The sequence below is a fragment of the Ischnura elegans genome, chromosome 5, assembly GCF_921293095.1.
Source record: "Ischnura elegans chromosome 5, ioIscEleg1.1, whole genome shotgun sequence".
In the NCBI taxonomy this organism is placed as follows: domain Eukaryota; kingdom Metazoa; phylum Arthropoda; class Insecta; order Odonata; family Coenagrionidae; genus Ischnura; species Ischnura elegans.
The window spans coordinates 60,649,266-60,937,623 of NC_060250.1; the positions used below are offsets into that span (position 1 = coordinate 60,649,266).

Sequence of the window (288,358 nt, forward strand, 5' to 3'; positions counted from 1 at the left end):
TAAATAAGGTAAATTTTACTTCCTCTTCTTCACAAGTAACAGAATACAACCTTAACATAATGTAGATTGAGGAGGAATTTGGACTAGCACAATAAGGGTTCAAAATCACAAAATTCCTAGCCTGAATCATATAGAAATATTTCTAACATGAACATTATCTAACATGAACTTGTATTAGACATAATAATGGTACATAAATACTATGGTCAATGGTATATGTAAACAAAAAATACGCCGAAACTCAGACTTTAAAAATCCAGAAAATAATTTCAGAGTTTCAAGGACAATGAAGGATTTAGGAATGAAAGAATGTTTCTTAATAAAAGTTTCCCAGGTTTGCAGTTGTTATTTATGTACATCTTGTGTCACAAATGTGGACAAAATTACAGGGAGTATTCTCACCACATTGACTCTCACTGTTTATGTGAGAGGTATTTTAAACATAACAGCATCATAAAATGATTCTTCAATTACTCCAAGCACGTGCTACCTATCAAAGTGCCGATTGCAATCACTACTCAACGTCTGAACTTCTACTTCATCCCATAAACAAACACACAATTGATGAGAAAGCACACACTTTGCACGACCCCCATGTCCAAACATTTCCCAAGTCTTTCACTCTATCACAAATGTGTCCACCTGAGTTACAAGGGAACAATAAAAAATAATTTCTGATAATTGGAACAGCCTCTAACAACTTCATTTACTTCATCAGGATAGAAAAAGTCCATTCTCAAAGCGACTGATGAAACCCTAAGACTTCAGTGGCTCAAGTTGATGGCAAGGAAGCAGCCTTTCCCTTCGCCTGGGGCTTGAATGACAAAAGGAACAAAAACATGAAGAGGCAAGGATACTACATCTTAGGTGAACGATTATGCAACTATTAATTTTTCAATTAATGATTAATTATTAATTATTAGAGATGCGTGAAAATCGCAAATGCAATATAGATGCGATGTGAGCTTATAAATGCGACATAGATGCAATGACTGGACTTTTATGGTATTTTTACGCAAATTTGCCTTTTCAACGGCAAAATTCATACATTTTGTGCCGAGGGCAGTTTAAATGCTCCGCCGACACTCACCGCTTACAGCATGTGAGTGACTGGCCAGCTGCTAGTTGGCTGGGACTCTACGTAGCCGTGAACTACAAATGGGCACGGGCAAGCTACACCTACGTCACTATATGCCTTATTCCTTAATTTATTAATGTTATACAGCATAATTATTTAAAATATTCTGTATTTTGTCATATAATTGTGTTTCACTACATGTTATCGTCATCTACCTCATTATGAAAATAAAAAATAGAAGCTACAAAATGCGATAAACTGTTATTGAAAGTGCGATAAAATAAAAATGAAAGTGCGATTTTCACGTATCTTTATTAATTATTAATTTTTCAAAAAATTCCACTTTTATAATTCATATAAAAATTCATGATAAAGATGAAACAGTATAGGCTTTCACTTCCACAACCTAACTCACAACCAATTAATTAACCTGAGTTTTTTTGCATAACATCCCAATGATAAAAATTTAATTAGTGTCGTTGTAGTAATTAACTGATCAGGGTTAGTGTTCAAAAATCACAATGGAGAATCGCAATGAAGTGGAATGTTAACATGTGGCCCTTCCTTCTAAAAGAAGAATTCCGGAACAGTTTTTTAAATGATGAACTCATTAGAAAAAAATATTCAAGAAAAATATGAAAAGTAAGAGTAATGGAAATGCCAATAATAAGATCTCGCTGCAAACACTTGCAGAACAATCGAAATTTTCTCATTCTATTTCATTTACCATTTGAAAACCATATAAACTGACTTTAAAATATGTATTTGTTTACTGGATCAATTGACTAATCCAAGGGTTCAAATAACTTCATGACAGAAGGTCTGAAGTAATGTACAACTACTATAAAATTTTGGTTTGGTTTCCCAAAATGATAAGTATCAATTTTGGATGAACATAGTAAGTACCCATGAGAATAAATGAGGAGAATATTACAAAGCACCCACCACTCCCATCATCTGTAGAGCATTCAAGAGAGTAGAGCCAAACACAGATGAAGTTCACTCGATTTGAATAGCTAAAATTTGAGCATAAATCAATTCCTATTACAGTAGACTCTCGTTAATACGAACAACATTATTATGAAGATCTCGTTATTACGAAGCAAATTGCTGGTCCCGACGAAAAGCCCTCTCCAATCTACAGTAAAAGAAACTTTATTACAAAATTTTTGTTATTCCAAAATTACTAACCTCGGTCCCGGTCCCGGCGGTTACAAAATGAACTTCATTACGAAGTTCCGCAAAAAAGCAATGGCATTTTGGTGGATATACACTACGCTACGCTATAATCATTGAAATACGTTTTAGTTCTCTTCTTTCACTGTGCCCAACAGCATCAATTATGGTTCTTTCTTCACTAGGAGATACTTCAAAATGCACACAACATGATATAATAAGTTTCATTCCTGTGGAATTAAGGTGACCCACTCAATAATGCTCATAAATTGGACGTATAATTAGTCCTCTTCCTACGCACATTAGGTTTACAAACTCTCAGAGCTACGAACATTTGAAAAATTCAAACACACCCAAAATTTCAAATTTGGCACCTTTGGAGTTAGCCGATGCCACATAACGTGGCGTAGAGGAGCTCGCACTTTGGTCATAATCTGGACGAAGAATCATTTAATATGGTGTGAAATCAGGAACTGTTCAGTGTTTCGCCTATTCTTTCTTCCTGCGGACAGTGATTTTTTTCAGCTCCGTCTACGTTGCAAGCAAGATCAGTTTGTCACAATCATGAGTTAACACATTTAATGCGGGCCCGATTTTCATGAACGTCATCAGAATCGGCCGATAAAATAAGAAAGGAAAATAGAGAGAAGTTTTCGCGGCATAACTTCTGTTTAAATACTGCTATTTACAAGCAGCGCACACGGGTTGAAAGAGGGAAGCTTGCTGAAGATCATGCACACGATCGGAAGACTCGGAAGTGGATATTAGTCATGTACGGAGGCAGAGAAAGGCCCACGACCGGCAGAATTGACGTGCTCTATATCTCGGCTTGGACGGGACCACTCAACTGATGTGCTCCGCACTGAATGTGTTAACGCACGATTGTGATTCAGTGTTGCATTCTGCAGGATAACCACTCTTCTTGATGCCTTGCATGGGTTTATCAACTAACGAGCAAGGTCTCGGAACGCATCTTTTTCGTATATCGAGTACTCGCGCATAATTTAATCGCTTGCATTATTCACTTGACTCTGAAGATTATAACCGCGGGACATTGAAGAGACAAGAAATTTTGACAAAATATTTTTTTTTCTGTCGATGATTCTTAAAAGAAACGTGCATACAAACCTCGTTATTACGAACCACCAGTTTTTCGGCCCCGTGAACTTCGTAATAATGAGAGTCTACTGTATGGACAAATTTTGACAAAACAACACAACTGGAAAACAGTGCACTATCTTTCATGTCGTGGAGATATGCACAGAGAAATTCTGATACTTACCATAATATATACATGGGTGGGCAGTGACCTGTCAAGAAGATCCCTCAGCTGACTTTGGCGAGTTGCATGACTATCCCTCCAATGCGCAAATCCATCTCCCCCAATCTGGACAGCCTTCGAGGCATCCCCATCACCTTGGCGGCTGCTATCCCCACCACCGTCATCGTCACCACCACTGCCCCTACCTCCCTGGACAGAGAGACGAAGGCGTGGGAGAGCAACAAGGCCAGACAGCAAAGGATACAGGTTGAACGTGAAAGTGTCCACAGAGTGCGGCAATATGCACAGGGGAGTCTGGAATGAAGAGAGGGAGAAAAGTCAACAAAATACAATCACATGAAATCAACTTGCGTATTTCTCCGAATATACTCCCCCCCCCCCCTAATTTTGAGGCTTCAGTTTCGGGAAAAGTTAAAAAAATGTGTTTGAATATAGTCCCCCCCTTTAGTTTTACCAAGGGCATTTTTGGAAAAAAAAGGGGGACTATATTCAGACATAAACGGTACTAGGTATGACTTGGTGGATGAGAAGATATTCATGGTAGAATAAAAAAACACAGTATAGTTTCACTAACTTTATGGTGCTCTCGACTAGTTTTGATGGCTATATTGTCATTCTCAAGAGAATTGTCAAAGATTGTCTTGAGAATGACACTAAAGCTGTAAAAACTAAGCGACAACACCATTTGTGTTTGTGAAACTGTACTGTGTTTTTTTTGTTCAACCTTGAAAATACAGTCAAGCCTAACTCAGCACAATTTCAATTAGCAAAAATTAGATCCTTGGGGAAACATTCATATGCCATCCAGCTATATTGTTTAACCTTTCCCCAATTTTGATCAAATATGAACCAGCCACTGTTACTCTCACAGACCTACCAAATTGCTCTCCCTTTGTACAACTAAATCTTACTTTTGCCACAGCTCTATTTATTTATTTATTTATGAAAAGCCTTCACTGTACCACTGCAATAAACAGTGCTCTTAATTCATCATACCATTAGGGTAGCTAACCTTACTGGGGCAACTAGAGAACGTGTCTTATTGACAAGCCTCGAATGTAGACAAAAAAGTGAGCACGTATGTAAGTACTGATGAAAATGAGTTTCATCAACACAAAATGGATGGAGCTGCAAACGCAAACTCCTAGTGACTCAGGATACTTTATCTGTTGAAGCCACAAACCCTGCGGCATTGATAAGTGAGAGTAAATAAAAATTTTACATGGATAAAGTGTTCACTTCTATAGGCATAGACACTCGCATATTCCATTTTTATTTAGCATTAGACTTTATTTGAGATTGAAGATTGTAAGCCATGGGGAAATCAAGGATAGAGGCCTTAAAACGTGGTGCTACAGTAGAATGATGAGGATCAAATGGGTTGACTGAGTAAGTATTGAGGAAGTCCTAAAAAGAGTAGGGGGGACGAGAAGCTTCATAAAAACCTTGACAAGAAGACAGAACAACCTTGAAGACATGATGGCCTGATGAAGACAATCATCGAGGGACAATTAGATGGCAAGAACAGAAAAGGAAAACCTCGAATTGAATATATGGAAGAGGTAAAGAAGGATGTGAAAGAGAAGAAATACATAGGTGTGAAAAGATTGGCTGATAGAAGACTTGAGTGAAGAGCTGCATCAAACCAGTCTTAGGATTGTTCACCAGTGATGATAATGAAGATAGTACGTTAGAAGCACATACATGGAACAAATATCATTTGTAATAAACAATAGCTACTCTTACTTTTGTGGCCTCTAACGTACACACCTGTATATGCCCGGCAAACATGAAAGCATCATTCGCCTCCATGGACAGCTGGAGCCTCAGAAGTCCATGAGTGCAGTTGTGGATTCGATATAAAACAGGCATGGCAGTTCGGGTCCACCCGTGGGCAGGCAGCTCAGCCTCAATGAGAAGGGGCGTCCAGTCCACCCTCACTCGTGGGAGTGGCACAGAGGTCTCCGTCGGCATCAAGGGTGACGTAGCCGATGAGTCCCCCACGCTTCCATCTGCACCATCCTTTACTAGACTGCAATGAATATAAATACCGTATTTCTCCAAATATAGTCCCTCTCTGAATATAGTCCACCCCCCCCTAATTTTGAGACTTCAGTTTCAGGAAATAATTTTAAAAATGCGTTTGAATATAGTCCCCCCAGTACTTTTACTACGGACATTTTTGGAAAAAAAGGGGGGACTATATTCAACATATACGGGAGTTGTCTCAAGAGCAGGGGCAGTATTAGGGGGAAGACACATGAGTTATGAGACCCCACAAATTTTACACACATTTTTCAACTTTTATCGGCTTGATAGTTTTTATATCCTAAGCAAAAGGAGTGTATATGCAAATTCATGGCTACAAGTTCCAAATGTGAAAGAAGCTTGAGTTACATTTATCGTAGAGCGTAGCACTGCCTACAAAAAATTTTACACAGAGGAAGAATGTCCCTATCTCCCACATTCCATGCTCATCGAATTACGGTCATGACCCTGTCCCCCCAAAATTTGATGCTGAATCCGCCCCCGTCTCAGAGTTAGCACTGTAAAAAAAATTTACGCTAACCAATACACTAAAAAGTTAATCAATGGAGTTCATTGACAAACATTTACAAACAGCAATTTTTCGTACAGAATCATTTATACCGCAGGCTTAAATAAAACTGTAAACTATAAGAATGAAATCGATTGGACCATTCAAATTTCACCAAAAGTAAAAAATATTAAGAAATTTTAAATGAAAATCATTTAATTTTCCACCCCAAAATAACATTTATTTTCCACCTCAAAATAAAATTTGATAGCATGAAGAAGAAATGTACTCAACAATATTACAACAATACGTACAATGAAATGTGCCAAAATAAATTTAGGAAATTGTAACACTTGAGAAGAATGATTGAATTTAGTGGTTTCACCCACCCAAATGAACACAAGCCCTGCTCTCATATACCCAACTAGCAACAACCTGCACACCAATTTTTTAATTGGCACACAATAAATGCATTGAGATAAAAAATAAATTGAGGATGAAGCATAACATTTAAAAAATATGCTCCAAAACGGTTGAGTATGAATCATAACGTAAGAATGCAATTTTCCTAGACAAAAATGAATATGAATTGAGCATACTGAGGTCACTTACCCACTTCCTGGTTCCTTTCCTGGAGATGGAGACTTGCTTGCACGCACCCAGCACACAGAGAAAGTGCCGGTGGCCATTGTGGTTGAGGCTGTGGGAGATGAAAGATCATCCCTTCCAGGAGACGTGGTTCCCCCGCCAATTCTTGCCACAAGGGCCTCAGTAGCACCCTCCTTAGGGCCCAATTCCAGCCCACACATCTGGTTGCCCTTGACAAAGCCCTCTCCCACTCCAACAGCCTTCACATTCTCTGCCTGCATGGGATATAAAAAGACACTTTATAATCTGTTTCCTTCACCCATACCCAAAATCAAAATTCTGTAGAAGTACTTGGTGCAGGAATGGGAAAAGTCAAATTCACCAAAGTCACCAAAAGTGATTCCATGCGATCCATCCCAAGTGAATGCATATACTTTTTAGAGAGGAAATTGGTTAATTCAGAAACCTGACACCAGTGAATCTCAACGTGGGTATGATCTAAGAGTTTTTTTCAGGCATCAGGATGTGAAGAGGATTTTTGTGCTACCTTAGCAGCACGCATACTAATATTTCATTAAATTTTCCAAAGAATTAACCATTTAGGAATTCCAGAAATAAAATTCACAACCACTAACTCAGCCCAAGGCAATAGGTCTGAAACTACAGGTTACGTTGGTCTAGACTGGCCCCCTTAAAAATTTATTTATTTATTCACCTATATTTTCTACTATGTATCACCATACTTTATAGCTCCTCAAAAACCCAAAAACATCCAGAGAGGAAGGAAAACTTGAGAGCTTAACTAGGTAAGGCGTTAGCATTCTGAAATGTTGATAAATATAATTGTTGGTGATACCTAAAGAAACAGTTGAGGACCTCAAATCCGGAAAGCTTGGGACCAAAGTGTTTCTGGATTTCTGGTCTTCAGCACGCGGAAAAAGTGGTACCGTTTTTTTTGATAATTTTAATGCAATATAAATCACAACCGTAGCTTCCCCAGCATAAACTATACGTGCTTAATACTGAATGAGAACAAGCAATAAATACATCTTTTTCTTCGTGCTCAATTGCTGTCGTTGATAGCATTCGCTAGCAGACATTGTGATATCTATCGATACCTTCCGTAACTAGACAGTTAAGCTGGGCAAATCCTTCTATTATTTTGTTAATTAATTACATAATTTATAAATGCATTCAGGTTCTTGTACTCGATATTTGTGATCCCTACATTCCCTGCCTAGATTGTTAGCAAATGTTCATAACATGTGCCAACTTCCTACTCATCCCAGAACAAGCCTCGAAGAGTGGTGCCACAAGGTGGCAAGTCGAAACACTACGCAGAGGTATTTTCAAACGTTCCGGATTTCTGGTTTTCCGCATCTCCGGATTCTGGATTTGAGGTCCTAAACTGTAATATTATGACTGGTTCACTAAAATCTTTAAATTTTTGAGGATTCTCTTTTCCAGCATCTACTCTTTGAAGTCTTATCATCTCACAGAGAAACAAGTTCAGTGGAAATTCAATGTCAAAAAAATTAGAACCAAACACGTGTAACACTTACAAGGTTGAAATATGAGGAGGTTATCCTGAGGGTGCAGTGTGCATGGGAGGTAATTCGAGGCACAAAAATAAAGGGTTCCCCCAAAAGGGTACTCGAGAGTGTGTCCAGGCGTCCGAGAGATAATATCTGGACTGACACTGACAATGGGTCGAGGGCCTCCAGTACCAGCTTTGTTTCTGCCTCCTCCCTCTCAGATTCATCCTCACCTTCAAAGCCATACAATGCCTGAAAAATAAATACATATGAGATTATGTATAACTAGATTCCTACATCCCCTGATTTTTCAAATCCTTTCAGCTCTGGGCCATCAGAGAGACAGCTGTGCGCCTCACTCTCAGAATGCTGGTGATATGTAAGCTCACAACAAAAAACTTCAATTTGTAGACCGAAAGTTCATGTAAATATGAGCAATATAAACCAAAACAGACTCTAAACCCTTTGAGCGCCAACCAATGAGCCAGAACATTGAGGTGGTTCTTTTGCTTTGCATGTCATGACATAAATTTTTCCTCATACCATGGATAAGTTACCCTAGCTTTTCCCTGATTTGAAATCACAGTACTGTGCCCACAGCTTCGATATGAATTGTAGCCAACCTTCCACAAAAATACAGATCTACCCCAAACTACATACCGATTTGGATCAAAATAGAAATATTAACAATACAGACGATAAAAAAACTGACGTTCTCTACTATCTACGTTGCACTTGTGAAGTCAAAGAACGCAACTATGCTGCATCACTTGAGAACAACTGGCCCAAGAGGATCCCTAGCACAGAACACACACTTTGATCAGCACAAATATCAGTTTCACATTAAAATGCATTAATTAGTTCCATGGGCAGTTATATTTTTTTAAATCCATAATCCATGATAATGCAATGACTAATTTATAATTCTCCAGTTTTATGTCTAATTTCTGATCATAAATTAAAAACATTTTTGTTAGCAATAAATTTTCCTGTATAAATTAAAGTTTATGCTGCCAAAATCTTAGAATGATTCTGTGAAATATTTATTTCTATTACTAATATCCTCGGTCCAAGATTATTATAATCCACCACATTTTCTTCCACAATGTTCAATTCCCCTGGCCTGACCTTGCTATCATAGTCAATAGTAACTTATCAATGGTCTCTAAATGTGACCGCATAAAATTACAAGGAGAGGTTAATACATAATAGTTCATGAAATGAAGAAGATAAGAATACTTATAAGCAATGACTACCTTGCAATGACAAAAAATAACTCACCTTGATGGAAATTTCTCGCTTCCCAGGACAGAGAGCACTCACATAAAACTCTGTCCGAATAACTTCACTTCCCAAGCTTTGAGACTTGGAGGAATTAGAAATCAGAACTAGCTGTAGGTCACTTGATTGCTGCAGATACGTGGGTGTGGTGCTGATGATTGCTACAGGAAAAGCAAAGTGATGGACCACTATTACAAATATGAAATGCATCCTTAAAAAAGATGTGGTTTTCAACCCTATTATTTATGCTCTTATATTTAGATGTTCTCCTGGGTCACTGGCACTAGAATATAGTGCCCCTGACATTTTTCTGCCAGAGATTTAGGGCAAAAGAGGAAGGAAATACACAGGCAATTATGATATATTAACACGTTAAAGACTGGATGTTTTTCTTTTCTAGAACTTACCCCTGTGACTGGGTACATTTCCCAGCAAGCTTACTTTTGGCAATAAACTGTAATTAATTTAATTACTCAATAACTAACAAAAAAGCAAGGGCATTGGGTTTAATACACTGTCTATTGATGTAATCAGTCCTTAGACAAAGTAGTAACAATCCATCATTACGGGTGGCATGTAAAGGCAGAATGTAGAAAACACAAGTTAACTGGTGACCCATCCATAACAGATGGTGTGTGAAACACAAGTAAACTTGTGACCTGCCCGCAATGTGTTAATACAAATTACATGATTATATAATTAAATTATTCAAAGTCTTACTCTTTTGCGATTGAGGATGAAGCAATGTGGCATCCTTTCCAGCATCATTGGTGGCCCCTGATGCAGAGACTGGGTCGCCAGCTACCTGCACATTGAGCACCAATGAATTTAGCCGCCTCTCCTCTCCATGACTTGCCAGCTCCACCCTGACAGGAAAGAATTCCCCAACCAAAATAGGTGGATCGCATATGAATGAAGTGTGAACAGATAGCCTTGGGCAGCGAGGTAGCACAACAGCTGAGCCTAAGGGCCTCACATCATCATAGCGTATTTTCCCAACGGGCGAAGACCTAGAGAAGAAGAAAATAAAAGTCACTGAACCTCTAAATTTGTTCACACAATACATTTGCTAACACAAATACTCGAGTGAATACTTTACAATGGGAAATTATTCCACTAAAAATGGAAAATAGAATTCATTGCCATTAATAATATCCAAAATACATACATTAGGACGAGCCATACAATTTTGTTGAATTACTAATGATAGAATATTGTGCCATTTAAGAGCCATTTAAAAGTACATAAATTTCCAATGTTAATCTGTGGCACAAACTAAGGCAGCCACTGCTCAGGCGCGGCACATTACAGCTCACAGAATTCATGCAACAAGTTTGTTTACCCTTTTCATTTTTCTGAACAGTAACAACAGTGAAACAAAATTTAGCCTCACGAGGGGTAGAGATCAGAGGTGAGCCTCCAAAGGGTAACACTGCAGCAAATACGTCGATGTTTTACAGACTGATGGGGCATATTTACAACATTTAATTGAATGACATTATAATAGCGAGAGTTGACTAAAATATTCACGAGAAATTTAAAGAACTGCTGGTTAGTAATAATACGCAACTGGGATTAACAATCTCCAAAACAATGGGAATAACAACTCATCTAAAAGGCTTGAATATGAAACAAATCTCTCTCGTGAATGAAGAGATAAATCAATTTTCTACCACAATATGACAACAGATATATACACTCTCTCTACCACTCTTCCCTATTGATTTTTAAAAACTTCACTTAAAGCCAAGAAATGAATATTTCTTCCACAAAACAAGGTGCATGAAAACAGTCTGTAGCAATGCAAATTCCAAGGACATCACAATCATGATGAGCAGAAAACAGCGCACCAAAATATCCATCCTCATACCACCTCTAAATTTGTTCACACAATACATTTGCTAACACAAATACTCGAGTGAATACTTTACAATGGGAAATTATTCCACTAAGAATGGAAAATAAAATTCATTGCCATTGATAATATCCAAAATACATACATTAGGACGAGCCATACAATTTTGTTGAATTACTAATGATAGAATATTGTGCCATTTAAGAGCCATTTAAAAGTACATAAATTTCCAATGTTAATCTGTGGCACAAACTAAGGCAGCCATTGCTCAGGCACGGCACGTTACAGCTCACAGAATTCATGCAACAAGTTAATTTACTCTTTTCATTTTTCTGAACAGTAACAACAGTGAAACAAAATTTAGCCTCAAGAGGAGTACAGATCAGAGGTGAGCCTCCAAAGGGTAAAACTGCAGCAAATACGTCGATGTTTCACAGACTGATGGGGCATATTTATAACATTTAATTGAAAGACATTAAAATAGCAAGAGTTGACTAAAAATTCATGCGAAATTTAAAGAACTGCTGGTTAGTAATAATACGCAACTGGGATTAACAATTATCCCATCTTAAAGGCTTGAATATGAAACAAATCTCTCTCGTGAATGAAGAGATAAATCAATTTTCTACCACAATATAACAACAGATATATACACTCTCTCTACCACTCTTCCCTATTGATTTTTAAACACTACACTTAAAGCCAAGAAATGAATATTTCTTCCACAAAACAAGGTGCATGAAAACAGTCTGTAGCAATGCAAATTCCACAGACATCACAATCATGATGAGCAGAAAACAGCGCACCAAAATATCCATCATCATACAGGCATCAAACCATCAACAATAGACACTATAATGCAAAGAAAGCAGAAAAACAGTAATACCTGAAATTCTGCAACTCAGGACATGTGTTTGGAGTGAAACTTTCTCCAGCACCGACAGCTAGGTACCTAAGAATTATGAACCTTTCACTGTCTTGGCCAAACTGAAGAGATGTAGAACTTATCTGCAATAAAATTACAGTTACACTTGTAAAATTTTCAGTTTATCACCAAAAACTGTTGCTCTACAATTATAAACAACAGAAAAATTCTGTAAAAGCTTTGAGTAAATGCACACAATTTAAAGGTGTCCAGCCAAAGGAAATTAATAGGAACAGCCCCAACAATTTTCTTTCATAAGAATATTTCTCAAAGTAAAAATATGACAGTGCCTACAGTGTTACCTGTAGACCCTTCATAATGAGCAAAAAACACTACCTTATTTAAGACCAAACTTAATTTCAAGCAACATGACCAATGCTTTGGCATATTGTACCATTATTAACACGTTCACTGCCACCTTGGTCATAATGACCAAAGAATGAATATAAAGAATATAAGAATGAATAAATATGTCCACCAATTCAAAGAAATTTCATCCTTTTTATCACTTCCACTTAACAGTAAGGAATAATTACATGTAGTTTTACACATGTTTATTCATTTAATTCAGTTGAAATATGAAACTTAAATAAAACCATTCTTAGTATAATTGCAATTATCAAAAAGCTGTGTCCAAAGATAATTAGTAAACATAAAATTAGCCAAATCAAAACCAAACAGTATTAAATATCAAAGCAATAATTAATTTAAATACTACCACAATATTTACTGGCTTTTTAAAAGGGAGGTAAACACGACCACCTGATAAATGATCAGCACTTCAAATAATTTTATTACCGACAAACAATAAAATGAAAAATACTAAAACGAAATTCCTAGTACCTGTATTGTCTTTCCAATATCCCGAGAATCCAAGGGGAATGTTGCAGTGAATAGTTTCACCTCACCACACTCAAAAGACAAGTTAGATGCACTGCCATCAGTCTCCCCCGCAGAGCCCGTTTCAGCAACAACAACATGAATGGGTCCCTGAGCAGGTCCGTTTATCACCACTGACAGTCGGTAAAAGGACACAGGTTGTTCACACAAACTCCTGTATGGAAATGATGCAAACAACCAATGTAAGGACAAAATGACTAGAAAATTACTCTTATCATTCTAAATTTATGTCCCGAGAGGATTCTACAATTTGAAAACATTTTAAAATACAAAAAGAATAACAGAGACCATATCAGTCATCTTAAACAAAACACTAGAACCAGTAGTTAAATAGTTGAAGGGAGCCAGATTTCCACGTTTTGTAAATCCGAGGGTATTAAAGAGGGCTAGTCATCCAATTCTTTAATTTCATCACTTTTCCCTGACAATTTTCCAATCTCACTGACTCATCACAAAAACATCATCTATCATTGGAATATAGTAGAACCTCAGTTACACGATGACCACACTTATACACCTATTTTTAAGGTCCCGTAAATAACCCCATATGATCTCATGAATTTCCAACCTCGGTCATGAAACTTTTCACTTAGACCAGTCCCATGACATGAAATACTTCACTTACACAACTTGTCAGAGGTATAATTACTGTCGTATGAGAAGATTGTGGCAGGTGCAGCAATTCAAGTCACATGAGTGGACGTGCTACATGGAGATGCTAATAAATAATAATAAATAAGTTTTCAATAATTTGCGACACTGTTCTTTAGATAATAATAAATGTGATTATAGTAGATGATTATTAATCCGGAAAAATGGACAGCGGAATATCTATCTATAATGGAATATTTTCTATAATTTTGCCAATGTTTTATTTATCGTCACTCCAGCAAATTTACACCCAAATAAGCCATTAAAAATCCTTCGGTACCAAAATTTTGGCTTCCAGGGTCATCTAAAAAAGATAATCATATTTCTAGTATGCACGTAAGTCGACGGTGATTCAACCTGAAGGTATCAACATGAAAATCAGTACAAGTTGTCTCATTCCCATGGCTAACCCCACATCTGCGGGACAGATGGAGCCATGGGAAAGCTGTTTACGTGGTGCACTAATCAAAACTGACTCAACTTGTATCTCAGTGGGTTTAAATAAAACATGGTTGCACTTAGAATAGACACTAGCTTAACTCTGCTGGGTGAAAGCTTTTATTTTTAGCAGAACGGGAGTCAACATATTCAGTGCAGAGCATGTTAATTGACATGGTCGCATCAAGCCAAGACACGGAGCACGTCAATTAATGTGCTCTGCCGGTCAGGCCAGGAGCCCACTTTACCACCACCATACGTAATTGCCACCGCCACCATGCATTGTTGATATGCATAGCTAACTATCATTGAAATATAGCTGTAATTTTCTCTAATTTGAAATTAGGAGTGTAAATCATTTTAGGATTCTAGGAATTTTAATAGACAATTTTTTTTAGGCTCTTAACATTTTTTTCTCCAAAAAAATATGTGCACTTTCTCTCTCTCTTACAAGAATTACTTAAACAATGCTGAAACACTTTTTAAGTTCATACCTCATGTTTCAGTCCTGGTACAAGTAAAACTCATAATTCATATAATTTATCAAATAAAAAATTAAATAATTTTTGCACAGAGCCGAAGGCTTACAATAAGTCATCTAAAATGTCAGGTCTGATGTAACAAGCCTAATACCAGCCTCACCTGACATACACTTCCACCTTGGCTTGTTCATCCAGTCGGAGGGATGGTGCTGAAAACCGTGCACGGCACTCTGCCAGAGATGCCATGCCCCCTCCTACCATGTCCACTGGCACCAAGGGTACATTGTTAGCAATAGCTGCAGCATCCCAAAGGTGTTTAGCTGACTCCTTGGCACTAACAGGCACTACATCAACCTCTGCATCCAAATCAGGTGATACTCTCTGTTTATAGGAATGAAAAAAAATATAACTAAATTTTTTAATACCAGAATTCATAACAGGCATTATAAATTAATGTCTTTCTGGGCTTCAATTTCAATGAATATGAAAAGAAAAAAGCGCAAGGATTTGATTTCAACCCACCGCCATCACTTACGTTTTGTTTACCGCCATCACTTACTAATACTAAAAAGTCCCATATCATGTATGAATGTAAGAGGTAAGACGTGTATTCAGAAAATAACAGAAATTTTTAAAGTTTGCAAGTTTGAAGAATCTAATTGTAAAAAATTGTTTTCATTATCTTCATACACATACCCTTGAAATATGATAAAATTTTCAGCTGCATTAATTTTTTACTTGTCTGTGGCAGCCACTAAGGTTGAATGATTTTTTTATGAGCTCCGTGATTTTTAGCTCACGCTACATTGCTTGTCTGTAAATTTGTGAAAGATTACCCTCACTTAGCCCCTCCCTTGTTCCTATCCTGGATCCACCACTGATCATAACACTAATGAGCACTATTTCAATAAATTGAAGAAACGGTGGCTTAGAGGAATACCAATACCCAATAGGGTAATAAGACTGCTTTTACTTTCATAAAAGAATGAAGATTCAATCCTAGTGGGAAAACATGATTAAACAAAATGTAGAGCTAAGGGATGAACAAAAGCATACAAAACGCAGAGATGTACACTTACCTTAACAACCTTACAGAGATTAGAGAAAATGCTTGCTTTCCGAGTTTGAGATAACAGCACATTAGGACCCAGAGCCTCAATAGACAGCGCAATGAACTCCTGGATGCTAGCTGTGAGGTAAGCACACACAAGGGCCCTGCTCAGAGCATGAGTCAGAAGTAACCACCAGCGTTCACTGCGATGCTCCCACAGGACATGCCCAAGTAACCTACAGAATAGTGAATTCCATAATTACACAGGGAAACGGCCATTTTGTTTTTTTTTTAGATCTGTGATTTGTTTCTGAGTGACTTTTGGCCCTTGGATAAGTGAATAACCTCACTTTTTAGTTATCACTTCAACTTTTTAAGCCATAAATTACCCTCTTCTCCTCATATGTCATACAAAATTTGCATAAAAAGGAAGATATCTTTAATGTAATTTAACATTTAGAATTATTTACTAAATGAAATGCATAGATGATTTCATGAAATTTAATGAAATATTAACTGATGCATGTGGACAAATGGGGCAGGCTTGAGGATTTTATGGAATTCAATGATTCAATATGTGATAAATGAATATTAGTACGTTGCGTACGGATGGCGAGAATTCTCGTCATTTTCTTCCCGAACGTTCCGGATGGATGACGAAGATTCTCGTCATTTAGGCACGTCAACCGAAACAATTTTAAAGTGTACAATACGCATTCGTTAGTACATTTTCAGTTGTTGTTCGTTATTCATAATGAATTGATACATCACAACGTTTGATTGGGTAAAGTTATATTCAAAACATTAGCTTTTTAACCATGTTTAAACCAAAGGCATTACGCCCTAATAGGCACATATTTCCAATCTCAACGCCTCCACCCAGAATTCCTAGGAATTTAAATACCCCAGTACGCAACGTGTTAAAAATAACTCACGTATGGGTGTATGCCGCGTGTCGTAAAGGAGATAGCCCCGACGTTTCGCGACCGACTGCTGGTCACTTTTTCAAGGGAATAATCAATTCCCTTTAAACCATCACGCGGCATACACCCATGTGTGAGTTATTTTTAACCATATAAAATCAGTAAAACATTTTTATTTCTTCCATGGAATTAGGAGGAATGCAAGATTACAATTATGTAAGGCATGGCTGCATGGAAATAACGCTGGAGATCTCATGTTGCAAATGTCCCAATCACATGACTCTACCAGATCTATGGAAACAGAACAAGGAGGTACAAATAATATTAATTGGATTTTGCATGTCCCAAATTCTCTTGTTTTAAACCTTAACACATTGAGTGCCGGCCCCTAATTTCTATGCCCTACTAAAAAATCCAGCCATTTTTGATAAATTCACAAATTTTTTATGAATTGATACATCACAACGTTTGATTGGGTAAAGTTATATTCTAAACATTAGCTTTTTAACCATGTTTAAACCAAAGGCATTATGCCCTAATAAGCACATATTTCCAGAATAGGCATTCCTAGGAATCTAAATCCCCGGTACGCTATGTGTTAAACAATACCAATTACTTTGGTATCTATATCAAAGATAAGGATAAAAGAAACAACTCACGCCAAAGCTTTGGTGTAATCCTGGAATGAATAGTACTCATCAGCCATTTGAATCACAAGATGTCTTCTCATTCTGGGGCAGTTGTAAGTTTTGAACTGAGAAATGGCACTTCCAAGAATGGAGATGATCAATGACTGAAAGTGAAGCGACAATTAACAGACAATCTATCCACAGTTAAGACTAGTAATTAGCACAGTTATTCATGTCATCCTTCACCGACCAGTTTCACAAAAGACTACTGGCATTTTTCACAAGAGCTCAAGTAAGCACAAGAAAATTTATTTCACCACAGCAAATTCTAGATTGAGGACAAATATATTGCAGAGTTTTCATTTCTTACACAAATATTTTTTATGCAAAAGTCATTGAAGAACATTAATGATTAAATTTCAACATTATATTCTGACCCCCTGGTGATGGATTAAAGAATTTTAAATCAAGGTTTTAAATAATCTCCAGATTGATTAGACATAACATCAATACATGGAATTAAGGATGATATCCAAAAAAACCATCAATTCAATTCACACAGAGCTATTCTATGACTTTCCCTTTTCCCTAGATGTTCCCTAAATCTATTCTAGAATCTTAACAAAGATCTTATTTGTATTGTTTCATTTTTTAAACTTGACGAAACCCATACATGTGTAATCTTGTCCTTTTTATGGTGAATAAATCAATCGATAAATCTTAGCATAGCTCTTCACACACGGAATAAATTCAAGTTTTTGAAATTGCATTGCCAAAAGAAGATATAATCTTAGTTATAATATATGTACATACAAAAATTATAAATAACTATCACATAATACCAGGAACTTCAATCAAAATTTCAATGAAAGATATTAGAGACTAACTGAGTGATTGACTGCCTTTTCTCTAGCCTGCAGAGCCAAAATCCCTTCTTTCTCTTTTGCTGGGTCTGAAGGATCTCCAACTGCCTTCCCTACTCTCCATGGCCTCTGCCCATAGAAATCTGGCTGAGGCCAACCAGCAAAAGGATCAACATTTGGTGGGGAAGGTTCCACATCCTGGTGAAGACAAAACAAAACAATAAATGCATTTTACACTCAAATTTAATGCACAGAGGGAACTTGAAAACATATTGAAGGATTATAAAGTAAACAAGAATAGGTACACAATCTCTCAAAGCATTTGTTTATCCCAACATTCAACCAGCCCACTATCATTTGTGATGCTTAGGATTTGAACTTCTGGGGCGGAATTCTGTACACGGATACCGACGATCGTCGGTGTCGGTAGCTACCGACGATCGTCGGTAGCACCGATAGAAATGTGATTCACAAAACGCCGCTACCGACAGATTGTCGGTGCAACCGACAAATTCGTGACGTATTGCTTTTGTCGGTACGAAAGTGGCACCCGCACGCGAGGCTAGGCGCCTCGACCAATCATATTTCTCCTTTCTTTGCATTAAACAAATGAGGCTCCGAAAACGCCATCTGTTATTCGTCAGCCCGCGAAGAAGTTAAAAAGAGTTGATCACTGCTTTGTGAGATACTTACGATGTTTAATCACTCTGCGAACACAATTTCTTACTCCCGTTGGTGCGATGTGGCTTGTATTCCGAGATTTTGCTGTATTTACCATCGGATTTTTTCTAGCCCAAGTAAAAAAGCCTTTATATTCAAGGATTCAACGGTCGTTGATAGAAGAACACCGGCAACATTTGGTGCTCAATGTATTGGAATTTTCAAGTATAATTGTCTTGAAGAGGACTTTGTCTGCTACATAATTGTTCACCTACGCTTATTATAATTGTATTCTTGGGATTAGCAGTGACGAAATTATTTTTATTAGCATTGTAACAATGTAGCTTCATCTTGAGCCACGGCTTGTTTAAATCGTTTGCCTCATTGTTCGCCGTAAGTCCGATACTTCCACAAGGGTAATTCTTTAATTAGAAAACATTTTTGTCGCTTGAATTCACATTTTGGGCTATTTAAAATAGATTCGTTGAGAAAAACATCGAGATTCCGCGGATGTCACGGAAGGTATCATCAGTATCATCGCGTCAAGTGTTGTGATTGTGAACTTGAGTGACATACTTTACGCTATCTATTTGGAAGTGTTAACTTTTGCATTTTGATACCATTTGTGTGTTATTTCAAACTTTGCGTTGATATGACTTTGACTAAATATGCTTGATCAGTGTTAATTTGTGATATACCGTTGAAAGTATGAAGGTTTTCTCGTGTTGAAATGAAATTTTTGTAGTTTTATGATGAATAATTCATTAAATGTTTCCTTGTTTCGTGCAATCATTCTTTTTATTTGCCCCTTTCTACCGATGGAATACACGGTACGTACCTACTCACAATCAGTGCTCTTAAGTAATAATGAAAATCTATCTTGAAGTCCCGTACGGTGTTTGGTTAGTATGGTGAAGTAAATTCAGGAGTAATTTTACGGGAAGTTTTGTGCACCGGTAACGACGTCAAAGAGTGAGAGGAGTTAAGTGATGCCATTTATATTCTTCTAAAATATAGTAGCAATATGCTTTTTCTATTTCGTCGTTGCTGTCTGATGCTCTCAAGAGTACTTACGAAGGTAGGAGAGTTATTTTCATTATAAACCCCATTCTCAGATGCTCACATAGGGTATTGAAGTTAATATGAAAGTGAACGAAATGTCCACGTATATATTTCATTGAAAGTGCATCAATAGGCATTCGTTTTTATTGAAAATATAAATTAATTTCGGATCCAAACTTTACGAATCAACAATAGATACCTATCGTGTCTTGTTGTGAGTAATTTAAAAGCAAAGCAATACGTTACATACTTAAAATTACGGAATATTTATAATGTAAAATACCTTACGCTATTGGAACGCATAATGTAATATACGTGTAACATTGGTAAAGTTAAATACTGCTCCTACTATGTAAATTTTACGTTTCAAGTGTTTAATCAATCATTTTTATTATAAATAACATACAATTAGAGCGCTTCCACGGATCTAGCGTCGTAGATTAGGATTTAAAATCGTCAGCTTAGGCCGAAAAGTGTAAACAAAAGTCCGCCATGTTGCTAAAAATTTGTCGGTAGGTCCTACCGAGCGTTTTGAAATCGTCGGTATGTACCGACGGGTTTACCGACAACTGTCGGTGGGATAACGACAATCGTCGGTAAAACGTGTCACCTGAATCGCTCGTACCGAGACTTATCGGTAGGACCGGCTTACCGACACCGACAATCGTCGGTACGGTGTACAGAATTCCGCCCCAGGAAAGAGTCACATTTAAGATCAAAATTTTAAGTTGCAAAATCTCAAGTTCCATATTGCCGGATATGACTTTCTATACTTTTTCTTATCTCACAAAATTCAAATATGGCATTACTTGAAGGACAATTTTCATCAACAATATTCTCACCTCCATTGCATCATAAATATGTATATCCCAATTGATGGGAGTTATTTAATAAATGATACTCTTACATATGCATAATTAGTACAAACTACAATCCAAAACAAGTGTGTGTAATGCAAATAGGGCAGTGAGTTACTTGAGATGACTTCTTCATGAAAAAGAGCTTGTATTTCCAAAATTTTGCCCAAGCCTTCTTTTCCTAGACCTTTTTCGAGTATTCACCCTGAGAATGGGTGATTTCCTGACCCTTCTGCTGGGCCTTTCCTTCCAAACACGTTGTCTTGGGTGAGAGTGCTATGAAAAGACGCCACAAGCATGGGGTGAGGAGAGCAGCACCGTAAAATTGCAAGTTGCAACCACTGACAGAGCCTTCAGGAGTGGTGTCCTCAGTCCAGGCTCGACTGGTTAATATTTTTCATCCAGGACTGTACTATGATATTTCTTATATTACTTGGCACTATTTTTACACTCTCTTGCTTTTATGCATGGGAAAATGCTTCAACCTTAACACAGCATAAACATCAATAAGCCAAGAGTAAAGGGGAAAAAGTTGCTATTATTATAAAAGTGTTGTTGCCAAGTTATAGGGAAAAATTTTGTTATTTGTAATTTTCAATTGTGTTCTATGCATACTTCTTTATCGCTGATGTTTTGTCTCATTCGTTGGCAACCACACATATTTACCTATGTACTCTCAGCAACAATACCTTCTCATGTGATGTTCTTTCAGTGAAGTGCCAATTGATCTGAGTTGACCTCTTATTATTCATTTACACTATAACCAGTGCCTTCTAGCAGGTATATACCAGTTCACGTTCAGAAAGTAACAAAAAGTAACAATTGAAAACTGTTACACAAAGGTAGAATTTTTTCTTAAGAAATACAATAGGCCATAAATTAATCACCTTGCACAGTTCCATGCATGATTTCTTCCTCTCCACAGCATGCAAAGCAGCTTGTTGATAATAATATCCAGGGTGCTGCACTTGGATACCAGGCAAACCCCGACGAACTGCTTCATCAAACAGATCACCAAAAGTACCAAACCTAGGAATAAAGCAAATAATTTCCAATGAAATTTTGCCCACCACACAGCAATCAAGCAGGGATCAGGCAGTCTGAAAATGTGTGTCACCACCTGACTTTGAACAAGTCCATTAGATAAGAAGGCCAACACATCAACCTGTACCGCAACTGCTAAATTCTAAGAGCAATCTTCACTTAAGCCTTGAACCTTCCAAAAAATTTGCTATTCACAAAATAACAATTTTTTTCCACAACTTCAAAATTCCATGCTTTTTGATAATGAGAAAATCACTGAAGTTGAGACACCGAACAAAATTAAAGTTAAATGGTAAATGGGCAACTAAATTACGTATTACAGCTAGCCCAATACTTCCTTCCAAGCTATACATGATCTCTTCATATACACAAATTAGGAATTTCATGAGAATGAATATCAGCAGTGATGGAAACACACAAATTTTGGCCCAAACTGGGTTATATAGGTCCAACGAACAAACACTGCCAAAAGCAAATTGAATTTAACATTTACTGGAGAGATTACAGTCCTATGTACATCAACAACCAGCAATTGAAATAATGAGTCAGCACAAATATGTCTACAGAATTATGGATGACTTACTGGCTGCACATCCAGGCATGGTGTTCGAACTCCAACTCTCGGGGTCCAAACATTCGGGTACGGAACTGATCAATGTGATTCCTGAACTGGGTGATTGCTTCTCTATAGAAATTCAGGTGAAGGAACATGAGACGGCACAGAATATAATTTATATATCCACCAACAGTTCTAATCTCTGACGAGTTATTCTCAAGAATTCGCAGCTCAAGCAAGTGCCCATATGCCTTCATATAATGCCTATGGTAAGAACAGGACATAATTATTTATTAACATCACCTTTAAAGCTGACAGAATGAAATTTAAAAGTTAAATATAATGAATTCTCCACATATATATTCTCATTACTGACTTGTGAGCGAGTGAATAATCTTGTTTCAATTCAGAATAAAATCCCATTTTGAACTGATGCCGGACAAATAAATAATGATGACTGGTTCTATTCAATTGATCCAGGTGACTCCTCACTCCTTTGATTTTCTGATGATAATAGGTTTGTGACAGCTCAAAAAAGGCCTTCTCCAACCTGAGAAATTTAATAATAAACCAATTAGTTAAAAAATGGAATTCAGGCACAAAATTTTACGACTAAAAGCATAACAACTTAAAACTGATCTTCTAACAACTACAATGAAATTTTAAACATATAGATAACCATTATTTTCAAACAATGGTTAATTCGCAGAGAAAACACCAGATCATTCTCCATATTTTTCTAGGAAGCAACAAACACCCAATGTAATTATCATCGATAACATTACATACACAGGTAGGTATGTTCTCAGCATTAAATAGAAGGAAGAAAAAGCACAATAAACTTTAACTGACTGAAACATCATCACAGCTAAATAACTCATGTAGCAAAAGAGATGCATACAAAAATCACCCTCCCAATGTACCCAAATATGTAATTAGTTTTGTTCATGAAGTTAGTTTCACATGCAGTTTGGAAACTGACAAGTCATTCTTGATTAAGTACTAGCCAAGTGCTCATCACACCTATGTAGCCATAATTTATAGGGGCCTGAGCTCTCCTAACACATACATACTCAATTTATTGATTGGGTAGGGTCCTCTTTCAATTGTAAAAATAAGTATTAATATAGGTTACTGACACAATCCCATATCCCACTTAGGCTTACCATACATATTCAGTTTGACCTCAAGGTCTGGACTGTTCAGTCCTGGACTGAACAGTTCAGACCTTGAGGCCAAACTGAACGTATATGGTAGGGCTGAGGCTCTGGCCAAACTGCGCAGTTCCGGCCTCAAGGCTAAGCCTCGAGACCAGGACGGAACATGTATGGTAGGCCTTTCTCAAGCCCAAATATCCAGGTTCATCATTTAAAGAAAAAAACTGAGCTTACATATCAACTGAAATTAAAACAGGGAATTAAAAAAATGTGAGAAGAAACCATTTGAGGAATATGTTCACCTGAGAATATATCCATGGAGATGGTCCCCATGAGGAAGTACAAAGAGGGACTTTGCATTGAGAGCACAAGCAGTCCGAAGTGCATTCCCCCTCTCAATTGCCATGACATCTTCACCACTGGGAAGGGCTGTAGAGGCTTGCTGGAGCAGAGTAACAGCAATACGGCAGCCTCGCCCCTCCAATGCTGCCCTATAAGGTACCAAAACAACAAAGGAATCAGGGCATTATGACTTACCAGTATCAATAGAGCTCCCAGCAGAACATGTTCACCAGTGCCAATACATGCAGTTGGGTCGGCTGAAAACCTGTGCATAGGCTGAATTGCTTCGAAATCTAGAGAAAACTATCTCCCTTAGAAATATTATGACAATGAGGCAGCTATGTTTAATCAAAATATACACCTGACCAGATTAAGAAGACCAATATGGGAAAATAGAATCCATTCAATCTCCTTAGGGAGTTTCGGCCTACCCAAAATAATAATCCCTTGAATTATCGCATGGTGGTCGAGTTTTACTTTAAAAAGTTTTGCCTGTCTGGCAGGTAACTTCTTCCAGGAGAAAAATTCCATCAGTTCATCTGGAAGATCAGTTCCTCTGGAGGTCCACAAGAAAAGCTACAAGGTAGAGAAATAAAATCTTTTTCTGGGATATTACCTGTATTGCAAACTTCCATTAACAAAAGCGGGGCAAAATATTCTAAATATGAAAATCATCGAAGCATACTCATTCCACCATAATAATTTTATTGCTTTTGGGTATGCCCCAAGGTGATTAGGGCAGACCTGACCTTTTATGAATCCAGCTAATCACTAATCATAGCCTTGCCCCTTATGACCACCGGCAGTAACAAGATGTTTCAGAGAACTAGTTAATTCACTATGTGGCACGTCTGAAAAAATTAATTGCCACCCCACATTTCATAATCCCCATAATTAGGTAGCAACCATCTGCACAGATTAGGAACATTTGTCACGTACAACACAGTGGTACGCTAAAAATAACCAGCCAGCTTATTTTCCAGCAAAATTTCTATTTTCTGTTTAATTATATGACATTATAGAGTATTGCAACTGAAAACAAGGAATTCTTGATCTAAACTATGAAATTCTTATTGACAGATAGGTGGGCGTAGTCACAGGATTTCAAGTTACCTCACAGATTGCACCCGAGACGCGCATTCCTGCTTTTTCTCATTCCAAAGCGGATCGTCCCAATCCAAATCATAAAAAATGACCACAACAGCCGGTAGCTTTTTGAGATGCTTGTCCATCCAATTAGTTTTCAATATACCTTTCGGTACATACCATTCGTATGAATTTCTCTGGAATATAGAATGAAACATACACCATTAAATAAGGCACAAAACTAGCATTATTTTGGAGACTAATGCAAATAAAAATGGGAATCATACTTTGGTTTTCATAGGAGGAAACTCTTGGTCAGGACTTAGTAACATAAATGATATTGGGGCACGCTCCGGCGTGCGGGCGTTACTGAAGGCATCCCAGACAGCTCTATGAACAGCGTTATTCAAGGTATCAAGCCCTGTAAAACCAATGGGGGCCAAAGCTGGGGCACAAAGTTCCTGAGGTAGGTCATGTGAATCTGGTGTTGGTGACATAGCTGGAATTTTCTGGTTCCACTTTCACGTTACACTTTGACACTCTCCAAAATCAAACGTCATGGTGTCACACGTTCGCTAGCATTTTTGAAATACACTATAAACGAATTTCACGAAAATATCAACAAATATCTCCATTTCACATCACTGAAATGTCCAGAAATAAGACCAAATAATCCACTTGCCAGTGGTTGCCAGAAAATTATCACGGAAATTGATGTCCGATTGTTTTGATTTGTTTGATAAATGACAGTCGCGTGCGCATCTATTGGGTGCTTGATTCAAACTTATTTGTTGATGTATTTATCGTTTGTGGTCATTATGAGGATATTACCTTAACTTGGATAGAGAATAGTGTTCAATTATGTCTGAATCATGGAAGATGACCATTACAAATGTATCCGACAAAATATTTCCGGGATTGTCGTATTCAAAATCCTACCCGGTGTCGGAATTCAATAAAATAGGTAAACTAAAAATTTTTCCTTTTTCTCTTCTTAGGGATATAGTTTGCTGAGCATGTGTTACTTGCTATTATTATTCATTGAAAACTTTTTCAGGGAATGAAATTTTGACTAGCCTCCCTCTTCAAATGTCACTGTACTTCAATGTCATATTTTTTCCATTTTGGCTTGTTACAATGAGCGTAATGTTGGTTATTAAGGTGAGTACGCTCAATGAATATATAAATTACTGACTTAAATATCAGTATTAACTATTTTAGTGAAGTTGCCACTACATTTCCCTATTTTTACTTTTATGCGATGAAACGGTCGTTTGGCTCTATGATACAACGTTCTCTGCTATTATTTAACGTGTTTGTTGTAATGGTTTGACAATTCCTTTCAGTACGAATATCTTAGCTCAATGTACCAATTCCTGTTAGTGATCATACTGATTGTGGTATCTTTGATTGAATGTCTGAGATTGCATTTAGGCTACTTGGGTAATCTAACGGAAAAGGTAAGATGCAATTGCACCACTTGCATTTCTATAATTTCAATTAAATGCCGTGATAAGCCATTATTAATTTGTGACGCATGTATTTATATTACAGATACCAGAGCTAGCTGCTTTCTGGATGATATCGATGTTATTATCTTTGCCTCTTCAAACGTTTCCTTTAGCTAAGTTAAATACACTACCTCAACCTGCAGAAATAGGAGCTCAAAGTGTAATGCTTGTCCTACTGATAATTCAGTTAATCTCAGGTTTTATTGCCCTTCGAAGAGCTGCGAAGTATTTAGCATCTAAGTTTCAGGAAGTTCAGGTGGAGATGAATAGTGAAGGTTTTAATGGGGAAGGTGCCCAGAAAAAACTTGAATGAATATAGCTAATTTGAGGTTCATTGAATTGCAACTGTATATTAATCACTCTTTGTTTATTACACCAAAGCGTACAATCAGTGTGATCAGTTGAATTGGCTATGGCCATGAAATTTGATGGAAAAGTTATTTTGGAATTATTTCCCTGAGTCCATGAAAGTGGAATGTCCTTGATTCCAAAATATATCTAGTAATCTTAAGATAAAGGCAAATATTGTATATGAGTTGTGACTGGTTTTATAAGTCTTTCAAGTTTTACACACATCTGGGATAGGAGTACACAGAAATGTATTGATGCATGCATGCCTAGCTCACACTCTTGAATTGAAATGTCTACATTGGTTATGGCTGAACCAATTTCATCACATAATGAAAACTTGAGTGTAAATGGCTGCCAATGGGAACTTTGATTTTATGTACAAATGCCAAAGTAGCAACTATGAACTTTGAAAGCTGAAATTCAGAGGCGTGAACTTCATGTTTCTGGGAGTGCTGTTATCTTCTCTTGCAAGTGTTAAGATGTAAGTGTGAAACTCATTACTGCATGGTAATTTAAAGTGTTTACATGATAAATAATGAGCCAGTATTTTTTATGCTCAATTTTTTTATATGAGCCAGTTCTTTTTCTTATGCATGCTTAATTAATACTTTCACACAAGGTGTATTCTTGGAAGCCGTGGAATATTTAGATTCTCATTTCAGGGGAGGAGGTGGCTCCCCGAGCCACTTCTGTTATATTCACCCCCAAGGGGACTGCCATTTACAGCTCATAGCATTAGTTTGTCTCCAATCCATGGCATAACCTCTATGAAGAGTCTAGTGGCTCCTGTTAGGGCACCTTGTAGGAATATTCATTAAAATCAGTGATGAGATTTCAGCTCAACGACTTTGTCTGTATTTCTCACACATACTCGTGCCTACAATGCTTAGCAAAAACTTGATGAAAAAGATGATGGATAGATAGTGGTAGGAGGGCCAAGATAATTGTAGCTTCAGGTTTACTCCTTTTGAATTAGGACATCTCATAATATTTTGCATTTACATATTTATTAACTGAATACATGATATAGTATCAGTGCATGCCACACCCATGCCCTCCGGTATGATTCATTAGGCTATGTCAGACTGGGATGCATACTTAAATTTTCCTTTATTTCCTGATTTCCTAATATGTTTGCCCTTGCTTGGTAGAGAATATTATATTTTAGTCATTGGATCTGCTCTTTTCATTTCAATCCAGAGAGAGAGATAAGAGCCATTATGAGCTCATTCCCTCAGACCTGAAATCGTAATTCCATAAAAGATACGGTCAATGGACGAGAAATACAAGTTGCAATGGAAAAAAAATCTTCCTTTTTCAGACATTCTCTTAAAAATATAAATGAAAAACTTTTAATTAAAGGTTGCTGCTTGCTTTATGTGAGTTGGTGATATAAATAAAATTCTGGTTCAATAATTTGTTCATAGACGACTGCTCATTAAAGTACAATGGAATCTCTCACAAGTGTTTCTTTACAACTATTAAAAAAATCAAAGAACAAGGATAAATGTCCTGGAAAAAAATTTATTTCAAGTCTCATTTGTGACAACTATTCCTTCTGAGTATTTTTGGATTCTGCCTACTTTAAAGTGATGTAAAATATTAGTGAGAGGAAATTCAAGGCTGTGCTTTTCCCCAAGGATATGAAGAGATACGAATGTTGCAGAATAAGAAGACGATGTTGGCAAAAATATTGTGGAATTTTTAATACATCAAAACATACTAGAACAGGCCAGTGGCAGCTGGTGGTAATTTATCTAGGGTGTGCATTAGAGCAGATATAGGATGATTTAATTATATTATGTTAATCCTAATCCATGAGTGTCATATTTCGTCGTAATAGAATACAAAGCAAGCAAAACATATCACTGGTACACTCTACCCTTAAAATTGCATGAACAGAAATAATATTAGCATGTATGAAAATAATTATTCTCAACACACCTTTACAAGTGACGGTAGTTGAAATTTATTCTCTTTTCCTTACACCCTATGAGGAAGTAGTGTAGAAAACGGCTATACAGATGGCTCTGTAGACGGACTAGGATCCTGGGCGCAGGTAGTGTAGGTGGCGGCTACACCACTACACTACCTGCTAGTCAGTCACCATAAACATGCACATGCGCATTCGCATGGTTTTGAGTCTGCTCCCATCGCCACTTTGAACAGCACAGCCTCATCCCGCCAGAGCTCCCACTAGCGATCGCACAGACCGAAAATGCGCCCGGCATGATGCCACGGGATCGCACACTTGTAGAGCGGTGAATTCGAAAAGGAGATAGCAGTAGCGTTCGGAGGCTCATGATTCTTGCATATGCAGACAGTACTTTTATCCTTCACGTTGCGAAGGAATAGTTTTCTTTTATAATTTATTCATCTTTGGGTGTGCACTTGCTAACATGCGTATACGCATGCGCCGCCACTGGAACAGGCAATAAATATTTTCAAAGAGTTGTAATGTTACAGTGAGTGAATTATAAGGAAAAAGGAGTCCAATTCATAGTGGAATGATGGAGTTTATGAGTGGTCAAAGTTAGCTCTTATTAAAAATTACCAATAAGTTAAAGTAAGAAGTTATAGGTGGCAGTTTTTTAGAAAGCACCAAAATTTATCTTTTTTTCCTCTTAATGGGGAAAGAGGAGACATGAATGAGCAGGGTGCATATAATTGAATGACTAGATTACCATCAAAATTTGATTGTTTACATCCTCATGATCATAAGAGCCTAAAATTGATAACCTTCATGTATCAGTCACCTCCCTAAGGGTCCACTTTTATTTTTAGCATCATGCATTGGTTTTCTTTGTTGCATATATATGCCTATGTTATTAAAACACCCATTTGTACGACTTGAGTACAAGATAGAAACATTCACGGTGGGAAGATAGGCTTGTTTTTTTAAAGACAGAAAATGGGGTAAAACAAAAAAACTTCCTATAGTCATAGCTCACCTTGACTTAAGTCCTATTTATAATAAAATTTAAAATAATTATTACATTAAAGTTTTTTTAAATTTTATGATTGTTGCCAGTGTGAGAAATATCCAACTGATTTTACAGCATCTAATCATATCATTTTTTTCTCTATGTTTCAGGTAAAAAATAGTGGTCATGAATTTTCAGGGTACTGCTTCAAGTGGATCCATTTGGACACCACAATGTAGCCAGAAAATGTCTACCATTGGATACAAAAATCAATGGAACTGTTCCAAACTTCGCCAAATTATGGTTATTGTAAGTTTTTATTTCCCCTTAACCTGAAAATAATGTGTAACACCAAGGTGTAAGAATAGATTACATATTATAAAAAATTTATTGTTAATTAGCTTACTAAAAATCATTCCTTTTTAATAAGTTCATGAGTTTCTCCTAGGGAGAATAGTGTGCTCGCTATGTATTGACAGTAGGCATTCTTATTCCTAAAATAATATAGAACCAGTTCTAGGCTAGTCAGATTCAAAGAGCATTGATGAGACTCAAATTAAATCATCAAGATATTTTTCCTGCCTCGACCGAGTTACATTAATGCATAATGAACTTTTAAGCAATTGACATGCCAGACTACTGTATATTGCATAATGTAAATCTTATGTATGATGTAAAAATCTCAAATTGCCCTGTCATATGAAAAGTTTATGTAAAATACCCAAGGCAGCCTATTAAATATTTTGAATTACCTATTACCCTTTCCAACTTTTCTGTGAAAATAGGAATTGTGTGAATGTTCCATCACATCAAATTGTCCCTACTTTTTTCTTCATCCATAAGTGGATGTCTGCATTCAGTATTTATTGAATTATGCATTTATTTTGTATTATAAATGAATGTTCCACAATAAAATCGTATATATTTTCAGAAACAATTGACAAATCTAATTATGAACTTTTCTTCTGTAACTTTCCAAAACCTTTTTACCTTTTTGCAAAAATATTTCGCAGGCACATCATCCATATCAATGGCTAAGTTCTTACAACTCGTATCTCAATAATAGCAACTTTTATGGAGAGCAAAAAAAAACTATTTATTTTTTAATTGTATGTTTTAAACTCAAATTAAAAACCAAAAATATATGAAACCGAAAAAGAAGCAAACAAAGAGTGGTTTTTTGCTTGAATTTTATTTTTTATTAACAGTATTAACTCACACCAGCCAAATTTTGAGATATGTGTTATTAGAACGCAGTCGTCAATATAGTGAATAATTGAATCCTTTGTTTGTGAATCCATTTTTCTGAGTAGACAGATACTGAATGTGGTAATCAGGACATGGTGATTCACAGTAAAAGATGAATGCTGAAAAAATCTCAAAAATGATGTTATTCACTTAACCCTAGAAGGGCACACTGGGGTCCGGTGGACCCCAGGAGTTTTTTTCTTTGCTGTAACTTTTGTAATGCACAAAATATTGAAAGCTCATACCAATGTAAATTTCCTTTTATATCTTAGTAAAAGTTTCTAGTGTGTGGTGATTTTTTCAACGCGCTTATTGCTTTATTATTTAATATTGAAAATCGTCTGGGGTCCATTGGACCCCAGTGTGCACTTCATGAAATTTTTTTGAAATTGCGAAAAAAAATTAACACATTTGTTTATTGCCTTTTTTGCTGCAAATACATTTTTTATAATCGTATTTATATGTTTAAAGTAAATAAAATGCAATTTATCACTTTTTATCCCTTTGGGATTTTTGAGGGCATCGACTTTTTTTGTGAAATATCTTGGTTTCCTCTTTTGCAAATAATTTAAGAATTTCGGAGTGAAAGATGTACGAATAAACTTCAATGGAATGGATTGTAGAGCAATATTTTTGAACATTTATTACTCATAATAGTAAACTATTCATCAAACAATGACGTTTGAAATCATTTGGAGATCGAAAGAGAGAGCGAAATTTGGTTTCAGATCTGCCTGGACCAAAAGGAGCAGATCGCGACGTCAAAACTCCCCGGCAAGCTTGGGAATTATTGTTGGATAGCGCTTTAAGAAATAAAATAATGACGCACACAAATGAGGAAATACAACGGCAGCGTCAAAATGTCACAATTCCTCAATTGTACTACGGTGATGTAGATGTTGAGGAGATTGAGGCTTTATTGGACTTCTATATTTTTCTGGAGTGCAGAAGACGTGCAACACAAATTTGTATGAACTGCGGTCAACTGAGTTTGGATCTACGTTGTATCAATGCACCATGTCTCTCTGCACCGATTCCTGTTTTTGCTGTCAACCTTGCGTTTTGATGATAAAAACACCAGAATGCAGCGTAGAACGATCGATAATTTTGCGTCAATTCGTGAAATTTGGGAAGGGTTTGTAGATAATAATAAGAAATATTACACTCCTCATGAGCATTGTACTGTAGATGAACAACTTCTCGGTTTTCGAGGCCGTTGCCCCTTTCGGATATATATGAAAGGGTAGCCAGATAAGTATGGCATAAAAATTGTAATGATGAATGATGCAAAAACGTTTTACATGGTAAATGCCTGTCCTTACATAGGAAAAGTAGTTACCAATCCAGATGAAACTGTTCCGACATATTATGTACGGACATTGTCAACACCAATTCATGGCACGAATAGAAATATTACGTGCGACAATTGGTTCACTTCTGTTGAGCTTCTAAAGATGCTAAAAGATTATTCAATAACGATGTTGAAAATTCGTAAAAACAAGCGTCAAATTCCAGTGGATTTTACAAGAAGTGCTGTTGTTCAATCTTCACGATTTGCCTTTGACCCTGACATGACCCTGGTGTCTTTCACACCGAAAAGAAATAAAATAGTGCTTTTGTTGTCATCTTTTCATTTGGATGGAGCTATAAATGAAGACAATGGAATGCCCGAGATTATTTGCATGTATAATGCCACTAGAGGAACAGACACATTTGATCAACTGTGTCATGAATATACAATAGCCAGAAAAACCCTTCGATGGCCAATGCAGATTTTCTATGGCATGCTAGACCAAGCTGGTATAAACGCAATGGTTCTTTACTCTCATATTGATAGTAATGAAAAAATAAACCGGAGAACATTTTTGAAAAACTTGGCTTTGTCACTCATCAAACCTCATTTGCATCAACGGATTTTGAAAAAAAACCTGCGTTCTTCATTTAGGAATGCCATTGCGGAAATTTTAAAAATTGAAATATCAGCAATTGATAAACCTGAAATCCTTCAAAGCAAAATACGATGCAGCTTCTGCCCAAGGAATAGAGACAGAAAAACAAGAATTATATGCTCATCGTGCCGCGCTCCGATGTGTGACGAGCACCGAAGTTATCTGTGTACTACCTGTACTGGAGTGAGAAATTAACAACAAAGCATTTTTTTTCTAAAAATTTATATTTTACTTGTAAAATAAATAATAGTAATGTACATTTTGGAGCAATAGGAAGTCCTAATGAAATTTGTGAAAAAAATTTAAAAAAAATACACAGGAAAATTTCGTTGTTTTTAATTGTTAAAATTAATGCGTTTTATGGAAAGAAAAAATATGAAACATTTTTCACATGAACTACACAATGTAATACTTAAGCTGTTAAAACTATTTGTCTGTACATCTAAAACATTCGTAAGAGTAAATAAAAGTAGGATTGGTGACTTTCTTAAATAATTTTTATGTCTTTAGAATGAAAAATATTGTTTTACTTTCATTTTAATATGTTTAAATAACTTATATTTACATATTTGTGTAAGACACACTTCTATTATTGATACTTACTATATTAATAGTAAAAAAATATCAGGATGTTGAAACTAAAAAATTTTAAAGTTATAGGGTCCGCTGGACCCCAGTGTGCACTTTATGATTGAAAAAAGAAGTGTGCACTTCTAGGGTTAATGGGGACAATATGAAAACTAAATTGTTAGTTGGATTAAATTAAATAGAATCTCACTCCTGCCTCTCTTTCATCCCTAAGATAGCTGTCAATAATTTTTTGAAGAAGCATGCCATTTTTCAGCACTCAATGGTCAGTAATGCATTATGTCAATAATTTCATTAAGTCATATTATTGCCTCACAATTACATCATGACATGAAATTAAATTCTTCCCAATATCATATGGCTTGGTCACTATTCTTGCATACTGACATCAAAACAGGAAAGCCAAGTATTTGATATAGGTACCTAGTCAACACTTTAGAGGATCAATATTTGTGACTCCTAAGTACATTGATTTCACACCTTTCTTGGTGTGTTGGTGGTTTGCTAACTGGCCCTTCGTAATGTTTTTGCTTCGATGAGGCCATCACATCACTGGGTAATACCATATTATAAAAATTCACACTCACCTACTCAGCATGACTGATGTGCTGACTTAAGTCCAGCAGCTAATCACAAGCTCTCCAGTAATTACGACAATTTGTACAAGCCAAGAGATGAATTAAATTATGACTGGGAACTTTCAAGTCGATGAGTCCCAACCAGATTATGAGTCAGCCTACCATACAGTTCTGAGGATAATAATTTATCCAAGTACAGTAAGAAAAGAACAGAATGCACATGAAAAGAAGGCTAACTCTCATAAATGAAAGCAGAAGGAAAAATTAGAGAACTGGAACATCACTACTGTTGAAGTAATTCAGATTTCAAAATGGTCAAATTGATTATGTGAATTAATATTCAAGTCAAAATAGGGCAAAATTCGTAATAGTTAACAGGTTTTTATGTATGTGATCTACTCCTCTATTTTGTTCTCACCGAGGACAGGTAAGCTAAAAAATCATAAGGGAAGGGAGAATAGATATGGAACTACTAGAGGTGACATGGAAAGGGATAAGAGAATACTGGAGTGTTGGGTAGAGGATTATATGAAGTAGCCTTACTTTTAAATGAGAAGTTGTTAGGAGAGTGGGCTAGGTGGAATTGAGGCACGACCCAACAACTTTGTGGTGGATAAGGGGAACAACCAGCAACCATAGGGAGGCGGAAATAGATTTGGAGTATGAACAGCTTGAGGAAATAATAGTGGAAATCCAAGGTATAAAAAATAAAACAGTTTTAGGGACTGCAACAATTAATTAGGGGAAGGAGGGACTGGAAACAAAAAAGGGGAATTCGTACTAAAAATGAAAAAAAGACAGGAGAAATGACAACAATTTAGCTGAAGGAACAAGCTAGGTATAACAAATACAATTCCTTGGGAATTCATTGTAATCAATTACCTTAACCACTGTAATAACTTTAATAAAAACATTAAAATCCGTTCAGAAAATTTTTTATCTCCTACATTTAGGCAACAGGAAGTATGCTTATGTAATTGGGTTGCATGTCCCCCAAGGATACAAGAAATGCCAGTCTATGTTTCTAGCTAAGGATGGGGTAAAGATTTGGTCAAACCGATGGACTTGATAATGCATCAGATCCAGCACTCAAATAAGTCCTGTTAACAACTGGTGGAGAAGCTGATCAAATCGGATACCTCTACAAGATGCAGTTTTTATTTGGAATAGAAAAATCACAATGAAACATCATTTAAAATTACCTATTACTGATAAAATATGTTAGGTTAGCTGCATGGTATATGTACCACTTAATATCTTTACGGGATATATGTTTTATTATTATGACTTTAGCAATGATTACTAGGTATTGATAATCCTGCAACTAAAGTAAATATTGCCACATACTACTACGTAGCCATTGGATAAGTCATTTGACACATTGTGTGTAGCCACTTCCACGACGGTGAAAACATGATTGCCATTTTGATGGTTTAATTTCATTAAAATTTTAACATACGTTGCCAAATTTTCTGGACCACGATAGATTTGCCTATAAATAATAGTGCCGCTACAACTGAAGTAGCTTGGAGAATAATCAAATACCATTGTCTGCCATTCCCTGGTAAATAAAATAACTGATGGGTTGATTTATATACATACATATTTCAATGTTGTAAAACTGAAATTTAACAGCAGCATCCTCGCATGAGATGTCATATCTTTGGAAATAGATCATATATAAAAGCATGCAATGGCTTTTTATGCAAGAAAATTTTTAGTTGTTACATGTGTTTAATCAAGGAATTTTTAGAACTCATTCAGTTTTCAACAAATTTCTTTACCTGGAATTTACTGAAACTCATTGGTTAGTACAGAAAAATTGATGAAAAGAAGACTGAAAAGGAAGTAATGATACGATCTAGAGAACCAAATACTTATTGGAGGTGGACGTTGAGCAGGCTATTGGCATAATGCATGTAAAGATGTTTTCCTAAACATTATGAACGATATATGAGGAAACTAGGAGAGCAGAACAAACTGAGGAAAATCGTTTGGGTAGCTACATAGTCAAGAATCAATTTGAAAAATTCTTTTTGCTATAAACTTTGGCAGTTTGTTTAACTTAAGTAAAATAACAAATTAATTACCTTACTGAGTTCAAGACCTTTAAAATAAGCCATTGTGTGTATTTTTAAGGAGATATGGTGCCTAATTCAAAGAGCCAGACACTGCAGTGGTGGTAGGTCAGCTAATGAATGGTTTTTAGTTGTTACAAATGCCCTCACTCAAAAATCATTTTCTTTCTTAATTGAAATATTACCCATACCAAAATGTTTTAACTTTTAGAGGAGTGCTATATTTACAACATAATAGGGGGGGGGAGAAGCCATGGGGTACAAGTGACTCTTTATTAACAGATTTAGATACAGAAATTGATAGAAGAAATGTACAAAAACTTAGTGGCCAAGGAAACTGTGTGAGTCTCTGTTCAGTGCTGATATTGAGTGGAAAATCAAATACACCTCTAAATATGTAGTTGATCTGGTTTTGTTTTCTTTGAATAATCTCTACACATAACTCATGTTTAGAAAAAATTCAGTTGTAAGTCACTAAATCAGCCTAAATCCCTCATATAAAAAAATAAGAAAATCAAAGGTGTAGTTACATCGTCAAAAATTAATCAGAAAATTATAATTTGTTAAACAAAGTAAATTTTTAAATGACATAAACCAATCAGTTATTTACTTTTTCCATGTGATACCTTTAAAATGAATGAATGAGTGGAATGACCAAACAATATTCATAAATTTTTCCTGAGGTTGAAAATGCCAGCCTTCCTGGGAAAGATTGGTGTTTGAAAATATACTCCCTGAATAAGACCAAAAACCAGTACTTTCCACATTCTTTGCCTTCGTCACACAAACCATTTCCTGAGGCATTTTTGTGGGGGTATCTGAAGTTGGCAGACTTCTTCCAAGAGATAACTGCCTAAAATCAACTTAGCAGGACTTCAGTAGCAAAAGTACTGAAATTTCTTCTTCCAGAAGTGGTTTATGTGAAAATTCACTGCAATTTGAAAGAGGAGTTAACTCTTCCAGTGAGCCCAGTAAAAATTATAAATAAAATAAACAATGCAAAATTGTAAAATTTTTGAATACTTTTATGCAAAACAAATTTGAGAGACAAAATTGATTCATAAAATGTATAAGTACATATACGAGTAAACATGTCCTTCAAATATATATGACCTTTACAAAAGTAACTCTAACATCAAAATGACTAGATTTCAGAGGATGATTTTGAGGGTAACGACTCATTTCTCCTCAGCCACTCATCAAATTGCCGTCTAATTTCAAAGGCAATGATACCGAGAGCGGTGCTGGCATTAAGACTTTCAATGCCATAACAGAGAGGTATGTTCAAGCGCACTCCACCTCTACTATAAGCAAGTTCACAAGCATCTGCACTCAATCCAGCAGTCTCTCCACCAAGAACAAGAACGACATCACTTCCATCATCCCAAGCACCACTGTAGTCCACCATCAAATACTTCTCAATAGGCTGAAAAGGGAAAAAGTGAATGTCGTATGAGATTTTAATGCTTTGCTTGGTAAAATAAAAGAAAAAAATGATAGAAAAGACCAAAATCTGGTCACTTTTTAGTAGAGATGGGTTGAATTCCTAATTTTCACAAATCCAAATCCAAAATTGAATCTTTCCAGGAATTAAGTCAAATCTCAAATCCACAAAATTCTTAAAATTTAGAAAAATTTACACACAGTATGCATGTATATTCATCTCCAGGAAGAAAGTTCATGAGCAATCAGTACGTGACTGAGCAATGCTGCTCCTATAGTGCCCACATTTTCTCACAGAAGCACTATTAGCACAGACCACAAGAGAAATGATTTCAGAAAGCACCAATTAGAATATCTTGTTTGATGTGAGGCACGATATGGTGGAAGTAATAGTAAAATTAGACACTGCATTACACTTGATAATGTTGTTTGTAATGACAAATCGCAGTGTCATGATAAAACTCAGTGGAAATATTGCAATGTCTAATTTTACTAACACCAATTAGAAGTCTATTAATGACTTCAAATCCTAAGGCCGGGAAATCTCTTCAAGCTCAAGGTAAACAATAGTGACTTTGAAGTTGTATTATTTCCTACTTACTTGTTAGAGTAAGCTATTTTGAATTGCACTCCTAGATTTTAGTTAAAGAAAGAAAAATTGGTCCCATTAATGTATAAGTCATTCACATTTTAACAGTAACAAAGATTTACTTGTGTTATAGTTTGAATCACATTAAATCCACATTCAAATCCTTGAATCTTGATGATTGGATGGATTTGGGGTGGTAAATAGATTTGATGACCCATCTCTACTTCAGTTTTTTTTTTACTGTTTGAGGTAGAAAGTTTTTTGTATAGTCATGTGGCTCCTTACTTACAATGTCATATCTTGTCATAGTAGATTCAGCTTCCATGTTCACAACCTCACTGGAATTATCAGCTAACACTACGGTGGAGTACTCATTCAAAAATTCTGTTGGTATTTTGTCCCACGTACGGTCTGAATGAACTGGAAGTATGAAATGGGCACCAGCACCAGACCGCAATACTTTTGGCTCCCAAAGCTCAACACAACCTGCAACAATATGAACAAACAGTGGAAAAATGTAATGCATTCAATGTACAATTTTCCCAGATAATTCAACCGCCAAATACAAGAACACAACATGCATTTATGATTTTTCAGCAGGGGCATTTCTGCACTTTCCACCTTTTCAGTGCTCTCTTTTTTCATTGTGGTGAATTCCAATTTGCCAAAGATTGTTACTAGAAAGACCTAATACCCTTTTTGAGTAATTTGAGACTAGTATTTAATAGATTACTATGGTCACTAATAATAAGTAAATTAGTGATACAATGGGGTGCTCTCATAAAATTAAAAAGGTAATTTTTTTAAATTTCTAGATAAATAAGTTAAAGTTATTAACGCATGCAAAATATGACTACATACATAATTCTGAATATTCTTGTTGTAACAGAGCTTCAAAGTTCGCAAAATCTTTAATTACTAACTTCTTTCGTGCTACTAGAACTCCATGTGACGTCAGAATGCGAGTAAGCAGATTCGCTCCATGGTAATAACAAAACAATAGCAACAATAACAAACATCTATGACGACACTGATTCATAAGTTGAAGGGTGTGTAAAAATAGTTGTGAATACTTTAAAAGTTTTTGCGGTGCGCGTATTGCATAAAGGCTGTCTCCGACTTCATAAAGACGCATTCTGGGAACAATCTGAAGGTAGATTAATTTATGATCAATTATTTCTTCTCCAGTAATGAAGATTTCTTGGTGCGGAGTTTAGAAGCAGCAAAATTGAAATGTAACATAAATTAAATCAACAATCTCGTTCGCTAGTAATATAAAGCTTGGTTTGTATCTCATTTAACTACTGTCATTTACTCATTGCTTTTAATGTGTACTTGGTGTAATATTGGAATGTGTGAAGTTAACGTTTTGGAGGAATAAAACGGAACATATTGGACGGCGATTTACTAAGCATTCCTGAGGTTTGGAAGAAAGGCTTTCGGTGAGTTGCCGTAGTTTGATAGCTTCAACTGTTAATAAATTTGAGCGTTTGCACTGCTGGGGCTAAGGTGACCCCAGAACGTAAAGTGAGACTTATAACCATATATGTACTGTGGAAATTGCCATAGATGAGGAGGATGAAAAAGTATTAAGCACTATTTCTCAAGACTGCTGCATCTTCCAGTATCCATACATTCTATAAACCTGTCAATTATTCAGGATAAATATTTCACACGACTGATGATGAAATAAACATATGATGCTATGAAAAAGTGGAACTGAGAGGTACATAAGTTTTTCTAAAACTGGGACAAATAGTGTACTGGCACCACGTAAACGTATTGTTTACTGGACTATGACGTCACGTTCAGCCAACATGGCGATGGGTCATTTGGAGCACAAGATTACTCTACAATTTTCAAAGTGGAATTTTAAGAATAGTATGCAGGTTAGAGATGAACTGCTTTTGCTGTGATTTTCAGCATTAACTATATTTTTTTATTGCATAATCATCCATTTTCAGTGGAATTCCCCATTCAGATTTAAGGATTAGATATGGACAAATTTTGGATTTGCCCCATTGCTCTTATTTAATAGAGTAAAAAATATATTATGGTGAAGTAAGATTTGATGCTTTCCCGGTGAATAACGTGGGCAAACTCTTCTCAGGATTCCCACTAGGTTAAATTCTCCATTTTAGCCAACATTTCAAGCTCAAAAATCCTCATAATTCAGCAGCCCAGAGTCTGGTGGATGGAAAGATGGTGGTTGGACAGATGAGCCCCGAGTCGGAGCTTGAAACTTTGGCTAAAATGGAGAATTTAGCCCAGTGGGAATACTGAGAAGAGTATTACATTTTACGGTATTTGTAGTTGATGATCAATAGCTAGGATCTTACATGCCAAGAGAGAATAAGGAAATTCGGGGTGGATAGAATCCCTGGGTCATCATTACACTGTTCTTAACAAAAGTCACCAAAGGGACCACGATGAAACATCCCACCTCAATGTGTATGCCGCCGCACTAATGACACTGGAAACAAGTTCATGCCATGTTACCTCCACCTCAGCTGAAAATACAATATATATCTCCCATGGTATCCTCATTACTATAAAAAATACTCAACATAATCTTACTTTTGAACTTCTTAAACCTTAGAAGTCATAATTTAGCATGAACACCAGTAAGCTAAAAATGCATGTGGATGCCACAGCCATCAAATATTTACCTTCAGTACCCATATCTAATCCCACCAGGCAGGTAAAGAGCTGTGTTTGAAATTCCCTCAACAAACCATGCCTATAAAAAATTTCTGCCCATTCCATTGGGATTAGAAGCCAGGGCCATAAGTTGGAAGCCACTGCAGCCTCCAGCCACCACACCAATCCAAGCCCTGGTAAATGATATACCGTATATGTCTGAATATAGTCCCCGCTTTTTTCAAAATATGGCCATGGTAAAAGTAAAGGGGGGGACTATATTCAAACGCATTTTCTTAACTTTTCCCGAAACTGAAGCCTCAAAATTAGGGGGGGGACTATGTATATTCAGAGAAATACGGTACTTAATGGGTTAAGCACTGGATCAAATATTCCAAACCCAGCATGGGCCAAAAACATAGGTGTACCCAGCGGGGGGGGGGGGGGGGGGGGGGGGGTGGAGGGAGCAGCTGCCCCCCTAGAAGCGAAAATCATTTTAGTTTAAAACAAAAGTTTTTAACAAATTTTCTTTGAAAGAAAAATGATATAAGTTTAAGATGGGGATTGAAAATAAAAATCATTACTGATCCAAGCAAATAATAATAAAAACTAATAAACTGCTGTCATAATTTTCTTAAAATTTTGGTTTCATTAACCTTTCCTTTGCTAAAATGTTACAACTTGGATGACCACGGCTTGCCCCCCGCCCCCTCTAGTTTTGATCCTGGGTATGCCCTTGGCCACAAAAGCCATGGTCTAAACTTGGTCAACAATATCTGACCCAGCACTTATCCCAACATGAAGTAACCAAATTTCCATTTGCAACCATGACTTAAAAGTGAGTTGATTACCTCCTTCCTAGATCCTGCACATTTTAAAAGCCACACTCCCCAAGGTGCAACATTTAAACATAAAAAGAATGGATTTGATAAAGAGAATAAAATAAAAATGGCCATACCTTTGGTGAGGACAACTTGCCTACATCCAACACCAGCAGCAACCCTCAGAATGGATCCAAGGTTGCCGGGATCACGAATGTTGTCACATATTATCTGCAGAGGCATGATCTTATTATCTCCTTCTCTTGCCGTAATATTTGGTTTTTTAAAAATTCCTATAAATGAAGATTATAAAGATGGCTATTAAAAGGAAATTATAAACATACATAAATGAGATATTATGTGAACATGTACTATTCCAACAAACTTCATAATATTTGCGTCCAACTCTATATCATAGGCAACATAGTGACAGTAAATATTATTACGATGAGTAAAATCACTTCTTAAAACCAGTGAGATCCAACAAAGATGGTTTCAAATTAGTAAACAAACATTACAGCTTGTGGCACAAAAATATGTATCAAACAGCAACACACAAGCTAGTCCCTTTGGGCCACCAAAAATCCAAAGAGAATAAGGATATGCACTGGCAGATGACTCGGTAATCCACTCCTAATTACTCCAGTCTTTAAAAAAAAAATATCCCCCTCCCAAAAGTGCAAATTAAATTTGATTGTTGTCAATCAAACATGTCATTATGCCTTAATATTCTCAGTCACATAATAAATCTACAAACAGTTACAGCTGGATATCGGAAACTGCGTAAGTGTACTGACCTTCATGTCATGGGAAGTTTTCATGATACAAATAATCATGAGTTGAAGCATAATAAATCTCGCCACATACGATTTCAGTAGTACATAACTGAATTTTATTTTATCTATATGTATATTGGTAGAAAAAAATTAAAATACTGACTTACTACTTGCGCAACGGCAAATTTACCACTTTTTTCATTTTGTGGCTGTTGCCATTTTGCAAAATGAGAATAAATTAAGAAGCATAAAACTTGGCATGTCTCTGCTATACATGGTAAAATATGTGGTGCAACTGGAAATTAAGTGTGACCCAATCTGTTTGTGGTGGCATTCTAAGGTGGCTCCATCTGACAACAGCATCAGCCCAGCTCTCAGGTGGTTGTGCAATCTTTCAACAAGCCACCATTACAATGGGACAGTAAAACTCACACTCAAAAGTGAGATCACTAGAATTCGTCAGCCTATCTCCCTAATTACAAGGGATTTTAAATCCTCAAAATCCCTCAGGAGGGTGGAACTCTCCAAAATGCCACCCCCACTGGGACCCAGGGTTGATAAAAATCACGATTTTTTTTTCAAAAAAATCATTTTTGTGGATTTTTTTGATTTAAATCAGATTTTAATGATTTAAATCGGATTTTATTGATTTAAATGAGATTTTTATGATTCACCATTCATCAAAAATTCAGTTATTTGCAAAACTAACTATTTGGGCAGCATATTGGAGAATGATCGTTTGCAGAAATAATAAGAGGCAACATACTCTAAACTTAATACAACATTTAGTCAATCAGGGGAGAGAACTATGGAAATGCCAATGGTATCAAATTAAAAATTACACCAGCATAATATAAAATTGCCATTGGAAGTATCAAATGTGCAATATGCAGTTCTAAAGCATATGAAGTTCAGAAAAATTCTGTAATGGCAACTTTGTATGGTGCCTACGCTTAGAAGTTAAATCAGAAAAAAATTTTTTTTCAACGGATACACTAGTATTCTAACCAAAGCCATTTTTTTTATTTTCATGTTACATGCATTCCTACAGTATCATTTCTATTTAAGAGCCACCATTGTGCTGATAACTGTCGATTCATTGTATTAATTAAGAAATAAAAATCAAAATTATACACTTACAGCTTCCTTTTCTTGACTCTTTAAAAATCAAACATATAGATCACATTATGATTTAAATCACCTGATTTTTTTAAATAAAAATCAAGTGATTTAAATCGTGATTTAAATCAAAGTGATAAAAACAATCAACCCTCCTGGGACCTGAACTTAAATTCATTTAAACAGGCAGTTAAAACAAAAGGTAAGGCACCAAGGCACCACATTACTATCCAGAGTATTAAAATAAAGCATTTCATACCCACAAACAGAAATATGTACAGAAAAGGACATGACCATTAGTGAAGAATGACTAAAGAAAATACAAACCTATGACACCAGGGCTTGAGGTTAAGCTGGACCACTTCTGCAATATCCTGTATCCAACTTTGTACATTTCAAAATTTTCCTCTGGCCATCTTATCTTCGCAATATCTTCCTTGCGACTGAAAAACACCATTTCTGGGATTGCTCCATATTTAATAGCATCTGCTATCAGTCTTGACCCTTCTAAAAGAATTTTATTTCCACTTTTCTGATTTTTCTTTGATTTAACTGACGTAAGAGCTTTGCTGCAAAAGTTTAAAAAACATAGTATAAGACAAGGTAACTTAAAATATCAGAAACTGCTGCATTCATTAGCATTTTAAAAAATATATGTAAAACAAACAACAAACTTATGTAAACACGAGCAAACTATGAGTCTCCCTTATCATTCCGTTCATCAAAAATAGACAACATACGTACAAGTAAAATCTGATGCTTTCCCGGCGAATATGTTCAAAAAAGGCTATTCGGGCTTCCAGCCGGGTGGTCTCCCTCCATTCTGCCGACGTTTCGGAACACGAGTCGGGTTCCATCCTCAGGGCTAATGGTGAGTGGATGAAGTTTGCCAGCTTGTTTACTTTTCAGTAAAAGTAAACAAGCTGGCAAACTTCATCCACTCACCATTAGCCCTGAGGATGGAACCCGACTCGTGTTCCGAAACGTCGGCAGAATGGAGGGAGACCACCCGGCTGGAAGCCCGAATAGCCTTTTTTGAACATACGTACAACTTTGCATCAAGAAAACCTATAACAACAAAATGTTTTGGTATGCATGTAAAAAACATGCTAAAATACCGTATTTCTCTATGTATATTCCCCCTCTGAATATAGTCCCCCCCCCTAATTTTTAGGCTTCAGTTTCGGGAAAAGTTTAAAAAATGTGTTTGAATATAGTCCCCCCTTTACTTTTACCATAGGCATTTTTGGAAAAAAAGGGGGGACTATATTCAGACATATACGGTACTTATTACCTCAAGCAAATAGAAAATTGGGTAGCCGATATTCGGCCTATTGATTATAAATTTGGTTTGCTTGTGGTAGTCTTTGTCGTCCAAATGATTGTACAGGATTCTCTATCCTTCCCACACAAGCCAATCCCTTTTCCCAGAGGTATCAGCTGGCTCTTATCACAGTGGTGCCTTCTTCCTTTTTCCTTTCTCTTGCCCTCTTTTCTCCTGGTGTCCGCACATAAATTTATTGGAATTATGACCTTTGCCCCAGAAGGGTATTCCCGCAGGCTCACCCAGGGTTTCATCTCCGTTGAATGATAGCCAATATTACCAAAATGGCAGTACTGGCCCTCCATTGGCCAAATGTGATATACCACTCAGTGAGATGTGGTCTCAACCCACCCCTACCCTAAAATTACATATCGATGGCTAAGTTCTAACAACACATATCTCAAATTTGGCCAGTTTAAGACAAGTAAGTGTAATAACATTAAAAAAGTAAAATACAAGCAAAAAACAACTCCTTGCTTGCAAATGAATGCTTCTTTTTTATTTTTTTTATGAACTTTTGGTCTTTAATTTCAGTGTACAAGTAACAAAAATTAATCGTTTTTTTGCTCTCTTGAAAAGTTGCTATTTTTGAGATACGTGTTGTTAGAACTTAGCCATTGATGTGTGGGTAGGTGTTTCGAGGGGGGCAACCGATAGCTAACGGTATTTGCACCCAGAGAGGAGGGTGGGGAAGGAAAGCGAATGAGAAATTTAGAACTGGCATTAGCCTGATCTAAACAAAGATCAAGAGGACTATGGCTTAACATCCCATCCAACTGAGTTGCACTAGAAGTCCTCTCCACAAATCACTTAAGCAGCGTTAGTGTAGCCCCTAAAAACTCTCAGGATTTGAACCCGAGCCCACAAAGGGAAAGGCCAAAACACTAGCCATCACACTAACCTGAACCCCTACATTTAAGTGTCCTCACTTCACATCTGACTCTTTTACCTCAAAGCCAACTGCACCCTCTACTACTTTTCCTCGATTTGACATATAAGTACATTTTTACCACTTGTAAGTTTTCGAATATTAGATATAACATGAAATCAATGTAATGAATATCCACCAAGCCATATTCCATAAGACATCGATAATCCCCAGTCTGAGACCATCCTCATCCATAACACTTTTCTCCTATAGTTTCAATTTTTCTCCCTTATCCCTCCTGAGATATCTATGCAACATATATTTCTTTCACCCATTCCTTTCTCTGGTAATCAAAATTATACTTACGAGTCTGGCACCTAATTTTTTAGACATAGCCTCTTTTATGAACCGCTAACAATTTTATCGTGATATACAGTCACCTAATACTTCGATAAGCTTGGAAGTACACCTATCACCCAAAATTCAATGGATGCCGCAAATTTATCAATGCCAAATAACTATCAATATCAATTCATGGATACAAAAATGACTCCATTCCAGCCCCGAATCACTTAAGTACTTCAATTAAAACCAACTAAGTTTTTTGGTAGAAAAAACACAAAGTCTCTTGGGTGACTATAAATGCGGATTCTAGAGATACATCAATGGTAACTCATATATAAGTAACGTACACGCCTGTGATCAGTGGCAAACTTGAAGGAAAAACAGCAATACAGGCTGGGTATTAATGTTACGAAATGCCTTTATGGAATTTAATAAGTTACGAAAAGCGATCAAAACCGGGACTTCAACAATGAGGCATAGAGATATTATAGTAGCGCAGTTTCTTTCAAACTAATAATATCAATACATGCATGAAAGAGTTATAAGGCAACACACCTGATCAAAATATCATCGTCTTTCAGCTTGGCATACACAGGCATACTTGAAACGAAATCTTCCCTTTTCTCGGCTGCATCGGAATCTTTCAAGATGTCATCATCCTTTTCTTTGGGTATGAGATTTTCATTCGATCCACCACGATCCGTAAAAATTGACGCAGCAATCCTCTGGATAATACACAGGTGATTTCCATTTCGGAAATTTAAAACCCCACCACCACGAGATGAACTACTAATAGAATTGGAGCAGTATGAAAGAATTAAACGTCCCCCAATGAGCTTCATACTGCCTTCGAGACAGATAATGGTCCAAGTGCGCAAAATATTGCACACCCTAAATCAGAGATGACAACTTATTCACAATTAATGCAAAATTCCCGTCGAAAATTCAAATCCCAAGTTTCACAAAATTTCAAATTTCGCTTTCGTTCGTACGTTGTTCTGTGGGTGATGGCGTGGCGCAATTTTCAAATTATGAGTTGACATTGATTTCCTCAAAAAATTCCCTTTCCCCTTCAATTTACTCCGCCAACTCATTTCGTTTCTCATGTCCTCTTTTTTTTCATCGTATTACTTTGAAGAGTCCTTTTATTTATAGACAGCTTACCCAGTGGACATCACCAAGTCCGATTTCCAATAAGGCTTAATGGTATATATAGGTAGTTACCAATTTTCCTTCTCTTTCTTGTTGACTTCCAGCTCCCCATAAGGAACCTAGCTAGCACAAGCGATTTATGAGGTCAAATGTTGAGACGAATATTTTAGAAAATGGATTGTTATAACTAATTTTGTTGATAAATTTTTCTTCTCATAATATCCCTCAGAAAAAAACAGCTGACTTCAAGATATTTCTATTTAGAGATCAAAGAGGTTACAGGAGTCTTGATGAAAATCTCCATGGAGCACGAATTGCAATACAAAGGGGTTTTCCAGAAGATTCTCAGAGCAGTTTGCGGAGGCTTTTGAAGCTAATTAGAATTGGGCAGCCTAACAGTCCAATCGCAATTTATCTTATGCAATGAAGAGGTTTTCAACAGAATTTTTGGAGATTTCATTGAGGTTCTTTTATACCTCTATTAAGGCTTCTAGGAGACTTACTGGAGGTTTTCTTTAGTGTCTATTAAAAGCTGTTAGTTGGGATTTGTACATTCTATAAAGTTCTTCAACAACATTCATGGAGGTTATGCAATAGTTGGTTCAGAGAAGATTTCCACTAGTTTCCACACCACTAAAGAAATTTCTTACACCAATGCCAGAGGTTTTTAATGCAAGTACTTCAATGGGAGTCTTGAACATTGTAGAAAGCCTTGAAGTCGGGGTCAAGACATCTTGTATCATTCCAGCATTGAAGTATTTCAGATGAATGTTTTTAAAACCAAATCAAGCTCATTACGAGGTCAACACTTTCCTCCCTTAACCCTTTAAGTGCAAGAACGTTTTTATATGTTTTACATGCCAACTGCAGCATTTACCCTAAATTTTTATTGCTACCTGGATATCTTGCACTTGGGGACTTTCCCTCACCATAAGGATCACTAAGATGCTTAATTCTACGGGACCAGTTCTTGTGGCAGAGGGTCTCTTCCGCTCTACTTGCAGTAAATTGTTAACTCCCACAGCCCAAGGATTAACCACTTGTAGATGACCTCAAAAAATTCTCTTCCCCACACACCACTCTTTGACCCCAGTGATTAACCTATTCTTCTGCAAGATTCAAATCCCATTAGTGCTGTGGAACATTAAGCTATGAAATATTATGCCTGTTTCACTGTACTTGCCACTAGATATTTCTTGCATAAGCCATTTATTGATATGTCAAATTTATGAAGCATGTATTATGTAAGTGGAGTTTACCTAATTCCTTGAATCTTTTACCCCTTAAATAGGGTTATTTCCTTCATCTAAGAAAACGAAAGGCAGTGATTGCGATTTGTTACCCAACTTTAGTGTATTCATAATACATATACAAATTATTTGGTTTTAGAAATTCCAGTTTAGATGAATGTTAATGGTCAATTCTAACCTCATTTGAGAAAGGCCAGATTGGCACTCAAGTGATGCCACTCCACGCGACGTCACAGGGACCTAGATTCTATAAGAGTAGTCAGGAGTTTTACATCGTCTGAGACCAATGCATGCATGTGGCACAGAGCTCAGGGAAACATCTCTTAATAATCACGAATTAAACTTGCCTATGGTCGGAAAGTTACCTTCGTTTGATAGGGTACTAATAATCCTTAAGCCAAGCGCTACCTGCGAGCAGCCTGCATCATATCAGCGCTCATAGCTCGCACCAAGGTAGTCTCACATTGCGGCAGTTGGAACCAGAATGATATTACATGGGCTTTTCCCAGCATTCATACTTAGCCGCTGCATTTTCGTGCACTTGAAAATTTTTACTTTTCATTTAACCGCAAAAAATGATATCATCATTGAAAAATCTAAAAGTGTGAAATAGGTGATTAAAAAATACAATTTGAATATTGTGATATTAACTATTTTTTTCTCATAAATCTACAGGCCATCAAATACGATAAATTAAAAAAATGACCAAATTATTATTAGAAGAGATGTAGCCATGAAAAAAAACAGCCTATGCTAAACAGGGAGTGTAGTACTGAATCCTCAATTTCGGTAGCTAAATATTGATTCTAGAACATAACTCTTTCCTAATAATTTTTATTCATTTATCATTTTCCAGTTTTCTGTTTTCTGTCAATTATACTTCAGTTTTCTAGTTAGTCATTGAATTCTCACGTTATGAGAGTTTAAAAGGAAATTACCTGAGAGTCATTGCACAGGATGAGAAATTTTTATCATTGTCAAGACCAGGATGTATGAGTCTTAAAAGAAGTCAAACAGAAGGTAGGTGACGCTTTATTCGTAAAAGAGGACGAAGGGATTAATATAACTGTTCATAACGTTGACTGATAAATCTATGTAATCGTGTTACGCATACTAAAAAGCAGCAGCCTCAATCTTTGACTCAATACATGAAAACACTGCAATCTTGATTACAATGCTAACCACTAACACAGCACCATTACTAGTAAAAATGTAAACCCACAGCTACAACCAATCTATAATGCAACACAGTGAGGGGGGAGTTTTGAGGGATAAAACCCCCCCAGAGCTCAGAGAAATTTTTAAGTTTAAACCATTTCACTTAATTGGATTGATATTACTAATACAATAGTGCAAGGATTAATAAATATCCCTCAGAAGGCAGTAAAACTCACCATTTTGAACCATTTATCTCAAAAGTCCACTGCTTATTCTGGTGGATATTCCATACCCCCATAAACCCCGGTATTAGTTGCACCTAATCCTTTCCCAGTCTTAATAGGGAAATTGCATACTTTTTATAAACAGTATGCTGATATACTACAGTAAACACTTAGTACCGCAACATACTTTTTTCCGCTTAAAATTCAGTTTATACCCTAGAAAATGACTCCCAAAAGTCGCCCGAGTTTCGCGGGCTAAAAAATACCGCCCCCACTAATCTTTGGCTGTGACGTCATAGTTCAGTACGAGTCCAAGATCCAAGCCTAGTAACTGCAGGTTTGGAAGAGCCACGTTGCGTTTAAAGGAGAACATGGGTGAAATAAGGAAAAATTACAAGTGGTGCATTGTTCCTCTGTGCAATAACACCCCAGAAAAAATTTTCGTCTGCATTCCCACGGAGGAAATTAGAAGAAAAGCCTCGATGCATGCCGTCTGTCGGAATGAGCGTTACGGAAAAATAAGAGTATAATAAACGGAATGATAAACCCGTGTGCTATGTGAGCGAAGATAACTTTAATATAAATAATATTTCCATATTACATTGACTGAATAACTTGAAACTGAGATTTTTCGATAATTCGGCCGCCGTAGAATAAAAACTCAACTTCCGAACAAAAATCGAGATAGGTGTTTCTCGATCGTTACGATGGACTCAAATTATTAAGGCACTTGTTCAATTTCAGTTACGGAAGGACATAGAAAATACCATGATGTTTAAAATCAAGGGAGGAAATATGAAAATATTGAGCAACGTTGATCCTCATGCATTCGAGTGCCAGCCAAGAAGACACCGTTTTCTTCTACTCTCGGCGTCAAAATGATGTGCCGCTGTACTTTGCAAATTTATATCCTGGCTTCACTGCATGCTATAATAATGAACTATTCGTCATTTTAAAGGAAATTTTATCCTAAATTCTGATTTATTTTATTACAAAAGATTTCAAAAATGTAGACACGGCCAGTGCAATAAATGACTCCGCGCACCGAAAAATTGGCCGTTTTGTCAACTTCATGAACTTTGCAACTCAACCTAGGGAAAACTACTACGTCTACAGCATGATGGGATCATGATCATCTTTCACATTAATTTACACTCATTAGTGCGGATTAATAAAATGACTTTTGGGTATTTTTAGAACTTATATTTTGTTATAAATTAATGAAAATATTTAAACATTATCTTGTCCCATAGTTTATCCCGAAAGATAAAGGAAGTTGTAGATGGAAAAAGAATGGAATCCAGAGGTGGTCACAAAAAATTAATCGCAGCATTCTTTGATTTTATTCTACGCCGTTGCTTGCTTTTCAGAAAAAGTTGAGTCACAAGAGGAATGTTCCGCGGCCCTTGATTTGGAAACTGTGGAGATAGAGGAAGACGTGTGGATCAGCAATTTCCATTTAGTTGGTTGTCAGGATAAACCAAGGGTCCATTTAAAGGTTGTCAGGCCATCGTATAAAGATTGGATCCTGATGTGCACCACAGGGGAAATGGGGTGTTTGAGGGAAAGTCAAACCCAAAGTTGCCCAAAGAATGTGCAGTTCTATGTTGCTCTTTCCCCAGTTAAAACCAAATAGAAATTGGATTGGGATGATATTTTCACCACGGGTTCCAGTGATAGTGAGAGTGGAGGTGATCACGGTCATCGTCGAAGGTCATCCCTCTAGGATTTCCGATACGGAATTTTTAAGTGACAACCGATCGCAATGACTATGAGCTCGCCTTTAGAGTAGGTCTCTGATATATCGTGAGAAAAGCTCCCAAAATGAATTAAAGACTCTGTTTGGAAAACATGCACATTTTAATGCTAATTTAGGCAGGGGCGGATACAGAAAACACTCAAGGGGGGGCGCAAAAGATATATTGAGTTGCCTTTACTTTTTATCGCGATATCGCAATAAAAAATAATCAAGTCACAGGCAGAGTAAAATAAAATTTTAATTAATGTAATTATACACATATATAAGACAATGCCATCTTATGATATAAAAAAGTCACAATCGTGGTTCTGCCATGTTTGCCAATACGGCCGGACCCGCAAGGGAGGGGCGCGCGCCCCCCATCTGTATCCGCCACTGAATTTAGGAAGTATTTTATTTCAAAAGTTACTTATTAACACCTGAAGACGTTGTGTTTATTATATTGATCGAAGGGCGATTGACCGATTCTTTCTGCAGAATAGGAAGTGGCTTCGGGGTTTTTAGTCACAAGATGGTAGATTGTGTTGGAAGTTCGTCTATATTATCGCTACTAAATTGAAACATTAATAGTCTGGCTTCCTCAGAGCTTCCTGTCGCCCTCCAGGCAAGGTATTTTTAAGTTGAAAGTATCATCGACAGCTTCGAGGTGGAAATAAGTTCACCATAAGACTCTACCGGACTGCCAAAAGAATACACATTTCACATGAGTATACGCTTTCGCCAATATTATACGCAAGTCTCACTTTGTTATGAACTATAAAACATTACAGATGCACATCAGCTACCTTTCCATTTCTCGGCATCGACTTTCCGAGCCGACGAAGTCTACAGTTTCACTAAAATACCCTGTTATCATGATGGAATCAGTAACAGGAAGCTTGCTAGGATCAGCCTAAGAATAACCATATGCCTTCATCTTTACGCAATCTATCGCTTTCAATGGAGGAGAAACAGATCAAATAATAGCCCTGAAGTCACAATGAACAACTCCGATACGTCTGCACTTCAATAAACGAATCATAACCTCGCCGTCGCATGTATTCAATTAAAGTACTATGGCCGTGCCGCCGCGCCTCCTCGTACTGAACTATGACGTCACTTTTCTACTAGCCAATCATCGGGCGTTTTCGCTTCTCACTTGCATTTGAAAATTCTCGTGATCTTTGATGCATTGAATATCGCAAACCACGTCATAAAATAATTAAAAAACTTTCACCGAGGTATGCAAACATATATTTTTAAATAATTTTGGGGCTATTGATTATATCTGAAATATATGCAAGTTCCCTATTCCTAGCTGCTCCCCTGATGCAACGACCCCTATATCGTGCTTCGTAAAACTGAAAAAGAAAATCATGACCAAAAGTAACGATGGTGATTGTAAATCAAAATGAGAAAACAGACGACTGCTATGCCAACAAATGCAAATAGCAAAATTTCAAATGCTTCAAGTGATGCTTTGTTTTTCCAAGATCTGAAACATCTGTCACACTGTAAGAGACAAACAGCAGACTCAACTTCCGTTCCCATCGTTTCCACGCCCCCAACCCATCACCTACACTCTCCTTCATATTCCTTCCAGAGTCATGAGTTTGTCTCTGCGAAGAGTCGGGTCGCTTTACTCTCTCATTTCCTGTGACCATATTCCATCCTCCCGTGGGAAACTGCAGAGCTGGGTGAAAGAAAAAGACGATGGCTGAGGATGGGGGAGGAGGGGAGGTCAGCGGAGGGGGCCATTGGGAGGCGGACGTCGCGGAGTCAGACGTGTGATGGTGAATAATGTAAATGGGTGAATAAAGTCATCCCTGCTGAGTCTATGAGTTTCCTTCCAAAAATCCCTGCCAATTGATCAGCGGCACCCCTTCGAGCATCGGGGGTCTTACAACACTATACATTGAATTTTCCTCAAATGTGACTGTTACTCACGAATGAAATCTCAGTTAAGAATCACAGATAACAGGCAAGTAACAGTCACCTGTAAGACAGAGACTCAAATGTCAGTACCGCTAAACCCTACCACGCACAGGCCAGTAAATAGATTCTTTGCTTCCAATTGCTAATAATTTTCAGGGAGAGATTTTAGCTACCAAATATTAGCAGACAAATTTGTGCATCATATATCAATACAGATGGCACAAGTATACCCACAGGACTTAACACTGGGTCATGGCAGTACTGAAAAATGATGAAGAAGAATAACATGAGAACGAAACACAGAATAACATAAGAATCAATGATGATGATAAACACTGCAATCACAAGAGACTAATGAGACTGACAGACTAAATGGACTCTAATAATGTCAAGCTTCCCAGTAACAAATCTTTCATAAGTGGGTTGAAAATGGATCACTCGACTCCCAAAGAGTGATAACCAGAGATTCATAGACTGTGTTACCTCAGCTTCCCAGTGTGTGCTAGAAATACTAGTGGCTAATAATTGTAACCTTATCATCAGCAAAAATCTTCGGCAGGAATTTAAAGGTTTTAGCCCAAGCAATCACAGTATGAAATTAAAAACAACTTGGATAATTATTTAAATACGAAACTCAAATGGAATGATTTCATTAGAACTTGTTAAAATAGAATTATCACATGTTTATTTATAATAAATCAGCATTACAAAAGGCCAAATAATATACTTCAACAAACTTGCTTGAACTGAAATTAACATAATGAAAGACACAATTGTATACTCTAATTCTTTTCAAACTCTACTACAATTTTCAACTAACACTATAAATGGTGTTCATTATGATAATGCATACATTAAATGCTTTCATTCCTTTATATTATTGCATAGCTTATATATGAAGATTGACCACTGTCTTCTTGGATCTTTCTCATACAAACGTAATACAAATCTGCAGAGAAGACATAGCCTTGCAAGAGCTAATATACCCACTTGTTAGATCTGGCGAAGAAAACTGCAATAGCTACCATGAGCATATCTGGCCATAATGAATGTTTTTCCAACAATTTTTAACCATCGTACTCATTGATCAAGGGGCTGTATAGATGTGGTCCCTCATTGCTGGCTTCAATTGTTTGCCATAAACTCCAAATACACTGAACCCGTGAATGTTCACCTTCTAAGCATTTTCAAAATGCAACATGAATTTCAATAAAAAAAACAAGGCCTACAAAATAAGCGCATGTTAAATTTTTTACAAATATTTACAAGTCAGCAAAAAAAATGACATGAGTCCTCTTTTATCTCGAGAAATTCGATACTTTCTCATCCATAGTTGAGCATATTTTATATTGTAGGGACTAGGAACTACACTGAGAAACCTACAAATTAAAAATCTGCAGGGGGTCCAGGCAAATAACGGGAAATCAAAAGCAGTAGATAGTAATGAAATATATTTTGTGCGAATGCCAAAGACATACATGTAAGTATCAAGAATGAAACTTGCCAAAATGAAAATCTCCAGAACGTTATCAATTATATTATAGGTTGGGCAAGCAGTTTATATGCCTGATTAACCCTTAGAGATATTTAAACCCACATCAAAGCTGTACTATTTTGAAGATAGGTATGAAAACCGAATATAAGTTAGGGATAAGCAATAGGAAAGTCACACTCCACTCTCAACCTCAGGAAAAACATGGAGGGGAATAAGGGCACCATAATGACCGAGTAAATATCTTCACTTTTCAACAAATATGAATATGTAGCCTATTATTGCACATCATTTTTCATTTCAGTTGAAACTTGATAGGGATCAATTGCTGCGGGAATCATGTCTTTTAACATTCAATCTCACCTGCATGGACCAAAATTACATTTCAATTTGATTTATTAAGTAAGTTGAAGGTAACTAGCTTAAGCAATGCAGACCATCAGGTGGAGAAACTTCCAAACAGATGAGTGATAAGAATGGTTGTTCACAAATATGTATTTGCATATACATATCTACTTTCCTTTATCCTAGTCTCAAGCTTACTTGATGACATTAAAATAGGTACAGACAATTTCAAACCTTGATGTAAACCAGGTCCCTTAAGTTTTCACTTTGTGGGTAAACAATACAATTTAAAAACTCTACTTCTCTCAGACTTGTGATTAGAAAGTTGAAAAAATACTTCAATACTCCCAAAAGTGATTTCTTTTACATTAATTTCCAATCCATCCCATCAAATTGTAACAAAAAAGAGATTGTTTCATGAAGACTAAATTTTGCACACGGATGTGAAATGATGTGGAAATACAAATTTTACTCTCACCTCTATAAAAATGTATACACAACTGTCTTACAATGGCAGTAGGGTCATATCAGTTATTGTTAGGGCATCTTACATGAGCGAAATATACTCTTATTCAATCAAGCCAAAGGAAGCTGACATGGGCTTGATGAGATGCAATTGCAACAACATTAAGTCAAAGTGTCCAAAGGTGAAGCTTGGAACATTAAGCCACCTGCTGGGAGCCGGACTTCCAAAAATCAGTTTACCCAGCCAACCGACTAGCTAACTATATTACAGTTTTCTGTTACTCAGTGAACAGAAAAGATAGTATATCAAATGTTCACATTCATGATAAGTTTAGTCCCCTTAAAAGTGTTTTTATACATCAAAATCAAGGCAGAACATAGCACTCTTACAAAATTAGACAGCTTTCAAGATTGGCACTTAGTTGCATTTTTAACTTACATATCACAATGCATGCCATCATTTAATTTTTCACTTTCAGAATTAAAACCATTCACTCATTTTTCTGCTTTGCAATTTTATGCATAGAAAACCTATACAAAAAAATATTATTCATGAGCATGGACATTGAACAGACAATTGGATAAGATAATTCAACAACATGGGGAACCTCTGAGGGACTAAATTTCCATATTTTTGGTTTTATTATATTTATAAACAATTTCAATTTGTTATCAAAGAACAGCTATGGCAAAAAAATTAACTGCTCTTTTATGAAAAAGTACGGTCAAACCATCCCTATTGAATACCCCATCACTGACATACACCAGGTCACAACCTTGGCTAAGATAGCTTTATTTCCTATTCCATTCAACCAATGGACAGATTTATCTAATACACAATGAGTACTGGGAAAAATTTACTGGTAAAAAAAATCATTACAGCAAAATGGTGACCTTAGCAGCTTCGCAATGAGGTAGAAACAGTCTTGCAATAATTTTATCCCTCTGCAATCCAGAATGAAAAATAACAGCCGTGCTCCCAAGACTATTTTAGAGTCAGGGGATTGGCCCACAACTATTTCGAAGTCGATAAAAAAAATAGAGCAAATCATTTCCTTTGCGAAAGAGTGCTTGGAAATGATAATGACTCTTACAGGTAAAAAATCAATGGCCAAAAGTTTACATATAAAATTAGTCAACAATTCTGTATCTTAAAGAAATCAATCAGTTCATGATATTCTGGATAAAGGAACAAAACAGACCACAAAAATAAAATAATAGAATAAATGAAATCCAAATTCTTTAAACTCATTCTCATGATTATTCCCAAATTGTAACTAATAAACCCACTATTTCATTTTCCATGTCATAGACAGTATCATAATAATTATTTGCTATCCAATATTTATATTGATAAATCAACTCCTAATTCATTCAAAAGACTTGGTTTAAATATGCATCAAATCTTGATAGGAAAAAATAATAAAAATTTCCAAAAGACCCAAAGAAATAACATTGTCTTCTTAAAAAGAATTACTAGAATAAATAATTAACCTAAAGTATTCCAACTTTTTTACTAAAATGAAGAATGGCACTACTGTGTGCACTTATGATCGGTCATTAAGTTCATCCCAAACAAGACACAATAGGCACGCAGTAAAAAAAGTAACGGCCACTCAATCATTTGGCAATCAAAATGCCAAAAAAGTGAACTTTTTTGGCAACAGCAGACTAGCTGAAAATAATGGTGGCCACTGCACAACATGTGTGCAAAACAGACCTGAAATTCACTTTCTCTCGACCGACTCAATGATTAAATAACTACTTAATTACCATAAGACTCTCTTATGCACGCATGAACATGGTAGTAGCTATATACACACTGGTTTCTCCACAAGAAGGATTCTGGGAGAGAAGTTAACCAAGGCTGGGAGATTACACAAAGAGAAGACAGCTTGTTAAGAAGGCTCAATTTCTCCTTTGTGAAAGTGACACCGGGAGGTCTAAGTCCAAGTGATAACCTTCCACTTACAGCATCATTATTTATATTATTTATTAGCGCATAAAAGAGCGGCACAGAGGCAAGGCCGCCTTCTTCCTGGCTATGAAGGCGAACAAAACTCCCTCAGCAGGGCGACAAATGCCCCAGCCATGGGTGAGCAAAAAGAATCATGCCACACAGACAAACACACATAGGCAAACATGCACACTTGCTCACAATTCTTGCTGACTCCCCCATAAGTCAATTGGTTCTGAATAGTCACACAAAAAAGAAACTGCTTCACACACAGGATTGGTATTAGTAGTAACGTTAGCTCTGTTTATTAACCACAATTGCCATATAATTAAGGATTGGTGTATTATCTTGCACACGTACTCAACCAGAAGGCTAGCAAAATATAACATTCTCTTCTCTCTAAACATTCACACAAAACCACTTATGCACAAACACACTATGTAAGCCGATCACCCACATTACACATATACTATTTGCAATAAAGATACACAGAAGGAGTGAACAATCTACAAGAGCTATCCAGTCAACAGTCCGCAAAATTTACTTGATATGCCAAATCTTACAGCAGATCCATTGAAGATATTTGTGGTATTTATGCTAAAACATGAATATAGTCACATTATACAGATACGTAATTTATCTTTCAATGATGACTTTAACTCATAACCCCATACAAACAAAAATTTCAGCATAATCTACTAAACATGGGACTAAAGAAAGCAGAGAAGCAAACCAGCTCGATTCAAATGAAGCACACCAATTTCGGCAATTGAAAATACCAGAGGACAATATAGTCAACTGATCCTTTAAGAAACAAAGAAGAAAGAGAGATTAATTTCTCTAAGAGGTAGGATATACAAACGTGTGTGTTGTCCCTGCTAATTTGGTAGCACCGTTGAGTTAGGCCATCAACCTCAACACGATTTCACCCAGGAGGAGAACATCCAACAACTCAAGGATTTATGTCAGTCAGTCACAATCCTCTACCGATCAGGCCACATCGATGGGACATGGTCGCCCATCCTCCAAACATTTGCTCATCCCTTGGGAAAAAATTATCAAAAGGCCCTTAAAGCACAGGATTTTGAATTTGTGGAAATGGAACTAAAATGTGCTCCTGAGCTCCTTTGACCCTCACATAGGACAAAATCATAATTCGTGGAGGAAAGAATAGTTGCAACTCCAAAGTGTAATTTTTTTTAGTTGTGTGACCAGAAAATCCATCTTGTTCGCAAAAAAAAATAAATAAGAGGGGCAGTCATGTCACTGACAGTGACTATGCATGCATGTGACCCATGTCAACAACCATCTCCTCAGAGGGGTCACCATGGGCAGACGCAGACGGCATGTTTCCAGACGCCACAATAGGCGCCACCAGGTGACCGTCCTGGCGAGTGGCAAATCCAAAGGCGGCAAGGGCAGCAGGAGATGGGTGGTGGCTGTGTGGCGAGGCATGATGGCGTGGACTAAAAGGGTTCCGTGACGAAAGGGGACCCTTGCGTGGAGAGCGGGCCTTGACCACTCGTGGGGGCTTGTATATCTCTTCCAGCACTGAGGGAGCGACATATGTGAAACCCTGGAAAAAAAACCAGTCACTATATTTTGTGGATCAACATGGAATAAGGCAGAGGGCTCCAAGGACTTTGGTGGAACATGTTAACACTTTGCATGCCATGGACGTAATATTACGTCTTTCCATTTAATTGGCTTTGCATGCAAGAAGCCGTAATATTTCGCCCGTGGTACTTTTCCAGTTTACTGCTTAGTGGTTGTTTTTTCAAAAATCAACTGCTCGATGGAAAAAGAGTTCACTTTACGTCTTGAGGATGAAAAGTCCTCTGTAGTTACCGGCATCCTCATCTCAGGCCACTTAGTGTGAAAATTCTTTGGGCCAATGGTTCGTTGAGGGTGCATTGACCCTTTTTGTCATCCAGGATTTTTAATGCTTTGCTTGGAACAATGCTTTTTTTATGATTTCCATGCTTTAAATAGTTCAAATTGAGCGTATTAAAAAAATTATTGTGCATGTTATGGCGGTACATCATATGTTGCAACTTTTTTATTTTTCAAAAACAGTAGGTTTTCATTGTTAAATTATATATTTAAAAATTAGCAATAAATGTTATTCAACTCATTCATAAAGATGAGCAAAGTCCATTTTTATTGAAATGCACATCGATATAAATATACATATTTTTGATGCTAATGTTTCAAAAAAATTTACGAATATAGTAAAAATGGCTGGATTTTTCAGTAGGGCTTAAAATTTAGCAGCCGGCACTCAAAGTGTTAATGATAAGGAGCAACTTATACACTGTTAAGGAGCCTTATCAAGTAACTATGTCTCCATAAAATTCGAGGAATCAAGCGAGATGGAGTGGAATTGATTCATAATGAAACACTGACTTGCAATTTTCCACAAAAATATTTTTGTGGAAAATTGCAAGTCAGTGTTTTATTAACTATGTCTCCTCGTTTTTGAATTTTCAGAATCTAACTTTCTGTTTCCATCACTTGGAAGCGCTTTTATGTTATCCACTATGCAAAATTTACTGCACTGTTGAAAAGCAATAATGCCTCACTAGGCATTAATGCTTTCAACTTGTTTCGCCTGCAACTTTATTTGATTCCTAACTCCGTCCATTTCCCATAATTTTTGGTACACATATCGTGCCAGTATTGCAAATTACTTGCGACTTCTTACCAGCTTCTGCAGCACCGATTTTGCAGTAAAAAATATTCCATAACTTACCAGTTGGCACGTCACTTTCCGATTCCGAGAAACAGAAAGTCATTTTCCGAAACCCTTCGGCATTTCGGCTGCTCTTGGACTAGTTTCTGGGGCGGAAAGTTCGGATATAGCCACGCGGATATAACTCCGGAGTAGAGATGAATAACTAGTTTTATAGATTTTGTGATAAGCTGTGGTCCCCCTTATTTTTCTTCATTGGTTAACTTTTCATGGTAAATATTTAATGATGACAAATAGAGAAAACCAGCTAGCAAATATTCATATAGAATATCCCTCTGATATCAACAGAGCTGATACAAGTGATGTGGTTCCGTAGCTGTACCACAAATATAGATAATAGCATGGGTTGACATACATTAATCCTACTTTCAAGAAATTTTACCCACTTTTCAGTTTAAACATCTTTCCACAAAAGTTTTTATAACTTATTTGACTTAATTATCCTATCCCTTTCCTATCAATCTAAGTAAAACTTAAGTGAAATGAGCCTAACTTGCTCCTTCTCAAAGATGGACCCAAATTATCACTTAAGTAATGACTCCTTGTTAGGAAAATAATATGCTCAAAGCTTAGTGAAATTCTCACACTCTGAAGCTGATTAGATACAATATTTCTGGTAGTAAATGGCCGTATAAGTTACTTCGAGCAATGCATAGGCAATCTTTGCTTTGAGCGGATACATACATAATTTACATTTTTCTTGTTGACTTATTAAGTTATGCCACAAACGGTAGAAAAGTTATTAGCATAAACAATCGGTACCCCCAGAACTGGGGTTTACTCCACATTTATGCACTATGTACATATCTTTAATCCAGTTTATGTCTATAAATCAACAACTTTGAAGTTTTTTCAAATAGATGTTCATAAAACTGAGTGCTTGGCTTTAAATCTGTCAAGATATATTATTAATCAATAATTATAATTCTTTTCCATTAATGACTTTCAGTAAATACAGCCTACCTGACCTGACAACACGTTGATCTTCACTCATCATCTCTTATATTTGTGATTCATTATTGTTCAGTACTTATGGTCTTTCCACTAACTTCACACATACATTTATACGACTAATACTGCAATAATTTTAAGTTTCCGGTATCCTTTTTATTCGGGATTAATACATTATCTTTCCTTAAATCCATGGAACTCTTGCCCTATTTGATATGTATACAAAGCCAATGCATTCCAACTGATACAGTTGCTTTCAGTATTTCAGCAGTACTTCCTCCGATCTGACAGCTCTATTGCATTTCATCAATTTACCTGCCTTCTCTAACAAAAACACAGATTTATTAGTGACAGTGCTGGAGTAAAACAGTTGAACAACTGCGACTCCCCTGAATAAAAACATGGTATGTAGTATCCACAACCCTTCTGTATCGCAGTGCTACAGCTGTCAAAAGTAAATATTGGCATTATTGCCTGCTGTGAAATGAGTGTTACTGCACTAAACACAGTGATCTCCACTTTCTGTCATACAAAGAACAGTGGCTGCCCTCTCCAGCGGTTGATGAGAGGCATAATTGTTGGTGGCCCCCATTGCCAAGTAATGGCCTCTATAAATATTATGGTATCATTCAAATAGCCTAGCTTACACAAGTGGAAACCAAAGCCCCTTAGAATGCAACCACTTTTTTGTATGAATTTGACAAGTAAAATAACATACCAGGGCTATGCTTTGTTTATATAAATTGACCCACCATCTAGAAACTGGCGGTTTCATTCATTGGCTTTAAGGTTAGCTGAGAGTCAGTCAACAATAAAAAAATTATTATTTTAATAAGTTTAAGATATAACTTTAACGACGCACAGGGACTTGAGCAATTAAGTAGGTTGTCAGATTCTTATCACTCACTGCTGAACTCCTATCTCCTTACACACTTACCTGAAAAACTAAATTTGCACTTTCACTAAGGGTTGACTCATCAGGTGAATCAATAGGAGTTTGCCTAGTGAATTTGGTGTCAAATTGTGAGACGTCATCTTCACCAGCCTGGAATAATAAAACAGGGTTTAATTGCATTGATAGTTACAGCTAAAATGGTGGATAAAATGTCAAGTATTGTAGAAATTACCAAGCATGGCTTGAATGGAGGCTCAAGCTTCCTAGCCAAGACATCTGCCCAATTAATATGCTTGAAGAAGCAATGAGTTTTTATTGCCTCAGCATCATTAGGGCCGGATCCTATCCTCAGGTTTACCTGGCGCTGAAATTTTTAATTTGAGTCTTTTAATCTAGACCTGCTTCCAACACACAGACAAAATAAAATAATCATCAAATGTGAAAGAACTCACTCTAAGTAGCCTCCGGATTAAATCCTTTGCATCCATAGTAAGGTAAGGAGGAAATGTCAGTCTTCCTTTTAGTATTTTTTCAATTGTTTTCTTCCTATTTTCAGCTGTGAATGGTGGCTGGAAAAAAATTAGAAATTGATCATGGCGTACAATTCGGACACAAAATTTAAGCAGCAAAAGTTAGGAGCAATAATGAAAATTGGGCCATGTGATTGAATACACTTTACCAATGACAAGAGCTGAACAGATGTAATATGTAGAAGTAATTAGACCATTAATTTCTCCACAAAACGAAATTACAAATCAAGTTATTCTAATTGAACATAAGGGTGGCACGAAAAAGTTGAAATTATTGTTTCTATAGAATGGAAAAGTGAAATTTTTCTAATATTCAGACGCTTTGTGTGAATGGAAAATATTATGTATTAGATTTGAATTCTTCTTTGTTTTCACCTGACTTAACTTTCTCATAATGTGGCAACTTTGAAATATGATCTTTATTACACCACCCAATATTTTGAGAAATTTCAAGATGGGAAATAGATTTTGACACTATTATGGCTCTTAAAAACCAGAAAAAATAATAAAAATGGCAATTTTGTGAGAAAATATTCTATAAAAACTGAGAATTTCACAGCTTATATAATGTAATAATTTATTATGCTTCTATTTTCTATTTAGTAAAATTAAATTGTTCAATTAGAAGGAAAAACTGTTCCTTAATATGTACTGCACTGGCATCGAAAAAAATCTCTAAAATAACCTTTTTGAATTCTCCTTTCAAAAAAAGCATCAGGTTCTCTTTTATATTCTGACACCTTTATTTTTTATAAAATCTTTTTACATGAGTATGTTTAAAGCAACTAATAAAAATGCAGAATTTTAAAGCTTAAAAAAATTTGATCCAATTAATCTGACTCTTTTTTATTAAACCTTTCATATATGCTCCACGATAGATGCGAGCAATTTGGGGACCCCTGAGCTTGAGGCCCTCAGCGATTGTCGACTAGCCGACCTGGCAAGACCACCCCTGACTCCACCCTACTCAATATAGTTCATCAAAAAGAGCTCTGTGATTTTTATTGGAATAAACCTAGGCTGAGAGACCTCTCTCATGTCAGCACTTGGCTACAACATTGAAAGATACGAGTGCAGGGCAGCTTTCAAGTTTGTTTGTTTACTTGAAACTAGTAACAACTGATGGTCCAATTATTTCTTGATTTCATTACATTAAACAAACAATGATACAAGGCAATGTAAGACATGCTTCAGTCCTAGGTGAGGATGAACTTGGAACAGATGAGATATTTTCTCTGAGATACAATGGTTAGTTTCAAGAACAACCACTGAGTTCAAGGCCACTTAAGCAAGGTTGCCCATATGGGTGGCCTGCTTTGCCATTCCCTCTTAGTGTGTATTGTTTTAGCTGGCAAAAGTTGCAAACCCACATTGATATCAGACATTTTTTATTTGCTAATTGATTAATATATTCGTTAACAATTTTTACCTCTTAAGTTTTGGGATTTCGAACAAAAAATAGCAAAATTATAATTCATCTATTAGTCAGTGAGACCATATTTTAGCAAAAGAGGCATCAGTTATGATAAATGTTAATGTTAAAATATTAACAAAGCTGCTATAGTTATGACTATTTTTTGACAATTTGCCCTGATGTCATCTATATGCAGTAGAACCTCCTATTGACGAAAATCTAATTAACGAAGTGACACCATTTTAATAAGTATTATCCTGGTCCTAATTATACAAGGGGAAGCAGTGTATAAGAGCCACTGATCTATAAAACCTTATATATAAATTATTATATATATATATATATTACGTATATAAATTATCTTATTAATTTATGAAGTGGCTATCCAATCCCTTTGAATGATATCGTCTCCACCTTACGAAGTCAAATAGTTTGTAACTATCCACGGCAATGTAGGGAGTTGTGTGCAAAGTGCATGGCAAAATTTATAACCAGAACAATGAAACTAATGTCAATATCCTTACTTCCCTGCATTGAACAGGGAAAAACAAAACCCTTATTCAAAACATCTTAACCAGGCTGAGCCTCAAAATCTTCTAAAGCATTCTCCACTTTGACAAATGTCAACCCAGCAATGGACATTCTTTCGAATTTTCAAGGTCCTGCCAGATCATTCCAATACTTAGGGTTAAATTTTTTAAGGTCTTCCAGCAAAGAGGCCACCAAAGTTAACATAAATTTCATTTCAGACTTCAAACTGACTCACATTCTTTTTTGCAGGTAGGTAGCAATTAAATGTCAGCCAAATTGTATTTCCTAATAGCTGTACTACTCCCATTGAAAGGTGCTAAGATAAACCGGCCAGATTCGAGGTCAATGTACCCTAGACTACAGGTATGAGAACCTTGGGCATAGCCCTCTTTTCTGGGGTATGTCTGTTCAGTATCTTTACCTTGTCCTTGCAATGATTTTACTGATAAAATACTAAATCAGTGGTTCAAACCAAAGGTTGACTAAAACAGGTAAGGGTAGAGCTCATCCCATACCTAGCCATAGGCATGTGATATCAATCATTCAGGATAGGGGGGCAACTTCATTTCCCTGAGCCACCCCGCACTTTCTAGGGTTTTTGTTCATATGTGACCCAAGGCTTCAACCAGATTTGAACAAGGGAGCCTCTGATCAGTAGCCCACGCTCTACCCACTCGGCCACCATGCTCCCACAATTAAAATGAGGATGCCTAAAATATATGAGATGGTGAGAAGCCAAGGGGTACAAGTGATTTTTCCCAAACAGACTTAGGTACAGAAATTGATAGAAGAAATATACAAAAACTTGGTGGCCAAGGGATATGAGTGAGTCTCTGTTCTGTGCCGATATCGACTGGAAATTCAAACGCACTACTAAATATCTCGTTGATTTTGTTTGTTTTCTTTACGTAATTTCTGTACTTAGTACCTCTGTTTATAAAATTACTTGTTCCCCTTGGCTTCTCACCCCCTCATACATATCTTAAGTTCTAAACCTTAAACAGAAATTCATTAATTAAATTTTTTCGGAGACCTGCTGACATCCTGTATGGTACTGAATGCACTCTTCAGCCAGATTAATACATCCTAAATATTGAGTTTAAAATCGTAGAGCCAGAATTCTTAAGATCCTGAATCCATACATCCCAAATGAGGATCTTGGTGAAATTAATAGTTGTGAAGTGATGAAATCCGCAGAGTTAACTCCCAAAAATTAATATCCCACTTTGCAATATATATTTAATACTTACAGCACCAGTTAACATGTCAAACATCAAGGCACCTAATGACCACCAATCCACAGCTTTGCCATGGCCACTTCTTGTGAGTATTTCAGGAGCCCTAATAGAAAACATGCAAATGAAATCAGTATTACTTACACCAGTTTTTTAGTACAAGTAGTAGCAAAGGCCAACTTCCATGCTAAAAATACTCACATGTATTCAATAGTGCCACAAAATGTATGGGTCACTATTCCTTCCTGTATATGCTCCTTACAAAGACCAAAGTCAGTGAGTTTCACATGACCTTGTGCATCAAGCAAAATGTTTTCAGGCTTCAAGTCTCTACAATTAGCATGGCAAAAATTATGTGATTATTTTTTTTAACGAAATTACTCGATCAACTTAAAATTATTTCAATCATTTACTTACCTATAAATTATGCCTTGTATGTGTAAATGCTCTAATGCTAAAATTATTTCAGAAAGGTAAAAACTGAAAAAGAAAAAAAAAGTTACTTTTAAAAGTCATTCATTAGTTAGCGGGAAACATAATTTTGGACCTAATATTAATAAATGGACATTCAATAATCACAGACAGGCTATATAAATTAAGATGTGCTTAAATTTTTTTCATTGTAAATATCATGAGATGATGACCATACAGAAAAAGGCAAGGGCGGACATATATGCGCAGCACTGAACCCTGAGCCTAGAATCACAAAGGCCCACAATCACAAAAGTCTACAAAGGCTATAAGTCTCCACAATCCTCACTCAGATAATATGAATATGGATCAAATGCAAAAGAAAAGGAAGATAGTCACAAAACCAATTTGGTTTTTGGAAGAAGAGAGGGACAAGGGATGGAATACTTGTTAAGTAAACGATCCACATAAGCAAGCCATTGTATATAATGTAGCCTTAAAGTACTAGAAAAAGGAAAATGATAATGTCGAATAAAATAGGATGTTCACTATGATGAAGAAACTTGTATTTTAAACCTACTGCGTTTACCTAAAGGGAGAGCTGTAGTACCACATGAGAGAAAAATATAAGTGTAAATATTTTTAAAATCACATTTACGAACTGTCAAAAATTTATACTTGGAATAATTAAGTAGATATGTTTAGATTTTAAAATTACAATGTCATTCTGAGATGGATTATCTGACAAAAGTTGCAAAATTTTTTTAAATTAAATTTTTAAAACCATAGGAAATGGCAGTAAATGAGTCTTTACTTTAAATGCAACAAAAGTCAGAGCTCCAAAACAATAGAGTAAAGAGTTGTTGTTACAAGAAATTTATATGATTCACGTTAAGTCTTTCAGCGAGAAAAAAAAATCAAAATGTCCACAAATCACACATTTTTGTGGCTTCAAGTCTTCAGATATTAACCTAGTTTGGGCTGAATATACACCATGCAGAAATTTTGACCAAATTATGAGACCAACTTAATCAATCCATGGTAGAATGATATCTATTTGAAACCAATGCATATGTTAACTCTACAAGCCAAATCTAGGCCCATTTTCAATCAAATTAATACTACTTCAATTACAGAATTTTTTCTAATAATATAAAAAGCAGTAGATGTGGCTATGCCATACTTTTACCATGGTTATTTTGAAAATGAAAAAGTTGACATAAGGTTTTTCCTGGGAAAATGATTACCCTAGTTAAGAAATTTATACGATTCCTGCGCTAGCACAAGTAGCTAAGTAAAAATCTTGATTTTCAAATAAAACTCCCAGTAAATATGGAATAAAAAGTCAAATTTTTCTCTAGTTAGTCGATAAAGAAGATAGAATAGCATATTTTGGAATTTTCGTGAAATGACATGTTCTCTATTTATCATAAAAAACTTCTTTAGGAACATTGACATCGCTTTAAACAATATTTTTTCCAATAAATCATCAGTAAATACCACTGTTGTGATAGCCATCTAGAATGCCATCCTCTCCCAAACAGCATTGAAGAGACAGATGGACATGTTACGATAACTGACTCTGTTAATAAACTCATAATGGCAATACACCAAACTGATCAGTGATCTTCTAAATAAATAAATTCACAAGCTAAAGAAAAGTGAGATAACTGGCCATTAAAGCTATCGCCCATAAGAATACCATAATAAATAGGAGAGAATTAATTTCATAGGTAGGAAAAAAAGAGCAAGATCTGTAAATTTGAACCCAAGTGTATCACATGAATTTGTTCATCATCGCAATTTTTCAGTCAGCAAATGTACAACTATAAAATTCAACATAAAAAATGAAATTTGTAAAATTCTACAATCAACAGCCGTGATTTAACCAAAATTTCAATATCATTAAGACAAATTACCAGAACGTTGATAAAGAATCAAAACTAAAGTCAATTACACACAAAAAATCTACAAATCAAAGCATTTTCTTACCAAGCCGTATCTTCAAGAAAAATTCCTTCTCTCTCTAGATGCATAAAAAGTTCTCCACCACTCAAATACTCCAAAATCAGGTATAATTTTCCACCAGTTTGGAAAGCATATATTAAATCGACTATAAAAGGGTGCTATAAAGATTGAAATAGAGATGAGATCATGATTAAATCATTTTAATGAAAAAAAGATATTCTCAAAAAATAGTGTATCAATTGTACTCAACTAAGGTCGTATGAGTCATTTCCACATAACACCCAATACCTCAGAGACCTTATAATCTCAATAGCATGTAGACGTCTCAGATATATATCAGAGTAGTCACGTACTTATGTGCTCGGAAATATGAAGACAATAATATGCAAATGAAGATTATTTTTCCGGACACATATGCGAATACTCACATTAACCTTCGAGACCGCTCTGAGATATTTGATGTTATGTGGGTTGGTAAGATAGAATTATTTGACAAGCATTAATGACAATAAATGAACAAAATGACAAATTAACAAAGCAATTAATGACAAAGTAACAAATAGTTGACTTCAATTAAACTTTTAAAATTACCTTGACTGCTTCTAGAATATTACGTTCAGCCTTAGTATGTGCAGTGTCTTTTTGGTTTCGGACAATAGAAGCTTTCCGTAGTACTTTCATTGCAAATATCGTATTCGCATCTTGCCCTGTAACCTTTCGTACTTGGAATACTTTACCATATCCTCCTTTCCCAAGTACCTTCCTTAACTCAAAATCCTGAGGACCAGTCTTTTCTTTTCCAGTATTCACATTCTGCTCGCATAATTGAACTGTTTCTACATCGTCTGACCTGAACCAACAGATAACGAAATGTTACTTCAAAAGTTTTAACATGGAAATAAAACGGAACGATAATAGTTTTATCATTGACAATCATTATGATCGACACTCACTCAATAATGGCATTGACGTTGGGATCAGTATCATAACCACCCTGTCAAAGAAATAAGAGCATTTAGAAATTTCATTTCATGGTTCTGAATCTAAGTATCAATGACGACTTCGAAAAAAATCATTCCATCCAAAGTTGCTCAAGACTTCCCATCTGGTAGCAGGCATTGCCAAGCACTACCGAGCAATGAATAACCTTCACGTCAGACCAAAATGAATTTGTAATTTAACAGAACACAACTGTGGAATGTACACAATAAAAAGTAACTTGAAGGAGAAATATGACTATTTAGTGCGAAATTGAAATACTTGAGATAAGAAAATCTACGTCAAAATCGGGAACAAATTCGTAAAAACTATAAAAGCTCTAACTTAATGATTAAGGAATACCATACCTCTTCGACATCAATAGCATCATCGTCTGAGACATCCGCATCAACATTTTCTGCATCATGCAATTCGATATCAAAAACTCCTGCCATTCTTCAATTACACAGCTTTAAGTATTACATGGATGAGCAAATAACTTCGTGGTTAAAAATGTTAACACTAAGTCACATTTGAAGTCTTCTACACAATCAAAACATTAACTTTTAGACACAATCATTCGCTGATCCATTACATTTATCTAAAACCTGAAGCAATACAACACTGAGCACACGACCTTCGCAGGAAATAGAAAGTAGAAACAGAAAATCTCTCTTGAATTACATTGGCTTCCTGTGCGTCTGGTTGCACTTTTGATTAGCGTATTTATGGGAATATTTGATGTGTCTGCCGGTGATGGCTTGCGACCAGAATTTGCAGCTTTGATACAGTCGATCCAAACATAGCTTTTGGAATATTTCTGCAATATAAAACGTTAAATTCCACATCGGCTTGTATTTCACTGACTTCTGGAGCGTCACCGCGTCACCTGCATGAAAAAACTGTTACAAAAGAGATCTTTATCCCGCGAAATTCGAAACAGTTAAAAACAAGAGTCTCTTAATTGTAAATGAAGAAACGCACAGTAACACGTAATTGTGTTCAACTACATTCAATGAACAGGCACTTAAATGCCTCAAAAAATTAATGTCAAATAACAAATAGACTGCTCTCAGCGATTGTTATTAGGGTGAATTGTCATAAAAATAAAAATCGTGAATTTTGCGCTGAATGTTCGACAGAAATTGCGGACATGGGAAAGTAAGACTTCTTTCATTGATTTCTCGGACTTATTCGTCTCAGATGATTTTTTCTCTTTCTTATTAACGTTCCTATTCGCTCACAGAGCTTTATTTTTCATCAAGAAAGAAGCCATCATTAAACTGGTAGATATGCAAATCTCTCGGAAGTAAGGAAAAATGCCTTATAACAATAGGGTATAGTTTTGGGTGGGGAGGAGTGTGGCTCTTCACCATTTCTCCTGCGGTGCCTGGGGCGATATCCAACACTTTTAATCGAAAGTATACTTTATATATACGTTCCTGTAAAAATTACTAAAGATGGAATGCATAATAAGAAACGCAGGATAAATGAAATTTTAAGTTTGCCAACCTCGAATAACCATCAGTGATAATCTTCCTTCGGAATTTCGGGGAATAGGTAGCCACCCCTTGATATTCCACTGCCTATCGTCCCTTGCTGTAAATTCGTAAGTATATCCAATTGAGATGGTTAGGATTATTTTTTAGCTGTTCTTGTTCGCGTAACTACTCACTAATATTTTTTTTTGCTTTGAAAAAATGTTCTGGGATCAATACCGCGGAAGATATTACAGATCAATATTGTAGTAAGATATTTATGTATTGAATTCCACCTGAAAAAAATTCCTCCAACTAAGCCATCCATATGGCTTAGATTAGTCGACTACACGATTGTAGTATGGAGACTGGTAAGGAAGAAATGTAAATTTTTCGCTATACGTTTAATACCATAGAGAACAATATTAAATTCATGGGGGAAGAAGGAAGTGGCGAGAATCTACCTTTCCTCGACGACCCCACAAGCATAGGAGAAGGTAAAATACTTGGCCATGCAGCATGAAGAAAACTTGCAAACTCCAAAAGGTATATTTCAGCCAGTTCTCACCTCCATCCATCACAAATAAGAGGGATATTGGCGATCATGATCCACCAATCAGTAAATTAAATGAAGAAGACCATAGGGACGAAGAATGAAATCAACTAACGACCATTCTTATGAATAATGGTTACAACGGAATAGACATTCAGATGACCACTTCTCGAAAACGAAAATATTCACATCGGCCGTCGGATGAGCTGTCGGTAGGCAGAACTCCAAGATAGCAACGTTACGATAAAATTTTGTCCTTTCCTAGTAGGAGAGCATAGCTGCAATACATTAAGGGACCACCGACAAGATAGCCAGACTAGTACAGAAACGCGATTTATGTCAACCACGGAGGCAAATTATTCAGATTCCTCCTCTGCGGTGTAAAAGAAAAAGAGAAACTAGAGATCCCTAAAAAAGTCATACGTAAAGGATGCAAAAGTTCACTTGTAATAAACAATGTCATTACCCTGAGAAAGTCTCCTGTAGCGGAGACGAAACTGTTGTCTAAAATAACATAGCTGAACTTTATTGCGCTAAACCCGCAGACGACGAAGTTATTTGCGCAAGGGGTCTTCAACCTTTTTCGATGCAAGGGCCAAAAATCGATTTCACATCGCCCGGAAGGCCACGATGCCTCACGTCACTTTACCACAACATCAATAAAATTTAATAAAAAACATACAATTTCAAAGTTCAATAATATTTATTGGGTAAAAGGTTCAATCAATGCGATTTTTGACATAGTTTACTTTTGACGAGTGCTTCGATACATATTTTATATTGTGTGGCGCGATATTATACATATTTTCTTTAGCCTCCGGGGCAGCAAGAAGTTCGCCGGAGGGCCGCGGGTTGAAACCAGCAACCCTTTATTTCCGAAATGACCAAATCAGTGCACTTGCCAATGCCAAAGTGCTCCTCATTACCGAATGATAAGCTTACACTAATTAACAACTCTGCCGGCTTCCGTCTAGTTCTTTGAAGAAGTCCACGAAAAAGTAAGGGACACAAGTGGGGTTATCAGGAGGTATAAGTTAGATCAGCCGGCTTTCAAAAGATTGCAGGTGTTTCCTGGAGATTTTCTAGGAATTCTTCGTATAAGAAACAGGCGGACGTACAAAGGGGGAGGGGGGATCCCGAGCTTCCTACGACATGAGGAAAATGTTGACCGTTTCAAGCTGCCTGCCGCTCGTTGTGGTGCGCCGCAAGGAGCTATCTTAGTCTCTCGTGTCTATCAACAAATAATATAGCACTGTTAAGTATGTAATTCCGCACTTTATTTTATTTTTACCATTAATTTAGTATGATATATCATTTGTTGTCCTAATTTGAAATTATATAACCAAGCCTCACATAGGTATTGCCTCCTCTCCCCTTCCCCAAGGATATAATATCTACGATACAGATAAGAATTTTTTTTAGCGCAATGGTTAATATTCACCTCATCGTAAATGTATTTGTTTATAAGATAACAGATTCTGGATTTGTTGTAGCAGGGGCGGTCTTTTCAGGTCGGCTGGTCGGCAATCTCCGAGGGCCCCGAGCTTACGGGGCCTCCACAATGCTCGCGTATCGTGAAGCGTACATGAAGGGTGTACATATTTAAAAAAAGACTCAGATTACTTGAAGTTTTTTGCAATTACATAATTCTACGTTTCCATTTGTTGCTTTATTTACAACATGCTCAATGTAAAAAGATTATATAAAAATAAATAAAATAAAGGTGTTGGAAAATAAAAGAGAACCTGATGCTTTTTTGAAAGAGTTATTTGAAAAGGTTAATTTAGAGGTATTTTGATTTCATTGTAGGTCAAAAGAAAAAATTAATTAAGTAAATGATAGAACCATAATCCATTATTAAACTTTATAAGTCGTGACATTCTCACTTTTCATGGTATTTTTTCTTATTGCTTTTTTTATTAACTTATGTTTTATAAGCCTGAATAGAGTCAAAATGCATTTCCGGGCATACCAATTTCCAAAAATTTCCGGGGGAGGACCCCCCCACCGGTATCACGAGCCCCAGCCCAGGGCCCCCGAACTACCAAGACTTCCCCTGTGTTATAGACAGGCAAACGAGCGCGGAAACAACCCGGAAGGAAGCGTACATTCACTGTTCAATGCCGCGGAAACCTGCGACATGAGGCGAGGTCACTTGAACCATTGAGAACAGGAGGGTGAGTGGACACGGGAATGTCAGAGGAAAGGAAAGAGCAGGAAAGATGCTTAATAGGGCCACAGCTTCACGTCCTATGCATGGATGGTAACCTGTGGCATAGCTAGGATTTGCTTTGGAGGGAATGGGGGACCCAGGGGTTCAGTGGCGTAGCCAAGGGGGGTCGATGGGGTCCGGACCCCTCCCCCCCCCCCCCCCCGAAATATAAAAACGCAATTAATTTCCTTCATAATAGAAAAAAATATTGAAAAATTATCATTTTACAAATTATTTCTTTAACAAATGAAGTGTTTTCGATTATGAAAAGTGTTAAAATTAGTAAGAAAAATAACCACTTACTTAGTACGCTGTTTTTCAAAAATTTACCCCCACTGGTTTTGGACCCCCCGAACGAAAAATACGCCACTGCAGGGGTCCGAGAAAATTTTGCGCGTTAAAAAAACACTGACAATGAGAAGCATTCAGAAGCGTTAACTTTGGCTAACAGTTTATCTAAGATTATTTTATCGCATGAATCTTTTATTTCATCCTTAGTCACCGGTCGATATTAAGTGACTCATCTCGCCGCCATGATATTGATAAATAATCTTTAACTTTAAGCAGATGCAGCAATAATACGTCAAATCTAGGCAATAGTTTTAAATAATTTTTTTACTTCTCTGAGGCTTTGGGGGGGATCTATCCTTCTCTTCCCGTCCATAGCTAAGGCACTGGTGGTAACCATATATATGGAGGACTAAATGCTCTTTTCCCTTTTGCTTCTCGGGCTACACTTTATAGTGTGAATATGATTGGGGGAGCACGGTAGCCTACTAAGTAGAGCGCTTGAAGTTCTTCATTTCCGGTTACTACCGCGTCGGTTGCTCTGTCGACGACAACAGTTTCGCTGTCACTACTGCCAGCGTCTTCAGGACGAAGATAGAGACCAAGGGGACTGCAGAGAATAGGAGGCCCAATGCATCCCATAGAGGGTTGATTTCTATTGCCACTTTGGTACCATTTTAATCGGTTTTCAAAAATTTCCGCGGCCCGGTGATGAGTCTAATGCGATTAAATTTTTTCCAATATTTTGCAGTGTAATGTTTTTAATTGCGAGGAATAGCATTGAAAAGTTATGAATCTGATGGATCATATCATCGCGTATATAAATATCCGTTAACACCCTTAATTATAAATTATTACCCCCTGAAAATCGGATCACTTTGTCCGTCAACGACGCGAGTGGCGACCTCTGAATTCCCTATCATGAGCCCCAGCCAAGGGCCCCAATCACCACAGACAGTTCCTGCTTGAGATCTTCCTCCACACCAATGGTGAAGACGTGATTATCTACCGATTTGATCGATAGATTTTTCTTCCTCATAGGAAAATCTACTAAAATTGGTAGCATATTAATTGCGTAAGCTTGGTTTCGCTAATAGTATGGCCCGCCCGCCTTGTGACGGTGCGGGACTCCTCGTCCCTTCCCTTCCTTCCCTATCCACTCCCTGGAGGCGTCGTCGGGCTCTCATCGCGGCGGAGCCTCCTTCCTTGTTCCTTCCCGTCCTTCCCCTTCTGGATGCAGAGGAGAAAAGCTCGCGCTTACAGTCCCTGCCCCAGGAGTGTATCCCCGCGAGCCCGCCCTAGGGTTTCGTTCCCACTGGTGAAGACGTGATGCATAGAGTAATGAATTGGAAGAGTCCTCCACGGAGCAAACATATACGTTACCAGCAGAGCGCCCGGCGTTGCTCGGGAGGGGTAGTACCCAGAGAATGGAAAAAACGATTTCCATACACCGCGCTCTGGGTCAGTTTGTACCCCGCTCCACTGCTTTGATTGTTATGTGTGTCCGTACGTATGTAAACCAAAAACATAGTGTGAGGGCATACCCCAGCGAAAGGTTTTGTACCGAGAGGATTAATAGTTAAGTTTAGAATCCTCGGAGTTATGTTTTCACTTTGCGCCCCCATATGTATCCGCCACTGTATGTGTCTACCAGGGGCGCAGCTAGGAATTAAGTCTAGGGGGGGTTTTAGGCGCAACTAATACTTACGGGTGTGGGGGTATTGCATACCCACCAGGGTAAGCAGGAGTTGCGGGTGCCCTCCTTCAGAAAAATTTGAAGAATAATGGTTCAAAATGGCGAGTTTTACGGCTTTCTGAGGAATATTTGATGAATACTAGTACTATGCTGTAAGTAATACTGATCCAAATAAGTAAAATGGATTAAACTTAAAAATATCTCTGTGCTCTATGGGGGGGGGTTTATCCTCCAAACCCCCCCCCCCTCGGTGCGTCACTGGTGTCTGCCACTGATTGTCAACAAAAACCAAAAGTTCTCCCTCCGCGTAAATATGCGGAGGACCGCACTGAAGCATTTAAGGGGTCTGGATCCCCTTTAATATAGGGCCTTGAGGCCATTTTTTCTTTCTTCCTCGACTTGCTTGACAATGTGATGGCCAATCACATAGAAACAGATTCTCTCTCTCTTTCGATGTAATCCCATCACTTTTCATAACTTTAGAGCAAGCATCATGTGTATAGTCTTCCTACCCTCGCAATCGCGTTGCTAGGTCAAGTTCCTGTTTTTGCAACTCTCGTCTTCCTCGAAGTATCCTCATTTTCATTAGTCATTGCGTCGGTCGTTAAGTGTTGCGCAACGAATGCGAGTGATAACAAGTGCGGAGGCAATGCCTCCTGGACGACGCACGGCTGCTCAAGATGATGATGCCACTAAGTTTGAATTAATAACCCTCGCAAATTGATGAATATCATTAATAATTTATCTATAAGATTAACTATTCCTCGAATAAAACTACAGGTGTCATTGGCGAAGTAGTGTGCAGAGGGAGGCTGGAGTTTTCTCCTCTGCATAGGGATATAAAATTAGGCTCTCCAGCTTTTACCGCATTTTATCCCTTGTAAATAACTTGTACATAATAATTAGGCAGGTTGCATATTGGATAGCACATAAATCCGGGTCAGATTAAAGGAGATTATGATTTTCAGAAAAAAATAATGATGGTAATCTTTAAGGTGGCAGTCTGATGAAAAATTTTATTTCACTAATTTAAGAAAAAAACGTATAATACCCGTATACGTTTTTACCCCGAAATAAACGTATAACAATATAATAATTAAACGTATAACGTATAATAATAATAACTATTGATAAATATCAAAAAGCCACTTGTGACCGCTACTTCGATCTCAGACGCAGTACGTCTAAAAGGCATTGCCATGGTATTGAATTTAAGTCACAGAGGAAAATGATGAAGCGCTCCCCTGCCTTTTCAGAGAAAAAATAACGGCCTTAATCCGCCCCAACGCAAATTAAGCTTCAAAAATTTTGGAACAACAATGAATTGCATTATTTCTCCATTTATATTTCCTCTCTCAACCACTAATTTTTACTAGATCACAAAGAGATCTATTTCCTCGGCATCTCCAACATCTGTTAACACCTTCCGATTCTCCTCCTTGCAGTGACCGCCTCAGTCGAAGCATATTCTGGCATTGGAGGTTTTATTTCTTGTATGATTGAATAGAATAGCCCTCTTTGTCTCAAATAATCACAGCCTTACTCCATTGAAAATATTACGGCAAAGGACTGATGTCTACGGATACAGTGTCGATGCGAATCTCAATGTGGTTGAAAAAGAAGAGCAAACGGACAGGAAGCAATAAGCAATGACTCACCAGCAAGTAGAATGAAAACCTGATATTTTTTAGGTAGGAAAAATTATAACAAGCCATTTTCCCGCTAAGGAAAAATACCTCTTCCTATGGGCACTCCCAACCTTTCGCGCCTAAAATTGCACCATACAATGACAGTTGGTGGCATGTCTGAACCTATCGATCAGCAAGTGTAGAGAAAATGAACCTTTATTAGCCGCAAAATAGCTCTAACGTCAGCGAACAAAGTGACTTAATATCTGAATTCAAGATTAAACTTGAATATTTCAATCGTTCAGGATTCTGAGAAAATATTATCATCTTTCCCTCAGCAAAAAGGATAATCGCAACTTAATACCATGGGATAGGGTATTGAAGACCGAAATTAGTTTCTCGAGTTACTCCACCATATATTGAAAACCTTTGATTATTCCTCATAAATAAGCAATAGTTAAACAAATATTGTTTTTCAAGCCATCAAAGAAGATCGAGCATGTCAACAGTGGCGCCGAATCCATGGGGCCCGAGCCCCCTCAAAAATTCGTTATGGCCGGATGTGAGGAAAAAATGTGTCAGGCTTGTCGATTTTCCCCGGAGTGTCCAGATGTCGAGATTCGAGTTATCAGGGTTCTAATGTTGGTCATATGACTCTAATAAAATGCTTAAAAATCTTAAAACTCACTACTTATAAATTTCCCGGGGCAAGATCCCCGGTTTGGTTCCCCCCAATATATTTTGGAAGTCGGCACCCCTGCATGTCAAGGAAGCGATTACCCCGTCATTACATGTATAATAAATACTGTAAATTATATATGTTGAAATATTTTCACACATTACAGGGAGTAACATTTTTCATCAAGTATCAGGAATTTAAATACTTGTATGTAACATACTCCATTTGGCATTCTAAATCACAGAAAGTTTGGTATCTACCCGAGAACTTAATTTTAATACATCGATATGGCATTAACATCTAAAATAAATTCGATATTTTAATCGGATAAACGAAGGAAAAATATATCTCTCATTCCAAAAACCATATGCGTACAGCGGGCGCGAGAATTATCATAAGAGAATGTGAAAAAAGCTGTATAGAAATTGAAACAGTTGGTGCTGCTTTTCACCGATTTTCCGGAAGTTAAAAGTGAAATGAGCACTTTCTGCAGACTTTTCATCGAAAGGACGGAACGAAGCCGATGTTGCCGCGCGTGACCTAATTTTCATAGTTTGAAACGAAGGTTTGAAAGCGCGTAATTACAATTCGCGTCATACGTAGTTTTACATTTCATCGTCAGGTGGCATTTGCCCTCGACAAATGAAAGAAGATTGCTTTTGAGCGCAGCGGATGTTATTGTTTTTCGTGTTTTCGTATTGATTGTGCCAGCCGTCGTCGATTTAACGTTATCATTCTTCGAGTGGTGTGTGTTTCATTGGATTAATAGATTAATTAATATATTTCTTTTATATCCATCTTGAATTTTGATAGATCAAGGGCATCATGTCCCTGGAAACAATTCCTAAGGATCTCAAAAATCTCAGAGCCTGCTTAGTTTGCTCTCTCGTGAAGGTAAGTTACTACGTAATCATTCAACTTGGATTTCTTGGTTGTCTATTGGAAAGTAACAATAAATCATTACTTTTCAGACCTTAGATCAATTTGAATTTGACGGATGTGACAATTGTGATGAGTTTCTGCGGATGAAAAACAACAGAGACAACGTATATGATTGTACGAGCACAAATTTCGATGGGTGAGTTTTGCTAACTAGTTTGGTTTTTAATTGATAAAATATATTTCAGATCATTAACTTAATATTGTCTTTTCAGGATAATAGCCGTGATGAGCCCTGAAGATAGCTGGGTCTGTAAATGGCAGCGTATCAGTAAGTATAGGTGTTGGTTACACAAAATTTCCAACCTTGGGTTTTGTGTTGAATTTATCCTTCTCGGCTCGAATCGTTAAACTGGATTTTATGGGGGACATAAGGGTGTATCAGTCAAAGTGTGATGTCCAACGGAATGTTTGTACTCTAAAAAAATATACTTAAACCTCTCCTAGTCTTCATCTCCTACCCTTCTTGATTTTCAAGTTTTCTTTGTTTGCGGTTTTATTATATTGCATTTTTCTCAAATCGCTATCGTAAGTTGTTCTTCTCTGACCTCCCTTTGTTTCTGCGCTGCATCCATGCTCAAGATCAATTGAATCGTCGGTATTTATGGAATAAAAGTTATTTTTTAGTTCAGGCACATGCAATACATTTCCAAGGATTTGTTCCATCCATTCCTTAAATGGTTAGCCAGAAGTTTTACTGTACCGCAGTCAGTGTTGATTTGTCCCAGATTTTTATTTTCTTGGGTTTGCTGATCTCTTGGTATTCCTACAATATACCGATTTCATTGCCCATGTGTTCACTGGCTCCACTATCTACAAAGGTACCAAATGTCTTTGTTAACTCTGTCAAATCTCGATTTATCTCAGATATTCTTTTCCTCATTATTGTTTTACGGTGATCGGGTTGGCGTGTTGGCTTCCCACCCCGTGGGCTCCGGTTCAAATCCCGGCGGTGGCAGAGAATTTTCAGGGACTGCCCGATTCTTGCTTGAATGTTGTAAGGACATTTCAAGGACAACTCACCGTTCGTCACATGGGACGTTAAGCCGTGGTCCCCTTTGCATCTTTTGTTAAGAGCAGGCTAATGCCGATGCCAAGTTTATCTTTACTCTTCCCTCATGGCACAAATGACCCAAGCTGTCAGTCGCCTGACGGAGTGAGCCTATGAAATTAGGTCCTACACTCTAGTCACCAATTTCCATAAATAATTTGGCCTTTCGTGACTTGTCATCCACTTTAAAGATCTTTGAAGTCAGGTATCTGCCATGCGAATTGTTTTAGGAAATCAATGATATTTTGCTGCATGCCATAGCCTAAATGTCTCACTATATTTAGGAAGCGGAAGATGATCACCCATGCTCCATAGCTAAGAGCAAGCCTAGTTGATTGTCATGTTTGATTTCTTGAACTTCGTCGTCAAAAGGTTGCACCTCAAGCTGCACACATTACCTTCAAGTTTGATGTTTTGGAAAGATAAAGGGACAAGCTTATTTAGTGGTGATATCAGAAAAATATAAAAGGTGATTACTGTTTTTTTGTTTGATGATCCATGATTAATATTAGCGATTTATTTATTTTGAGAGCCATCAAAACTAAAACAGTCTGAAACAAGTAAGGAAGACAAAGAGGTATGTCACATTTCCCTCATGGATGGGGTGAGTCCCTCCTCAGCTACTCATTGTCCTGACGAGTCATTTATTGCCCTAATGGAATGCAGCGAGGGGCAAGTGGGTGCAAAGTTGTCGCTTCCTCCAAGGATTAATTTTTAGGTTAAGTTCTGCCTTTTGCTGTGCTAAGGTGATTCATTCTTTCTGGACTGCTCATGGAGACATCAGGTGCAAAATGGCCTTGAAGCAGACAAATTGCTCATGTCAGGCAAAGACTGCGCATATTTGCTACTGCACTCAGGCCTTAAGCAATGTTTGTCAGTGGAGACACTACACTCTTTCAGAAATATAATACCTAATAAATATTGTGGAAGTGTAGTAAGGTGAAGTACGGAAATTCTTGCTACTAGTATTAATCCAATAATTATTTATCTTTCAGGTCGGTTCAACAAAGGGATATATGCCATCTCTGTGTCAGGAAGGCTACCTCAGGGTGTCATCAGGGATATGAAAAGTAGGGGCATTCCATATAGATCAAGAGATACCAGTTCAAGATAAATCTTAATAGTAATTGCTGCATTATGTATATTCAGGATGTTGTGAAAATGACCAATTCAATGAATGGTATTATTATTTCATTATATTTACAATAAATAATAAAAGATCTGACTTTTGGTACTTATACATTGACATCTTATGCCATTTTCAACAGTTCTTGTGTGCATTAAACCAGCTTCACCTCACCCCATACTGGGGCTTAAAACTAAATTATCAGAGCACCTTAGGGTTGACAAGAATAAGGACAGAAAAATATTTCACATTCAATCACAGGAAAATAAGTCACTCTACGTTATCTGAGGGCACAAGTTGGGCTCCAGCTGCGACTGGAGGAGTTTCACCATAACAATGTTTTGCACGGGGGTCCCGATAAGAGTTTTCATGCAGAACACTCTGAGAACTTGTACGGCACTTAGCGAGGCACAACTCGAAGTGGTCAGTGACGGAGGCAAACAAAACGTTAAAAGTCTCTGATGCCTTCCCAAGAACTCCCTGCAATATCGTTTTCTGGAAGAGAGACCAGTATTCATGAAGAGAGATAGCTGCTAAGTGCACCAAATATCCTTCTCATCACATCCAAAATTAACTAACCTTATTTGGGTCCAGACAGCATGATATGCAATATTCGTAAATACTACAGCACCCATTCTCCCTGCAAGTATCGCACGCGTAACGCTTAGTATTGTCTGAATCATTGCTGCAGCAACCATTGGCGAGGACATCACTTCGGGAGCATATGTACCCTAAGATTTAAATAAATTCAATGAAGTGATCGCGTCAGAGAATTTCTCAATTCAAATTTACCGGTGGTAATACAGTCATTGACAATTTAGGAAAGGAATATTCGTTAACAATGTCACATTAACCAACACAGAAGCAGTCAAGAAGGCACTCATCGCAACAAAAAAATACAAGTGGTAGGCTACCCTTACCTCTGTCGTCAACGATCAACACCTTCCCTTGAACCGAATTCCTACATGTAGTAACTTTAATACTCGTAAGGTTTTCCTCTTTCCCTGAATGCCATAAAAATGGCTGATCATGCTTTCTCACGGGAGCTATTTCCATGTCGTTGAGCGACGTCTCACCATTCTGAAATAAAACAACCTCACTGAGAATTAAATATCCGAGTACGTAAACACACTAACATACTTGAACGATTCTTACCTCCGTGATAATACTCAAAATACAGTATGTTAACGAAATGCCAAAAATGAAACCAAGCACGACTTTTTTTCGAATCACTCGCATTAAAAACGCTGCCCACATTTTGATCAATTAACGATCTACATATCACATTTTTTCCCAGCATTTGTACATCAGTTTTAAGGCAATTTTTCTCGCCCTTCGACACATTTTAACCTTTCTGAACCCAACACTTATTTCCGCAGTAAAGTCCTTTATTTTGATTCGTTAGTTTGCTAAACACCTAATGGTGGCGCAGCGGTCAGTCGCTTCCGCCCCCGCGAAATTTCCGCGCTTCGTTTGAAAAACTAGAAATACGAGGTTTTGCTGTGTTTTCCCTTTCCTTGCATTTATAATTGTAATTTCAGCGGCACCAAGTCAAATGTCGGAGGAGAGAGAAAAGTCTACATTACCACAATCAAAATTTGAGTTTAATTTCCCTTCCTTAATTTGAACCAATCATTACCCCAGTACTTTTTATCCCCACCTCATTAAGTCAAATTGTAACCCTCAGAACCGCTTTTGAAGCTTAAAAAATAATATCATATTAAGACCTATGGCCTTCATGTCCTCCTAGTAGCACATGAAGACCATAGTTCAGCTATGGTCACTTCCCTGCAGCTGCTATTGTTTCTAAAACCGTGGTGTGAAGAATTCTCATGAAATACTCAGATCAAGCACCCTCTTCATATGCTCTGAGGATGATTTCAGGGAACATTTTTCTCGATCTGTTAAGACCAGTTGTGGTTCCTTGAGGCAGGGAAGGGATGAAAATCCTCTTTTTCATTTTAGAGGAAGCATTATATATATACATACATATTTGACTTGCAACATCCTTGCATTTGTACCATTATTTTCACGCTCAAAGGAATGATTGCTAGTCAATGACTGTCTTACACCCACTGGTGGATACACAAAAAACTCAAGAGGTGGACTCAAAATATATCTTGAGCTACCTTCACTTTTATCATTATGAAAAATCATCAAATCTCATTCAAAGTTTAAGTAAGTTTTATTCAAACTGATTACTCACATATACAAGACAATGCCATCTTATGATTTAAAACAGTTACAATAGGGTGGTTTCCTATTATTTTTTTATTGCCTAAATCGAAAGATTATTACTCCTGGAGTATGTATTTCACGCTTTTAGATTTTTAAATGACGATATCTATTTTTCGCGATCAAATGAAAAGTGAAAAATTTCAAGCGCGCGAAAACGCGACGCGTAAGTAGGAATGAAGGGAAAAAGTCCGTACGACGCATTTCTGGTTCCCCCTCCCGCCTGGTAGGTGACCTTGATCGAGGCTCTGAGCGCTGATAGGACGCAGGATGCTAACGGGTAGCTGAGTACCTTCCTGTCTGGTAGCGCATGGCTTAAAAAAGGTTTATTAATACCTTATCAAGCGAAGAAAACTTTCCGACCTTAGCCAGTTTTAATAGGTGATTATTAAGACATGTTTCCCTGAGCTCTGTGACTCATGCATGCATTGGTAGCCTCTGACGATGCATAACTCCTATCCTCTCGTGTAGAAACTAGGTCCCTGTGACGTCACGTGGAGTGGAATCGCATGGGCGCCAATCTGGCCTTTTTCAAATGAGGATAAAATTTGACCCTTGCCATTCGTCTAAACCGGTATTTCAAAAACCAAATAATTTGTGTATTATGAATACACTAATGGTGGGTAACGAATCGCCATCAATGCCTTTTGTTTTCTTTGATGAAGGAAACTACCCTATTGTGGTTCTGCAATGCTAGACTATGCAGACGGCCCCGCAAGGTTGGGGTGCACATCTCTCTCTGTATCTACCACTGCTTTATAACCTTTAAGTCTTCAGCTTGATAAAGGGTGCTTGCTTATGAGCAATGAAGAAACATCATATTCTCCTCCTCTGCAGCATTAAGCCATGTATGTAGATTCCAGAGACAATAGTAATAAGTTGAGAGATAGTGCAAGAGTTGAGCATGTGAGGAGGAAGTCCTGCCTGCATTTGTGCATGCACAAAATATTTTCAGAGATCTAGGGTGAAGGGCCATGTCCAGGGGAGAGTGAAATCATTCTTAATTAGAGGAGCCAGAGCCAGGTGGTCCAACTCTGTTATATCAGCACAAATGACCATGAAAGAACTTACAGCTCAAAACTAAAATTATGCTGCTATGCATTACATAATAGTAGCTAACCTCCTCTCATTAATCTTGTCAGAGCTGCCACCAGCTCCTCTGAGGTATGGGCAAATTGAGGTCTTTGTTTAGGGGGAATGCTTCATGACTTTCCAAAGTACCCTGTTGATATGAAATACCTCTCAGCGATAATGCGTCTATAATTAGATAGGTAATGGTTCTCCAACTATCTATATACGTTTTTTGAAATTGATTGGAAAACACTATTTGTTGATCTTGTGAAATAAAAAAATGTATTTGAGAGCCAACTTAATAATTATCATCCTTAAAAATTTTCTAGGAATAATGGTGACTGTCCCATCCCTTAATCTATCACTGCTCAGAGCTAGGGGAGAACAGATTTTTAACATTAGATGTTTTCTCTGTAAAATGGTTAATTCTTGATTTTTGGGGATCTTACCTCATCACTTCTATAAAAGAGTAATTACTTCAATGAATAATTTATTAAAAAATTGTTTATGCACAGTGATCAAGAATTTATCCAGTATTTTTTAAAATACAACATCTCTGAAATTTCTATAAAAACTGCTTTAATGCATGGCTAAAATAGGTATGACTGATTTGCTCAGAGGGAATACACAGGATTATCCCTTTCACACATAATTTACACAAACTATTCCATGATACAATTTACTTTAAACAAAACACACTTAGACAATTTATAGGTTCAAAACAACATACAATTATATAAAAACAGAGTAATTTGCTTTCTATCTATCCATTGTTCAAAGCCATATGCATACATATATTCTGCATCCTAAATGGAGCAATAAGGGTTCAACAGCCTGATAAAGAAATAATGTAATTTGAACTAATCAAAATTTAATCTTTTCCTAGGCTGCCTCGAAGAGTCATTGAAACATAATGCTGACGTCATCAGAAATTGTACCTTCCATACTTGCTATGATTTCTCTAGGCTTGATTTTCAGGTTTCTTGGAATGATGAAGTTGTTCCTAAATTTAGAATAGCAGTCAACATTAATTTTTCATGTATTATTATCTAATGTATCATGTAATATTATCTAATTGACTTAAAAAGTGTACCCACATGGCAATGCATCTGGTATTCCTTGAGGCATTAATGCTACTGGCAGGATGTGAGAAAAAGGTATACTGGTCTGCTTTGTATGAAACCTGACTGGTACCTGAGGAAAAAATTAAATATATTTGTCAGGGGTCGAATCAAAATAAGTATTGCTCTGTTTTCAACCAATGAACAGAAACCGAGAGAAATTGTATTAAACTTAATGAACTACAATTTAAAAAATTGTAAATGGAATTAAAGTCTCAAATAACTTCCAAGCAAAAAGGCATATAGATATACAGATTCATGGTCTACTTAGATGTAGTGCATGCATGTAAAGTGCATAAAAAAGAGGAAAGACATAAGAAAGAGCAGTGCATGGATTACAATCCAAGCATGGAGAAATTTCAAATGTGTATCTATAGTTAAATCTCAATCTCTTTCCCGTTAATGTATGCTTTTCAATAGTAAAGGACTCTTGAACTAAGTTTACCTCCGGTATATTCTGTCTGGATATGATACCAGAACTACAGTGAATTGATCTAATGAAAGAAATGGGTTGGGATTTCATTTTGTTGTTCATCCTACATCCCAGCTTATCTCGGCATGATGAGCATTTCATCATATTTTTGGCGACAAAACCCACATGAAATAGACCTGTAACATTCAAAGATAAATAACTATGTAGTTCATTATCATGAATAACCACAGCCTGATTTGAAATAGGTATTAATCATTCCAAAATCAGCAGTTTGAATATTTATTAACAAAGAATGTCAAATAGGATATCATTTAAGTCCTCGGCCACATCAGAATATGTATAGGTAAACTGATTACATATCTGTACATGGCTCAGAATATAACCAGGACATGAATACCTGCTTCATAGATACATATATATAAATTGCTTTTGATATGGTGAACTGTGAATCAGCATGGGCCACCATAGGTCAACATGTGAGACAAGGCTGTCTTCTATCACCCTTAATTTTATAGTATGTATAGTGATGAGATAGTAGGGGTGGCATGGGATGAGTGGAAGGCATAAGTTAAAGTAAGGTGAATTATGTGTAAATCAATGACATTTGCGGATGGAGGAGTTCAGGTATTGATTAGCAAGTTGGCAAGAGGGCTACCGACTCTTGTGGATATCCTAGACGTAAAATTCGAGGAATTAGTATGAGGATTAATCAGTGGCGGATGCAGGATAGGGACAAGGAGGAGCTAAAGTAGAGGGTAACCAGTGGGCGTGTGCATCGCATCTTGTTGAGTCTGCTCCCAGCACCCATTTAAACATGGCATGCCACCTCACTAACCGCGTCCCACCTGAGCATCCACAAGCGATCGCATAGACCGAATATGCGGCCGACACGATGCCACAGGATCGCACACTTGTAGAGAGGTGAATTCGCCAAGGAGATAGTAGTAGCGTTTGGAGCTTCATATCCAATCTTTGTGTGGACAGGATTTTTATCTTTCTCTTTGCAAAGGAATACATAGTTTTCTTCTATAATTCATTCATCTTTGGGTGTGCAGTTGCTAACATGCGTATATACACGCGCCACCACTAAGGGTAACCTACCAGTAGTAGTGGGGGTCCGAACAAAATTACCATTATATCTAGTGTAAAGTGGATACCCAAGGGGAGGGGGGGGGGCTATTGCCTCCTATAGCCCCTCTCTGGATTGTAACATATGTACCAAAACTGTGTAAAATAGGCCCTAGTTTGTTTTTTGACTCAATGAAGGAGTCTATAGCTCCCCCATACTGCCAATAGGATTAATCACAAGATAACCAAAGTTATGCTATTTTGTAAAGCAGCATGAGCTAGGAATGTTAGGTTCAAGATAAAAGTAGGTGGTCATATACTTAATCAGGTTGAGCAGTCCTACTCTTTGGGCAGCACTAAAAAAATGGACACTGTAGTAAGGACATCAGGAAGGGAATCTTATTTACAAAAGTGGCATTTATGAGTTGGAAAGAGCTGCTGAGAGGAGTATTAAGGAAAGGCTGGCAAAGAGTCAGGTTGTAGCACAGTTGGAAAGTAGTACTTAATGTTGTAGAAATTTGGACATTTAGGAAAGCCAACAAGAAAAAACTGGAGGCCTTTGAGATTTGGGGGCGGATGATACCTATTATATACAGATACTTAATAAATAAATTCAACTAAATCAACCCTTAAATCATAGAAATTGGTACCTGGTGGGCAGTAAGTCTTAATCCAATTCTTCTCAGAACAGCAGCTCTTCTCATTACATTTTGGGTCATACAATGCACTGTCTTCACTCAGTCCACAACTTACATTGCTCATGTGTTCCACTGTTTTCCAAGAATTTCTCATATATTGTTCACTGTAAGCATTCCACCTTCTACGCATCAAATTGTTGGAGGTGAAATCCATTGTTGATCCAGATAATTCGGCTTCTGATAAGGATACAGATAATCCACCAAGGGAGCTCTGGGTTGGAATACAACTTGAAGTCTTTCCATCAGGAACTGAAGATGATTTGAACTTCCGCCAATGCTTTTGTATAACTGAGGCAGCATCATTGTAAATTCTTTCCTTCTTCAACTCTAAATTCACCATATTTGACTCTGATAAGAATAGGGAAGACCTCCCCCATGTCACACTGGCTCTCTGGTCCTTAAATACATTTTGAATGATTTCTTCACATTTAAACTTCAAATCATTTTTTTCTATTTCCTCACCTGATTCAAAGGGATCAAAAAAGAGTGTAAGAGTGAGGTCATACATCACATATCAAATCACTTTCTATCCCACTGATCTAACTATGACTGACAAATGACCATCAATTTTCAAAAATCCGAAAAATATATTTTCATCATTCCAAAAAATTTTCATCATATATACACTTTTCTTCCAGAAATTTCTAGCAGTTGCAATGTTAAAAAACCTTCCACTTTGATCATTCCTCTGTTGAAGTATTTCATATAAAATTTTTAGGTTATGGACTGCGCAGAACACATTTGCCAGGTTTTTTTAATACAACAAAAGTAAACCATTATAGTTTGCGAAATGTACTCAGCCAATATTTTTTGCAAGAATTCAGGACGCAAAAAAAGGGGATATATACAAAAATACTATGCATAAACAGTAAAGAGTACTTACTTTCTTGAGAACATTGGTCATTCTCATTAATTGAGCAGTGAGCTTCATTACTAGAGGCAAGCAAAGGATCCATGCACATATTCTGATTTGCTGAAGCCAGAATATAATATCGTTCCACAAACTCATCAAATTTCATTCTGCAGGAAGATTCATAATGATTTGCACATTTATAACTATGAAATCCTTCCAGTTATAATTTTTCAGCTTTACACAAGAGAGGAAATATATTTTGGAAAACATTTAAATGAATATACTAATACTTAACTCTTTTTATGGCTGTGAAAAAATCATTCAATGAGGGATTAACAATATCTCAATTACTTTTTTTTCTTTCTATCCAGGAGCTCATGAAGGATTTTTGCTCAGCATGTAGAGAATGACATATATGTACTAACAACTTCATTTTACGGCTGGAAGACTGGCCGCAAGCTACCTTTGATATGCCCATGATACTACTACCTATGAGGTGCATTCTTAGTTACCTCATTAAAGACCTCCCATTGAACTAATAAGACTGATATGTTACAATAGGTACACCTGATTTCTTTTTCAAGTAATGAGAGGACATTGTATCCATTCACTGTGTAAGATGACTTCCTCATTTCTTACAGCAATGGGTACAGTATTTTACAGCTTGCTTCCTGATAGTAGGCCTGGCTCTTTTAGACAAGATGTGAGTCTTTATGTAAGCACCGAATTCTATACATTCACCATGGAACTTGTTGCATGAGGAGTATTACTTTGCACTGGATCCACATCAAATGGAAATTATCATTGAATTACATTATTATTCAATCCATAGAGATTTTGTCTACCTGAGCATGAGTACATGAGGCTCATTGCTATTAGAATTGGCATATGAATGGTTCGATTTGATATTGAACTATGGATCCCTTTACATAGCACGTTGAAGGGAATGGTCCTCAAAGTTTTCGGCAGGCTTAGAAAGCGATGAGCATATAATTGCACATAAGACCTACATATTCGGGATTAACAAGATGACGAGCTGGTGGAAAGTATCCTAAGTTTCATTGCTCAAGAAAGCTGATAACTACCTATAACAGGGCTGAGTCAAAAGTAAAAATAGTAAGAATACTAAATTCATAGATTTTAAATCACCTGATAGGGAAAGCTTTTTTGTGAATATCAATTGACTCCATTACTCCAGCATATTTGAGCTGCTGCAGGAAATATCTTAAATCGAAAATGCCAGTCTTCATCCCTGGATGTGGCTTCAGGCAATGTACATAGTGAACATCCATATCATCAAGCCTTCTCATCAATTCATTAAGGGAATCCTGGGAATTAATAAAATTATTGATACTAATGGTTGAACAATTTTTGTCATGGTTGGAAGAAAATTACTTTGCTTTTTTACAAAACACACACATTCAGTGCAATTTTTTTCATGGCTAAAAAAAATAACCTACTTACATATTTACTTTTGAATTACATGACATTAGAATCAATCCATTTTAAATCAATCATTTGGCATTTGACCATCACAAGACTTCAATACTAATAATATGTACATAATCAAATTTAACCCATGGGTACTATTTTGTCATAAAATCTTCTGGTATTTTGATAAAACTTTTTACCCTGAGGTAGGGGTAAATATTTGTGAGCTAATGTTATGCAACTGAAAAATTCATGTTCTATTTGTTTACTAAGTTATAAATGGAATTAAGGTTATTTGTGCCTCGTTATTAATTTGATGTGAAACTTTAAGTATAGAATTATTGCCACTTTGGGTAAAAATTAAGAATAGAGGACTATTTTTAAATGCCAGTCTAGGATTTTACACAAAGAAAACCAAATAATGCTTCAAATTCTTCAAATGCTTCAAATAATTCAAAGATTTAGTGAGGGGTAAGCATATTGACCATAATCACAAAAACAACTAGTAAATTTCCGCACTAAATTTCAAAAAGGTTAAAATGCATAGAAAATAACTCAAAAAAATTCTTACCACAAATTTTGTCAAATGAGTTGCCCTCCCAACTTGTTTTCTCTGCTGCCCTTGGTGAAGCAAAGCTTTCAGGAAGTCATTACTGCTTACATCTAAAAATTCCACTAATTCATCAGGAACCTGATTAGATATAATTAAAATTTACATGAGCCATTGTTGAAATATTTATTGAATGAATTAAAAAAAAACAGGAACAGCTAAACCAATGTTTTCCAGAAACAGTGACATGAAAGCACCAGCACCTCCTCCAGTAGCTCTATCCGTCAGGGTCAATAAAATTCATAAATATATTCACAGAACAAGAAAAGGCAGGAATGAATAGGGATATGAAATTATAAGACAATAATGAGGGCATGTATACATTCATTAAAAGGAGAAAATATTGAAATGGATAATAGTTAAGGGAGAATATTTATCCAGGGCTTATCAAGGTGAGATAGAAAGAGACTGGAGTGGGTCTAGTGGAGTCTTACATGGAGTGTGGCACTTCTTAATTCAGATATGTAAAGAATTACCTGTGAGATAAGAAGACAATAAAAGAATGGAGAAACGAAATATGTGGGTATAGAGATGGTAAAATTAACATATACAAATAGCAATGACGTTGATCTAGACATAATGGTGAAGAGGGGATACTTATAGGGAAGATTTGGATGACAGAAGAGCTATGCAGGGGCATTACTGAAAACTGCAATAAAGGGGAAAGTGTGAAATAATAGGGGAGGGGACGGGACAGGACAAAAGAGAATAGGGTTCATCGATTGAATGAAAAGGAACATGCCTCACTGTGTTTTAAGAGGGAAGTTATATGCGAGAGGGGGACAGGCAAAGGTGATTTGTAACAAGCTTCGTGTAAACCTGCCTCAACTGCTATGAAGAATACTTCAGCACACTCCCTGCCAAGCACCACCATAGGGCATCTGCCATGACTTCAAATGCTATATAGTGAGCCATCATATGGCATCTTGCAATACTGCTGGATAAATTGATTGACACATATGTAATAGTAGCTCCATTAAGGCCCAACAGGGAACATGTTAATTATAATTAGTGAACGTATTTGTCACCTTACAAAAAAGGGAAAAGAATATTTAAAAAATAAATATAAAGGATTAACTGCCTGTATTATGACCCAATTTTGAAACAGAGAACTCAAAAATTACTGTTTAAAAATGGTATTCGATAGCAGTTATGCTATTGACAATAAAATTCCTCAGCATTACCAAACTACATACATATGTATCTATAATTGCAGCTTTCTAATTCTTGAATTATTAAAGAGAACAAACCTTATCTAAGTTTTTGCTGACCATTCCACTGGTGGAATATTTAACCTTTCCAGCATAGTGGCGAATTACAAACTCTGTCTTTTCAATTGGTGACACATAAAGATGTTTTGACTTTAACCCTGCAAGTTTATCGGCCACGCTCTCATCAACACTTCTCCAGGTTACTTTACATTCCTGTGAGGTTAAAAAACTCTAAATATTAACAAAGAAAATCCATAACCATTACTATTGAATCTACTGTTATTGAAGAATTAATTAAAAAAAGATTTAAAAGTTAACGAGTCAAGTCGTAATGCTGGATGGTAGATTCCTGGGATATACCATAAAAGAACAAGTTTACCTTACATAGTGTGACGTGATTTAATAACATTATGCATATGTGCATTGTGATATCTAGAGGAAAGAGCATTGACTTCCACAAACAGCAATCGTATGCATTAGTAGGGGACAGCCGAGTTAATCACCGCTATAGTCTATTCACTTTATGTCTGCGGGTGAGCTTTTGTGAGAGTCCGGACAATCTCGGATTGCTTCGCTGATAGGGGAGGGGTAGTACCGAGAGAAAGAGAGAGAGGAGGAGTGAACATAACATTGCCAATGTACATAGCCACCCTATTTTGTCACTGAAAACATGTCAGTCATTGGTGGCCACAGGTATTTTGGCCTCGTCACCGAGACAATATACCTACTCCTTTGGAAGGCATTGGGGATAATCCTTTCACAGAAGCCCATGACATTGTCAGCTACCGCGCTGAATGAGGCACCGTTGGTGGAAGGCATACTTAGTCACACACAAAGGAGAACAAGTGAGATTTGGCAACACTGCTCCACGAGCAGATTCACGATGTTCACTCGGCGGAGGTCTGAGAGCGACTCACTGAGGCCACGCCTACTGTTTGCTGATTGGCAAAGGCAAAGTCATATGTCGAGAAACTTTCCCTCCCCTCATGTCCACTTGCTTTGGCCACACCAGCTCACCCGTAGAGATAAAATGAACAGAGTATAGGCAGCCGTTGGAGGAGAACAAATCAAGTGTGTAGTTGTGGTGCTGGAAGATGGACAACACTCACCAACTTACAACACCTGATGAGGTATTTTGAAGGGAACAATTCTACCGATACTGTGCATTTTGGATTTATGTTATGCTTTGCCCATATTGAGTGCTTTTATGAGTTGGGCAAGTGATTCATATGTGATTTAAGTGAAGAATTTAATAATTTTTTTGGGATACATTAAGTGTAATAACTTGTGCAGTCAGAAAAATGAAAAGTAAGTAGCTCTTAAAATACATGCATGATTGTTATAATTGTATTTAGTAAGGCTACCTAGAATCTCCTGTAGCAGAGCAGGTCCGAGTTAAAAGGTTAGTAACATAATTGTAAAATCCACTCCACCCAGTGCTGTAGTTGGGCCAGTATGTCGTATCCCCTAAAATCCAAACTCGTTATAAGCGTACCGGTTAAAATACCTTCGTGGCCGGATGTATAATACATCTTCAGCTGTTAGAATTTATGGTGAGTACTGCCTAAATTTTTTTTCCAATTACAGCTCTGACTCTACCTACCCGACAGAGGGATTTATAGCAGCAACCGATTGATTCAGAGTCCAGAGTGCTAACATTCCATTTTTATTATTATAAGCAAGGTTAAGTAAACAAATATTATCTCCTTGAAATTGCATAACAATGACAATAACAAGTTCTTCAACTTTAATAATGTCAATGAATAAGAAAGACTTAATAATAAGATAAGATGAGACTTAACTAATGGGAGTAGTAATTTAATTTCAAGTGATTCTTCAATAATCTTTGGGTTAAAGAAATTTGTATGTTTCAAGTTAAATGGTAGAAAGAAATGATAACATGCTTACAGACACTGAATAATTCTAGGCTGCTTAAAATTTACTTACATCATTTAAGATGCTAAATATTGATGGAGAAGAGTCAAATAAGGATTCTTTAGTAATGTCTTCTAGATTATATTTGGTGCCTAGTGGAATAAGACCCTCCTCTTCAAGCACCTCCTGACTTTTCATCAAGTCATTCTGAATGTAAAACCTTTGAAGTCTTTCATTTGTATAATTAATGCATAACTGTTCCAAACCATTTTTTTCAAACATTTCAAATCCGAATATGTCCAGCAGACCTGTAATGTGGAAGAATTGGTGCTTTACCTTCAGCTCAAAAATATGCATGCATTGGAATAATGAAAATGAAATTTTTCCATTTTTATAACTTTTTTCTTCATGTAGATATTTGGTTAGTTTGTTTCAAAAATTTTAAGTACTGGGATAAAAGATAAGAGATAATTATGATAATTCTATTAGCAAGTTTACCTCATACACATTATAACATATAAAGCAACAAAAAATATAATGAACCTTCCACTAATGTACTGCAGCTGCACTGATCCACATGGGAGGTAGCATTAACCAATGAGAATATTTCCTCAACAGGGATCACTATCTATCAATGCAATTGAGTTTGAGAGAAATTAAAAAAAATATCAAAGGCAAAGGAGGGGAATGCTGACTTGTGGTGTTTAATACTTCATGGCAATGTTAGATCTCATACAACCAAGCTCACCCAGAACCTGCAGCTATTGTTGGAATGGGAGTTTATGACTCAATCATCCTATTATTGGGATCTGGCACTGCGTCGTACTACAATCTTTTAAATAAATTACAGCAGATCTTGGGTCAATAGAGCTATTCAATCAATGAGTCCATGGTGATGGTGTAATATTGGAAAAATCAAAGTCCATGGTTTCAAGAGTTGGAACAGTAGGTGTACCACGACAGTACAGGTGTATACTACATATATTTGGTGCTCATGTGTGAATAGACCTCAATAACAATAATGTGGAAAAATGACAACATATTTTGGCAAATACACTGTAAATTTCAATGAGATATATTTATTGTTTTAAGATAAACTAATAATATAATCTGACTTTCCCTTATATTTACTATTCCCCATTGAAATATTAAAATATGTAACTCAAAGACAGTTAAAAATACAACAGTTGACAAAGGGTGTTATGTACTGTAAAAACTCAATGCCTCCAAGTATAGCTGATATTATTTTTGCAAGACTGTACCTTATCAATTCTCTTAAAGAAAATAACATTATCTTTCACACACCTATTTTATGTTTTCCAGAAAATTGATTCACTCCACAATCTGGTGACAACTTGCTGTTTATACATTTTAAAATCCATTGAAAGAGGTTTTGGTACAGGTATCGTAGTATACCATCTCTGCGTGCACAGCACTCACTTGGTGAGGAGCATTGCTTACGGAAGATGGAAGGGCGCCTCATGGGTGGCAAGCCATCGAAGATCTGTCCCTGCGTCACTTCAGCTGTCTGCGTGTCTCCTCTTCCTCCAGCGTCCTCAACCCCACTCCTAGGTCTACCAACCCTACAGCCATTGGCAACAATCAACTTGGTAGTGAACAGCTTAATGAGCAGCCCTTCCTCCATTCCCAGAAGGTGACAGCCTCGCTTCATTCCTTCCAAAGAACCTAAAAGAGCCATCCATCCATCAACAAGAACCATAAAAAATTATATAGGTCTAACTGGACTTGAGCCAGTCAAAGCAATAAAAGTTATCACATTTTTTGTTGAAAGAAGATTTGCTTCAACTGACCAGTGGCGGATACAGATGGGAGCACGCCTCCCCCCCCCCCCTTATGGGTCTGCACGTATTGCCGAACATTGCAAAACCAAATTGCAAATAGGGTGGTTTCCTATTATTTTTTTATTGCCTAAATCGAAAGGTTATTACACGCTCTTAGTTTTTCGAATGACGATATCTATTTTTCGCGATTAAACAAAAAGTGAAAATTTTCAAGCGCACGAAAATGCAACGGCTAAGTAAGAATGATGGGAAAAAAGTCCGTGTGACGTGTTTCTGGTTCCCGCTGCCACCCTGTGAGGTGACCTTGAGGCGAAGCTTGAGCGCTGATACAACGCAGGCTGCTAGCAGGTAGCTGAGTACCCTGCTAACAGGTAGCGCTTGGCTTAAATATGGATTATTACTACCTTATCAAACGAAGGAAACTTTCCGACCTTAGACAATTTTAATAGGTGATTATTAAGAGATGTTTCCGTGAGCTCTGTGACTCATGCATGCATTGGTAATCTCAGACAATGTAAAACTCCTATCCTCTCGTGTAGAAACTAAGTCCCTGTGACTTCACGTGGAGTGGAATTGCATGGGTGCCAATTTGGCCTTTTTCAAATGAGGTTAAAATTGACCATTGCCATTCGTCTAAACCGGTATTTCTAAAACCAAATAATTTGTATATTATGAATACACTAATGGTGGGCAACGAATCGCAATCAATGCCTCTCGTTTTCTTTGATGAAGGAAACTACCCTATTGTAACTTTTTCATGTCATAAGATGGCATTGTCTTTTACATGTGTATAATAACTTTAAATGAAATTTTCTTATACTCTGCCTGTGACTTGATCATTTTTTATTACGGTAAAAGTAAAGACAACAAAAGAAATATTTTCCACCTCCCTTGAGTTTTTTATGTATCCGCTACTGCAACTGATGCCAAAAAGCTAAGTAATGGTACAGAGAATGTTGACATAGCAAAGCTTACATTTTTCAACTAATGCTTTTTCAAGCTCTATCAGTAAGCCATAATACTGCTGTCATACAACTGATGTAAAATGGCATGATGAACTTCTCATCTTTTTTCTGTCACAATAATAATTTGCTGGTTGCAATAAAAATTTTTCCCATGCTTCAACCAGAATCATTATTAGAAATAATGTAAAAGTTGTCCCTTTCTAGAGTGATGCTAAGAAAGAAAATCAGAAGAGCCCAATTTGAAATTAGGATGAAAACAACATTTCCTTTTTTGGGAGAAAATCTGTGCAAAAATTGCTATGGAGGTAAATCTTCCTTCCCTGGTCTAAAGTTAAATAGACTCACTAGTGAGTCACCCCTGGATCCAATCTGTAACTGCTGTCAAGATAAAGCACTGCATTTGGTATGGTGGCTTCCAACAAACGGTACTGCCAAGAGGGGAGGTAAAGGAAATAGGGCAACCACCATTCATGCCCTCTACAGCAGCGAAACATGCCATATGGACAGATTGATTGGCCTCAACACAACTTATTTCCCATAAATCCATTAGCTACTGAGACTCTTAATGGTAAATTTACCTTCATCAAGGTCAGAGCTCAGGCATGACTCACCCGTCTGTCTTACTGCAGGTAATGCATTAAAAATGGTCATACAATACCTGAATAAATGAAGGTACTTTTGTAAACTTTCACAGATTTTTTTATTGGTAGGACATGTTTCGAATCACATCATACTACACCCACCAGTGAGTCCATTTAAGTTTGGACAAGGGAAGATTGATTTATCTCCACAAATTATTTAATTTTTACAATTTTTTCTCTTAAAAAATTAAGGAAATGTTGTTTTCATGGTAATTTTAAATTGGGCTCTTATGATTTTCTTTCTTATCATAAGTATATAACATGAGTATAAATGTCCACCAAGTGAAAGGCTAATAAATCGATTTCTTGGATACTTGGAAATACTTGGATAACTATGTACTGTGTACGGTGATGACTTATCAAATCAGCATACAGATTATAACCACTTTCATACAGGGTGCATGTATTAACTGGACATTAATCCAAATTATTCTAAATTGCAACCACAACCATCAGAGTAGAAGCTCAAAATCATAAGGGCAACCAAAACAGAAATGATCACTTGGTGACAACAGGTTATAGGAGCAAGAGTATCCTCGAAACAAATATGTATAGCATTAAAATGCAGCTTTTTAAAACTACAGTAAAACTTCCATGGCAGGAATTCGATGGCACAGGGAAATTGGTGGTTTTGTTGGATGGGGATTTGTTATACTGAGTTGATGTGTGTGTTGCATTTTCACAGGATGAGCAAAGAGCTCACACACAATGATAACTCCAACTCTCAAATTTAGACGTTACCACAGATTCCTACTACGTTAGAATTTTTTTTGGAGGGACAGGAAATACCGACAACAATATCGAAAAAAAAATTTATGAGATTAAAGAACAGACTTTCAAACGTTCATCCACATTCAGGATCTTTCCTACTGGATCAGCAATTCTAACCCTAAAATGATGAGACTGATCACGGGAAAAGTATCTTTGCTCGAGACACCCCAAGGTACAGGTATGCTAGTAAAAATTACGTAAGGGAATAAGTTATTTCCAAATAATGACAACGATAATCCAGTTGGCATGTAAATCAAAAGCAATATTCCTAGGTATTTAAAAAAGGCAGTGAGTAAATATGTACAGGTTATCCAATGTGAAGGGCAGCCCAACTTCACTTACCTCGATTTTTCATAATGGTGCAAACATCTTCGCTCTCATTCTGAAAATCCACATTTCCCAAATGCAATATGGCAGCCAGAATCTCAAGGACAGACCACCATTCCTGAAATGAACATCATTTGTTAGGTGATACACAGATTGTGGAGATCTATCACAGACCGTATTAAAATAACCACTAGTACTTAACTCACGTGATATTAACTATTTCATGATCATGTTGCATTAAATTTGATAGGCAGATCAATCATCGTTCAAAAAGAATAAATGGAGAAGCTTATCATTTCTAAATACAAATGATAAAAAAATTAAGGATGAGTCAGTAGCCCTTTTTTATCAGTTCCGATTCCATTTTAGTTCTGGCGGAATTGGGGGAGGGGCATGGCGAACCTTCTCACCCCCATTCCCTTAAAAAAGATGAAATTTTTAATACAGCCACATTATCATTACTTTTTTTTTGTGTATTAAGGCCTGGTTACACGATACATTAACTCGTACGGGTTAATTTCTAAATGTATGAATGCCAAAATGCACCGTATAACTACCCAACTTACGAATGCATGCACAGAAAATAGAACCTGTTCTAATTTGGTTCATGCATTCGTACGTGTTCCGTTCCACCAAATTCATTCATGCACACATACATTAACTTGTACATATCAATTTACCGTGTAACGAGCCTTTACGGAGTCTCAATTATTTTGAGACTCCGTACCTAGTGAGTGCCTACCTCCGAGTGAGAGCATTGAGCCCCAGTCAAGAATACAGATTGGTGGTCATTTGCTTGTCAGATATTTATTTTATTTATATCTTAAGATAGCATTGTCTTGTATATAATCGTTAAAAATAAACTTTCTTAAACTTAACATGTGACTTGATTACTTTTCATTACGAAAAAATTAAGGTAGCACAAGATATCTTTTGTGCCCCTCTTGAGTTTTGTCTGAATCCCTCACTACTTACGAGAGCAACAAGGCAGTCAACTACTGAATTAGATGGGCTATTGTATGGAGTCTTCATTGTTTTGATATGCCATTTGAAAACTGGAAGACCATTGATGACAAGGGACAAATTATGCCTGTTAATACTCCATCATGACCTTTGTTGATGAAAAAAAAGAGATGATGCACAGCCCTTGAATTTCCTTCATCTCATCTGTGTGAATGACTTACCTCTATTAAAGAAAGGCTTTCTGCACAGCAATAGTGGCAGCACAAATTTTGTTGATTTTTTTCTCCCCATAATACAAATGCATAAATATGAATGATTGGTAATGTGATATAAATAGATGATGAATTTGAAAGACTAAGGGGACAGAAAGAAAATAAAAATATGCATTGAAAAAACTTACACTTTTGGAAATGCCAAGTTTATTGGCAGCCTTGACAGTTTCACCATATGACCTAAAATGAAAGTCAGAATTCTGCCAAGGAGCTACTCTAAATTTTCTTGAATTAGGAAAGTGCAATGCCACTCCATCATCTTCACTTAATCCAGAAATAATCTGTTTCTCAAGTGCAATAGAACATGCAATGAAATAACACAATTATTTAGGCATCAGAACTTCAAAGACAAGCATTTTACATGGACAACATGCTTCTTCACCAAATTTTGACGCATTACTTCTATTTTCTATAAAACCTAAACTTTCAATAACTCCTTCCATTACCTCCACATGGGAAAATAGCCAGTTGAGAAATAATTCGCCCGTTCAGATTAAGGTACTTCTAACCGTTCAGTAAGCTATAGTGAATACATTAACCATAATTTTATTTTCCAATTGCTCCTTACACTACGTGCATGGATGAATTGACATTATTTCAATACAATGCCATTTACTTAAGAAAAATAACTATTCATGCCATAATTAATAATTCAAGATCGAGTCGGGGCTTGACATAAACTTTTTCATGTGAGTGGGCCACATATTCAAATTGATAAGAGCCTGAATACTTTATCTACAAAATGAAAAGATTAGATGGAATATAAATCCTAAAATCTTACAAGATATTTATACTAAATTACAAAAGTGCCTTCAACAACTACTTTTTCAGTGAGACGGGTTCAAGTGATGCAAAGAGATCACAACACAGGAAGTAATGATTACCAATAAAATGATCAACAAAGGAATACATTTCTTTCAAATACCCATTACTATTTATTCCCACCATTAGGATGGATAATTGATGCTCTCCCGCATAGTAAGTGCATTACTCATGCATACGAATAGTGAACGTGTATTTATGAACACCCTCAGGACATCATACCACCATTGTATCAAATTATCAGTAACGATCAATCATACGAAATTTCTCCACCGGCTGCTCGCAGCCTATACATATAAGGGCTAAGTGGCTGTCATAAAGTATAATATATTCTCTACAGCAAAATTCATGTCATCAGAAAATACTGCTTTTTTTTGCACTCCCCAGAACATCATCTCATAATTTATCACCATTTAGTGTTAAAACCTAAACCAACCTGATGGAAAATATGGAAATTCCACCCATCCGGGAAGTCAGTCACCCTCGTCTTCTCCAGGAGGTAGGCATCAAGGTGAGCTCCCACAAACTGTGGTGTTGAATGCTTTTCAACTTGCCAGTTAAGTAGCATTAACTTCCCAAAGCGGGAACTATCAGAGTTACATACTGTTTGGGCATTTCCAAACGCTTTCAACAAGACTGAAGCCCAAACACAGTGAGTTGACTTCAATCCTTGCAAAGCTTCACCTTCACAGCCAACCAAGAAATCCACCAAATGGTTGGTAGAATGGGTCTGTTGAAAATTTTGCAGAAACACAAAGAACCTGATTCACAAAAGGCTTACACGAGAAAGTAGATTCCAGTCAATAAATAACAAAAAAAAATGAATTTACTTCAATTCATTTCACTCCGGCACACTACATTTACATATATGCAGATAGTTTTCCCTAAGATTTCACAAAATAGAATACTACATCCATTAGTATTTTAACCTTCTTTGAACCTCAGCCCTAAGTGTTCAAGTTGTAACACAGAAAAGTTTAAGGAAACCAAAATTTCAAGAAAATTATAACAGCGCTGTATTATTTAAAAAAAAGTATTTGCCCCAAAAATAGTTTTATTTTAATTACGTGTTTTATACTCATATCACTTTTCTTGTATTTAAAGAAAATTTGCTCAAAACTTCTGTTTTAAACTAAATATACCTTTTACTTCTATGGGGGAAGCGGGAGCAGCTGCTGGGTATGCCCATGCATCTGATGTCATCAACTTACATGGGAAAGGGTTAATTTTAAGGCCTTTGATTTTTAACCACGAATTGATCAAGTAGTAAGCAATGTATCAAAAAAGGGCAAAATGCAGGTCCCTTATATTGTCAAATTATCATTGGAACATTGGCGTACAAGCCCATTTAAAAATCTTTGGTTTGATCTATGCTTAAATATTTTCCAAATTACCTACTCTCTCCATAGCTCATATCAAGATATGTACATAGTATCCTGTTGCCTTAAACTACTATAATAAACTAGAAAAAAATTAGTAATATGAAAAAAATATCTTAGAAGCCTTACTGATGATTCATCTTTACAAACCTAAGAACTACATACAATTTCACATGCACTAATTCCTTATTTTTCTAAAGAGAGAGGTAGGTAAGTTGCTTGAAAAGAGACGGGAAAGTTCGAAAAAACATTCAGCATGGTCCAATACCTTCAAATCCCCTATATATCTCATTTGCTAAGAAAAATAAAAAATCTAGAAAAATTTTTCAGACCCATATCTTATCCAAGGTGCTCATGGACATGATTAAACTTTTCAAAAGAGCATAACCTTTTCAAAGAAAAACTGTGCCCCTTTTTATAAAATGACTCACCTTGCCAGAACCACTTTCACCAGTTAGCACTATTGCTTGACTGACCTTCCCAATCTCTTGAATCATTTGATACTTAGCTCGTGAAGACACAGCAAATACATGTGGAGGTATTTCATTTGGCTTGTCCTCCTGGTAAAAATTTCACTTACAGTAATTTTTCAATGCAAAAGCACGCCAAACATTTAAATTAAACTTCTGACATAAATACTACTTCAGTTCCAACGCAAAATTATATTTTCCCAAATAAACACCCTCAAACCTTCCAAATATCCTGATAATAAGCCTTTATTTTGGGAGAGTAAAGTTCACTTATGACTTTCCCTGGGTTGACTGCCAACAAGGAGAGACCAACCCATGTGTAAAATTTTCCTTCCTTGAACCGCTTTTCCAACTCTTTAACAACTGAAAAAAATGTACTTGTAATTTCTGTTATGCCACAACTGCACCAAGGAATTGAATGAATCCATACCTTTCACTTCAGACAATGATGAAAAATCTTGGAAATGAATTAAGTTGTCACTGGAAGAGCCCATGGGACCCATTTCTTTTCTCTAAGTTATGTAAGGCAAATGGAAAAATTACAACTTGATCTTAATACTACCAGATTTCATAAATATGATGCAATGCAGTCCACATCAATATGTATCTGGCTAATGACAAATAGTTTGAAATTTCTGAGAAAATAGGCCCAAATCTACCACAGCCAAAGATTAATTTGGTTGCTAGGGATTAAGAAAACAAAATAAAGCCTGTTTCAGGATTATTCATTCAGTTAAAGATAGAGGTTGCAAAAGAAAGGTGGCTTGCCTTAAAGCTTCATTGGCTATATTAGGAACTTTCCTAACATTTAATTTTTTATCTTTACTCTGCCAAAAGTGTGACAGTAAAAGGCATTATATTACACAGGAATGTAGTGAAAATAATTTTAGATTAATTAGAATAAAATTGGTTAAAATTGAAATAATTATTCACTTATACTTTAATTTGTTGATACATAATTATTTTTATTAAGACAAAAATTCCTACCAGAAAGTTATATGAACTCAATGGGGTGTAAATGGAACCAACTCGGCTAAAAAGGCCTTCAAAAATTCTTTGAAAATATTAATGGGATTCAATGACTTATTATATCACAAAATGATTTATATGAAAACCAGAGAGAACAAAAAGATGCACTAAAATACTTAAAACCTAAAATAAACTCAGAGAGAAGCTCAGCTACAATGAAATGAGGGAGCAATTTCAAATAATCATCGAAAATATAAAACAAAAATGATATTAGTGGCAACAAGACAACTTGCTTATTTAAAGAAAGGCATTTCAAACTGTAAAATAGAGCATAAGAAGTTAACAAGGAACAAGTGAAATAACAAGAGTTATAATTTCTGGTGACATCGTTAAACATTAGATTTACAGGTACAAGTTAACACATTAATGTGTGACAGTGAGAATGAATGTAAAAATGAACTGTGTAACCACCTAAATTGTACGGTTGCATGAACAGAAAATAGAGTCTGTTCTAATAACATTCAGACACACTCACATGCTCCCATTCAGATATATGAAAATCAAAAGTATTCATACCCTAACTTGCACATATTTATGTGTCAGATATCAAGGCCTTGAAGGTCTATAGGGGAATGTTGAATACACTAAGAATTAAATTGCATACATATCATCTTGAAAAATACATAGACGAAAGAAATAAGGGACAAATCAATTGCCAAACTTTGGAAAAGAAAACCTATATCACCTTGACACATGAAAAGCTAAATGAACAATAAATGGTTAATTTCGAAGAGGAACTATGTATTGAATTATTGACATATTGATGTATTCTCATTTGCTAAAAACAAATAATTCCAAGGCAATCACACGCTGCAAGATTTTAGGACCCTAGAACAGCTTTCAATGTTCAATAGTTTTGAGCTGTCCTCCATCCTAAGCATTTTCACCTATGCATATTACTTTCCTTCAAATTATTGGCCTCTGCAAACAGCACAAATACTTTGCAAGAGCAACTTCTCATTTCTCATTTTATTTCTCAATTTTTCTTGCTTCCTCTTTTTGCATTCCGTGATTCTCTTTCTGCAACTCGCCATACTTACCATTGGGCAAAGATCACCGGCAAAATTCTCACTAATTAAAATACCATCACTTGATGATAAAAATGAACATTTTTTTGTTTCACGAGATTACCAAAACAAAACACTAACAAAAATTATTTTGAGTTCATAATTATTCACTTCAACTGCTGTAGGCCTTGAATTTTCTTCCCAAAGTAAAATACCCAGTATTTAAGAGCTGCAGAGTAATCAAAACAGGCAGACCATAACAGATATCTCCTTCAAAATTGAAATCCATGTAGTAAACATCCAAAACATTCTATATTCCTTGACGAATTAATGAGTAATTATTAAATTTTTTTAAATTATGCTAAGCAGCTTTGGCCAAGTACAGAATTTGGTACCGCATAAAAGATGCAAATTAATTGTTAATGAAAAAGTGGTAGATAAGATGGTCTTACATGAGAAATCAATTTTCAGAATCCTGATTTTTAGCATCAGAGCCCATGACTTCACGTCATTTTCAGCTAAAACATTGTGCTTTACCAAAATATTTGTTCATCGCACTTAAACTTAAGGTAACAATTCTACAAGGTACAACTAACGTAAACTGTTCATCACAAAGCTCCAGCTAGTTTATGAGGAGAGATCAAAGAAAAATTCTCATCATAATTGACAATTCTTTATCAAAATATATTTATTTAATTGTCAGAAATATGAAAACAGAATTAAAATAAGTTTGACTTAACAAAATCTGATGATTTTTTTGTAATGTGGTAAAATTTCAATTTCATAATATGAACATCATAGTTCTGAATCTTCTCTCAGAAAATGACAGATGGCCAAGACAGCCTGACCAATTTCTATCATAAACCAGCTCCAGCTTCATTTTTCAAAGAGCTGACCAGTAGAATATCACTACTGAACCACTAATATACAAATCACTCAAAAAATTATTCCTTCCACCATTATTTACTCCCTTAAATGGAAACTACCAAAAGGTAACATTCCACAAAGGAAATAAGTAATTTAATTCTGTAACACTTATCAGGAAAATGGCCAATCTCAGACACTTGAGGACCAGGAGCAGCCCTTACAAAATCAATTGCAATAATAAAACAGGCCAAATAAGCACACAAAAGAGTGGCCATCACTACAAATGCTATTCGGACAGAGGATGAGCACCTAAATTTTATCAATGACACAACATTCAAGGTCACAAAGCATACAAGATGAGACTCAAAGCAACGTTCACACTACAAGGAATGGATATTGATGACTCAATGCTCAGGTACAACATGGCAAAGTGTATTCGATGAGTAAATTGGTGTACGTAACTCCCATTAGGGCGGTTCATTATTAAGGAACTAGCAATTAGTTAAGACAGTTTTGACGATAGCCAAACAAGGCGCTGTGAGCGAGAATGAAAATCCTGAGAGATTGGATATACCTAGGCTCAATCAAAACCTTCGAGAGGGTTCAAATTGAATGCACATGAAGGCATGCATTGATAACAGTACAAAGAGCGGTCCCCAGAAACAGAAACACTTCTCTGAGGAGTATCCCTTTGGTATGATTGCTTTCTGATAAGCCCTACAAAATTATCCTGAAATACTTGTGAAATATCAAATCCAACAATGCTCATCAATGAGTTACTTTACACCACACATTTATAGTTGATTCACACAATGTGTACACATGCAATTTCACCTCTGCCCAAATTTCCTCCCTACACATGGTAAAGGAATAAAACAAAAAAAAAAAAGAAAAACAAAATAGGTGTCCAAACTCCCCGGCAACTTAAATCTTGCACCCTGTCAGTTCACAGATGGAAAGCACAGTCGAAGCAAATATCACTTCCTTGAAAGAATGATCATGTTGCTCTGATTTATGAGTTTATTCTAGGAGTATATTTCATTCACTCACTGTCAGGCTCTGTTTTCACTGTGGCCCCCTCCTGCAAGGAATAATGTGAAGTTAAGCTCAAATTGGGAAAAAAGTTAATCAAAAGAATAATATTTTCCATTGGTAAGTTAAAAGAAAACTACATATCACCTCTTTATGCAATGACAATAAAAAATTTAAAAATTATAATTCTACTTCAAATTTCTTCTAAATTTTGAGGTGATTCTGTACATTTGTACTCAGATTTACAAAAAATCCTGTTAATTTCAGTTATCAAAATTGTAATATGCAATAAAATACTTAGGATTGTAAAAATTGAAAAAGAAAAGGTGCTTTAGTTTAAGTGCAACAATACATACTTGGAAAAGCAGTCCTTTACTTAAGAACATCATACTCATAACCAAAATTCTCTTTTAAGCAAAAGTTGAACCACTAAGGTTACTTGAAAAGCATATTATTGAAAAGCATTAAAGAAATATTATACAGTGAGTCCTCGTTCTACGTCACCCCGTTTAACGTCATTTCGCGATAACGTCACGAAAATTTTGAGAACGTCATTCGTTTATTTTGCTTCGCGATAACGTCAGGTCTGGTCAGGTCTTTTAAATTTCGCGCGAGAAAAAATGTGAAGCAGCGGGCGTTGCAGGTTGTTCGTTTATAGCAAATTTTCTGCAAAATGAATTCTTAGGTAGGTGCGCAAATGTTAAGTGCGTAAATGTCAAGTAAAGTTTTAGCAAATTTTACTTGACATAACGGTTTTCTGGAACCTGAAAAGTGATTTCTAGGAATTTTTCCGGGTAGAACTCGGAGTATTTGTCGCCACTTTTTCGCCGTGTTCTCAATAATCTTGGTTCCTGTAACTGCGGCGATGTTTCAGCGATGATGATGCCCAGGTGACCAACATAGCGAAGCCGAAAAAACAAACGCGGGAAGATACAAAAATGGAGAAGGATGTATGTCGCTGCTGGTATTGCCGTCAATGAAGACAGGGACTCGTGTTTATGCCATAGTTTGGCATTCCCATCGTAAGAAATGGCCCAAATATGATACGCTAAAATTTTTTCGCGTAGGAATTGTGAGGTCTAGGAGCCGATATTCACTTTTTACATTGTTTCTTATGGGATATTGTGCTTCGATTAACGTCATTTCGTTTATCGTCACATTTTTCAGGAACGGTAAGTGACGTTAAACGAGGACCCACTGTATTACCACAAAATTTTAGATTTAACAAACGTATTTAACGAAGAAAAATTAATTACAGAACCAATGACTTACAGTTTTATGATGACAACGATGTTTGACACTGAAAGCAAAACTTGGCAGTGAAGAAATAACAGAAATGCTACCTACAGTCTGATTACAGACAAAGTTGATGGCATTCTCATCAATGGGAGAGCCAAGAAAATTGAAATCAACCTCAAAATTTATTAACAAATTTTAATTTTTTTCCGATGCTTTACTCTGGGTCATTAATTAAGTCTGAGGGCCTTTAATACTGGGCATGCCATTGTGCAATCTTGCATGTATACAAAGGTGAAATCAAAATTTCATCGCGTAAAGCAGTTAATTGCCAGAACACATGCAAGAATGCGTGGATGCGAGACTGCAAAATAGCCCCTTTTCTAATTCCGAGCTCGCATTCTCACAATTTCAAAAAAGTTTTCAGTGCCAACCTACACAATGACATGCCACGTGTTAAATGGCTTTAATGAAGAACATACCTCTCCATCTGAATGATCCTTTGACTTCTTTTTCTTCTTCTTCTTTTTCTTCTTGATCAAACCTTCCTCTCCTTCCTCCTGTTCAATTTCCTCTGGCTCCTGTTCCATGAGAAAAATAACAATGATATCAGCATATTCATACACTTATATTCATTTACTAAATAACACCAGCTAACCTAACTGCTTAAAAAAAAAAAAAAAAAAAAAATTCTTCCAATTTCTAGGTTTTCCATGGGAATAGGTTTGTTTTTGAGCATGCTGCTCACCCTAAAAACATGTGCATTAAAAGCTAAATATGACTCAGGAGATATAATTACTGGCCATAAGAATAAATACAGTAAGACTCCCATTATTAAAAACTTCATGGAAACCAAAATTTGGACATTTAAATTACCATAGACACTCGTTAATCGAACAACCTAATTACAAAACTCTCGTTTTTAAGGAATCGTAATTGCTATTTTTATTTAATTTCATCTGGTTTTTAAAGGCAAAACAGCATCAAAATCTATTTAGGGGCATGAAATTTCCTAAAAATTTCCAGGCGGAGGACCCATCAATGGGTAAGTGGGGGCCCATCATCAGCCCCAACCGAGGGCCCCCAATCACATCAGACAGCCCCTGCACGCAACATCATTCTATTATAATTGTCTTTTTTGGTAATTTTGGAATTGATTTTGAGCTACCGGTATGTGTGTAGAAACATCAAGATAAATAAGAAGCGATGTTGACATTATTAGTGATAGCATATGTTAATTTTATACGTACCAGCATTGCACTCATTGTACAGCATACATGAGTACCAATTAATTGCCGATTGACCCATTGGTTCCGAAATTAGCAGATATTTGCATTGTTTACAAAAATCAATCAATTTAAGTGGTATGGACAATTTGTTTTACTGAAAACTGTTAATACTAGATTTGGTTTTTTCCTATCAAAATCGCAGGTTACTGGAATGAAAACTACGAGAATACCAAGCACTTTAAGTTGAACAACTTGATTTTACGTGCAAAAAACAGGTACATTTTTGAGGAAAAATTAAGTACAGGAAATACTATTGAGCCGAAGAGTTTTAAAAGTATATGATCCAACATAGGAATAAATTCTCTTTTGCATGTGTTTTGTTGCATTGAAATTGACTGTTTCATTTAAACGCTAGAGCTCCTCAAACTTGGGTGTCTTCCTTTTCTTTTTACAGACATTAAGTGAGCACACAATTCGTACAAAAACCTACTATAGAAAATTGACCCATTTAAGTACTAAATTAAGAACTGGAACTGAAGCCAAGAACCAAACTGGAACCAAAAACAGTACACATAGTGAACCATCCCTACAAGAAAGCATTACAGTGTAGGGCATTAATGGTAGAGACTGATGAAAACTGGATGATCTCAGTAGTACATAGTCTTGCTATGAAATAGGACACCCTAAATCAGAGAACTCTACCTTCAAAGAATATTTGCAGGTGCAATTAACAAATGGAACTATGGGAACAAGATGCCCATACCTTCTTGATGGCGACCTCAGGATCAGCAACCTCCATTTCTTCCACCTTCCTCTTCTTTTTCTTCTTCTTCTCCGAAGTAGGCATCTCCTCTACTGGGCTTCCACTCATCTGACGCTATTAGATATAAAAAATATTATTTTTCCCTTTAGCTCTATTCCTTGTTAGTTAATAAGTATGTTAATGTTATGAATACTAATTAAAGGCATGGTAGAAATTCAGAAAATTATGCACCAAAACAAAAAGACAATAAAAAATATCTAACATTTACTTTCAGCAAAACCTATTTAAGAGACTCAATCAATAGAACCAATTAAAAACCAATGGGAAGAAAAGTGATTTAACCTAATCTGGTTAACCTAATTTCTCAAAACTGTACACTAAAATAATTATTAAGTTTCTATGACAGGCACCATACTTCATTCCATAGCTGCTGCTGATGTCCCACAGTAAAATCAAGGTTGTATCATTGCCACTTTAGTGAGAAATAGGATAGTTTCGGCATTTTTTATGGTCTCTAATGAAATTTTACAATGCTCGGAATATTACATATTTGGGATCAGTTTCATTTTACATTGATATTTAATATTTTTCCTTATCCTCATCAGTCAACAATCTGAAGATTGTTTTGACACAGTTCTCCAATTAGCAAGTTATTTCTTAATTTCTTCTTCATTTTTAGCTTTAGGAAAATGATAACACCAAAATAGGCTGGTAAATATGTCATGACCTATGTGACAGAAAAGTTTTCGAGGGCCTTGTACTTTGTTGTTTTCATCCATTTGATACAAACAACTGGACAAAAAAACTAGTAGGATTCAAATTAAACCAAGTTAGTAGGAGCAGGTTAATTAAAATTAATGATTTTACACGCTGGGAGTGCTCCAGCTACTGCTCATTAACATTTCAAATACCGTATTTGCACGAATCTAAGACGAAATTTTTTTCCCTCCTAACTCCTGCAGAAAAGAGGGTTTGTCTTACAATCGGTTGCAAAATTCTAGACGTCAATCGGGTTGCATAATTTACGTCGGAAAAATTATGGACACCTCAGTTTGCCACCTGATAGCTATACAACGAAAAATCAACGTTAAAAATATCTTAACAGTAATTTAGCACATTAAATTGTGCGTTCAAGTAAAAAAAGAAATTTTTCATTTTTGGGCAGCAGGCAAAGATTCGGTGCGTGCCGATCAGCTGCCGGGTGCACTTCTGCCGTGTCCGCGAGATTTCCTACTTTACCCTGGGTTCGTCACCATTCAAGTTAAAGCTCGATCAACTCACAAAATGTTCGTGTGATTGGTTACAATTTGCCTAAATTGTAATGTTAAAGCCTCAATGCCGTCGCGGAATAAACTGCTACAAAGTCGTTGCATTTTTCTCAGAGCAACGGTAATAAGGCAATATGATTTGCCTCTGATTAGAGAGATCGACTCAGTTGTGATTCCGTGCCTTTCAGAGTATTACGATGGCAGAGAAAAGAAGTTATTACACTGCCGCTTTCAAAAGAAAAGTTATTCAGTGGAACCCCGATCTATCGTACCCGTATTGATCATTTTCCCGCATTCATTGTTCGCCGTTTCTGGTCACAAATAAAGTTGCAATGTAATTTTTTCTTGCATCTCCGAAGTATCGTTTTCCCGCATTGATCGTTTGAAGATCGTGGTCCCGATGTATAATTTTCCCGCATCCATCTTTTGACGAAAATGAGACGAAATAAATACCATGTGTCATTTATGGCTAATAACGACAGGCATATAGATTAAATCTTCCCCACAAAATGAAACTACCATTGGGAGAAGCTCAAAGCCGTGGGATAGTAACATAAGCGCATTTCCCAAGATCCACTATCCCCCTCCATTCAGCACTCGCCTCCCCCCTCTGACACTTTCCTCTTCTCCAAAATCAAACAAAAGGTCCCAGCTAGCGCAGGGATTGTATTACGAAGACCTTAGCTGCGAAAAAAATATCAAGTTACACGAGAACAATAGAAATGCGTTTCACGCCCCCCCTTTTCTCACCCACTGACCTTTTTCAGCCTACCTGCTTCAAAGTTCCCAGTTTTTGGAGGTCAACCACTGCATGAATCACCTATTAGCTCAAAAGGTGTCTAACAATGAATTTTGGCAATTGGTATTATACTTTTACTAAGCTGAAATATTTGCAATGTGCTCGTAATTCAAAAAAGAACGAGACCAAACACGATGTATTTCTAACGTTATTTAAGTATTTTTAAGCAAGGATCTAGTTGGAAAAATACGACGGTGATTTTTGGGGAAACTCTATATCCTCGTAGCCGAGCTTCTCGGCAATTAATGCAGCATTTTTTTCCAAAAACAGGATATCAGGTTATTATCAGTTGTCAATTTACGAGTTATACCATAAGTCTCACTTGTCAGAGTTACTGACGAAGGGATATCTTCTCAGGATATTTTGTTCCTCCCTACTAACAATCCGAATTCATCCGCCCATCTGGCGCCACGCTAATTAGAAAAGAATGGGTATCTTTGGGACAAAAAATTTCATGGCGCAGTCATATGGTCATGCTTCACCCACTGCAGTATGCTCTGCGTATGCCGAACGCGATAGCATAGCTCGAACGAGTGGTTCAGCACTTTCCAGGGTGGCTTGCCTTCATACCACTGAGTGTTTTCCGTGTGGGTTTAATGAAGTCAGGTTTCATTTTCACTAGTTTAATTTTATTTGTCTATGGACCATGGCCCCTCCGAAAAACTATTAGTCGAATCAACAATAAGACCTAAGTGTCTCGATAAAGTACCACTATTCCTGTCATTACACGCAAAAAATCCTGCATTTCCTGGGACATAGGCAACCTAGCCAAACATCCCGCATTGAATGTTTTCCCCTAGAATTCCCCTAAATTTTTTTCCCATAGTGGAGTTCCAAAAAAGGGGGGGTCGTCTTAGAATCGTGTTCGTCTTAGATTCGTGCAAATACGGTAGATATGAAAAAAAGATATAAGAGCAAGGAGTAAAATTATTATTAACCATTTTTCTCCATTAAGGTAGTTTTCTGGTCACAAAGGTGAACTCTCACAAAAGGAGAGTCACAAAACTGGGTCTCAGATTTCAACTCTGACTCCATCAGGATATGTCCACGGATCACCCCCCATATGGGGTTACATAACCAATAGTTTAAACAAAATACACAGTTAAACATTTACAGGTCTATTATATTCCCTTAGAAATGAGCTCCAATCAACTAGGAGCAAGAGCCCAGTGGCCACGGAATTCGACTCCTACCCGGAGGTCCTACATTTGTTTCTTGAATGTGGCACTTTCTTTTACAATTTGTTTACATCTTTCATTTTACAAATGCCTGTTGTTCATTATTATTTCCACGATTTTTCAATGAAAATTTTATTTTTCTGCGTGGAAATCATTTTCTGCAATGTGGAAGCGTCAGGTGTTTTCCCATTTTCTTCACACGGAAGCCTAGTTTCATTTACGTTATTTTTGTGTCGCAGCACGAAACTTTTTTATGTTGCAGCTGTACTTGGCTTCCTTTTAAGGTACTCTATGGACTCATTTTCTTACAATTCCATCCTAATTTTTGTAACAAATTATGAAAAAAATGTTGCATCCAAGAATGGAACCTAGGACTTCTGGTAAGGAGTCGAATACCGTAACCACCGGGCTTCTGCTCCTAGTTTAGGGAATATAATAATAGACCTGTAAATGTTTAATGGCGTTTTTTGTTTTAACTATTGGTTATATAATCCCATACATGGGGACGATTTGTGGACAGCTCCCGATGGACTACAACACTACAAAGTTTGGTGATTGTTTTTCGGGTTCATTCTGCATTGACTCACATTTTGCGGACGACAGTTTCAGGTGCGTTCCTGCTCCCGTCTTCAGGTCAAATGATCTGCAGAATTGCAATCCTTTATATATAAGGCTGGTCAGGCAGCTATTGATTTGAATTCCATTGTTGGAAGAGCCGTTTGAATTATGAAGCTAAAGGATAGCCGTCCTCCCTATTCAAGTTCTAAGTTCTTTTCATGACTGGCTACTTCTATCGCCTCCCTTATCTGCCGAGGGAAATATTTATTTTCCCTGGCGATGATTTTTGATTCTTTGATTAGTACGACATGCCCAGGTTCAAACCATGCATGCTCTGCAACTGCAGAAAGACGAAAATTTTTCTTTTCTGTTGCCTAAAGGTGTTAATTTATTCTGCATTTGAGGGATCTAGATGTTTGCCCAATGTATGATAGACCACAAGAACACGCTACTTTATATGCACTCCTTCATAAATATCGGATGGGTGACGATCTTTTTCACTCCGGAGGCGGTCAGAGGTCTTCTTCAAACTTTTAATCTTGTCAGAATGTCATTTTTGGCGAGAACTCTAGCAATAGGGTGGTTTCCTAATATTTTTTTATTGCCTAAATCGAAAGATTATTACTCCTGGAGTACGTATTTCACGCTTTTAGATTTTTAAATGACGATATCTATTTTTCGTGATTAAATGAAAAGTAAAAATTTTGAAGCACGCAAAAATGCGACGGCTAAGTATGAATGCAGGGAAAACCCCGTGTGACATCGTTCTGGTTCCCGCTGCCATAAGTGAGGTGACCTTAGGGTGAGGCTTTGAGCGCTGATAGGATGCAGGATGCTAGCAGGCAGCAGAGTACCCTGCTACCTGGTGGCGCTTGGCTTAAATAAGGATTATTAATACCTTATCAAACAAAGGAAACTTTCCGATCTTTGGCAGTTTTAATAGGTGATAATTAAGACATGTTTCCCTGAGCTCTGTGCCTCATGCATGCATTGGTTATCTCAGACAATGTAAAACTCCTATCTACTCGTATAAAAACGCCTGTGACGTCACATGGAGTGGCATCGAATGGGCCAATCCGGCCTTTTTCAAATGAGGATAAAAATGACCATTACCATTCGTCTAAACCGGTATTTCTAAAACCAAATACACAATTTGTATATTATGAATACACTAATAGTGGGTAACACATCACAATCCATGCCTTTCGTTTTCTTTGATGTAGGAAACTACCCTCTTCTCTCCGAAGTTCCTGGTCGTCCGGACAAAGTTTGATTGAAATCTGAGACCCAGTTTTGTGACACACCCTGTCAGCAGAAAGTGCTGAGATTTCCAAAAATTAAGAGAAAAAACATAAATAGTTTTCTCCATGTATCGAATACAATACTGTCAAACGAAAATTTTATGACAGATTGAGTTATGAGCAAGTATTTTCTGTCCTTGGTGTAATACTGGCACACTCACCTTTCTGGAGATTGCTTCTTCCACAATGGCTTTGGCTTCCCTCTCCTCTGTAGAAAGCTTAACTGACTGACCAGAACTGCACATGAAATTAAAATTATTGTAAGTGTAAATAATGCCACAGTCATCAATAAAGCATGTACTTCTGAATGATTACGATTACAACAATGAGGCAAGTTATGCAAAATGTTTCAATTACCTTGTAACAACGAGGTTGAATATTAATAATAATAGAAAAGAAGAATAACACATGATTGGTATAATTTAAAAAAGACAAGTCATAATGTAAAGTGAGTCCTAAAATAAAGCTTTAAAAAAATGATCCCACTAAGGATTATTCAAATAAAACTGCAAAACATCAAGCAAAGTATCAAACAATAATAATTTAGGGTTCTCACAGGGTAAATTATAAAATTCATGGTTTTGTCAAGGTTTTCACGGTCTAAATGTCGTCAAATTCACGGTCTGTGGATAAGGCATTTCAGACAGAAATATTGATCACGTAACAATCATCGGCGTAACATAGACTACAAATTTAACAAACGCGACAGAATTTGAATGCAGACGCTGCAATGAAAGTGCTATCTCTTATGACGTCACCTATCGTTAGCAAAATGCAGGGCCTGGTTGTAAGTGGGAAATAGAAGTAGCAGGGTGGCAGGGAAGTGAAGAAGTGTCTGATTTTTTGCCAGGGTAAATGAACACTTTAACGGTTACCGGTCCTCCAATTACAGGCTTCAGGTCAATGTTTCGCCATGGCTCACGGACCAATAACTGCTCTTCGAATACACGTGTATAGATAAATGTGTGGACAGTGTCTGCACATGAATCAGCCTTAAAACATGACCCAAATATCGATTTTTCTTTTCATCTGTCAATCGGAGTTCTACAATCTAGTTTGAAAGATTTTTAAGGCTTTATGGGAAATTCATGGCTATTTCCGTGTTTTTTCACGGTAGACTGAATTCATGGCTTATTCACGTTGTTCAGGTTTTCATAGTTGAGAGCGAACCCTGTAATTTAGGTACAGATAAGCAGTGGCGGCTCGTGAGTCAAATGCTAGGGGGGGCGCACTCCACCGGGGGGTCATAATTTTTTAATATTTCGTGTATTTTATTAAGTTTTTACGGTAATCTAGGAATTAAATTTTGTGATGCCATACGTTCCGTTTTTTTCAACAAAAATACCTAGTTTTCCTAATAAAGCTTGATTAATAAATACTAAATGCAGTAGACTCTCGGTTATACGGATCGGCTTAGTCCGGACTCTCGATGATACTGATCAATGATCTTGAAGACTAAAAATATATTTGCTGCGATATTTTGCAAATACAAACGAAAATACGTAACTTTAGGTTTTAGCGCCTACATTCTTCGTGCGGATATGCCCGCAATACACTTATGGTGTTCGTTTTTCAATCATAATGCGTTATTTGTCAAATCTATTCAACATTTGCAATGATTTAGGTAGCAATGACACTTGTAACACCTGAGGAGGGAGGAGAGTGTCACTGACTTCCACTAGGCAACAAACACTACTAGAATGCGCGCGCTTTGCTATTGCAGATGTAAACTTTGATGGCGGTGTTCGCGTTGCTTCTTGAATACAGTATGATTTAAAATCAACAATTAAACATTTCTCACACATTTTAAACAAAATATGAAATACTCACAGGCCTTTAGTTATATTGCAAAAGTCCATCCTTCTTTCATTCTGTCCAGCAAAGTGATCAATTACACGTTCGTTGAAATCAGCGCTGGACAACAATTTCTTTCTGATTAAACACATGGCAAGGGCACTAGTCTATAAATAAACAAGGGACGACACAAAATAGGCCGACGAAAAATACGACCAAAAAGAACAAGGTGCCTGGACACAGAATTGGGACAATTTTTCCCTATATTTCCCTTAAAAAAACGAGCACTGTTGATTAATTCAAAATTGTCTTCTTGAATGTACACACAGCACTAAGAAACTTCTTAATCGGCAATTACGCACAATTAACTCCTCGAAAATGATGTCTGAACTCATTTCACTCCGTTCTTTCCGAGAGTCTTGCCGTTACTATAAGGACGACTCAAGGGAGATAGAAGTCGTGGTCCACTAATGCTGATTCAGCTGAGGGACGAATTTAAGGTCAGCAAAGGCATTCAAGCAAACAAAGGACGTCACGGACCATATCCTCGAGTCTAAGATTCATATGTGGTAAACACACGAGACGCCAACGGGTCGCATTTGGAATAACCGTGTCTTCGAAATCATTGCCATGATATAATAGAGAATAAGTTCTAGATCGTAAAAGAAGACGACTCGACTGAGCCACAGATGGGAGCTGTAAGGATTTCCGCACTGATATGAACTCTTCGAGGCCACATAAATCAGACCCAAGTGGGCATTTTCCGTCAGACAGCTACCGCTCTGCCGCTGAGGAATTAGGTGAACATGAACTAATACAACAAGGACGGCTAGAAAAATGATGAACCTACACACAAAAGGTGCATTGTACGCGGCACTTCATGACATTAATTGAATGACTCTATTTAAAGTCGCGCTTAACGATTTAAATTATATTTAATCCTTCACCCTTTCACGCACGCAACTATTTCTTAAATTATAAATCAGTGGGAATTGTTAACTGATTTTTCCTAATACTGCAGGTCTTTTGATAAATTTATCTGAAAAATAGGTACCGCATTTCTAATCATCGGGAAGATATGAATACATTGTTCAGGCCTTAACATTATAACATTAGTTTCCCCAAGGTTCTTGAAATTCGTAATCATAACAGAACTGTGGCAAATACTCGAGAATAGTTTTCCTACGTCAATACGGCCTTTAACTGGTTGGATTTTATGTGTTCCGGAATTCAAACACCCAAAAACGCAAGCATAATGAGATAATTTATTTTCTGTAGCAATACCTACCAGTAATTAAAAATTAAAATCGTATAACTACACCCAGTACAGTGACCATTCTGATTCCGTACGTCCCTTTTCTGTGGCAGCACCAAGTAGACGCCAGATTGTACGCCCGCCGGCCTGCGCAGCGATGTCAACTCACACGTCGCTCTGCGCATTCTCGGACGACGTCCCAAGACCTCCATAAGACACAACGTTAGACGCGTCATAGCACCAGCGGCCCCCACCACTACCACTCTCCATATAACTGCATGGGGATGGATTGGGACGTTCTGGCCAGCGCCCCACGGCTACAAATACGAACTTCTCGCGCTGTTTCTTTTCGTGTTTTTCCAACACTTTCGATGTATGGGACTGAAAAAACGCTTTGATTAATCAGATGTATAATTATAAATTAATGGATATTTATTTTTTTTACTTTTTCAAATATTTGGGAGGGGCGGCGTCCGAGAGTCCTTATGGGCAAACCGCCACTGCAGATAAGCGTAGTAGAGTTATCATAAAATAAAATTGAAGAAGATCCAAATGATAAGACGGCCGAAGAATTCCTAATTAGCTTATGTTTTAATTATTGGGATATAATTGGCACCACTACAACATCATTCACAAGTCTATGAGTATGTGAATTAAGTCTATGAAGCTACGGATCCTAAGACCCGTTCACATGGATACAGACAGTCCGCACCACGGGTCGCTGCTGTTAACATAGGCGCGGACAAAATCCGTCATCGTCCGGCACAACACCAGCTGGTGCAGCTTGCCTAGGTAGAAGAACCCCATACTGCCAAGTGCTCTTCAAGCAATTGCTGTATACCAGGTTAGAAAAAAACGGAAGACAAGTGCCCGTAAAAGGAGGTTTAGGGTGCACCCTATTGTGGCACAAAGAAAATTAAAAGCAGCTTTCATGACGAAGTTTGTCCCGATGAAAGTTTTACAATTATTTTCGCATGTCCACTCCCTTTCACTGTAAACGGTGAAAAGACTCGCACTGTTATCTCCAAGCTTGCTCCATTTCCAATGAAAAATTTGCTTGGTCCACATCAGCCATTCACGTTCATGTGTAATCACAATCCTGTCTCTGTGCCCGTTAAGCGTGCAGATGGTCCGCAGGGTGGAGTGGACAGAGGATGGCTCCTCCACTTGCAGACGGTCTGCACTTATGTGTTAACTTCCATTAACGTCAATGGAACCTAGTCTACGCGTGTAGCGTGGACTATCTACATCCATGTGGAACGGGCATGAAAATGGTTCGGTTATTTTCACTCCTAACCACCTTCCTCAACCATTTCTCCCGTTGGCAAGCGTTGTGAGCAGTCACATCAGCAGAAAACAGATGCCAAATTAAAATTAACACGAAATATCCCTTTGTTTTCATGTGGATGAGAATATTGAGAACACCCATTATGCTAATATGAAGAGCACAGGATACAGTGAAACCTCGATATAACGACACCCACGGTGCACTAATAAACACTCGCTATAGCGAATTGTCGCTTTACCGGAGGTGGAGCAAATAATATATATACCTGTTGTGAACAGATATACAGGAGCAGGAGTGGCGCGGCGACAGATAAACATCTATCCGATAAACGTAAGCATAAATCCAGACGAAAGGCGATGTTTTTTTGCATCACTAAATTTCCTTACTCAAATAACGACTAACTATTCAAACAATTTATAAGCGCCGCACTGAATAAAAATCATGCAAAGCATTGTTTCGTCATCATTATATTTATCGAACGACAGTTTACCACATAAATTTGAGACTGAGCACTCCATTAACTTCATTTCTAACAGATCGCTAGCAATTACTGAGGTTAAGGAGTCTTCATGAAAGTCTTCCGGCGGTGAAACCCTCGCTATGGCGAGAGCCAACACCGAAAGAGTCTCGTAAAAACGAATTTTTTAACACGCTTATTAAAGGGTCAATTGACGGTGCATCGGCTATCTCTCGTAATAGCGGGGGTGTCGCTATAGCCCGTACTCGCTTTAACGAGGTTCCACTGTACTTAGTTTCTGGATTATCACATTGCTGACATAATATGATGACAAAAAATAAGAACTCGGGTTCTAAGATTCTAATGAAGCTATAGATTTAAACTTCTGGAATTGAATTTTTTAACGCAGGATCTAGTTTTGATTATTTGAATAATAATTTACAGATTCTCTTTGGTCTCAGCATACTGCCAAGACTGAAACTAAACTACACATCAATGCTGAAAAAAGGGTATTTTCTCAACTTATTTAAAAATCAAACCATTAAAGAAAGGAAAACAGAATCATTCATAAAATATTCTAGATATAAAATAATACATAGAGGAAATAAAAATAAGGCATAAACTTATTTTCAAATATTGGGCGAGAACACCAAAAACTCTGAGACTCAGCTCGTGCTTTTGAAAGTTCTCCATAGAATGAATCTTCAAAAACTGATATGGTGACCAAAATAAGGTGAGGAGGATAAATTAGTCACTTCTTAAGTTGAGATTTTTTTAAACCATGCCTATTTCATGTTTTCATACCTGTAACATGTGTACTGGCTCAACCAATCCTTAGGCGTGTTCTCATTTGGTTTGCCATACTTGTCCAGGAGTCCTTTCTTAACCATTGACTTCTTAATGGATGCCTATAAAACAGTAATTGAAAGGTTATTGTGAACATATTGTTAATAATACGACAAAAGACATTTAAGATAAAAATTCATCTTAAATGGAAAACACCAGCAATCCTCCAATGTCTCAAATATGCTGACCGAGAAAAATTTGACTACTGATGCATACTTAGGAACAGGAGACTTTGAAAATAGGGGTCACTTTGCAAAGATTCATAAATTGGAGGCTTTACTGTTTAATTAAAAATTGTAGCTCATATATAGATATCTCCCATCCTCCCACTCAACACAATGTGAAGTAAATGAGTGGAAGCAATTAATAGATGGTTTCAGCAAATAGAACCGGACAAAGAGAACTTTTAAGATGATTAAAAAACAATAACCGTGGTCTGTAATATGAGCGTAACACCACTAAATTTGAAGATTAGTATGCTACAATCCTAAATGCAAACGGAATACTTTCGCATACCTTCAAATATGATAAACTACCATGAATGAACTCATTAGTTTTATACTTGAATTATATGACATGATGGAAATAAGACAGATACTTACTGTAGGTCCCAAGCCCCATTTCCGTGGATAGGTATCTTTCTCCATTATCACACGCTTGATTTTTGCTACAATACCATGGTCACAGCTAGCTATTGTCGCTGTTGTCATCAAAGCAATTCCTATTTGACATAAATGGTTTACAAAAATGAAATAATGGTAATATAGATTACATACAGCTATAGTATATATATGCTATAGGTACTTAATTAAGAAATTAGAAACTCAATGATATGCAAACAATTATACATACCCAGAGCAATAGCTTCCCCTTTTGTAGTTACAATTACTATTTCCTCATTCAACTCAATGCCATCCTCATAACGAAGCACTCCAGGAAGCATTATGCGAGCACCATAGCATACAGCATTCACCTAGAATAGAGAAAAAAAAAATGACATTGTAGTCGACTCTACCATTCCAGGGCATTCAAATCAACAGAGCTATTCACATCTTGGGATTGAGGCAACTTTTAAAGATTCTCCTTCCCTCTTAATCTTGCCTGAGTTTTGGTCATGAAGAACATTTCCTACCCTATACATAAGGTATCCTCGGGTTGAAATGGTTCCAATCTGAACATATAATACCAATATGAAACAATATTTAAACAGCTTCTGGGACCAAAATCTGCCAATGTAAAATTCACCAAGTATTGGGTATTGTAGGTTTCAAGATTTTAAAAATTAAAACTGAAGATTTTGATTTTTCAAGATTCGTTACAATTCCATTTTTTAATTGCTTCTCGTAAGCAGTAAATGTCAAAGTTCTCTGCCAAGGGCATATGATACTACAGTTTTAGAATTTTGATCTTCATGAGCACGGATTTTGATAAACATAGAACAATAAAGGAGTTAAAAAACATCCAAAAGTATATTCACCATCACCAGGGTTTGGGAGTTTTTTGTTTCCTCTCAATACATTCACCTCCTCAAGGAGGAACTCCGAGAGGAAATCTGAGATCCTCCTCCGAGAGGGGAGAATAGGAGAAGGGAGAAAGTCCAAAAACTCTCACGAGTTTCTGAAGCCAGAATACTCCCTCCCGATCGAGGAAGAGGACATTTAGTCATGGAGGAAGAGCTATTTTGAGGATTATTTCAGGTAACCAAATGTTCTCCTCTTGTTAGAGCTATGCTGTGAGGACTCTGGGAGGAAATGAAAAGTGGGTCCCAACCGCCATTAGGGTCCCTCGGCGCGAGAGGTCCGACCCTTTCCTATTGTCCGTGTGGGGATTACCGCGGCCCATTCCGGCTCTCAGTGTCCCACTCAAGGAAGGGGCTCATGGTCACTTATTTGTTTATAAGTTAAAATAACTAAAAACTTTCATGTTGAATTTATTGAAAATCAATGCGAGGAATTAAATTCTGTATGTTCTGCTGATTGGTTCCAAATTTTAAACGGAATTCTAGCGTTCATATTAACGGAGTTGATCATCACCTAGAACAATTTTTGGAGACGCTAAGGTTAGATGTTTAATTATTATTTCTATAACTCACTAGCAAGTTTGTAGGAGCGATATTGTAATGATTTACATCTAAAAATATACGTTAATTTGTTAGCTCCATTCCAGATGTACATTTGCGGTGAAATTCGATAGAATATTCGATTTAACTTCTATGAAAAAAAGCCCTCGTAATGTAATAAAATATGATTCTCTCAGTTCTTTGTCGTGAGCCAAAATTACAGCGACTATTTTTAATAACCTCTTACCAACCTTTGAATTCAAAGGTATTATAAACGAATTTCGCTATAAATACTGATTAATGCATATCCTAAAAATTCGTAAATTTAATGTACGATAATGTATGATAAGGAATGTTTTACGTAGACACATGTTGTGAGAAGCATTCCATACCATTGGAGGAAAGACAACTGCTCTACCCAGGTAGTTACTCTCATATCTTGGATCTCTGGTCAGGTTGCACCTCACAGAGTTAGTTCGGGACACATTAGCGCATTGATGTTTTCTTGGAAAAACTTATTATCCTCCAACTGGAAGACCCAAGAGTATATTGGTGTAAGTATTCTCCTACTGAAATATGTACGTGGAAGGTGATAACCTCACTCTTCTCGGAATAGCTCATTTTCTTTTCAAAATTTTCTTGGCGTGTATTCAAATTTAGCCTCTGTACGCATTCCGCTACCTATACCAGGGATGGTTTTTGTGGAGCCCTGCTGTGCGATGCAGTCCATACCATGAATGAAAGAGAACTGCACCACCCAGGTAATTACACTCATATCTTGCTTCTCTGGTCAGGATCCAGGTGGTCTGCTTTGTGCCCCTCACGGGCTTATTTCGGGACACATTAGCGCGTTAATGTTTTCTAGGAAAAACTTATCATCCTCCAACTGGAAGACCCAAGAGTATATTGGTGTAAGTATTCTCCTACGGAAATATGTACGAGGAAGATGATAACCTCACTCTTCTCGGAAAAGCTCATTTTATTTTCAAAATTTTCTTGGCGTGTATTCAAATTTAACCGTAAATGTTCTGTATGCATTCCCCTTCCTCCTCCTGCAAGGATTTTTTTTCAAATGATGTTTCGGTGGAATTACATTTTTTCTTGGAATTATACAGCCAGGATTTTTTTCTTGAAGTGCCTTTCGTTTCGCTTTCGTTAGTTTTGCTTACGTTCTCGACCTGTTCGGAGTTGCTTGGCCGAGAGGAGCGTTAGGCAAATTTCCTGGACTTAACTTGCACTGGGAAAATGTCCCGGCTAGTAACGGATCAATCGATCCTGGAAATACTTACGCAAACAGACAGTGAAGACGAGGATGTGAAAATGAGGAGTGTGGATTTTGGCATCATGGATCTAAATTATGTTAATATCATAAATCGTAAATACCTAGAAGTAGGCTAGGAACATTGAAATATTTAATTCCCTTTAAAGTATTTGTTGGTCTATGATATAATGCCGTTTTGCTGAAAACCCTAAAAATAACCGTAGAACTTCGTTTAAAAGTTCTACAGGCATTGCAAAATGAAAGGAATACATTGATGAACTGACATTTAATGCAACAGTAACAATTAAAAAAAATTAAAATTGCACTGGTAACAATTAACTGACCGCAAAAGTACGCCGGGATGGGCTGCTCTCGGGGAAAAGGGTCGAGGATTATCCCCACTAGGAAAGGTCATTATGGGGAGGAAGCGACTACCTGGTCAGTCCCAAGCCGAAAAAAAACTCCGTACGGGGCGAAAAAGAAAATCTCAAACCCTTCGTAGAGCCAAAAACAAATTCCCGCGAAGGAGCATTTATTGTTAGTCATCGGAGAATTTCGCAGTTGTTCACAGCCCTGCGTGTCTATGCCAAAAATGTCTCCAAAAACTGTCCCATATGGCCCAAAAACTGCGCGGAATAATTTATAAGTGCTCTCCAAAAATGTTTCAAATATAGTTAAAGTTACTAGTCATTTTAAATTCAAAGTTTTGCCATTTCTATCACTTCTACAGTTAACTCTTTCGCTGCTGTTCAATCTCCGAAAATCTTCTCCTCACATGCTGCGAAAATGTTAAAATGCGTTTCGTGGCCCCATGGAGCAGGTACTTCCAGGATGGGTGTGGTGCACACTCCGAAGGGTCGCTAATCCGCGGCCCTATCCTCGACGAGCTCATCCACGCAAGACCGTCTCCTCGACCCTACCAGCGGGGGGCCTACCTCCCGAAAAATGACCACTCTGACTGCGATTTCTAATTCAATTACTCAATGTGATCATCAAAAGTAATTGTTTTCATCGCACTCCTGCCAATCAAGCAATCAAGTACGTCTTTGAACCGTGTTTCTACGATGAAAAATAACGATTTGGTTAACTTTTCTAGAAACGTGGCTGCGGACAACCGGAAAAATGGCCATTTCAGCAAAGTTAACAAAATCTTTATTTTTCATCGCAGAAACACGGTTCAAAGACGTACTTGATTGCATGATTTTCGGGAGTGCGATGAAAACAATCATTCTTTGATGATCGGATTGAGTAATTGATTTTCAACTTGCAGTCGGAGAGGTCACTTTTCGGGAGGTAGTCTGCCTGCTCGTAGGGTCGAGGAGACCTGCGTGGGTGAGCTGGTCGCGGATTAGCGACCCTTCGAAGTGCTTCGGCGTAAGTGCTGACCGCATGTCTCCACTCTGTCCAGAGCTTTGCCTCATGAGCCGTAAATACTTTTTTTGTATTGCTCTAGCTCATTTGGGAGGAAACTCTTTTCGGAGGAAAGCCTTTTCATTCTCCTCTTCACATATGTTGGAGGAGAAAAAAACTCTCAGAGTTTTTGTATTTCCTCTGAACAGAGTTCTCCTCCCAAGAGTTTCGGAGGTAAGGAGTTGGGAGGAATCCCTCCTGACTTTCCTCCAAGGAGGACTCCCAAACCCTGTAGGGAAATTTGTAGGGAAACTAGGAATGCATTACACCATTGAAATACACCACCAGTTAGGTTAAATGTTCTGGTGTGTCTAGAGTGCATCCATTGTAAAAAATGACAAATTGTAAGAGTCACATTCATTATATGCCCCAGTGGTGCAGCAAGGGGGGGGTTATAAAACCCCCCAGAGCTCGTAAAAATTTCTGGTTACAAATTAAGTTTAACCTTTTTTACCTGATTGGATTAACATTACCAATAGAATACTGTAAGGATTTATAGAATATCCCTCAGAAAGCCGCAAAACTAACCATTTTGATCCATTAATCGTAAAATTTTTCTGGGGGAGGGCAACTCCTCTCGCTTACCCTGGCGGGCATTCCAAACCCCCCAGTTTTAGTTGAGCCTGAAACCCCCACTAGCCTTAATTCTTAGCTGCACCCCTGATGTGTGCCACTAGGTTCTGGGTTCCATCAACAAAACTGTACTAAACACTGGTGGTGCAAGCCATATCAGCATCAAATCTAGAGATATTTTACTCCGTACAGCAACAAAACAGAGTCTGAGTTGCAAGCATCATCATTTTTCCCAGAAACATACATACATATATTATAGCACCCATGGATTCTGAATAACAGTGCTAAGACAGAGTCAAATATGCATAATTAATAAATACGTAACATTGCCTACACTTCTGTAAGAATATTAAATAGTCATACACTTTTTGATTAACAATGGCTTTCCCTAAAGTGTAAAAATCGTGAATTTGAAAGTGTTACTTACTGCACTGTCCTTCATAATGACCCTCTTATGCTTCACCAGCAGGCCCTCAAGAGGGTGGATAACTCTGCGAAGGTACGATTCATCCTTATAAGTGTCATACAACCACTGTGCATCTAACACATCATGCATGGTCACCATTCCAATTTTCTCATTTTGGATACCTGTAATCAACCAAAAAAAACAACATAAGAGACACATTGGTCAAATATCTTAATAACAAACTTCATTTTGGATACCTGACCATGACAAATTTTTTTACAAAGAGGTGTATATTGTACAAATGCTGATGAGTAATAATGCAAGAAAAGTGTCACACCAAATAAATGAATGATAGGAATTCAGGATTTCCCTAAGCAGATCTTACTGCTGAAAAGAAGTAGCCCTCTCATGACGTAAACAGCTGTGATTGAAGATGAATTCCCAAAATGTAAAATTTTACAATACTAATGAAAACAATTTTTGCACAGGTGAATGACTACTTAGCAAGAGTAGTTCCCTACAAGAAAGTTATGCTAAAAAATTAAGATATCATCAAAATTTGCTGATATACTTTGATTGACAGGTTTTAAATCCTTGTATTATTACTAGGGATGAGTCGATTCCAAATGTCGATTCTCGATTCCACCGATTCCCGGGCATGGAATCGGAATCTAGAATCGATCGCCTAAAGTCGATTCCGATTCCATCGATTCCAGGAAGATAAATGTTTTGAATATAAACTATAAGCTTGGGGCATAAAGGCTGCCTCATAGTTTTTTAAGCTGCCTCAAAGTAATTTTGTTTTTATATTTTGGGGGGTCCGGATCCTCCGGATTTCCCCCTCTCGCTACGCCACTGGTCAGTGGTTCACCCTAAGATTTTTCCTATTTTCATTTCCAAATCCAATCGTAACAGTTTAGGTCCTGAGCATGTAAAGATGTTTTTAAAAAACAACTTGAAAGCCTATAATATGATCTTTAATTTATAAAAATATAAAAATGTGTATGAAAATTTAAAAAGCATTCCTTTGATTATATGTACCCAGAATTGTCTTGAATAATTATACTTTGTTTAATAGCTTGAATTTTAAAATGCATTTGGTTCCGAAAATATCCGATCCGAAAGATCTGGCTCCAAAAATCAAGGATTCGATCCGAATCTGGATCCGAAAAAAATACTTGATCCGACCATCCCTAGTCATTTTATTCCGTTCAATTTTCAAATTTTAATGACAGCAATGCTACAGTTAAATCAATATCCCACATTTTAGAAGGATTAAGAATCGATGGAATCGGAATCGAGAATCGGGAATCGATTTGAAGGAATCGAAATTGGAATCGGAATCGAAAAAAAGTGGAATCGACTCATCCCTAATTATTACATACCGTAAATTTCACAAAAAAACACCCTTTTAGCTTTTTCTCATGCTGCCAAGTATCCCAAAGCATTTTCAGGCCCTCATCTGTTAAATCTATTCTATTAAACATCAAATATGATTAGTTGAGGAACCTGTCCTTGCTTGCCAAGCTCACTTCCCGAGTTTGGTATTGACCAATATTGGTAGCATTGACAAACATCAAAAGAGGGCAGCCTGAGAATTGATTTCTGGCAGTGCACATGACTATAATTGGTAGCTGCCAATGCCAACAATCATCAGTAGTCATTTACAGAATTCCGCTCCATGAGTAAAGGCCAAAAAATCCTCTCATTTACCAGAGGAATCAATGCCTTCGAGTTTGTCTATTAAGAAATAGGATTCCTTTTCCAGCGAAAATACCTTATACAATAAACAAAGGAAAGAATCTAAAAGCAGACAACATTCAAACTTAAATTATGATGACAAACTTGAGATTTCTACCAAAATAACCAATGCTTCAAAAGCTACGCTCACCTGATCTAACCCTTCGAAGTTCAAGCATGACACCACCAACACCCAGAAGAAGACCAAGGTGAACACACATCGTCCTTACGTATGTTCCAGCTTCACAACTCACCCAATATATGCCTGAGGAAGAGCATTAATACATGTTAGCATTGGTGTCTCTTGAATCCATAGCACATTTTAAATATCACCCATTTAACACAAGCAATCAACACTTATTGTTCATTTAAAAACAATTACATTACTAATGCCTACATTCTGAAAATAACATAATTAGCTCTGATGATAGCATTAGTTTGGAGAAAGAGACAACAGTAATAAGTCAAAAATTCCAGGATGCTAACAAAAAATACAGCCTTTTTTACTAGAGCTACAGCCAAAAGTTTTCCTTCATTCAGCCTAAAATTGAATGATAAGGTTTATATTATTATTTTATGATACTAAGATGTCAATCAAAACTAGTATGGTTTTCAACCATGTCACTGACACTTTTCACGTGGTTTCTTCAGAAATGTTGGCTATTTAATATTAGCTCTACCTTAATACCAAGGCAATAATAGCCGTATCCCTCGCTATGAATGACCTTACCCATATTTCTTTCTTCATCATATTCCAGTAGTTTACTCTCATAAATTGTCCTCACACGCAACTGTCTTTTCACAGCTGATATAAGGGGTGGTCGCTGGAACAATGCACCACGTAGCTTCTCCAATGCCTGAGCAACCTGAAAAAGCAAAAATAAAAATTGAAAATTCATCATGAATTCAACCATTCATTCTAGTTTGAGCAATGCATGCTTAGAATGCAAGTTATTAATTAATATACCCAACTTCTGACTGAATCGCCCGGAAAAAGTAAAACAAAATATATAGTTACAACATGAGGGACACAAAAATAAGAAGCAAATTTGGAGTACATGGTGACAAATAACTATTTTTGAGTAATTCACAGGAGCAAATATGATGCCAGAGTGAGTGGCTGGAGATTGAGAAATTTAAGGATGTGCATGGAGCACTTTTTGATCTCGAGGCGAGTTGAAACTACTCGCAAGTATCGAGTTGAGTCTAGTAATTTCTGGACCAGGCAATACAACAATGGATTCTCGAAAATATTCTCATTTTTCCAATACCCTTGTAAATTTCCTATTCTGAATCCTTAGCCTGATTTTGAAAGGAAATGATAATGAGGAACGTTGATAGTAATTTTGTCAAAATTGGGAAAAACCGGCATGGTCCACCAAAATCTTGAAGTTACAAGTTAAAAGACATTCTTGTTTCTTTCAGAAATCTTATCAATTTACCATTGTCACGGTGTTTGAATAAAGAAAGTAGGGAAGGGTACAATAGTATCGGATGAGAAAGTATGAGTGATGCAGCAGTCCACTCAGATTACTCTGAATACGCTGCCAGGTCAGAAGACGGTAGGCTGCCAAAGCTGACGAAAAGCTATTAGGCACCCACGTCGACGACTGTAGTGTTCGACTGCTACATATACATCAAGCTGAAATTTCCAGGCCAAGGCATAAGGATGAAGTAAAGACTTTAAAAACGATATTACTACATGAATTTTATGTTAGCGCTTCCTGTAGGCAAATTCTGGAACTTACTGGCCTCAACATCTCTTTAACCGAAACTACTCGACTCGACATTCATTATGCAACTCGAAACACTCGAGTCGAGTGCCAACTACTCAACTTGAATTTTCCCTAAGAAATTTACCTTTGCCAGTCCTTCCACTGCAGAATGCAACTTGAAGACAGCCACATACTCCTTGCCTGCTGTCTGCTGAGACTTGACTAAACGAGTTGCACGCTCTATGCACACAATGAGGCATCCTAAAAAGAAAAACACAAAAATGAGGAAACTTTAAAAACAATATACCACGTGGAAATACACATTATGTTTCCCCAAACTTACTTTATCATTCACTCAGACAGAAGAAATCAGGCACACTTCAAAGATATCAATGATCTATTTTGAGTGATGTGCAGGGCTTGGACCCCACAAGCAACTGAGAAAACGTATCTTTCAATCTTACAAAAGCATAGTGTTAGGGAATGCCCTATTACCCGATATGGTGAAAATTTTAAAATATGCATGCTAAACAGATAGGAATAGGGGCTTTTTCTCCAGGGATAACAAGGTATCACAAAAAGATATTTAAAAACCAAAATAATTCTGAACCCACATATACATTCCAATTAAAATAAAAAAGTGAATAAAAATTTTTCCTATCACTAGATTTACCAATGAAAAATAAATCTTGCGAGACTTCCATTTTGTGCCCCATTGGTTAAGTCATAGGAAGTCTTTCGCAGATCCAATGGACAACTTTATCTTAAGAAATAAAACCTTATATGAAAAAAATGAATAAAACTTATTCGTATCACCAGATTAACCAATGCAAAATAAATCTTGCGAGACATCCATTTAATGCTCCATTGGTAAAGTAATTAGGTCCACTGAGAAATGAGTCAGCCAATCATAGGATTATGCATGTTATGCAATATGCACGTGTCTGTCTCGAAGACTGTAATATATCAACTCTCACATAATGTTGTACCAGTTTAATGAATGTGACGATGCAATTTGAGTGCATCTTCATGTGCTCTTTCCAGGGGCTGAGAGATTCACTATGAGTATGCTATGATATTGAATACGATTCCATTTATTAAATATGCATGGCCATATAGTCATTTATTGCAGATAATTCCTGTAGCACCGTTCCAACTATGCATACAGTTTGTGGTAACGTTTAAATTCTAGGTAGTGGCAAAAGCACTTAAAATTATGCATAGGAGCTTAGCCTACTTCATGAATCGAATCGACAAGCAATCTTCGGCGTAACTTTCAGGATAATCTAACAAATGTTATGGAAATGCAACATAGTTATTTTGCTGTTACAATTTAATCAACATAGCAATTGATTTAATGATTGGGGAACCAGCAATCACAAGTATTAATCCTGAGAGGTACTAGTCTTCCAGTGGATATTACCAAGGTAAAGTGGGATGCATGGCAGCAGGAATCAATATTCCTAGCAAATAGGGTAGTTTCCTTCATCAAAGAAAACGAGAGGCATTGGTTGCGATTTGTTACCCACCATTATTGTATTCATAATATAAAAATTATTCGGTTTTAGAAATACCGGTTTAGACGAATGGCAATAGTCAATTTTATCCTCATTTGAAAAAGGCCAGATTGGCGCCCATGCGATGCCACTCCACGTGACGTCACGGGGACCTAGTTTCTATACGAGAAGATAGGAATTTCACATCGTCTGAGATAACCAATGCATGCATGAGGCACAGAGCTCAGGGAAATATGTCTTAATAATCACCTATTAAAACTGTCTAGGGTCGGAAAGTTTCCTTCGTTTGATAAGATCCTTATTTAAGCCAAGCGCTACCAGCTAGCATGGTACTCTGCTACCTGCTAGCATCCTGCGTCGTATCAGCGCTCAGAGCCTCACCCTAAGGTCACCTCACTTACAGCTGCGGGAACCAGAACGATGTCACACGGGGTTTTCCCTGCATTCATACTTAGCCGTCGCATTTTTGCGTGCTTCAAAATTTTCACTTTTCATTCAATCACGAAAAATATATATCGTCATTTAAAAATCTAAAAGCGTGAAATATGTACTCCAGGAGTAATAATCTTTCGATTTGGGCAATAAAAAAATAATAGGAAATCACCCTATTAGTGCTGGAAGAAAACATCCACGAAAACTGGATAACATTCCAGCTTCATTTTGAAGTTTATTAAGGAGCAAGTAGGATGTAGAAAACCCAAGCTACACTAGCTGCCCTTCCACAATTTCAGCTGTTGAGAAGAAATTATACCGTACACTATGAACTAAGACATTATTAACTACTGCTGGAGAGGAAGCCACAGACTAGGCAGTAACTTTCGCCCTTGATGACTGAGTGTGTACGATTGGATTGCATTAATATCGTAGTTTGAAGAGTATTCTAAGGAGAAGTGGAATTAAATACACAAGTGGCATAAGTTAAATGAAATAAAGCAGCAAGAGGAAGAAAAATTCAGTCACTTTCTCACGGAACCCAAAAAACAAGGGTAAAACTGTGGATATGGTGATCGGGAGGATGGCATTGCTTGCGATCGAATCACAGAGTCTGAGATGTTACACTAAGTGAACCCCTTCATGGTGTATCAAACAAGTTGGACCAGGCATTGCCGGACTGCTTGGCAGCTGAGCAATCTAAAGCTCAGGTGAAGGAGATCCAAACAGATTACTGTGTGCTGCAGCAAACAAACCCGTTACTGTCGCGAGTTCCAATAGTGATCACAAAATCACACACCATCCCACTATTATGAGTAGCAAATGTGGAAAAGCCACAATTGCGGCCAGTATGGGAAAGTTTGCTAGTGTTGTAAAGGGAAAAATTAATTTCCAATTATTTTTTCCTTTTCATTCAATAATTCAAGATAGTGTAAAATCAACGTAAGCTACCAATGTGATTGATAAGTATCTGATGATAGACACTCAGCGTATTACACATACTAACGGCAGGACTTCTCGAAGGGGCCTGGATCCTCTATCTTGAATTATCATAAGAGATTTTCAGTAACAAATTAGAAATTTTGGGAGCCAACAGTCAATGTATGTGAGGGGTAGAATGGGTAACCATAATTGACAGGAACACGAAGTTCCTAAGCGCATACTTACATGTCCACTGTTTCGGTTTAACATCCAGCTATTCCGAGATGTAATTAAATGTATATAAACACAATGAACAACCATCCCTTCGGAATACAATGCCACTACTCCGAAATTTCAATACAGCCACCCCCCTCTAAGAAAATAGACGGAAGGGAAAACTGTGAAGACGCCAGTAAGAGGAAAAAAATATTTACTATGGGAGATCAGTTCGGCACATTTTACGAACAATGCACTGATCACTTACAATAAACAGCTTCGAGAAACGGTAGCAGAGTAAAACCCGACCGCTGAAACTTTAAAAGTAGATCGTTTGAAAAAGAATACACTTAAAGACCTACCTGTCACTTTAGGATCTAAGGTGCCAGAGTGGCCGGTCCTTTCAACTCGTAATATTCTCTTTATCCATGCGACGACTTCATGAGAACTGGGATTGGAAGGCTTATCCAAATTGATGAATCCTGAACGGACATAATCGGATATATCTCTCTTCAACGGGGAGTTACCAAAAGGTAACGGAGTGTAGTGGCAAGTGCGCACATTAAGCCGGTCGAAGTTCTGAAAAAATAACAATTAGATAGTATATACGCATTTCATTAAAATTAAAACATATTACTATAGATTGAAGATATTAATTACTATCCTTAACATTATTTCTTAGATAGAAATATTATCCAATGGATTCCAGACTTGAGCATCTATGCAATAATGGTGGCAAACAGCCATAAGTTGACCGCTTCATTATTTTATCAGCAATAATATTATTCATCGAAGAAAAGCGATTGAATATAATTCCAGTACTCAAGACACTAATGAGACATACTAACTTTAAGTAGAAGAGGCCAGGTAGACGTATCCAACACTACTTTATCTTCAGATGGTTTAACAAAATAACTTTCGTCCGCATCTTCACCGTTTCCGGCTTGACTCTTCCTCTTCTTCTTGGACTTTCTCGCAACATCATCGCCTAAAAGAATAGTCATGGAATGATATACAAAGCTTTATAGTTAAATTTCAAAAACCATTTCATTCATTGTACAAAAATTCGAATTAACATCTACGCGGGGCACCAGCCATGAAGGTAGTAGGAGATTATCAGTAAACATGAGTGAAAACAGGGCATCTGTGATAATAAACTTCATATATTAACTAAATTAACAAAAAAGTAAATAGAGAATACGAAAATTCAGTTAATACACAGCTGCTTACCAATTTCCATCATCTTGAAAATCTTTTTAACACGTGCTTACGCTACCGACGGCATGGTACGATTCGATTAACTTGTCCCACTGTGGAGATTTTGTTTTGGGAAAAAAAGTTAGCGGGTGGTAGGTATCACAGGATAATATTTCTAGCCGACATAAATATGCGTGGAATTAAATTTCTGATTAATTTTAATTTTTCATTGAGGTTCAATCATTTTCTGCGACCAACTAATACCCATTTAATAGCACATTTCATGATAATATAATTTATTTGATAAATTATAGGTGGTCGTATTAGTGGTTCGAAATTTCATACGTTGGTATAATCGTATAATGTTTGCACAGGAATTTGGGTTGGCGTATGTTGGCTCGGTAGGTAATTCATTATTATAAGAATTCGAATAGATTGCTTAGTTTTTTGCAGAATTAGCGGACTGATAGAGATTTTGAAATCCATGGCGCCGATTACCCGGTATTTCATACAAATTCCTTAACTTTTGTTATTGAAAATATGCCTGCCATGGCAACCGTGAAGAAGCGCGGGAGAGCTGAATGTTTTTGATCGATTGTTTGCGTGCTAAAAGTGCAGTGTAGTGTTTTGGAACAATGAATTGTATTTGATGCTACTGTTTTCAAGGCACCAGCGTGATTTTGGCGAATAATAATTGGTGACAGTATACTTTTATCGAATCTGCTATTATCGTCCAATCTTCACCAAATTTTGGATTAATAACTTATTTCACGTTGTGAACAAACCTAGAGGTGGGCGGAAGCGCTACGATGACAATACAAATAAAAATAACACCATACATAACTTGATTTCGGAGTTGTAACTTTCACGGTCAGGCAGCCATCTTGGATGACAAAAGAGAATCGAAAGCAATTTACATACGAATCTAATACGAAAGACATGGCGGCATATTGACTTTCTCAACTAGAAAAAAATATCCCTCGAGCTGGTCCAATTCATAACAAAGTGGGATGTAGAAGAGGGTAAATCACTTTCTGGGCACATGTACGGGCTGGTCAACTGGAAAAAAATATCCTTCGAGCTGGTCCAATACATAACAAAGTGGGATGTAGAAGTAGGTAAATCACTTTCTGGGCACATGTACGGGCTGGTCAACTGGAAAAAAATATCCTTCGAGCTGGTCCAATACATAACAAAGTGGGATGTAGAAGTGGGTAAATCACTTTCTGGGCACATGTTCGGGCTGGTCAACTGGAAAAAAATATCCTTCGAGCTGGTCCAATACATAACAAAGTGGGATGTAGAAGTGGGGAAATCACTTTCCGGGCACATGTATGGGCTGGTCAACTAGGAAAAAATATATTCATGTTTTTTTTTAAATTTTCAAATATTTTTTAATGTGGCTAGATATAAATTAAATGAACATGTAACAAAATATAACATTAGAAAATAAAAGGTTTATAAAAAATAGAACTACAAAGGGTATCTTTCCCTCAGGTGAAGTAAAAAATTTTGATACATTGAGGCAGGGGATCCTTGGAAACGCTGTCTGTACATAAACTCGTCAATATGTTCCGCTAATAAATTACTCCGCAATACCTCTGTGTGCCGGCAGAACTGCTTCAGTCTTGACCAGTAGCCTTCAATTTCGTTGGTACACACACCATCCGCACTCATGAATTCCTTTTTATGATTCACGGTATGGTGTGTGTACCCCAGATCCTTCAACCCCTCATATGCTGACCAGCCATCAGTCCATATAGTGCTGCCTTTTCTTACATACTCCTCTATCAGGGGAAGTAATGTCCCCTTATCTCTACGCACAACATATATTACGACACCAACTTTCTGTTGGGTGTCGTAGATACCAAGTACCCATTTCTCTCTCACTATCCGGCCCTTATGGTGCTTACGTCGAGTGACGACACTTTCATCGACTTGCACCACTACTCCATCACCTCCGAGTTGTACTCTGGGCATACTTATGTTTACAGGGACATAGCCTCGTGGAAAATTATAAGTAAATTAAGAAAAGAGGTGCCCAAAAGTGGATATGTTAGAATCTAATAGTCTAATCTAATCTAGAAAATAATTTATTACCGAAAGTATCGGTAGTACTGAACCACGCTTTCACGGTTTATGCCGGTAACTTTTGAGGTGTCCTTGCTTGAAACGTGGCACACCCAAAACCACAAAATGACGAAAATGAACTCCCAAGGAAGACTGCTGTTCTCAAAGAAAGTGCCCGTACACAAACTAGAATATCTTCTACAGGAATTGCAGAATGCTGCATAATTCCCTTTGTACCTAGCATTTTTTGATAGCACCTGCATTTTTCTGCAGCGATTTCGGGGGCACTTCCGCAATTTATGTAAAAATCCTTCTTCTTGCAATTCCTTAACAACAGTCTTCTCATTCTGTGAGAAGAAGTTGTAAATATCCTTAACTGAGGAAAAACTGACGAGGGCCATCTCTTCTTGTCTTATATTGTGAACGACTCAAAAAGTTTAACTGCTCGCTTGTTGATGGCTGGTCGTCGTAGCAACCAATTTTCTTATATTGTCAACGACTCAACGAGTTTAAAAGCCCGCTTGTTGATGGCTGGTCGTCGTAGCAACCAATGGGTGTAGGTTATAATCATGTTTGCGATCCTCTTTTGTCGTCCAAGATGGCTGCCTGACCGTGAATGTAACAACTCCGAAATCAAGTGATGTGTGGTGTTATTTTTATTTGTATTGTCATCGTAGCGCTTCCGCCCACCTCTAGGTGTGTTCACAACGTGAAATAAGTGATATATCCAAAATTTGGTGAAGATTGGACGATAATAGCAGATTCGATAAAAGTATACCGTAGCCACTGTCAAGATTCTCGTTTCAATATTCTCAAGTAATATTCTCGTTTTTGATGAAATGGTGGCTTCCATGCTCAGTCAATACGCGGAACTCGTTGAATATGAATCTTTTGAAAATATTTTTTCCTATTTGCTCACCTTTTGTTGATTTAATCAGAGATAAATATCAATGTAGTTAATGAAAAGTTCACTCCAACGTTACGAAAGCATCTATTGAATAGCATGTTAAATGCTTTGCTCTTACATCCTTTGTACGTGATCTTGTTGGGATCTATAGGCAAATGCTAAGAATTTCTGCCAATAATGATCTGGGGTGTGTACATACATGATCGTTATTTATAATACCTTTATGACGCAGTGAAAACCAAAGTATACATGCGTGCTAGGTACCCTCTCCAGAAACTTTGCTTCATTTATATTCATCCCAGTTTCCGCTATATGCATTCATCCTCATGATGCCAATAACTACTCAGTATTCTAATTCAATCCAAACATGCTCTTGAGAGCGAGAAAACTTCAAGTTCTTTTAAATAATAATAATGGATTAGCCAGTGGGAAACCATTAAATGCAGTCACCCTTTGGTGAAAAAACCCTTGCTTATTTTTGGAGAGAAAAGAATGTGTGGTGTACAAGAACTTTCATGTGCTAAACGGCCTTAAGGATTGTATTTGAATGCGGAAAAAATCATTCAGTACTAATGGTGTTCATACAGTTGGTGTATAAAGTGGAGGGGATTGGGAGTGCGAAATGCAAGGGGTAAATCATGGATATATATTATATTATTATCTGAGGAAGGAAACCTGAGGAGAATGGAATTTACCCATTAGTTGAAGAGCACAACGGCACACATGGGCAGGTTATATCCTTTCTTCCACTATATACTGCTGGTTTTAAATGCTGATATTTGGATTAACTAAGATGGAGCCATTGTCATTAATCTAACCTATGGTATTTTTATTATGCTAAGTCTGGTCATAAAGGCTTTTTTTTTTAAGTTCTGAGATTGTGTGTACATGGCAAACTTGCAGATGACTGTATAAATGTTATCTGATGGTTATTACAGCAGTTGTTTTTACTAATATTTATCAATTAATGGTTACAACCAATGCTGTTCATCCAGCACAGCCTCAATTCAGCCTTGACAAAAAAAAACTCCTCCATGGTGGGTAAAGGATGGTGTATAGATATTACCCTCCATGGTGGGTAGTTACCCTGTCAACCCACACTCCTTGGAGGGTAAGGGAAGGTTAGCATTATGCATTGCGGGTGACTCCCGTAAAAGTTATCACCGTGGCTAGTCCCGGTATACTTAAAAAGAATAATTATCTTGTCGTCCCTTAACTGTATTTGAACGTAGTTATAGTAATGTTTAATGCTACATGTAAATTCAAGGTATCTTGTGCTGGTGCTGGATGTGGGGGCCTTGGTTAAATAGGAATTTTTTACCAGAAGTTCAAGTTATCTCTTCAATGTTACTCTTTCTCATCTACTCCTCACCTGAGGATGATGTGGCGCAGCAAGGGGGGGGGGTTTTGGGGGATAAACCCCTCCCCCCTCCAGAGCTCAGAGAAATATTGAAGTTTAATCCATTTTACTTAATTGGATTGATATTACTAACAGAATAGTGTAAGGATTAATAAAATATCCCTCAGAAAGCTGTAAAACTCACAATTTTGAACCATTAACCTTAAAATTCCGTAATTTATATATCTCGCACCAACCGCTTATCCTGGTGGGTATTCCATACCCCCACATTATTAGTTGCACCTAAACCCACCCAGCCTTAATTCCTAGCTGCGCCCCTAATTTGGAGTGTCGGAACCATGGTAGTGTATAATAAAAATATTCTGTGAAAAAAAAGTCATTTTTCCTTCAAAATGAATAAATTCCATGAAGTAATGCCAGAAACCATCAACTTACTTAGTTTTTCCCAGGAAAAAAAAATGCAGATTATGCTTGTGGAAGTATGAGAACATCTGGTAATCTATCGGTCAACATCAAAAATCCATGATTAATAGGAGTGTTATAGCCCTCTTAGACAAAACAAAGCATGAAAATACACAAAATTAAAAAGAAGAATGACTTGAGGAAGCCATGGAAGTCTGCATAAAACTGGAGAAGCCAGCGTGACATTCATCCTGAGAGTTAGGAAAAAACTAAGTTCTCTTCCTTTAACTACCTTCCAAATCTCCATTATTCAGTAGCATGCTAATTACTGGAACTCCAAAAAGAAAGAAAGCTGCCAAAGCTATGGTTTGCAATAAAATCCTCGTCACAGACACCACACACAAATATTTTCTTCCAGTACTTGGTAAGATCATTTGCAGTCCCTGTTTAACAATTCCACTCAGATTTTTACAAGATTTGAAAAACTAGTCTTTTTTTTTTTGCCTCAATTTCTTCAGTCTGATAAGTTTAGGGCAAAAGTGTAACGTAGTTTTGATTTTCAATCAATATTTCCACTTACAATTCGTATTAACCATGGTTACAGCATAAGTGACTGAGGTTGTCGATCAAAGTGCTCCTTGGTTGGGAAGATTGAACCATGGTAATAGATGTGCTTTGCAGTCATGTATTAATAATAATATTTTAGGAGTAAAATTCTTCTGAACATAATTGAAAATATAGGTCCTCCTCATTCAATGCTCAGTTATACCAATGCACTCTTTGGAATGATTGAGAATTCATTGGGTACAGAAGCTTGTCCCTTGAGTATTTGAACCCACTGGATAATATTTTAAGCAACATAATCATTACCTCGGCAGGAGGAGAACAGCTATTCATTGGAGGATGAAAGAGTCTTATTGCCATACATTAAGTTGATACTGAGGTCACTCTCTCATCGGTTGACTGTGGTTTTTAATTTTCAAATTTTGCATTCTTGTAACGTTGTGTAAATCTCTAGGGTTAGCCGGAGAGTACAGAGGGAATGCGAGGCAGGGAATTTAAAAATTAGTACCGATCCCTTCATAACTCTAGTTTATTCGTGTTGAGATACAATTCTCGCCATCCCACACAGTGGCGCAGGGATGGTTCTGGGGGATAAAACCCCCCTCAGAGCTCAGAGAAATTTTTTTACTCTAATAGAGAGAAGTTTAATCTATTTTACTTATATAAATGATGACTTTAGGCTTTACATACTTATCATCACGATGTAACCAAGTTACGAAACCTGGGTCGTGCCCATAATTAAATAACAGTGAACCTTACAAAGTTTTATTTCCTATTTTACTTAATTGGATTAATATTACTTATAGAATACTGTAAGGATTAATAAAATATCTCTCAGAATGCCATAAAACTCACCATTTTGAACCATTTATCTTTATTTTTTCCCCGCACCTCCTGCTTACCCTGGTGGGTAAGCCACGCCCCGAGGCCCTCCAGTATTAGTTGTGCCTGAAACCCCCCCCCCCCCTAGCCTTTATTCCTAGCTGAGCCCCTGATCCTGCATGTTGTCCCAAGCCAACTGCATGCCTTCTTGATGACCAACGCCTCTGCTAGCTTCAGTTTCCAGCTGGTCCTCACTGGATGCCGGGGATGAGGGACGGCAGTAAGGGCCCCCGCGCACTGGCAACTTTTAGTTCAAATGACACACACAACATTGACTGTGGCACCGTGCACGGGCGACTTTTTAGTTGCCGCAACGGCCGTGTGTTTCATAGGGACTTCCTCAAAGCAACTAAATAGTTGCTCTGTAAAAGTTGCAAGTGCGCGGGGGCCCTAAAAGCATTAGGTACCTGCTTGCTCGAGAGCTACCAAGAGCGGGAATGCAACTCGGCATGACACTTAAAATGGTGTGGTTGAAATAAAACAGAACTATTGTAGAAAATAAGTAATAATTATTTATTTACCCACTTCATTGTACAATTTTACAAAAATATCCATTAGTGCACTATTGCTTTGATATGAATGGACCACAATGAATTTATTACGAAAAATTGCTGATATACACAATTTCATTTGGGCTCATAACTGATAAGAAAGTTCCATAACAGTAAACTAATGGCCCATTATTGCATACAAAGTAAAGAAACTGGAAAGGTGTCTATATACATGGATATATTTTCAACATCAGTAAAAACAAGGAATACTTTTGTAAAATGTGTGAAACAGGGAAAACCATTGAAGACAAGGCAGAATAACTTATTCACATGGGTTGTTTAGATAGAAAAGAAGTCACAGTTCATTCACATCAATCACAACAGATAACATTCAGTAAGTCTTCAACATTCAACTGGAGACAGCCGTGCACTATTAATGCAGATTACAATGAAAATGGACAATAATTTAAAATTTGAAAAAAAGACAACATACACATGGTCCCTTTCAGGGAATAATTTATCATCACTTAAAAAGAGACTTCAAGGTGTAATTGTACTAAGAGAGCAAAATTTACCCAACGTTTATTGTCATCACCTACACAACAAGACACAAGAGACACTGTGTACAAGAAAATACTGTGAAACTGCCTCACCAATTGGAAGGCTATGAATGCAACAATGATGACACTAATTGCAAAATAAATTCTGCAATCCTCTCTCTTCATTGTATAACAACACATGACAATGAATAGCCATGAGTTCACATCGTCCAAATTACGAATAAAAAAAGAATCAAAAGAAAGACTTGCGACCCTTCAGCAAAGGAATGGAAAGTGGTTCCCATCATACAATATGCATGCAGAAATGTGACATTTGAGCTCTCATCTTCTTTCCTGTCAAAACCACCATCACTCCTTTTGCAGTCTAGGCTCACACAATAAGAATGCGAGAGCACGAGATCTATATTCAACCTGTCATTTGGAAAATTCTTTGGCAAACCACCGGCTGATCACTGATTGCATCAACGATTCCCAACATTTTTCTTCAAAAAACCAAGCTTTGCCTATGCATTACATTTAATAAAAATAACATCACCAGCACCTAAACAAGAAAATATATACTTCACCCTTTATTCTTTCAACTTGCTTACACAACTTTTGTCAATTCAGCATGAAAAATATACAAAACCTAGGCCATCAGTTAACTTGCAGTGACACCAAACAATAGCTGTTCACTCTTCCTACCATCCTATTGCCATTTTCATAGTGTGGCCCCTCAGCTGGGCCGAAGCTGATGGGGCAGCTGCCACAATTACTAAGGATTTTGTGCCGAATACTGTAGAGGAGAGAAGGTCTGAGGGGAGTGTCTTTCATGGTAGCACACTCTCAGCCTTCAATGAGTATCTCCTGGAGGAGCCGCTCAAGGCTGTTGAGCCCTGTGATGAAGCCATTATCTGGACCCTGGTGCACTCGACAACCATTTCCCTCCTCGCCAAACGTAGTGTGGGCAAAGTCAATCATCCTCACATCTACCCTCGTTGCCTTGGGTTCACCAATTCCCCTCAGGGACGCAAACGAGTGGTGCTTTCGACCGCCATAGCACCCGTGCATTGGTGACACCGATGCAGATTCCCGTCGGCTTCTGCGTGCTGGTGGGTCATCCTCATCGTAGTCATCTTCCTCTTCATCCTCATCCTCCTCATCTTCTTCCTCTTCCCCCCGAGAGCACAATTTCCTCCTCGAGCCAATCCCAGTCCCATTGCCCCTCCCACTCCCGAAAAGCTCCCCACCCCGAAGGAGGGACATCCCAGAGGATGACGGGGGAGCTACTGGTCCCAACATGTGCCCCATGACACGCTCAACTTCCCACGAGGAATCGTCCTCGGACGAATTTGAATGGGCCATGCTGGGGTGCAAGCAACTGATCCAGCCGTCCTCAGAGGGTGGGCTCCCATCCGGGGATGGGTGGTGGTGTCGGCAGCCCCCACCCTCTGAGACACCATCCAGAAGGTGAGGGTCGAGGAATACAGTCTCCTCCGAGATGGGCACGAAGTGGCTGCCACCCCTGCAGCGCTGAGGATTGCCATCGGATAGGTTGGAGTGTGACCTGTGCTGCACAGGGGAGGGAGTACGGCCGTTGGCCAGGCCAGAGGGGTTGCCGTCACAGCAGCAGGAGTGGCTCTCATCGGAGTGGCAGTCAGATGAGTTGCTCGTCTCGTGCTCTGTTGCCCCAGAGCTGCTGTTGTCACCGTTGGGCAGGCTGCACTCGTCATCACTGGTGGTGCTGTGTTCGTGGTTGGTGTAATGTGGCAGTGAGTACTCGACTGGCTCATTCCATTCATACCCCTCATACACCACGAGTAGGGAGCTAGTGGTAGAAAAGAAACACACACAATTACTTCATATTGCTTGAGCATAACCTCAGCACAGAGACGTTGCTAATAGCCCAGATACAAATGAGAATGCATCACCTATGGAATAGAAGAGGATGCACATCAAAAGAAGGAGCAAGCATTCAGAACATTCAGAGGAAAAGTGAAACTTTTGGTAAAAAATTATTTACAAAGCAGCAAATTTCAATTTATAGCAAGTTAAAAGAGATAATTTGAAGAAGACAAATGGCTGCAGCAACTTGAGACAGATATTCTGAGACCATCTAAAATGTATTTATACTCTTCACAGCTTTGGGAATAATAGGTAAAACATGATACGACTCTAAAAAAATTACAGTGAAATTCAGAATCCATTAAAAATACAGGACAAAATTCACAAGACTTAACTGCCAACATGTGCATTGCTAATTTTGACACTAGGTGCTACATTTCCAGTAAAATTTAACCACACGATGTCTCTTATCAAATCCATGCCAAAAAGAGGGCTATATAAGGGTATGGTAAGGTTATTGGGGAAATAATCTCAGTAATTCTGGGAAAAATAGAAAATATACTATGATGGTGGTAGTGAACGGAATTCATTTAAGTGAGGACAAAAAAATGCTTATTTTTTATTTTTACACCATTGCTTTCACTTCACTGAGCAGGAAAAAGAGTGATGCTTTCAAATCAGTAGAGAACAGCCCCTCAAAAGTCAAAATCAGCCGCAATAAGGTTTCAAAATCATGTTCCAAGCTGTTCACATTTTTGTTAACTTCCTAAGGAAGAACAGATTTACGTAATGGGTAATAATATATCTAAAAAAAGTAGTGAGCCTCTATTAGCTCATTCCACCTGCTCACTAACCTTACTACTTCATGTAGTAATCAAACACTCACCTAGAATAAAATCGGAAGCTGCTCTGTCTTTTGATGACCCTCTGAAGCCCATTCAGCTTGCTGATCACCTGACGAATCACACGCTTCTTCAAGTGGAACCCATTGTGGAAGAACTTGTATAGGGCACCCTTAAAGCCCTCCTCATTTAACTCACGTCCCCAATACTTGTCCCGCTTAATAAAATGGTCTGAGTCGGCCCTATACACTTGCATACCACACAAGCGAACCCCAAGGGATGCTGAGGTACTAGCAGCACACTTGGCCATCTGCTTGCTCTTCTTCTCTGCTGAGGCGTCATCTCCATGCTGCCTTGTGCCCATCTTGAGGTCCAAGATACATGGTCGAGAGTACTTTGATGTGATGTTCTCAAGCAAAAGGAAATCTATTGGCTGTGTTAAGGAAATTAGACTAGGAATTGACTAAAGTAGTATGAAGTTCAAAGAGTTCTAGCACATATAACAACTTTCACATTATCTGTTGCGCCGAAGGCGCGTTATACGCTGTACCGGTAAACCATGTTTACCACAACCAGCCAGTTTACAATTCAATGAGATTTTTGCGCTTTACTGTACCTATGATTTTAAGACATGTCTATTTCAAAAGATAACTTCAGACTGAATACTGAGCCAAAATCTCAGTAAATTTTCAATTATTACACAAATAGGAACTATAATAAATTAATAAGTTCATGTTCATCTTAAGACTATGATAAGATGGCCTCACATAAGATTACTAATGAATTTTGACTCAAATATTTAATGGTTGTAAAAATTAACACACAAAGGAAATTGCCCAAATCGATATCAGTTACTAGCTATGAATACTGGGCATTATAATTTGATTGGCTTGCAGTTCATATCTGTTTGTTGACATTGACAACTGAAAGGATACATTGCTGGTTGACATTGTCAACTGTTGACGGGCACACTGACTTCGCACAGTTGCTTCGACTGATTTTCACCCTGAAATGAAAGAAAAGTATATTACTAAATTTATGACATTATGCAGTTCTGAAAACTGAAAGAAAGTGAATATGATTGAAGCTTTACAAGCTACACATAACTCATTGAGCCATGTCCAATTCTATATATGAAACCTTAATTTCTGCAAACTAATGAAAAACAATAATCCCATTCAATTTGGACAAATGTAAGTGCAAATATTCAAGTGGTTATTTGAATTTTTGTGTTAACCATATAAACAGTATTTTCACATGGGCAATTTTTTTTCTTTAAGTTACATACATATATCTTTGGCTAGGTAAGTCCTTGCCTGTATCAAACCTATGTAGCCACTGCAACCGAGACCTCCACAGGAGAAGAGCGAAATACTGGGTATTTATACTGATTGCAATGGATAGTGATGGATACCTGGGTAGTTATACTGATTGCATTCTAAATGAAATATGGGGATCATGATTCAAGCCCAGGCTGTTGTGGATGATGTCTACACTGCAGAATTTAATCAACTTGACCTAAGTATGAAAATTCATTGCCATATCTTTGGCTGATGGAATATGAGTGTGCCTCTTACCTCATTCTCTCCCTTTTCCTCTTTGATGAACTGGACTGGGCTCTATCATTCACCAAATCCACTTTCCGGAAACATGGGCTGTACTTCTGTTCTATGGCGGCCCCACTGCTTGTCACTTGCATCACACCTAGAAAGATGCACACACAACACATTCTTTATACAAATGAATGATTTTCCAAATTTGAACTAATTAAGCATGTTTAAACTTTAACCAAGAACATGTTACCAACAAAATTGACTTTAAAAATTTGCAGCCATTTTTGATAGAAATATTCAAGTAGGTAATTCAGAAAGTTACTTTGAGATGTAAAAAAGTGAATTTTTAAACAATCAAATTTTTCTGAAGTTGATGAACTTTGATAAATTTATGACAAAAAAGAACATATAGGTACAAACAACAGACAGACGAGAGAGTTTTTGCACTACACGGTGTTAAATGCTATTAGGAAATCACCATAGCACACAATAAAATGCTTACAACGTAAGTGACAATCCCAAAAAGCTAGTAAAAAAATAGGTATGTCCAAGTACACTGCAGTTATGATTCATGGCGTTCAAATGTAGTCTATTAGTCAATAAAGGTTACTCATCACATGATTATTTTTAAGCTTGTCTATCCCCCATGCCTTTAAAAGCTCAGTTCAATTGCATTCTGATCTGATGAACACTTCCGTACATATGCAGCGATTGACCACACATGTGCCCGGAGTCATAATTATAGCAACTTCCCCAAGACTGGAAATTGAAAATGATATTCCCCTAATATGACAAACAGCAGATGATAAGGCCAAATCCCCCAATTATTACGCATTGCCGCATACATCTGAACAGCCATACAAACCCTTCGAAAGGTGTCCAGTGGACGCCTGTCAGACGTTTAACTTTCCGCCTCATGTCAGAATCGTCCGCTTGGCTTCCGCGGCAAAGAACTCAGAGGAGTGGCAGGTCTGTCTGTCTGTAGAAGCCATTATGGGGGGCCTCCACACTGAGATCTACGCTCCGTCACTCATCCCTTGATATGGGGAAAAACTAATTGTTTTATGCAGCCTAGCACTGCCAACAAATGGTAAGGGTCAAATCACTATTAAGCACCATCCCAACTTCCAGAACCTCATGAAAAAAAAACAAATTGAGAGAAACAAAACCATCCAAACATTTGGAGGAATTACTTCATCTTTGGCTGAGCTGAGGGGATCGAGCAACAGGGAACCTGGCTGCTCTACTACCCTGTACACTGGAACACACAATCGCATTTTGGCAGCTGCCAACGGTGCCCAGTGTAAATGATGAAAAAAAAGTCATAAACCTTCAATCACATAGGAAATGACACACACATACACACTCATGCATGGTGTTGGTGAATGATGGCTTGATGCTCGACAGCCTGAAGTACATGGACGGCATGCTCCGGGGTGAAAAAGCAACCACGTGTGCAAGTTTAGGAAAAAGAAAACAATAAAAATGGACAACACGTGAAATGAGATTGCTCCACACAACAGGCATAAACCATGTATTCTGCATTGTTTCAAAAGGTAATGTTTGCGAATTTGTTCAGCAAATGCCTAATGGCAGTTAAACAACAGCCAGTCGTCTCATACATAGGTCGCGAGTTGGCGTGACAAAGTTTCCCTCCACTCTCCGCAGCAGGCGGGTAGAGACCAGAGTGCGGGTCATGTTTTCTATCAAGTTGACAGCTGCTGGAATGGCGGAAAGAGAGAGAAAAGGGATTTGGAAAGAGTAGGAGGAAATGGATGGCACCGAGGATGAATACCCTCCCAGAATTGGAGAGGGATCAGTGCTGTTGTTCTCTACAACGTACATATTCCGGTTTTGGTTGGAAGCCATTTCGTTCCGTTAACTCGGCCCTGGTTCCCCCTCAAGCCCTACTGCTGTCAGCTAGTATGAAAGCAACAAAACACACACAAGGACAAAAAAAAACAAGGTGTGCAGGCTGCACACACTACATTTATTTTCTCTTTAACTCATCTTACCTTTAAATTTTGGTACAAATTTTTGTATTTCATCAGGGATATGCTGGTAGAAATTGAGCTCCCTTGCATTCAGAGGTTTACAAATAGTGCCATCATTAAGCAGGAGTAATCTGGTGTGACCGCCAACCTGGAAAAAGTAATATAAAGCCCAAAGATTAAGCATGGAGGATTTTAACCAACTGTATTGAAAACCCAGAGGGCACTATGCTACAGTAAAACAGACAAAATACAAAACATTAACAATTACATCACCACTAAACTGTATATGAACCATCAAAAAATCTCACAACTTAAGCACGTATTCAATCTACTTGGTACAATAAGGAAAAGCCACTCACACCTAGCACAAAGTCAGTGACATAGCAAGTGAACATGAAAATGTTGTAACAATTGTAACCATTATTGTGCAGATTCTAAATCACAATTTCTGCAAGAGTTTCCGAAAAGAGAGATGAATCATCTAAAAAATGACATAGAGTAAATTTAGAGACATTTAAACCTGGTTTCTCTTGCTATTTGGCTGATATTGTGCCTGTCACAGAAGTGTCCTCTTGATAGTCTGCAACCCACTTCATATCTAGAGAAGTTGAGCTGAAGAAAGTACCTCAACTATGAGCCATACTCTTGTTAAAGAAATTTTTTTTCAGAAAGAGTGCAGACAATCAAATATTCCTTCAAGTGCTACACGAATTTCTGAGTGCTAAAAATGTGCTCCGTAATACAACCATAAATAATTAAAACATCCAAGACATGGGGATGTTCATGGTTGCTCATGGAGAAACTAATCATTATAATGGCTGACTTCATTAATGAAATGTGAGTCCACATAAATGGATACATGTGTACATAAAACCTGCCTTTGATATTATAACAAATGGCTGTATCAAATGATATCATTTTCCAGCTTAACAAATATCAGAATTGGAAAATAATGACAGCTATCAATAGCTTGAGAATGGGACCACAAAGTAGCAACAGAACTTGTTTAGTTGATTATCCATTGAGCCCCAAATAGGTAGGATGTATGCATACAATACTAGAGTGACAATTCCTTGATTGTCATTTGAACAATTATTTGCATTGCTGCCTTGACCTTTATGAAATCCTTGAACACTGCAAGGATGGGACACCTCTGCTAAATGGCATCAGAGAAAAGAATACAAGCCCATACTTATAGAGACCCTTCACAAAATATTAAGCAGACAAACCCACCATAGAAGGAGAGAGGCAAGCAAGAGAAATATACCCTCTACGTGGATGGTTCAATATTTACCCTTGGCAACCAAACACTCTCGGGAGTAGCAGAGACAGCGAGGAAGGGGTGGGCGCACCAGAATGCTCCACAGCCTCTGATTGGTCCTAAATTATACTAGGGAGGAACATACAAACACAGACAGGCCACAGAAATGCACCTGGTCATAACGTACTGGGACAGGGGACAATCAACACATATTGTGCTAATGGAGAAGAGGAATGCTAACAGATGTAACCATTCCTTGCTAAGCCCCCAATGGAAAATTCAGAACATAGTAAAGTGAGTATTAATACCTTTGCAGATTTTCAGTAATAATATATTGATTATTTTAATACTCAGAAGGCAGCCAAAATGAATGAGTGGGAAATAATAAGGACTAGTACCTGTTGCTTCGGTAGAAAAAAACTAGTCAACACAGATTCCAAAGGAGACCTTCCTGTAATGACTTGGTAATGTTTTATCGTACCTCACCTTTTCACTGCTTCATTCTATGGTGCTGGGGCCAGTATTCTGTCACCATCTTCCTTTGACTTAAGTAAGTTACATACCTTAAAAATAGATGAAGAAAGGAATACTGCCATGGAAATACTGAACCCAACATTAAAGAACAATGATGGAAAACCTTAGAAGGCAACCTCAGTCTACGGTCAGCACTGAGTCAGTTCTGAGCTTGGCAGAGAAATTGGTGGCACAACCAAACAATTTGGTGAACCAAGCTTGAATGCCAGTCAAGTTAAATAATTTAATGACGGTAAATATATCTTCCATGACGCATAAATGTTTTCACAATTGCATACAGCTAAATGAAAATTCTTTCACACATGCTTAAGGATGAAATTTACCATTAAAAATCATTTGACTTGACCAGGATTTGATGAGACCTGTTCCTTGTACATATATTACCACCACTGCACGTGCTTGTGTACACCTGCACTGTGCAGAGCTTTGGTACAACAACATTCATCAAATTTGATGCTTCAAAATTTTGAGTCATTAGGTTGAGGGCAAAGCACAGGAATTGGTACATCTGTTTTCGCAAAGTTGTCTAGACTATCTCCAAGGGACCACGGGAGACAAAACAGGAAGGGAAGCAATGGAATAAGGTTTTGAGAAACTGGAGTCGTGTCACTCACTTGGTTGGAGAGAGGGAAGAGGGACACCTCCCCTGCAGAGTCCTCGGCCAGGTCCTCTTCCGCGAGGTGGTCATCCTCCTCATCCTCTAAGGCGAGAGATGCCGCAGAGCCGACCACCCCCACGCTCCCGCCCCCTCCTGGCATGTACGGGTGCTCCATGCGGAACCGCCTCCGGCCCTGGCGTGCCAGGATCCGGAGGCCGGGGGCCGCGGCGGCGGCAGCGTGGTGCTTCTCTAGCGAGAAGGCCGAAGGTGGCGGCGGCTGGGAGGTCGGGGAGCAGGTGGACGACGCTGCAGACGTCGTGGATTCTCCCATTCCCCACGCCGACAGCTGGAAAACCATCCCAACGGGATGCTGCACCACCGAGACACCGCCCTGACCTGCACAAGCGCCCCCTCTCGCGGACCGCGAACCTCCTCCCTCCCGGATGACCTCCGGGGTCGGAACTGGAGGGATCGTGCTGGTGCTTCTTTCGCCTCTGCAAAACATAAAGGAGGAGGAAGGGTTAGAAACTTGATGGGCGACAAGTGGGAGCGAATGGCTCATCATTCACCAATAACAACCTCTCGTGACTGAAGTGAATAACGCTTTGTGCATGGCAATGAGCAGGGCCGGCTTAAGGGCCTGGTAACCCGGACGACGTAGCAAGGTGGGCGACCAAACGCCCGGACATAATTGGGGGCATTCCATAACAACCCCGTGGTTGGGGGTGACGCAACCGCGGTTTGCTCGAGTAAGTAATTTGCCTTCAGCCAGCCCTGGCAAGGAGTCACCTTCAGATAAAAACATTAGCAATTATAGGAATTATGGCGAGAGCTATTTACATAGATGAGTCGAAAAAACAGAAGTTGCAGGGTGGGTTACTGGGTGTCGCACAATTGAGGAATGCTAATCAAGATAATTTTCATTTAGGGAGCCCTCAACCCTTGATACATTTCTAGAATTTCCCCTCTCTATGGCAATAAGAATATCCTTATATCTTTTTGGAACATTAAAATACGGAAAAAGATTGATACTTTCTCAGGTCCATTTAATTTCTAATTAAATTAATACCACTTGGTCTCAGGGAGGTTCAACGTCCAACATCGACAACACAGAAGAAGTGACATACTGATACACTGAAAAAGGCTGGAAAGTGGGTCGTAAGGTGCACTGAAAAAAGGTTAGGACGGTAAAAAATACTAGTCAGCATATTTAGAGTTGGTAAATCTAATAAAAGTCACAACGAGAACTTCGAAAACCTTGGAAAACATTTCAAACAACATGCGGCTTTCAAACCAAACGATGATCATTTAGTCAGTGCTTAGCATGCTGTAGGAGATTAATATTCAACACAGTCTACTTATGTAGCAAGAGGAGTTCCATTAATTATAGAAATATGAAGTATAATTATTTCCTTTCTAAATGTCCTATATTTTCATGAGTAAGCATTCTTTCCTATATGTCATCTAGGCATGTATACACCAACAAGTGTAATTAAACGACATTTTTAAGATTTATAATTATGGATCTGAAGATACGAGGAAGAAAAACGAGCACAACAGTAACCACCACTACCATTGTGAAGCATTATATCAGCATCGCGTCTTCGACTGTGGATAACAGCTGTAGGAGGTCGACTTAAGTGACCGTAATTCTCAGCGGGTGACCGCCATACTCGACGGTAAAAAAGCGTGACATAATTCATGCTAGCGCCGCTTCCTTCGACCCAGATCCTCCGCGTGTCTTCACGCCGTGAGTGGTCCGTGATGGGCCGGTCCCCGTCTCCGTGTTTTGACGAGCGAATTCCACGGGGGGTGGGAAGTGAAAAAAGGATTGTAGGGGAAGTGGGGAGGCGGTGCGTGCCATTGCTGCGTGCGGCTTCGATAACTTCCGAGATTGCATGGCAACAGCGCGGAATCAGAAGGGCTTCCCCTCCTCGAAGCCCCGACTCGTTCAACGGCAGCTCGACAGTCAGTCGATCAGCTGATTCCTCAGGAGTTCCCCTCAACTTCACGTCCTCCCCCACCCAATGCCGAAACAGCTGTTCCGAGGATATGAAGTGCCCTCTCTTACTTGGTTTGAAAGCGAAACGAGAGGGGCTTCGCGTGGCAAAGTGTAAGTGAAAACGTGAAAATTATGCCTCTATGAACTACCCAGCAGGCCGCCACAAGAAGTCTGTGGGTCCAACTCACAAAGCATTCTATTGAAACCAATCTATTAATACATATTTTTAAAGCATTAGAAAGGCAGGTACGGTATGCTTATTCATATCGAGTAGCGAAACTTTATTAGGAGAGGCAAATGCTTTACTTCGTAAACGGGATTGACATCTGTTAGACCCAGGAAGAAATATTACGGTGTGCGTTAAGTGTGTTTTGATCATGGTCTAGTTTTTAAAAGACTTAAATGTCCGAAGGAAAAATGATCTCCTGTACCTATCTGCTCGGCAAAGTATCCCTCTCGTTTCAGTCTTGCCTGCGAATATGTAGCGCTATTGTAAAGCTCTTAGCTGCAAAACGACACCTAACAAACCACGTCAATCTGGCGTAAAGCAAGTCACGACCTCGAGCTTCGCTCCAATTGCAGCATGAAATCCCAACCCAGGGATAGAAGAACTGATCACGCACAGAATCGAGAAAACACAAGGAAAGGGATTGGCTATTGAGGGAAAGATGAAATTTTGATTTAGATTCCGATCGAATGACGTAAAGTTTCCGAAGCGAACTACATAAATCAACAGCATATGTTATTGAATCCGGTTCGATTCTATGGTAAATGTGAATAGCATGTTTGGGCTTACAAAAATAATTTTCAGCCGATTCGAATATACAGCAATTGCTTAAGCTCTAAGATTAGCATCATTTCTCGTATTTCAAAATCACAGGTGTATAGAAATTGGTGATGATAGTTTTCGCAGCATGTAAACAGTATAAGGCTCAACGCATGAATAATTACGCTTACGATAATAGCTCAAGTGTCGGAGTCCTGTGACTCCACCGCATCACTGAATTTTATGCAAATTTGAAACGGACCTACAAATCTTTCTTTTTAAAAATCATTTACATATGTATCAGAAGTGAAGCAGTGAAAACTTAGGAAAGTGAAAGCCACCCAGTAAAGGAAACAGGTTCACTGTCACAGTTACACATAATGCGGCACAAGCAAAATAGTCAGAAACTCAACTACTGTTGGTAGATAGACCTAATAACACACGTCGGCAACCGCGATTCATCTTTCCAGCAAAAAGGTGGTACCACCTGATACTATTTACATTATGATAATGCAAGAAAAAAATGCAACAAGAGTGTACTGCGAAATAAAATAGGGCTACATACTCACATCGCCAGCCAAATGCGTTGGCATTTCGCTATATTAGCACATCTTCATCCAAGAGAAAACATAACTTCCAATATAACACATAAATTTAACTAAAGCGGAAAACTCCAGACCAGCAAGATATGCTTTTAATGATGGCACAGTAACCGAGGCGACAGGAAGTATAAAACACCCGTTACCACAGATACCAGGACGAATAGAAACAAACACGTAAAATACCTCTCAATCCCTTTGATGCACAAAACGGTAATGGATAAGAAGTAGAAAACCCACTCTTTAGCACGGGCCCTACATAGAGGTTGATTGGCGAGTGATGCAATGGAATATTAATAAATATTTACGTTTTTCGAGATTACACGAAACAAGTGCATGAAAAATATCCCATGTAAATTTGCACTGAAGCAGATTACTTGGTAAACAACATTCCTCGTGGCAAGGGGAATATAGTAAGTGCTGCTCTTGTGCGAAGAGGCCACAACACAATACCGATAGATTTGATCACTCGCACAAGAAATAACTCGGGTATTGAACAGGATGTAGTAAAAAGAAGAACGTACTCACTTTAATCACACAAATATTCCACCGGATATACACTTAGTCCAATTTAGAGTTGACACTGTTTTTCACGACTCACTTAACTCGACGACTATTTAAGAAGCTTTGATACGCCAACGAAATGGCGAAGTAGTAGAGACACTCTATTCTCTAATCACGACCGATACGTCCACCAATGAACAGAGCTGAAGACACAATGGAGACACTCACGACTCCGCTGGCTAATCTGCACTAACAATAACATCTTCCTGAATACAAGTCATTCATACCAACCTATGAATGACGTCAAAAATTAGTCGCCTCGCAACGCAAACACCGCGGCGGATCCATCACGAGAGTCAGTAGGAGAGCTTAATATATCTGGGTACCTGCGACGAATACAACCCCCATATCAATAATGACGCGTGTTCCGTAAGGCTAATCTCAACGTATACCTATGTGTCCCTCAGCGCCAATTAATATAAACCACATCACATTTCTTAGGTCGCCATTACAGCGTTTCGCAAGAGGTGTTGGGATAAGAGCATTAATCAGGAGATGGGATGGAGAGTCAGCCAGGACTGGATGCCGAATCAGAAAGGACTTTTACCGATACTCACTAACTATATTAATGAGAATCCTTAATTATGTACGGAAGTATAATTAAATGCAGAAGCAATATATAATAAGATAATAATAATGATAATAAGAAAGGATGAAAGATACGGACGCGTATTTTACGGCACCCTGACTTCCCACTTAATCATATTTCACGAATCTATACAAAAACGTGAATTACTAAAACAATATTATTTCGTGCGTGTAGCACAGGGGATACTATTAGGCTTGGATTTTTACGAAAAGGGACAAATAAACTATACTTTATAGGAAAATATGAGAAGATATTAAGAAAACTTTCAATTGTAAATTATGAACATTAATAGATCAAAATTCTCGGACACAATCGCAGACACCGAAAACTATTAAGATGGAGTGAAAAGAACTTGGAAGGAAGATTCTCGCGCCGTTATTAACCCTGTCAATGCCAGCCGATTTCGTGTAGGATGTGCAAAGACTATTTTCTGGAATTAGCAAGATTTCAGATTTTAAACCATTTTAAGTACTTAATTTCATTGAATGATCTAGATTTTTTCCCAATTTTAAAGATACACATACTTAGAGCTTAGAACCATAAACGGGTTATGGGACGGTATTTATGAGCATGCCGGTGAAACAGCTGCAATCACAAAATAATATAAGTAAAAAAAAAGTCAGGCAGTTTTCGCCCAACCAGCGTGGGCCGATATATCGGTTTGCTGGCATGCAAAGGGTGCAAGGTACCACTGGCGAAATCTAATTTTTGTTCCCGGAGAAAGACAAGATAGAGATGAAGACGGCCCAGATATTTTTATAAAGATATTCGGAGAGCACATCGCTCACCTTATAGTTTGTATAGCGTGGGGTGGCGCAAGTGCCCGCCAGCTACCTCAGCCGCGAGCGCCGGGGGGAGGAAAGGACCGACTCAGGTAGCTGGCGGGCCCGTGTGCCACCCTACGATATACAGACTATAAGTTTATCAGTAGGCGTTGGACACAACAACCCTTAAATCCTATGCATCCGAGATCTGAATCTGGGAACCCCACGTGACCTTTACCCCCAGTTATCTAGCCACGACCGCTAATAAGACCACACCCTCGACCGTGACTCACACCGCGGACGGTGCGTCGGTCGGTCCAATCGGACACTTGGCGGAGTCGCGAGGGAAGTTCTGGCGCCAGGAAGTTTTGGAAATCTTCCCGAAAGGAGCAGAGGTGGGGGCGAAAGATTCGAGGACGAGTGTGTCTTCCGTCTTGGGGCGACTCATCCTCTCTTGTTCCCTCCCACGTCTCCTCCTCTTAACGCATCTGCCGTTTCTATGAATGGGATGAAGCCACGGGAGTACGGCAGAACTGGAGTCTCGTGCTTCCAAGACAGGGAGCGCGCCAACTGGAGGGAGCGAGCAAAATTTGGAAAAAGGATTGCGGCGCCAGAGCCATACCTTGTGGAACTTCGCGCCTGCTTGAACAGTCTTTTTTCGTCACGTATTAATTTTTTAACGTTTATGCCATTACTCTGAAATTTCAAGGGCTTATAAAGTAGATTCTTGCCAACTTTTGTGAGAGTAAAAGGTCTATGGTTCGATTCCCGGTAGAGAGGAATTTTTTTCTCGCGTCAATTCATGTATAGCCATTCAGCGGCGGCAAGTTTCGAAATATTACACAACGCTTGTGAGTTACTCTAATTCGAAATTTTTACCTGAGTACTTACTCAGGAGTTAACTTTTTATGTCAGAGAAACGGGAAAATACTGAAAGGTTTGCTCTATATACCATGAAATTTTTAAGCAAGAATTCACCCAAAAAACAAAGTTTGTGAGCAAAGGAATAGTAAATGTGCTTTTTCCGCAAGGATAAATTAGTTCTTTGAACGCACACTTCAGGTGTCTACGAGGTTTCTCAAGACCTTACTTCTCTCTCTATGATCCGCGAAAGGTTTCAGTCTGGACAATGGCCAGCACATCGGCCTCTTCCTAAGTCTTAATAGTCAAATTCTTTTTACCCACTCTTTGAGCGCCACGGGAAGCAGATAACAGATGAGGGGGACTTGGCGAAGGTTTATAAGGACGACGTGCGTGAGATTGTTACTCAAAACACATCGCTGCTCGTGTCATTTAGGCGCTGATGTACGATGGGTATTTTCCAAAAGAGCACCACGGGATGACAAAGTTGAGATGCGAATCAAAATCCACAATTTGTTAGCAGCTACAGATGCGAAAGTGGCAGTGGAGAAATGAGAGCTGTAACTAGCAAGAGAGAGCTGCTGAGGAAATGGATTTCACTCGGTAGATGCTGATGGTGCAACTCAGAAGTATGTTTGCACCACCTGCAGTTAGCAGCAGACAAGGACGGCGCTAAATTTAACTTCTGATTCGAGATAAAAGGAATACATAGTAGATTAGCATGAAAGCTTGATTATAAATAAGGGGTGTGAGGAATTTAACTTAGGAGAAACATAATTTAGCGGCAAAATTGAAGAATGACCATGCAGGCACCCATTTTTCACGGTGGTAAACTAGACTAAACATCAGCGTGTCGTGATCGACACGATCAAGGAGGGAGACCGAGTGGCTGCGTCTGTGGAATCGGGTTTAGGGCACCAAAGAATTGAAATCCACGCGAATCAGATCTCAGAGAGGTTTTAATGACTGAGGTTGGTGGTGATTTTACAAATGTAACTGCGACGGGCAGGCACAGACTGCCCCAAATTCCTGCGCTCATGTCGTCAGGGCACAGGTGCCTCCAAGACCAGGGGAAGGGTGGCTTGACTCGACCCATCCTAGGAAGTGAGTAACTTATCTTCGTCAGCGAGACAATGACCATTTGTCCAGAAAAATTAGACGTATACGACTGGTCGAGGAGACGCTGACTACATATGCCTAGAGGACCAATGACCCAAATTTATGAGCGGGAACCCTTGCATTCGACAAATATGGTGACGAGACGACAGAAATGTGCTCAAAGGATCGTCTCGCAATCTTGGGACAAAAACATACCTTACACATTGAAAGTATATGACCCTTCGTCATACACATTACAAAAAAATAAATACACAATATGACACACAGTCATTACAAGCGATTCAATCTTGGCTGCACGGTGCTTCACATATCAATATCTATTGGCAAAAGAGGGGAAACAAGAAAATGTTTAGGAGCCATGAAATGCCAATCAATGGCACAAACATCATTGATAATGCTAAGTGTCATTGAATCATGACCACATCCACCCTTAATGGGTATAGGTCGGCAGAGAAGAATACATACGCCAACCCAGACAAAGATCATAAATAAATAACCATTAGTAGTATGGAATAAATAAAATACTGCAAGCATATTATACGCCACCGAACGGCATTCCCGAATATGAATGTCACATGCTCAGCGAAAGCATATCCAAGACTTTTGAAACTAAACAATACACGGAGGGGTGAAACAACAGCAGTATATGATTATAATCACGACTTCAAATTTTCACCAAGAGTACCTAGAGAAATCTCCTTGTTTACGATAAGGGAGACAAGATCTTCAACGCTATGACGAGCTAGTAAATGGGAAACTTGGCAGACACACCGAAAAGTCGTCCATCCGATGCGAGTTGACGCAAGACGATAGCAGTTAAAGCGAGTGTTTACAGAGCAAAACACCTCAAAGATGTGAGAGATCAGGCAAGCTAACTATCGCTGGATTCGGACTTCAAGCAGTTCTTAACACAATTAAATGACGAAAATCCCACCGATAATTTAAGAATAATTGCTCATGAGGGTACCCAGCAAAGGTCACCTTCTAAGAAGTTCTCACATGATCCCCCACTCTCCCAGGTAATCTGTGCGCAAAAAAAATGCTCCATTCGTGGAATATCGACCTCTGCATACCACAAAAGAAATACGATATGATGATTTCCGAAAGGCACGAGAGAAACTCTTTTCAAACAATCCACCGAATTGATAAAATACAACAGGCTAATATAAACAGATTAACTTGATATTCTAGCGACAACCCAGGCTTTAGGAATACTACCGTAGCGGTTTGTTAATGCAAAATTCTTGCAAAAGATGAGTTTCTTACACACATCCATATCACCTACAATCACGTTTCCTTACTATCATTATTATTAGTGGTCGTTATATTTAACCTAAAATGTGAAAAAAGCAAAAACCATGATTTTAAAATAGCAAGAGTAAAACAACATAGATTAAAATAATTAGAAAACAATTTCTTTAGCCAACCTATAAAATAAATTCCAGCATTGTTTCTTGAGTGAACAGCACAAAATGAGACCGCTATATTTTAGCAAATACTTAGCCCGTAGCCCACTAGGGGAGCGTTTGGGAGCTCCGAGGGCCAGTTACAGCAAATAAAGTAGTGTAAAAATCCTCTCTTTGAAAAAATATGCAAAAGTGTCTACTTTCATGTTGAGCGGTGAAACAGAGTCGATGCCCAATAATCTCGGACATACAAACATCAATATTTTTAAATATAGAGATGTATAAGTAATTTTGAGGCCACACGGTTACCTGGGGCACTTGAAGACGCAACCCATTCCAAACTATTGCAGCAGAGAGAAGACGGTGGATGAATACTCTTATAGAAGCATTTGAGATTGCCGACTATTCGGGAAGTCCCACGTAGATCGAGTCTCCTCTGAACCTTCAATAATGGTGGAATAGCTCTCGGTTCACGAAATTCGGGACGACTTTCCTCGACCTTCCTGTCTCTATAGGGCCTGAGGCAACAGTCACATGCTCGCAGGGGGTGCACAACTTACACTGAGGTCCTCCGCCACACTGCTTGACATGAGCGGAAAAAAACGACTCACACCACCATTAGCGCATTGACGGCATCGACGTCGAAGTGATGAACACGATGGGGATGGACAACGTGGTCGACCGGACAGTCCGCGGGGGGGAGAACAAACATGGCGACGAGCGCAACCGCGAGACCCATCCCCCTGCGCGATACCTCACCTGATTCTCTGATATCAAAAATACGTCTAGGATGAGAGAACTGCGGATGTATGAAATAAACTTGCGGTGTGAACTCATCTCAACTCTATCCTCGAATGGGCGCAGCGGGGTGGAGAGTGGGAAGCCTCTCCCCTCGCAAGATGGGATCAAAAACGAAATTTCCTGGACCTTGTTCAAAAAGCAGTCACACCTTCACGTGTTGTGATTCCATTGGTCCCCCCTCCCCGGGGGGGCTTCCGTGGTCCAATTAAATCCCAGCCCGTCTCTTCTTGTCCCCGCCAGCGAAGAGGTGGGTGGGAATACAAAATGAGGAGTACACAAACGACTAACGACGAAACCAAAATGAAGAAGCAAGACCGGAGACAGGTTGAATGCTCAATGGGGAGCAACCTATACAGATCATGGAGTCCGATTGACATTTAAATACAGCCTATCTATTCTGAATGCGGGCACGAACGGATGCCTTGCTGGCCAGGTACGCGGAGAACAAAAACATTCATAACGTTCGGACAGGTCCGTCTAGAGAGAGGATGTATGGCGTAAGATGCACCATAGAGAAAACAGTTCGGGATGGAATACAATTTAGCACTTTTGAAAATAATATAATTAGACAGCAGGGGAGAAGAGTTATTGCTTTCGAGGTGGGAAGGCGGATGCACCGTCACCATTAGGCTCCTTTCTGCGCTTCGATTAGCAAAAATAAACAATAATCAAATCTATTGACGATTTCACCTGTGACAATCTTTACATCTTGGCACTCAGCATAATTTTCCTCATACAATGAAGGAAAATTGATCTGATCTGCAGAAAAAAACTCCGGAAAATGAGAAACAAACGAAAAAAGAACGTCACACGATTAAAGATTTTTCATTTCACATTATATCGCGGGAAACTCGAAGAATAAGAATAACTACAAAATAAAAATAAAGATTTAAGGCCGGATGAAGTCTCTAAAAGCTTAGAATGAATTTTGAATAATTGTGTACACATACCAGTAACATGAGCAAATACATCAAAAGCACATCCGTTCCTAGTAAATTCCTTTCGAGTTTTTTTTCAATAAATTAGGTCGTTTAATTCTACCGAATATAATTTGAGCACCAAAGCATTCAAAGTTGAGCATTCCACTACAATTAATTAAAGAGCCTTCGAATCAGTAGATAAGCAGTATACAATAAACTGTGCACGCATGCCGATTTTCCGTCACAGATAATTTTTCGATTAGGATTCGAGCAAATATTCAGTAATGGGATACCTCAACTTTCACCGTAATCATCTATTATGCCCACAAGATGCAGTAATTCGTTAGACAAGTTCCCATAAACTGATCCTTCAATGCTCTCACGAGAATGAAGTTGGAAAAAAAAAGGTTTCGAAAAATTGCGAAATATTTACGAGCTGACCATAATTTTCGATCACGGGAACGGCGGACGATTGGAGAGGTGATGACCACCAACTACCGTGAGAAACAAATCAACCACACGAAGCGTATAATTATAAAGACTCCATCGCGAGGCACCGACAAAGGGCGCGGGTGACGTCACACTCCAAACAGACGAAGAATGAGAGGGAAATTTGAAGGATTGGCGGAGGGTGACGCGGTCGCTGGTTAAGACCAATCACGGGCGCGCAGATCGTCTGACGTCAAGCGGCGGTTCCTCTCGAGCGAGCTAAATTCCCGCGATTAGCGAATGATTGCTGGGACGCGGGGAATCCTCGAGAGGGGGCAATCTGCTGGCGTCATCTTGTTTGCTCTCCACCCTGCAACCACTCGAAATTTCCTTCCCACGATGAAAAAAAATGACTAAACACGGTGAGCGAAACCGATGACGACACACCAATATAAAACAATCAGAGAAGCATGACAGACGAGGATTAATTTCCAAAACGAAAACAAACAAAGCTGTACATAGATCGTCACCTCTCTCATCGCACAACAAGTGAAGCCATTTGGAAGTTTTGGAGATGTTGCGTGATATTGTGATCATCAGCACTTGTCAACTATCCTAAGATTGGTTTGACGCAACTCTCCGCTCAATAGGGCAGTTTCCTTCATTAAAGAAAACGAAAGGAATTGATTGCGATTCGTTACCCAACATTAGTGTATTCATAATAAATGAAAATTTTGATTTTAGAAATCCCAGTTAGGGCAACTGTTAATGATCAATTTTAACCTTATTTGAAAAAGGCCGGATTGGCGCCCATGCGATGCCACTCCACGTGATGTCACAGGGAACTAGATTCTATACGAGTAGTCAGGAGTTTTACATCGTCTGAGATTACCAATGCATGGATGAGGCACAGAGCTCAGGGAAAATTTCTTAATAATTACCTATTAAAATTGCCTATGGTCGGTAAGTTCCCTTCGTTTGATAGGGTAATCATTATTAATAATCCTTATTTAACCCTGGCGCTACCTGCTAGCAACCTGCATCGTAGCGGTGCTCATAGCCTCGCACCAAGGTGGCCTCACACGGCGTCAGCGGGAACCAGAATGACGTCACATGGACTTTTCCCAGCATTCATACTTAGCGTTTTCGCTCACTTGAAAATTTTCACTTTTCATGTAATTGCGAAAAATATATATCGTCATTTAAAAATCTAAAAGCTTGAAACACGTACTCCAGAAGTAATAATCTTTTGATTTAGGCAATTTAAAAAATAGGAAACCACCCTATCCTCCAGTCACCTTATCGTTTCACGTCTTCGTATTTATTTTCTTTCACATTAACTTCGATAGGGGTATACACCCTCTCGAACCTCTCATTTACATCTTCTTTCTTTATTTTATGTTTACATATATAGGAATAATATTACATCTACATACTACTATCCTGCATACCGCCTCAATAGGTGTGTAGCGGGCGGTGTTAATACATCAGCCGTTGACAAAGCAAATATTCAAACGAAGTTCTGCGTATCACTAATAAGAGTCTTTCATTGCTCGGGGAATAAACAAATTCCCATACCCAACCGTTCGGAAAAATATCTCTCCCAAAATATTTCCAGTAGTCTCAATCTTTGTGACAGCACTAACGTTTCAGCGGACGACTCGTCTCAATGGGTTCATTCCCTCTGACGACGATGGGTGAGGCGTCCGCTTAAACGTTCGTGATATACAACGAATTAAACTGGAGGAAATCCCACGACGACGCAAATAAAACGCCAGGAAAGAAGTACATTGTATTTCGTGTTAATCTCAAATTTCTATGAATATACTTCATTAAGAAGCCTAACGATAGGGCTGGAATTATAACTCCTGGCCGAAGCCTTTGTCCCAGGAGATAAGCTTTGTCAACTGTGGTTAAATAGTTAAAATAAATAAAAATATAACATACTAACCAATAAGTTAAAGTTAGATGTTTCGTGAAATTCTACTCTTAAACAGCTTATCCTTTCGTTACCTTTAGAACCTTTCGTTAGTATTTGAGGCGTTTTTTTCTCTCTCCATCAATATGGTGACACAATTCCAAATGACTACTTAAACAGGCTTTAAACACTGGAGGCACATAAATTGAGGTGGATTATTAGGTAGAATACACATATGAAGTCTAAGGGAAAGGAAGTCACATTGGATTTTTAACGGTGACCAACCATATCCGGGATAAACCATAAAGAATAACTTCGTCATCTTCTCAGAGTTTAAGTTCGAAAAGAAATCACTATAGAGTCATTTAGGCCTCAGACAAGTGACGACACAGCGGAAGTGTCGATAACGCCGATTGCTTGACCTTCTCTCTTCCCAGAAAAGATAATGGAGTCCAGTCATAAAAAAATAAATATGCATTCTTCCCGTCGCTTCGAGCGAGTGACTCTCTCCACTACGTCAGGTCATTCCATAGCGCCAACAAGGTTAAAGCAGATTCAAGAAAACGAACGAAAACATAGCCATACAGCTGAAGCCTACGTGTAATGTGGATATCACATCTTTTCATAATTAAGAATAAAAATAAACACGCTAACAATGCAAACAAAGATATTTTTAGCAAAACATGGTGCCAATTATGCTGGATTGACGCTTTTCCATCTCGGATAGTAACATGATTTTACTTGTGCATCATATGGCTTTCAAAACCGGATCTACCCAGATAAAAAACCGGATCATGGTAATTTTGTAACCTAAAGATAAAAAAATCCCCACTGGATTTCCCATGCATTGTAGAATTTTTCAGTAAAAATATGTTTTCACGGCTTAATAGAGTCCGTCGATGGAATTTATAAAGAGTTCCACTAAAACTTTAATCTCACAATGTCGTCCCAAAGGGTTTTCCCACTTCGCGCCCATTTCCTTGACCTTCCTTTTTCCAAATCATCTATAACGATATTGAAAAGCCTTTTCAACGAAGGAAACAGATCTACCAAGACTATCTTAATGGTTCATATTCATCCTCGATGACGACAAACATGGCGAAATTTTATCCACGATCAATTTCATATCACGTTACCACGAGGACGCGATTGGTGGATGAGTATGTGCCTTCTGCCAGCTTCACGTAGGTATGCTTTATCTAATCATAAGTAAGCTAAGGCTTGTAAACACATGGATGCATTACCTTAATCACTAGTTGTCACGAATTGAGGCATTCGAAAGATAAGAGTGGCGAAATTGAGATAGGAACTAGGAGAGATATAGCCTAGTAATAGACGGATCGACCGATGAACGAATGCAGAAAATAAATTGAGTCAACTGCAGAAATGTTTCACGTGTTTTCCACCGGTTGATGTTTTCCATGTCTCTCGACGTTTCGAGCAGCGACTTGCTGTTCATTCTCCGGGGATCTTCCGAATGAAGAGATCCCCTGTGGATGAACAGCAAGTCGCTGCTCGAAACGTCGGGAGACATGGAAAACATCAACCGGTGGAAAACACGAGAAACTTTTCTGCACCTGACACGCCGGGTAAACCTAAGGTCAAACATTAAGTCAACTTCTTCCGTCGAGATATCGTGGAACAATATATCGAATGATAAACAAAGATAATACTGTCCACTAATTTTATTTAAATGCTCACAACACGCGTTTCGATTGTCGTGCAATGATCATCACGTACTAAACAATCATCACTAGTACCTGACGACGATTGCAAGGCAATCGAAATAGGTATTCTGAGCTGTTAAATACAATTCGTGGGCAGTACGATATCTTTATTTATCACGCGGGTATCTAAATTTATTTTCCACAATTAGAAGGAGACAGGAATACCGTCTAGCCATGGTTGAATTAAGTGCGAGTTGAAAAGACATTCCACCGAAAGAGAGACTTGCCTAGATCGGGAAACTTCAACGTGGAAGCAAAGAAACAATTAATAAGAAGTTACATTTGGAGTATGCTTCTATACGGAAGTGAGGGGTGGACAATGACATTAGCGGAAAAAGCAAGGATAGAGGCCTTCGAAATATGGTGCTACAGAAGAATGATGATGATCAAATGGATCGACCGAGTTACGAATGAGGACGCCCTTAGAAGAGTAGGAGAGAAGAGAAGCCCCATGAAAATCTTGATAATAAGATGGAACATCCTCATAGGCCACATCTTGAGACATCATAGCCTGAAGAAGACAATCGCAGAGGGATAAGTAGACGGCAAGAACGGAAAAGGAAGACCTAGAACAAAATATAAGGAACAGGCAAAGAAGGATGTGAAAGAGATGGAATACGTAGGTGTGAAAAGATTACCTGCTAGGAGATTTGTGTAGAGAGCTCCATCAAACCAATCTTAGGATTGTCGACCAATGATGATGATAATAAGATATAGACGATAAATCACGATGAGCACCCAACTGCGCTTCTCCTCATAGCACGTGAATGTCGCTCCCACCTAAGGAACTGGCCTCGGCGGAGATCACCTAAAGGCTGGGCACATTGTTCCGCGCACCTGAGGGAGCTCACAACTCGCTCCGAGGGGAGAAGACTGCTTTCAGTATGTGCCGTGGCGACCGGCCGTCTCGGGCGGCGGGGCTTGTAGGAGGGGTTTTAAGGCTGGAGGGGTGAGTCTCTACTGGGGTGGTTCGCCTGCCTTCACGAGGGATATATTACTACGAACTTACCCCGAGGCAGCGGGGAGTTTCCACTCGGTCAAGATAAGACGGCAGACCCCAGCAAGTGACTGGCAGCGACCCTCCTTACCTTTACTCCTCCCTCTCAGACAACCTTTCTTGTCGCACAACAGGTGAAGCCATTTGGAAGTTTTTGGAATTTTGCGTGGTATTATCATTACCACCTTTCAACTATACTAAGATTGGATAATTTTTATATTTTGGGTTAATGCCTGGAATGCGCCCGAAACTGTCGCCCACCAAAATAAGTGAACGCGGCATCAACCCGAAAAAAACAATTATCCATATAATCATCGCGGAAGCTTCAGTATCAATCCTAAAATTGGTTTGAGGCAGCTCTCCGAGCACTCCTCCAGTCAGCTAATCGTTTCACACACAAGATTTTTTTACCGATACCCCTTAACATAGGATACTAAATTGATACAGATTATTTACAGTTTACATGCTGCATGCGTTTCGGAACGTTTTACTGTCTTGAGTACCAATGTCTACCAAATGCCGACGATAGTAACTGTTTATGGCAATCCTGATGCATCCTTTCATTTCATACTGCTAAATTGTTAAACTGTTAAAATAAAATTGAGATTTATTTAGAAAAAGACGAGAAAAAATAAGATTGAGAAGGAACTTACCCACTATTACATGGTATGTAGTAATGTGTATACGTTTTTTAATGCAACATAAATATACAAATAATTAGCTCACACGAACATTAGGCTAAAACTACCTTGAAATATAAGAAAGACGGGAGTTTTGATTCAGAAAAGAACGTTCGAGAGCCTTAGGAGACCATAAAAAAACCTAAAGAAGTCCATATTCAATTGGATAGGGGCTGATAGGCCGAAAATTGAATTTTTTATGAAGCCGAATGCCGGGAGCCTACGACCGATCTCTTCATCGGTATTTCCTTTGAACCTCAACGAGCTGAGAGAGGGTCTGCAGCCACAAAGAGAATAACAACCTGGCCGCCGCAGACGCTGGGTTCCCCCGTCGGCAAAAGGAATGACACGAAAGCGAAGGCGAGCAGGTGCACGGGTTGGACTGGAGGAAAAAAAGACCATTCCTGGTAGGTGCAGGAGCGGGGACGTAATAAGAGGTGGGACGGAGTGAAGCCTCAACGAAGTTTGCACGCACACATGCGAATAACGTCTCGCAATCTTCCCGCCGTCTGGTTACGTCTGCAAACATCCATAGACGATATAGAATTTTTTTTCTCGGCGCATAGTTAGAAGAAATAATTCTCGAAATGTTGGGACCACTTACCCAAAACTACACCTGGTGGGAAACCCGGTAATTTATTAATTCAATTCATGGACCTGCTAATTAGTTTTTCATGCATTTTCTTATGTTATAGTGTATCTTTATATCCGCGCAGTTGATAGACAAAACGTCTCATTGTGAATTGACAATCGGGAAAGGAGACGAGCCGAGTTATTTCGTCAAGAGAAAGCTCCATGTAAAGCTACAAACCTTAACTGGTAGAATAACGTTAATGATATAACCATACTGCCATATCTTGATACACAATGACCTGATGTATATTCACCAAGTTGAGAGCGAAAGTATGTAATATAATCGCCAGCCACTAATATATCGACTCTTGAAATACTGACTCAGCTCAAGGTGCGTATATTAGACGTGCGTGCGTCCTCTTCCAGCCACCTTGGACTCGGCTGTCATCCCGAGAAAAGAATTTCTCCAGTAACCAATGGGAAATCACATAACTTGGAACACAAATGCAATTGACGATACTAATTTCCATTTTGCGAGGGAAAAAACAAAAACTGCCAGAATAACTAACGTAGGCCCTTGGGTCAGAATGCCAAACTAGCGGCTGGTGTCAGTAACAAGTCATACAAAATAAAGAAAAACCATACAAGGGGAATATACTAAGTATACATAGCTAATAATATACTAAGCAAATAATAAGTCTACATAACAAATATAGCCATTGAAACGTTGACTACTGAAATACTGACTTCGCTGTCATTCGCAGAAAACTTTACCCCGGATAGCCAACATGAAATTACATAACTTACAAAATAAAAGCGATTCTCAATACGAGCCTAGAATATATTTAGAGAAAAAAGACAAAACCTCGCTAGCATAGGCACGCGTATTCACATCGCCTCTGCTATTCCACGAGCCAGGCGAGACAGGAAACACGATTTCATAAGAACGAGGGTTTCGGAGCGAATCGACGACGTAGACACGAGAAACAATAGGATTCCTTTTCACACAGGGGAATTCATTCCGTTTCTCGGATTGCGTTCCTTCTTTCCCCACACAACACACAAGGCAAACGAAAGGCCTCGGTATATTCTATAGAAGAATACACCGAGGCCTTTTCCGCAGGCATGCTGTTGCCAACTGGGTATGTAATCATAACTAGTAAAAAGGATTACAAAATAGGGATGACCATTGGAAATGGAAAAAAAATCGCCATCGCCGAGGTGAACGGCGAGATTCGAACTCATACGCTAACAGGGCGGGGTAGCCTCTTCATCATGTGAATGGATCATCTACCGAAATCGACACAAACTAGGTTTACAGAAATAACAAAAGGTAACTCCTTCAAGTAGGTATTTTTCATAAAACTCTATTCAAAGTCAGTTAAAGACTTGGCCTGGTCAACAATTCAATACGCCGAATTATATCGGAAAGCCAATGCAAGAAGAACGAAGTGCGACGATAACATCGCCGCTACTCTTCCCAGGCTTACAGGCTTCAAGAAACCATCGTGTGAACATATCAAAATTCGGAATGGAGCAAACAAAAAGAGACTTCACAAACTTAGAAGTTTTTCCAGTTGATTTTTTTCGAAGTGTTCTGCTCGAGTAATCGGTGATAACTGGACGAAAACGATGAATGTAGTACGGATGCGCTTGGAACGGGCTTCTCGGACAAGTTAGCGTTATGTAATCAGTTGATAAGAGATTTCAATAAGGTCACACACATGCCACTGGAGTAAACGTAGAGCGACGTAGAGTACGACGCAAGGATAACGGATCTCAATTTTGTCCTCCGGAAACCTAGACCTGGTTTTGATTTCACACACATTTCACTAAATCATTACACAGTAGAACTGTTAGAGCAAAGTTCTTCTCAAATGCATAACGCGTTTCGGAATCGAGCACATCTCCAACGTTAGCCTAACACTAATACTTTTAATTGTCGCTATTATGGCCAACACGCGAGATGCGCTCAAGATAAAACTTCGTAAAAGCGTTATAATGAAGTAAGCCATTCTCCAACTACACCTCTGCACAGAAATTCACTCTATATTTGTTGTAAATTTCATGTCATTTCTCCTCACACCCAAACTCAACACGAACGCACTGTAACTGGGCTGTTTTCAATGCTGGAAGCGACATCTTTCGTCAGCGATTAAAAATTGAGAGGAACACGTCCAGAATCCGCTGCAAGCGACACCTTAGGTAAAGACACACAACTTTTCTCGCGCAGCCAGCCACGCACACCAGCTGAGTGTTTCGATTGCATTACACGCCAGGGATATCCCATCAGTTGCACACGTCTTTTTCCGCAGAACTTGAAATATAACTTCACTCAAGAATAGATACACAGATAAATTAACGCTCATGCCATTCGTACATGGGTGTTAGGTGGAAAAAACGCAAGGCTGAGGTAATTTTCGCCATGGGGAAGGGTAGGGAAGAAAGGGTGGAGAGAAACCCGGCGTCGGCTCAAGCTTGCTCTCTGAGAAAGGCGACAAAGAGACTACGGCTTATTGTCCCATACCATGGGGGCAGTATTGCACCTGAAGTGCCCTACACAAAACCACTTTTACAGGGATCGCCTCAGTAAAATCTCTGCCACCGCCGGGACTTGAACCCGGCCTGCGATGTTAGAAGACAACATTCAAGCCACCAAATCAATCTAAATCATTATGATTTCCGTTCTCTATCACATCATGGAGACCAGAGGAGTTGGAAAAGATAAAAAAAACGACGCACTAAGCACAATCCACACATCTGCCATTACCAATTACCTCAGATAAAAGTGCTATGTTCCGCGGAGCTCCTTCCAACACGGCAGACGTGTCGAGGCCGAACGAAAGCTTCAGAAGAACGCCTCGAGGAGAAATCTCGAAGAATGCACTAGAGGCAGCTGCGTTAGCACAACCGGGAAACTGATATACGGGCACACGACACTCGCGATACGAAGACGCACAGGGACACCGGGGAAAAGAACTTTGAACAGGAGACGGAATATCGTAGAAATGCAAACAACACCACCAGTGCGCTCCACTGCCTCATATCCATACGAGCGCTACCCGGAGACTGACTACAGAGAACAGACCAACGGCCGCTTTTCTCGGGAGAGCGGTTGTGGATGTACCGAGGAGGGAGGAAGAAGAGGGGAAGGGGGAATTGGTAGGGGAGGGGAGAGTAGGGGAAGTGAGGGGTGGGTGGGGGAGAGAAGCAGTAGGAGGTCACTTTCGCCACGGAACACTTTCATCTCGAATTGATCCCAACATTGCGGGAATGAGTAAAAAAATTATATAAAATGAATATACACGTAATGATGTGCGTTCGCGAGGCCACAATTACTCAACGCGCTCGGTAAAATGATCGGAGCGACCGGTGTTTTTCGAGCGATGGCAAGAGACTAAGTTTAGTTTTGCATTGCTCAACGAAGAGGGCTGTGAAAGTTTTTATTTTTAACTTTGTTCAATTCCTTCGAACATAAATGCATTGCAGTTAGCCAACAAGATAGCAATGCACTGGCCTAGCAACTGAAAGGTCACAGAGCTCGATTTCCACCTCAATTATGCTTGATAAAACAACCTATATATATCATTACGATATTACCTCGTATTAAATCGTAATATCCTCAAAATTTAAGCCTTAAAATTCAAGCTACTTAAGATATTCACAGGAAAACCACAGGCAGAACCACATGAATACATATACTGCTGGAGTGACACCGATATTTGAGAACATATTTCATCTCAGCACTATTTTTTCACTTTGTTTTCAATTCCTCAATTTCTCTAGAAGAGATATATCTGTCCCTGATATAGTGGATACTTGACATAACTAGACCATAAGGATATACAGATATTAAATGACAACAGTTAAACGAAGTTTTATACAAATTTCAACTTTCGTACGGAATCACAGATGAGTGGAGAATATTAAAATATATCATCACTATTATGAAACTAAGTTAGGTATTTTGTTTTCTAACACTCATCAGATAGCTCTCATAAAAGTATTCAGAGGTGCACTTTTACTCTTCCCCATACAAAAAGATATTGAAATAAGAAGTTGTGACATCATGGGCGAACCCAGCAACTACCACCCCCTAGAAGCGAAAATAAATTTAGTTCAAAACAAAAGCTATGAACAAATTTTCCTTTTGATGAAAAATGATATTATAAAACATGAAATAAAATTAATTCATTATTTTTTCAAAAAATAATTATAAAAACTAATTAATTGCTCTCATAATTTCCTTAAAAATTTTCGTTTCATTAACCTTTTCTGTGCAAAAGAGTTACATCTTGAGCGACCACAGCTAGTTTTGCCCCCTAGTTTTGATTCTGGGTACGCCCATGTGTGACGTATCAATCGAGAATATCACGAACCAATTTAAGCACTAGAATCCCTAGCAGTCGGTGGTCCTGTCCACAAAGCCACGGCCACCTATAAATACTTCTAAGACTTTTAAGTATTTAGATAGTCGCGACCAGGCTCGCAACACGCTCGCTATACCATTTAGGAGAGATAAGTGGATTGCTTGACTCGCTCTAAACACCAATCCCACTTGAAGATGAAGTCAACTCTTATTAGGAAGATGGGGAGTCCGGGAACAAGGGGTGGGTGGTTCAGTCATCTCTCGGTTACTTGCGGGTAGGGTCGCGATTGCGAAAGAGGCGGCCGTGATAAGTGACTCCATACGAAGCGCTGTAGTGCTCTGGAAGGTTCCACGTGGGCGAGGACGGAGGCGTCAATTAGCGGGTTCATTAAAACGGACTCGGTCGCAGCGCAGACACCACCCTCCCGACCTCCACTAACGCCGCTCTCGCGAACTTGGGATAGAATTCTGCAAATCAGCCCGCGTCTTCAGCTGGCCCGAGAATCTTTCGATGTGAACCAAAAGAGTAGCCCAATCGGGGTTTTGAGTGCTCAATGCAGGGGCGGATTCAGCATCAAATCGGGGGGAGGGGGATCATGACCTGGGTCCGGGGAATATGAAATACCCCCCAGGAGAGAGGGACCTTCTCCCATGTCACATATTATAAATGCACAAGTTAAAAAAAATTGATTGTTTGAGGCGTAACTTGGTGAAAGCGATTCATAATTAAATTAAAAAAGAAGAACTTTGTGCTTTCACATTAATATTTATTCACGACCATGGTTTCAACGTTAGACGTCATCATCAGGTGAACTCTACAGAGGTCCATCACATCCTTTTATACCAGGCTAGGAGGGGTAGGGAGGATCAACCTAATTACCTTCCTCCCTCCCCCTCCTAGCCTGGTATTAAAGGATGTGATGGACCTCTGTAGAGTTCACCTGATGATGACGTCTAACGTTGAAACCATGGTTGTGAATAAATATTAATGTGAAAGCACAAAGTTTTTCTTTTTTAATTTAAGCACATTTTTTACGCATTTTCATTTTATTCTTAACAACATTAAATAATTTTAGACATTCAAGGAGTTTAGTAATGGAGAAAAAATAAAAAGCCAACTTGAAGTGAAAACATAAATGTTTCATGCAACCTAAAATGTGAAAACAATTAACAGTGATGGTACCTGCATGCATAAAAGGGCATACGTACATAAAACTATCTGTTTAATTAGGGGCTTAATAAACTTTTATGTTGGATGTTAAAATTTGGGGGAGAGCCATGACCCATGTGACTCCTCCCATAAATCCGCCACTGGCTAAATGTTCCATACCTTGTGCCTAAATTGGCTTTCAATGAAGTTGGTGATTACAACTCTTGTATTTCTTGCACATTTTCACTGAATTATTTATCCTTCCACTAATTATTGCATGAAGTATCGAACAGTTTTCCGTTAAAACCTTAACCGGAGGGCTTATGACTTCCATTAGTAGGAAATCGGTTAATCATATAACTTTACTAAAATAAATTATAACTCTTAATTAAATTCCTTAAATTTTATAATATATAGCAAGAAGTAATATATGAGCCTTTTTAAATTTACTCACAGGCAGAGCGAAAAAAAGCAAACCCGGTGACTAAATAACATCTCCATAGTAGTATTATTGAAAATTAAAATAAATTAGTGTGTGTAAATACATGTAATAGCAAGAATTCTAAAGCGAGAAAAGTAACCGATATAAAAATCTCACCGAAAAGGCGATGTAAAACACGTTAGCTAGTCGATTTCACCTTTTTTCAAAGTTGACTTCGAGTAAATTTTTTAATATAGCTTAGGAGAAATAAGTGCTACCGTAATTACCTTTATCGAATGAGAGATCACAAGAGTCGCTTCCGCGTCAATAATATTTAAATTTAATAAGTCATATTCCTGCGGGGCACAAGGACTCTCAGTTACTGCTCTACTCTCATACCCATGAGCATTCGATAAGTTAACTGGAGCCGCACCCACTTGATAACATGGCTAAGAGCTCTTTATCAATTTCACTGATAAGATAATAATTAAGAGGATATGTAACAGAACGCTACATCGTAAAAATGAGGAAACGGGACTCAAATTTAACAGACAACACACTGATATTTTCAACGCAAGAAAGAAAATGTCCATCCAAATGATTCACAAAAAAAATATAAAGATGCCTTATTATTTTCATCATTCGGGCTACCGCTACAAAATAAGATAGCTACGCCTTGGTTCATTATTCAACTCAGTGCTACACAATACTTTTACCGTTTACTTACACAATGATGCGCGACAAAACCAAATTAATTATAGGAGAAGTTTACGAGAAAATAATTAGGTCCAATAAGCAAACTAAGTGAACAGATGAAAGAGAGATGGTCAAAGAAAAAAATCATCCGAAGATGCTCAATAGGCGATTATGCATGCGATTCTCTGCAGCGTGGGAACAGGATTGCCAAATTTCTTCCGTTCGATTTCCTCGAATCGAAATGAATAATGCAATTTATGACGGAGTAGTTTACCCGACCGATGGATTGAGTAATAGCTTTCCTCGCTGATTCTTGCGCAGTGCATCGTTCTTCCAACGCACTGCATCTCGTCTGTGACTCGATTTGCATTTCATGATTCACATTTGTTTTTACCGGAGTCGGCATTTAAATAAGCAAAAGCATTAATAATAATAATAAGCATTAATATTAATAATAAAGCATTAATAATAATAATAATAATAAGCGATAAGCAAAATAAGATTTTTTTGCATTCGTAAACTGTGGAAATGATCATCCAAAGAGAATGGATATGATGCACCGAATCAATTTTGAAAGAAGGAATTCTGAAGCGAATTTACTTCAAATCTCTCCGAGGTTCAATTTGTGTATAAACTTATTAAGAATATACTTTATACCTTCCGAGGTGGATTGCAAGATGCCATTTCAACAGATCAAGAATATTTCTAAGCGGGAAATAGTTACATGAAAGCTCTCAATGTAAATTAAGGTTAAGGAATGCCTACCTAGCCTTTAGCATACATTATGGCATTGCAAATGATATTATGTTGCAACAAAGGGTTAAGATAGTAATGGACAGACAATAACGGAAAAAAGGAATTTTCAATAGAAATGAAAAGGAAATTATAAAAAGGAAATTTTTAGCGAATAAACAGAATTGTTAATAGAGTCAGAAAATCAATAAAATATAACACATGATAATACATTTTTCGCGCATTGTTAAAAAAATGCGAGATCAAAAATATATAAGACATTTTTAACGTAAACTAAGAGGAAAACGGAGCGTGAAGTAATTACTTCTGTAGTGAAGTATAATCAGAAATACCGGATATATGGGGTGCCTAATGGCAACCACAACGAAGCACACGAGAAGTTACTAATAGGGATTGTCTTTAGCATCAAGCGGATCCTAAAATGCTATATAGTCTGGAGGATCACACAGAAGACTAGCGTCACATTCCCAGTGGATGGATCCCGAATTACCTTAATCAACTAATAACCAGCCCCAATTTCTTTCAAGAATATAGCAACGGACCTGCTCCCGCCACCATGGGAGTTAGTGAGACAAGAACGGCTAATTATAACACTCCTAACTTTACTGTCACAATGTAAACGTTCGCAGAAGGGGCGGATCCAGGATTTATTTCTGGGGGTGGCACAAGCAAGGCCGTATCCAGGATTTTGTTCTGGGGGGGAGGGGGGCAGAAGGATGCCTCGTAATACAAAACGACCGCAATGATAATGGGGACGTATTAAAAATCTTGCATATTTTGAAGGGTCTGGGGGGGTCACGTGCCCCCCCCCTATATACGCCTATGGTTCGCAGCGATATTTTCAAAGACATGAAAATGTATCGTCATCTCATAGACCACTGCTCTGGTGCACAAATTTTGATTGAGTATAATTAACACTGAGAAAACTGAATCAAGCCACAATTTTACAACGATGTGGAATCTGATACGAGTAGGCCCCTCAGCTGACTGGCTGGACGCGATATAGTGGGAGAAGCTTATGCAATGCGGATGAAAATTTGGATAAATATAAGCACATTATATAAGTCCTAAAGGGACGCAAATTTAAGGCAATACGCGGACTTGAGGAACGTCTTTTAAGGAGAGATTCAATGAACTCTACGCGCAGTAGTTTCAGTGCTCGTAAGAAATAGGATCTTAGGATGTTTTCTTTTTCCCGGAGAAGACGCCGAGGAAAGAAGTAGGTGAAGAAGTAAAGAATCTAATTTGTGCGCGCGTTCCTAACGCGATAAACACTTCCGATCCTCATGCGAGTAAGCAATCATGATTCAATTTTCCGTTCACTGACGGAGGGGGAGAAAAAAACAACACAGAGGAGAAGAAGAAGAGGAAAGAGTCGAGACAGAAGGGCACTTCCAATGAGGAGCGAGAAAAGCCAACGCGAGAGGTTCTAAGAAGCCAAAGGTATGAAAAGGAAGGACAAAGTCAGGAGAGAGAGAGAAATAAGCCGTAAATCGCGTACCAAGGGAGTCGTTGGTCTTTTACGACGTCGATCCGGATATTTTCACGAGCGCGGTCCCCATGCCCTCACCGTCGACGGCTTATAAATAGATTCAATTTTCGAGGGGAGCCGGGTAAATGGAAAAAAATATAATAGGTGGGAACAAGGGGTGCCAACTCAAAAGTGATTTCCATGGGAAAGATTGACACTGCTTGGGGCGAGAATGAATTCCACCCTCACAGATGAGGTTACGTCGGAGAGAGCATAAACGGGGAAGAAAAATATAAAAGGGGACTACCACAGAGGAGGCCCTCAGTCCGTGTCCTATAAACGAAATTTTATGATGTCACTTCGCAGGCAAGTTTTAATCGGTTTTCAAGAAGTCCCCAGCGCGATGCATTTATTCCCTATGTTTGCAATAGGGAATTTGCAAATACGAGGAATAGTACTGAAGTCATGAATTCGACAGATTACACAATCCAAACTATACATGTATTTCTGTTAAAAACTCTAATTACAGTTTTTGATTGGTAAAATTCGGATCACTTTTTTTGTCAGCGTCGCGAAAAGTGATTTAAGTAGGTACGCCCTCTCAAATGTGCGAAGGATGACAACACATCTAGTATCGTAATGCTAGTAATAAAAGTGATCCGAATTTTACTAATCAAAAAACTATAATCAGAGTTTTTAACAGAAATACATGTATAATTTGGATTGCATAATCTGTCGAATTCATGACTGTTCAGTACTACTCCTCGTATTTGCAAATGCCCTATTGCAATACCGACTGGAGAACACTCCGTAGGAAAAAAATAGGTTCTGTTTTTCCTCTTTTGATAAGCGGTTACTGTGGGAAAAATGACATTTATAAGGGAATAATTTTGCAGGTTCAAATCTCGGGCGAACTCTTCGGGCATTGCAGACAAAATATTTTCGAAAAGCGAGGTGGAGGTGCGAGGGCAGTGGCGTAACTTGGAACACGCTTTGGGGGGGATGGGGTGGCTTGGAAGGGGGCTACCCCTCCCAGGTAACGAGAGGAGTGGGGGAAAAAAAATGACATACCTGGAAATATATTTTACATTATTATGGCACCAAATATTTAAATGTAAAGCAGAAGCAGTTATAATATCTCAAAACTAGACAATAGTTTTCAATATTTTTTTTTATTTCTCTGAGGCTTTGAGGGGGGGATCTATCCCATCATCCCCACCATAGTCACGCCACTGGACAAGGGAAAGGCTCAAGCCCTCTACTCTGAATGTATGATATCACTCTCCCGTGGCTTAGTATAGGGTGAGCGCTATACTATTCAATACGTTTTCCAGGCTAACTAAGAAATGCAAAAGAATTGATAAAAAAATATCTGGCCAGTGAATCGAACCACAGAAAAAACAGCGGAACCAGATTCCTGCCTAGGTTCCTTAGCGTAACCACATTGGCTCGATCAAAGAAAGTCCCGTGCTTCGGTTCCCGGAATAGTTGAAATCCTTTTCTCGTAGCGATTCATACGACCCCTGACAGAAGGTCCTACCCCACGCTCTGCTACATCATTAGGTATCTAAACAGGAAGGCAACTACAAAGGGAAACTCGGGAGCCGAAAAGAGTACTTCACCGACCTCATGACCCGTATAATCTACGACCATTAACTTCTCACTCAGCACTCAATGCTTCGGCGGATGTGCGGAAAACAGTCAACGGCGTAGAACACTGACCACAGGGATAGCAAATTTTTCTAGGCGCTAAGAAAGAGTTCATTACAATCACCCCGGGTTTTTAAGATTACTACTGGCGTTATGATAATAATATCTGATAGTCTTTGATACTGCCCTTTACATTTCTTGAGAAAATTAGTATAAGAAATGATAATATGAGTGATATAAGCGCTACCCATCATATGATATTTTAGCAGTAGTGCTTCAGAGCCGTAGGAAACGTGTGATATTCATATAAACTTTTAAAAAGAAAATTACTAACAAATAAACTCTAGATTTATTGCATAAAATTGTAAATAGTGACAGTGTTCCAGTATAAATGTATAAAACTACGCACTTTTAGTGATTGGTTCTATATCTGAAATAAATTCAACGGTGCGCATCAGGCATGTACAACGACTAACAAGCGTTGTTTTCCATTGATTGATGATTTATGGTACGAAAACGTTTACAATCTGTAAATAGCTCTAGCAACTCTGACGATCAACTTTTCCTGATTAAAAAGTATACACCACGATTCCTCGCAACAAAAATAAAAAAAATACAAGCACTCACTTCCGAATACCGAACTTAGCAATGTAGGCGAAAGGATAAAAGTCGTTATTGACGCCAATGATGACAGGTGATTAAGCAGTATCGAGGGTGAACGGTCATGGTGAGACGAGTGTCACGATTATGGTGCGAATGAGTCAATATAGCGACTGTGAAATGGAGAGAGCAATACGCAGCGGACGTCACGTGATTCGACTCATCACGTGACTGGTGTCTATCAAAAACAAAGGAGAGGTAAAAGGCGAAATAGGAGTGTTAGAAAGAAAGAACGATTTCCGAGAATTTCGGGTAAAAAAAAGGCATCTAAAAGGAGATTGAGGGGAGAGTTTTCCGAGGATTTGAAGGTCTCTGTAAGGGGAGTGATGGTAGAATTTCTCGATGTCTGAATCAGTAATAAAAAAAGAAAAAAAAAGGTCACTAAAGTCAAGGACTTTGGAGTGCGGAGCGTATATTTCGAGAACTCTCAATGCGATGCGGGTGGTAATACTATGGCCTGTGATCTATTTTGAACCCTTTATATAATCTTGTGACCATATCAAACTGAATGCGCATTAAGTAATTCAATTTAATAATTGCAGGAACAGTTTTATTTTCAGAAAAAGGAAATATCTGAAATAAAAATATTTTACTATAATATTCATTTAACTCTCAATAACAATTTTTGATTTCATTCTCCGCCGCTTGATTTTCTATAGAATCTGCTAGTATTAATTTTTACCAAGCAAACTTGACGCAAAAAATAGACGCGAAAATCTTTCACTCACTCATTGGTTACACCGACTAAAAAATAGATTCCATTTTCGAGGGAAGCCGGATGAATGGCACAAAAATAATAGGTGGCAACAATGATGCAAACACGAGAGTGATTTTTTCGGGACAGGTTGATGCTGCTTCTAGGAAAATGGGTTCTCTCCCTCAAAGTTGAGATTAGGCAAAGGATAGTACACAGGGGGAGGGGAAAAGAGCAGAGGTGGGAGGGTGAATGTGTTAGAAGGGGGTGCAACCACCTCTTCCTCTCCGAGTTGCCGCACCCGCCACGACATTGACATTCACGGCGTTGGCCGTGGATAAGGCTCTAGGCTTCCGCAGTTTCTTCCCCTCTTTCGCCCAAGGACATGACTACTACACTTTTATCTCTCCTCTCCCTCCACCGCCTAGGCAAAGGTGTCCGTTGCTAACCACGCCCACCACTTCATCTCCTACTACCTCCACCTATTTCCACAGCGAACCAAACGATTTCGATAAAATATAGTTTCCAGCGTAATTCAGTGGAAATCTTACATCAGTGGATATTTAACATGATAAATGTACTTGTCTTTTTCCACACTTCCCTTTGTCTATTTCCTTAAAAATGACACAATGTGCCGAAAACTGGGTCGGTTGAAATAAAGGGTGGAAATAGACGAGTACTCTCATTATTTTAACAAACGTTTTCGATAGCCTGGTCAGTAGCGAAGATACATGATCTCATTAGAGTGACCGAGATTAATCTAACATCACAGTAACTTCATTCAAATAAGGACAACCTTAAGTATTTTGCAATAAAAACAAACTCGAAATAAAAGCAAGTTAAGGAGTCACGATAGTACTAGCATATGGATAATATATACCAGGATAGACGTAGCTAGTGAGCTTCTGCGGCCAAAGTAACATAAATTCATCATAATATAGCTCTGAAAAAAATCTTTCGGTACTGGACAACTAAGGAATTTAACAAACCTCATATTTATTCAATTTGACTGCTATTGGAATGATACTATGTGATTTATCGAAACCCGGCAATTAACTTCGAAGAGCAATAACACGAGCTTGAAACATCAGAAATATTGACATCTTACAGACTACTTGGTAGGTAAGGTACAGGGAGGAAGATGATGTGATTTATTGGTAGAATGAAAGGGAAGAGGCCTAATTGTGAATTGAAGAGGGAAGTACATGATGGGAGGGGATAAGAACGGAATAATTTTCAAGCCTGCCTTAACCAGTAGAATACATAAACAGAAAATGACATGGATAAACCTCTTCCTCACTTATTTCTCGATGACAAAAAAAATCGATCCAATGATACAATAACAACTTCTTGCACGCAATATCATCGGCCTCGTATTGTAAGATAAACGCACTACTACCACTCGAGTGATCCCTGAGAGACGGGAGTGACGCGGATCTGAAGCTTCGAATCGACGTCCGAACAGAATTTTATACGTAATAAACGATACACTCACATTAATCTATGGCCAAGGCCGCGGATTTATCGGACGCACTACCACGCACGGAGAGATACGAGGAGAGCGGGAGAGGATGTCACGGAAAAGCTCGGGATGATAAAGTCCTCTCCAGCAAACATAGCTCACGAGTGACGTTTATCGGCAAAAGCACGGTATTGCCGTTTCAAGCGGCATTAGTGATGTCCAGTGGATGTCGCACGTAACGGGAACACAATCCCTAATTCTAATTGGTTTCTCCCTCCCACATCCCTCTAAAAGATTCCTTCCCTTGCGATCCAGCATTTTCGCTGTCGCGACTTTGACCGCCTATCGTTTTAAGGCGTAGTGAAACCTGATTATAAACATTTACTATGCTTATAATTGGAAGGATTGAATGAAGAATTTCTTTCATTTCAAGGCGAACAATGTAAAGAACATAATGAGGTACTTAACAATTAATAAAGCAAAAATATTAATTGCTATTTAGACTTGGGAAGGAAAGTTAGAAAAGTTTTATCTAAAAATTAAAGTAACATATAGGAAAATACCAACAGCACAATTTTTCCCTGCATTATATTTCAAAAGAACATTGCCATACTGTATTAGAAAACAGGATTCATGAAGTAAAATTCTAAAACCCAATGGAAAAAAACATACGAAATTATTGCCAAAAATTTCAATATCCTCAGAGACAGTAAAAAAAGGGTGGACAAAGACGTGAACTGATTGAAAGGGTTTTCGTTCAATAACTGCACTAAGGGAACCTTTATTTCTTTTAAAGGAATTCAAAAGGCTGAAATAGGTTTACATGGAGCTTTTATCTGTCCCACTCCCCAACTTCCCTTTCACTACGTCAATTAGTTCTGTCCCCTTCCTCCCCTCACGCGCTCACATATATTCTTCCTCGTAACACGGCTTTTAACATCCCTTCCAAGCATAGTACTAGCTAAATACAAACCGTCAGTCTTCTCCATATCTCATCTTGAAATGAAATAGCAAAAAATAAGATGGACACAAATTTTTTAAGGCATAAAAAGAATTCATCCATATCAGCAGCTTCTTAGCAGTTAATGGACACACACTAATAAAAACATGGCAAATGGGTGGTTTCCTATTGTTTTTTTATTGCCTAAATCGAAAGATTATTACTCCTGGAGTACTTATTTCACGCTTTTAGATTTTCGGATGACCATGTCTATTTTTCGCGATTAAATGAAAAGGGAAAGCTTTCAGGCGCACGAAAACGCGACGGCTAAGTAGGAATGATGGGAAAAGTCCGTGTGACGTATTTCTGGTTCCAGCTGTCGGCGTGTGAGGTGACCTTGGGACGAGGCTTGAGCGCTGATACGACGCAGGCTGCTAGCAGGTAGCTGAGTACGCTGCTAGCAGGTAGCCGAGTACCCTGCTAGCAGGTAGCGCTTGGCTTAAATAAGGATTAATATTCCCCTATCAAACGAAGGAAACTTTCCGAACTTAGGTATTTTTAATGTGTGATTATTATGAGATGTTTCCCTGAGCTCTGTGCCTCATGCATGCATTGGTAATCTCAGACAATGTAAAACTGCTATCTAATCGTATAGAAACTAGGTCCCTGTGACGTCACGTGGAGTGGAACCGCATTGGCGCCAATCTGGCCTTTTTCAAATGAGGTTAAAATTGACCGTGGCCATTCGTCTAAACTGGGATTTCTAAAACCAAATAATTTGTATATTATGAATACACTAATAGTGGGTAAGGAATCGCAATGATTGCATTTCGCTTTCTTTGATGAAGTAAACTGCCCTATTGCTCTGTCCGTTGCCGGGTTGTATCGTGACGTAACGAGAGCACACTTGCAATATCTTCCGATGGCTTCCTACTCCCACTTCGGCATTTCTTTCCACGGAATCGAACATTTTTACGGCCGTGATTTTGAGCACCCGTTCTTTTTGACAGTGCCGCGAAACCCCACAATTACAATTAGGTACGGCGCTTCTTCACAGTCCAGTGCACATCAACTGCGAGGACGCGCCGGCGTAGGAAACACGTCGGAATTGGTTTAAAGGTGACGTAAGGCACAAGAGGATAAGGAAATAGTTTCAGAGTTACGACAAGAATGCGCGACTCGAGTAAATAAATCACTTTCAAGGAAGGCATTGAAAAATATTATGGAGTTTTCAAAGGGTTTCAGCTGAAATGACTAAAGCTTTAGAATCTGACGAGTCCATACCAAGGTGCACATGGGCGCTGTACTACGTGAATATCCCACGTTTTCATAACACCGACGCGTAAGACGAGTTCAAAATATCAACATAATGACGTGACACCATTTCGACTCATAAAGCATATTCCCCGATTGTCTCGCGTTTTCTCAATAGTAATAAAAGCAAAGAGAAATTTAATGGAAAAAAATGGTGTCCTTTTTACGCTGATGTTATCACGAATTAAATATTCAAATTAATTATCTAGATCAAAAAGAAACTAGTGATTAACGAATTCAAAAATCCACTATAACAAATATGAACTCATTTACAGTGGGGGAAATATACTTCGGAGGTACGCATAATACGTATAAGTCAAATTACAGCTGTTTTCAATTACAAGTACTTAACGAAATCAAAATGAAAAGTCACGAAGAGGCACACACAACAGAAATGGAAAAAATCACTACTGTAAAGGTAGGTAGTGCTTAAGTTGATCACAATGGACAGGGTAAACCTTGGGAAAGGAAACACGTAAGTGGGAAACTCGATCGATGGAGGAATAAAAAAAATTACAATGAGTTAGGCCATCAGACAAACCTGCTACATATTCATGAAATATTGTGGTAAAGGGATATAGGGAAGTTAAATAATTAGCATGGGATAGGAAGAGATGAATAGCTGCAATCGACATATTCTTGGGTGACAACGTATCAGTTACAACATCGATACCCTCAGATACTCGCTTTGTATCGAAATGAAGCAAGCTACTACAAAAACAAGGGGGATCGGGCAATTGTGGTGGCTTGAGTGTTCTAGAGTGTTGGCTTCCCACCCTGTGAGTCTAGGTTCCAATCTCGGCGGTGGCAGATATTTTGAGATAGTGCCTGATCTCCACTTGAGTTGCGAACGGCTTTACTTGAAGTACAGCGCTCCGTCCATCGGAGGTCTGTTAAGCCGTGGTTCCCTTTGCTCCTTTTGTTAAGAGCAGGCACACTTCACCTTTGCTCCCTACCTAAAAACGCAAAGCAAATCAGCAGTTGGTCGTCTCTTCAAAGTAGCATACCATACAAAAACAAATCAAGAAAAGTACCACTCAAAAGGTAAATGGCAACATCATAAGCCAACCAACTATATACCAGATTAAGTAGGTTTACTAGAGGTCGGGTCGAAATCGATCGATTCGGCTTTCACTCATTAAAAAAATTAATGCTGAATGAAGATAAGAAATCTTTGTAAATTATCAATGATTTATCATTTGGTACGTCGTGTTTCGACTCTAATGCGCCATTCCCGAGCAAAAATGACTCTTATACACGAAAATGACGTCTTCGCGTCGGAACGCGACTTACCAAATAAAATCTCTGTGAAAATTTACAAAGGCCATTTATCTTTATTCAGAAGTCTGATTCGTTTATGCAGTGACGTCATGGGAAAATTAGCAGGGCCGGAATGTACTTTTCTTAACTTTTTTTTAAAAGTGTAATATAACTCTGTGTGTCTTTCATTACAAGTTAGGGCCCCCGCGCACTGGCAACTTTTACAAAGCAACTATTTAGTTGCTTTGTGGATGTTCAAATGAAACACACGAAATTGACTGTGGCCCCGCGCACGGGCAACTTTTTAGTTGCCGCAACTGCCGTGTGTTCCATAGGGACTTCCTCAGAGCAACTAAATAGTTGCTTTGTAAAAGTTGCCAGTGCGCGGGGGCCCTTATTCTTTACATTTCATTACTATTTTTTATTTTGGTTACGAATATATATATATATATATTGTATAATATATAATTATAAATAATAATTATATATTATACAATATATAATTATTATTTATATATATATATTTATTTTCAGCACGCAAGGCAAAGCTTGCATTTCTATTCATGACAAAGGAACGCAACTGGCAGCAGAACTTGAAGGAAAAAAGGATGCGTCATAATGCAGCTCTCACCTACGAAGAAATGCTTCGCTCCAATTCCTCACACGCGCTGCCGCATAAGCCGTCCGTCGAAACGACATGCACCGAATAGAGTCTGCCGTGAATTGCATTAATTATTCATTCCGAGCAGCGAGCAGCCACTCGAGCACGTCGAAATGGGCGAGCGGGGACACAGAATACATTTAGAGTGAAAGAGGAGAATATACGAAAAATATCTCCAGTCAAAGGGCTGAAGCACGACAGAAAGCAACAGACCATATTGGCTCCGCAGAGCGTCCAGCCAATCAAAGCAGAAATAAATCATGCATAATTCTCGGTTTTCTTGGATTTTTACAAAATCTCCGGTTAACGTTACGTGAATACTGCGATGGGTAAGAATTTTAAAACACCCAAAATTACTTCAATACTTTTGAATAATACAGTGGAACTTGGTTATAACGGCATCGGCTGTAACGTCAACTCGCGTTTAACGTCACATTTTATACAGGCCAGCCAAAATTGAACATTTTATGTAGTACGAAAACCCGTTTATATCGTCAACAAATATTGCGAAGCTCGGGTATAGTGTCAAAAATTTTGCTATTCTTACGTTGCAAAAGTGGTACAGTGATTGTATTATGTCCCAAAGTTAATAGAAACCATGAGTAGAAACATCTAAAGCAAAAACAGGTCAGAAGCTGGACGTTCAAAAGAAGATCACAGATTTTTTTCGACAGTAAAGTAAGATTTTTATTGGGCTATAAAGTATTTAATTGTGAATATCATCCTTTTATTAACGTTTTTTTATTATACATATTCCAATGTACTAGTCGATTTCAATAAACAGTGTTGTATATAGCAGAACATTTGCGTTTTTACTTTGTCCTTCCACTCAGTTTTAAGGCTGCTTTTTTTATAACGTCACTCGGATATAACGTTAAAAATCTTCTGATTCCTTTGATGACGTTATAACCAAGTTCCACTGTATTATATTTATGTATTTAAATGGACACGGAATAAGTTAGTTAAAACAAATTGTATTTAAAATTTAAATACATTCACGGCATGCCAAGAAGCTTCTTCGACCTCATAAGTAGATTTTTGGCGTCACCCGGCATTCTATTTTTCGTGATTTTAAATATTACTTGAGTTACATTTCGATTCTGTTGTCTTGTCCGACATTCCTCTTTTCGATGCGGCTGTAAAAATTCTGCTAAGCAACTGCACTTAAAATTACGACAAACACATTTTTGGCCAACAAATGGGCGTTGAACTGGCAACATTTTACGCGAAATGAATTTGAAATAAAAAATTTTGAAATTCCTGGTTGGAGCAAAAATACATGAATAATTCATGCATACTTCCACAGGCTAAAATTTCACGCACTATTCCCGATTTTCCCGGTCGCTGGGCACCCAGCTGTTTAAAAAAATACTATTGTAAGAACTTGTTAGTTCTTACAACATTATTTAAAAAATATATGCTGCATCTGAGTTATTGATAATTTTTGTATCAATTATAATGGCCATAAATTCTGATTACCCATATAAAACGAAAAATATCTTACAAATACACAAGAAAAGAACATGGGTTCCCGATGCGGATGTCAAATAACTGTTGGTTAGCTGCGTATGAGACGAGTCGCATGTAGTCGAAAATGTGAGATGAACTATGTAGGGTAGTAGATAGCAAAAATATGATGCTTACTTAAAAATGACAGCTCAAAGCTGAAAGTAGTGAAAATTTAAGGCATTCAGACTAAGTAATTGTGGCAGGAAACCGTCTCCAAACCACAAAAGCGTAGAGTCATTAAATTAAATATTATTACAATAATAATATCACGCCCAGTTCAAGGAAACGGCCAGTTCTGCTCACTAGCAACCCAAATCGCAGGGGAAAGCAATTGAAAAATGCAAACCTAGGCGCAGCTCTACTGCACTCAGCGAAGCATTCGCAAACAATGCGGGCGAGATAAAAATTCAGCGTCAGTAAAATGAAGGACGAGGCATGAGTTATAAATTTATCATAAATCAAAACAGCAAATAAAAAAATGCATGCTAAACGGGCTGACCTTGAGACGACCTTCCCACAGACCATGGGAGGCATCGTGATCTCCCGCCCCTGCCATTCTTCCCACTCGCCATTGCATAAGGATTCTCCAGCACGCACTAAGTTAGGGGAATGAAAGAGCTACCCCTACGCTCGGGCCCCAAGTATGATGGAGAGCACGTCGAGGAAAAGACAAATCGATTTCTACACTCTTTTATAATCGCATCGGTGATGTTCCAGAGTTGCGAAGGGATTGTGATTCCTCGTTCTGATTACGATTGTTCCAGCAATCGTTGGAACTATCGTGCATTCACACTACGATGGTTAAAATCTGTGCCGCCCTCTAGAGCTGACATCTGAAGTGAGCGAGATATTGACGGTTAGTAAAGCTGTTGAGGTATGGAGGGTTAAGATATTACCGTGCTCAACGTGTATTTAACGAATAATTTTTCTTCCGCCCATATTCTTCCTTGCTTGGACAAATCAATGAAAAAAAATAGAGCGAAGGGAGCTTCACGAACTTTTCGTCTTTCTCTTGTCGCTTCCTCTTCCGGTCTCCCAGCGCCTAACCATCGTAAAGTGGCAACGTTAGGAACTACGTGAACTATTGTCCAGAAATGCATTAACACAGCTAGTTCTGCCGACTATCGTTAGGACAATCGCTCGGACAATCGTAAGCTGAACGGGTTATGAAGGAGTGCAAAAATCGATTTTTAACTCTACCCACGGGACCCACGACGATGCAGAGGGAGGGATCAGGGGGATTTCATATTTTTTTGAGACAGCCTTTGGGGAGGGCAAGTGAAGTGGTATTATGTCAAGGGACCATTGTTATGTCACGACCGGCAGATCATGAATATGCATAGAAATTAAACAAAAGTGGTCATTACCATTATTGATACGGTCGATACATGAGTAGACATGAACATATTACATCGCTATGTTGAGATTTTAATGATACTAATGCGAAGGTGTATCTAGTCCCTTCACGGAGGTTAATATTCCGACGCGTCCAGGAAATTGACTTGAAATAAGATATAAATAGATATGGAAAGAAAAATTGGCGACTTTACGATCACTAAAATATGTTTGAAAATAAGGAATATTTTGTTTGGCTAATTCCCACTCTCAACACTTACACAGGAAGCACATATACACGGCAAATTTCACAAAAGAGGTATGATCGTTACAGACGCATGAGATTGAGTCAGATTCTATCGAATTCCCCGAATTGACTGAATCACAATTGTTAAACTAAAAAGGATATGCAAGCGTCATCGAGAGGAGCATATCAAACGATAAGGGAGCGGAAAACGCGTGATGCGGCTGATGAGACATTGGTACGTCATATCATGAAATATTTCCTGATACTAGTTCCACACATTTGCCGATTTTGAGAGGGGCAAAATTAAAATATACATAATAATCTTCACAGAAACGAAATAAACACAAATCGATTGAAAGAATATCGCATAAGTCTGAGGGAAAGTCTGCGTATAACAAAACACAAATTGTTCTTGTTAAGGGGCCCTTTCAGTGCTCAAATAATACCTCTTGTGCATTTTATTTTCGGCGGAGGAGAGAAGTGAGTATGGACAGAAATGGCTTAAAGAGGTGAGATGTGATAAGATCTTCAAATAATTTAACATCATCCATAACATTGTAGTTAATTATTCCATCATAAAACAAAAACGTACTTGTGAAACAATTGCTTCTTTATAAAAAACAGGAGTAAAAGTTATAACATGAGGCTAAATTAGCATCTAAATTGAAATTTTCAATTTTAGAAACAAATGCAACAATGTCAGCTGAATTTACTCGTGCACACTTATCAATCCGTACACTTTCAAACGAAAAAGTTCTTGATTGCCACTTTGGTAACAAAAATCAATCCTAATCCTTCGTCTGGATGGCTATAACGCTCATTAAAGAGCATATTGCTGATCGTGTTGACCATGAGGAATAAAATTTCATCATAAATAGAGTAAGGACATCGAGGGAGAATTTCATATACGAGGAAGTTTATGATTTATATATCGTAAACCTCAGGAACCTTTACGAAATCATCAGCAATGAGGTTTTGCCCAGCAGGTTAGAGTGAACGACAACGAGAATAGACACGGCATTCCCAACTGCTTGGTTCTACGATTGGTAGCAGACACAGTGGCACTTCAAAAGCGCGATAGCAATAAAAAATGACCCCAAGGCGTAACCCCGTGAGAGGAGATACTCACGAGCTCTTAACAAACCACTAGAGCATGAAATTGGAATGCCGCTGATAAGGTAACAGTCGCCGACAATACATGTGTAACAGGTTTAACCACTTTGCTTAATCAGACTTCTAAGAGCAATAAGGTGTACTTAAACGAAAATTGCGACCAGCCATTATCTCACATTACGATAAACCATATTGCAAAATACGAAAGCCATACGAAGGTATACAGCGTATCAATCAATTTTATCTTGCTTCCACGATACGGCAATAGTTGCACAAGGTTCTGCGTAAAACAGATCAAAATTCGTAACTAACTAGTAACAATAATAATTATCTGTGTTCGTATGGAGTATTTTTGTGAATAAATTTGACTGGGGTTAGAGAATTAATTTCTAAAGACCTCAATAATTCGTTCCACTCATTTTCATGCTGGAAATACCCAGTCAAATTATCCATGTCTTCTATCCTTTTCTTTAACGTGCACATCATCACGGTAAATTACGAATTTAATTGATTGACTTTAACGGGTCATTTCAACAGATAAATTAACTTATCTATCTTAATATCCTAGGACACCTTCACACCGTCGAAAAATCGCAATTTCTTCATCGTCCCTAACAATAAGTCTTTATTTTCCGGGCGACCACAAGGGTACGCAAGCCAGGTTTACTTTAGTTTACTGGAGTGGAAACATTACATCATTCAAAAATGACCTGATATCGACGTGACAACAAGAAGATGCGATAAAATTATTCGATAAGGTTTACTCACAGCATCACGGAAAATGAGATAGGATCATCCCTAGCGAGTGGTCGCACCATTCTACTTATTTATTTAATGACAATAAATAAAAATGGCAAATTAGAACACGCAAACGCTACACCCCGTGGAATCGCCCCACGGTTAAGATTTAACAGGCAAAAAAGAAACGGGAAGCCTAACTTTTGCCACAAATGAGAAAAAGAATGAATAGACGAATCACCGGGATGGGAACGTGAGGAAGGGTAGAGCACTCAGAGAAAATAAATCGCATGAAGGAAGTTATGCGAAAGAAGCCACATCTGGCTCTTACGAAACAATATGAAAAAAGCAGAGGTAAAAAATACGAAAAGTTACGAGCGGGAGAGCATTAAGGGTTATTTTTTCCTGCCATCTCGAAGCGCACAATTATGTATTATGCTTTGCTGTCCGTATATTACCAAATAATGCCGCATAGCCAAAACCCGCCCTCTCCAGTCCCAAGAGGAAGGACATGCAGGGAAAAGAAACAAGATAGCGCTGACTGGCTCCTCCTTTCTCACGCGATGAACTATAAGATTGATTGACTATCTTTTAACTGGTCGAAAACCTCGAGTTCAGGGAGTTTTGGGCCTTCCCTTTGATTTTTCCGTGGGGGCAGAGGTCATCTTCAAGGGGGGCCGACTTCTTTTAACAAATACTAAATAAAATATTCCGGGTACCAAGAATTACCACTCTCACAAAATAAAAAGTAAACATCTCTAGGGCCGATTCAATACACACGCAAGAGGATTTAGTCGGAATCAATGCTCATTTGGTATTTTGAAAGTACTTTTAATGATTTTAAAGGATACTCAACTCAAAAAGATAAATAATGGTACATGTTAAGAGCAAATTTTCTTACATAAAAAAAACATCTTGCCCTTAGTAAAGTTCATTCTATATCGTCTGATTGGGACCGAATTTTTAGCTAGGCACCACTGCAGATTTATACAAACAAAAAAAAAAGATAAAATATTTCTTTGGCTATCTTGACACCAAGAAGCATGGCAATACGACGGTAGTCATAATTTCAATTATATTAAAGAATAAGAGTAATTATTAATAGAGTAGTTATAAGCGTCGAAAAATAGTTTAATTTTTATGGAGATAAAAAAAGAACATCAAGGGAATGGATGCACGAAATATTACTCACCCATTTATCAATGAATTGATATAAAATTAATTTTGAAAATTACCGTTAAAGCTTTAGCGTGGACATGTGACGCGCAAGTTTTCCCACCGATTACTCAATGGTATGAAGTGACCTCATAAACCGAAATGACTGTAAAAACAGCCGCAGGTATCAATCCCGCAGTCGCCCCTAAGTTGGCGTGAAACATTTTTTCCCGTGAAACCACTTCATACGATTTTCACCTTGACTTTTTTCCCCGCTCCGAATTCAGAGTTTCCAAGGCTTTAGAAACCTTGACAACATTGCTAGAAATTCGTTATCAAGTGAGAGTATCAGCACACAAAACCACACCGGGGCATTTTCCGTCGCTACTGAAGAAGGTTATCCCTACCACTTCAATTTATATTCTGAATATCGTGCTCCGATCCACTATTTATTTTTTCTGTTGATCGTTTTTAATGGAATGGTAGGAAATGAAATGATATTTTGTTCTCTGTAATCAGCCTAGAACAGTCTTATGAAACGTGTTTATTATTTCATATTGATCACGAACGAGCCGTAATAACATCGTGTACATAGCTACCGCTACTCGTATAAAATCATTTCATTCCTTCCAATGCATTATATTTCACGAAATATGAGTTCTTTATGTACATTATGGATGTTTTAGAATTCTTAAAATTCCAAAATATTAATGTTGCTCCCCTTATTAGGCTAAAATTATGAAAATTTGATGATGACCTGTACTCTTCATTGCGCAATTTGGCATAGCTAGACTCGTCATTTCAGTGCAAGGGGTTAATAGTCGACACCAAATGAAAACCTAGATTTGATCATTTGATGTACTTTAGTGCACATAAGTAATAAAAATTATAACATGAGTTTCCACTAGATGTAAATAGGTTAAGTGGCTAATGGCAGGGGCGCAGCTCGGAATTAAGGCTGGGGGGGGGGGAGTTTGGGTGCAACGAATACCGGAGTGTGTGGGGGGTTGTATATAATATCCGCCAGGATAAGCGGTATGTGCGAGATTAATAAATTGCGGAATTTTAAGATAATGGTTCAAAATGGTGCGTTTTACGGCTTTCCGAGGGATATTTCATTAATCCTTACACTATTCTATCAGTAATATCAATCCAACTAAGTATAATGGATTAAATTAAAAGATTTCTCCGAGCTCTGGGGGGGAGAATCCCCAAGAACCCCCCCTCCTCGCTACGCCAATTGATAATGGATATCATCCGAAACGTAATTGTTTTAAAAATGCATTACATTAAGTTCATCCTATAAAAGCATCTTGTAATCAAATCCATTTCAGTTGCAAGCTCATAAAAGTGTCATATAACTTTGCTTCTACCATACCAAAATCTATAGTACATGGTCTAATTTAATAAAAGTCTTCCAGTAAATAATTGTTTTTTACCATTTCATCACTATCACCCCTTCCATTAACGGGGATCCAAAGTTAAATAGGTTATACACGGAGCTAAATGAGTTTTGATGACATTGGTCCCTCCATTAAAAACAGTCACTTAATGGAAATACCTGTGTATCTCCTCTCAACATCCAAAGGTGATTTTTTTGATAAAATATGCAGCGTTACAGGCGGGAGTCAATAATAAAACACAACCCTGCCTATGGTTGAATAATTTCTAGAATGATCTCATTACGTACATTTTTCCTTTAAGTACTACGTTTTAAACAATATAAATAATGCCAGCATCAAGATAGCATGAGTTTACTTCATCTGTCAAATAACAGCAGACCTCATTTTTCGCCGTATTGTAAATTAGAAGCCCTTCCTTTATTTAATATTTTAGGAGATCTAGTGCACCTCAGGAAAACTACAAGATTCCTCAGGACATGCAAAAAAATGGCATTGATTTCATTGGGTAAACATCAACCCAAATAAAAACTACCTACACTGAAGAATGAGTCAGACCTTTGGCCAAAGGAGGTTTTGCGGGAATGCACTTTTTCACGGGAACGGGGCGAATGAAAATGCTAAGTCCTTTGGCTCAAACTATTTCATTGGCATGACATACCGAGAGAACCCTACCAGACAAAACCGTGTTGATGCTCGCATGGGCGCAAGATGTGACATGGCGGACACGTGGATATGGATAGGACACTGAGGAGGAAACTAAGAGTACCTCTCACGTTTAACGAGTAATCAGAGCAAAGTCGGTGGCGTGACGGATATTCATAAATCCAATTACTCCTTTGCGTGATTAAGCTGGGGGCGGCCTTTGTTACACGCAGGGATAAGGAAAGTATAAGGCACATGGACGCCCGTCAAACGTGCACTAAACATGAGAACCATCAATTATGCGGCACTTAAATGCTCATTTAACCGTGGAAGGCGCGTGTAAGAAATTTCACTGAGTTCAACCCGTAATGCTGCTAGAGATACGTTAAAACGACCTTCCATCTCCAATATTTTTCCTCGTAGATCTAAATATTAAATATATATAAAAAAATGAGGACGCAGGAAAGTCAGGAAAATTAGATGAACCGATGAAGCACTAACTGTATTCCAGGCAAGGATACTCGATAGAAATAAAATGAATACTATTATATAATTACTGCACTTATCAATATAAACTTTCGACCAGTTTGGAGGAGGCAGTGTTACTGAACGGTGAACGAGAACTGTATTTAGCTTTCTGGAAGTGGATCAAAATTTGTAAACGGTCACATTGACGGACAATTCCTGTACCAAGCCACAGGAATACCTTAGACAAAAGGAATGCACTTACGTGTGAACGAACTAACCTCCGGAACTCAATTATTATAATGCTTTCAGCTTTATAATCGTTTAAATACGATCAGTTCACATCGGCGAAATACATGCTAGTTCGAAAACTCTGCGTTTGAAATTGCAACGTAAGATTTTGATAATTCGATTACGGAAAATGTTTCCGGATGAGCAACATGGTTTTCCCTTCGTAAAACAACGGCCAGTCAGGTAAAATTTTACACTGTCACAATGTTTCTATTAAAACAATCGCAATACAGTAAACTTTCGTCAGCACAAAGCAATTACATATCATTTTCAATTAAAAGGGTGTTAGTGGCCGTACAAGTACAATGAAGTCTTTTGACGGAAGAGATTCGGATAAATATCCGAGAAAAACTTTGGAAAACCAGCTAAAACGTACAGGACTTCGTAAAGTAGGTGATGAGAGGACTAAGTAAACGAACTATCCCTATTACGGATATGTAAAATATTCACAACCCAAAGGCTTACACTGGAAAGAGCTCTCATCTCCATTATAACACCTACTTCCATATAGTATAAAGCTATTTGGGAGTAAACATTGCAAACACAAAAAAACACATTTTCACTACTTCTTTTGTTATTCAGAAGGATATTCCTGCTCATAAAATACATATATCGACAATTCATTAAAACACTTATGCTGAACTTCAAGATTCTCTAGAAGACGGTCACTGCAAGAGGAGAAAAACAAAGTGCTTCTGTAATAAAATTGTAAGGGAATTTTCGAAAAAAATTTATCCGAAGTTAAAAAGTGGAATACAAAAAACAAAATAACGAATAGAGGCTAACAAAACCAAGGGAGCACTTCATGGTAAACATTGCATCATCTATTTTAAAGAATTTTCCAGAAAGAGGTGACGAAGCCACGAGCATATTCATTCCCTCTCCAAAACGTGTGGGGGAGCTGGGGAAGCCCTTCACGCCTCCACCTCCAACAACACCGCGAATTTCTGAAAAACCTGCCGTAGGTCGGCCGAGGAAGGAGGTCGCGCACGCAGTCGACGCGAAAAAAAAATGAGGACTACCGGCCGACCCAGGCGTGTCGCAACGCACGCGTTGCAATTGCAAAGCCTTCGTATAGAACGCTCTCGAGGGCCGGGAACACTCGCTTCGCATCGGAGGAGGGCCTCCCCTCGAAAAGGTCGCGGCACCACCGATCGCGGGCGAGAGGAAAAAAAAAAAGAAAAACGAAAATGAAAGAGCAATACGCCACGAGGAAAATTCTCACTCCAAGAGGGGTAAAAGTCCTCCATAACAAGCGGGGAGAAATCGCCAGCCGACGAAAATTGGATTTCCTATCCACTTTCGCGTAGGGTCAAGGATCACGAGGATTTGGAGCAAAACGGTTCCCACGGAGGGAGTGTTGAGCAACAAGCAAGGCAAAGCTGGGAGGAAAAATTACTATGGGTTATAACATACAGAACTTCAAACATTTACACCTCCGTTTCATGGGGTCGATTCTACCTTGGTCGTAAGTGAATGAGGAGGGTTGGGTTATTGGGCTTTTTTATTGAGAAAGCTGTAAAAAATATTGGGATAAAGCTGTAAAAACTGGTATAAGAACACAGGACAGGAAATGAGGTCGCAATAAAATGAACCCAAATCCACACTATTGCATACAAAATAGGTAGATTTATAGTTATCTGCGGGTCTGCTGTGTCAATTCCAAAGATACGAGAGTTATCGTTGTAACGAAGTGGACGTTAAAAGAAATGAGGACCGAACACGGGGTTTATACGTCGTCTACTTAATGCTCGACGCCATTTAGGACTTTGACATATGCATATATGACCCGCTGGAAGAAAACCATTGTGTATTACCTTCATTACTTGGTTCATTGTCATTCGGGAGTAGAATATTATTACTCATTCCTATAAGTTACTGTGGAAGACTTCAAGATGCATATAACACTGCCAACTAATATTACCAAGCAGAAATTAAGGTCAACTGAATCATGGAAAAGTTGTGCATGCGAGACTAGGACGGAACAAATTACAGAGATAATACACTTAACCAGGAAGTGTAACAGTCCGAACTCAATAAGTGGCGCAATACTTTTATCAGAGTGTCTCGCGGTTTGGACTACAATGGAAATTGCGATTACACAGAAGGCATCTGATAAATACGGCTCGTGCCAATCTGGCGGAATAAACGATGTCTAACATGGAAAGTCCTTTCCATGTCAGCCAACCCATCCGAAGTCTCACGTTCACGAGCACAATATCCACGTCATGTCTCGGAAACGAATGTGAATACTGGAGAGGTGAAAGTGTTGTCCGCCTTGCTGCTTAGTTAATTCAGGTTGATGTGAGTCGAAGGGTCATCCAATGCCTTTGACTGTCGACAACAAATTGCAAGAGATGATTTATTCCCATAGCAGATTACCAAACTCATCACGGCAAACCTATCATAGAGTGAGAGAGAAGTAAAGAAAAAACGTAGTATAGCGCTGCCAGAGATAATCTTTAAGCCACGTAGCGCATTTGCCACAGTACGATACCGCTCGGTAAATGGGTTACGACCCGAATGCATATGATTATGACAGCACATTTCTACAATGTGAAAGAAAGAGAATAGTACCTAGGTTGAAGAGGATCTAGAAAATAGGATGGAAAGAATAAGAGGAAAAATAGATGAAAAGAAAGGTAACGCAAAAAAAAACGCGCCAATCACGTCAAGTGACGGAATGGAGAGATAACTCCAAAACAACTTTTCACATCTTCAACAACATTTAAATGAGTTATTCCGTCACTAGACATAATCTATACGTCTCTGTTTATTCCTTGGTATGGTTAGTTCCATTCCAAGCCGATTGATAGCATAAGCACGCAGATATAATATGTTTTTTTACTAACATAAGTTGAGTGGCTATTTTGTAATGGATTTTTGAAAAGTAGCAAAAACGGCCGGCGTACAGGGAATGATAGTGTTAATTTGTGTATAAAGAAGCAGAGAAAAGTATGGTATAGTCAGCATAAAAAGTCGCTGCAAAAAATCTCGAAAAATGTATTTCCGCTGTCGGAGAGCGATCTCATTGCATCACCTTTCCCCAGGACCGTTTCGTAAATTCAATCCGGTTTGATGGGAGATCATAAGGATGAGTTTCGTCTGGAATCACCGCCCGGATAGTCGCTTTTGGGAGGCTGATAATGGACCTCTTTTCGTCGGAGCTCCCCAGGGACTAAACTTCCGCCTCTCCGCAAGAAAGAGAGAGTTCTCCTTCTATTCGCACTTTCTCTTCCCCTCCCACAAACGATTCCACCGCCGTGGCGTCATTCAACTGTTTGCCCCCTCTTCTCCCTGCTAACTCCATTTTCCTCATATCACAACCACTTCAGCAGAGCACCCAAAAAATTAAATCTTTAGTTATACAGATAAGTCCTGCTCTAGGGCCCATCAATCTTCTAAAATACAGTAAAATCTTCTAAAGTATAGGCGAAGGTAAGCAATAAAGAATATTTATTCATTTAATGAAGCAGTTCCTAAACATAAGTGAAAAAAGAGTATCAATTTCACTACTAAAAATAGTAATTTACTACTAATAAAAACTCAATATCGATGTATTCCGTGGGGATACGATGAAATTATTTTACCTGGATTAGTTGATGAATTGATGGTTAAATTACTACTTTATCCTGTCTTATGAGCTGACTGCGCCACCATTTACATTTAACAGACATACATGACTTCAAGAAGAAGAGTGAGAGAAAAGAGAACTCTTCTAAAAACCTTAAGAAGAAGTCGGGACATCTTAGTTGGCCACATAATGAGACATGATGCCTGATGAAAACAATCGTAGAAGAACAGGTGCATGGAAGAAGGAAAATAGACATCCCCGAATGAGTTACATAGGACAGGCTATACAGGATTTAAAAGGGAAGAAATATGTTGCTATGAAAAGGCTAGCGAAAAGGAGAGAGGAATGGAGGGCTGCGTAAAACCAATCTTAGTATTGTTGACTGATGACGATGATGATATGACTTCAAAAGAATTGATACCTTCACAGACGGGCTTCCAGAGTGACCAACCAGGTCTGATAAATCATCTCAATGGGATGAATTAGACCCAAAAATAAAACGCATACACTTTATCAGAAAGAAAACTTAAGAGAACAATGATATAGCCTACGTGAGGTGGCCTATAAACAAAATATCTTTAAGACGAAGGAAAATTTTCATAGAAGTCTCAGAAGACCTCCGAGACCAGACACAATATAAATATTTTTAGGTATTCCGGAATCCAAATGCTCCATCCAAGATACCGCTAAACTCATTTAAGCTATCGTTCAATTATATATACAACTTGACGGCGACTTTTACGAGTCCCGCTACCGTCTAATTTGCATAGCAAGTAACTAACTGAATAAATATTTCCGTTCAACGTTAGCGGCGAAGTGAAAATAGACTGAGCAAACTTGTCGTGCTTTTGGTTCTTGGAAAGAGAATACTGATAAAGAAGATAAGCATTATCTCTCTATCGAGTGAACTCTCCTTTCCTCTCCATTGTATTTCCAAATATATTCCATGATATACTAAAACAAATTACATTAATCGATTCCGTCGATCAAATATGATTTGAGGTCTCCATGGGTACAGCACTTTCCTAGCCTTATTTAATTGCTTTCTCAAAGCTTTGTTCCAACCCTTCTATATTATGCCACATTGTGTTCATAATTTTTCGATCATAAATAATAAAAAATATGATTTCTCTTCCTCGAAAAGTAAAGGGCCATTATACGCCAAAAGTAATTACCTACATAGGTGGTAAGGCGGTTACAAAAGGTCACCCATTGTAAACGCCTTTTATTAACTCTTATAGACTCCCTCCTTGTTTCCCAATGTATTCGTTCGCATGAAGTGTAGGCGTTTTCATTTATTTTTGAGATCTGAATCGTCCGATTAATTGAGCTGATCTATCACAACGCTTATCTTCTTTATAAGTATTCACTTACCAATTCGTTTAAATGGGTGAGCAACTTACACTCAAAGAAAACTCCACGTTCGCGAGGGCTATGCGGAACTTCCCTCTGCTCAAAGGCTTTTTTATTCCGATAAGATGAAAAAAGGTGATATCTCATAATTTTTAATCAAGAGATAATCACCGAGGTAATCATAAAAAATGTAATGATTAATTAAATATAAAATTGGAATTACTTCGCTCGTCATTGGAAGTATAACTAAAAAAAGAAATAGAAAACTGCCTATGTTTCGTACCCCACAACAAAGTTAAAAGACATTCATGGACGTCTCTAAGAGAATTCACGGAACCTAATCGCTAAAATTTCCATCATATAAAAACACCATGTCACCTCCAGTCTAGTGAACACAATGGAAATCTGCGCGATTTCCGCCGTGCCGTTTCGTGGACTTTGCTCTCATTGAAGGATTCTTACTGTTCCCCTCACTTGTAACGCCTTCGGTAGCTCAGTTGGTAGAGCGGTGGACTGTAGAAGGAATAAACTCAGATATCCATAGGCCGCTGGTTCAAATCCGGCCCGAAGGATTCTTTTTTTTAAGGCAATTTTTTCATTTCTACAGATTATTACTAATTATTTACAGAATTATCACCAGAAGCATCATATACTTTAATGGAATTTAATAGAGTTCGTGCGCGTTTTTTTTTTTCAAATGCACCCAAAATATAAGCTGTTATGGGAACACCAAATTACCATTTACCTCTAAACATAAAAACATCAATGTTACACACACGTAAATACAAGAGAATAATTTCCCAACCGGAGTGAAAAACACACTGATGGCTAACTTATGTCTCCACACTACAATTTTTGATTTATTGGGTACAATTTGGACTAAAAATAACATCCAAATGAGAATGTGCAATGAGTTAAAAATTACTACATAAAAGAAAGAGATGGCATTGCAACACAAGCCTGAGGACATAGACAATATCAAATGACAGTTGTTCCAGTTCGATATTCATTCACAACACACTTCCCATGGGTTGCTGAACACGGATGAATTAGATAGGTTATGCCAGTAGACCAAATAAATCAAAAGAATATTGTCTACTCGCAAAGAATATTGAAATTTCGGCATTCTCAAATCATCGATTCCTCCGTTACAAAAAATCAACCGTTGAGTATACTTATTGGATGAGTATTAAATGGTAGTCTCTCTAACTTCAACAGAGGAATACATAATACAAAAACAAATATGAAGCAGAATTCTACTGGCACTGGTTAGCACACGCTTAAAATAGTCCCGGAACTATTAGCGAGCTTCTTTCTCATTGGGTAATCATTCGCGGGCACGGCAAAACAACACCAAACAATTTAGGTCGACAAGGCTCGCCGAGATGAGCGGAGGAAGAGTAGAGGCTTGTATAACATGCGCTGACCAATCGATTCGATTTAACTTTTTGAAGTTGGCAACGGAGATTTTTCTATCAGTTTGGTTGCCAGATTCGAGTGCCTTAAGGAAACGGAAACGCATTACCTTCGGATTAAAGACCATGGAATATCTCCAATGCCTGCTTCGGGTTAAACGATGGATATCACTTAATTAGATAGACACCCTGATAATGATAATGGAATGTCAGTTGAGGGCTAAGGGTCCGAAGATTACCAAAAATATCACAGATCCCACAACGGATAGCCAAAAATGAGTTATTAAGAGCATATCCCCGACGATTACAGGCAAGAGAACCCAAAAAAGAAGAAATACGCACATTAGGAGGCTGAATATTATATTTAAAAATGTCTACGTAATAGCAGAAAATAAAACCTTCGATACGAGATACGATTGCATGATCCGTCAAGTTGCTTGAATCAAACCAATCAAGCGTAATTCTGAACAAACCTGTTTACATAGTATTGTACTTGACTAGTAACGAATACCTGAATGGAATAGCAATTTAAAGTAAGGCTATTATGTAACGTAAGCAATTTATTAATGGCATTTCGTTTATACCCTGCAGCAGATAGGCTTGGGCATGCAGAGAAATCGATCTGCGAAGAACATAGATGACTGGATCGTGACTAAGATGGAAAAGTAGTTAATCGATAGATTCCTGGCCAACAGTACCCTAGGGAACACTGTTCATCCTTTGAGGCGTTCATAGAAGGTTTTATTGGGAAAAATAGTAGGAATAGGCAATATTCGCATTGATTTGGCCATAACAGGTAGACCCCATAAACCAACAATGCAATGAAATTCCACTTAAGGAATTTTTCTTCATAAATTTACACCAAACTAAGCACAGTAATGAGTGAAACACGCACGGAGATATTTTTTACAAAATGGAAAGATTCCACTTCGCAAAAGAAGGGTCGTTTACATCCGAAAAACTAATATAGATATATTTGGACCTTGTGGACAAAATTATGATTCTTTTTAATGTATTAATCCAAGTCAACTTTAAAGTAAACATTAGCTGCTTAAAATGGATACCTACGCCACCATGGGCGGAAGAAAAGGTTTCTCAGGCTACATTATATGTTTACGACTACCGTCGCAATTTAAAACACTCACATTTTCCTTTTAAAATCAGAATAAATTCCATAAGTAGTTTTTGATTGGTTTCTCTTTTCAAAAATGGATTTTAAATGACTGCCGACCGGGCTGACGAAGTGGAGTTACCCCCCAAGAAGCACCCGTCCTAAACAAACACACTGACCTAGAAACCGTTTTCCAGTTAAGGTACCAGGCGCTCGGATTTAGGCCAGATACTCAAGATTTTGAGCATCATTTCTTCTGCTCAACAAAGCCTGCCTGAACATGTGTTTGGCCTCTTTTCGGAAGAAAGGGACCTTGTCGAGACGATTTGCATTCATTACCGGTGTCGACATCTAACCGAGTTAATTCTAAGATGCTTGGCGCACATCCCATTGCATGCAAATCGGATTGGTCCCTGTCCATAAAGTGGAAATCTTTCCGACGGAATATAGAGGAATATCCTCACCGAAAAAGTCTCTGATGGATGAGTACATTAAGTGGATTGCATAATACTTCAATTACGAATGAAGTGAAAGAACTAAGAAGTAATGCAAACACGCCACTATCTCAAACATAGCCTAAGAAAATCGAGAGGCAATCACTCCTCCTTTCTGGGATATCGTATATTAGTAAAACCTCAAATACATCAAACACAAGAGAAGATGTAGAGAAATGAAAAAAACATCGGAGGGCATAGATAATGATTTATCGGGGGCCTGATAAATTAAGAATTAAAGATAACGATTTATGTGCCTATAAGAATATATACTTACACAAGAAGGATGACGTACGGTCGATCCTAAAATAATTGGGTTCCTACTGTGCCCGCTAATGAACCTACATCACAATCACTTTTCCCAAAATAAGAGAGATAAGGCGCTGCTTTGGAACATATATATAACACTCGCACATATATCTAAATTTAAAATCTAAAGATGTTGAGATTCAAAATTGTGATAAAGGATTTATATGACGGAGGGAAGCCCACGATAAAACTAAAAACGTAATTTAAAAATTGGTACCTTAGCTTCTGGATTATTATACTACTCTTCCGGAAGATTTCAAGACCGCATCATCACCGTCCTGTTTTTCAAAGTCGTCCAAAACAAACCGTTGCCTTAGTCAGGTTAATAAAAATTGGGTTACGCATACAAGATCACCTTGAAATTTTCAAGGAACAACTCTATACCTGTTTCTACTATATGAAATTTCCCCACGGTAGTTTTTCCGAAGAAAAGAGTGGGGTACAGGCAAATTTCGACCATAAAAAACTCTGAAACTGTCGAGATGATAAAGTAATGTTTCCACGAGTGTTTCCTCGCGAAAAGAGAACATCCGGTTGGGGGAATGATGCGTCCTTTTACGCTAGTGGAATGTCAAAGCGGCAAAAAGTAGTGGAATCTACAAGACGACTTCCCTAGAAGTAGAGGCCAATATTTGCGAAAAAGTAAGCGGTGGGAAAGGGTGGGGAGAACGATGAGGTGGGCTGACAGGACCGCCCTCACGTGAGAATTCTCAGCATTCTGGGCACGTAGGGGGAGTAAACACGCCGCGTCAGCGATTCTCGCGAGGAAAAGGGCGCGCCACGAAGTGACGTCACGCTGACGCGTTGAAGGAGACGGGCACGTCATTATTTCGCCGAATTGTCTTTCCTTGTTTTTTTTTACTCTGGGGGATTCCCCTCATCTCCACTTTAGCCTAAACTCAAGCTTTGGGTCAAGGCCATGCTGAACACAAGGAAACGGAAACGCATTACCTTCGGATTTAAGGCCATGGAATGCCTTTGATGTCTTCCTCTTTCGATTTAAGGGATGAATAGCACTCAATCGGATATGCACCCTGATAATGAAATGCCAGGTGAGTACTGAGGGTCTGAAGATGACCAAAATTTCTCACAGATCCCATAACGGAGAGCCAAATATGAGTTATTTAGAACATATCACGGACGAATATAGGCAAGTAAGTCCAAAAAGGAAAACTACGCATATTCGGAGGCTGAATTTTATATTTGAAAAAGTCTATCCCAACGAAATAGCAGAAAATAATACGTACGATAAGAGAGGGTCTTCCCATGTTATTTAACATACATGATGGAATAAAACGATAATAGGGAAATTAAAATAAGGAGATTATTATAACGAGAAGATCGATGGCAAAAATCTTGACGTGAACTACTCGCTCACCAAGGAGCGAACTCCAAGTGCGGACGTATTCATAATTACGCGAGTGAACGACTTTAACGACATAGGTTGAGGAAGGTGTATTGGGAATTAGAGCCAAAGAAAAGACTTGAGGGGACGAAAAAAATTAGGGATTATTAAAAACTGAGTACTACCAACCGACGCGACGGGGGGAGCAATTGATTTTGAGAGGCAAATGAACATTCAGTATAAAGGAGAATGAACACCCCTGTATATCATTACATTTTAAATGAAATAAGAATGTAAAAACGACCTGACTGTTCTACGCAATGATAGAAGACCACCAAGTTATCCCTTTATATTATAATAACCGCTTTCACGCAAAAAAAGAATATAAATTTCAGTAATAAATTAGGATAATGAAAAGTAGATAAACCTTTGTAATTACACATAACTATTTAATGTGCGACCTAGCTTTCGACGTGGTACATCACCGTCTGGTACAGATTAATCTTCAGATGACGTGTCACGTCGAAACCTAGGTCGTAAATTAAAGCTTTATATGGAATTACAAAGTTTTCTTTACTCTTCATTATTATGTAGATTCCATAAAGTAACGCCTGAAACAACTAACTATAAATTGAGGAAATTGGATGACACCGTTAAGTTGAAATTGTGTAAATAAACAACACATCGATTTGTTGATAATTAAAACGGGAAAAGTGCTTTAGTAAGGGTTTAACGTAGAGCCCATCAATAGGAGTGAAAGAAAGTTCTATCAAGAAAGAAATGAAAGTTTCATTCGAGGTCTTTGAAGAATGAAAGCATAAAGCCGTTAGAAGAGGGGAAGGTCAAGAAAGAAAATACAGTTGGCCGTATGTGATCGCTTAGAAGGAATGGCACGCCGGTCGTAGGAGCAGGATGATGTTGGAATGGACTCCAAGTTGGATACCCATGTCCTGGAGGATTAGCTGCCGGATTGGGGAAATATTACGGGACAAGGGAAGCTCCCAGCGTAGAACGATATTTGTGAAACAATATCGTAACTGAGTTTTAATTTTTTCGCCATTTCACTTCACGAAACTTCTATGATTGCCAAGTTTTCTGACGCTTTCCCTTTCGGCATGCTGTTTAGCATCCACACACAATATAATACAAAAGATGCACAATTGGAATTCATAAGCATGATCATTCCATAAAAGCTATAGATTACTTTATTTATACTGAAAATGATTCAGTTGCACGCAACGACAGTATTGGTCGTATGGATGCTGAGCATGCAAATAAAAAGGAATTCAATCTCAAATTCCAAAAGTTGAAATAAAAATCAATATGTAAAACTCGTAAAGGGTGATTTATCGCAATAAACACAAATATAGTTGCAGGAATCGTTAAACTGATATGAATCAATGCACAATGATGATAGTCGAACCATTTAGCACTAGTTTCTATCCCTATATACATGTATAAGGTACTTATAAGGTACTTATAAAGCTAAAAACCATTTCCCCTCGCTATGTCACGCTAGTAAAGCGTATTAACCGTAGCAAGCAGTCCAATGTGTTATGCCAGACGTATTCGCATGCTTGTGTAGCGTAAAGTGAGGTACAGGATAGTGCAAATAAGCATCTAGGAAGCTCATGAAATACGAGCACAATTAATTACTGCTACATGCTTAAGTTACTACAAGATATCTAAATGTAAATATGAATCGATGTATTGCCATTAATATTCACCATTGTAACTCACGATGAGGCAATGCGGTAGAATTATTTAGAGAGAGCAGCATTTTTTTTAATAACAAGGTCGCAACCTCAGAAAAAAAATCGCTAGATTTATTCTATAACCATGTAAGTACTCGCAATCGCATCACTCTAATATATACCGATTGTGGAGGAGTGGCTTTCATTCCGGGTTAAAAAAATTCACGACGGGCATTCCCGAACCGAAACGACATACAAGCTTTCAGATACACATGGCTGAAAGGTCACCACATGTTTTTCCACTTCCTTATCAGAGTGGCCTTGGCGAAAAATCAGCTAACCGACCACAGAAATGACGAGCGTTTGGGAAACATCAAAACACAGGCGATAGAATTTGAGCCTTGCGCAATGGGACAACACGAATTTCATTCTTAGACGCAAAGACAAGGCGAAAGAGCAATCAGCTATCATGATTTACTAGTTATCAAATTATCACTCTATTCGCAAGAGTTATACGTAAAATATCCTTAATGCGGACAGTAAATCATGACTGACACTTTTGACAAACTCGTGAAACAACCAAATGGGATAACCATATGATACATGAATGTATCAATATCGGAAGTGTTTAGTACTTCATTAAAATGTGTGAAAAACGTTATTTTGTTTCAACAGGTCAAAATTTCAAACACCCCAAATGGGATCATTGCTACGAATCATTCTTTATCTCATCAATACAGTATTTCGAAGAGCATATTGCTCAATACGTCACAAGAGTGATTCTAAATTTTATATTTTTCGCATTACATTTTCAAGCCTAGGTCCGAAAATTTATGCTATCGGGTATTTAATAATGGCGGGTACTTTTGGGTCTCACTAGGCCCGGAACTTTGCCATGATGGGTAATTTAGTACCTTCCCAGACCCGGAACACTACGTTTGTTTTGTCGTAGATCGGGTCACATTCCTCCATGGGACCACCAATCAGGCTCTTGTCCGGCATCTGTGGCCCTCAACAAGAAACGTATTGGATCATTTAAATGGCGCTCACGTGGAAGAATCGAAGACCTCGAGAAAGAGACAAGGGCGTTTTAAAAGAGGGACTACGAATCTCCTTCGAGCATGCGCGTCGTCCGAAGGTCGAGGTGGGCACACGAAAGGTGGGTGGGAAAGAATTTCAAGAACTAAAAATAAATCATCGAACAGAAATAGAAATGCCTGAGGTGTAAGAGCTACTGACGGCCTTTCGACTGTGACCTTTACGCTCCGACGCCGGTGTCTTTTTCGACGACACGTAAAAATGAACAAAAGAATGTTAGCAATGTACATATTTTATTCTGCTCTGTCCACGCACTCGGCCACGAAGTAAAATCGTCATCCAAACAAATGTTCTACATAGGGCCGCACTAGCAATTAAATAGCGTAAGTACCTAACTACATGTGAATTGTGATGGTTCAAACAATCGATGTTGAGACAACAACTCCCGATGTAAATGACAGGTGTTGACCATTTCCTTTCGACGCGACGTCCAAATTGATATACCCGTGAGTTGATGGCCCAATGCTCAAGTCATTTCTCTAGATGGGAGGGCGGTAACCCGCGACGGCCATCAATCCGCTGATCATTTTTATACCATTTAAGTATATATTCATATAAAATACCTTCGTAAAACCGAAGGCACTTGCTACTATGAACAAGGGGGCAGCACGTACGAGGGCTATCCACATGGCCCAAACTATCTAGAATGTTGTTGGTTTGATGTTAATAAAATTTTAATTGAAAAAGTACATCCCCATTATCGAAATCGGACGACATCGATTACACGATTTAAACTCGATAGCATTAATATACAACGCTTGAGTACAAAAGCTGAGGAGTAGTAGTAATAAGCTTCACGTATAAGTAGTGTCTCATCTTGAGTTATGAGTGTGATTTTAGAAAGAGTGCAAAGTATTTAGAGAGCCAATCAGCAGATTCTTAATTACTAGCTGTTGGGACTATCTTTTAAAACGCACAGAGCGGAGCATGTTTGGCGATATATTCATCCTTTAAGTGAGGGGAAACGTATGTAAAAGTTATAAAAGTTCGCAGAAAATCACCCGAAAGATATTTTGTAATCAATAGTCCACGAAATATTCAATCGGACACCTTCATCCTAGTCGCAAGCCGAAGCACACATTTATTTAATACTTCAGAAATGCATGCTGCACTAATAGACGGAATTGCCTGAGCTTTGTAGCAGGTAGTGTGTTGCTAAGACCAAGTCCCTCTGAACAGGCTAATGGACTACATCGAATGCAGACGTTTACTCGCCTCGTGCAATGTGGTAAACGATTGTAAATCGGAGAATTATACAGAAACGCAACGAGATTGTACATTCGCAAGAGAGACAAATCGTCGAGGTGAGGAAAATAAAACATGCCACTATGGCTTGCTCATAAAGAAAGCAGTATCTCAAGGCCAAATAACACCATCTAGACAAGCAATACATTATTCAATTTGCCGTGCCTCCCTTAACGCGAACGATAAACAACGCCGAACATCCACCGTTATCCTTGCAACGTGGTTAACTAAACGCACGTGAGGCTGTCAGGCGTTGTAAATAATCTAAAGCAGCGGACTTGAGGGGGAGTCAAAGGCTTCGCCTAAGTACTATAAGGATTCGTCCGCACTCACGCTTCAAGACATGCAGTTGTGTTGCTACGATACGTCCTCAAGGACTGGGCAAAGGGTCATTGACTCCTCGGACGCCAGAACGGCTGCTCACGCAGCCAAACATTACGAACTTATCTCCATAGCGGTCGGTTCTCCTAAATTTGCGGACGGAGATGATAACTGGGACAACGCGTCGTGCTGGTAGCAAGATGGGTGGTCTGAAATTGGCGGAAATGGGACGGCAACATCCGGGAAAAAGGGGCCAAAACATTAGCCTTAAATAGCAAGGATATTACAGTACCATACTCTAGTTTACATTACGTCTATTGTCGTTAGGCTTGGCGAGCGTTCTTAAGTTTGCTATCAACCACAAAAATTAAGAGGAAGCTTAAATGTATTTGATTTGGGAAATAGTTTCCGATATATCTCGGAGGAAATTTGTAGTATTTAAATTGAACTCGAACATTATATCTACAGTTGTCAACTAAACTCAACCCGTGAGTCGAAACTATTTATTTATTCGGAATTATATTCAGCAATACACTCGTTATATCTTCGGGCACCTCACGTTAGGGTCAAGATAATGACATCGAGTTTACGAAATTACGCATTTACGAGAGAAGAACGTAAAACCAAGTTACTGTGTCAGTATGAAAGGAATTTTGTCAACGACTCACTTCCTTGGCAAGATAAAATTTTTTTACCACAGTAAAGATAAAACTTTCCCCAAGTTCAAATAAAAAAAAAGACAAACGAGAAGACGAAACATTTTTGAATGATCATAGTCCTGGTAGCCTAAAACTACCGATGGTTTCGAGGAAATATAATATTAAAGTGCACGACTAGGCTGTTAATTTGTGTATATATTTAAGCGCTGTTTAACTCCGACTTGGGTAAAAATGATCACATCAAAAGAACATGAGAACTTCTTTTCACATCTTTCCTTTCTATAAAATTACATAATGTAAACCACCAGAAAAAACAGATTCGAATAGCTACTCTGGGAACTGCTTACTACAAAAAAGAAACATTAAATTTTAAATATAATTTACAGTATTAAAAAAAAAGAGAGGGAAAGACAGCGTATGTAACAGTTAAACGAATTTACAAATGTTCTACCGATCCTAAAACATAGGAAATAGTAGCGTTTGATCCAAGTTCATGGATCTGATACTATATATTTCGGGGTTTCATTCAACGCCTGTGAGGAAAAGGTACGGACCTAATTGAAGCGAAGCGAAAAGGCCCGACCATGGTGACGCCCCCTTTCCACATTCCTCCCGACCCTATCATAATCGATCCGCGATCTGCCGTTGTCAAGGGCGACGCCCCTTTCCCTGATCCTTCCCCCACCTGCGCCTCAACAAAACCCTACCAGGCCCGCACCGTAATCTCAACTTCCCCATTTCTCAAACCCTTCACTGCCGAACAATATGGGACAAAAAAAATCAGGAAGCTTAGAGACAACCCCTCCCTGAACCACTCCAACAATTCGGAACAATGCACCCACCTCCAGTTTTTCACCTCACCACTGGCCTTGGACGAAGGGCCAAGCATTGCTGGCGGGACCTAAACATTTCATTAAATTTCTCCTCCTTCCTCAGTAAACACATGCACTCTCATTCCTCGACAAAAAGTCAGCTCGAACACATTTAACACAAATACTAAAGCTCAGACTGAGATAGACGTGCTACACCAGGAGCCCTATATGGTAACTACGTCTCCTCGTTTCCGAGATTTCGGAATTGAACTTTCCGTTTCCTTCACTTGGAGGCGCTTTCATGCTATCCACTATGCTAACTGTTCTGCATTGTTGAAAATCGTCAATGCCCTTCAAGGCTATAACGCTTTCAACTGATATCGCCTGTAACTTTATTTGATTCCTAACTCCGCACATAATCATCCATTTCTTTTAATTTTTAAAACACATACCGTGCCAGTGTTGCAAATTACTTGTGACTTCTTACCAGCTTCTGCAGCAGTACTTTTGCGTTAAAAATATTCCATAAATTATCAGCTAGCGCATCACTTTCCGATTCCGAGGAACGGGAAGTCATTTTCCGAGACCCACCGTCATTTCGGCCGCTCTCGGACAAGTTTCCGAGACGGAAAGTTCGGATAGACCAAGTAGCGGATAGCTCATTCCGAAATTATGACGTCTTTCCGATAACCAACCACGAACTATCCGAGAGACTGCTTTGGTGGATGGGGCCCCAGGTCTTATTTTAGTGGTAAGTAAAGTGGCAGACCCTGGCGTAAACAAGGTGCCCAAATACATTGGAATTCATTCATAATACAGGGTTTTCGTAAAATAATGGTGCGGAATAGAAAATGGTTTACATGAGAATAGAATTAATTACAGATTATGTTTTTTTTATTATTCGAGTTTGTCGTGTAAAACAGTTTTTTACATACCTACTTAATAAATTTCATCATAAGTCCTTCGACAAATATCCAAACGATGCTCAACTTGAGTCCAAACATTAGTTAACCTTTCTTCGATAATGGTTGTCATTACTTCATTAATCCTATTCATTAAGTGATTTAGGTTGCGATTTTTTTGTTAAAAAACGCTTTTGATGGCACCGTCACGGGTAAGAGGATATAAGGGATACAGATACAACAGCTTAAAATTTCTCCACTACTTTCCAATGCAATGAATCGCAACCGATACTGAAACCGTAACATTCTTTTATGATAATCCTGTATTACATTGACATAGCTAAAATTGAGAGGATGCGGACATACTGTCACAAAAAGCAAGAAACTGGAGGAATTATAGAGGTGAAATAGATAAAATAACCTATGCAGGAGAGTTTCCATGCAGAATCATTAGAGCACGCAGCAACTACTTCTTATTACTAAATGAAAATATAAATAACCATCATCTGACCATCAACAGTCAGACAGTTTAGCCTCTTAAAATCAACAGCAAACTTTTTCTCGGAAAACGGAAACGGGAAACGAATTTTTAACTTATCACCGAATCGAATCTTAGCTATCTAACTTCCAAAATGCAGTAAACTAAGCTAGGTATGACCACAACGGATTATGGTGACACAGAGTAAGATGAAAGAAAGTAGCGTAGGCCAAATGAAAAGATAGAAATAAAATGATTAGGTATACACGGATCCCTAGTAATTACCCTGATGATGTTGGGATAGGGATTGTGTTTCACTAGGCAAAGGAATACCAGATTATTTGAATACTTTAATTCCATTCACCTTCAGTAAGTCGACACAATGTCGTTAGTAAGTCAATTAAAGAATGAGAAGAATGTGAGACCGCAGTTAAGCCGATCCCAGGATGACTACGATAGTGACGATGCTTTAATGAATAGCCTATCCCAACCCATGGGCAAAATTCCTTCTATCCCAGCAAAATCATCCATTCATAATTCACCCCCAAGTTCCGCGTGGGAGGAGGAGAATCAACGAACGGTATCAACGACCGTATCCACACCATCGCGCTCCGCCAGAGAGGCAAAACGAAAACAATGTCGGCCGTTGCCAGGGCAACGGGGGAGAGCATCGGCCCACCCTTTAAAGCAGACATGACCACGCCTACTTTCACCGCTCCAACTGAAATACCCGCTACAGGACCCGCCCTCAAGGGCTCCAGAGGTCGATGAACTCACAAAGGGCCCGGCTCTTCAAAGCAGAAAATAAGGGACTGAAGAGGGTTGAGTGAGCTTCAACATCTTCCTCGGAAAGGGGACATTGCGAATCTTTAAGGCATCTTTGGTAGTGACGGTCGAGGGTGGAGGTGTTTTTTTGAGATAAATCTCCAAAGTGCGTTCCTTATGCGACGATAGAACGCGGACTACATATGGGAGGGATCCCTTGTCTTCAGCGAATCAGAGCCCGCGGGCAGTGGCGGAGAAAAACGTTCCAGCAACCCCGGTTTTAGTGGGTACCGTTTGGCCGCCATTGGAGCTCTCCGCTCCTGCACGTGACAGCTCCACAACACCGAGGCAGAGAGCATTCGAACACAGTCACCGATTTATTACCGCATATCCTCACGCAGTGAATCGACTTCGAAACTGGGGAGTATTCGCGAACACGGTATTTCAGTCACAGGCGACGGTTATAAAATAGCTAACATTGTAATGCTGAATAAAGAAACATTAAATGAAATCACAACAGTATTATTATCACTAGAGTATTCTACCGATTAAGGCAGGTTTGCATGGAGTATGATCTGATAGCCGCCGAAATACTCGTTAGCCCTAGCCTCCATTCTTCCGTTTAACATCCTCAGTACCAATCACTTTCACCGCGTGCTGTATTAGGCGAATAGTCCTACTATCTCCGCACTCTACAATTTCTTTTTTGGTAGTGGAATTAGAACTGTTTTCACCAAATCCTAAGGCCAACATCCATGCTCATAGATCTTGCGTACTATTTCGAAAAACCTTCTCTCACCATTCCACCCTAGTTCTTCAAAAGCTTATACGGGATATTGTCCACGCTCATCGCTTTCCTAGTCTTCATGTCATGAAGGGTTCTCTGGATTTCCGCATATATGATCCTCGGCCCAACATCATCCTTCTTCACTGCACTTTCCTCCTCTAAATATACTGGCTATTACTGATGTCATAGAAACAAAATTGGAGACGAATATAGAGGAAATTTTCGAAGAACTTAAAATTTATTTAAGGTTGAAGTTCATTTAATCTTCCCTCTCTCTCTGACCTTGCAAACCCTTAAATTTTAGTATACGTAATAATTTTATTGACCTTGGAGACATAAAACTTTGCATTCAACTGAATGCGAAAAAATTAAAAGCATCACAAATTATACGTGATAGAATCATGCCGTAAGCTTTTCAGACTAAAGGAGATCGATGAAGCCCTGAATCGGCCACAAAAAAGGCCACCACGAGACGGATAGATAAAATGAGGGTACACTATGTAAGTCTTTCTTTCGATTATAATCAAAGGACAAGGATGCTGTGATTTTAAATCAATACCCGTACTAGAAACGTATTCATATTAGGCAACAAATCGATGCAGGGTATATACCTGATTGTCATGTTAGGAGAACAACAGTGGGTCACCTAAAAAGAAAAACACCTGCGAAGAAATTGATTGAATCTTTTTACCTCAGAAATACTTTCGCAAAGCCAAGGGAGTGCTGTCACTATGCCACATAAAGCCTAATACACCTTAAAGATTAATTGATCCAATCCTCTTCAACCCATCAAAACACCATTTAATCCCAAGAAAGAATGTGATGTAGAAGGTTTCCCAACATCTCCGGGAGACAATCGATAATTCACCATGTGACTCGCATAAACGAGTCCCAGCCATATGGGGAAAGACTGACAAGAGAATTTTCTTTCTCTAATCTCATAGCAACACGAGTTCTATTCAGAGGAAGGACAGAGAAAGGGAAAATTCATAAATCCCAGGAAAGCAATCGTAATATACCATCTGAGGTTAATTGCAATTGCGAAATCGTATAAAGGTTGGAGGAGAATCTTTCACGATATTCCTAATTTCATTTGAGACTTCGGCACTCACATCGGGTAAGTACGAACACTGAAAGGCGAAAAGCCATAAATGGCTGCCGTGTATAATACGCCGAGAGAGAATTAACGAGCGAGGTTGAGAAATTAAAGGAACAGCTGACTGCCTCATAGAAATGATACCGATGAGGCGAATGTTACGAAACCCCAACTCCATGACCACGAGCCTTGAAGTGTTACTGACGGGAAAACATTGGTGTTCTGCGTTCGTGACACTAGACCATTATTACGTGACCATTATATTGCGCAAGCGGATTGAATTCACTGGAAAAAGGCTGAACTATGAAGATCAAGACTAAAACAAATAATTGCCGGGGTAATATTCTATAAATTGGCTGAATGACTATCTCCATGAGATATTGGCTCATCTCAGTGTTATCTGTTTAATGACTTGGTGACTACGAGGCCTAATAAGGAAAAACATTCGTAATGTATCAAATATTTGGGATAAAATGTTTAATTCACTGTCATATTGTTTATATAAAATGTTTAATTCACTGCATCACTTAAAAGAAGTAAGAGGCCACTGGAATTACCGTAAAAAATTAGAAATCGTTGGATGTAAAATGGGAAATCAATTTTCGTAAATCTCCGATATTCTGTGATATCGTCTATTACTCTTGAGGCGCGAGTATGTTCCTAGGATCACACTTGGGGAATGTGTAACGTACAGCTAAAAATTGTAGCAGTTATACATTGTAAGGGCACCTGTTTGGCGCGAACAAATTTATAAGGATAAAAAAGTTTCCGCCTGTCATACCTAACGAGGTTCAAAGTTTCCGCGAAAAAAGCATGTCGACATGGATCGATGAATTTGCTCTGCGTGACCTGATTTCCCTTCGTCGGCTGAGTACGGGTGGAATGGGCGGGTCCACTAAGATCACGAACGATGGAGACCGCAGTGTTAATATTGTTATTTCGCGCGAAAAGAGACTGAAACCACGCTGACGCAACATAGCAACGGGGAAGATTGATAATCAGCGACGATGACCTGAATAGCCAGCGTGGCGCCCAAGCATCACCAATACGCGCTAAAACAAACACAATTAAGACCTACCGATGGAAATAATCTCTCACCTATTTATCTATGTATCAATATTGTATATTATTGTACTGTCATTTTTTTCATTCATAGCCCTGATGAATGTTTTAAAATAAACCGAAACGTTGCCAAACAACTTTTTGCATTATATGACATGACCGATACTACAGGAATTATTTAATCATTAAGCTTGTGGATGGACTCCACACATTCATATAAATCTACACAGGCATTACACAGCAAGCCGCCTGAACATGCATGAGGCGATTGAGAAATATGATTAATGACTGTTATTCCCTTTCAGTATTTGTTAAAGTTCTTTATTCTTTGGGAGAAAATATAAATTCCTATACCTACTAGCTCGGCAAAATATCTCCCTACCTATGTTATTGTTTACGCCGGACGGAAATATGGCAGTATTCCTGAATAATGTTCTCCGCGTATTGGTAACTGTTCTCAATAGCACGATCAATCAAAGCCTAGAACGCAGCATCCCAGACTTTTGTAGCCCCCAGAATAATTCGTGTAAAAGCTGTTTATCGCTCCATATTCGAGTTTTGACGAATCGTACTACTTTCCTTTGTATTTTATTAAGTTCACGGATTAAGTTCACTATTTTAGTTGCGAGTTGCTCAAAGGCTTCACCCAGCTCTACGGCTCCTATCGACCATTCGATCAGTATCTATCCGTCGATTCGGGCAAGACGTTCCCAGAAGGCAACAATAAAAGTTACCAATACAAAAGTATGAAAGTGAGAGTGAGGATTAAAGGGTGGGCATCAGGTGCGAAAGTTATCAACATCAAGAAATATATCCTAAGGAAAAAATAATTATATTGAGTCTTGGTCAATTCCACACACCTTATTTTGGTAAAACCTCGATCGGTTTCAATACTCCCGTGCCATTTGCAAGAGCCCATAAAAAGTGTATCGATGCATACAATGTATCCATGATTAAAGCACAAATGGTAATATCCACACTATTTTATTAATCACCTTGGTGTCATTTTCAAGGTAAATGAACCTTGAAAATGACACCAAGTGTCGAAACCACGGTCGGTTAAGTGATAAATAAAATAGTGTGGATATTACCATTTCTGCTTTAATCATGGATATATCATTATTCCACAAAATTAAGCCGGAAACGATTTTATACGATACACAATTTATGTTGTATGTACTCCTGAGAATGACACAGGAAGGCTGAAATAGGTCGAGGTTTTACCAAATAAAGCCATGCGGAAAGGACTATGTATCAATATATTTATTTTGCCTTGAATTCGAAGTTCTACACAGTAAAATCGCAAACCATTGAGGATAAAAATCTCCTTGGTATTCGATTTAATATAGAAACCGACCTAATAATCCAGAAAAAAATCAGCTCAGAAAAATATGCCGAAAATCACAGAGCGTTGATCAACAATATCGATTTTTGCTGGAAATTTGACCTCCATATTTGACTTTACCAATATATATTAAATTTTAAAATTTCTACGATAATATTTACACGATGTGATTAATTTATTAGGGTGACAAAGAAAGAAAATTCATTCTGCCAGTTCACTGTACACTGTTTTGAGTGATTATTTACAAACAAGAGCAACATTAAAGGCCGTTGATGAAAACGCGAAGCCAGAAAGCGAGAATATAATTGTTCGATATAAATCCTAAAGAAAAAACTGCATTGCAGGAGAAAGCGTGCAAAATATGGCGAGACAGCATGAGGAATATTGTTCCAAAACCATCATAACTTGCGGAAGGAGTGCTAAGAGATGACGACAGAGTGAAAACATAATGCGCAAAACATCAATGTCAATTTAAAAGCCAGACGATTGAAAATAAATAAAACTATGAACAAGAAAGTGTCAGATTGGATATAAAAATGTTGAGGAGACGCAAATCGCATCAGGGGAACTGATAATGAAAAAAATGCCTTCGTGATGAACTAAATGAAGTCCATGGTTGCAAAATCGGCAAATGGCATTCGGGCAATCGAAAGGAGAGCAGTAAAATGAGTGTCAACTCAAATAACGGGAACGAAATCACGGACGCCATCAGAGTGCTTGGGGGGAAAAAGCAGGACGGTCGCTCACAAGCAAATTGCGAAACAATATATGGACTTTTTGTTTTTTTACCCTTAGTCAAGAAAAACAAGAGAAGGGACAGTTAGTGCCGACGAGTCTGAGAGTTCAATAAAGAAAGATTATGTTTTCAGTGGGTGAATATAAATGGAGACGACCTACCATAAACTATTCCAGCTCTGCGTAGTATTTTGAATGCAAAGCGAACATCCAGAGAGAGGAATACAAAAAATGTTAACCAAATACAACGTGTACTGACAGAAAACGGGCTCTCTTTTCCGTAACTGTTTCGGTAGGATTACGACAAACACTATTGATGAACTTGGGACAGAAAATAACTACTTTATAACGCTTAAAAATTCTGTTACAATAATTCGCATGAAAACACAAAGGTTTCAATGCAGTCAGCAACGCTCGAGTTGTGTTCCAACAATATTTTAACCATCTTTTATTCTCATCTCTCATCATAATTTTTTAATCTTCGTTCCGATTACCATATTCACAACGTATTACAGTTAAAAAAATACACATTTTTTGACTCATCGCTAATCCAAACGAAGTATTCTATATACACAGCAAAGGAAAAAAGAGCTAAAACTGCTCTGCTCCGTAAGGTAGGCTCTAAAAGCGCGAGAATACCAATCGATTGTATAAAAAAATGTTACCAACGAATTATGAACTATAATAAGATGACAATGACCGTACTTGCTAAGGAAAATGTCAACTAATGGCACGGGCCCGAGACGGTGAAAATTTATCTAGCATCCGAGAGGAAAAAAGAACCAGATAACCTACAGTATTGGAGCTAACATATGGTTAAAGAATATTTTTCTTAAGATAAAAAGCAAAACTTAAACAACTTCTTAACTCGTAACGGAATCAACAAAGTATAAGTGATTTCCCGGTTGACAACAACACAATCACGCTCCAGACATCATGAAGTGAAACCTCCGATATTTTGATCGGAATCTGGGATAGCTTCCTAATTAGATAAAGAAGCGGAGTGGCGGCTTCCGCGTGGCAGATACTTCCGCTTCGAGTGAAATAAGAGGAATTGAGTTAGAGGCAGCTGTGGAAGGGGTCATGATCCACGAGCGACGACGCGAAGTAAATATAAACAAGAGCGCTCTGCGTCTCGGCTGCGTAGTAACCGAAAGATGAGGTCATGGATCTTCATCCATGGCCGAGGTCAACAATCAAACCAAGTGGCATCGAAATAATTCTGATCTTATTAGGCCTCGTTCACAACAACAGAACATGCTTTCAGTCGACGAGATGAATGTTCTCCACAAGCGAAATCCATCGATACCCATTAGAATGATCGAAAGTCCTCCAAAATTGATTGATACACGGTGTAAGCCGTGATTGGTGGCAATAAAAAAAAGGTCAGAGCGATATTAATTCATGTCACGCCAGGTTAGGTCATCATGAATGGGAGCTAGAAAAGCCGCAAAAATAAAGCTTGATACTTTATGGGGGCATCCAATAATTACTTGAGACTTTTGGGGGAGAGAGGGCAAGGGGCAATGGCGGAGCGACGGGAGATTTTGGGGGATAAAACCCCCCCAGAACTCAGAGAACTTTTAAAATTTAATCCTAATTTAATATTAATTATAGAGAAGTGTGAGTATTAATAAAATATTCCTCAGAAAGCCGTAAAACTCACTATATTGAATCATTTATCATTAAAAATTTCTAAGGGAGGGTATCCGCATCTCCAGTATTCCACACCCCCCCTCCCCAGTATTAGTGGCTCCTATACCTCCCCACCCTAGCCTTAATTCCTAGCTGTGCACTGGGGAGGGGGTTAAGCCAATTCCCACTCTATCACACGTGGGCAAGTATCACGTAATTTTTTCCGAAAGAAGCAGTGTAGAATGTGATTCTAGACTACGATCTTAGTAATCTTAAATACTTATTTTCACGAAAACAATTGGACAAATTATTTTTTTCCAATAAACCGAAAGATATGAAGCATGGATTAACGCATTTACACTGAAAATACGCATCTTAATCAATCTCACGTGAGAGTGGGGGTCAAGCCAAATCTCACGAAATCGCATTAAGGGGGAGGGGGGCAAAAATCGCCAAAATCACCTCTAACGCCCTATGTAATGAACCCCATACAAATACAAGATCCACTGTAAACGAACTAAACGAAACAATTCAAAGATTCTTTTACAGAACATGGCAATCAGCGGTCTCCCCTATCACAAGAGGGTCGATGAGTGGGAGGGAGGAGGTCACGAGGCTTCTGTGTACTTTAGTCTTGACCATATGCAGCGAAGCCAATTCCTCCTTTCCTCATCCTCAATAAGATGAAAACATGAGAAGCTCGTGAATCCATTCGATATATCCGGAACTCAAGGCAGCCAACTGTTCAAGTGCAAATGGTTAAATATATAATTGCACCCAATGATAACTTCTAAGGGCGCAATTCACATTTATGGGCAATTTTCTCGAGAGAACTTGACGTGTCCTTTTATGTCTTTACGAACAACTTTTGCTTGATGAGCGAAATTAGGGAGGCAGCCATTTGTTCTCAAAATAAACAGCTTGATGTTAAGATGAACGGCGTATGATTCATAGAATAAAACGATAACGGATGATAAAATATTAAAGACTGGGGAATACCCCATCGAAACACGAGGCGAAATGATAAGACTAGATATCGATCCTCATACAGCCTACTTGCGTATTTTTTGGAATATCATTAGACACAAAAAACCGCTATTGATTACACTGCTCTGCAATAAAATAGTTCAAAAAATGCCTGGCTACAAGTTAGGGTGTTTCTGGCTAATTTTGGGGCGCTAAATCCGAAAATGACCTCCGTTTTTTCTATTTTTACGCAACCCCTAAATTGGGGAAAACAACCCCTTATCTAAACTAATCGCTTTTCAAGGGACTTTTACTAATGTTATCAGCTTCTGACTGAAAAAAACTGACGTTTTAAGGCTATCAGGGTCAAGATAGAGACAAACTTCACTGGGGTTGAAAATTGGAAAAAAAACTTAAAAAAACCTTAAAATAACCATTTTTCTTCGTTTTTTATGACATATGATATGGTAGCTAATGGAAAAGTTTTTAAGGGATGAATACACTACTCACCCCCCCCCCCCCAATACCAATTTGGAAGATTAGATTCCATAAGAAGGTGTAGCTTGCAAAAAAATGATAGTGTAGTACTTGAAACTTGGACTAAAAACATCTTTGCAATTCCTTAACAAGAGGTCGGTTTTAAATATTAAGTAGCATAAAATAATTGAAAATGTAGAGATACAAAAACGTAGCTTCACCACCATCAGTGAAATGTAGGATAGTCGAAGGAAAAATCGATATTAACCCCTTGATTGACCATTCCGATTACTTTCAGCCGAAGGCGTAAGTTAAAATGTATCATTTCATTGTTCTACAACGCATGCAATTGATCGCTAACAACGGAGGAAGCTTTCAGAATTAAATCGTTGTGAAATATATTGTGATACACCAATGTTCACATGCAATAATGTATGAGTTACCCTCCTCGTACACATAACGGCGATTTGAGTGACCAGCACGCACAGTTCACTACACAATTACACAAACTACACAATTCACGCCAGTGAAAGCAGGTCAAAACCGAGGAATGCATAAGTAAACATGCAACCATATTGACTAAAAATATATTAATAATAATATTTACTTGATAGTCATCATAACAACTACATTTATTATTAAAAACTAAGCTTGCATCAGGTCTCTTGGTGAAGGTATATTTCTCCTGTGCTCAAGATAGCTCGAACAAAGAACAAGGTACAATCGTAACAACCCTCTCTAGTTCTGTTTGTATATCAATCAATAAAGGCAGAAGGGGAAAGTTCTCTTAGGAGGAACGTAGGGGAATCAGAGGGAAGAGGAATGGACACAAAAGAGGGGGAGGGGTAAGGGAATGAGTCCCAAATCAGCTGTTTCACGGAGCAAAACCAAGCTCACTGAACGCCACCCGTGCGGTCAGCGCCGTGAGCTCGAAAGAGAGGGGAGATACGTTCCCTCCCCTCCGTTCGCCAAAAAAGGGGGTGGGGTGAGGAGGGGAGGGCTGGCGTGCGTGAGTTATTCCACAATGAAAACGCAGGCACGCACCGAACAGCTGACCGAGGCCGCGCTAGCCGAAGGTCGAGAAGAAGATGAAGAACAGAATCAATCCCTTCGCTCATGACAACTCACTTTTATCGCTCGACGCCATTCTAAATTCACGACGCGTGAAGAAAATTCTGCGAGCTGCGTCCTTCTTGGAGACAGAAGTCACTTCCTAGATAGCTGTCGTAAAACTTCGAAAGGAACTCAAGCAATAGAGACAATACAAATGTCCCTTTACGACATAGGAGACTGTTATGTGCGGGAATGGATGTGAATTTTACCACTCGTCATAAAAGTTTTGACAATCCCAGTCTGATGTCAGCAATAGTGGTACTATCTTCCTTCAGGGCCGCAGCCAGAAAATAATATCGGGGGGTTAATGTAGGAGTAAATTATGGGGGGTCTCTCTCAAACACAGGAAGGAGGATTCCTCGGACACCCATGCTTGCTACGGCCTAGTCTTGCTAGAATAAATACCAAACACAAATTAAACCGCAACCATAGATAAGCAAGTCCAAATTAGCATTCAAGCTGACTAAGCGAAACCGAAGTGAGATGGCAACTGGAACCGTATCAATCCATTCCCAAGGCATTCATTACAACCGTAATAAAAACAAAATGAACTCAAAAACCTCTTTGATATTTAAAAATGTAAAACGTTTTCGCGTGCTAGCTAACCTCACACCCACCCGAGAAGCATAAATAATACCACTAACGTTAGTAATACAATAATCAATGCATCACGGATAGGCGTCGTTATGGGGATTGTTTTTGTCAACCTCTCTTCGGGGTCAACCAATCACAAATCTGAAAATTATGGATCTATCAGGAACGACACATTCCCCGTATAGCTATCGCCAAGATCATGACGCATACGGGATGCATAATCTTGTTCACAATAGGAGGGAAATTATAGTAATCATAGTATTTTGCAAATAATGCCGGTATTCAAGTGCTGAGCGGTGTCGGATTCGAGGCGATTCTCGCATTCAATACGCCAATGACATCAGCCAAAGTTTGCCACCAGAGGGTTGTTCCTGCAGTGACACAAATTTATGCAAATATGGAACAATCCATTGACAATATACTCAGCAAGTGAGAAAAGGTTCCGGCACACGAGTCTTTCGTAATGCCCAGAGAGAAATAGGAGGTTTTTTTATCAGTGAAAGAGGGAAACATCCGGTTCTGCGATCTGGGACTTCCTCAAAGACCGCACCCATATAACAATATACTCATTATCATAATGAAACATATACAGTGCAGTTAACCAAAGGTGATATGATAATTCTTACGGCAATATTTAAATTTTTTATCATTCAAACGGCTGTACAGGTGCACACTGTACGTTTACACCGGTCGCCCACAGAGACCAGTGCGTGAGTTAATTACCCACTCAACAACCCATGACACAGCAAAAGTGCTCCTCGCATCTAGAATATGGAACAACCATTAAACAATATTGATATATTTGGTGTTTTTCATAATCAGCAGTTCTTATAGAAAAACAAAAGTAATGGGAGGAATGCTATTCTCGGATTGATTGAATCTTGAATATAAATGGAGTATAATTTCCACCATGCAGTAAAAAATGGTGGATAAATGATTGGAACTGGATAAATATAAGGAAGAGCAATCGGAAATTCTGAAAAAAGCTAATATAAGCTGAAGTTATATAGGGTCCATCATGCTCATTAACGCTGACACAAATAGAAAAACTACAGGGTATTGGCTCAAATAAATACCAGCTGAACCTCTGAGAATGCAAGTGATATGACGTCAGATGACCAAGCTCAAAAAAGTCTTGGATAAGATATGTTCCGACCAATAATCGGAAGAAAAGGGATGATAATAAAGATGAGAATGACCACGCATTGATTACAAGCTGGGAAAAAAATCAATGAGACAGCTGACAGTTTATCATAAGAAAACAAGGGGGACGCAGCCATAAAAAATGTATCATCACTACATCACCATAAAAGTTAGTGCGTGAATACATGGCCAATTTAATTCAATTTAGCAACGTGGAATAAAAGAAAAATAATTCAAATATAAGGGAATATTTAACATAACCCTACAATTAACGCTATAATAACAACGATGAAGAATTTTCATATGACAGCATTAACGACTATCAGCTGTTTTTTTACTTGCACCAAATCGTACTAAACTCACTGGCGCCTCTTAACTTTAAAGATTGTCGTTTTAGTGTTTTCCTGAATTATTTGATTTACCTTGACAGCAATCAAAGCTTATACAGTAAGTATATAAATACACATGAACTGTGTTGAATGGGCCGAAGTATAACGAGGGCTTTAGAAAGAGTTAGAAGATTTTTCCATCATGCATCTCATAAACGTTTTTCTTACAATAGATTTCGGAGCTGCTGAGGATCTGATGAATGATCTTTTCCCAACATTAAAAACGAGGGTCCCTTAATCGAGTCTCACTTTCACCTGGCATCCTTACAGACTGGTATTTCCAAACATGTAGAAATCTAGATCGTCAACACCTGCGATTCTTGGTTTACCATGCTGCCCACGTTGACGCAGGCGGAAGGCAACTCACTTTTAAGAGGAAAGCCATTAAATGGGAAGGAGGAGGTGATCACAGATTTCGGATTGCATTGAGGTTTGTATGCTTTTGGAATACGTAGCATTTATAGTAATTCAACAATCCTTTCATTTAGCTATTTTAATCAAGAATGATCGCAGGCTTTTTAATCAACCTCAATATTTGACTGATGTGAGGTAAATGAATAATGTTATGCGAATACCATTTGTTGCCTACGTGACGAGCATTACAATCGGAAAACACGTAATAGTTACAAAAATATCAGCCCATAAAAACATCTCATCATTCGAGTCCATTCAATGACTACTGTTTTAATGCAACGACGAGTGGCTCGCTACAGAGTAAATATGAGACACAAATATTCACAAATTTTGTCATCCAGAAACGGCAATTAAGTTTATAAAAATGTTGAAGATCTAGAAACAAGAAACGTAATGCAAGGACTGTTTCCAGAATTCGTCAAGCAGCACTGTCGCTCACCTCGCCAACTAAAATGGACTTCTACGTTTAATTTGGGTTTTTGTGTCAACGATTCAAGCCGTTACATAAAAAAATTAAATATAAATACCTGGGCCACCTGTGATTACACGACAGTAAAAGTAACGCCTAACGCTTGATAATTAAATGTAAGCAATCAGTGAGATGAACGACAAAAAATATATAAACAAGAAACAAGCGAACAGCGCTTTGGTACTCCATGCGTTTGAAGTAAGTCAACAAGCATTCCAACAGAGAGTTGTGATATCCACAATGATATTCAAAATATCAGAGGGCTAATTTTAATTAATATTAAGACATAAAATTTCTCCTCACAGTATCAAAGGCAGCAATGTATTGAAAAATCGTAAGCAAACTACTTAGAGCCTTTCACCTACAATGAGGGTCGAAAGGAATGGCAAATCGGGCACAGCAGGTATGAAATGCAGAGAAAGAGGCAGGGTTTTCATTCCTTTGTAGCAGAAACCAGTTTGCTCAGATGCCAGATATGCGTGTAGGCCAGAGTGCTTGGTATCTTTATTTAGGGATGGCAAAGATAAAAGCACCTAGTAAGTGGAAGAAGATGCATGCCTCACCTTATATTCGAGGGGAATCCCTCTTCAGCAAGCTAGGAATGCTATCTCCACGCCAGAATTGCCTTCGCGGAGTCTTCTCTCGGGTTGCAATTCTTCACTCCTCCACAGTGCTGTGAAATATTCGCTCCGACTTATATTACCGTTTCTCCCTGAGATAACGGCTTTCTGCAAAAGTATTAGCTGGAAGTAGTCTCTGTCCTTTGGGTATCAGCTTCTTGATAAAGTTGACGGGAAACGCGCGAATAAACTGACTCACCGCGAACAATGGCAACAACAATCAACCCATTGGAAGTTATAGCGATCAGCTGATCAACAACAATCTTTCCTCCCTGTGGAGATTCTGCAATGGTTGCGTTATCTTGGTCGTCACATGTGGAAGGGAAAGACCAAATAGATCGACCTTTGTCGAAGTTGAACGACTAACAAAAGATCACAACTAATTCGCAGCAGAAGTCCAGTCACTCACACAAACACACGATAAGTTCATAAGAGCAAGAACCGAACGAACAACACTGTCTCACTCCTGGGAAGATAGATTTTTAGGGGGCTTTGCACTCTTCACTTCAACTATCTATTTATATTTCCTCGTCACGTAAAGAGGTCTTAAAAACATATGCGTCCCGTATATATGCGCTACCGCGAGTACCAGTCGTCAAGATATCTGCGAACTTTCTCACATTTATCGATTCTCGACTTGAGGTTTAAATTCCTCGCGCAACGGCGGCAGCATACAGAAAACAAACCTCACTGTTCACTCCCTGACCAAAGCTGTGATTAAGGACAGTTGGGAAACGATAAACAGAAAAGCAGCGATGACGAGGACACAAAAACGGTAGTAATATAATTATCACAAGTAAAAAAAAAACACCACCGTCGCCCCGCCCGCGACAATGCAACAACCCCCAACGACAGTCTCCCTGGATATGAGGTGATATGCAGGCAACTCAGCAACAGCGCATGCGGCAGCGAGAAGGGAGGGGAGAGAACACGGTCGCTAGGCAACAGCAGCTTATAACTGAGGTGGGGGGGCTTACAAGGGCTGAGTAGGGGCAGGCAGTGGCGAGAGGGGAGGAGCTAGTTCGGCAGGTTTTTCCGTTTAAAAACCAGCACGAGAACCTCACAAGGAGGTAGAGTGCGAGTCTATGGCGAGCGTGTTTGGATCTTTCCGTATAGGCTCGCCAGCTGCTGTCAAGCGGACTTCTCTCGAGTCTATTCCCGCGGAAGCGTCGGAAGGAGTATAATTCACCGAAAACACGGCAAAATGAGAATAATGAACGTTATGTATTGTTTTTTTCAACCATTGAAGTATGGCGTTCACTCAAATTCACATAAACCCTCTAATTTAGCGTGACCGCCTAAACGAAATAATGGATGTCCTTCTATTAAGAACATATACTGCAATACAGCTTCATAAACATTCAGCCACCTTTTTATCCCATTATGCCGTCCTTCTGAAAACAGAGCAGAGGGATGCAAATCCTTTAAACCTCAGGAAATAAATATCATTCTCATAGACTCCCACATTTTAATTGGTTTCATGGATGCGTATCATGTTTTGGTGAGGAAGAGTTAAATCACAACAGAAGTTTTTTCCCCTCACTATTCCTACTTTCCTCCCCGCTACCGGTGGTCGCTGACCCTGCGTTTTCTAGCCTTCAACACCTGCAAGCAGCGTAGAACGCGGAGCCGTCTCTGGCGGCCCATATGAGTCGCCAGGGTGCCGAGGAAAATTGCGCTCAATGCTTTTACGACCTGAGACTTTCCTTTTACCACCTTGACGGACACTGTGAAACTTTTTATCCCTCTATGAGGCCGTCCAGAAGCCTTAAAATCGAACACCCTTGGAGTGGCTTACAGACAAATGCTTGCTTGCGACAGTTATCGACTGACTTCGCGGTGATTCTGAAGCAGTGATTACAATTCTCCTCTTCTCTTTTTGCTGCAGAAACTCCACTGCTAAGGGAAAATTGGCTTGAAAGAAGGTTGAAAATGACATCAAGTATTGCTAGTCCTGATAAGTTAGATAAGTTTCGGTCGATGAAAACGTCCTCCGTATTAATGTTCTTTCAGAAGTCCGATCTAGGTGGGAGAAATTTTTTGGAGAAACGATCACTGTATACAGGAACTGTTGACAGAAAAGTTTTACTCCTCTAGCATCCAATTCGTTCCTGTATCACTTTAAAATGCTTCGACTGAGCTTTAGTGTCAATCGTGTCAATCGTTGCGTTGAAGTTTCAAGTTCTTGCACCCACGTAGCTCTAAGCCTAATTTCTTAGACGTTAAACCTATGTATAACCTATATTCCTCTTGAACGTAAAGTCGACGAAACTTGCCTTGGGCGATGCCCAGCTTCTTCACCGAGGCTGCGTAGTCTTATTACACCGAGGCAGGGAGCGTTGAGATGTGACGGAGGACGAGGCAGGAGAATCTGACGTTAGCAGAGAAGGAAAAGAAAACCACAAAAGAACCTAGTTTGGAAACTGAAGAAGAATATTTCTCTCTCGATTTCCCGGCTTCGACACCCAGCCAGAGTTGGTAAACGTTATCACCCAGAAAATCTTGCGGAAACGTCTCAATTTCGTCGTTCACGATGAGTAGTAGTTGCAAGTCTCGTTGCGCAACCACAAGGTGAGGATTCACTGGCTCTTGATCCGAAGTTTGGCTACTGCACACACACCAGCACGGCGCTGTGACTTCAGGAGCTATTATCGCTTGTTTAAAAAAAAGAACGACGATGATTAATCGCCGGGGCGACGGACGGGACTCACGCCTGTTGCCCGGTTAACCGCCGACGACTCCGTGTGACTGAGCCAGATTAGAGAGAGGGTATCGGGAAGAGAGGAAAAGGCGTGGGATTTCGCGATGGTGGGGACGGAGATTCCTTTTGGTCCACACCCCCGCCCCTGGACGCATGCGCAGTCATTTTTCTTCTTGCGGACACAAATACCGTGTGAGGGGTTTGAGAACATCCCTCCCACCGCCTAGAGACTCATTTCCGACGGTCAGTCAATGTCGACACTCATGATGCACATCCTGCATAGCTTATGTAAATTTTGTTCATCCGAGGAATGCATAAATATTTAAATATGAGTAAGGGAGAGCGGACTTGGCGCTGGCAACCTGAGGCAATCTTCTTCCTGTTGTATGCTCATAGATTGCAGCGAAAATATTACATTCGTGTAGGTATCCATACTGATATACAATTGTTTTACATTAGTGTACATTTTCTTTTCAGTGCATAAGGACGAGTCAAGTCTTAAGGCCTGTTTATACAATACATTAACACACACGAGTTAATGTCTGTTTGCGTGAATGATTTTTTGTGGACCGGAACGGATCGTGCACGAATGGATGTACCAAATTATAACAGGTCCTATTTTCCGTTAATGCATTAGCACGAGTTGGGTGGCTACACGGTGCATTTTCGTGCTCATTCTCGCGTTCATACATTAGACATTAACTCGAACGGGTTTATGTACCGTGTAAAAAGGCCTTTACATTCATATACAATGCGATATAGGTAATCCTTCTAAAATGCAGCCGTGGAATAGTCGGATTATTGGAAACGTACAGGAAACAAAATCAATACTCAACAATTTTTTTAAGGTACAATTTTGCAAATAAATTCATATAGTAAAGCAAACTCTCCCCGTTGCTTTTGATGTGTGTCAAAGTAGATAACCAAAGAAATAATAACGATTATGGTCGATAAAGGCAGAATAAACCCTGGGTACAACTGTGATTCTGCAAAGAACACATAAATAAACAATATTAAAATATACAATCACTATGTCTTGAAATGTCTTGTATTTAAAACGGACGACTTTATATTAGACGAAGGGAGGTCGCCAGCCTTGCACGCCGGATTACTGGAGGTGTGGGACTTCCGCAGTGCCGGATTACAAAGATTGTACCTAATGTACTAATGTGCACATTTTATACGAGTTGTCACTCGCCCTAGCTTTATTTAAATCGTGCAGTGGTAGCATGGAAAATATATGCAAGCGGATACAATGAGCACAATCGTGAGATAAACTTTATAGAAAATATGTTAATTGAATTCAACTTATAAAATATATACACCTTGTGATACAGATTATGACATACTTCACATATGTATCCTTGAAAATTTTGGTTAACAAAAGCTTTGTAAAATATTCGTAGATATATCAGTATATTTTCTCTGTCAATTTAATCCTCGTGAAGGATTTCATCGTCTTTTAAATACTAACTTTCTATCCACCTTGTCTGTATTGAAGTTAAATGCTCTGAACTTCTATTGCCATTCAAATTGTGCTACAACTTCATAAGGGTACTGCTGAATGCGGGTGTGAGCACTTCCTTAGGCCTTCAATTGTCACTGTTACAATAGCAAGAGAGACTATGCATCAAAGGCGAAAAATATCAGAAAATATCAGTTGTTACATTATCGGTATAGGTTTTCGCGTATAATGCTTTTTTCTGAATTTTCTTATTATTTATAACAGCAAGTTTTGTGTGTTCTAGCTTTATTGGCAGATTACCTCTATGAGTAATTGGCCTTTGCATGAATGCGGTGGTATTATTTGTTGCCATGCGTAACGTTTCTTGAACCGTGTGGAGTGCATGTAGGAATCCTATTACATGCTGCATGCCGGTGATTGATCACCGCCTGCCAAACACCCTAGAGGTAGCCCGCAGGATATTATATAGATGTAGATGTACGATGAGCTAAATAGTCTTAAGTTTGTGCCGCTCCTTTGGATGGGGTGATAATTTGGGTAAGATCAACAGTAGAACTCGGAAATAAATCCCATGAGGAAGTGGGGAAGACCAAGGGACAAACATTCAGTGCAAGGTAAGGAGGATATGGGGAAAAAGAAGTATGTGAAGTCTTAGAATGAGATTGGGATGTTGGTAGAAATGAGGCTGACAGAAACCTAACGTAGCTTTTCAAAGAGTGTTGGCAAAATCAGCATTTATGGTAAATTGTGGGCTCGGAAAAATTGCATCCACCTTATCCTGACCCCTCACTGTGCAGTTACCACACCGGACTAACTAAGCCTTCACAATCCACTCCGCTCCTCATTATCTGCCGCGGATAATCTTCAGGATATTGACCCTGCAATATTACAAGACTCGTTAACCCTAAAATATTTCCATGACTCATTGCGTACCTACTCGGCTGGGTTTCCTGGATAGTTAAGTGTTCCTGCTGTTTGTATCAAGAGGGAAGGAGCAATATATAACCATTGTCTGACCATCATAAATTGGTACTTTGCTGACGAACTGTCAGCCATTGAGTGATCCGTATTTTGTCGTTTTTTAAGAGACCATTACGGCAAAGATTTGAAATATTTTATCCAAGACCTAGAAATCCTGGGAAACCACAAAAACAAAAATTGTAAGGAATCGATACACACTCACAGCAACCAATCGTTACACACTCTTTGTTTATTCCGAATGTTGGTTTGGATGGATTAGGATAGAGCTTACCCCAATCTCAACCACAAACATTAAAGGTTGGCCATTGGCCAGACAAAGGATGGCTAGTTTCTCTCTTTGGGACAGCACGTACTTCGAGGACTTCGTTTAGGGGTTTAAGAAAATCTTTTCCCAGTTCAAACTCGGGGCCCCTCTCTCAGAGGCCAAATTCATAATAGGACTCGGCTACCACGCTCCGACCTATCCTATAATAAAGAAAACAAGCGATTCCAAGCCAAATAACGCAAAAAAGGAATTTGGTGAGTTAGGGTCCCAAAGGGGTGAGTCGACGGGTGTAGTAAGATATTTATAGCTAAACTTACTTAGGAAATTCGAAGAAGATATTTTCTCAGACGACGTGAATCATATCCTTCGTGTACCATCGTAAAATAGTGGACGTGATCATGAGAATAAAATAAAAGAAAAAGGTTGCAAAATAAAGATATTTAAAATGTCATTTATCCCTCGTACTATTAAGGATAGAAACGTTGTCTCAATTGATAGAATTAATGGCGTCGTTCGCTAGGATAACTATTTGCATGTTTTTTCATAGTTCTAACCTTGCATGTACTATCTCTAGGAATTACTAACCATTAGCATTTTTTTAAATAAGCATGTATATTTTTCTAGTGTGCGTAATATTTCTATGACCGTGCGGTGTGCAATGCTGTGCATGTGGCGGTCCACTTGCATGCTGCATGTTGGTGGTTTGTCACCCCCTGCCAAACACCCTAGAGGTGGCTCGCAGGGTATTATGTAGATCTTACTATCCTTTGGGATCCGACTCATAGACCTTGGTCGTCGGACTCTTACGAACAAATCGATCGGAGAATCTTTGGCATAAGGCCTCCAAAAGAGGGACCTCCGTCCAGGTCTCTCGAATCACATCTCTGGTATGTGATCTCATCAAATTCTCTTTGGCCAATAACTTAAGCTTATAGGCTGCAAAATTCGTGATGATTCCGCATAATTTTAGGCGTTCCTTATGGAATGCCCAAGGATTATTCTCAGAAGGATAACTTAAATTATATATTTAACCTACCTCTCTCTCATTGAGGATCTTCAGGTGGGACAGGAATGTTGGAATATAAACCAGTGATCGCTTTTTTTGGTAGTTTAATTTTGGTAAGGAGTGAAACATTTTTAACTTCTTTCCGAATATTTTGGAATTACAAGCCATCTCTCATTTGGGAATTTAGTCATGTTAATATGATTTGGCTTTCCCAATATAGTAGAAATGCCTCTCATGGAGCCGTCTAAATGCTGCTCCATAAGAACTCAAATCCTCAATGAAGGAAAGAAATAAATTCGAAGCATCGGCTAAAAAAATTCAATTTTTTATCTAAGATTTCTTAAGAAACCCCAAGAATTATTTAGCTACAGAAGTCATATAATTAATAATAAGGTTATAAAATAACCGATTACAGAAAAAAAGAAGCTTGTCTGCAGCAAAAATTAAGATATGCGATGGAAAATAAAATTTAAATAAAGAAACATGATGATTCGAGACAAACGTCTGGAATTCCGCATCATTTAATGTGTTTTTCGTAAATTTCCAAGGAATTTTTGCAGACGGTTAATTTCAATTTCTCTTTCAGCTCGTGTCTGGCTTTTGGGGGAATCTTGAGGCGCGAGAGGATGAGGTCGTTCTTCTTATCCCAGGTCCCTTAGGAGTCGATGAAGATTGTGCCTTGGATCACCTCCTTTTTGCCTCCCAGGCCGACGAATTGCTCGCACTCCTCGAGCGGATATTTGTAACTTTTCTTATGCTTGGCCGCCTCCATGGTGTTGTCGTACGGCAGGCAAACCCCGGAGAAATGCTTGGCCCCGCTTGGTACCTTAGTGGAAGAATGTCCATTATTAAGGGAAATTGCTAAGGGAAAGGGTCTATTATTAAGGGAAAGGGTTTGTACCTATAGGGAAGAAGCAATATATAACCATTGTCTGACCATCATAAGTTGATACTTGGCTGATGAACAGTCAGCCATTAAGTGAGCCATATTTTGTCGTTTTTAAGAGACTATTACGGCAAAGATTAGAATTATTTTATCCAAGACCTAGAAATCCTGGGAAACTACAAAAACAAAAATAGCAAGGAATCGTTACACACTCTTTGTATATTCCGAATGTTGGTTTGGATGGATGAGGATAGACCTTACCCCAATCTCAGCCACAAACATTAAAGGTTGGCCATTGGCCAGACAAAGGATGGCTAGTTTCTCTCTTTGGGACAGCACGTACTTCGAGGACTTCGTTTTGGGGTTTAAGAAAATCTTTTCCCAGTTTAAACTCGGGGCCCCTCTGTCAGAGGCCAAATGCATAATAGGACTCGGCTACCACGCTCCGACCTATCCTGTAGTAATGAAAATAAGCGATTTCAAGACAAATAACGCAAAAAAAAGAATTTGGTGAGTTAGCGTCCCAAAGGGGTGAGTCGACGGGTGTAGTCAGAGACCTTCCTATTCTTTGGGATCCGACTAATAGACCTTGGTCGTCCGACTCTTACGAACATAACAATCGGAGAATCTTTGACATAAGGCCTCCAAAAGATGGACCTCCGTCCAGGAGTCTCAAATCACATCTCTGGTATGTGATCTCATCAAATTCTCTTTGGCCAATAACTTAAGCTTATAGGCTGCAAAATTCGTGATGATTCCGCATAATTTTAGGCGTTCCTTATGAATGCCCAAGGATTATTTCTCAGAAGGATAACTTAAATTATATATTTAACCTACCTCTCTGTCATTGAGGATCTTCAGGTGGGACAGGAATGTAGGGATATAAACCAGTGATCGCTTTTTTTGGTAGTTTAATTTTGGTCAGGAGTGAAACATTTTTAACTTTCTTCCGAGTATTTTGGAATTATAAGCCATTTCACAATTGGGAATTTAGTCATGTTAATATGATTTGGCTTTCCCAATATAGTAGAAATGCCTCTCATGGAGCCGTCTAAATGCAGCTCCATAAGAACTCAAATCCTCAATGAAGGAAAGAAATAAATTCGAAGCATCGGCTAAAAAAATTCAATTTTTTATTTAAGATTTCTTAAGAAACCCCAAGAAATATTTAGCTACAGAAGTCATATAATTAATAATAAGGTTATAAAATAACCGATTAAAGAAAAAAGAAGCTTGTCTGCAGCAAAAATTAAGATATGCCATGGAAAATAAAATTTAAATGAAGAAACATGATGATTCGAGACAAACGTCTGGAATCCCGCATCATTTAATGTGTTCTTCGTAAATTTCCAAGGAATTTTTGCAGACGGTTAATTTCAGTTTCTCTTTCAGCTCGTTTCTTGCTTTTGGGCGAATCTTGAGGCGCGAGAGGATGAGGTCGTTCTTCTTATCCCAGGTCCCTTTGGAGCCGATGATGAATGTGTCTTGAGTCACCTCCTTTTTACCTCCCAGGTTGACGAATTGCTCGTATGCCTCGGGCAGATATTTGTAACTTTTCTTATGCTTGGCCGTCTCCATGGTGTCGTCGTACGGCACGGAAATCTCGACGAATCGCTTGGCCCCGCTTGGTGCCTTAGTGGAAGAATGTCCATTATTAAGGGGAATTAAAAGGATCAAGAGCAAATATAAATCTGCTTTAAAATTTAGAAAAAAAGTTTTTTCTCATTTTGCGTGCTAATGGCAAAAGTTTTGATGCTATATGGTCTCGGGACATTTAGTTTGAAGTGAACATTCACTCACACTAAACATACACTCACTTTATCAAAATAGGACACTCAAACGGTCAATAGAATTTTGAATTATTGATTATCTTTTACTTATTTTCGACGACCCGATTACAACTCATGAAAGGCTTTAACAGCGAGGGAATTTAACGAAGAACAAAGTATGATGATCCCATATACTCATGCCCTAGATAGGGGAAATCTACCCAGGCGGGAATAGAACCAGTAATCTTCGCCTTAGCAGGCGAGGACTTTACCCCGCCGCCACCGAATACATATGAACTATTAAATGCATTATATAGTATATGATGGGGAAACTAAAGACGGAGGATGAGACAAGTCTCGTAGCGTTCGAGATGTTGGTATGACGGAGAATGTAGAAGGTGAATTGGAGAAAGAGGAAAAGGAATGAGGAAGTGATTGGTGTGGTGGTGACCTGGGAGGGTGAGGGTCATACTGAGTTAAGAGAAGTAACTTTTACGGGGGGGGGGGGGGGGCGGGAGGGGACGGAGGATATGGCTGGAGCGAGGACTAAAAGAATATTTAGAAAGTGCGACGACAAAGTGAATGAAATTATCTGTTTCTCCCTTGTTAGACCCCATTTAGAATCGCTGCGCTTGGGACCCTCATGAAATAGGCTTAAAAACAGAGAACGCGTGCAAAGAAGAGCTGCCAGGTACGTGAGAAGTCGTTACGATAGTCTCGTTAGTGTAACTGAACTCTTAGATTAACTCGGATGGGAATATCTGTCAGACAGTAGATTGAAATATAGACTAAACCGTTTAGATAAATTCAATAGCAGTGTCTTTTCTAACGAAAGCCGTATCTTACGGACGCCAACATACTACGGAAGATCAGATCATATGTGTGAATATCACTCATTCAGGGTTGAGAGACTAGTTCACCACGTTGTACTTTGCAAACAAGGAGAATTGTACTTTGAATTGCAGTATTGTACAGCATTGTAATTTGCAGACAAGAAGATTTCGATCGAGATCCCCGGTCAAGAGTGAGTAGGGAATGAAAAGCATTGCAAGACGGATAGTTATCTAGTGGATAGGGTTGTCAAAAATGGGAATTTACCCTGGGTCGATTATTTACCCAACATAAGTATGTGTTTGCTTAATGATGTATTGGTCTCTGAACTTTACTCTTTGGTCAACTTGTCTCCCTACTTTGATTTAACGGGCGTTTCCGAAGGCTTTCCTTGGGATTTGAACTGGGGCGGATTTAGGGGGAGCCACAGGGGTCATGACCCCCCAAAAGTTTACCAAAATTTTTTAAAGTTAAATAGTTTTTGAATATTTATAAAGGTGTAAAGCGAAGTGCATCTGCAAACCCATTGCTACAAGTCCTAAAGGTGAGAGAAGTTTGACTCGCGGTGTGCATGCGGCGGTACTCTTGCATGTTGCATGTTGGTGATTGGTCACCCCCTGCCAAATACCCTAGAGGTGGCTCGTAGGGTATTATGTAGACGTAGATTTATCGTGGAGCGTAGCACTCCCTAATATAAAAATGCCCCCTCCCCCTCTCCCTGGAGTTATTCCATACTCCCCGGACCCAGGTCATGACCCCCCTTTGATGTTGAATCCGCCCCTGAATTTGAACCCAGGACCTTCCGATCAACAGAAAGACTTAATCCGCGAACTGAATAAAATACAAAGGAAGGCTGCGCGTTTCGCCAAAAACTGCTACGGGCGTACAGACAGTGTAACCCAGATGTTAAGCGAATTAGGCTGGGAGCCGTTGGAGACTCGGAGACTGCGCGCTAGGTTTAGATTGCTTGAACAATTGAGAATGGATATCTTTAAGAGCGACACAGAGAACATAATATTAGAGCCACACTATATTTCCAGGTCCGATAGAAGCGATAAATTAAGAGAGATGTTTTGCCGAACGGATAGATACGGGAATTCGTTTTTCCCCCGAACCATAATGGACTTTGCAGGAATATTTCTCGGGTTTCCCACCGGGTGTCGTATCGGGTTGTAGTTCCCGGGGAACTACAACCCGATGCGGGGTTGGGAACTACAACCCGATACGACACCCGGTGGGAAACCCGAGAAATATTTCTGCAGAGCATACGCCGGGAAAAACTCAGATTCTACATAATGGACTTTAATAAACGCTAGTCCCAACCTCCTTTAATTTACTTAGTTTTTAATTAATTTTTTTAAGCTGTAAACGGCTGGTGTCCTGCCACACGACTTTTAGGCGGCTTGCGGGGTATTATGTAGATAGATTGATGTAGAACAAACGCGCACACTTCCTGCTTAGCTACCCCGCTCCACCATAACATTCCTTTTGTAATATAAATCATTATTTTCCTCTTCTCACCTCCGTTGCGACGATATCCGGTCGTCTTCGCGATGATGATCCCTCAATCTTCTTGTTCACCTTTACATCCCAGTTGGGCGGCAGCTTCTCCACCAATTGCTCGACCACCTCGTCGTGACGCTTCGTCATCTTGGACAAATTCTTGGGACATTCATTGAGGATATGTTTTAATGTCTCCTCCTTCCGTTCGCACTGTCTGCACAAGTCGTAGTAACTGCTCGAAAGACAAAGAAATAGCGTGAAAAAACACTAATCAATAAATCTCAGTTTCCAGTTTCTTCGATGATGAAAAAACAAAGATTGTGGGATAGTAATGAAAAAAAACCGTATTTTATATTTTATTCGGTAGTATAACCAAATTCGGCCGTCACACCATCATTGAGTGCATGGTAATTTGCAAACAAGAAGATTTCGATCGAGTGCCTAGGCTAAGGGTGAATAGGAATTCAGAAGTATTGAAAGACGGATAAAAAACTAGTAGTCACGGTTTCCATAAATGTGAATTTACCATAGCGCGGATAAATACCCAGAATAAGAATGTTTTTGCTTTATGAACCAAAGAATTAAGAGTTATTTTTATAGAGGTCTTAGGAGTTACCTTGACGAGTAAATATATGTAAATAGACCACAACAGGCCATCCAGGGCATTAAGACATTCTTGACTGTAGTTATTCCCTCTATTTTATGTGAATACATATATATTAGCCTTTGACTATAGCCAGTGGCGGATCCAGGAGGGGCAACCTCCCAGCAGTAGTGGGGTCCGAACAAAATCACCATTCTATCTAGAGTAAATTTGATACCCAAGGGGGGCTTTAGCCCCCCCAATAGATCCGCCACTGACGATAGCTAGGGAGAACATAACTTTGCTTTTAGCCTCATAATCGTAAGAAGTTTCTGCATTGCCGACTATGGAAACCTACTATTGTAATCTCCAGCACGTGTTACGACTTGTGCTAAAGTGTCGTTCATAGTGTCTATTTCCCGCATATGGAATCCACTGCCTGATGATGTTAAATGCACGTAAATCCATTTTAAAAGTTTTCGATTTTATAAATTCCAACATGTTGAAATGAATAATGAAATTGATCGTAGTATCTTTTGCATTATACTTTATCTTGTTATACTATGTATCAGTGGCGTAACCCTGGGGGGCATGAGGGGATAGATCCCCCCCAGAGCCTCAGAGAAATAAAAAAATATTTAAAACCATTGTCTAGTATTGAGATATAATAACGGCATTTTCCTAAATTTAAAGATCATATATAAATATCATGGCAGTAAGACGAGTCAAAAACCCCCGGACCTTGCCTAAAATCTTCGGACGTTGCCTTAGGGAGGTCGCACCCCCAGACCATTCCATCCCTCCCAAAGCATGTTCCTAGTTACGCCACTGCTATGCATACATTCACATTCACTCTATGTTATATTATTTACACATTTTTCACTATCTTTGAGTTGTATTTTTTTGTTTCTTAAATTGTTCATTTGTCCATCAATATACAAAGAACTAATGCATCCACGGCAATAAATGTTTATTATTATTATTACTAAACATTACCTTGAACTAGACTGGGCTGCCGTTACTGCCTTTGTCTTCGGTACAGCTCCTTTTACTGTGCTTTTGGTCGGTGAGACATAGCTTTTTCCGCTTCCATAATTCCCTGGCCGACTACGTCAAAATAAAGTACCACGTGTATTAGCGTTGATTGCACTGAATATTATTGCTAGTACTATTCTAATAATATGAGAGGCATCCCCCTTAAGGGTCTCAAATCACTTTTTCGTGGTTATGAGGTGATATTATCTTCCCCTTGCCTGAAGAAGAGAGATGGAAGTCTCAATAAATTCAATAACAGTTTTACTCTAGCTATTGATTGTAATTTAATATTTTTCATCAACATTCAAAATTAAAAATTAGAATTTTATCACTAGAGTTATAAGAAAAACTAGAGAAATTAAAAAATTCATTGAAATAAATCCGCAAATGCGTGTCTCGGTCTACCCTTGAAGACAGAAAATATGTTTCTAACAAGCTATCGAAATCTTATTTTTGTAGTTTCATAATTTAGTAGTACAGTAGTACAGTTCATAACATAGTAGTACAGCCTATCTTATTTCATAAATAGTGTAACTAAACTGTTAATTGATAACTAGGCGGTATGACGTTCGCCGGGTCAGTTAGTGAATAATAAAACTAAACTTCGTTAATCAGGAAATAGTATAATAGCAACGCATTATGTTTATAGTTGTTCTTTCCTAAGATAATTATTGAGCACCCATGTTAATATATCCAAGCGATTATATAGAAGAAAAACATCAATTCCACTTAACAAAGTTTATCTTTCTTTATCCCTTGCATACCAATATGGCTTCTTTCACAACAATCCCTTGTTTAAAGTATACCGGGACTAGCCGCGGTGATAACTTTTACGGGAGTCACCCGCAATGCACAATCGTGCGAAAGATCCACAGAGAAAAAATCATTCGCCTTGACCGGGATTCGAACCCGGATACCCCGATTTCCGGTCGAGTGCTTTAGCCAGTTAAACTATCGAGGCGTCATTCTTCCCTGTGGATATTTTCGGACACTACCGGACAAGAAATCAAATTTTGACAAAAGAATGACGCCTTGATAGCTTAACTGGCTAAAGCACTCGACCGGAAATCGGAGGATCCCGGTTCGAATCCCGGTCAAGGCGAATGATTTTTTTCTCTGTGGATCTTTCGCAATCCCTTGTTTTTCTCTCTTTAGCCAAGGCGCCAACTCAACACAAAGCGTTGACAAATCAATAAGCAAGCTACAGTAAACAACAAATGAACTTAATGAAACTCATAAAAAGAATGGAAACGTATATAAAACATATATAAATCTGATGTTGGTCATTCGAAGTGCATGCATCAGTCTTTGTAACTGTTGAGATAACTCGAATGCTGTATGAAAGAATTAGTGAGACTGTGTTGCATGTTACCTTGTGGAGGGCTGTTGTCTGCTGCCACCACTCTTCGATGGTGTTGTTGTCGTTCGGATCCCAGTTGTTCCACCGAAGCCACTGGGAAAGAAAATTTGATTTCATAAATAGGTAAACAAATATTGGTACACATTACTTTAGAGGATTTGAATGGGGAGTATTGTAGATTGAAGCAGGAATTCGGCTCTTTTCCTTCGTAACTCGTGGAGAGAATGGGTTGCTCGTGGTCTGCTACACCCGGCTGAATTCATTATTGAAAATGAACTTGTTATTGCTGAATTTATTATTGCTATTCCTGTAGGACTACGACGTTCAAAACTCGCCCTGAGTGTTACAAGGGAAAAAAAGTAAAGTCCTATTATGGTGTCAATGGAACCAGAATGTGTCAGATTTGGATTGTTTTTCCAATTGTGGATTTTGTTTATTTTATTTTTTATTTTAATAAAGAGTCGCACATACAGCAAGACTGCCAATTTAAAGTGCACTTGTAACAACAAATATTAAATATAATAAAAAAAGAAAACAACACACATTTATCCGGCTACTTAGTAATTTATGCGATAAATATGTTAATGCCCGGTGAGTAAAATTTTTATGTGTCAGAACAAACGGAACAATATCATCGGGGAGAGAATTTATTAAAAAGGAAAGCCTATGGAAAAGTGAGCGCTTAATTACAGATAGCCTGGGTGTAGGAATGTGGAGTAAAGAAGTAGATCGGGTGTGGCGGGAAGGTAATGTTGAGGATGGAAACAATGTCAGGACTGTCGAAGTGGGAGTTAAGGGTATTATATAAATGAATTTGATGTCTGATTGAAGTCGGAGAAGGGAGAGACTAGGGACAGATAAAAAGGATGAAACTGCACTAGTAGGTGACTCACGGAGATTTGGGTTTCTAAATTTTACAATTTAGTTTAATTGAAAATTCATATTATAAAATTATTTACGTGCCGTAACATTGAGGAGGCGGGCATACCCAAAGAGTTTTATCACCGTGACGCGTACCCGCGAAAGATAATACGGTGAACTACTTTTTCAAAATTCTTTTATGGTTTAATTTAATTTTCAAGAATAATACTAATATTGACGCCGAGCGAAATCTTCGCATTTGAATCCACGACGCATGCGAGACACGTGGTAGAAAATTCGCCTGCGTAGAAAAGTTTATAATGTATTCCTATGTTCAGAACTTGGTATTTTCTTTCCAATTGCCCATTCCTTCCTCTTCTCACTGATCAAGCTCACTACTCTTTTTTAATATAGAGTCGTTTCGTTAATCAGCCACTTGCAGAAGCCTTGTTATTACAAAAACGCGATAAAATGAATCAATTTTATCCAAACGGGGGACGTTTGGGAGTTATTAGAAATTCCTCCGAACCTTAGATAGAAGTAAAATAAATTGCTTGCAATTATACCAGGTGGAATCTTGGCGGTATTATGAAAGTGAAAACACCTTATTGTATTCTAGCGCACGCATGAAAATCAAATTGAAGAAACCATAGTTAACCACACACTTGCATGGAAATAGCAATCAGGTTACAAGACTATTGGCACTGGATTGATATCCAGTGCAATCCGAATATGTTTGGGAGTGAATCAAAGTCCGTCCGTTGCGTTATTTGAAAAAAAAATGGTGGGGAGTGGAAGGGTGAAGGGGTCAAAGATCTTCAAGTCCACACCCCACCAGATACGTGCCTGACGAACACGGCCGTTGATTCAGTTGGTGCGCATATTTTGAGGAAATATCACAGAAAACGAAAAAATTAATCTTTTTTATCCAATAGGATGACGTTTTGGGATAATTAGAAATTCCTCTGAACCCGAGATAGGAGTAAACTAAATTGTTGGCAAGTTTACCGAGTGGAATCGCGGCGGCATTATGACAATGAAAACACCTTATTGTATTACAGAATAAAATTCAAGATACTCTACCATTTTCGGCCTTTTCAGGCCCTTTTCAAGGGGTTAATTTTGCTGTTGCAATTGGAACAAAGACACAGCAACCCGTGCAGTGTCTTAAATGTATTTATGGGATACTACAATATGCTTTCATTGTCGTAATGCCCTGATTCCCGAGGTGGTTAAATTAAGGGCATTTAGCAATAGGGTAGAAAATGGATACCTGGTTACCCTGACATATTAATGAGTTTATGTTACTTTCATGGCCGCCTACAGGGTCAATAAATTATGCGCTTTCGAGAAAAATGTCGGAAAAGGTGTTTAAAGCAATAAAAACACGTAGAAAATGGAAATATTAGGTAAAATAAATAAGTTATTCTTTGATGTAATGCACCATAATCATTGGATGAAGGGCATTCCTGCTTACCTTGATTTTCGTCCACCTGCGTTCCTCGAGCTCATGTCGACTTCGCGAGACTTAGATTTCAACTGAAATAGAGAAGGCGTGTATGTATGAGTTTGTGTTTTCGTTGGAATAAAAGACGAGAAAACATCTAGCTCAACGAGGAACTACTTGCAATCAGACTGTCACACTACGATCGAGCACAAGAGTTATATAATTCAGACTTTTCGCTGCTGCACGGAATTATCTCAGCCTACTACGCTGGTCGTCATGCAAATGCGAGTTTTGAAGCGTCGGTGCCTAGAACCCTTATATTATCAGTGTCGTGGAGACGTGTATTTTTGAGCGTGTGATAAGCCAGCATCCTCCTAAGATAAGCTTCTCCCACTTGGTGTCGTCTTTACTATTTCCGTAAAAAATGTCGTGCCGAAGAGCGATGAAGTTGCGAATTCGTGAGGCATGGACGGTATACAGGGCCTGTATATACCGTCATCGTTATTGAAGAGTTACATTTTTTTGCGGCGAACGGTTCGACAGAATACTCTTCCTCCGTCCTCAGAGCAGCAATTAGGACGATTGAGGAGAGTTCTGTCGACACCTGAACGTAAAAAAATTAATCCAAATTTGATTCCGAGACTTATTCATAAATTGTGGTGGGACTAATTATTTTATAACTTAAAGTGTCATTGCGCTGAGTTTTCCGTCATTTTGAATCGGAAAGGTTGAAGATGTATTTACGCCATTAAAACTTGTAGATGGGTTCTTTATTTTTACATTTGGTGGTTGTTGAGAACTGTGTTAAACACTTCCTGTTTTATATCGGTTATTGGCAATTCTTTCCTTTCTTGATTTGAAAAAGATAAGCACAGCACCTTTTTTCGCAATTAAAAAACGCTTCGCTTACCCCGTTCCACCTCGCCACCCGGTTCCGACCCGGGTTTCTAATTCTATATAGTAGAATAGGGTAGTTTCCTTCATCAAAGAAAACTAAAGGCATTGATTGCGAGTCGTAACCCACCATAAGTGCAATCATAGTATACAAATTATTTGGTTTCAGAAATCGCAGTTTAGACGAATGGCAACGGTCAATTTTAAACTCATTTGAAAAAGGAAAGATTGGCGCCCATGCGATGCCACTCCACGTGATGTCACAGGGACCTAGTTTCTACACGAGTAGTTAGAAGTTTTACATTGTCTGAGATTACTAATGCATGCATGAGGCACAGATCTCAGGGAAACATCTCTTAATAAACACATTTAAAATACCGAAGTTCGGAAAGTTTCCTTCGTTTGATAGGGGAATAATAATCCTTATTTAAGCCAAGCGCTATCTGCTAGCAGGGTAATCTGCTACCTACTAGCAGGCTACACCATATCGGCGTTCATAGCCTCGCACCAAGGTGGCCTCACACGATGGCACCCGGAACCAGAATGATGTCACTCGGGCTTTTCCCAGCATTCATACTTATCCGTCGCATTTTCGCCCGCTTGAAAATTTTCACTTTTCATTTAATCGTGAAAAATAGATATCGTCATTTAAAATTCTAAAAGCTTGAATTACGTACTCAAGGAGTAGTAATCTCTCGATTTAGGCATTAAAAATAGGAAACCATCCTAATATGAGGGTTATATATTTTTTTTAGATCACGAGATGTGGGTCAATTGACCCACATCTCGTGATCTAAAAAAAATATATATATATAATAAGGGGTCGTGAAGCATAAAGTTTGAATATGAGGGTTGAGATAGAATAAAAAGCATTGGGATTGCCAAGTTTCGGTACGAATTGGAGGGAGGCCATTGTGGAAATAAGGCAGTCAAACTGGTTGGAGCCCTTCATGAAACATGATTACTAACAGTACCGGATGATATGGAGAAAAAATTGAAGAAAAATTCGGGAAATGAAGATAAAGTTAAGTACGCTTGTGTATTTCACAAGAAGAGCCCCAGTGGACAGATCCTGGTATTACTGATTGAAGAACTCCGGAAGCCTTTGGACTCACAAAATATCTATGTCCATATACTACACCACACTCCGCCCAAAGAGGCGTGTGGCAGTGGGTGTTAGGACACCAACCGTCTACGTATAAAAAGGAATTGCTCTAAGGAAATTATGACTAGCATTTATTAAAGCCCTTTATGGTTAGGGGGAAAAACGAATTCCTATACCTATCCGTTCGGCAAAATATCTCTCTTAATTTATCGCTTCTGTCGGACCTGGAAATATATTGGGGCTCTAATAGTATTTTCTCTGTGTCGCTCCTAAAGATATCTTTTCTAAATTGTTCAAGCAATCTAAGCCTAGCGCGCTGACCCCGAGTCCCTAGCGGCTCCCAGCCTAATTTGCTTAATTTCTGGGTAACGCTGTCTGTTCGCCCGTAGCATTTTTGACGAATCACGCTGGTACATACTCGAAGTACTACGTGCCCCAGTGAAAGGACTGGCATATCTTCCCTGATTGTGTAAATTTTTAAATGTCTATGACTTAGTCCAGGGTGAGCTGTACCCTAACCTGTCTAAGGGCCCCCGCGCACTGTCAACTTTTTCAAAGCAACTATTGATGGAAGTTTAAATGAAGCACACGGCATTGACTGTGGCCCCGCGCAAGGGCGACTTTTTAGTTGCGGCAACTTGTTAAGGCAAATTTGGCCCTGGATATATAGGTACATTTTTTTCCCAGTCACCTTATTTTCTATCGCTTACTTGATGCTTAAGCTTCAGTGTTATCATATAGTTTAGCCAATGGAAAATGTAAGGAACGGAATCGGAAAATGGAATGAAGGAAGATAATCTTCAACTCACGTGACTTTAAGTCGCGTTTACCAGATATATAATGTTCTCTGTAATATATTTCTAATCGAGGGAATTTGCAACTCGGATGAGTGAGAAAAAAATCAGAATTCCGATGAGAAAGTCTATTACCTATCGGTATCTCAAAGCAGGTGCGCAGCTAGGAATTAAGGCTTGGGAGGTTTTAAGCGCACCTAGACATGGGGCGTGTTTTATACCCGCCAGGGTAAGCGGAAGGTGCGGGGGTCCTCCCCCAGAAATTTTTTAAGATAAATGGTTCAAAATGGTGAGTGTTATGGCTTTCTGAGGGATTTTTTCATTAATCCTCACACTTTTCTATAAGTATATCAATGAAATGAAGTAAAATGGATAAAACTTAAAATTTTTATCTGAGCTCTTGAGGGGGGGGGGGGGGGGGGTTTATTCCCCAAAACCCCCTCGCTGCGCCACTGTCTCAAAGTATCATGTATGAATACTACACCTACTAATGGATACTACACTCATGTTGCTGTAATCGCGGTTGTACTTCTGTACAAGGCTCGAGGCAGTCATCGGCCAGTCGCGTTAGCTCTGTTACGTACTCTGCGATTCTTAGGTTCTTTGTCGAAATCAATGATGCCACCAGCTTCTGAAGTACACAAATGAATAATCAAATAGCCTTCTGAATCGGTCACTATTGCAGTGAATTTAGTCATCATTATCAGTTATTCTTTTGGAGAAAAAAGGTATGAAATTGGTTTCAGAAACTTAATAAACTACCTGGAGCTCGTATTAAAACAAGTGTAGTAATTAATAAAAAACCTTTGAAGTTACAATACTTCCCAATAACTTGCGCTCGAAAAACCTTATCGTTTGTCAAGAATGGACCGAGTTTAAAACGCGAAAGATTTATCTAAGAAATCCTCTATCAATGAATGTTACTCAATACGAAATCATTAGATTCGGGTTTCACTTTCACTTGGCTGAATGAAGATTTGCAGTCTTTTTAAATTTCCACAGAATTGTTTATGGGTACGATGCGTTTCGACGCTAAGGTGTCATTTTCGAGTATCGAGCACCGTCTAAACGCGTCTTACCGAGAAAACATTCAGTGGAAATTTACAAGGGTTGTTTATCTACATTGGTCTCTCAATACCTTGATATGAACCCAGCTATTTATCTCGCAACACCATCGCTCTAAGCACGAACTTGTAACAATCTCGTTGAAATGTCTCCGGCTTGAGAACACATCAATTTGTTAGAATGTTTATTTCGCCATAAAGCTGATATTAATGTGTTTTGGATGGTTGATACAGGGTCTGGTTCTCTCTCTCTTTTTTGTGGGTCAAGAACGCGCTTCGGGAAGGACCTCCCTTCGGTGAGGTGGAGAATCGGGTCACGGCCTCTGGAAGCGCTCTTGAAATGAGAGTGGGAGGAATATACTCGCTGGAAAATCGATGCGGAACACCACCAATCGCTTTACAGTTATGCGCCATTAGCCCTTTTTCACACTTGGAGGCCAGGGGAGGGAATATCAGGTGTTTCCTGAGAGGAGGCGCCCTGAAAAGGCCATTTGTGTTGCTATTGTTACGAGCTGTTTTTTTTAAATTTTGGTTTGTACAGTTGTTGACTCTATAGTAAGGGTTAAAAAAGAGTGAACCCTGAAAATCAAGAGCTGAATTCGATGAGTAACAGAGTCCGGAACTTAGTGGATTCCCACGATGAGGGTGATATCATCATCGTACGTCAACAATCCTAAGATCGGTTCGATGCTGCTCTCCATTCCTCTCTCCTATCCTGTAGCCTTTTCATAGCGACGTATTTCTTCTCTTTTACATAATTTATGACCCATCCTATGTAATTTATTCGGGACCGTCCCTTGCTCTTCTTCCCTTTCACATTTCCTTCTCGTGTGTTGATTATTGAAAATCCAGCTGAGCAAGGATGAAATATAAATAGATTTTGTCTCACTTATTAAAAAATGGTGCTACTCAATAGATTAGAAACATGAACGATTGAAAATCTGACCACAAAAGACGTGAAGTCTTCCCGACCATGTGTTTTCGGTGGGTGATGAAGTTCAGATGGACGGGTAGGGTCAGAGACAAGGTGGTGTGAATTGTGGTGAAAAAGAAAGGGAACTATGGAGCACCTAAGGCCAGAGATGAACCCAGTGAATAGGACAGATCACAAGAATCAGCAGATACGTGAGGAACATGATACAGGGAAAATTTAAAGGGAAAGTTCCCTGGGGAAGATCAAGGGACATGTATTAGGGGCATGTGAAGAAGGATACAAGGAAGGAGACCATCAGAGAACTGAAGAATATGCTTAGGAAAGGAAGAAATGAAGGGCTGCTGTATGTTAACACTAGGATAACAAAAATATGAATAAATGAGTTTAAAAAATAATTTAGTAATGAGAGTGTTCGTATATTTTTCATTATAGGAATGAAAGCAACACAATTCGAAGCAAGAGACAGAGAAAAATGTTAACTAAGGGGATTTAACTAGATTGTTTCACGGGGTGAAGAATGGTTTGCGTTTGGATATCAGAGAGCATACAGAAATTTTAGCAAATATGTATGGGAGAGGCCATCACTGATGACTGTGCCCTTTTCCTTTCTGCTCGTTGTTGCTCACTTAAGAAGGTGGGGATTTGTATCAATAAATAAAAGTTTCACGGCCATGCTCTAGCGAATAAATGAATTCCCCAAGAGCGTATTCATTGGTAAGTTGTTTAAGGATTTCGGTAGAAAGAGGGCAAACAAATAAATCAGTATAATATATACACCAACATTAATAGTTATTTTAAACAAAAACAAAAAAATGCTCTTGCTCGCTCTCTTATCTAACATAATTATCTGCAGGAACAAATTTCTCGATGTTCTCAAAAATGTCTTAGGTTTCGAGCACTCACACGCTCAAATTTTCGAAAATTTTTACTGTGGCAGTGACGAGACTCGTATTTATGAAAATAAATGAACGAAAAAGAAAAATGTACTCACACGCTCACTCATACACTTCGCAGATTTTCACTGACATAAGTAACAAAATTCTGCGAAGTTCTCATGCTTCACATTTTGGAATTTGGTTTTTCGCGCCTCCCTTCACATCTATGAATAAATGTTTTTGCAAAACCATGGAAAAATGTACATGTTGACGCGAAATACCATTATGTACCCTCTATACTCCGCGAAAGCCTTCTTGTGGACATCCAAGCATCTCTAGATTACCACCACCTTTTAATCCGCCTGCTCATCATTCCTATCTCCAACTCCCATAGTATATGCATAACAATCTTATTAATTATTAAATGCTGACTCATTCTAAAGGTAGTTCAGTTGAGAATTTATGATGGACATTTTACTGTTATTAGCGGTAGGACATCTTTTTACTGCACGGTGCCCTTAAAGACTCTTAACCGTCGTCAAACTGCATCGGTTAGGGAATTGCTAATTGACCTCGGTAGTGTTTGACAGGTCAATACCGCAAATACCAGAGGAAAGTGTCTCGTAAATGTCTCCGAGACCATATACAAGATTTCCACCGTCAACTATAAAATACTATTGTTCGGAGTTAGTCTTATATGCATACCGAGGAAAAATATACGGTATTCGTGAGCCTCATAGTGCTCAATCTAAGCCATAGAAACATGCCGCTAACCACTGATGTTACTGAAATAATTTAGCATAGCCATTTTTTGAACTAAAATTTTAATGCACTTTGGTATGAGAAAAATAACGTTGATGCCTGGGATTAGAGCACTCTTCGGCTGCTCGACCGAGGAGCAGACTGCTTGAGTAATCAGGGCTTTACCGTTATTAAGCGCAACTCGATTTTGGTGCTACGACCGCTGATCTCTATTCAGCGCATAACCCAAGATATGTGAAATTAGAATAAATCATGCAAAATTGAATGTATTCCTTCGTGATATTTCTACTCTGATAAGTCTCAAATTTATAAGATCAGTCGCTGGACTCCTTAACAAAACTTTTTAGATGATAAAAAGGAATACGATAGTTTCGAATTTATCAGATTAATCTTTTTTAGTATATAGCCAAGGGTCCTTACCTTTATGGCGGACCTAACTTCGGCTGATGCCTTGACTAATATACAATGATCGTCTCAATGTCATAAAGTTTTTGGGTCACGACCTAATATTTTTCCAAAATCAATATTATATTTTATTCAATCGATAAATGGGTTAGCATCAAGATCAATGTCACAGCGGAAATGCTTGAAAAACTCATGCCTTTCCTTCTGTTATTTTATCAGAATTTCAACCCGTCATATCGGGCTTCATTTGCTACCTCTGTGTTTATATTTGTACGAAAGGTCAACAAAACAATCGTCGAGCAGTAGCTTATCTATTATGGCCGTCAATTCACACCGGAAAATTTGAGTTTCCTTGAAAGCGACCTTCGGGTAGTCGGGAGTGGTGATGGCATTGGCTTGTGCCCTTGCCCGAATCTTCGGGTAATAATCGTGGGACCATGTACAGCCTCAAGAGATATAAAATAAATATACCTTGCAGATGTGATATCGCTGAGGACGGAGCCATAGGCGTTCTCATCCATAGGTAATCAGAGAATGGTGGAAAATGTAGAGGAATCGAGAAACTCTAAATCTGATTTTTTAAATTTAAAATTTAAGGGAGTATGATGCGATCGATATCACTAAGCATATGGTACCTCACACATACCAGGTTGTCCATGAATTCAAGGTGTACAGCTCCTTAGCTTATTGAAGTTTATTGGACGGAAATCACCAACTCGAGCTGTGGGTATCAATCATTTTTCGAAAAACCGCAAATTTAACCTAAAATTCCCGAAAAATAGAGATTTAAATATTTATTACTGCCTTAATCATAATTTGGAATCGATTTATTCAATTCAATTAATTTATCAGTCAAAATAGGTTTATTACACACGGAAAAATACTAGCATAATTTCAGGTAGTCCAACAGCCAGCTGCTTGAAAATTATCGTAGATATCCCTATATCCAAAATTGCTTTTTATTTATAGGATTAAGTCATTTATTATAAGTTCGACATGTCTCTGTGCCTTGTATAGTCGAGTGATTGAATGCAATTTTTATTTTATTTCTTCTCTTTGCCTGCTATATAGAATTCGACTCAAATTCTGTTTTTCTGATAAAAAGCCGATTTAAAGGTTTTTGGACATGATTAAATTTAATTTATAAATATGAATAATGCATTTCACCACTATATTCTGCGGTGGATTATTAGGAAAGGAAATGAAAGAATGTATAGTGATAGATTAAGCGTCATTTTGTGGAGTAATTAGATACAGGTATTAACCCGTGCCTGATTTTGGGTACCCACTTTTGCAAAATGAGAGTACGTTTGTATGATTTTATTAGGTAAGACAGGAATTTTTAGAAGGTGATTTGATAGGACTATAACCTCAAACAACATTAAACAAAAATAAAACGCATAAAAGAAATATTTTGGCCCGTTTTTTTGACAAATAGTGAACTCCATGAATGACAGCAGCTCCTATGAAAATCTCCAATTCGGCCAGTCGTATTGGTTTTCCTCTCTTCCCCATTTTCAAAGAGTAAGCCCATTGTGGGTTATTACTATCCTGTAATCATCATTAATGTCTAGATAATAATTAATTCGAGGAATATTTCCTTCGTAAATACCAAGAGTATCAATCATTGAGTTATTTTACATGACACGTACAGCCTATGTACTTTACATGAGTCCCATTGACGTACGTTGCGTGATTTAGTTGGAGGTGATGTGGGAGGAACGGCCGTCAGCACCATAATTTTTGACAAAATTAAAAAAATGGTAAAATTTAAGGCGGCTCTTTAATTAGAGTTTTTACTTCACCACCTCAAGAACCTATATTTAAAAATGATCGATTAATATCTGAAATCCACTTATCTACGCATATCAGACCTCACACGCATTATCGGGGAGAGATATTACATACCATCGAGGATTTGCAGAAAGTAATTACCCTCCCACTATGCCAGCGGGCTAGCCAGGAATTTCGTTCTGGGGGGGTCCAAAATCAGGTGGGGAAATTTTTGAAAAACAGGGTACTAAGTAAAGGGTTTTAAACTAATTTTAATACTTTTCTTAATCGAAAAAAACTTCATTTGCCAAAGAAATATTTTGTAAGTTCGTGATTCTTCAATATTTTGTTTTCTTTCATGAAGGAAAGTATTAGGGTAGTTTCCTTCATCAAAGAAAAAGAAAGGCGTTGATTGCGATTCGTTACCCACCATTAGTGTATTTATTATGTACAAATTATGTATTTGGTTTTAGAAATACCGGTTTAGACGAATGGCAATGGTCATTTTTATCCTTATTTGAAAAAGGCCAGATTGGCGCCCATTCGATGCCACTTCACGTGATGTCATAGGGACCTAGTTTCTAACGATTAGATAGGAGTTTTACATCGTCTGAGATTACCAATGCATGCATGAGGCACAGAGCTCAGGGAAACATGTCTTAATAATCACCTATTAAAAATGCCTAAGTTCGGAAAGTTTCCTTCGTTTGATAGGGTATTAATAATCCTTATTTAAGCCAAGCCCTACCTGCTAGCAGGGTACTCTGCCACCTGCCAGCAGCCTGCATCGCGTCAGCGCTCAAAGCCTCGCCCCAAGGTCACCTCACACGGCCACAGCGGGAACCAGATTGACGTCACACAGGGTTTTCCCAGCATTCATACTTAGCCGTCGAATTTTCGCCCGCTTGAAAATGTTCACTTTTCATTTAATCGCGAAAAATAGATATCGTCATTAAAAAATCTACAAGCGTGAAATACGTACTCCAGGAGTAATAATCTTTCGATTTAGGCAATAAAAAATAATAGGTAACCACCCCTATTGTGTTTTCGTATTTCGGGGGGGTGCGAACCCCCTGGACCTCCCCCCTCGTCGCTGCACTACCCAAATACCTTAATTCGTCCCTCATCAACAGTCATCAATTCGAAGATTTGTTTAAGGTAGCTTTCCACTCAATTCTCCTATCAGCTAGTGTTGTAACAGTGACATAATTAGTCTGTTTTAGATATTTCATAACTTGGAGCTGCCGCCGACACATGAGGAGTGATGCAGGAATGTTACTACGTTATAACCAGTGGTATCATGGCAGCATAAGCAGTGCCGGAACGCACTTTCCTTAATTTTTTACCAATGTAATATTGCCCTGTGTTTTCAATTATTTCAGAAAATGCAGGATAAAAAAATCAAAAAAAATGTTTTGGTAACGAATGTTATATTAGAAATTTTGAGGCACCAAAATGGATAAAAGTGTTACATTACAACTATGTATTTTCTTAACCAGTGCCGTACGACACCTCTGGTTTTTCCTTCTATTCTTTATTTGTGTACTGCATTTCCATTTTTGGAAACTATATTTTCTCTGTGTGCTTTATGTGTCTGTTTTTTATGCTCCGTGTTTGTTTTTACACTCCAGCGGTACGGCGAAAGTTTCAAAAAGAGAAAAAATGCACGTAGCACGGGCAAAATTCAAATTGAAAATTAGGGATTATTTGTTTGTGAGTGAGTTGGTACCTCTGAAACGAGGTTATAGTCTCAAAGAGTGTTCAATTTCAAATATTTTATACAAGTATATGCATTAATTGTATTGTGAGGACTGAAAATTGATATTATTATTATCACTTGGCCCATGTATCGCATGATTTCTGGACAGGAGATCATTTAAAAAAACAAGCTCTACGTGACAATGGCCCTGGGATCCGACCAGCCTTTCTCTTCCGTTATGTCCCGGATGACATTCGTAATAAGATAACCTAACCGAGGTTGCCATCGCGCCAAACAAGCGGGACATCATCACATTCCTGCACGTTAGTTTTACCTTGAATATACGGAATACATCCGGGGTCGAGCGGTACACCTTGACTCCTCTCCATGTCCCTTCCTTGAGGCGAAACAATATTTTCATCCATCCCGGACACAACATTTCGCAATGAAATGCAGGATTTTTTGTTTTCAAGAAAACGCTGTCGGACAATTTCCCCCAATAAAATTCAAGATTTTTTGTTTTCAAGAAAAATCTGTCGTCAAGATAAAACAGAAAAGATCTAGACGAGATGCCGAAGCACCATCCGGGTGGACGGTATTTTGAGGAAAGTGGAAAAACTCAGAGAAGAGAGACAAATTTTGTATTCTTGTTGTCCTTCTAGACATAAGGAGGAAAATTTTTCTCCAGGCCCAAAATAATTGGACTGCATCCTTAGAAAAATATACCAAATGTGCTGAGAGAGAACGACATAGGCAGTTGAGGATTTAGCAGTGCAGCAGAGGAAAAAAGAATGTGAGAGGGTGTTTAGCGATATGGATGCTTCCGCTAAAAATCAGGCTATGATACACATATATTACGCCCAATAGTGAGTTACTAATCCATGAGATAGTGGGTAAGTTTTCACAATTTGACGCTTGAAATGTTTAAATTGGAATCATTTTCCAGAAATTATTATATGGTGACGACTTTTGAGAAATATTTCCGTGTTAAAGGAGTGCGATAAGTTGCAATAAGCTCCTTATACGCCGTCAGATTCCAAATATGAAGGATAATGATCAAATTACCTACAATCATCATAAACCAGTTATTTCCCAATTATTTTCATACACAGGAAAAAGTAATTAATTTTTTAATGGTTCTCTCTCGGATTGGTTACTGGGCGCTGGCCTGTGAGGCTTAACCGTGTTGAACGAGTGCAATGGATGGACCTGTCGCACTCTTACCTGGAGGATAGTCATAATTGTCGGCCATCTGTGGCGCCCCCTCATGTTTTACCCCCATATAACTAATACTAGCCTTCGAAACAAGAAAACACATGTTTTTTTTACGTTAATTACACTTTCATTAAGGTGGTATCAAAAAGGCAGAGGCAATTTCAATTTCACTAAAAATAATTTCAACCGGTTCAGGCGCAATACAGTCGAATTTAGACATATCGAAAGAAAATGTAGTTGCACTTTTCCATTATTATTTAAATCGTACGACGCGTAATACTACGAATGAAATAAATGTGGAAATTGCAATTTTCAATACTTTATTTCATTGGTTACATTCAATCCCATAACATAATTAATTACACTTCAGGTGCTTAGTCATCTAATTTTATGAGCTCTTTCATATCTTGATTTGTTCCTCTGACCTAATAATTATTTGCTATACTAGAGCATTCTCTCTATTGCTTTGAAGAATGCGACGTTAGAGCTTTCACAGAGGTTATGGGAAGAATATTAGATGTGTAACTATCTGCATCGCAAAGCAATGTTCTCCTGTGTTCTCCTTGAATAGAATTTTTCTATTTGAAAAATATTTCCACGAGTAACACACGATTTTTCACCTCGTAATGGTGAGAATACGGTTTAATCATTTCAATTTGTGGCTATTCATTGAATTTGTATTTTAAAGAATATCCGTTTACCATTAAAGCAAACTATGTCCCGATATTTACTTGGTTCTACGGAATTACGTTTTTTATCCTTTTTTGGTACAACACGTACCAAGCCAAATTCGAGTAATGTTTTGGTGATCATTTCGAGCTGTGGGTGTTCTTCGCAATTTTTAGGTCCAAACTTACCTGTGAGGTCAAGGCATGAGAAAGTTACGAAGGTAAATGCGTATATCCTTGAATCCGGCGAGTACATTGTATGTCAATGGAGAAATGTCGCTGATTTTCAAAGATATGTGTTTTCCGAATGCACTGTAGAGCATTCGTCGAGTTTCAACAGAATGCTAGCGGAGTAAGCATCTATATTGAAACTAATTGCCGGCCTCGGTGGCGGCGGGGTAAAGTCCTCGCCTGCCAAACCGAAGGTCGCGGGTTCGAGTCCCGCCTGGGTAGGTTGCCCCTATCCAGGGCATGGTTGTGTGTGATAGTTATTGTTTCATGTTATACCCTCCGATGTAAAAGGCCTTGTGAGCTGTTTTCGGGGCGATGGAAATAAATAAATAAATAAATAATAAGCGGAAACAATCCCGCTTACCTATTTTAGGCGCCACGCGGTTCTTGCTAGTCATCGACCTCCAGTTGAGGATTTACTAGTCCCTGAGGAGAAGTATTTGCACGCGAGGTACGAATAAAATATGCAGTGCTCTTCTATTATCAAGCCCTCGGGCCCCCAGGGGCTGCAGGAGCTTTCGTTTTGAATAGTCAATCGGTTCAAAGAGTTCCGATACGGGGTGGATATCCCATGAAGGACATTGCCCACATATTTTCCTTTATCCTCACGGGGACCGGGTTGGTGTGGTGGCTAGTGTGTTGGCTTTCCACCCCGTGGACTCTGATTCAAATCCCGGCGGTAGCAGTGAACTTTCAGACTGTCCGCCCGATCCCTGCTTTAATGTTGTTTGGAGGGCATTTCAAGCGCAACTTTCCGACCGTCGGATGGGACGTTCGTCGTTCAGCCGTGGTTCAGGTCCCCTTGGCGCCTTTCGTTAAGTGGAGGCTTATTATGACGCCGGGTTTCTCTCCACCCTTTCCTCCCGATACAAATAACCTTAACTGTCGGTCGCCTTCTCCAAATGCCTCCCTATAGCCTCACCTATCCAAATTAATTTCAGGAATTGAATCACTGGCTAAGTGATAATAATTTTAATATTGCAATGTGGGGTTAATTTACTGCACACTTTCATTCATCTCTATCCCTTTTCAATTAATTTTCTTCTCAATGGGTCTTTTACCTAAAATCGTTTTTGACTTGCCACGTGAACATGCCTAAAGGTCTTCTTAGAGGGTCTATTTGAGTTTTAATTAGCATTTTAATTAATTTTTTATTGTATTTCCCGGATAATGAATAGACGTAAAGATACAGCCAACTCGCCCTATTCTTTATCTTTATGTTTCCGATCCAATGTGTGCCACGGAAATAGTTACGGACCTTTCCCCCAGTTAATCATGTGTTAGAATAATTGACTAAAGGCCCTTTTCTTTTCAGCCTCTATTTATAGGTAATAATAAATTTGTATTTACTCAGTTAGTATTCATTCCTTAGTACTACTAGTTTCGCTGATCTATAGTATCATGAGGTATAATTAAAATTGAATTTGATATTATTGTTATTAACAATTTTGATGGTACCTTATGATGCTGTAAAACAGCGAGACCAGTAGAAATAAGAAATATATAATTATGGAGATTCAAGTCAATAATTATGAATATATGAGCATTCTACGAGGTGAGCAATCCAGCTAAATTCAAAAATATACGTTGTCATATACCAAACAGTATTTATTGAAAACTACCGGGCTTCTCTCCATCCTTCCCTCCCGACGCAAATGACCTTGGCTGTCGGTCGCCTTCTCCAAATATCTACCTATAGCCTCACCTATCCAAATTAATTCTGATTAAACATTCTCAGGTCTTTATCAAGAGCTAACAGATTGATTTGTTAATGACCTGAAAAGGTTGAAACCGGTGGAGTTTTTAATAAATACTCTCTGGAATGTAACAGCGTTTATTTTTGAATCCATCACGTCACCATTCCACGAAGTGAACACGCGAACCATTGATTTGGTAATCCAGTGCATCTATTATTAGTGATATTAATTCTACTTTCGATGGAGGTTTCCCTCCCAATTCCTTTTCTTTGAACTAACTTCTGTTACAAGTTTTAAGCTCGTGCATTATCCCAACCAATTGGCTCTTTCAAGCTACTCTATAATTAATTTTCGGCGCGCGCGGGTCTGCTGTTGGAGAGGTTGCGGTAAAAAATTCATGGATCATGAAGGGTGTGACGTAGTTGGTTCCCTTAATGAGAAATTGTTAAAGAGGGCAGCCTGAAAGAGCAAATAACCTTTCCTTTTTCGATTCTTTAATCGAATTATTCGCTCAACGGCGAGAAAGAAGGCGGGTTGAATATTTCCGCGCGCGAAGGGTAAATGTGACGTCATTCAATCCTGGCGTGAGATTTATCCTCTGATATGGCGGAAGGTTGACCGAGGGAGCAGAATCATGAAAAGCATGAAAGGCCTTGGAGCTCACTGGAATCATTCTGGGAACCTAAATGGCGATGGTTCAAAGCGGTATTTCGAAAATTTTTATTTGGTACGAAAAATTGGAGTGACTAAAATTTACCATTTATCAAAGAACAAAAAATTACCATAAATATAAATTGTATATTTTTTTAAGGATAACTTATGCTTTACCGACCAGTTCCATCGGATTTAACAGTGAAATAGCTATAAATATATCAAATTCAACATCACCACAGCATATTGGTTGTATACACAAAAATTTCATCAATAATTTTTGAGTCAGAAGTTTTGGCACAGCTTTTGGTCAAACGATATTATAATACATATATATTATATAACATTATATATACATTTGAGTAATGGAAGAGGATAATTAGAATCATTCGATTTTGTTGTGCACTATAAAACATGTGCTGCCCTTATTGCTAAATAGCACGTATCGGTATGAATAAATGAATTTTAAAAAATACGTGGAATATTTTTTAAACGGTGTAGTCCAGAATAGCTTACTATTCCTATATTTTAGAAAGAATTAGGGACGCATAGAAATGGATAATGCATAGTTTACGTTTATATAGGAATGCAATAAATTCATAGCTCACAAAATCGCGGTGGATAACGCAATTCCTATTAAATTCGCATTGTGCCAAGTAAATTAGCGGTGCATAACATGTTACTTTGTCTACGTACGTAATATCGAGCGGAAATCCTTGGTTATAAAGTCAGTTGATGACGTTGAAGAACTAGAAGTCTGATCGCAGGCTTTCCCGGCGTATTGTATCGTGGAAGGTTTCTCGGGATTTCCACCGGGTCAGGTTCTCCGTCATAGCCAACGTTTTGATGAACGAGTCGTCCATCGTCATCAGGGCAGGTCATCATGACCTAATGATGATGGACGATCTATATTTTAAGACGAATTGATTGGTGAAATCGAAATTTTGGTCATGTGCGAGAACCTGACCCGAGTTCCCTCTTACGGAACTGTAAATCTTATGGCTACCACACCAGTCGCCTTTATATGCATATGGTATGGGGTCTTAGGACAGCATCCGTTTACCAGCAAAGGAAACGTACGGTCTGAGTTCAGATATGAAGAATAGAAATTTTGGTGCCAACAATGCGATTTAATGAGATAATGAACAAGGCTGACTAGGAGAGCGGCTGAAGAAGGTTTGTAGGGAGTACATGGGCATCAATTTGCAATGTGCGTATGGGATATAAAAGAGGCTTAGTGGGGTGAAAAGAGCCATGAAAATGAGAAAAATATCTATTAAATTATGAGGTAAATTCTTCTATACAGGAGATATTATGTATTTGATAGAGGTGTATGGTGATTTAGCCATGCATTCTTTGATGGAAACATGCCTCCATCTAAAAGTATCTTAACTGGTAGATTATTTCAAACGAATTTTCTTGTTTTAACATCCAGCCATTTAAAAGTAACTGAGTCAGGCGAGATTTAGTGGAATCATATTCTGATTTAATGAAAAAGAGAGATGGCAATTTTTCCACTAATTTATTTTAAAATGTACAACGCGTTTATACCGTCAGGCCATTCTCAAGTACAATCAATTTGAGATTGCGCTTGAGAATGGTCTGACTGTCGAAACGCTTCGTACGTTTTGAAATACCTTTTGGGAAAAATTGCCATCTCTTTTTCATTAAATGCAGCTGTTGTAGTCAATTAATCTAGAATGGTCTCATCAAAGTTTTTTGAGGCCAATTTGCCAACAAATTTTAAAATTATTAAGTAACTATTAAAAGCTGATCGTCAGTTTTAGACGAAAAGTTACATTTATTGCACCAAAACACCATTGATATCACAGGCATCAAACACGCACTTCGAATAAAAGTAAACTTCGTCAACACAATTCGTATTCACGAAGCATAGTATGTAATTAAGGCTGGGAGGGATATAATAAACTATGGGGCGGGCAGGGAGAGGAGATTTTCCTCCCAACCCCCGTGTCGGCTTCAGCCTTGTCCAACGCCCGGGTTGACGACTGTGGTGTATAAATAGCAGTGCAGTTGACTGTAGCACCGTTCGCGTCTCATGGTCTGTGACGATAGCATGGAGCTCAGCGAGAATCAATAGCCAAGAGTGCAGCTCAACGTGTGCATTCCGATATTGGACGTGATATTGGATGTGTTTTCAATGCAGGATCCAAACGGCTGTTCGGATGTGTTGTTGGCGGGGTGCCCTTGATGAAAAAGCGGCTATCAGAGTATCAAGTGTCGTGTGATATAGGGGAGAATGGATAATTTGAAATTGTAACAGGGAGACGGATCGAAGTATTTGCGGAGGGAAGTCACGTTTGTGACCACGTTGTTTTCTGTTAAAGAATTAATTTAAAGAACTTACATTAATTTATTTAAGGAATCACGGGAAGAGGGGACCTACTTTAAATTCGCTGCTGACCTATATGCGCTTAGATAGAATAATTTAGCGTCTCAATTTATATAGCGTATAATAGCAAATGAGAAAGTTTCTTAAATAGCTTCAAGCAATGCGTATTACGTACAATAGCAAGTAATTATGTATTTATTTGGACAAATAACGTGCATAACTGATTTAATTTCATTTAAGGCCTTTCGGGTTCTCCTACGATTGAATTGGCCCAGCAATGATGACGGAAAGTTTCGATAAACGAGTTGCCATTCGTCCTCCGAGATTTAAATGGTTTAAAATGCTTTAATGGAAACATTTTAATTAAAATAACAATATCGTTAAGTAAATGCTTTTATATAAGGTATTACATGCCTTTAAGAAAGTTGAAATATTATTAGACTTCGAAAGAAAAAAATTAATCATTCGAATTCCGTTATTGTTCTACCCTTATTGTTTTGGAGTCCTTTTTGACCGGTTTCAATGAGAGGAAATCATTTTGAAATACGAGGGAGTTCAAATTTATCTCCAAGGCTTGCATCAGAACCGAAAATAAAGTTTTGTAGATAATTCTCGCTGTTCTAGCCTCAAGTTAATTACAACTATTGTTTAGCGCGCATTGCTGGGGGTGATTTTCTTTAAGCTGAATATACTGGAGATAGTCTTGCAAGTTAAGTAGGTAAAAGTGAGAAGTCAGATGTAACTGTTTGAAGAAGGATCGCCGGAACTATTTGGGGTAAGGGGGTGGGATTACAAAAGGGGAGTTATAGAGGGAATCGATTTGCCTTTGAAATTCGGAAATGGGTGCTGGGAAAAGCCGGCAATTTCCGGGGGAGGAGGTCGTCGGCTCCTCCACTTTTGACGCCGATGCGTTTTAATCAGAATTTCTTGATAATTAATTAAAAGAGATCTTTACATTCTACTTACTTTCTAGAATTCCGGATTTCATTTTGCCAAATTAACATCTTCGCCTTTGACTGAAAATTAAATGTTGCCATAAAAAATTATGAGAAGGTGTTTGAGAATTGGCTGCGGGGTTAAGTGTAAAACCGTCATTCAGGTATGGTAGGTATGGTATTTGGAGGAGGCGACCGACAGCTGAGGTCATTTGCGCCATGAGGGAAGGGTATGGAAGGAAGGGTGGAGAGAAACCCGGCGTCGGCATTAGCCTGCTCTTAACGAAAGGCGCCAAGGGGACCACGGCTTAACGTCCCATCCGACGGACGGAGTGTTGCGCTTGAAATGTCCTCCACACAAAACTCAAGCAGGGATCGGGCAGTCTCTGAAAATTCTCTGCCACTGCCGGGATTTGAGTCCGAGCCCGCCGGGTGGAAAGCCAACACTCTAGCCACCACAGCAACCCGATCCTCGCCGTCTTTCAGACTCATCAAGCAGTCGACACTTATTATATTTAAGTTATTTCCTATTCACTATAGATATCCTTCCTAATATTACCACAGTGATATTTGCCCGTAGCCCCTGATATGAACTAGCATATCCCTGTATTGATATGGTTGCAAGTTGAAATGCTGTTAATGACGGTGTATTTGAGGTATGCGTTCGCGCTCATCTACTGCTACAGTCGCGCACAGTGGTCTGAAATCGAAAAAATATTAACTTTTTTAACCTCCATTTGCGGGGGTTTCAAATATTTTTCAAAGTTATTAACCATAGATGTACACCAAAATGCCTAAGCCTCTTTTCAGACAATTTTTGTTACATAAACGTAGAGAAAAAGTAAATACTTCTGCCGTGTTCCACCAAGTTACGTACAACACGCTTTTTTATGAAGCATCTACAATTTAAATCTGGAGTAAAATCCTGCTCTTACTTGCAATCCCGAATTTTGCACCGTTTTATCGAGCGTGCGGTCGGAAACGTCAATGAAGGCCCCCCTTTCTTTTAAGTGTTATGCTGACAAATTCAATGCTGGATATAGCGACAAGGGTTGCATTTTTCATCTTATTTGGTGGCAGTGGTTGCATAAAATAACTATGGGAGTCAGTGGCGGATCTAGGTTTGGATCAATGGGGTCTGGGGAATTCCTCCGAATCGGAGGGGAGTTCGCGTATTTCGGAGATTGGGGATGTTGAAGGATTAAAAACAGCTGTTTTAGGCTGAATCTTCGACAAAAAAGACACAAATATGCCCTAAGTTCAAAACTAATTTTTTAAAATTCAATTCGTAATAGCAAGTAAATTTAACCGAAAATATAACTAAATATTTTCGTTCGAAGTGTTAACCTTCAAAAATTTCAATTTTATCAAGTGCATTTTGCGATGCAATGGGGGGGGGGGGGGGAGGTTAATTCCCCTTTCCCCCATACATCCGCCACCACTGATGGGAGTACAATTTTGCGCCGAAAGCCAAACTCCAAAGACCGCGGCGTCCGGAAGTAATTTTTATGTGGTACGGCGCACCCTGGCGTTCACGATGATAGTCTCGATAGCGAAAATCGATCACTAACGATTTTAAGTTCAGGAAATTGAGAATATACTTTGATTAAATATTGATTTTTAAACGTTAAATTAACTCGTACGAGTTAATGTCTGTTTGCATGAGTGATTTATGTGGACCGGAACGGAACATGTACGAATGCATGAACTGAAATGGAACTGATTCTATTTTCTGTACATGCATTCGCTCAAGTTGGGTGGTTACACGGTGCATTTTCTCGTTCATTTACGCATTCATACATTTAGACATTAACTAGCACGGGTTAATGTACCGTGTACACAAGCTTTTATGCTGAGTATGTTACGAAAGATTCGCTATGTTATTTTCAGTACTCTCCGTCGGACTAGTGGACTAGTTTTCGTGGATACTTCTGGATGGGAATCAGTGGCAAATTTTCAGCGCAAATCACGCTCCTTTTCCTATTGAGGAATTTCTGGCTGAAAAAATTTGACTCATCTAATTTTTCTAGTTTGAACAAGTGTCTGAGTGTTTGCATCATAATATTTAGCTCCACCGTGGGAGCGCTCAGAGGAGCCGTTCTGGATTGCTTCAATGCGATGCCCTTGTTTGTCTATTTTTTTGCATCCAAGCAGAGATCTGGCTTCCTCCAGCCGTGTAACTTCCGGGGAAGGGCTTCGTTTCGCTCGAGTCCTTTTTTTCAGCTTTTTTTGCCGTTGCGCTGTTGATAAACAGCCAGGCACTGTCACTCGTTGGGAGCAGTATCTATGCCGTCTCAATTTAAGCCTTATGGTTCCAACCGTCCGTTCTCATCTTTTCATGTCGCTTTGCGCTACCCCAAATGCACTAAATTCAAACTCAATGGATCCACCCATGTCTATTCTATTTCCATCTTTTTTGTAGAAAGTGAATTCTGGAAATTATTAATGATAGTGAATTAATTAATGAATTTCCACTCATTTGGTCCTCACGTCGAGCTTGTCACGGAGCATGGCCGAAGAAAGATCAATGCTGGCTAAATCTGAATTTCACCACGACCGGAAAAACCTGATGAAGGGTAGGTATTTGGGGGAGACCTACGTCAGGTTATGTCATTTACGCCATAGGGAAGACTAATGATGGAAAAATCGAAAGAAGCCCGGCGTCGGCATTAGCCCTTTCTTAAAAAAGTGCCAAGGGTATACCAAAGCTGAACGTCCCATCTAACGTACGGAGTGCAATTCTTGAATTACAATCCACAAAGCAATCAAGAAGTGAGAGGATAATCTCTTAAAAATCTATTTTCTAGATGGCATTCTATTTTTTATTTTTAAAGTCCGATTTAGAGTTTAAAATGGGAGAGACTGCAGGTTAAATTTTCCTCATTTTAGATAGTTACAAATATTGTTAAGGAAAGAAATCCTTAAGAGTAAAAATCAAATTCATGAGAAAGTTTGCAGGGATTTGGATAGTTACAAAAAAGAAATATAAATTTTTAATCATATATTTGTTTAATGTACTCTCATATCTTGACACATGAATATATTCATTGTGAAAAAGATAATGGAGCCATACAATAAGCCAGGTTTAATACAAAATGAACACTATTGTACTCATTATTTCGCAAATAACAAAATGGCACAGTAATTATGAGACCAATATAATACGAAAAATAGTATAATGCTATTGGAATGGAATTCCAACACGATGCAGCACAATTGGAACCTATTTTAATATGATATACTCCTAAAGGAAGTGGAAACCACTTATTTCAGAACATGATTTTTTTGAGAGGCATGGGTAAAAGACATTGAAATAGGTCATAAGGGCGGAAGTGAATGGTGTGCCAGGCGAGTGTCTAAAGTTTGTTTTGCAGTCACTAATGGCTCGTGTGGAGGAGAAAATGGCTGTGCGTCGTTGTTCGGCACTCTTCTCTCGTCACGCGCGTCAGTCCCACAAACGCGTGAGCGTGTGGGATAAAGTAATGAATTATGTCCTCCGTGTCATCCTTATGTTCGCGTGATCTGTCTGATGTGCGGCGTGATCACGTCTTGGCGAAATTTGCTTACACGATGAGATGGTGAGAGTGCAGCGAGGAGAAGAAGGGTGAAGAACAGATGACGCAAGACATGCGTATATCAAAAACAGATGATTTGTGCGAGCCCGCTGGCAAGGGGATGTTTGGGATACCTTTTTTTATTATTTCGAAAGAAGTGTGTTCCCGGATGGTATCCGTGAAAATGTGCAAAGCAATTTAGGTATTATCTTCTATATTATTTCTACTTTATAGATACCTTTTTCTCAACTTATACGCAACCAAACTCTACAAATGAGGTACCAAAATGCACAGAATTTATCAGAGAACATGCAACGGCATATATTACCTCCTAAATATTGCTATTCTTTCCTAAAATTGGTTTTTAAATAATAAAAAAAACAAAAAAACTGTAAATATTCCTGACGTTAACGGCGCACAAACTGATACATTTGTTCATTTGCAACAATATCTCGCATTCTTTAAATAACTTTTATCAAAATGCGGCTGATTCCACATTCAAGTCTCCTGTTGATACGTAAGTATGAGTCATCATGTGCGTTTAACAGAGGATAGTGTAATTACTTCCAATGTTGTGTTTAAAGAGGTCCTCTGACCTCAATTAGTACATAAGACCCTGCCTTTTTTTTCTACATTTTAAAAATTAGAAACGCGCCTATCCCTCTGTGAACATGCATTTAAAAGAACGGGGGAAGCCCGCTCGTAACTTTATAATAATAAGTATAAAAAGCTTTGATTACACCCTTTTCTAACGATCTTCTAACGTTAGGACAAACCACGGCGAGGAAGGTACTCTAGAAGTAGGTTACATAAATACTCAGTACATGGGCGTACCCAGAATCAAAACTAAGGGGGGGGGGGGGAAACTAGCTGTGATCGTTGAAGTTGTAACTTTTTTGCACGGAAGAGTTTAATGAAACCAAAATTTTAAGGAAATTATGACCAAATTATTATTTTTTATAATTATTTGCTTGAAAAAATAATGATTTTTTCATAAGTTCCATGTCTTATACTAATATCATTTTTCTTCAAAAGGAAAATTTGTTCATAACTTTTGTTTTGAACTAAATATATTTTCGTTTCGATGGGGGGCAGTTGCCCTCCCCCTTCAGCCCGCCGGCGGGTACGCCCATGACTCGGAATAATAAATGGAAAACGATAAAAAATTGTTACATTTTCATGGATGAAATTCTGAAAAGTTATCTATATTAGGTAACATTAGATATCTATGATAGATATCTTAAATAAATATTATATTATCTTATATCCATATTTGATACCTATATCAGATATCTATAAATTAAAGATACGCAAAGTTTAGAATGATCGCAGGCTTTCCCGGCGTATCGAATCGTGGAAGGTTATTCGGGAATTCCACCGGGTCAGACTCTCCAACTCCATCTTGACCGGCATGCCCTGACGACGACGGACAACTTGTATATCGAAACGTCGGTCAAGATGGAGTTGGAGAACCTGACCATGTGGAATTCCCGAATAACTTTCCACGATACAGAAAGTTTGCTCAATAATTTGCAGACATGCAGTTATCAAAACCTTAATGCTTTTTCTGGACTGGTATGCTGTAACATATTGGGTCATGCTTTAAAGTTTGTTTTTTCGAAGTGTAGAATATGCTTAACATGGACTATAAAAATAATGAAATGGACGGGTTTTGTTGCGTAGTGAAAATTGATAGATAGAAACGTGAGAGTTCTATAGATATTACGCGATTCGAAAATTTACATATGATAATGTGCTCCCGCAGTCGTTCAAGTAATTGGAAAATCTACCTAAAATTCTACTGCCTAATCTAAGACTATCCGTTTTAATGATGTTATTATTCATTAAGAATAATTAATATCACCAAAGAATATATTTTATTTTTATGATTTTTCTACAAATATTATTTGAAAGCAAGATATTTTTTAAAAAATTCAAAATTTTTATGTCGAAACAACCTTGACCTCTGCGGTCCAGTTTTATGCTGCTATTCTAATGTTTACGTTGAGGGGAATCATATTTTGCTATGCCATTCCTCATGAAACAGTTATTTGTGCTGTAAAACCTTCGTTTCAGTGTTCCTCATTTTTATTAGTTCCGATCGATGGCTGATAATTCGAAACTTATGTCGTTTCCAATACTTTATTAATTTCAGTTCAAATCGATCGCATAAACTCACGCCGGGAACAGCTAATTATAACATTTTCCACTTTAATACATTGCTATTGGAAGATCTCACCCCTAGCAATCTTATTAGGGAAGTTTGTTCGCCGATATGCGGCCTTAAGGAAGTTAATGCAAAGAAATGAGATCATTTTCTGAGGTTAAAGTGTGACCTGAGTGCAGTAGCAATTGTGTTGATGTTATTGACACCAGAGTCTGTGATAAGCTGCCTGCCTTGTTCAAAGTACTTTGCTCTGTTAGGCATTACTCTGAGCTGTACGTTCATAGCAAATAAAGTCTGGTGCGGGACCAAGCTCTAGAGAGAACCCTCTCATCGGTCTGCTGATAGGGACGTAGTGTGAGAAGGTTTTATTTTCTGAAAGGTTATCAGTTGTTGGAATTCTAGGAAAAATTAGGGACTCATTTGTTTCATAGGGAATTCATTTTGGGAACATTTTTTTCAAAAATGGGGAGAATTTTGTAGAGCTTTCTTGGAGAGCTTTCTTTCCTCTATGTCCGGCTTCCCAGCTCATGGTGATATGAAGGACTATTTGAGCCAGCAGTATTGTGTTCTGATACTTATGCGCCATGTATAGCATATTTCATTCAAAAACGACGACCAGTTTTACGTTACATGAATTTGTTTATTATTTTTTCATAGGTAGATAGTTCAAGAAAGTGACATTCAAAGGCTTTGAATAATTTAAATTAGGCCGTTGAAAATAAAAATTTTTACATCTTCAAGAAAAATCTTACACGATGTTATACATTATTAAATCTAATTTTTGTCCTTGCTTTATTTTCGATGCATCATAACCGGGTAGCAAAAGAAATTACGATAGGTTCTTCGATTTCTGTTTAGCATTTTAACCAAAGCCATGTTAATCCCTCTCTCCTTTGAAAATGACGTTCAAATACCTTTTATGCTCAAAAGATTAAAGTAATAAAGTTTTAAAGGTTGTAATAACCAAAATAATTCTTCCATTGTAATAAAACCATACTTTTTCTCGAGCGGAAAATGTTTTTCATTCCCGTGTCCAATTATAAACTTTCATGTTCCCCATTCCACCACTTCCTGAAGTTTTTATCCTGCCTTCAGCGTCGAGTATCAGTTGCTTTTACGCTTCTTTCATGACTGATTCCCTATTGAAAAAAACGCCATTTCCATTGTACCCTTTTGCATTTCGTTTTTGCCATTCTTCCTTGACAGTCGCCTTTGCTTATACCAGCATATCCTTTGTCTCTGACCAGAAACGGCTTCTTTTCTTCCATTTGGTGTGCTACTCAGTGTCTGTCAAGAACACCTACCATCTATTTAACTCTGCTTCCTGGATGAATTAAAGAGCCTTCTTGATATTATATTTCCTCTTGCTCCGCAACGTTCTACTTTAGTTTCTTTTCTGCCTGCCATGTGGGATACCTTTCGGTATCGATGTGTTTCTTTGAATTTTTGCCTGCAATTAAGTCATCTTTGTTAAAATTACATAAAGCGAATGATTGCTATGAAATTTCTTACACGGCTATTGGTGGCGTGGATGTCGTTGCATCTTCTGTGTTTGACTCCGGTATGATACGCTTACATAATGGCGATTATGTAATCTATACACACATTTTAGTATCTACATTTGAAAGGAAATTAAATGCAATACTTGTGTTATTCTAGTTCGTGAGTTTTACAAACGATGGACGAAGCAAGAAAGAAATAGTCAGTAGAATAGCGCAGGCGAAGAGGACTTTCTACAAAAAGGAGAATCTTCTTACAGCTGAGAATACAAGAGTAGAAGTAAGGAAACAATTCATCAGATGCTAAATATGGAGTATGTTTCTCTATGGAAGCGAGGCTTGTACGTTGACATTAGCAGAGAAGTCAAGAGTGGAAGCATTCGACATGTGGTACTACCGAGGAATGATGAAGATAAAATGGATTTACCGTGTAAGTAACGAGGAAGTGCTAAGAAGAGTGGGAGAAAAGAGAAGACGCCTAAAAACCAAAAGCAGAAGACTTAGTTCTGTCTTAGTTGGCCATATTTGAGGTACAATGGCCTGATGAAAACTATCGTTGAAGGACAAGTGCAAGGGACGGCCCCGAATGACTTATATAGGACAGGTTATAAAGGATGTAAAAGAGAATAAATATGTAGCTATGAAGAGATTAGCGGATAGTAGAGAGAAATGGAGAGCTGCGTCAAACCAATCTTAGGATTGTTAACTAATGATGATGATGATGATGAGTTTTCAATAAATGGCCGGCTTGTCTGAATAATGTATATTGTAACCGCAAACCCCGACTTTCGGGTGGCGGTCGAAGTAAAAAAATAATGGTTCACACACTCAGAAAATCCCCGGTGACAGTCAAGTTCACAATAACCAATATATTCAGAATCAAATAAAATACAAGTACCTCACATACCAAGGCCTCCTAGTCACAAAACTTGCTTCACAAATAAAAAGAAACTTATGCACTTGTAAAGAAACACAATGTCTAAACTCTGATCAGCCAGGCAAAAATGTAGAAACAACAAGCATCTGGCTCACTCGCTGCATTTCCACTTTTATTCTCTCTCCGTCTGCGCCTCCCTCATCCGTCCCGGCCAACAGGGAGCAGTAGCAGACGACAAAAAACAAGTGGTGCGCGTAGCGCGCTACGTAGCGCCACAATTTATCATGGTATTTATTAATGAGATGAATTCTATTTCATAAAATATCAATGCCAAGGGATAACGTCAGTTCTATATAGGTTATTGTATGAATTTTATCGCTGAAGATGGGCCAAAAGTGGCCGATATGAGCTCATCAAAACCTAAAATGATGGCGCGGAAGTTATAGACCATCAAAGGTGGAAGGCATATTTTTTCATCGAGCTATTTCCACTGCGGGCCAGGCACCGGGTAAAGGATGCCGAAGCGGTAGAGCTGTTCTTTGATGCGCTGATATGGGCGTCAAGCGGAGAGGAGTTGCCGAAGCCGGAAATATTTAACCAATCGACCCTGGTTTTCCAGAGCAGAGTGCTAAGCGGAGGGGGCGGCAGATTCTTCGACCGCAAATAGCAATTGCGCCTCAGAATACGCTCATACGGTGTGCCTGGTCTTCACTAAAGAACGTCTTCTCACTCTGTTATTCCAAGCACTCTTCAGTTGAAGTATCTACGGACACGATAATTCACGGTGCAGTTACAGCTTTTTTCGGCTAATTTTTTATACGCGCCGCGATAATCTATACATTTCCTAAGTTTCCGTGTCCGAAATTGGTATTGTCTGTACAAATAGACTTCATGGAAGAGCTGCATCCTCACTCGATGAGTTTAAAAAATGTCCGCGAAAATCATATAAATATCGGATAGCTCACTTTAGGATGTACCTCTGTTTGAAACTGCGCCGTAGGAGACAAAAATAATTTTTCGCATATGGTAAGGAAAAGATATTCTGTCAAAGATATCGTCCGATATTAAAAAGCAAAATGAAAGTACCTATCGAGAATTTGGATAAACGAAACTTTTTATTTCTAAATTAACTTTTTTCTATTTAAATGAGCCGACCATAGTGCCATTTTCATGAAATTACGTGGTTTCAGTTCAATTATAGCTTTTATTAACCAAAAACTCAGAAGAAAGTCCAACGATGTGCCTAAGTTTTATTATACCCAGAATCTCATGGTATAACGAACCTTACATTAGTTGCAGGAATATTTCTCGGGTTTCCCACCGGGTGTCGTATCGGGTTGTAGTTCCCAACGTTTCCATGACTAAGTCCGCCATCGTCATCAGGGGTTAATGTTGTCATTTTAAAAGTACCAAAGTGCTATGCCGCACAGACAACTACTGGGATCGAATTGTCAAAGAAGCCATACAAATCAACATACACCAAAAGAACCTAAACAGAGACAAAGGCTTCCAGTTAAGTAATACGTGGAAGTCAGTGATCAATCACTATAAATCACCCCAATTCAGAAAGGACCAATCAGGGCCCACTTGAACGGCCCTCATGAGTATAAATACCGGAGAAAAAACTTGGCTCAACATTAACCCCTGATGACGATGACGGACTTAGTCATGGAAACGTTGGGAACTACAACCCGATACGACACCCGGTGGGAAACCCGAGAAATATTCCTGCAGAGCATACGCCGGAAAAAACTCTACATCTTACATTAGTTTTTTGTGCAAACGACATGTAAATTCTAACACAAGTCAACATTCATCTCATTATATTAAACGTATCGCTTCGAGAGCCTGTATAAAACAGTGGATTTCAAAAGCCAGAAAATGCGAAATTGTCGCGGAAGCCTATTGTTTGTGGCCTTAAATCGATTTAAATTTAAAGAGCATAATTTTTTAATGAAGATGGCATGTAATAATGCTAAAACTCTGAATTTTTCAATCCGCTGAATTTTATTCAATGCTAATTTTACCGCATGAAAATCTTAAAGAGCAAAGAAAATAATAAATCTTGAAGGGCATAATTTTTTTATAAAGACGGCATGGAATCAGGGGCGGATCCAGGATTTCTTTCTGGGAGGGGCACAAGCAAGGCCGTATCCAGGATTTTGTTCAGGGGGGGCACAAGGATACCTCGTCGTACAAAACGAACGAAATGATAATGTGACCGTATTAAAAATCTAGCATATTTTTTTGGGTCTGGGGGGGGGCACGTGCCCCCGTGCCCCCCCCCCCCCTGGATCCGCCTATGAATGGAATGATGGTAAAACCATCAATGTTTTAATTCACTGAGCTTTATTCGATACTAGTTTTACCGTATGAAACTCTTGGGAAAACAAAAATCGCTTTCATCATTATTTCCTGATGATCTTCCATAAGGTTACGACTGAGAATATTGAATTGAAGATGAAAAATGTAAATCGTTTCTTGGACCGACCTCCTTAGCTGTGGGGTGTAAAAACTTCTAGACCAGAAACACAAGAGTCAGTGAAGAAGATTGGGGGAATGGATCGGCAGGCATTTCCTGCGATGACCATCTTGGTAAACAATTTCGTACTGAGGGAAATCCCACGCAGTCTTGAGCTAGCCAAAACAAACATTTGACGAGTTCGTTTGCTGCGTTGTGTAAACTAGGTAAAATCGCTATGATTGGCAGGGAAACTACTTTAAGGTTGCGGAATCTGGATGCTACGCTGTTACATTCTCCTCAATAGTGATTTTAATGCCGCTGTTGTAAAATATTTGCTCTTGCGAGTGATAAATGGCTGTTTGAAGTCATAATTCTTGCATGAATTTCTCTTTTAGCTAGCTCACCGTAGCTATTCAGTCGACAAATTCGCCGAAAAAGATCTTTTGCCAACATCTAATTTGGGTTTGAGGTGCTGCAAACAAGTACTACTTCACTACATCGATCTTTCTTCCTTTACAGAGAAAATTTTTATTTTCAGGCCTGAAGAAAGTGAGATACAGGCGTGATATTAGTTACGTTTTCCTTTTATACACTTTTTTTTCAAACAAATAGTGCTCCCGTGAGATAGGGGCGCAATTTTTGCTGATTAATTTCGCTTTTACGAAGTCAATTTATTTTGCCGCAGAATATCCCTTAGGATTCCCTACGTTCTACTCATGCAGTTGGATTTCAAATTCCTCGTTGATAAAATTATTTATTTAGTAACTAGAAAATATAGGTACGAAAAGCTTATATTGGATCTCCATCACTTATGTAACGTAATGTATCTTTTCAATAAAGAAGTCGTAAAAATAGACGTGGATAATGATGCATACCTAATTGATTATACATGAGAAGTCACTGAGTTACAGTGGAAATGAATCGGTATAGATAATTTAAAATCCAGGCCACGTATTGCATAAATCAGCATTATTATTTTAAGCTTGTCGATCGGGGATTTTTTTAAATACTTTCTGACGCCCAGCAATTCTTAGAGGGGTGGTTTGGCAACGGTCTCATTTAAGAAAATTATTACACACGCCAACCTATAACCAATTAACTCCGAATGTCCACAGGCGTATGCGAACAGGATAAGGTAAAGACTCTTTTCGATACCTCGAGTGTTAGTAGAAACTACGCCTCGGAAAACGTTCGTATTCAGGGGCTGGTCTCGGTAGAGCCATTTCCTTATCCACTCCCAGCTCTTACCATCCATTTCCAGACACTCAACAATGCCAAATGAATGTACGGCAATTGTCCTCCAAATTTTTTATTTGAACAAAACTTTTCCCGTCGGAAACCAAATTTACAGTTTTCTTATTTTTTCTATGTTTATTTGTCGAAAGACTATTTATAGAAGCTATAACCACCCTCTTTTTTCTCCCACCCTTTTCTATGTGAATGGAGTGAAGATCTGAAAAAATTGAATTCAACTGTGTTAAATTATAATTTTTTACTGTTCACTATTGTAGACCACATTAGTCGCATGCTTATCCAAGGAAAAACGATGGAATTATAACAGTTAAGCAATTCTGGAACATTTTCCGTAGATGAGAAGGGGAAGGTGTTGGTGTGGTGACTAGTGTTGGCTTCCCACCCGGTGGATATGGGTTCAAATCCCAGCGGTAGCAGAGATTTTTCCCATCCCTTAAATTCTGGCTTGAGTGCTTTGTGGGGGAAACTTTGGAAGTACACTACTCCGACCCTCAGATGAGATGTTAAACCATGACCCTTATGCATGACCCTCATGACCTGCATGACCGTCTTGACTCCTTTCGTTTAAAGGCTAATGTCGATGGCAGGTTACTCTTGGCGCAAATAACTTAAGCTCGGTCGCCTCTTCCAAAGATAAACCTACCTCGAATTCAAGAATAAGATACAAGGGAATGATAAGGGTGACGCCTAGCAATATGGCGTCCGGTGACAATGTAAACAAGTGTGGCTCCTGTTATATTAGCCTCGACATGATGGAAAAACTTGTCCTTTGTGGGATATGTTTGAATTACTTTCACCTTAAATGCTCAAAGTTGAATGAGCTCAGTTTTAAAGTCGTCCAAGAAAACCAGTCACTTTTCTGGACCTGTCTAAACTGCAATGTCAAAAAACTTCGTGCTGTCTTCAAGATGGCTGACACGATTACTGTACTTGCAACAGAAGTGGAGCACCTTAAAATGAAATTAAGCAGTTTAACCCTGGGAAAAGACTGCAGTATACGTATAGCTGAGAAGTCGCATGTTTCCACAATCATTCCTAAACGTGGGGAAACTAACGTTTCGTCTGAATCTGGAGCTATTCCTGTTCCTCCGGCGGTTATTAATATTCTCCCGCAAGGAAGAAACGCTGAATTTGAAAATGCAGTAATCGGAACTGTTGGTGACATTTCTGACAAAATTAGCAATAATCAAAATGAAGCTGATGATCCTGTGAACGACGGCTTTCAAGAGTTTATCTCCAAAAAGAAAAGGAGAACAAATCAACAGGTACGTAATCAGCAGACGGACAATACCCAAAAATGTACTCGAGCAGCAAACCAGGAGTCGACGAACTCATTCAGAGGACATAAGCCCAAAAATAAACGCAACCAATGTGTTTTTGGGACAAACAAGGAAGTGGAAACCTTCTCGGCGATCCCTAGACGAGCCTGGATATTTCTCGGGCGCATTAATCCAAAAACTACTACCAGTGAAATATTAGGTTTCCTGCGACGCAAATTTATTGATAGGGAATTTGAGTGTGAAGAAGTTAAAAGAAGTAAAAAGAGTGTTTCATTTAAGATTGAGGCCGATTTAACTCTTCTTGATAAATTACTCAGTCGTGAACTCTGGCCCCTGGATGCATGTATAAAGCGATTTATTTTTCGCAAGCCCTTCGCCCGCAGTGATAGGGTAAATGTATCGATGGCAAATGATGAAAGTGTCGGGGAAAATCATACAGATCTACCCTTGGTGGACCCATCTGGGTTGTCGCAGGATCACTCGGGAACTGGGCCTCGGGAAATTCCAGTGAACACTGTGTCGTATAATACAAGATCGAAATCTAAGTGACTAGGACAAAATGCTACTACGACCAACACAAACACAGTGAGCCAATCGAAACACATCAAGAAGCCCCCCACCAAATTATTTGCAAAAGAAAATTGTTCTGCAAAGTTCCTTTTTCTAAATATTCAATGTCTTAGAAACAAATATCTTGAACTTGAGGTGGTATTAAATGAACTAGATACTGATGTGCTAGTTCTGGCAGAACACTGGCTCTCTATGGAAGAAATATCCACTAGCTCTTTAGAAGATTTCAATTTAGTGTCCTCATACTGCAGGAATCAATTTAAATGTGGTGGTGTGGCAATATATTGCCGATCTGAGGTTAATATTACTGAACTGAAAGTGAACTTCTCATCTGACAAATTATGTGAATGTGCTGCTGGTTTACTGAAAGTGAAACAACAAACTTACGCTGTGTTATCAATGTATAGAGCCCCAAGTGGAAATTTTGATGATTTTCTCTCTGTTTTGAACAATATTCTCATGTTTGTATTTAGTAGAAATGTAGATGGTGTTATGATCTTTGGGGATCTTAATATTAATTTTCTTGTTGACTCCTGCATGAAGTCCTCTCTCTCAAACTTGCTCACTTCTTTTGGACTACAGGTTATCAACACTGACCCCACAAGAACTACTCTCAAATGTCAGTCCCTCATCGACTATTTCATAACTGACATTTCTGAATCAAAACTACTATGCCAAACGCATGACACTGGCCTAACTGACCACTTCGGTCTCAAGGTAACCATTGTTTTTGATAATCCCATTAAAAATTCTTCCCCAACCTATTCCATGAAAAGAATCTTCTCTGAAAATTCAATGATGGAATTTGTAACTGCCCTGGCTCAAGAGTCCTGGGATGATGTGTTTCTGGCCTTGGAATGTAATGAAAAATTCAATGCCTTCTATAATATTTTTATATCTTATTTTAACTCTGCATTCCCGCCCCGAAAAATCATGCAAAAGTAAGCAAATTATCAATCGAAAATCTACTCACCTGAGCTCAAAGCAATGTCACAGCATGTTCGCACTCTCCACTCTCAATACAAATTCAACAATCCTAATCTACGCCAAACGTATCTCATGGCCAGAAAAGAGTTTAAAACCCTCCTTTCTCATCATAGAAGATTGCATGTGGAAAATTACATCAACAACTCTTCAAATGTAGTTAAATCATCTTGGAAAGTAATTAGTAACTTAACGAATGCCTCCTCCCATAAAACCCACCCCTCATCCATGAACTTCAATGGCCAGACTTTCACCAACCCTGAAAAAATTGCAGACATGTTCAACTCTTATTTCTGCAACATTGCTTCGCAACTTGATGCAAATACCCCCTCTCCCAGTGAATTTCATTGTCACCCCTCACTTCACACAATGTTCCTCTCTCCAACTGTTCCTTCCGAGATTGTACAGACTATAAATTCTTTTAATAACTCTTATTCCGCAGGGCTTGATGATATCCCTATGCCCATACTAAAAGCGGCATCTAATGTCATTGCTACACCATTGGCTGAGATAGTAAACTCTTCCTTTTCTTCAGGCCAGTTCCCATCTACCATCAAACATTCGCGCGTAATCCCTGTGCACAAAAAAGGCTCAAACAGCAAAGCAGATAACTATAGACCCATATCAATCTTATCTGTTTTCTCAAAGCTGTTTGAAAAAGTGTTCCTCAAGCGATTGCACAACTATTTAACTACTTGTAACTTACTTCATGAAAACCAGCATGGCTTTAGGGCTGGAAAATCTACTAACTCGGCCTCTTTTGAGCTAATAAATAATATCCTACAGGGCCTCAATGATAAACTAGTCACAGTGGGAATCTTCTTTGATCTCACCAAGGCCTTTGACTTGATCGACCACAACATTCTGCAAAATAAGGTAAATGCTCTTGGTATCACTGGTCCAGTCCAGGATTGGATCATGTCATACCTAAGAGATAGGCATCAAACAGTATGCTATCAATGCAGTAGCACCAACTCAAGTATCAAATCGAGCCCCATGAAATCCACAAGGGGAGTGCCTCAAGGATCCCTCCTTGGCCCTATACTTTTCCTGCTCTACATCAACGATCTCCCTACTCATTTGTCTCATTCTAAAATCACTCTCTATGCGGATGACACCTCGACCATCATTACTGCAAATAATGCTCAAAATATTGTTGACCGGACTAACCTCACAATCAATGAAATGCATCAATGGTGTAAAAGGAACAAACTGATAGTTAACAACCAGAAAACTGTCTTCCTCCAATTCCTACATAAAAACTCCTTCAAAAAGGATCTTATCCCTCACATAGACAAAATCTCACAATCCTCTGATGTTGACACCACAAAGTTCCTTGGACTTCAAATCTCCACCAACCTTGATTGGGCACCTCACGTACAGGTCGTACTCAAAAAAATCTCCGTGGGTATATTTATGATTAGAAGGTTGTATCCGATTGTATCAATGGATACTTTAAAAATGGTATACTTCGCGAAAATTCATTCCCATATCTCTTATGGCATTCTGTTTTGGGGAAACTCACCTGCAGCAAAAAGAGCCTTTTCAGCCCAAAAACAAGCCATTAAAGCTATGTACCATGTCCCTATTTGCACTCCCGGTAAAATCTTCTTTGCTAAATCTAAAATCCTCACCCTCCCTTCTTTATATATCCTTACATGTGCCTGTTTTGTCAAAGCTAACCCTTCCCATTTTCTTCAAAACTCTACCTACCATGATCACCTCACCCGTTCTAGAAATAACATCCATTCCAACCAATATTCCAGCTCTCTCTGCCTAAAAGGTCCCTACCACTCTGCCTCGATCCTATACAATAAAGTTTCCGATGAAATAAAAAATTGCAAATCACCTTCCGAATTCAAAAGGAGACTAAAAAGCCTCCTAGCTGAAAAATGCTATTACAGTATTAATGAATACCTGGAGGATGCATTATAAAGGAAATTTTCTAGATGGCAACTTGAATGCCTATAATTTTCCATACTTTCTGTTAGTATGTTTATAACCCTCTCAGCTCTGTTTCTAATGTTTTGTACATATAGTGAAATGATTATCTTGAGAATTCCCAAGAACCTGGAAAATTTTCAATCATGTATGTATGTTGGTATCTCATATTCAATCATGTACGTATGCTGGTATCTCATATTGACTTTAGCCTTGCAGATGTATAATTTGCCAATGGTGAAATAAATTTATTATTATTATTATTATTATAATGATTAAGTAAACGCCTACTGAAAATTTTATTGTGATATCACATGTTCGGAATTCATGAGAGTTGCAGAGGGAGAACATCGCCTCGTCATTATATAGTCTTGGCACTATCCGAAGATATTTTCCTTTCTCAAAGTCGACAAATTCTCGCTGATATTGGATCTCGGTCACTTATGTAACATAATGTATCTTTTCTGTAAAGGAGTCGTAAAAATAGATGTGGAGATTGAGGCATACCTAATTGATTGTACATGAGGAATCATTGTGTTAAAGTGGAAATGAATCGTTGATGAAAATTTAAAATTCAGCCCAGGTAATGCATAAATCAGCATTAATATTTTAATTTTGTCGGTAGGAGAATTTTGTGAATGCCCGCGCCTATCTAAACGAACCTTCGGATCGAATCACTGCGTGAGTGATAAATGTTTTAAAGCGGTAAAGTGGATATAATTAACTTTGGGTATTTATGAGAGGAAGAATAGGGTGGTTTCCTATTATTTTTTATTGCCTAAATCGAAAGATTATTACTCCTGGAGTACGTATTTCACGCTTGTAGATTTTCTAATGACGATATCTGTTTTTCGCGATTAAATGAAAAATGAAAAATTTCAAGCGCGCGAAAACGCGACGGCTAAATATGAATGCTGTGAAAAGCCCGTGTGACGACTTGCTGTTGCTGTGTGAGACCACCTGGGTGCATGGCTATGAACGCCGTTTCGACGCTGGCTGCTAGCTGCCGAGAATGGCGGTAGCGTAGAGTACTCTGCTAGCAGGGAGCGCTTGGCTTAAATAAGGATTATTAATACCCTATCAAACGTAGGAAACTTTCCGACCATGGGGAATTTTAATAGGTGATTAATTAGAAATGTTTCCCTGAGCTCTGTGCCTCATGCATGCATTGGTAATCTCAGACGATGTAAAACTCCTATCTGCTCGTATGGAATATAGGTCCCTGTGACTTCACGTGGAGTACCATCGCATGGCCGCCAATGTGGCCTTTTTCAAATGAGTTTAAAATTGACCATTAACATTCGTCTAAACTAGGATTTCTAAAACCAAATAATTTGTGCATTATGAATTCACTAATGGTGGGTAACGAATCGCAATCAATGCCTTTCGTTTTCTTTGATGAAGAAACTGGGATGCCGACTTACAAAAAATATTGGGGGGGCCCAAACCGGGGATCTAGCCCCGGGAAATTTTATAAGTAGTGAGTTTTAAGTTTTTTAAGCATTTTAGAAGAGTCATATGATCAACATTAGGACCCTGATAACTCGAATCTCGATATCTGGACACTTCGGCGTAAATCGACAAGCCTGACACATTTTTTCCTCACACCCAGAAAATTTTTGAGGGGGCTCGGGCCCCCTCAGGCCCCACGGAGTCGGCGCCACTGTGAAGAAAACTACCCTATTGTAAACATAAGGCTGGCAACTTGTTATCTTCAACGTTCCATTATGATTGCTTTCCCTCCCTCTACTTCTTTCACATCGACTGCCTGTGATTATGATCAATACTCAACTATCGACTATGGAGACGAAGACATCGACTATGAAGACGAAATCGTGCACTATCGAGCCGAAGATTGGTCTGGGGAAGCCCTAAAACCGCTCATTTTTTTCACCACTCCCTTTATTGTACCGCAGTTAATGTCGCTCCCCCAGGACCGTTCCAATCCTTCCGTTTCGTAACATGCTCTTGGCCTTTCTCTGATGCTCCTCACATCAATATCTCCTTCCACCGCAGTCGTCTGCAAACAGTCGTGCGTCAATTTATTTCCTCTCCTTGAAAATGTCTTCCTTGTGGTATTCGCTCTGCGGTCGAATTCTTAATTAGTCGCTCGGAAGTCTACGGCTTGATATTTTAAGTCCAACGTTCCTCTTTGCGGCAGCCAGTCTGCGCGCTGTAATTGGTTCAGTCCAGAGATTCGCGCTTGAAGGATATTACGACCCATTGGTTGTAGGTGTTTGTCGTGTGAGTGGTCGTTGTATAAACGCCAATTGGACACTTCTCTGCAGCGCGACCTTGCCGTGGTGCAGTGGCAACAACTCCGTCACTAAGCTCAAAACATTTACCCCTCCATCCCCATACTTACGTCTTCTCCCCCCACCTCCTTCCCCCTTAATTTGCGCACTCTGCCCCTTCATATATCTTCAATCACGCGTCCAGGTTCCATTCCTCCCTCGTCATTTTCTTGTTTACGATCTCCGTGACAACAATACTCCTCCGCTTCTCGTTCCAACGTTTTCCTACCCTCTTTAAGTTCATTGTGTTACTCATATTTATTTGCGTTTTTCTTTTCCAGACTCCTCATTGACTCTTGCTGGGATTATCCCCCTAACTCTTTTTAACCCAGAGCTACTTCTTGGGAGAAATTCAATTTTAAGGCTTCTCATTTTAAAAATGTGCAAATTTTCTACCCAGTCGTAGTCATTGAGGCAGCTACATATTTCGACTTTTACAGCAAAAAAAGTAACTCGCCACTAAACTTTACACCACAAAAGAACGCATAGTTTAAATATTTGCTGAATAGAGGTGATAATGTATACATTTTTGATGTTACATAGAAGCAAAATTGGTTTACAATGGGTTAATGGTTTTCATGCTACATTTCGAATGTGGTTTAGCCCAGTGTGCCTTAATTTTAAAAATTTACATTTACGCCAGTGGCTTAGTCAAGGGTGAGCTCTCCCCGCGCCTATCCAAACGAACCTTCGTTTCGAATCACTGAGTGAATGATAAAAGTTTAAAAGCGGTAAAGTGGACAAAATTAACTTTGGTTTTTTTATGAGAGGAAGAATTGTAAACATAGGGCTGGCACCTTGTTATCCATAATAGCCCGGTCAAATAAGCCCAAAAAAAGGGGTACCCTTGCATAAATTGCCAACAAGCTGAAAATTTCCAGGAACGTTAGGAATACCACTCTAATAAATCCTGAAAAGTCCCCATCGATCCCGTGTGTGCAAAAATTTGTATTCAAGGTCAAAGGTCACAAAAATGGGTTTTTTGGATTTTTCGGCCAAACGGTTGGTTTTACGATAAAAATTTCTGGTTCAAAATTGTAGAGCAGTTAATTTTCTACAAAATTGTCACTATACTTATTTCTATAAGATTTATCATTTCTGAGATAGAGCCATTCGAAATTACCCGTAACTTTATTCTCAGTAATATGCATAACTATATTATTGCGCTCTCTGAACATTATTGGACACGTAACAGCGTATTGCTCGAATGGCTCTATCTCAGAAATGATAAATCTTAGAGAAAAAAGTATAATGACAATTTTGTAGAAAATTAACTGCTCTACAATTGTGAACTGAGCAATTTTTATCGTAAAACTAACCGTTTGGCCGAAAAATCAAAAAAACCCATTTTTGTGACCTTTGACCTTGAATAAATTTTTTTTGCACACACGGGATTTCATTAGAGTGGTATCCCTAATGCTATTGGAAATTTTCAGCTTGTTGGCAATTTATGCAAGGGTCAATGTCTATTTTGACCGGGCTATAAGGGAAATGGTGAACTGAAATCGTGGGAAATACGATAAGGATAGGAGAGCTGTCATAAGACTAGAAAAGAATATTTATTTATTCAAGGAGAAAATTCATACTGTACTATTTTTAATTGGAGTACGGTTTTGATGATGGTCCCTCTTGCCTATGCTCGGCCACAAGGTTATTTTCTACGAGACCTACGAGAATCTTTCCAAACAATTCCAATATGCCATTAGAGCATTTTTTTCAACTTTTCCGTAGTAATCACCCATTGTAAATACTTATTATTATGTGTCATAAGGTTCAGTGAGCTTTAACTTAGAAAATAACGTAAATTTTTATTAAAATTTAATTTAATTATTTAATGTCTGAGGCAAAACCATGCTCCAAAGGGTTGCATGCATTTTAGTGAGAGCGTTCACATGCTGTCGAAGTTCATATACCTAGGTCATGCTAGTTCTAAAAAAATCCGAAAATGTGTTTCCTATTTCAATATATTATTAATTAACACTCACAAAATATATTAAATTGTACCCAACTGGTGAAATTGCAATACAAAAACTCTAAGCAGCGAAACTCGACTTAGCGTTAGCCATTATTCAGTGGTGTCTTTTGACAATCATAAAAATGAAACGAATGCCCGCTAAAATCAATTTCATTATAGATGAGTGGTCTGCATTTTGACTGTTGGAAGATTTCACGCATTGATTTGAATCATAGTAGGACAAACTGAGTTGATTCGAAGGACGCCCTTATCGCTTTGGTCGATATGCTGTCTCATAGCTTATTACTTGATAGTTATATTTTCGTTATTGATCGTGATTATTTAAATTACCTCCTGCCAATAACTGTCAAAACCCGTATATTTCTTCCACTAAATCTCTTTCTCGTGTCTGCTTCACTTCCTTTGGCCTTTTGTGTGTATGTGTATTCAGTTGTTGCAATAACCGATTGGAGAAAATTCTTTTCCCTGGTACGAAGTTCTTTGAAATATCATGAAGCAGAATTATGAGGGTTTTATCCATATTTCAGCACTTTCAATTCCAGGAAGTAAGAGCATTTTTACGAATAAAATTTAGATAAGACGAAGGCCACATTCTAGATTATTAGCCTTTGCTCTTTCCGAATCAGTTTTTCGATGTATTCGGGTGAACAATTTTTCCTTGATCTTAAAGTCGCTATGGATTTTTGCTAATGTCTGCTTGTTTGTCCTCTCTTCCTCTTTTTAATGTCGTTTTATTCTCGAATGTTGTGTCTTGAATGCCATACAAGCAATCTCATCATTGTACTCGTATTTATTGACTATAGGAATTGACGTCGACTTTGCATTGCAACTAAAAAATAAACTTAAACGTAGAACTAAAGTGAGAGAAATTAGCTACTTTTCCCTCGTTAGACCACATTTGGAATACGCTGCCAGTGTTTGGGACCCTCATGAAAAAGGCTTAATAACAGAGTTAGAACGCGTGCAAAGAAGAGCTGCCAGGTATGTGAAAGGTCGTTACGATAGTCTTGTTAGTGTAACTGACCTCTTACATAAACTCGGATGGGAATCTCTGTCGGACCGTAGATTGAAAAATAGACTAAACCTTTTAGATAAATTCAAGAGCAGTGTCTTTTCTGACGAAGTTATCCATATCTTGCGGACGCCAACGTACTACGGAAGATCAGATCATATAAATAAAATAAGAGAGATAGATTGCAGAACAGACAGATTCCGAATGTCATTTTTTCCACGATCAATAAGAGATTATAACGGCAGCAATAGAGCGCGTAAATAGATTGCATGACTTGTAGTGTAGCCTACTAACCTATGTAAAACTTACTGCATGTTTCTGAATTTCTATTCTATATTCTATTTCTAACATCATATAGTAGTATAGTTTGTTATTATACGGGACGTTTCTTGGACGGTGTGGTGTGCATGTGGGAGTCCAAATGCATGCTGCATGCTGGTGATTGATCACCCCCTGCCAAACACCCTAGAGGTGGCTCGCAGGGTAATTTGTAGATGTAGATGTAGATGTAAAGCTTCATCGGCGGGGGCCGTCCATTATGAGGCCTCATTGCATTGATTAACCGATCAGCACGTACCTCACACGACATGAGTTTAAGCCAGTAGGGGGGAACAGGGGACACGTGCCCCTCCAAACCAATTAATTTCAGAAGAAAAATATTAACCTAAAAAACAAATTAATTCACCAATCCACCAATACTAAGAAGCAATACTAATATTGACTGGTGACTAGATTTCTAAAAAGATCTCATTTTTGCAAACTGTATTTTATAGTCTAGCTTGTAAGCTAAGCAGCTCCCCGACGATCCATAAATTGTGTAATTTTAAATGCCAAAATAGCATAAATTGTGATTTATAAGGATGTTCACATTTTCCTCAGAGGGAGGTTCTCCCCCCCCTGATTCCCCGGGTCGTGTCCCCCCCAACACATCGTCCTGGCTACGCCCCTGCTTAAATAAAATGTTCTATGGCCAATTAAGGTGATCATAGGCGGGTATTGTTCGTCAAGAAATTATATTTTTGTCTTTGAATTATTTTAAATATTTTTTTATTTCAAATCATAAAAAAAGGTTTAGCGAATTTTCTTAAGCTGTGGTGCGCAAAAAGTCGTGAGAAATGCCTTGACCTCGCTCTGCTCTCGGCCTCGTGGACGGTTTTAAAGCTGATAAGGCAATCGCGGCGGATGTGTCTTCCGCGTCTTAAACATGCACGAAGCACACTGAACGATAAACATGCTGCGACTGGCCACTGGTGCCATTTCGCTCAAATGCTCGTATGATGTCTCGAAAAAGTAATCTTTCCAGTGGCGCCGACACCATGGGGCCTGAGGGGGCCCGAGCCCCCTCGAAAATTCGTTATGGGTGTGAGGAACAATGTGTCAGACCTGTCGATTTTCCCCGGAAGGTCCAGATATCGAGATTCGTGTTATCAGGGTTCGAATTTTGATCATATGACTCTTCTAAAATAATTTAAAACTTAAAGCTCACTACTTTTAAAATTTCCCTGGGCAAGATCCCCGGTTTGGGCCCTCCCCAATATTTTTCAAGTCGACATCCCTGAATCTTTCTCTTAGTGTTTACATTCCCTGAAGTGCAAAAAATGTGCGTGATCATATACGCATGCGTATACTAAATTAATCCAAGAATAATGACTATAAATATTTGCTCAGAATCGATGAGTTTTTTTTAATTTAGCTAAAATTTATGACAAAGTGCGAACCCAGATTATTTTTCCGGTCGATTTAAATTTTTGCTCTAGAGGAGATAATCAACCACAGATGGCTTCTTCGGCGCTGTATATCTCCAGTGTGTTTTGAAAAATACGCAAATGTTGTACGGTTCAAGATAATTTGTGCAAATCTATATTTTACTGGAAATAGAATTCTCATACTAAAAACTGTTCTCCATTTGAAGTTCTTTCGGAGTTTTGCCGTCACAGACATCTCAAATTGTTCTTTGAAAGAAAAAAGTATTCCTCTTCAATCCTCACCTAAAATATTTTTATGAATTTTTCTCGTGATTGATGGTGAAAACCTCTACGTTTCTTAAAATTAAGAACTTTAATTATGTAGTTTATCTTGTATTATAATGAAAATTGAAATTTTAATAAAAGCTATGTTTATGTATTTTTCACTGTTTATAGGAAGTTGATATTAATTGATTGAATTTATTTTCTTTCAACTTTAAAGGGAGTGTTTTTTCGAGAATATGTCCTAAAATGAATGCATAGGATAGAATGAATATGAATAGAATCCTCTCAGGCCGTTGAGATTGTAAAATAAGTTGAACGTAGGTGGTTAAAATTCAGTAATAAAACAAGCTTGAAGGTAGAATCACCACGAAAGTATTTAAAAAGCTAAGCCACTAAATAAAAAAATAATTCCTTATCAACTGTCACTTCAAAAAAATTATTTTCAGCGAAGAATATCCGTGAACTTATGACGAGAAAATAATTAAGATGGAGGCGGGGAAAAATCGTTATATATATCTGGAGTCACGCCTGTTTTACTTGGCGATGTCACCCAGCTCGAGCAATGACGTTATTCTGGTCGTGACTCTTTTGTTCTCCACTCCTTCGGTTCATTACCGTGGGGGAGTGCAAGAGGAGCATGGTAAAAATGGCGATGAGAGAACCGGAGTGGTTTGTGCCAAAGCGGTGATTGGCCTCATCCCATGATTCCCCTCTTCCCCCGCCATTGCTGTCTAGCTGTCTCTTTCTCTCTCAGCCTTTCCTCTCAGGATGGAGTGAAGGTGGGTTACGTCAGGTGGGAGCAAGATCGCTGGGCCCCGAAAAGTCCCTTCCCTCGGAGGGGGACATCCTCGTCGAGGGACAAGTCGTCCATTCATCTCATCTCGTGCCCTGGTGCTAATTACCCACTAAACGAATGCTATTTCCGACCGCCTGCCCCACGCGACAGCCTTCCTGTTGCCACGAGCGTTAACACGATTTTCCCTAACAAACCAACACCATGGATAATTTAATGGAAGCGTATGGAGACATTGCTACTTGAATTTTTTTACAATACGTCTTACCCACTATTGTTTTTTTTACTGAATGGCATTTGCTTTTTTGAGAGAAATGTGGGTACTCAAGTTGATATACCTTGTATGCTTGCAAAATTAAACAACCTCATCGATAATTTTAATAGGAGCGTATGAAGACATTGCTACTTGGCTATTTTCATATAACGTTATACAGAATATTGTTATTTTACTGAGTGTCATGCAGAAATTTGTTATAATTAAAATTAAAAAGAATACCTAATTAAAAAAATATTTTCAATAAAAGACGTATGACGGTCATTAGAAGCCAAGGGGTAAATGTAATTTTATTCCTAAACCGAGTTAGGTATATAGCTTGATAAAAAATATGCTAAAAATTGGTGGCCAAAAACTTTCGAGAATTCGTCATTCGCCATTTCATTCTCCTGTTTCTAGACTCATCATGTCTGAATGCTAAATTTGATTTCTAGTACCCGTAGCTCTACTTTTTTCGTCATTGCTTTCTTCGAATGAGGGTGCAAAATGGTTCTTCAATGTCATATTCTCGAATACTGATATGCCAGTGTTCTTGAGTTGAAAAATTCCCCAGAGGAGAAATGGACTCGGAATAATATCCCCCGATAACTTTGACACATCGTCACTGGTCGATATTTGTTAAAACACTTTAGGTAGATTCAAGCCACCCTCTCGTAAATAGAAAAGAAAGAACTTGATAAGAAAGAAATAGAAAGATGGTTTGATTTTCGATGCTATTCGATGTATCCTTCAGTATGTAGGAATAATTAAAAATTAATGGTAACTGATGATTCAACTGAATTTTTTCTAGATTTTTGTGCATGGATATGAAATTAACTATCGAGAAGTGAAAAGAAATAGCTGTTGATGATATTACAAGTCTCCGTATAAATAATGTTTTGGAATCACGGAATTTGATTCTTATTTTTTCTTAGCTTTGCAGTTATTGCTTCTTAAAGATTGATTTTATGTTTGGCAGTAAAAATGATGCCTTCCAAGCTCGCTTAGGAAGTTCGAATCTTCTTCTCCTCCATTGAAAACGAAAACTGTTAATCGTAGCCACATCGATAAAGTGATTGCATTTGGGTTGTGGTGGCTGTACTGCTGCGAAATAAAAAATAACTACCATTTTATGTGTAACTCCGCTGATCATCATTCACAGGGAATAAATTTATTACTTCCATAAAAGGCTTCTCTATAATATTCCTGACTTTTAAAGTTTAGGCAGTTAAAATGCTGACTCGCCGTTTTTTAGATGGATTAAACCCGTTGAATCAATTTCCTTGAAAGTAAAAGAAAGCCAGACCCCAGGTTTCGACAACAAAGACATTTTGCTCGGGTGCAGGATTTCCTTGGAGTTATTTTTACGATTTCTGTGTATGATACGATGGTGGCGGAAATGCTTCATTAGAACGCAACCATTTCCTCTCTTCCATTGCAGTAGCAGCGACGTATGTTATGGTATTTTAAAGAGGCGACCGACAGCTGAGGTCATTTGCGCCAAGAGGGAAGGGTAAGTAAGGAAGGGTGGAGAGAAACCCGGCGTTGGCATTAGCCTGCTCTTAACGAAAGGCGCCAAGGGGACCACGGCTTAACGTCCCATCCGACGGACGAAGTGTTGCGCTTGAAATATCCTCCACAAACCATTCAAGCAGGGATCGGCCAGTCTCCGAAAATTCTCTGCCACCGCCGGGATTCGAACCCGAGCCCACGGGGCTGGAAGCTAACACTCTAGCCACCACACCAAACCGATCCCCTGCAGCAACGTTATCTCTGTAAATTGCGCTTTAATTTCTTGTCGAAGAACGCAAGAGGGAATATTTTTAATACGATGCGAGCAATATCAGTAACTGTCGCCATAAAAATGTATGCCCTGGTTACATTTGTTAGAAAATAATTCCAGAAGAAAATATCTGATAGTATATTTTATGTAATTTAGCAATTGAAAAAATCGTTCGCGAGGGCAATGAGGTGTTTGAAAAGATTGTACTTAATCATAATTACATTTAATTTGTCAAGATGCGCTAAGTTAGAACTTTTCCTTAATTTTATAGTTGTTTACAGGATTGAAAAGAAATGATTGTTTTGCCGTAATTTTTGTAACATAAAGTTTTTTTCGTATACCAGTAGTTCAACATCCCAAGATAAGTTCTATGATTCTGTGCGATAGTTACTGAATGCCAGATAAGCGTTGTAATTCCAGATAATTCGTTGAGAGGGATGTTTGATATCTTTTTATACCCCTTTACAAAGTCTTGTATGAATATATCAACCTAAAATTTTTAACACCATTTGAAAAAAGATTCTTTAAGTTTCGATGGGAGATGTATTACAACCATAAAGCGTTGAAAGTTTTTCCTCGAGTATGCACTCTTATATTTAATAAAGAATTTAAAAGTAAATGTTTGAAACTTTTTGCTGCAAATTTCCTCCGAAGACGAAATAATATCGTTTGGTCAACGTAGAATCTATGCAAATTTGAATTGCTCTTGCAAAAAGGTGGGAGTACAAATCCGTTGGCTTGCGAAAACATAGCTCCTAAAAATTAAATATTTGAGTCTCTTGTGTTCATTATCGGGATTTTAATATCGATAGTGTCATCGTATTATTTCCCTTGGGCTAATGCTAGCCGAATAAAGAAATCAAATTCTTCATTTTCACCAGAAGAGTGCAAAAATTAAAGAATTATAATAATTGCAATAAAAATACAATCATTTAAAGACAAAAATATTACATCATTAAACTCGTGCACATTTTTCCCTCAGATGATCTACGGATGTTATGCCTCGGTGCCCGTACTTCAAAGCAAGTGTGATGGTGACTCACGGGAGAGAATACAAGATCACGGTCAAGAGAACTGTAAATAGCAAGAAGGCCGGTGGAAGCAGGGAAAGCCAAGGCTAGATGATTTCCTTCAAAAAGAAAAAGCACACCTTCCCGCATGAGACGCGAGGAAGCGGAATAATATCTTCACGGAAGCGCGCGATTTAATGATAACTTAATAAAATCATTAATTAGCAATGAAATAATGATCAATGAAGATATCGTTTTGTCCACTAATTTTATTATCACACCCCACTACACGTGCTTTTATTGTTACATAATCATCATAAAGTTATCAGGACCAGATGATGATTGTGTAACAATCGAAAAATGTGTTGTAAGGTGTTAAAATAAAATTTGTGGGCGATGCGGTATCTTCATTGATCATAAGATATGCTGTTTGACGACATACCTCCGAAAAAATTGGCTTTATTAATTAGCACCTAGCTGGATTAAAAAATTCGCAGGACTAGGGAAATAATTAACTTTTTTTATGTAAAACTAACTGCTATGTTACAGAAGTAAAGTCAAATAAGAAGCTAAATAATAATCTTCTAGGAATTCAAGAAGAAGGAATATGTTGTTGGAATGCCAAAAGAAAAATCGAAGAGTTCTAAGTTTTAACTTATGCTGACAAAGGAATAAAATGAGTAAATGCTAGGGCATTGTATTTCACTTTATAAGCAGAATTAGGTGTATGAAGTCATCTGTTACATTTCACTTTTTGATATGGATGGTAAAAAAACTCCCTCCAGGCGGGGATTGAACTCGCGATTTCAGCGTTAGACGGTGAGGAATTTACCCCGCCTCGGCGCTGGCTTGCAAAAAATATTGTCAGAAGTGGGATTCGAACCCACGCCCGGAAAACCGGACTGCGACCTGAACGCAGCGCCTTGGACCGCTCGGCCATCCTGACTTCTGTAGAAGTACGGAAAATTCAACGATTTTATAACATTTCAATTGATATTTAGTGAAAATAATGAGATAAATGTGAGAACAAAGATTTTCGCCGCGTGCGGTTAGGTGATTGATTTTCGGTTACTACCGCGTCGGTTGTCATGGCAAAGACAACAGTTTCGCTGGCACTACTGCCAGCGTCTTCAGGGCGAAGATGAAACTGAAAATGCGTCTTAGTCACAGTAACCGACGCGGTAATAACCGAAAATTACGAAACTTGAAGAGATAAATGACGGTATTAAATGTAAAAGAGAGCGAAAGTGGTACAGCAATTTGTTTTAAGCATGATTATTTATAAATATGCCATTTATGGGCAAATTTCATCCATATTAGTGGTTAAAACCTGTAGTAGCTTGGCTATGGAGTTTAAGGGGAGAAAAGTACCCTTTGGTTGAAAGCAACCTCGATAGTTGTGGGTGCTAAAGCAATACGTACTACTAAAACTGCGTAATATTACTATGACAGTGTGGTGTGAATATGGCGGTCCTCTTGCATGCTGCATGTTGGTGACTGGTCATCCCCTGCTAAACACCCTAGAGGTGGCTTGCAGGGTATTATGTAGATGTAGATGAATACTCCCATGGATGTCTCATGCCTTATAGTCATTGTGGTGGGTGAGGCCTTGGATCAGCTGGCATATTGCCGCAGTGTGTGTGAAATTCCCACGGCAGGTGAGTCAGCTCCGTTCCTAACAGTTGGACTGCCAGTGGTTTCCTACGCAAGGTACTGGACAAAACATCGAGCCTTGCGTGAAAATTACCCATTGAAACAACAACAGGCCTTGCACACTGACTGTTGAACATCTGGCCAAGGGGTAAACATTTTATGAATCACATTTTCGACTCAAAAAAAGTTTCGTGGAATAAAGTGTATTGCATTGCAATGTTTTAAGCAAATCCCCTCAAGTTAAAGTATATATGTTTATATTTTTATTTAATTTGAAATTATAAATGTTTACCGTAACTATCATGAAGTCATCAGAAGAAGTCTCGCCGCTAACCATTCGTTGTATATACTTTTTTAATACTGCAAATCTACTTAGGTGAAAAAATATAATAAAATTGTCTCTTATTTGTCATTTGGAGTGTAAATTTGTATCGTAATGAGAACTTGACGTATGCCATCTCAATGATAAAAAAGGATTTAAGCTAATAAGCTTTATATTTTGTAGGTGAGCCCCAAATTGTCAGATACAAGATTTTACGTATAAATACCTCGTTGCACACCATCTATCATATCGCGAAAGGTTGTAGAGTATTGTAAAATTCAGTGTATAGTAAAATTATAGTGGAATGGCCAAACTTGAAAAAAATTGCATACGCTTTACAGTACATTCTCGAGTGCCGAGCGCCTTTCTTACTAGCCTATCTAAGTTAGTGGTCTGAATGCATTGGAAGAGTCAGGTTATGGCTCTTGAAGCAACCGAACCGAAAAATGAATACTAGTTAACAAGAAATGCCTTAATGTCTTCTTCGAGGTGAAAAATTAAGAATTACCATTAAAAAAGTTAAGAATTAGATTAGACGTTGTGTAAACTACTCGTTCTCATTTTCCTTGAGCAATCCAATTTACGATACCAGCAAAGATTCTAAAGCTACGAGTTGCACGTGAAAGGATTGAGGGAGAATTATGTTGAGAACCTTACCTATATTTGTACTCTAAAATGATGGATGTCGAGTATCGTTGCTTTTTGAGTTATTTTAAATAAATGAAAATGCATATAAGTTTCATACACATATAATTTAAATACATTTCATTAAATATATGTAAAATTACATCATACTGCATAGACCAAGAGGAAAAAGGGAAATTTTTGCAAAATCTTTAGCTCAATCATTTATTATTCCTAATCGAACATTTAAACTCAATTAAAATTGATGATTGGTAATTAGTTTTAAGGTAGGATGTGTTTAATGACGATAAACTTGTACCATTTCACATTGATACTCAGAACTTCCACCAGTTTCAGCATTTTAGTTGCAGTTGAACGAACTGGCAACAAAAATGAAAAGGAGACTTCGTTGATTTCCACTAATTTATTTTGTCCGCACGACA

The 288,358-nt window shown here is 38.4% G+C and overlaps 9 protein-coding genes and 2 non-coding genes across 16 annotated transcripts; 3 read left to right on the forward strand and 8 right to left on the reverse strand.

The window, feature by feature from the left end:
* Positions 1-312: 312 nt before the first annotated feature.
* Positions 313-25,645, reverse strand: LOC124158963 (trafficking protein particle complex subunit 11). The gene is made up of 19 exons (XM_046534405.1): positions 25,245-25,645; positions 24,985-25,154; positions 23,832-24,020; positions 22,749-22,922; positions 22,400-22,636; positions 21,660-21,801; positions 18,218-18,391; positions 17,361-17,494; positions 15,807-16,014; positions 14,888-15,108; positions 13,100-13,310; positions 12,218-12,339; positions 10,197-10,486; positions 9,477-9,637; positions 8,223-8,447; positions 6,685-6,935; positions 5,307-5,568; positions 3,537-3,830; positions 313-814 (listed from the first exon to the last, which is right to left on the reverse strand). Exons 1-19 carry the CDS (start codon positions 25,452-25,454, stop codon positions 773-775), a joined length of 3,717 nt encoding a protein of 1,238 aa, XP_046390361.1. The 5' UTR covers positions 25,455-25,645; the 3' UTR covers positions 313-772.
* A 77-nt stretch (positions 25,646-25,722) lies between these two features.
* On the forward strand, positions 25,723-30,693 carry LOC124158964 (transmembrane protein 17-like). Its single transcript, XM_046534406.1, has 5 exons — positions 25,723-25,921; positions 26,015-26,118; positions 26,304-26,417; positions 26,512-27,300; positions 29,914-30,693. The coding sequence occupies exons 1-4, from the start codon at positions 25,819-25,821 to the stop codon at positions 26,779-26,781; spliced, it is 591 nt and encodes a 196-aa protein (XP_046390362.1). The 5' UTR covers positions 25,723-25,818; the 3' UTR covers positions 26,782-27,300; positions 29,914-30,693.
* Positions 30,694-37,191: 6,498 nt separating this feature from the next.
* Positions 37,192-47,103, reverse strand: LOC124158965 (rRNA methyltransferase 3, mitochondrial). Its single transcript, XM_046534407.1, has 5 exons — positions 46,665-47,103; positions 43,900-44,141; positions 41,815-41,970; positions 38,506-38,702; positions 37,192-37,610 (listed from the first exon to the last, which is right to left on the reverse strand). Exons 1-5 carry the CDS (start codon positions 46,949-46,951, stop codon positions 37,329-37,331), a joined length of 1,164 nt encoding a protein of 387 aa, XP_046390363.1. The 5' UTR covers positions 46,952-47,103; the 3' UTR covers positions 37,192-37,328.
* Positions 47,104-54,228: 7,125 nt separating this feature from the next.
* On the reverse strand, positions 54,229-70,170 carry LOC124158966 (ribosomal protein S6 kinase beta-1). The gene is made up of 11 exons (XM_046534409.1): positions 69,859-70,170; positions 69,466-69,506; positions 69,104-69,362; positions 68,537-68,670; positions 66,551-66,613; positions 66,335-66,463; positions 66,149-66,239; positions 62,876-62,992; positions 62,656-62,787; positions 62,466-62,573; positions 54,229-59,401 (listed from the first exon to the last, which is right to left on the reverse strand). The coding sequence occupies exons 1-11, from the start codon at positions 69,943-69,945 to the stop codon at positions 59,102-59,104; spliced, it is 1,461 nt and encodes a 486-aa protein (XP_046390365.1). The 5' UTR covers positions 69,946-70,170; the 3' UTR covers positions 54,229-59,101.
* An 8,477-nt stretch (positions 70,171-78,647) lies between these two features.
* On the forward strand, positions 78,648-81,239 carry LOC124158968 (transcription elongation factor SPT4-A). Its single transcript, XM_046534411.1, has 4 exons — positions 78,648-78,918; positions 78,996-79,102; positions 79,179-79,234; positions 81,010-81,239. The coding sequence occupies exons 1-4, from the start codon at positions 78,850-78,852 to the stop codon at positions 81,126-81,128; spliced, it is 351 nt and encodes a 116-aa protein (XP_046390367.1). The 5' UTR covers positions 78,648-78,849; the 3' UTR covers positions 81,129-81,239.
* On the reverse strand, positions 81,191-82,555 carry LOC124158967 (SREBP regulating gene protein). Its single transcript, XM_046534410.1, has 4 exons — positions 82,296-82,555; positions 82,061-82,220; positions 81,720-81,871; positions 81,191-81,635 (listed from the first exon to the last, which is right to left on the reverse strand). Exons 1-4 carry the CDS (start codon positions 82,395-82,397, stop codon positions 81,411-81,413), a joined length of 639 nt encoding a protein of 212 aa, XP_046390366.1. The 5' UTR covers positions 82,398-82,555; the 3' UTR covers positions 81,191-81,410.
* Positions 82,556-85,008: 2,453 nt separating this feature from the next.
* LOC124158969 (unconventional myosin-XIX-like) lies at positions 85,009-102,856 on the reverse strand. The gene is made up of 16 exons (XM_046534412.1): positions 102,589-102,856; positions 102,379-102,521; positions 102,120-102,248; positions 100,746-101,039; positions 99,616-99,768; positions 98,268-98,370; positions 95,052-95,432; positions 93,819-94,054; positions 91,911-92,084; positions 90,622-90,741; positions 89,769-89,947; positions 88,650-88,786; positions 87,719-88,228; positions 86,013-86,176; positions 85,544-85,640; positions 85,009-85,449 (listed from the first exon to the last, which is right to left on the reverse strand). Coding segments are annotated over exons 1-16 (2,895 nt in total). The 5' UTR covers positions 102,662-102,856; the 3' UTR covers positions 85,009-85,447.
* Positions 102,857-104,864: 2,008 nt separating this feature from the next.
* On the reverse strand, positions 104,865-133,631 carry LOC124158970 (H/ACA ribonucleoprotein complex subunit 4). The gene is made up of 14 exons (XM_046534413.1): positions 133,546-133,631; positions 133,164-133,303; positions 132,678-132,894; positions 129,375-129,490; positions 128,245-128,380; positions 127,666-127,779; positions 125,796-125,956; positions 120,918-121,038; positions 120,668-120,786; positions 120,024-120,127; positions 114,587-114,662; positions 109,322-109,435; positions 107,812-107,910; positions 104,865-106,142 (listed from the first exon to the last, which is right to left on the reverse strand). The coding sequence occupies exons 1-14, from the start codon at positions 133,556-133,558 to the stop codon at positions 106,104-106,106; spliced, it is 1,569 nt and encodes a 522-aa protein (XP_046390369.1). The 5' UTR covers positions 133,559-133,631; the 3' UTR covers positions 104,865-106,103.
* Positions 133,632-140,186: 6,555 nt separating this feature from the next.
* On the reverse strand, positions 140,187-225,602 carry LOC124158971. 6 transcript variants are annotated; one of them, XM_046534416.1, is made up of 7 exons: positions 222,832-225,602; positions 149,371-149,848; positions 146,983-147,109; positions 144,992-145,118; positions 144,350-144,420; positions 143,459-143,840; positions 140,187-142,555 (listed from the first exon to the last, which is right to left on the reverse strand). In XM_046534416.1, the coding sequence occupies exons 2-7, from the start codon at positions 149,710-149,712 to the stop codon at positions 141,574-141,576; spliced, it is 2,031 nt and encodes a 676-aa protein (XP_046390372.1). In that variant the 5' UTR covers positions 149,713-149,848; positions 222,832-225,602; the 3' UTR covers positions 140,187-141,573. The 6 variants fall into 6 exon arrangements, with proteins under 6 accessions (XP_046390372.1, XP_046390371.1, XP_046390370.1 ...); XM_046534415.1 differs by lacking the exon at positions 222,832-225,602 and adding an exon at positions 168,847-169,150; XM_046534414.1 differs by lacking the exon at positions 222,832-225,602 and adding an exon at positions 158,334-158,374.
* On the forward strand, positions 197,878-197,967 carry Trnay-gua. The gene is given in 2 exon segments: positions 197,878-197,914; positions 197,932-197,967. It is a non-coding gene; the product is annotated as a tRNA-Tyr (tRNA).
* Positions 225,603-286,178: 60,576 nt separating the features above from the next.
* Trnal-cag lies at positions 286,179-286,262 on the reverse strand. The gene has a single exon. It is a non-coding gene; the product is annotated as a tRNA-Leu (tRNA).
* Positions 286,263-288,358: the final 2,096 nt, after the last annotated feature.

Coding starts and splice junctions, on each gene's coding strand:
- LOC124158965 (XM_046534407.1), bottom strand. CDS start 46,951: ATGAAGCTCATTGGGGGACGTTTAATTCTTTCATACTGCTCCAATTCT. Junction 44,142..46,664: donor GACGATGATATTTTGATCAG/GTGTGTTGCCTT, acceptor AAACTTTTGCAG/CAAAGCTCTTACGTCAGTTA. Junction 41,971..43,899: donor CTCAAGCCCTGGTGTCATAG/GTTTGTATTTTC, acceptor CTTCATTTATAG/GAATTTTTAAAAAACCAAAT.
- LOC124158966 (XM_046534409.1), bottom strand. CDS start 69,945: ATGGCAGGAGTTTTTGATATCGAATTGCATGATGCAGAAAATGTTGAT. Junction 69,507..69,858: donor ATGCTATTGATGTCGAAGAG/GTATGGTATTCC, acceptor TTTCTTTGACAG/GGTGGTTATGATACTGATCC. Junction 68,671..69,103: donor ATATTCTAGAAGCAGTCAAG/GTAATTTTAAAA, acceptor CAATCTTTATAG/CACCCTTTTATAGTCGATTT.
- LOC124158969 (XM_046534412.1), bottom strand. CDS start 102,661: ATGGGTCCCATGGGCTCTTCCAGTGACAACTTAATTCATTTCCAAGAT. Junction 90,742..91,910: donor TCAGCAAAAACTTAGATAAG/GTTTGTTCTCTT, acceptor ATATCTAATCAG/GTTCCTGATGAATTAGTGGA. Junction 88,787..89,768: donor AAAAAAGCTTTCCCTATCAG/GTGATTTAAAAT, acceptor ATCTTCCTGCAG/AATGAAATTTGATGAGTTTG.
- LOC124158971 (XM_046534414.1), bottom strand. CDS start 158,359: ATGGGTTGCGTCTTCAAGTGCCCCAG. Junction 149,849..158,333: donor TGCGTCTTCAAGTGCCCCAG/GTAACCGTGTGG, acceptor TATGTTTTGCAG/AGGCGAAAGAAGCACCAGCA. Junction 142,556..143,458: donor AGCTTCCGATTTTATTCTAG/GTGAGTGTTTGA, acceptor TTCTACCACTAG/CTCCCTACTCGTGGTGTATG.
- LOC124158970 (XM_046534413.1), bottom strand. Junction 107,911..109,321: donor CTGAGGTCGCCATCAAGAAG/GTATGGGCATCT, acceptor CTCATGGAACAG/GAGCCAGAGGAAATTGAACA. Junction 106,143..107,811: donor AGGATCATTCAGATGGAGAG/GTATGTTCTTCA, acceptor TATTCCTTGCAG/GAGGGGGCCACAGTGAAAAC.
- LOC124158964 (XM_046534406.1), top strand. CDS start 25,819: ATGTCTGAATCATGGAAGATGACCATTACAAATGTATCCGACAAAATA. Junction 26,119..26,303: donor GCGTAATGTTGGTTATTAAG/GTGAGTACGCTC, acceptor AATTCCTTTCAG/TACGAATATCTTAGCTCAAT. Junction 26,418..26,511: donor TGGGTAATCTAACGGAAAAG/GTAAGATGCAAT, acceptor TTTATATTACAG/ATACCAGAGCTAGCTGCTTT.
- LOC124158963 (XM_046534405.1), bottom strand. CDS start 25,454: ATGTCACCAACACCAGATTCACATGACCTACCTCAGGAACTTTGTGCC. Junction 13,311..14,887: donor AAGGTGGAAGTGTATGTCAG/GTGAGGCTGGTA, acceptor ATTTCCATACAG/GAGTTTGTGTGAACAACCTG. Junction 10,487..12,217: donor CCTGAGTTGCAGAATTTCAG/GTATTACTGTTT, acceptor CTTCTTCTCTAG/GTCTTCGCCCGTTGGGAAAA.
- LOC124158967 (XM_046534410.1), bottom strand. CDS start 82,397: ATGTGGGCAGCGTTTTTAATGCGAGTGATTCGAAAAAAAGTCGTGCTT. Junction 81,872..82,060: donor GTTGATCGTTGACGACAGAG/GTAAGGGTAGCC, acceptor TTTAAATCTTAG/GGTACATATGCTCCCGAAGT. Junction 81,636..81,719: donor GCTGTCTGGACCCAAATAAG/GTTAGTTAATTT, acceptor TCTCTCTTCCAG/AAAACGATATTGCAGGGAGT.
- LOC124158968 (XM_046534411.1), top strand. CDS start 78,850: ATGTCCCTGGAAACAATTCCTAAGGATCTCAAAAATCTCAGAGCCTGC. Junction 78,919..78,995: donor TAGTTTGCTCTCTCGTGAAG/GTAAGTTACTAC, acceptor ATTACTTTTCAG/ACCTTAGATCAATTTGAATT. Junction 79,103..79,178: donor ACGAGCACAAATTTCGATGG/GTGAGTTTTGCT, acceptor TTGTCTTTTCAG/GATAATAGCCGTGATGAGCC.